The sequence below is a fragment of the Aquarana catesbeiana genome, linkage group LG04 (assembly GCF_042186555.1).
Source record: "Aquarana catesbeiana isolate 2022-GZ linkage group LG04, ASM4218655v1, whole genome shotgun sequence".
NCBI classification, from domain to species: domain Eukaryota; kingdom Metazoa; phylum Chordata; class Amphibia; order Anura; family Ranidae; genus Aquarana; species Aquarana catesbeiana.
The window spans coordinates 113,499,895-113,788,252 of NC_133327.1; the positions used below are offsets into that span (position 1 = coordinate 113,499,895).

General features: G+C 42.5%; 1 protein-coding gene across 2 annotated transcripts; it reads left to right on the forward strand.

Annotated features, from left to right (window-relative positions):
- Positions 1–22,876: 22,876 nt before the first annotated feature.
- UGGT1 (UDP-glucose glycoprotein glucosyltransferase 1) lies at positions 22,877–218,715 on the forward strand. Of its 2 annotated transcripts, XM_073625471.1 has the most exons (41): positions 22,877–23,004; positions 31,298–31,436; positions 36,557–36,630; positions 48,054–48,184; positions 50,227–50,339; positions 50,479–50,653; positions 60,071–60,167; positions 65,407–65,482; positions 67,515–67,615; positions 70,662–70,761; positions 76,447–76,507; positions 77,630–77,721; positions 79,766–79,916; positions 81,726–81,845; positions 84,935–85,020; positions 94,640–94,775; positions 100,357–100,488; positions 101,536–101,700; positions 110,058–110,178; positions 112,515–112,613; positions 116,774–116,797; positions 117,092–117,186; positions 118,637–118,843; positions 120,446–120,577; positions 120,684–120,814; positions 122,315–122,410; positions 128,356–128,458; positions 128,575–128,654; positions 136,370–136,559; positions 143,755–143,913; positions 145,049–145,134; positions 145,272–145,356; positions 153,666–153,754; positions 162,568–162,672; positions 163,374–163,458; positions 178,901–179,083; positions 181,579–181,739; positions 187,982–188,096; positions 197,300–197,416; positions 197,636–197,804; positions 213,228–218,715. In XM_073625471.1, the coding sequence occupies exons 2-41, from the start codon at positions 31,312–31,314 to the stop codon at positions 213,251–213,253; spliced, it is 4,593 nt and encodes a 1,530-aa protein (XP_073481572.1). In that variant the 5' UTR covers positions 22,877–23,004; positions 31,298–31,311; the 3' UTR covers positions 213,254–218,715. The 2 variants fall into 2 exon arrangements, with proteins under 2 accessions (XP_073481572.1, XP_073481573.1); XM_073625472.1 differs by lacking the exon at positions 116,774–116,797.
- Positions 218,716–288,358: the final 69,643 nt, after the last annotated feature.

The window sequence follows — 288,358 nt, forward strand, 5'->3', positions numbered from 1 at the left end:
ATTGGGACCTGTGGCTCTGAGCTGCTGTATCCCTGCACAGCAAGTTCCTGCCCACTCACATTGCTTTACAAGTTTGCATCAATCCAGGGTGGACTGATGCAGCTTTGCAAAGCAATGTATATGGTCCAGGCAGGTGCATTTATGGGGGTGCTGGAGGAAATTTTGGGGGTGCTTTAGCACCCATCTACTGCTGCCCCTGTCTCTTCATTACATCCCAGACAGACTTGATGATGTTGACATCAGGGCTCTGTGGGGGCAAAAACCATCACTTCTAGAACTCCTTGTTGTTCTTTACACTGAAGATGGTTCTTAATGACATTGGGTGTATGTTTGGGGTCATTGTTGTGCTGCAGAATAAATTTGGGGCCAATCACACGCCCCACTGATGGTATGGCATGATTGATATGTATCTGCTTGTATTTCTCAGCATTGAGGACACCATTTATCAGGAAACATTGAGGACCGTAGATGCAGGGGTCGGCCAAAGAAACCTAATGCAGCAGATGAAAGACACATCATGAACTGGATGGGGCATTCAATAGTTTCAAACTCTTAGGGAATCGCATTGAATACCTGACTCAGAGAGGTTCTGATTTTTACAGATTCGCCATCTACTAGAAGCCATGACTGGTCTAGTCCTCAGATGGCGTTTAAATACAGGTGCCGTACTAACCCGACGACTAAGGGTCTGGTCTCTTTAATATATTCTTCCATATTGGGTAATACAATTGTTCTGACACAGATCTATTGTTGAAGGTGGGATTGAGACTTTGTGACCTTGAAACCCCCTGAGGAATGGAACAAGTGATGGGAGACACTTCACAAATCTTCTTGTAATGTTACAGCAATTGAGAATTCATATAAGACTCTGACTTGGTGGTATTACACTCTAGCTAGGACTGCACGATGTCTTCCGACCTCCCCATTCATCTGTTTCAGGGGATGCTCGGACCAAGGTGATATGAAACATATTTGATGGACAAAAGTTAAGAGGCTATGGATCCAGGTGTACATGCTGATCGATACGATCCTCTTCCTTAATTTGCAGAAAAACCCATGGGAAGCACTCCTTCACCAACCAATCCCAAACATCACATGTCAGGAGCATACACTAGTTACGCATATCTTTATGGCTACAGACCTCGTACTCAAGAGGAGTTTGTCCACTGTATAAGCTTCCCTTGCCTGGTACCAGCACGATCCAAGATCCCTTAGCCAACCCAGTCACTAGCCATAACTCAGTGTAAGGTGATAAGAAACACAGTAACAAGAAACACAGGTACATTCAAACTTTTTAACAGTAGATAGTCTTATCAGCAGGGAGGGCTGTTGGATAACCCCCCTCCAGTAACTAATAGCTGACAGTGATTTCATTAGCCCGGAAGCTAATCCACATAAACATATACATCCCATAATAGTTTGTTCCCAAGGCAGACAGAAACAATAGAACAATGGGATACAGCCACTTAACAATAAACACTTGACAAACCCCACCTAAAACTATCTAGCAACGGTCTATGAGACACTCCTACAATATTCTAGCAGTCTCAAAGGTGGAATTATTAATCTCCATATATTACTTGAGGGATATTGTTTATAAATATTACTGTCCCAAGTGAAGAAGCCTCTCCAACTTTCAACACAAACCACACATATAAGACCCAGAATAACAGGAGTAAAACAAAATGCTCAATGCAATGTGGTTGTACTGGGAGTCTGGTTGGGGCAGACCAGACTGGGCTTCTCAGGTCACCCTATGCCTCTAATAGACACAGGGTAACTTACACATACGAGGGGCCCGGGGTGCTGGACAAGGAGTTTCCCGACCTCTCTAAGGTAAGCTGGGTTCCACAGGCCCCCCCGCCCAAAGTGACTCCCATCACAGCTACTAAACAAACTATAGCAAGAGCATGGAAAACCCCAGTGCTTAGCTTTGATGAGGTCAAAAATAGAGTACAAGGTACACTGATAAATGAAAAGCTGGCTGTGATTCTTAATGATTCCCATGACCGATTTTTACATACCTGGCAGCCCTAGTTGGATCACTTTGCACCTTATTCAACAACTAAGTATTTTGTATAAGTATTTTGACTTAAATGTCAGTGGGTTTGTCCAGTATTTTTCACCTTTACTGGCTGCATCGAACACTTTCAATTGTAACTAGCTTTGTAAGAGTACGGGGTATTGGATGCTGTTTATTGCTCTTTTCCTCTGGGAAAACAGGACGAAACTGTGGATTTAAGTTCTGTGTCAAACTGTATGCTGGGTATCAATACTGTTTTCAATTTTTCTTAAATAAATATAAAGTCAAAGAAAGACACATCATGCTTGCTCGGAAGATGTCCAGCAGTGCCATCAGCACAGAACTGGTGGAAACCAGTGGGACTCAGGTATACCCATCTACTGTGCGGAGATCTCTTGCCTGAAGTGGTCTTCGTGAAAGAGTTGTGTGCAAAAGGCCATACCTCTTATGTGGAAACAAGGCTAAGCGACTCAACTTTGTATGAAAACATAGGAATTGGGGTGCAGAAAAATGGCCTGATGTGTCAAAATTTGGAGAGTGGTACAATAATGAGTGTCTGCAGGCATCAGTGAAGCATGGTGGAGATTTCTTGCAAGTCTGGGGCTCCATTTCTGCAAATGGAGTTGGAGATCCAGTCAGGACAGGACCTGCTGTCACTGGGTAAACCCCCTCCCTCCTCTGATGCCATATAATGCAAGGAGGATTCTATTATCGACCTGTCGAGAGCAGCATGCTGTCAATTGTAAACACACATGAAAGCAGAGGAAGCAAGTAGTAGGAGACTTCCTCTGCTTGCTTCTGTGTCTACAGGTGACAGTGAAAGGTTGGTGAGCACAGGGTCAGTGCCAGAGGTGCATTCTGTTATCATTGTGTTTGGTTGCAGAAATATTTTAAATACCCCATCTGTTGATGGGGAAATGTCATATTTCCTTATTAAAGTTGTCTCACAATTTCTAATAAACCTCCAAAGCCTAGATACCTTATGTGACTTCATACAGAAGGAATGTAATTACAAACTGACCAAGTCCTTAAAAGAACATGTTGCTTGCAGTGGGGGTTGACCATTTCGTTACACACAAGTCCTATATACTACAGATATAACTTGGAATATTCAGTCTTATCTTCAGAGCTGCATCATTCATGCATCTGGTCTGACTATTTGTATCTGTCATTGCTTAGTTAAATCTTATACCTACAAGTGTTTGTGTGATCTCTCTTTGCACATCTCAAATACAACCTCAAAAATGTAAACTATCACGTAACCGTGATTAAACATCTGTTCACTTGTTCTGCTGCTAAAGTGCCAATATTTTCCATCACTCCATTTTTGTTATGCCAAAAAAAAAACAAAAAACTGAACTCTATGAGAATCAGATAATAAGTGGCTCCTTTCCTCTTTAACTCTACTGCTTTTCCAGATGACACATCTTCATACAAAATGTCCTGATAAATTCTAGTTTAAAGTGGTTCTAAAGGCAGAGGTTTTTTTTAATCTTAATGCATTCTGTGCATTAAGACAAAAAAACCTTCTGTGTGCAGCATCCCCCCTAATACTTACCCTGTCTCGATCCAGCAATGTTGCACGAGAAACTCTCCCTCCTGATTGGCCGAGACACACAGGGGCACCATTGGCTCTTGCTGCTGTCAATCAAAGTCAGTGAGCCAATGAGGGGGGAGAGGGGGTGAGCCAAGCTGTGGCTCCTTGTCTAAATAGACACACAGAGCAACTGCTTGGCTTGGGTGCCCCCATAGAAAGCTGCTTGCTGTGGGGGCACTCGGCAGAAGAGATAGTCAGGGAGTGCCAACGAGGGACCAGAGAAGAGGAGGATCACTGCACAGAGCAGATAAGTATAACATGTTTGTTATTTTTAACCAAAACAAACTAATACTTTAAATGTAAAAAAAATGTGTCACCGGCGCAAAAATATTTTGTGTAGCTTTACCTTTTAATTCAAATAGCAGATCTGCTGCAGTTATAGATCCCCCAACAATAATGTGGGGTAAGCAATGTTACAGTAAAAGGTGTAACTGCACTGACCCTAAATAGTATATTTATCTTACCACATAACAAAAACAATCTTTATCAGTGATTCATCATCATGAATTCAAATAAAGTGCATATTTAGTGAACGTCAATATTATAAAAAAAAATAAAGAAAGTTGGGTCAGGAAGTGACGTCGGCGTTACGCAGAAGCCTCTGCGCTTTTCATGCGTCGCATGATGGGATGCGAAGCGCAGAGGCTTCTGTGCAACGTCGATGTCACTTCCTGCCCCAACCCGCATCAAATCGAGGCTTGGATCGCACACTGATCCTGGGACACGGAACGGTGCTTGCTGGCCCTAAGAGCATTGCTGGAAAGACTTAGTGCCGGTCTATAGGCACCACACTTGTGAGTGAAAATTCCCTATACTTATTTTAATGATTGAATAAATTATAATATGTTGCGCAACGATGGTTGTTTGCTTTTTATGAGATCCTGAGATTAATGTGGAGATGCAAGGAGTGATTACTGGCATTCAATTTGGAAATCTTCAGGCATGCTTATATGAGTGGAGTGGTTAACCCAACATAAACCAAAGGCGTCTTTTTACCTTGTTTCTGGTGAGTGTCCATTTTAAGAGGTGGTGGTGTTTCATGGATTGGTGAAAGTTTTCCAATCACGGATGTGGATTTGTGCATGTGGGATTCGGATAACCATCTTTTGAAGAGGATGATTGGGACTGTTTTTGTTAAACACGTGATTTTTTTATTTTTTTCTTGATTAAGAAGGATTATTTTCTTTATAATATTGCAGTTCACTAAATATGCACTTTATTTCAATTCATGATGATGAATCACTGATGAAGATTGTTTCTGATACGTGGTAAGATAAATATTCTATTTAGGGTCAGCGCAGGTACACCTTTTACTGAAACGAATACTTTAGTATCACTTTAAATATGGGTCCCTCTGACTTTTTTTTACATCTTCTCTACATACGCTATATTGTCAAAAGTATTGGGACGCCTGCCTTTACATGCACATTAACTTTAATGGCATCCCAGTCTTAGGCTAGAGGGTTCAATATTGAGTTGGCCCACCCTTTGCAGCTATAACAGCTTCAACTCTTCTAGGAAGGCTGTCCACAAGGTTTAGGAGTGTGTCTACGGAAATGTTTGACCATTTTTCCAGAAGCGCATTTGGGAAGTCAGGCACTGATGTTGTACGAAAAGGCCTGGCTCGCAGTCTCCGCTCTAATTCATCCCAAAGGTGTTCTATCAGATTGAGGTCAGGACTCTGTGCAGGTCAGTCAAGTTCCTCCACCCTAAACTCACTCATCCATGTCTTTATAGCCCTTGCTTTGTGCACTGGTCCAAATCATTTGGTGGAGGGGAATTATAGTGTGGGGTTGTTTTTCAGGGTTTGGGCTTGGCCCCTTAGTTCCATTGAAGGGAACTCTTAAGGTGTCAGCATACCAAACATTTTGGACAATTTTATGCTCCCAACTTTGTGGGAACTGTTCCCAACTTTGTGGGATTAGTTTGGGGATGGCCTCTTCCTGTTCCAACATGACTAGTAGGTGAGGTTGAAAAAAGACACAAATCCATCAAGTCCAACCTATGTGTGTTATTATATGTCAGTATTACCTTGTATATCCCTGTATGTTGTGGTCGTTCAGGTGCTTATCTAATAGTTTTTTTAAACTATCGATGCTCCCCACTGAGACCACCACCTGTGGAAGGGAATTTCACATCCTTGCCACTCTTACAGTAAAGAACCCTCTACGTAGTCTAAGGTTAAACCTCTTTTCTTCTAATTTTAATGAGTGGTCACATGTCTTGTTAAACTCTCTTCCGTGAAAAAGTTTTATCCCTATTGTGGGGTCACCAGTACGGTATTTGTAAATTGAAATCATATCCCCTCTCAAGCGTCTCTTCTCCAGAGTGAATAAGTTCAGTGCTCACAACCTTTCCTCGTAACTAATATCCTCCAGACCCTTTATTAGCTTTGTTGCCCTTCTTTGTACTCGCTCCATTTCCAGTAATCCTTCCTGAGGACTGATGCCCAAAACAACAGGACAGCATACTTTAGGTGCGGCCGGACCAAAGTCTTATAGAGTGGGAGAATTATCGCTTTATCCATGGAGTTAATCCCTTTTTTAATGAATGCCAATATTCTGTTTGCTTTGTTAGCAGCAGCTTGGCATTACATGCCATTGCTGAGCCTATCATCTACTAGGACCCCCAGGTCCTTTTCTCTTCAAGATTCCCCCCAGAGGTTCTCCCCCCAGTGTATAGATTGCATTCATATTTTTGCCACCCAAATGCATTATTTTAAAATTTTCTACATTAAACCTCACTTGCCGTGTAGTTGCCCACCCCATTAATTTGTTCAGATCTTCTTGCAAGGTTTCCACATCCTGCGGAGAAGTTATTGCCCTGCTTAGCTTAGTATCGTCCGCAAATGCAGAGATTGAACTGTTTACCCCATCCTCCAGGTAGTTTATGAACAAATTAAATACTGTAGGATTGGTCACAGCACAGAACCCTGTGGGACCCAACTACCCACCCCTGACTGAGTATTCCCCATTTATCACCACCCTTTGAACTCGCCCTTGTAGCCAGTTTTAAATCCATGTACACACCCTATGGTCCATGCCAACAGGCCTTATTTTGTACAGTAAACGTTTATGGGGAACTGTGTCAAATGCTTTTGCAAAATCCAGATACACCACATCTATGGGCCTTCCTTTATCTGGGTGGCAACTCACCACCTCATAGAAGGTTAATAGATTGGTTTGGCAAGAACGATTCTTCATGAATCCAAGCTGATTGCTGCTAATGATACAGTTTTCATTACTAAAATCTTATATATAGTCCCTTATCATCCCCTCCAAGAATTTGCATACTATTGATGTTAGGCTAACTGGTCTGTAATTTCCAGGGATGCATTTTGGGCCCTTTTTAAATATTGGTGCTACAGTGGCTTTTCTCCAATCCGCTGGTACCATTCCAGTCAGGTAGACTGTCAGTAAACATTAGGAACAATGGTCTGGCAATTACTTGACTGAGTTCCCTAAGTATCCTTGGGTGCAAGCTTAAGGTTAAGTTTCCCAAGTCTAATTCTAATTCTGTCCTCTGTTAGCCATGAAGGTGCTTTCTGTGATGTGTCATGAGGATAAACACTGCAGTTTTGGTAACTAAAGCCCCCCGATTCCCTTGTGAAGACTGAGGAGAAGAATAAATTCAATACCTTCGCCATCTCCCCATCCTTTGTAGCCAGATGTCCTTCCTCATTATTTATGGGGCCAATATGGTCTGTCCTCCCTTTTTTACTGTTTACACACTTAAAGCAGTTCTTGGGATTTTTTTTTTTTTTGGTCTCCTCCGCTATGTGTCTTTTGTGTTCTATCTTAGCCGCCCTAATTGCACCCGTACATTTCTTGTTGCATTCTTTATAAAGTCCGAATGCCGATGATGAATCCTCAACCTTGCATTTTTTGAAGGCCTTCTCTTTTGCTTTTATATGCATTTTTACATTGGAGTTAAGCCATCCAGGACTTTTGTTCGCTCTTTTAAATTTATTACCCAATAGGATGCAATTATTTAATAAGCTCTTAAAGCGAATCCATCTCTCCTCCGCGTTCTTTGTTCCTAAGATTTTATCCCAGTTTATGCCTTCTAGCAAGGTTCGTAGTTTAGGGAAGTTAGTTCTTTTGAAATTCAGTGTCTTTGTATTTCCCTTATGTTTCCTATTTGTGTGATTTATACTGAAGCCAATTGACCTGTGATTGCTGTTTCCTAAATTGCCCCATATTTACACATCCGTGATCAGGTCTGTATTGTTGGTAATCAGTAGATCTAGTAAAGCTTTATTTCTAGTTGGTGCGTCTACCCTCTGACCCATGAAATTGTCCTGCAAGACATTTAGGAACTGGCGAGCCTTAGGCTGAGCGGAGGGAACCACGCATTTGTCTATGTCTGGATAATTAAAATCCCCCATTATGATAAAACTTCCCATCCTTGCTGCTAATCCAAATTGTGATAGGAGGTCCGTCTTCCCCTCCTCCCTCAAGTTAGATAGCCTATAGCATACTCCCAGTATGATTTTCCCCTTAGCTTCATCCCTTTGGAGCTCTAGCCATAAGGATTCCACCTCCTACCTAGCTCCCTTAGTGATGTCATCTCTCACATTCACTTGTACATTATTCTTGATATATAGACATACCCCTCCCCCTTTTTTACCCTCTCTATCCTTGCGATAAAGGGTATACCCTTGAATGGTTGCCAGCCAATCATGAGAGCTGTTGAACCAGGTCTCTGAAATTCCCACAAAATACAAATCCTCCTCAGTATCACCCATCTTGTCCGACAGGCTCCTGGCACTGGTGAACATGCCACATAGTTTAGATCGGTCACATACTATCTTCTTATTGGATGTTCCAAGACTGCAACTTGGACTTGTTACTATACTTACCTTGGGTTTATGTGCTTTAGTCAACCTACCACTAAAGCCCTCAATACTACCCTCTGGACTATGTTCCGCACTGACTATCTCTACCTCTGGAACCCCCCGTCACCTAGTTTAAAAACCCCTCTAACTTTTTACCCATCTTTACTCCCAGCAGATCTGCACCCTCCTCATTTAGGTGCAGTCCGTCCCTTCTATAAAACTGGTGACCGACTGAGAAGTCGGCCCAGTCCTCCAGGAACCCAAACCCCTCCTTACTACACCAACTCCTCAGCCACTTGTTTACTTCCCTAATTTCCCTCTGCCTTTCTGGTGTGGATCGAGGTACCGGTAGTATTCCTGAGAATATTACCTTGGAGGTCCTTTTCCTCAATTTAGCTCCCAAGTCCTTAAAATCGTTCTTTAGGACACGCCATCTGCCTCTGACTTTGTCATTGGTGCCAACATGCACCATGACAGCCAGGTCTTCCCCAGCCCCTCCCAGTAATCTGTCCACCAGATCTGTGATGTGCCGAACCCAAGCGCCCGGTAGACAGCATACAGTTCAGCACTTCAGGTATTTGTCACAGATTGCCCTCTCTGTCCTTCTAAGAATTGAGTCCCCTACCACTAGAATCTGTCTATCCTTTCCTTTCACTTCCCCCACTCTCACTGGAGGAGTTCTTCCCCTGGCAGCTAGGAGAGTCCCTCAGCTCCAGCAGTGCTGGTCCCTGACTGGTTTCACCAATGTCACTCAGTGGAGCGTACTTATTGGGATGATCCAGCCCTGGATCGGCCTCCCGGGCACTTCCCCCTCTATCCTTCCTGATTGTCACCCATCTACTATTTTCTGGTGCCTGCACCTCTTTGTCTTCCCCTGCCTCTGTGCTGGCCCCTGCTGGCACCTGCTGGTGTACGTTCCCGGCTCTCCTTTAGTATGGAGGGTCTTCTCAGTGCTGACAGTTGCTTCCCTAGATTCAGAGCCTTGGCTTCCAGGGAAACAGTGTGCTTACATTTTGCACAGCAGTATTCACCCTCGATCAGATAATCAAGGAAGCATACATGCCGCAAGATGTACACCAAGTTGCATCTCCACACCCACCAGGCATCGTACCTACACTGCCTGACTTCACAAATGTGCTTCTTGAAGAATGACCAAACATTCCCATAGACACATTCCTAAACCTTGTGGACAGCCTTCCCAGAATAGTTGAAGCTGTTACAGCTGCAGAGGGTGGGCCAACTCGATATTGAACCCTATGGACTATGATAGGGTTGAAATAATGACTTAGAGTTCCACTTTAATTGTTTCTGTTTTTTCTTACCTGTGTACGTATCAATTGTTCTATTTAAATTGTTTGTGCTCCTTTCTTACCTGTGTACGTATCAATTGTTCTATTTAAGTTGTTTGTGCTCCTTTCTTACCTGTGTACGTATCAATTGTTCTATCAATCTGTATCTAGATGGAATTTGGAACTGCTGAATAATCATTACATGTTCGCTGATGAGAAACTCTTTGTACCTTAACCTCATTTGGTAATGCCGATAAGATTACTGCTTTTGGAACTGCCTATAAAAGAAGTAAAGGGAGCAGTCCTTTTTTGGGGATGCTCAGAACTTTGATACAGACATACCTGACTCTGTGTCTTAATTCCTATATGAAGCAATAATTTGGCAAAGCAATATAAACTATAAGCAACTTATTTAAAAGTTGAACCTAACATTTTGGCGCCCGAAACAGGGACTCACCGATGATACTACAAGAGGTGGACGAACGCGGCTGACGGAACAAAAAGGAATAGGCATTCCGGGAATCACAGATCAAAAAACCTGCGCAGGTAAGAAAAAGCTTTATTTTTCTTATATTCTGTGCTCCCCTGATTTGTGCCTATCCGTTCTGTCAGTTACGGTTCTCCTGGTTTTAAAACACCAGCCTCTGTAGTGGTGAGTCTAGAATTACTGCATATTTTCGTTTATATTGCTGGAATTATTTGTTTGTTTTGTTATCTGTGTCTGTCTTGTCTGTCTTGTTGAGAAAGTGAATGAGCCTTGTCAAGGATGGTATGAGTTAGAAGGGGATTGCCGAACTAAGCAACGGAATGCGCCTTACCTCACACGATTGGGAACCTGAGGGCTTGTGAGCTTGGGGGTCTGACGCTTATGCTTAACCTCACATCTAACTCATAAACCATAGACGGGTTGAGAGTATAAGCCCTGTCTGCTCCATAAAAGTGTATGACAGGGATTCCCAGATACGGGGAGGGAATAAGGTCTCAACAAAGTCCCGAGATCTAGTCGGATACCTGGCCACTTAAAGGAATGCTTGTATATGTTGTAGCCGCATTTTTGTATATGTTGTAGCCGCATTCTGGTTTGTTATTGGGCTAGCATATAAAGTAATTATTTATTATTGGGCTAGCATATAAAGTAATTCGGTTTCAGAAATCTCATTCCGGAGAGGTTTCTAGAATTCTAGCACCCTAGGAGGAAGGCAACGAGGAACTAGTGTAACTTAGCTGGTTTGCTATTGGGCTAGCATATAAAGTAATTATTCATTCTTGTATATGTTGTAGCCGCATTATATTGTACACTAAGTGTCCCACACGCTACCTAGGCAGGACTGTTAGAATGGGCCAGAGGAACACAAAACCCCGTCAGGGAATTGTGGCGCACTATACGGTGCCACAGATAATTAAGAACATTTATGGGAAAACCGAAGCACAGGACGTAAAGGATGTCCTTCGTAAATTTAAGGTGAAAGGAGCAGCGGGCTTAGACCCGGATGTATGGAGTGAAATAAAAAGGGACAGACAAGGAGAGGTGTTAGAGAAGCAATGGATGCGTCAGGTTCAATGCTTAATTAAGGTCTCAAATAGAGCGAAAGAAGAGGGGTGGAAGTATAATCCAGATTGTGATGATTGGGATATGAAAGATAGAAGAACAAAAAATGTCGAGGCTCCCAGCTCAGCCATCCCACCCCCATACACTGACGTAGAACGCAAACCACACAAGATATATCCGGTACTTGAGGGGAGAGGATGGGTTTGTCAGGATTGTGGAGCACAAAACCCAGAATGGGCAGTAGAATGTGTGCATTGTGGGGCACAAAAACCTCATCCAGAAACTGTAGCTCCCGTACGCACTGATACACGCATTGTTCAGGTAAACAATCCAGAATTTGGACAAGCAGCCCATCCAAATGCCCCGCCTACTGTCACTCGTAGAATGCAAATAAGGACTTGGGCACCATGGTCGGCAGACACCCTTATGGCATTAATACAGAGCGCCCCAGACCCGGTAGCAAAGCCAGCTGCTTTTTGTAGATTTGTGACACAGTTAATGAATACACATGAAGCGACCTGGCAGGATGGGGAGGATCTATGCAGACACAAAATGACTCTGACCCTGTTTAACCAGTTTATGACAGAAATAGGTCCACACAGACCTGCAGGACAAGTTGATGGGGATGGCAATTTAGAGACAGGACATGTCAGACATATAGACTCAAGGGCCCCTTTTATTGCTAGATTAGAAGCTTTTTGTCAGGCAAAACAACAGGAGAGGGGGTCCATATTACCCATGAAGCAAATGCCAGGACAGACTGTATCGGAATTTTACTTATCTATGGAAAGTATGATGGCAGATGAGGGATTGGACTTGGCCCTGCCAGTCACAATCCGAGCCTTCAATAGACAATTTATGGAGGGATTAATTCCACAGATAAGTGAGAGACTGAAAGCCTGCACACCAGAGTGGAGGGCAACTAGAGATAGAGGGACGTTGTTACAAAAAGCGCAAGGCATAGAGGCGGACTTAGCAGAAACCAAAGGGAGGAAATCTCATGCTATCAACGCACTCGGGGGTCCCCAAGAGCAAGGTAGAGGTTCCTTTCGCAAACCCCTTACCTGTCACTACTGTAACAAGATTGGTCACATCAGACGCAACTGTAAGAAAAGAATAAGGGATGAAGGAGAGGAAGGTGTTGATTCTCCAGTTAATCAGAGAAGGAACCAGCCCAGGGACAACAAAAATAGTCATATCAGGCAGCAGGGAGATGGTCCACGAGCATGACTCACCCCGGTTTTAGAAAAATCCAAAACAACAATGCTTAAGACAAATATAACGGTTGGTAATAAGAAAATCTCTTGTTTAGTCGATACAGGAGCTTCACGTTCGTTACTTTCTGACTCTGAACTACTCCCTGGCCAAAAATCACCTGACACTTTACTAATAACTGGATATGATGGCATTTTAGCCGACGCCCCGCTTACAAAACCTCTGAAAGTTAAAGTAGGAAACCACATGTTCCTTTCACGCTTTCTGGTATCCAGAGGAGCCCCCACTAATTTGTTAGGAGCTGACATTTTGCAGAAAATAGGAGCTAACATTACCTATCACCCAGATGGCACTGTCACCTTAGCTATAGGGGATAATCAAGAACACATGGAGATGTGTAACCTGATACAATACCTAGAGGAGGAATCGGAATTGTCCGGCACACCTCCTTCAGACTTAGATCAGATTTTGTCGTCCCTTCCAGGAGAACTATGGGAAAAACATCCAGCTGATGTTGGACTTTTGCCCATACCTCCAGTTACCCTACAGCTGATTCCAGGAGCAGTGCTTCCCCAACAAAAGCAGTATCCACTTAGTGCACCCCAAGAGACGGCCATAGAAATGCAGGTCCAATCCTTCTTAAAAAGTGGAGTTCTAAAAGAGGTAAAATCACCGGCAAACACTCCCTTGTACCCGGTTAAAAAGAAATCAGTAGCCGGTAGTCCGGTTAAGTATAGAATGGTCCAAGACCTTAGAGCGGTCAACAAAATACTAGCCCCGATGACACCTTTAGTACCCAATCCACATACATTACTGATACAAATACCATCAACCAGTATGTACTTTACGGTTATAGATTTAGCGAATGCTTTCTTTTCCGTCCCGGTGGCTGAAGAATGCCAACTTTGGTTCGCATTTTCAATAAAAAATCGGCAACTAACCTGGACACGCCTACCTCAGGGTATGGCGCATTCACCTACCTTGTATTCGCAAGCATTGCAAACGGTGTTGGGAGAATGGGTACCACCAGATTCCTGTGTATTGTTACAATATGTGGATGATTTATTGTTATGCTGCCCTGACAAGGAAACTTGTTTGGCCACCACCCTTAATTTGTTGCGATTTTTGGCAGAAAAAGGTTGCAAGGTTAATAAGAAAAAGTTACAAGTGTGTCAGGAAAAAGTTATCTTTTTGGGACATTGTATATCACAGGGTACGAGACATCTCACTGAGGAGAGGGTTCAAGTGATAAAGGGAATGTTACCCCCACGGAATTTCAAACAATTGCGTATGTTTTTAGGTATCGTGTCATATTGTAGACAGTGGATACCACATGCTAGCGCTTTGATGCAGCCATTATACGATTGTTTGAAAATTGTACCGTATGTGCTTACAGAAGTAGCTTATGAATCGTTTATCACTTTGAAAAAGTTGTTGATTTCTGCCCCGGCTATTGGTATACCAGATTACACCAAGATATTTAATCTGTACATTGCTGAGATCACTGGACACGCCACAGGTGTTCTGACACAGGCACATGTAAAACAAAGACCAGTCGCTTACTTTTCAGCAGCATTAGATCCAGTATCTAGAGGTTCACCGTCTTGTGTACGGGCGGTAGCTGCAGTGTCAATTATCATAGATAAGTCATCAGAGATTGTTCTAGACAATCCAGTCGTAGTGCATACCACACATGACATACATGCAATCTTGTCTCAGGTACAGCCCAAACACATTTCAATGGCTAGGCAATTAAGGTTACAGTGTACTTTACTCTTACCTCCAAATGTTACTTTTCAGCGCTGTACAACCTTAAATTTGGCTACCTTTTTGCCTCTTCAGTCACCAGATTTGGCAAGGGGGAATAATAGTACTAATAGTACTAGTGAGAAAAGAAATAAGGACACTGACACTCTTTTGTTTAAACAAGTAGATGAACACGATTGTTTTCAGCTCATGGAACAGGAGACAATGGGATTCCCACACGTTACAGATACACCAATTTTAAACGCTGAGTACACCTTGTATATAGATGGTAGTAGGTTTGCTGATGACAAGGGTAAATATCACACAGGGTATGCTGTAGTGACTGATACGCAGGTAATTGAAGCACAGCCCTTACCAGCCCACATGTCAGCACAGGAAGCAGAATTAAAAGCTTTAGAACAAGCCCTAGAATACTTAAAAGAACGAGAAGGGAATATTTACACTGACTCTGCCTACGCTTATGGTGTAGCGCACGATTATGGCCACATATGGAGGGCTAGAGGTTATCTGACAGCAGCAGGTACACCTGTAAAACATGGAGAAGGGATTAAGAGAGTCCTGAACAATCTTCAAAAGGTTAAACGAGTAGCCATTATGAAGATAGTGGCACACACGAGCGCAAAAACAATTGAGGCACAAGGAAATGCATTTGCAGATTTGACTGCAAAACAGGCAGCTCTAGGGGAAGGAAGCCCTGAGACCTTAGCAGCGGTAGAGGTGAGTATCCCAGAACCAACATGGCAGCAGCTGAGTAAATTACAGGAGCAAGCAGGGGAGAGCGAGAAAGATAAGTGGGTCAGGATGGGAGCAGCACCAGACCTTGACAATGTATGGAGGGAAGGAGGCAAAATATGCCTGCCTGCCTCTCTGTACCCAGAAATGGCAGCGGCAGTTCACCTACCCACACACGTCAGTTCCAATTCCATGTATAGGATTGTGAACCAAGGATGGCTCGCCCCCGGATTCAGTAGCACTGCAAGAAACTACTGTGCAGCCTGCCAAATCTGTCTCCTGAATAACCCAGGACAGAGAGTAAAAACCCCACGAAAACACCAGGTCCGGGCCCAATACCCCTTCCAGAGACTGCAAATTGATTACATACAAATGCCTAAGAGCGGCCCTTTTGAATTTGTCCTCGTGTGTATCGATTTATTCTCAGGTTGGCCCGAAAGTTATCCAGTAAAATCGGCTACAGCTAAAGCCACAGCTAAGAAACTGATCACTGAGTTAATACCTAGGTTTGGTCTTCCTGAAACCATAGAATCAGATAGGGGGACACACTTTACAGGAGAAATCATGCAGAATGTGATGACCATGTTAGGGGTTCAACAAAGTTTTCACACCCCTTACCACCCACAGAGTTCAGGATCAGTGGAGAGAGTAAATGGGACAATAAAGTTAAAAATACAAAAAGCCATGCAAGAGTTAAACAAGCCTTGGCCAGAATGCCTGCCTTTGGCTTTGTTCTCTATAAGGTACACTCCAACAGGAAAGACAGGATTATCCCCATATGAGATACTTTTTGGGAATGCACCTAGATTGGGTTTATACTTTCCACAGAGTATGCAATTGCAATGTGATAGTTTGACTGCATATGTGATACAATTACAACAACGTCTAACTAAGATCCACAAAAGTGTGTATTCTTCTCTTCCAGACCCTAATTCAATAACAGGTACACATACTCTGCTACCAGGGGATTATGTATATGTGAAGAAACACACCAGAAAGACATTGGAACCCAGGTTTGAAGGTCCTTACCAAGTACTCTTGACCACAGCCACCTCAGTAAAGCTGGAAGGAAAACCTACCTGGATACACGCATCACATTGCAAGAAACAACCCGAGAAAACAACATGATGAAATATCTACTTACAGATTTTTTGTTGAAGATTGTTGTTTTACAAATATATGCATGGACTCCTGGTATTAATGTACTTGAAGTAGAGGAAACAACAACTTTCGAATGGGCTATAGATGATCCTAAAGTAGCAAATTATTATTGACAAAGGTAGACTAGTACATCTTTCCTCACAGATACAACAGGATACTGCACCGCATTGGTGGGATATATTTAGTGGAATGTCTTCTACAGCAACCAATACCTTTCACTGGTTGTTAAGTCCAATGGTAATTATTATTCTAATATTAATATCACTTACAATCACGAATATATGTGTATACAGGAAAATAAATAGGAAAATTAGGAGAATAGACAGGGTATACTGATAAATGTGTATTGACATCACCCTACTCCTATAAAACTCCTCTTCTTGAATTTTAAGATGTTGGTAATACCTAGGGGGATGGGTTCTACCCCTCTGACAACTCGCGGTCAGGGAAAGGACTCTGGGGAAAAACTGACTAGAACTTATTCATGAGGACCCAGGGGGAAGGAGAGGATGATGTCAAAGGGGGAAATTGATAGGGTTGAAATAATGACTTAGAGTTCCACTTTAATTGTTTCTGTTTTTTCTTACCTGTGTACGTATCAATTGTTCTATCAATCTGTATCTAGATGGAATTTGGAACTGCTGAATAATCATTACATGTTCGCTGATGAGAAACTCTTTGTACCTTAACCTCATTTGGTAATGCCGATAAGATTACTGCTTTTGGAACTGCCTATAAAAGAAGTAAAGGGAGCAGTCCTTTTTTGGGGATGCTCAGAACTTTGATACAGACATACCTGACTCTGTGTCTTAATTCCTATATGAAGCAATAATTTGGCAAAGCAATATAAACTATAAGCAACTTATTTAAAAGTTGAACCTAACAATTACGACTGGGATGCCATTTTTGACAATATAGTATATGTCTATATATTCTTTATATGTCAAACTTGGTCAAGGAGTAGATCACTGGAAACCAGACCCAATTCGTCATGCATAGGGTCTAAATATTCAGAAATATTATGTCACAGGCAGAAGTTAATCTGAAATTTTGCTGGAACGTTGATATATACACAAGCCTAAGATTTTCTTAGCGATAACTAAGAATTCACCATTGGAGGTTCCCGAGTGGCTTCTTAGGCTGATGAGTAATGCTGGCCATACACTATACGAAAAATCGGCCGAAAAATCGTTCGTATAGACACTTCGTTCGTTTTTCGGCAAGTTAATGGGCACAAATCGATAATCGTTTGTGACGTTTTTGTGGGGAAAAAACGAACGGGAAGTTTGGAAAATTTCTGCCGAACGTACGATAAATTGCAAGGTTAATGTGTTTCCCGTCCGAACTGTCTGCACTAGGTATATGTAAAAAAACGAACAAAAAATTATTTATTCATGTCCACTGAACAATTTATCGGTCATTATATGATGGCACGATCGTTTGCGGTCACGGTCGAACGTTCTTTTTTCGAAAATGGGTTCGGCCGATTTTCTGTATAGTGTATGGCCAGCATAAGTGATGTGAGTAATTTGAAAAAAGAGAGGGGGAAGAGGGAGGGAAGAAAGAGAGGAGTAAGAGGGAGGAAGAAATGATTAATGCAACTGATTAAGAAAGAGAAACATGCAAAAAGGGAGAAAGAAAGAAAAATTGAGCCAAAGAAGAGGAAGGAGGAAAAGGAGATAGCGTAGAAGAAAAATATAGAAAAGGAGGGAGAGAGGGGGAAATGAAGGAAGCATAAAGAAAGGGACTAGAGAATGAAGGAGGAAAAAGAGAAATATAGAGAAGGAAGCAGAGGGAAATAAGAGATGAAACAGGAGAGTAAGAGGAATAAGAAAGTAAGGAGTGAAAAATAGTCAAAGAAAGCAATAAGATAGGTGGAAGGACAAGAGTGAGCATGCCTAACAGAAAAGAAGACAGGGTGGGAAGAAAACTAGGAGGGAGAGAAAATGAGATAAATGAAGAAAAAGAGAGGGAAAAAAACTGAGAGAGGGAAAGGAAGAATATGAGACAGAGGAAAAAAAATGAGGGAGAAAGAGAAAAAAGGGAAAAATGAAGAGGAGCTATGGAGGGAGGGAAAGAAAGTGGCAGAAAGAGAGAAAGGGAACTAAAGAAAGAGCAGAACGAGGCTGAGAATGGGGGAATTCAACAAAGGTAAAAGAGTACAAACGAGTATACAAGAGAAAGACAGAAAAAAGATAGAGAGACACGGAGAGAAAGAAATAGAGAAGAAAAGGGATAGAAAGGCAAAGGAATGAGATGAAGACAGTGCTAGAGAAAGAGAGAAATGGATGGAGGAAGAAAGAAAGCAGGAGAGAGAGGTATGGAGAGACATACAGAGAGAGAGAAAGATGGAAAGAGGAAGGAAAAGCCATCTAGAAATAGCACCGGTAAAGTGCCTGAAAACCTACCATTCATTTCAGTGTGTCTTTTCACAATGGGGCGAGGCACTTGTGGGACGTTAGAAAAAGTCCTGCAAGCATCATATTTTGTATTTAGCGCTCCCAAAACGCCCTGCACATTGAAATGAATGGGCAGCGCTTCCAAAGCGCCTGAAAAGCGTTACAGGAGCACCGCAACACGGGCGCTTTTAACCTCTTTTTTAGGGTTAAAAGCGCCCCGCTAAACAGCAGTAAAGCGCCGCTAAAACGAGTGGCGCTTTAGCGCTAACGCGGCTGCAGTGTGAAAGGGGTCTAAAAAATTAAAACAATGCAGCTACCTCATTTAGGTAAACTGCAATATATTATATACTGTCTATATTATATTTGTTTTTGGGTTTAATACGGCTTTAAAGTCCAACTCCAGGAAATGATGAAACAATCCCTTTTCAGTGGGGCTGCACCCAGCCCGCACTGCAAGGGTTAACTGCTCATTTCGCCTAGTGGAGGGGATAAGTGCCTTTACTTTCCTAATCCTCCTCTCCTCCATACTCTTGCCATGGACTGTCCATGAGCATCATCATGTCCAGTGCAGGGCTATGCATGCTGCACTGGTCTTGCTGACATCAGGACCTTAAACCAGTGGAGCATAGGTGGGGAACATGCTACAGGGACTGGTCTAGCAGTGCGAATGAGCAGAGAATCGGGTACATGTATTTATTTTTATTGTTCCCCTATTACTAAACAAGCAATTAATCCTTGAAGTGTGGGCACAGCCCCACTGCAAGGGTATTGTTATAGTTGGGCTTTAAAGGATAAATCCACCTTTGGGAAAATGTTACATGTTACACCCGATTTTAGGGTGGAACATGTAACATGTTCCCAGTGCTGCAGCCGCCACCCGCTGCCCCCCCACCCTGTGGCAGCAGTACGGAGAAAAGTTCACTGTACTAGCTGTTACTGTTTGAAAACCACACGGTTGTCTCATTCATACACACATCCCTGTGGGTCTGAATGGACTACAAGTTCCAACATCCTTTGTGGCTGTCAGTTTGTAGTTCTCAATGAACTACCATGGCACTGTGGTAGTTCATTGAGTCTTCCTGTCGGGGGGTATCGGCTTACCCGTACGGCATGTACTGGCAAGCAGATACACTGATGTGCAGGAGACCTGCATGGCATCAGCGATCTCCTGATCACTGGTGCAATGCATTACAGGCTCCTACTACAAAAAATAATAAATGCACACTTTTTTACCTGCAAAAAAAAAAAATTTGCATTTATTATTTTTTTTTTTTAAAGTGAACTTATCTTTTAAGCTGGTCATACACACAGATTTTTTTGTTCAGCCTGCAGAATTATAGTAGGTTCATCAGGAACTGGATGCTCTGTGTATGGCCAGCTTTACCAGGCATGCAACATATTTTGTGAATGCAACACACTAAAGACCCGTACACACGATATGAAAATCAGATGGGAAAATTCATACAACGAGCTGTCTGACGATTTTTGGATCATTAGTACGGTGCATTCAAACGCCGATTTCACTTTTTCATCAGACAAATGCTGGATGTGCAGACTAAAAAAAATTTGTCGGATGTGAACTCGGCATCTATTTTTCGTTTCATTAGTACTGTTTTCGTACAAAAACAATTGTAAGAGCAAGACTACGCATGCTCAGAAAAAATACATACAATACTATTCAACATATTACATCACTTCTGACGTTGTATTCTGTCATCCGAAAATTTTTGTATTGTCAGTAACCTCTTCACTTTCGACATGAGACTAGCATGCCACAAAAATCAGACGTTCGGTCGTCCGAAAATCTAAGCGTGTGTACGAGGCTTTAAACACAATCACATTGTGCTTTGCTGCCTAGGTGCAACATGGGGTGGGGAGAGGGTGGAGCAGTGTTATGGCCCGTGCAGACAATCCGAAAAATACCACTTTCGAATCGCTTGTATGATAATCGGATTGTTAGTACAGAGCTTTCAAAAGCCGATCACGATAGTTCATCCAATCTTATCCGATGGTGCAAGTACGAAAATGTTTCTCGAATGATACTAGAACGTATGATTTTTGTTGAATCAGTACAGTTGTCATCCGAAAATACAATACAAATACACTACAACACATGACATCACTTCCGATTTTTTATTCTGTTGTACGAGAATTTTTAAAACTTTAGAAACCTCTCCATTTTCGATATGCAACTAAAACATGCAAAAAAAAACATGATCTGTCGTCCAATTTTCAGGTGGCATGTATGGGCCATTGATACGTTCACATGGGCGTGTTATAGCATATGTCTGTGTGAGGGCCACCGTTGCCCACTCGGGGATGCACAGGTGATCCATGCAGGTACTCCTATTCATGTTAATTAGGACACAGCTGCTGCTCGAGGCTGTGCACCCACACAGCTCTCAAATTAGGTGTAGTGCTTGTGTCCGTGTAGCTGCTGTATCCAAATTGACATAAATGGGACTGCCTGTGTTCTATCAACTTATTGAACCCGTCAGATAATGTAATGGAAGTGACGTTCCATCAGCTGCACATGTGTTCCACTGCTATCAGGTTTGCTAATCTGACAGAACACCTGCAGTCAGAAGAAGGCAGCGGACATCTTACTACACCCAGCTACTCTTGAATTTCAGAGTAATTTTAACAAAAAAGTAAGCCTATAAATAATAATATATAAATAAATATAATATATAGACATCTGTGATGCTGTTTGGATGTTTAATTTTGAAAGCCTAAGGCTGGGTTCACAGCTATGCGAATTGGATGCGGTGTTCTCCGCATCCAATTCGCATAGCAGGAAAATGCGACCTGCTCTCTATGGAGCCGGTGTCTTGCTGAGAAAGTTCCCTCGGCGGATAAGGACCCCCCTGTACTGCGCAGGCGCAGCGCCTGCGCAGTACGAACTACTGTCATCTGCCGGAGATAGCCGAAGCTCAAACTCTTCAATCAGCTGTACACGGCGCCTGCACCCTAGGTCCAGGTTCCTTCCCCACCATCCAAGTGGACCTAGAGGGGGAATCAAAAAGAGCCGAGCGAAGCGAGGCCGTGCCCGAAGCGTGTCGAGCTAAGCGAGCCCGCGAGGGGCCCTCTTACAGGCGCCGTGTACAGCTGATTTTCAGCTATTCACCTTCGGCTATTTCCACCGGATCCTACTGCGCAGGGGGGTCCTTATCCGCCGAGCGGAACTTTCTCGGCTGAACACCGGTTCACATTTCGGTGGGTGTAAAAAGATGTCTGCTTGCTGCCTTCTGACTATAGGCTTACTGCGGACGAGTGCAGGTGTACCAAGATGGCCACGACAGAACGTCACTTCGGTTGCATTTTCTTATGGGTAGCAAGACTTGGCTGGGTGTAAAAAGATGTCTGCTGCCACCTTCTGAGGCTTACTGCGGACAAGATGGCCATGACGGAATGTCACTTTGGTTGCATTTTCTTATGGGTAGCGGTATTCTGATAGAACAAGAGCAGTCTTTGCCCACTTGAAGGATGTACAGGTGTTCTGTCAGAATAGCGAACACTAAGGATGAGCTCCGGCGTGTTCACACAGCCCACGTGCAGAGCCCGCAAGGAAGTCGGCGATGCGCTAATCACAGGCAGTGACATTTCCCAATCTCTGCAGCCGCGCATTGGGACAATGTCTCACTGCCTGTGATTAGCGCAGCGCCGACTTCCTGGCGGGCTCTGCACGTGGAGTGTCTGAACACGCCGTATTAGGGAACGAAAGTGATGTTCCGTCAGCTGCACGTGCGTTGTGGGTAGCGGCTTTCTGATAGAACACCCTCACACGGGCGTGCGCTGTGGTACACTTGCGTAAATGAGGCCTAATTCACTCCAGTGATTGGAATTGACTTGCAAAACTGCGAATGGGCCTCTGTCACTGACAATGGCTAGTATGACCTGGCCCTGAGGTAGACATTTGCTTTCCACAGTGCAGGTTCTGCATACAGCGCTGAGCATATCACCATCTCTGCACAGCCACATAGATGTCAGCTCCATGCCTCATATCATGGTTATCACACTGTAATGCTGGCTGCACATGGCCCACAGGTCCGCAGTTCTGTAGACGGTAACCCCCCCTCCTGTGTACACAGCTATCCTATGTCCCCATATCCTCCTAGCGCTTACTTTCGAATGTCTAGTCACCACTATCTACAGCGACGCCATCTTTGATAAAGGCATTACTCTTCCTCTGGGCTTCTTGTATTAAAACAAATCTTTCAATTCCAGAGCGATTATACCGCCTTGGGCGTTATTGAGCATCTACAATAGGAAATAGAACGTTTCAACATTCCATGGACGTTTGTAAACAGAAATCAGTCAGCAATGACCACAAGAAAAATGGCCACTGTTCTGCCACGGAAACGTCACCTTCCTGTAGCGAAGCGGAAATGACCCCTGGGAGGTGTGGCGCTTCCAGGAAAAGGAGCCGGTAACTGTGAGTATCGTGTATTTGGGTTCCTAGATGGAATGGGGGGTTCGGGTTTCTATTGCTGGGGGGCCGGTGAGGGTGGATATAGAGCGTACTGCTAGTCCTCGGTGCTCATTTCCGGTCTGTGTGTCTGCTTTAGTCATTTCCCTCTTAGCATGGAGAGAGCAATGAGAGTCCAGTGATATAGGAGAGGCTTAGTGCGGGGCTGGGGACAGCAGAGGAGAGCTTGTCATCAGTGCAGGGAAGGGAGGCTTCAGCTGCATGGAAGTCCTGATAAAATGACCGGACTTGCTAAAACACCGGAGCAGCTGTGTATGGCAAATGGCAACCAATCAGCAACTAGCTTTCATTTTCAAAGCTTAAGTGGACAAGCTAAAGGTAGAAGCTGATTGGTTGTTCTGCACAGCAGAAGTTCTGTCTGCTCTAAACCCCCCCCCCCCCTTTGCGTATTAAACAGTTGTAAATATTTGTCTTCTAATACTTTTTCACTTTTATTTCATTGTTGATGTAGGAAATGCACAGGAAGTGCTGGGTTTCCTGCATCGCATAGGAATCGCACTGTTGTACATGTGATCTGTTGCAAAGTAAAGCGGTAATAAAATAAAAAGAGTAAACAGACAAGGCATGTGCCTAAGCAGCATGTCCAGTCTACTCATACCAATGTGGTTCTGTCACTCAGCCTCAAAGCATACATGGGGAAAAATGTTTTTCCTTAGAGGGGGGAAAAAGAAAGAAAGGCTACGAGAGTGACAGAGAGTGCGGGCTGCTATTAATTGAAAAATGGAATAATTCTATTAATCAAAAGATGTGATCATCTAAAATCATGGTGCTGCATACAGCCACTAAGGTGAGGAACATAAAAATTGCTCAGCATTGCAGGAGAAGCATGCTGGCGTCTATCAACACACAAACACATACAGAGAACATAAAACAGAAACGTCTGGATGCCAAGTGAATTGGCACATGGGGCACCTCCACAACAAATGCCATATCTCAGTGAATACTCAGTATGCAGTTGTGCTCATAAGTTTACATACCCTGGCAGAATGTATGATTTCTTGGCCATTTTTCAGAGAATATGAATGATAACACAAAAACTTTTCTTTCACTCATGGTTAGTGTTTGGTTGAAGCCATTTATTATCCATCAACTGTGTTTACTCTTTTTAAATCATAATGACAAACAGAAACTACCCAAATGACCCTGATCAAAAGTTTACCCCAGTTCTTAATACTGTGTATTGCCCCCTTTAACATTAATGACAGCTTGAAATCTTTTGTGGTATTTGTGGATGAGGCTCTTTATCTTCTCAGATGGTAAAGCTGCTCATTCCTCTTGGCAAATAACCTCCAGTTCCTGTAAATTCTGTCTTGCATGAACTGCACGTTTGAGATCTCTCCAGAGTGACTCAATGATATTGAGGTCAGGAGACTGAGATGGCCACTCCAGAACCTTCACTTTATTCTGCTGTAGCCAATAACAGGTTGACTTGGCTTTGTGTTTTGGATCATTGTCATGTTGGAATGTCCATGTACGTCCCATGCTCAGCTTCCTGACTGATGAATGCAAATGTTCCTCCAGTATTTTTTGATAACATACTGCATTCATCTTGCCATCAATTTTGACCAAATTTCCTGTGACTTTGTAGCTCACACATTCTCAAAACATTAGCAATCCACCTCCGTGTTTCAGAGTAGGAATGGTGCACCTTTCATCATAGGCCTTGTTGACTCCTCTCCAAATGTAGTGTTTATGGCTGTGGTCAAAAAGCTAAATTTTGGTCTCATCGCCCCAAATGACTTTGTGCCAGAAGGTTTGAGAGTTGTCTCTGTGCTGTTTGGCGTATTGTAAGCGGGATACTTTTGTGGCATTTGTGGCAATGGCTTTCTTCTGACGACTTGACCATACAGCTCATCTTTCTTCAAGTGCCACCTTATTGTGCATCTTGAAACAGCCACACCACATGTTTTCAGAAAGTCCTGTATTTCACCTGAAGTTATTTGTGGGTTTTTCTTTGTATCCCGAACAATTTTCCTGGCAGTTGTGGCTGCAATTCTAGTTGGTCTACCTGACCGTGGTTTGGTTTCAACAGAACCCCTCGTTTTCCACTTCTTGATTAGAGTTTGAACACTGCTGATTGGCATTCTCAATTGCTTGGATATCTTTTATATCCCTTTCCTGTTTTATACAGTCCAACTATCTTTTCCCGCAGATCCTTTGACAATTCTTTTGGTTTCCACATGACTCAGAATCCAGATATGTCAGTGCAGCACTGGATGAAAGATGCAAGGGTCTGTCAGGAGTCCAGAAACTCATTGACCTTTTATACACACACTAATTACAAGCAAATAGATCATAGGTGAGGATGGTTACATTTAATAGCCATTCAAACCCCTTTGTGTCAACTTGTGTGCATGTTATCAGGCCAAAATCACCAGGGTATGTAAACTTTTGATCAGGGTCATTTGGGTAGTTTCTGTTGTCATTATGATTTAAAAAAAAGTGAACACAGTTAATTGATAATAAATGGCTTCAGCCAAACACTAACCATGAGTGAAAGAAAAGTTTTTGTGTTATCATTCATATTCTCTGAAAAACGGCCAAGAAATCATAAATTCTGCTAGGGTATGTAAACTTATGAGCACAATACTGTATCTAGGTGGGGCACCTGTGTGTCAATCCCTTGGAGGCTCGAGCAAGGGAAGGAATGGGACCAAGGCCAGCTGTGGGTGGAATAATTTGAGCTGCTGCTCAGACCGAATACTAGTGTCCCAGATCGTGGAGTAAAGGAGTGGAGTTCCATCACGGATACTGAAATCTTGGTTACCTGGAGCTGTAGTGTTCAGGGGCTGTAGAGGGGTGAGCTTACCCTGAGTGCAGTAGCTCAGGTGCTGCAAGCATAGTGTCAGGCATACTCCCTGGCAATGGTAAAGAACCAGGGAGATGCTGTTGGTTACAATTCAAAGGATGGTACTCACGGGGCGGTGGACCTCTTTACTGCAGCTGCGGAGGTGGGCTGGGCACCAACATGTATCAGTCACCATGGGGTGAGTGTACTGGGGATCTGGCACATGGAAGAGAAGAGATGGTAAGGGAGTACTGGGTGTGGGGACTTGCAGTAGTGTGAACACTACAGACAGCTGACAGTCTCAGGTGAGGTATAGATACTTTACCATTCTCAGTCCATACCCATCAGCTGGCAACTCCACATGGGATATAGGGTGGTTCCATCTGGGACTATCGATCAGTATGCTGCAATGAAAGACTGGACCTTGTCGTTATCGCCTAGGCTGTCACCCTCCCTTTTCAGATTCAGGTCACTCGGTAGGTTGGCCAGTCAAGCCAGCGGCCAAAGAGTTACACAAAGTCACGCAAAGTTCCCCTCCAGCTGGAGGAATCTCCTTGTGTGCTTGCCAATGCTACAGGGGATGTTGTGGTGGTGTCCGGGCAGTGATGACGAAGCGGTAATAAGACCACTTTGTTATTTTTACTTACAGGTAAGCCTGTAACAAGGCTTACCTGTAGGTAAAATGAGTATCTCCTAAACCTGCACAGTTTAGGAGATATTCACCCTGCATGTAGATAGTGACATCACCAGCGCATGCACTCTGAAGGTCCGGCTATACCTTGCCAGACCTTCAGAGCTTCGTGCTGGAACCAAGGGTTCCCATGCACATGCGCAGGAGTGATGTCATCGTGGCTCCGGCCACTCACATAGCAGTGTGTTTAAGTTTAAGTAAGAGACTGCGGAAATGATACAAGAGATGGTTAGAGACTGAGGACATGATTCAATAGATGGTTGGAGACTGGACATGATACAAGAGATGGTTGGAGACTGTGGACATGATACAAGAGATGGTTGGAGACTGTGGACATGATACAAGAGATGGTTGGAGACTGTGGACATGATACAAGAGATGGTTGGAGACTGTGGGCATGATACAAAAGATGGTTGGAGACTGTGGACATGATACAAGAGATGGTTGGAGACTGTGGACATGATACAAGAGATGGTTGGAGACTGTGGACATGATACAAGAGATGGTTGGAGACTGTGGACATGATACAAAAGATGGTTGGAGACTGTGGACATGATATCAAAGATGGTTGGAGACTGTGGACATGATACAAGAGATGGTTGGAGACTGTGGACATGATACAAGAGATGGTTGGAGACTGTGGACATGATACAAGAGATGGTTGGAGACTGTGGACATGATACAAGAGATGGTTGGAGACTGTGGACATGATACAAGAGATGGTTGGAGACTGTGGATATGATACAAGAGATGGTTAGAGGCTGCAGACTGCATTTTTCTTGCACTTTCTTGCACTAAAGGTGCCAATAATGGCCACCAATAAATTCATATTAATTTAAATTGATATTACTTAAAAAGTCGAATATAATACAATTATATATATATATATATATATATATATATATATATATATATATACACATATACACACAAATATAAATATTTTTAAAAAACTATCATTTTCGGTTTTCCGCAAAGTGCATCCTGCATTTTGGTTTCGGTGCCAAATTTTCCATTTGGTTCACCCCTTGTTTTTTTTTATTTTTTTTTATGACACCCCGAAAGCAGGTTGCAGAACGCAGTGTGTTTGCTTGAATCAGATTGCATTAGTATGAACACTAATGCGATCCGATTCCAGTGCGGCAAAAAAAAAAAAAAGGTGCCTGCACCTTTTTCGTGCGGATGCGGTGCGATTAGAGCCATACAAAATGATGGGCTCAATTTTCAACGCACAGAATCAGATGTGATTTGCACAGAAATGCGGTGCGATTCACATGCAATGTGACGCATCACATCAGGGTGAACCCAGTGCTGCTGATCTCCTGACAGTCAAAGCTCAGCTGTCTGCCTGTCTTTCTTTTTCTGTGGAATAAAGGGGAAAAGGGCATTCACATACACCCCAGTGCTCAAGAGGCATAGACATCTGAAAGGTGCAAAACTGTAATAATCATGATCTCCGAAGAAATCTTCAACTGATATGCTCCACCGATGCAGCTCTCCTCAGATAGGGAATGCTGACAGAAAACTGTAAAAACAGACAGGAGGATGCAAACACCTATGGCATTACTGCATAGACCTTTAATGGAAAACACCCAACACCCAACACCAAAAACGATCTCACAAGTATACCAATAATCAATGCAGCGATGTACAACACTGCAGCGTGGTCCAGCAGTAGGACGGTGTCACCAGGCCCAAACCATCACTCAAATTGGCAGGCTTACTCATTTCGGGGGACACACCCCCTTCCTCAGAGCTAAACCAGTCTAGGGCCCACATCTTCCTTCATATCCACTTATATACATTTATGAGTATGGTCTCTATTTGAATGACCATGTGTAGTGACAGGTTCGATTTCATCAATTTATTCTAGAAGGAAACTTTTCCTAAAACGTTTGATCTTCATGCAGGTGCATACCTTTTTTGTGAAACAGGAAAATCAGTGATACCCTTGCTGACCTCTGATACTTGCTGCAGCCCCCTAGTGGTTTATATAGAGACATAGGACATTATAGCAGTGTTGCTATGGTGCAAAGACTTTGGTATTTTATCACATTAGCAGTGACCCTTCTGATGGTTACCTTCCTGTTTTAAAGTGATACTAAGGTCTAATTTTTTATTTGTTTCAAAATAACAAAAATGTAGCCCAGATCCTCCTCTTCTGGGGTCCCTCTTTGGCTCTCCTGGCCCCTCCCTCCTGTTGACTGCCCCCCCCAGCAAGCAGCTTGCTGTGAGGGCACCCGAGCTGAGCTCTGTGTATCCATTCAGACTCAGAGCTGTGGTCCAGCCCTGCCCCCTCTCTCCTCATTGGCTGACTGACTTTGATTGGTAGCAGCGGAAGCCAATGGCGCTTTGCTGCTGTCTCAGCCAATGAGGAGGGAGAGTCCCATACAGCCGAGTCTCTTGTGCCACATCGCTGGATCGGAGGGAGCTCAGGTAAGCATTAGGGAGGCTAAGGGGGGCTGCTGCACACAGAAGGCTTTTTAACTTAATACATAGAATACATTAAGATTAAAAAAAACCTTCTGCCTTTACAACCACTTTAACTCAATTGCCCTTGGAGTCTTCCTGGTAGACATTACGATAGTAGTGACCTTCAGTTTACTGGCACCCTTAATACCTTGCATATTTTGTGCATCTCATCTGGTCTCCTGATGAAGCAGAACTTGATTCTGGGAAACACGTTGAGATTTGGTCTTGTCTCAGCCCCACCTTTTATATGTTGGATATGTTCATGTATCTGGGATTGCCTATATGTGGATTACCACATTGTTAGAGTACGGTATTGTACTGGCTGGGAGTGCAACATAACTCTTCCGAATGAGGCCGATTTATTTGTAATTTTGGTTGAATGGATATTTGATTCTCTGGTAAAGTACTGTTTTAATATGTACGTATGTAGGTTTATCAATGAAAAGTTACTGGTTTTTATACATTAATGTGTGGGTGCCTTAATCATCCACTTGATACGCAATTTTTTCTGGTCTTCTATTTAGTTCTCCCTATACTGGATGTTTACACATCATGTAGTCATTCTAGGAACATGGGTAGAATACCAATCCATCTGTTTATTGATTGGGCAGCATAGTGGATCAGTAGTTATCTGCCTTCCAGCTCTGGGGTCCTCGGTTCGAATCCCGACCAGAACACTATCTGCACCTGCTTTATCATTCAGTGATGAAATCCTTAGTGGCTTAGTGGTGGAAGAAATAGAGCCTAGCCTTGCCTTGAAAAGAAGTCTAATGTGCAACCTGGTCTTATGATCTAGTATAAGAACTCACAAACTGCAGAAGGTCGCATCCATGCAGGGAGACCCCTGGTAAGAAAATAAAATAAATACGTACATAACAGACATTGAATACAGTTGGTTGCTGTGTGGTATTTGTGAACTAAAAGTATGGAAAATGGAGATTATAATGATCTCTCCAGCCCTCAAGTTTAAGGAGAAGGGGGAGTGCTGTCTCCCATAAACAGTGTCATAGTGGTTAAGAATGGGGGGGGTCTTCCAGTTGGATAGACTGTTCACTGCAACATGAGCAATAAGGGAGGAGGCATAGATCCTGGGTACGAGGAACTCATGCACACTGGTTTATTGTAAAACGCTGCTTCTTCTGACAGGAGAGAATCAGTGTTATAAACTCACCTAAGCTGCATTTTTTCAAACAGGTTAAGCAATGTTTGGTGTTTGGACATGCATTTATTTAATTGGCCAGAATTTTAGTTTATTTTTTTTTTTTTAATTTAAGTTTTAAAATGAATAATATGCGCCTAGTATTTAGGCACATTTTTTTCTGCCAAATTGTTTTTTTGGTTGCCAAAACTCTGCTGCTTCTGAACGCACTGGCAGTGGGTTTTCAGGGATGCAGTGATACTAAGCATTTGCACAAGTATTGGTACTCGTCCAAATGCTCCCGGTACCGAAACAGATACTTTTCAGTGCGATTTGCGTCAATACAAAATGAATGGGGGTGCAAATTGCACTGTAATGAATCGGATGCCATTTGAACAGGAATGCGGTGCGATTCCTGACGAACTCGCATGCATTTTCCCCCAACGCTCCTGTGTGTGAGTGTGTGAATAGAAAGGGATTAAAGCGCCATCCAGTGGGCAGTATAAAAAAATGTTATAACTCACAGTTCATATATGGCAACATGCAAATTAATCTACATAGGTGTCCCGGTCCGCCAGTTATAGTAAATCACGGCCGCTGGAGGTGCTCACAGGGCTGGAGGAGATATAGAGGCAGTCCACCCTCAAGCTGACATCAATTCCGCCCTATACCCACAGGGTCTCGGGTACAACCAGCCTGTCGGATTTTTCATGCAATTATTGCTAGCCGCTATAGCGGCTAGCAATAATCACTGTGTTCTCCTGGCAAGGAAAGCTCCCCCTGCCCCCCAACCACTGGAGGGCTTCCCCCATCAACACTGACTCTGGTGATGGGGGAATAAAGCAATGTTTTTATTCCTTCTTGCAACCCGTGGTTGCAAGAAAGAAAATCGCACCATCTATGGCCGGCTTTAATGTTTACTCCAGGGCAGTACAGACCCTATAGCTAGGACCCATCGGTAAACCACCAATGAAGAAAAAGGGCATTATATTCTTTTTTATGATAATTTGATAGTCATTCTTTTTTTTTTTTTTTTTTTTTACGAGGGCAAGATGCTGTTCAAGGAGTGGTGGGCAGGGAGAGATAACCTTTTACACTTCATTTAATTAGATTACTTCTAATTCTGATATATGCTTCTGCTTTTCTGCAGACACTGGCAGCAAGATGGATTCACTGTGGCTACTTCTGGGTTTTGGCTTTTGCCTGTCTTCAGCGAGTACAGATTCTAAGGGTGTCACCATGTCCCTCACCACCAAGTGGGCTTCTACATCCTTGCTGCTGGAGGCCAGGTAAGACTCATCAATGTGTGGAGCCAAGAAGGATAATTCAGAGTGGACCTCCAGGCAAATCTAAAAAAAACACCATTTAGTCTAAATATTACATTGTAGTTCCTTTTGGTTGCTGAGAAGGTCACCTGATATCTCTATGTATGTTAAACTTCTATAGTCCACTGCACACCAGAAAAAAATGAGTGACAGACTTTGCGCTATTAGCCATCTAGGCTTTATTCTAATGTATGGTGTTCAGAAAAACGCCAAAGCTGGAGTCCAGATATGACTTTTTGGACCATGTTTGGACTCCAGCTATGGTGTTTCTCTGGACTAAGAATAGAGGGCTGACAGAAGCCTTGCTGTGGGACCAACATCTCTTGCAACTGTAGTAGCTTGGAGGGGGGAGCAGTACTTCTATGAATGCTGTGTATTGTACGGTAAGTCAGGTTCCAGGAAAGGAGAATACAGAAATGACCCCACCTGAGTTATATTACTCATTCATAGTCCAATGAACAAGTTGTAGGGCTGCATGTTCTGAATAATGGTGTCACACTAAACCGTGGAGTGACAGAATTGAACTCAGCTATATGTTTAACTGTCAGAAATCCTGTTTTAGGGCCGGTTCACACTGGTGCGATGCCAGACATCTCATGTGATTGGCACCACATTGCTGTGCAGATCACAAACTGTATGGCTGAATTTGCATCGCATTCGGACCAAACTTGTGCAGGACCCTTTTTTTGGTCCGCACCAGAATCGGATCGCATGGGTGTTCACACCCATGTGATCTGATTCCTGTCCGAATTCACAGTTTGCACTGCAATCTGATCTGAGGTGTCAATAACTTTGTATTGACACCCGCAGCGGTTCGCAGAGGACAGTGTGAATTGCCTGCTAATCAGGTGCGATGCGAGAATCGGCACTGGGATAATCAATATTAATTCCCATATCCCTTCATTTTGCATTCTCTAAGATGGTCACATATTCGTTTTTTGAAACTATTGACACTCACGCTGACACCGCCGCTTGTGGAAGGGAGTTCACATCTTTACCACTCTGACAGCAGAGAACCCTCTACGCTCTTTTATGGTTAAACTGCTTCTCCATTTTTAATGAGTGGCCACGTGTCTTTGTAAACTCCCTGCAGCTGAAAAGTTTTTTTCCCTATGCTAGAATCAGCATTGAGGTATTTGTATATCGCTATCATATCACCTCTCAAGCGTTTCTTCTCCAGGGAGAATAAGTTCAATGCTTGTAGTCATTGCACTACAAGTTAAAGTAGTACTAAATGTTAGGTGTTTTTACAATAACGCATTCACAGTATTAAGGTAAAATATGCCCCAATATCATAACTGGGTCTCTCTGCTTCTCTGTGTAATGCAGCAGATCATAACTGGTGGGAGGGGCCAGCAGGATGCTGTACATAGCATCCTGAAAAAAATCACAGCTCTCTGTATCTTCCTCAGTACACCTCTCAAGAGTCCTCATCCTTGATGACTGGCCCTTCGGAGAAGTTATGCAATCATCAAAATGCATTGATCAGTGGATGTCAGTCTGTACGATTGAGCATTATTAGGTAGGCTGCATTTGCATGCAGAATGCCCTAGCTGAGCCTCCGTGAATAAAAGGGGAGGGCGAGGGACAGTAAGGCTGGGTAGGAAAGAGCCAGATGATGCTGGATTTCCCCAAGTCCAGGAAATGAGATGGGATCTACTATCTGACCTATGTGGAGTTAGGTTTTCTTTCACTTTTTTTTTTTTTTTTTAAATCAAATAATTTTTTAATTTTTATTATTAAACATACAAACAAATAATATGTCAAATTAATCCATAAAGTATCACGAAATAAGAAAGCACACAAACCAAACAAACCTCGCTCCTCTCGGTTTTCTTTCACTTTAAAGCGGTTTTAAGCTGCAGCTGGTAAAAAAACAAAACAAAAAAAAATCTGTATGGCAATTATATAATGTGCTAGTATGCATCGCATACTAGCACATTATGGAATACTTACCTTAGCACAAAGCCCACCCACGATGCCCGGTCGCTGCTGAGAGGGCTGACATCTTCCCTCGGCCTTTCTTGCATGCTCCGGATGTGTGATTGGCCAGAGCCGCGATGACATGGCCCTCAGTTTTGGCACGAAGTTCTAAAGTTCCAGCAAGCTTTGCCGGACCATCAGAGCTCATGTTCCAGTGATGTCATTGTCTGCATGCAGGGTGTATATCTCCTAGGTATATCTCCTAGTCCTTGGTGCGCGTGTAGTAGATATTCATTTTACTACGGCTAAGCCTTATTATAGGCTTATCTGTAGGTAAAAATAACAAAGCGGGCTTTACTACCACTTTAAGACTGTATCCACTCCTCTTCTGGCTCCTGCAATGTTATGCCCCGGCAGACTTGTCTCGAAGGGGCTCAGTCAGCTACAGACACTTTCACATCATCAAGTACAGTGCAGGGACAATAGCCCTGCATTGTACCTTAGGAAACTGAGGGCCCACCCACAAGCCAAATACCAGGGATAGGAGGAGACTGCTGGCTGCTGGGGGAGGGATTACGTAAATAAAAGTCCCTTTTATTAGTACCCTGAGCATTTGAACCTTGCAGTGTGAGGAGAGCCCCACTGCAAAGAAGGATTTATTTATTTTTAATTTTTTTATGGAGTTCAACTTTTTTTTTTTTTAATGAATGCACACCTGTCTTTTTATCTACCTAGCATTCAGAATTACATTTCTTAGTTATTATTACCATTCATTTATTTAGAGAGTTGTTTTCCTTGAAAAGTGTGGCAAATGGATCATTTCACAGGCAGCTCGCCAGCTGACACGGGTTAGAAATGTGTGGAGTATGTGTCTTGCCATTGCTGCAGGCTCAGGAGTGAAGGGTTCTTTGTTTGGATAATTAAATCAAACAAAAGCAATGAAGTTGGCTGCACTGCCATTTCCCCTCTCATGTGTTTACCTGTCTCCTGGTTCCTGGTCTGACAATCCTTTACTTCAAGGATCAGGTCCTCTGCCCCGGTTCACTGTAAGAGTCATAAGCATCTTTTACAATCATTTTGCTGTCCTCTGAACTGCTGTCTGCACAGAGTAGAAATACGTATTCATGTAATTTACTGATCTGGTTAGAGTACTTTCCACTGGAAGAAGCAGAAACTACAGCCAGATGGGAAGCTTTACAGATGCTCAGTGTACACTTCAGTTACGGAAAACACAAACACAGGAGCACAAGCCTGAAACCATATACATGTTCTTTAGAGGCTGCTCCTAATAAAATAGTAAGCTCATTCTTCTTCTTTTCCCCATTAGGCTTTAAAATGTTTAGAGCTGAACTCAAGGAAGTTTGTACCTTGTGCACTGTAATGTTTAAAGGGGTTGAGGAAGAAGCTCTAATGCTTACCTTATTGCTCACTCCGGCAGGCTCCCTCCATCTGTACAACTGGTCCGGCGAAGCCTCTTCTCTTTGGCGTTCCACCAGTGGTCGCTCTCTGATGTCTTCATGTCCAATGCAGGACCAGCAGTAGTGCATTGTACATGAGGACAGTGAGGGCCTACCTGGATTGTCAGAGAGAAGAGGGGGGTTGGGAAGTGAGAGAAGCCGGCCAGAACAAATAGCCAGGACAAGGTAAGTGTCACGGAACGCCCCACACTCCGCTTGAGTGCTTCCGTCATATACCGCTTCCTAAGTTCTGGAACACGAGCCCAATGGATCTGGCTATAGGAACCCCAAGAACTAGCCAACACCAGTCTTGGAGTACATCAGAACTCCCTTTATTTTGAGATCTCACAGACCTTTATACAGCAGGGATGACTCAAAGCTAACCTAATTAACATGACCTAATTTACTACAAAATGTACCCAGACCAGATGACAGTCTTGTGGGCACCGAGCTTCACACATTAATACAATTAACAATACAAACAACAATCTCCCCCCTCCTCAGCCTAGACCATTCGTCTATTAGCCAGGGCTGGTGGCTAATGTGATCAGCTCTCTCAATTAACATAAACACATGTTGATAACACCAGCATCTCCTCACAGGATGTGTCCCAGCAGAATGAATCAGTCTTATCAGCAGGGGGCTGCTGGAGGAATCCCCCCTCCCTCTTCAGGGACACAACTATACAGTAAGGAGTCCCCATACAATATATACATGACTGAGTCCGATTAATACAGTTCAGACTGGATTTCTTATTCACCTCAAATGCTAGGGCCCATAATCGGTGGGCAACAGGCTTGCACACAGTCCTCTCTAACAGCCTCCGCTCTGGCCATGTCCGTGACATTTCTCCCCTTTCGGCAGGAGACTAACACAGGAGGAGACCCCAGACGGGTTGACTCCGAAGTTAGTCCACAGCTCCAGTCCTCTACTGCCTGTACCCACACAGTACCCCAAACAAATCATCCCAAACAGTGCATTACTCACCCAGCCATCCTCTGCCTCTCTCAGAGAACATATCTGCCGCTGGGGAGAGGCCCGGACTGGCCCTTCTCCCTGGAATCCTTTCTGCCGCTGGAGAGAAGACAGGGGGACTGGGCTCACTCCATCCTGCTGTATAAAGGTCTGTGAGATCTCAAAATAAAGGGAGTTCTGATGTACTCCAAGACTGGTGTTGGCTAGTTCTTGGGGTTCCTATAGCCAGATCCATTGGGCTCGTGTTCCAGAACTTAGGAAGCGGTATATGACGGAAGCACTCAAGCGGAGTGTGGGGCGTTCCGTGACAGTAAGCATTACAGCTTGTTCCTCCTCCTTAAACTGTTGGAGGGGAGGGGGGCATGGGGGCTTATTATTCTGTATTGGACACAGCAGTAAGCAATCCACACTGCCTACATTTTATGTTTCATTTATAAAATGCAGAACACAATGTGGAGCCGGTGGTGTCCTTCAGAGTGTTCTTTGCATAACACTGTAAGTAATATTTCATTTCAGAAGGGGAGCCCAGTCACCCGACCTTTTTCCTAATTTTTTGTGAATGGAGCTATACTTGTTTTGGGACCTTCAAGCACAAAATTGTTTGTTTGGAGAGCAGTGCTAAGGCCAAACGGCTGCCTAATAAATTGGGCCTTAAATGTTATCACAATAATTCAGTTGTTATTGGTACCAGCAGATTCTTAAACATTTCCTTCTCGTTTACTCTTTCAGTGAATTTCTTGCGGATGAAGGACGGGATCAGTTCTGGAACTTTGTGGATGAAAACCAGCAAATACAAGATCAAGGTAAACCACGTACATTGAGGTTGATTTACTAAGGGCAATTATACTGTGCACTACAAGTGCACTTGGAAGTTCAGTTGCTCTAGATCTGAGGGGAAGCTCAGAAGTCGGCAGGTATTCCCTTCATTTTGATCATTCAATCATGTGCAAGCAAAAATTTAGTTTTTTTTAATTTTCCCTGCATGTCCACCTCAGATCTAGAGCAACTGCACTTGCAGTGTACAGACTATTTGCCTTTGGTAACCCCATTGCCTTTGCTTGGCTTGGCTTGGTTAAATGGAGTTTAAAAAAAGAGCATATCTCTTAGGCTTTATAGAAGAAATGGCTCCCATGCCATAATGCCAGTTTATATTCAACTACACTGTGCATACACTATTCTGGAGGGGTTTGATAAGCTTGGGTCTCCCTAGGAAGGAGAATACAAAGTACTGTAAACTAAATCAGGGTGTCACTATTGGATTTCTCCATGCACAACATGAAAAACTGTGTGTATATATCTATCTATCTATCAAATTATAGTCAAATCATATAGCAAAATATAGTTGGAGTTCCGAAATATGTCAACCTGGTTTATGGACTGATTAAAAAGGAGGAAAAAGTACGAAATCAGGATTGTTGGTGAGCCTGGACAAGTTGTTGTAATGTAGGATCCGCTAGGGCCAGCAGTGCAGTGTCCAAACTAGAGGAAACTGGAGCTGACCCATACACAGGGCTCCTCCATGGGGCCCACATAGAATCAAAACGCTCCCCCCCTTATCCCCCTTTTTACTTACTTGAGCACTCATTCGATCCAGCGCTGTGCATGTCTGCAGTTGTCCTCTCCCCTCACTTCATGCTCTCACTGGCTTTGCTGAGACAGCAGTAGCCACTGCTGTCAATCATAGCTAGTGAAGAGGGAGGGGGGGTGGGGCTGAGTCTCACTGTCTGCACCAATAGATGTAGACAGCGAGACTCGGGAGTGTGCCCGCATGAGTGCTCCATAGAAAGCTGCTTTCTATGGGGGCACTCGCCAGAGGGGAGGACCCAAAAAAAAGAGGTTCGGTGCTGCTCTGTGCAATTCCATTACACAGAGCAGGTAAGTATAACATGTTTGTTATTAAAGGAAAAAAAAAACATTTACTACTATTACATTTACTACTTTAAAGTAGTTCTAAAGCCTAAACATTTTTTACCCTAATGCATTCCTCACAATAAAGGTAAAAAAATTTAAGGCATTAGTACCCCCCCTCTCCCCACCTCTAAACCCTCATTTGTGCCCATCTACAGCTGTCCTCCCCCCTCACTTCCTCGTCTCTTGGGCTTTGCTGAGGCACTGGGAGCCATTGGCTTCTGCTACTGTTAATCAAAGCCAGCGACATGGGAGCCGGGGGTGGAATCCTGCTATCTGTGTCAATAGTCACAAACAGCGAGGCTCGGGAGCGAGCCTGCATGAGTGCTCCCATAGAAAGTGGCTTTCTATCGAGGCCCATCTGTGGGCTCGATCTGGAACTCTGTGCGTCTATTGACACAGACAGCAGGATTCGGCCCCTGGCTCTTATGTCACTGGCTTTGATTAACAACAGCAAGAGCTAATAGCTCCCACTGCTGTCTCTGAGCAGAGAGAGGGGAGAGAACTGCTGCAGAGGGCAAAGCGCTGGATCAAGATAGGACTCAGGTAAGTATATAGCAGGGGTGGTCCGTGCATTGTGGGCGCACGGGCGCCGCCCCCCTAGTCCCTGCCGTCACCTCCCAATCCATGCGCCCGGCCCCTTTCAGGACGCCGGACGCATGGACTCTTATGGCAGCGTGAGCGGGGGTGTTTTTTTTTTTTGAAGCACCTGCTTAGAGCTTGAGGCTTTAATTGGTTTCAAAAAAGGGTGGGCTCGGGGTGCAGAGAGTGTGCCCTGATCCCACCCTGTTGTGTGACCATAGCAAATTAATTTTCGCTATTTTAACACCACAGTGCCTCCCCGCCAATCAGGAGGCAGGTCAGTGAGACCTGTTTCCCGATTGGCCAAAGCACCGGGCATCCTATTGGATGTCTGACGCTTTGGCGGAAGAGACACGGAAGCTGGGGGATTGGACTCCTCTGCCGCCGCCGCTGACACAGGAGGAGAGGACGAGGACCCAACAGCCCGAAATGGAGGGGGGGACGCACGGGATGCAGGAGCCATCGCCTGCCCATCCCCCAGCTCGCTGCCATCACCCAACATATGCAGTATGTGCTGGTCTGATGCACACAATGCATATGTTGGGCACAGGCTGCATGTGACGGGCACAGGCTGCATATGACGGGCACAGGCTGCATATGACGGGCACAGGCTGCATATGACGGGCACAGGCTGCATATGATGGGCACAGAGGTTGCATATGATGTGCACAGAGGTTGCATATGATGGGCACAGAGGCTGCATATGATGGTCACAGGCTGCATATGATGGGCACAGTGAGGCTGCAATTTTTTTTCAGAATTTTTCAGTTTGCTTGCACCCCCCCAAAAATCTTAAGCACCAGCCGCCACAGGTATATAGGGTGGTGAGCGGCGATACAAATACTGGGACATTTTTACCTTAATGCAGGGAATACATTAAAGTGGATGTAAATCCTCCATATGCTTAGTGAAGTGAACAGCCTCAGATGATACACAGAGATGAAACAAATCTCCCTATATAAGTTTTACATGTATATCTGCAGTCTTCACCTTGATATACTGTTTAGAAAATGCTTGTTCTTTTAGAATTTTCACTTTGCGATTCCCCTGTAGGTGGAGATCATTGCTAGACATTGTGAGAGACTGTGAGACAGCTGATTGAAGGAAAGGCACCCCCCCCCCCACACATAGCATGCCCCCCCCCCCCCCCCACACACACACACACACACACTTCTATCTCAAAGAGCTTATCAAAAGTTAACAGACTAACAGAGCAGGACAAAGCTATGAGACATAGAGCTTTGAAGAGAAATCACAAAACACTACAGATATATGTGCCCAGCTCAAATTTCATGAATCGGGTTTACATCCACTTTAAAGTGGTTGCAAAGGTAAAGAAAAAAAAAAAAATAACAAACATATCATACTTACTTCCACTGTGCAGCTCGTTTTGCACAGAGTGGTTCCAAACATCCTCTTCTGGGGTCCCCTTGCGGCTCTCGCGGCTCCCCCCACTTCTGATAACCCCCTCAGAGAAGCGCTTCCCCGAAGGGGTTACCTTGCGGGCTCGCTCACGTGTCCAGCATTCTGCGTCCATAGAGGCTGAATGCAGGACTTGGCCCCGCCCCCCCCCCCCGACGCTCGCGTCATAAGTCAAACTGGATTTATGGCTTAAATCTCCAATGTTTTGCAATGGACAAAGCCACCTATGTTTGCAGTGAAGCCAATGCAAGGATGTGTTTTTAATTGGGTTGGCTCAAGAATAGCAGTAAAAGAGACTATAAATATTTGATCATTGTAATATGCGAGAAAAGTGCAATATGTAATATGCGAGAAGAGTATATACCAGAAATGGGCAGATTACTGTGTACTGTGAGTGCCAGTCTAGTCAAAGAGCAAGCAGGTACTTTGGAAAATGTATTATGCTATATTGATTTTTATTTATTTATTTATTTATTTTTTTTTAAGTTTAAAAGTTTGAAACTGTTGATTTGTAAATTTTTATTATTATTTATTTATTTTTTTGTAAATATTAAATGTGGTGTGCACCCACTACACTTGTTTAGAGCATTCTAGGTTTTTTTTAAAGCTAAACTCCAGGCAGATATAATAAAATACAATTAATGCAGCTATGCATTCATTTTAAAATGATTAAATATATTTTAGATACAAGTATTGCAAATACCTGAGTTTGCCTTGATTTAGCCTCTTGTACTTTCATGTACAGCAGTGCTCAGACTGGGAGAGGGAGGGAGGAAGGTATCCTGCTTTATCCTGTGCTGAAAAGAATATGGTTATTGTGAGAAGAGAAATAGATAACCTCATCCTCTGTTGCTCCTCTTTTACTATCCAGTCACAGGCTGGGGGCAGGGAGGAGACTTAGCCATGTTGCCTAACTGCAGCAAAGAAAAGTCAGGTCTTGGGGTTGGCTGTGGTGCCTCTCAGGGCTGGATTGGATAAATAAAAATGCATATCCTTCGGCAGGTAAGATGATTAGCAATCTATATGTTATTCAAGTTTGTATTCAGCGGTTTGCCTCGATTTCAGCTTTAAGTCCCCCTTCACACTGGAGGCGTTTTTCAGGTGTTTTAGCACTAAAAATAGCGCCTGTAAAGCCTTCACACTGGGCGCTGCGCTGGCTGGATGTTAAAAAAAAAGTCCTGCAAGCAGCATCTTTGGGGCTCTTTAGGAGTGGTGTATACACTGCTCCTAAAGCGCCCCTGCCCGTTAAAATGAATCAGCAGCGCCGTCGCGCTTTTAACCCTTTTAACCCCATTGAAATTAATGAGCAGTGCTGCCGCGCTTTTAACCCTGCTTTTAAAAGCGCCCCCCGCTAGCGGACGAAAAGCGCCTCTAAAACGACGGTAAAGCGCCGCCAAAACTAGCGGCTCTTAAGGCTATGTTCACCTTTGGGGGGGAAAAAACAAGAAATGCCCATGTTTTTTCAGAATAAAGTGTGCATTTATTATATTTTCCCCAAGGATCCTGCAAAACATTGCACTCTCTATCGATGTCGTCAGGCTCTTGCACACTAGTACTACAACTTTCTGCCCATACCTCTGTACGGACTGTCAGTTTAATAGCTGCATGGCTTGTGAATGTACTACAAGGTCACTCATCAGCACCCTCGCAATTCATTGAGAACTACAAGCCATCTGCCACAGTAGCACACAGGACTTGTAGCTTTCCCCTTCACAGATCTCAGTGAATGAATGAAGTGGCTGCACAATATTGACGATTTTGAAATGTGACAGCGGGTGCGGAGATAGAAACCATTGTCTGCTGTCACACAGGGATCAGAGGGGAGAGGGGAATATGTGCTGGAACATGTTACATATGGGTGTAACATGCTCCAAATTGGGAACTTTGCTTTAATTGAATAAAAAAAAAAAAAAACGCAACAATGGTTTCTTCCTTTGACTATTTATCTCTAATTCAAAATCTGTACAGAGCAGGGTGGGAGGGAAGGAGGGAGAGAGGCATTCCTTTCAATTTCAGCTGTGTGTGTAACTTGAGCTTCAGCAGTTAAGCTTTGTAAGCAGGCGTTTTTCATTATCAGCTTTCTGCAGTAGTTGTTACTTTAGTCATTTTACTGCTTACTTAAGAATTAGTGACCATATGCTTTCTTTTATGACCATAATAAAATTTGTTGTCAGCCTTGACTCCTACTATTGGAATTTGTCCAGATTTGGTATAGACATCTTTTTCTTATTCTTTTTTACTATTGCAGCAATTCTATTTTGAGGTCTTATTGCAATGCAGATCATAGTGTCAAACACTTCTCTGCAAGGAACATTGTTCATACATCCAGCTGTTTATAACATCAGCAGCTCCTCCAGGAGGAATGTACTATACTGCAGAAGGAGTTGTGTTTTCTTAACTTTAGTTTTGTGTTACACAAAATCACAGTTTAGTCAGACAGTTTTATAATAGTGTCCTGGGATTCTGGCCCTGGGTCTTCCAATACATTCCAGTAGCATAACATATACATTGGATGGGACACATTCCTTGCAAGCTTTGATGAGTTCTGGGGTTTGCCTCCCTCAAATGTGTGTGTGTGTGTGTGTGTGTGTGTGTATATATATATATATATATATATATAAAATATTTGACTGCATTTATGTGTGAGTTTACTCAACTACTCAAATGTCAAATACTTAACCTCTTCAGCTCTGGAAGATTTACCTCCGTCCATGACCAGGCCATCTTTTGTGATATGGCACTGAGTTACTTTAACTAACAATTGTGCGGTCATGCGGCACTGTACCCAAATAAAATGAATGCCTTTTTTTCCCCACAAATAGAGCTTTCTTTTAGTGGTATTGGGTCACCTCCTTTGTTTTTTTTTGTTTGTTTTATATATATTTATATATATATATATTTATATTTATATATATTTTTTGTGCTATATATAAAAAAAAAATGACTGACAATTTTGAAAAAAAACAAAACAATATTTTTTATTTCTGCTCTAAAACATATCCAATAAAAAAATGCAAAAAATCTAATTTATTCATCAATTTATGCCAATATGTATTCTGCTACCGATTAGCGTATTTTGATTAATTTGCGCAAAAGTTATAGCGTCTACAAATTATGGGATATATTTATGGAATTTTTATTTATTTATCTTTTTTACTAGTAATGGGGGCGATCAGCGACTTATAGTGGGACAAATCGGATAACCTAAGTTTTGAGGACTAGGGACACTTATTACATTGATCAGTGTTAAAAATATGCACTGTTACTGTACTAATGACACTGGCTGGGAAGGGGTTACACATCAGGGGTGATCAAAGTGGGTTAACTGCGTGCCTAGCCTGTGTCAGTGTAGTGGGGGGAGGTGCTTTTACTAGTGGAAGGCGTGGATCAGTGTTCTTGCTTTACAGGAACACAGGATCCATGCCTTCTGTACTGACAGAACGGCAGTCTGCCTGGTTTACATAGTCAGATTGCCGTTCTGCCTGTGTACAGAACGATCAGCAGGTGCCGGCGGACATTGGGTCCGTGGGGCACGCTGATAAGTTCCTGCTAGGTAGTTAGATGCACGGTGGGAGCAAGCCGGCGGCACAGCACAATCGCACCTGATAACCAGAAATTCGGGATCCTGTATATATGTGATCCTGCGCAGCAGTAAATGTGCTATAGTGCGGTCGGCAAGTGGTTAAAGAAGAATCCTTTGTAAAAGAAGATCTCTAAATATAAACAATTAATAATGCACCCATCTTTTGAAGCGGACCATCACTTAAAAATGAAAGTATTACTCATCTCTCTCCTCTCTTCCCCACCTCCTAACTTGTTTTTTTTCTTTTGGGAGCAGGTACGTCCAATGGGACGGGTGATCTGTCTATCAAAGTGCCCGGACAAGGGGGAGCGGCTGTATGTGACGGCGCGCAGCGGGGAACACACAGCTATTGAAATGAAAGCTGTGATGCTCCCGGCGCTGTAATCAAACAGGCGGCGGCTCTCCTCTCCCTTCACTGGCTGCAATGGGGACACAGGCTGCACTACTGGGGACACTGGCTGCAATGGGGACACTGGCTGCAATGGGGACACTGGCTGCAATTGGGACACTGGCTGCACTACTGGGGACATTGGCTGCAATGGGGACACAGGCTGCACTACTGGGGACACAGGCTGCACTACTGGGGACATTGGCTGCAATGGGGACACAGGCTGCACTACTGGGGACACTGGCTGCACTACTGGGGACACTGGCTGCACTACTGGGGACACTGGCTGCACTACCGGGGACACTGGCTGGCTGCATCTGACGGGCACTGGTGAGGCTGCATTGATCTCTTGTATCATGTTTCTAACTCTCTGACCGTGTCCCCAGTCTCTGACCATCTCCTGTACCATGTCCCCAGTCTCTGACCATCTCCTGTACCATGTCCCCAGTCTCTGACCATCTCCTGTACCATGTCCCAAGTCTCTGACCATCTCCTGTACCATGTCCTCAGTCTCTGACCATCTCCTGTACCATGTCCTCAGTCTCTGACCATCTCCTGTACCATGTCCCCAGTCTCTGACCATCTCCTATACCATGTCTGCAGTCTGACCATCTCCTGTACCATGTCTGCAGTCTGACCATCTCCTGTACCATGTCTGCAGTCTGACCATCTCCTGTACCATGTCTGCAGTCTGACCATCTCATGTACAATGTCTGCAGTCTCTGACCATCTCCCGTACAATGTCTGCAGTCTCTGACCATCTCCTGTACAATGTCTGCAGTCTCTGACCATCTCCTGTACCATGTCCCCAGTCTCTGACCATCTCCTGTACCATGTCCCCAGTCTCTGACCATCTCCTGTACCATGTCCCCAGTCTCTGACCATCTCCTGTACCATGTCCTCAGTCTCCGACCATTTCCTGTACCATGTCCCCAGTCTCTGACCATCTCCTGTACAATGTCTGCAGTCTCTGACCATCTCCTGTACAATGTCTGCAGTCTCTGACCATCTCCTGTACAATGTCTGCAGTCTCTGACCATCTCCTGTACAATGTCTGCAGTCTCTGACCATCTCCTGTACAATGTCTCCAGTCTCTGACCATCTCCTGTACCATGTCCTCAGTCTCTGACCATCTCTTGTATCATGTCCCCAGTCTCTGACCATCTCCTGTACCATGTCTGCAGTCTCTGACCATCTCCTGTACCACGTCTGCAGTCTCTGACCATCTCCTGTACCATCTCCTGTACCATGTCCCCAGTCTCTGACCATCTCCTGCATAAAAATATTTTTAAAAACAGTCACTTTCGGTATTGGTGCTGTTTCGGTATCGGTTTTCGGGATCAAGGATTATTTATTTCCGGTATCGGTTTCGGCCCCAAAAAACCCATTCGGTGCATCCCTATACATTATGAAATTTTCTTACAGGGTTTAAAAAGAAAATGTGGTTTATTACCGCTTTAAGAGAGCAAAGCATTTTTGTTTAAAGTTGAACTCCAGGCAAACCGGCAAATATAAACTTGAAATTCATACATGTGTGCTGTTTAACCTGTCAAAGTATTTGCATTTCTGTGCATCCATTCCTGGTGACTTTTCTCTACCCCAGTAAAAGTGATATTAAAGTCTTGTTTTTTTTTTTTTTGTTTAAAAATAACAAAAATGTCTTGTATTCTGCATTATTCTTCAATAAAAGTTTATGAAACACAAAAAAAAATAAAATATAACAAACATTTCATACTTACCTTTGCTGTGCAGTAGTTTTGCACAGAACAGCCCCTACCCTCCTGTTCTTGGGTCCCTTGCCGGTGCTCCTTGCCCCTCCCTCCTGCCAAGTGCTCCCTCAGCAAGCTGCTTGCTATGGGGGCACCTGAGCCGAGCTGCTGCTCTATGTGTCCATTCAGACACGGAGTCGTGGCTCGACCTCGCCCCTTCTATCTCCTTATAGGCTCACTGACTTTTAATTGACAGCCAGCCTGCTGCTGTCTCAGCCAATGAGGAGGGACAGTCCCCGGACAGCCAAGGCTCCCGTGCACATCGCTTTGCCCACATTGCCCTGTCCTCCTGTGAGCATGTTCTTGTTTAGAAAATGGGTGCTGCATCATACCCAAATGGCTCCTAGTACTGCCTCTCCTAGTCTGCGTTCTGCTCTACAAGGGATTACAGAAGGCAAATATGAGGGGGGCTCTAAATATTAAGCCTTACCCAGAAAAAATTGAGCTAGGAAGCTGTAACTGCCACACTATTCCACATATTCCCCCCTGAAGTCAATGCACTTGCGACATCTGTCCTGCAGCTTCTTAAGTCCCTGCAAATAAAATTCTTCCGACTGCTGGTGTAACCACTTATTTGCAGCATTAGTTGCCTCCGAAACACTCCCAAATCGTTGTTCCTTTAGTTGTTTTATGAGATTGGGGAACAGATGATAGTCAGAAGCCAGGTCGGGCGAATAGGGTGGATAGGGCATCACTTGAAAGCCTAAGGAGGTCAGTTTTGCCATTGTTTCACCTACAGTGTGTGACGAGACATTGTCATGCAAGAGGATGACACTTTTAGAGAGCTTTCCCCAACGTTTTTCCTTAATATTTTACCTCAACTTTGTCAATAAAGCACAGTAATTTGTTGCATTGATTGTTGAACCCTTTTGGAGGTAGTCTACGAGCAAAACTCCCTTCTTATCCCAAAAAAACTGTTGCCATTTGCACTGACCTTTGCACATGGAACTTCTTTGGCCTGGGGAACCACTGTGCCTCCAATCCTTAGACTGTTCCTTTGTCTCAGAATCATAACAGTAGATCCATGTAGGGTTGCCACCTTATCCCTTTAAAACAAAACACATATTAATTACGCAGGTTCTGTGGCTGATTAAGGTGGTAATTAAACTCACTTGGTGCCTTATCTGCGTTAAATTAGCCTCAGAACCTGTGCTATTCATATGTGTTCAGGTTTAAAGGGATGAGGTGGCAACCTTAGATCCATGTCTCATCACCAGTTACCAGTTTGTCCAGGAAATCGGACAAATTTCTTACAAAATGTTCCAAGACAGCAACCGATGTCTCCACATGTTTCCTCCTTTGTTCGGTTGTCAAACGTTTTGGGATCCCCTTTGCTGCAAACTTTCTAATTTCCAAGTCGTTGTGTATAATGGCACCAACTCTCTCACGTGATATTCCCATATATGTAGCAATACTTTTGGCTGATATTCGGCGGTCCTCCATGATCATGTCATGGATGGCTTTCACATTTGCAGGCACAGAGACAGAAACAGGCCTTCCACTGGTCTTCTCACATTCAACACCAAAATGGCCAGCTTTAAAATTGACAACGCAAAGTTTAACTGTTGCATATGAAGGGCCACTGTCACCCAAAGTTTGTGACATTTCATCATGGACCTGCTTCTCACCTTTACCTTGGAGAAATAGGAACTTGTTCATGGTCCTGTGCTCTTCCATATTGAATTTTTCTGGAGATGCTCCCATGTTTACTTTGGACCTGAAAAAGAAAGTTAAAATCATAAGTAGTTGATTTTTGCACCATTGAATATAGACAAATTGACCAGTACACCCTGCAATTTACAGCGTCCTATCTCAATTTTTTCTGGGTAAGGCTCAATACTTATAAGCACCCCCTCGTGTAAGGTCAAATTCAAGTAACACATTTAATTTTTTTATATATATTTTGAACTTTTTGAAATGTTGAGGAGAGTCACCCCCATTTAAATGTAATTACAGGACCATCAGGCCTCACTCCTAATTGTATCTGGATGTGCTATATTCCAATAACCTATATGATGGACTGTATGTTACCCCTCCCCCTTTTGTATCAATAGGGTTGATTTACTAAAACTGGAAATTGCAAAATCTGGTGCAGCTCTGCATAGAAACCAGCCAGCTTCCAGTTTTTTTGTCAAAGCTCAATTGAACAAGCTCAAGTTAGAAGCTGAATGGCTACCATGCACAGCTGCACCAGATTTTGCACGCTCCAGTTTTAGTAAATCAAGCCCACTGTGTTTTTTTTAGACATGTGGATGTCCTGCACCGCTTTTGTACTCTTTCTTATAAAAATGTATGAAATCTACTGAACGAGAAATGTTGAAGAGAGATGGTTACACACAGTTTCTGGGTTTTTTTAATTGCGCTTGTGTCCCACTTTTGGAGTCATAGTAACCCCATAAATACTTGTGTTTTTTCTTTTTGAAACTGTCTTGTAGTTTAGATGGAAACAAGATGTATCAGATCTGGAATCGTTCATGTTCTGTTGTAGTTACTAATAATGGAAAATATTTTTGAACCATTCTAAATATTTGTGTGAGGATTAACCATATGCAATGAATTTCTGTCCTATTGCAGGCTCTGACTCCGCTAACTATAACCTGTTACTGACTCTTGCCAGCCGCCACCTTTCTCCAGTCCAGCAGAACCTACTGAAGTTTGCCCTGTCTCTTCGCTTATACTCGGCAACTGTACAGTCGTTCCAACAGGTTTGTAACCTCTAAGTTTTCCCTGTCTGTCACAAAAAGAAAGCAATTTCCTAAGCTTGGATCGGGGTTATAAGTGCTTACAGATGTTTCTTTTTTGTGTGCAGTCAATGTGTTTTTAATAATGTGCATTTGTTTCAGTGATAGAATGCACAGATTCATTCTTCATCTATTTAGTAAGAAAAAGTGAGTGGGGGTTATCTTCTTTTTAAACCAGAACTCTGCTTTTTTTTTTTTTAATACTTATTCTATCCCAAGCACATCTCCCCACTTAAAAAAAATATAAAAGTCCTGTAGGGATAACTCACCCTCTCCACTATCCTGCAATGCCCTCCAGAGCCAGCTACAGTTTCTGTTCCAGGTTGTATAATGGCCAGCATCATTCCACCTACTTCCTGTGAGCCAAGGTTGTCAATGACACACCCCTGGGGCATCGTCATGTATCATGGGCTCACAGTACTCCTGGACATGAGTATCGATCAGTCTAGTTAGAAGGATCACCTGCTGCCAGTGGAGAATTTCAGATTTCTGGATTAAGGTATGTATTAAGCAATTTGAAAAATAATGGTAGGGGCTTCGTGGAGGGAAGGAGTAGGCAGGGAGAACAAGTTCTGCTTTAAGGGTAATTCATACGGCTATTAAGGCTAGTGTGAATTGCGCGGTGGGTCTCAGTAGCTAATTACCGCTAACCCTGTTCACTATAATGACAGATCACCGTTGGTGCATTTATTCGCGGCTCTCTGCACAGCCAGCAGTTACCTGCTGTGATCATTGCTGGACACTCATCATCAAGTGCAGAGAGTCGCTAATACCTATGGCTGCCAGCAACCTTTCATTATAGTGAACAGGACCGATTCCTGCTGCTACTATCTGCACCGACCCTAATCACCAGTGTAAATGTAGCCTAAGCCATTTTGCTAACTGCTCTGGTTCCATTCAGGCTGTAGTCTATTTTTGTAATCTTTTGATAAGAATAGATTGTCCCTTGCAGTTAACTAATCATTTAGGCTCTGTTCACACCTCAGCGATCCAAATTGCGGGTGGATTTACAGCAATTCTGCCTGCAATTCCAAATCGGGGGGCGCTTGTACGATGCCATTACTTGTTAATGGCACCCCAGTCATGCCACATTTTTGCCACGATAAATCACGCTGCAATCATGGCAAATTGCAGCGCGTGTTTCTGCTTCTTTTTGAGCGACAAGCATTGCAATTTGCCACTATTGCAGCACAATTTATCGTGACAATCACAGCAAAATGGCGGCGCAATTGAGGTACCATTAAGAAGTAATGGCATCACACAAGCGCCCCGTGATTTTTACACGTCGCGTTTCGGATCGCTCAGGTGTAAGCGGAGCCTTAGTTGTGCAGGGGTGTTTTCGTGTTGTTCATAGTTCCATTGACGTTTAATCCACCGTAGTACTACCTACTAGTAATGTGTAGCTGTCCAGGCTTCCTTTGTCAGGCTTAGTTTTAGTAGGTGGGACAGCCAGAGTACATGCTTGGCTGTGCCCACCAGCAGTCTGTGGGTCAAAGGTGGAGGATCATGGGACTGGTTGAAAATAGCAACAAAGCCCAGTCCAGTCCACCAATTGACATGTAAAAACAGGACGGTCCCATCACTCTGTATTTGGCTTTCTTAAAGACAAAGAAAGAAAATTGTCAGATAAGCAACATCCTTCTTCATTACATGGAACTGTGCTATGCTCTGACAGTGAGCTTGTCAGCCGTTAGAAAAAAAAAAATCCTGCTAGTCAGAAATTGAACAATGTCATTGTATCCGGGCAGATGTAAAAAGCACACTCTGCAGTGCTGCATATCTGTCTTCTAAAGGTATAGTGAATTTTTTATAGATTTTATTATATCTTGAGACTGATGAGACGTGACATAAGAGAAGGAGCAATAAACGACAATATTTTTGTTGGAATAGCAAGGATCACTTTAATTTAAAATTTAACAAATATTATAGGTTATCACATTCTTTGATTACAGCCACATTTTCTATAAATAACTGTATTTCTGTGCACGTTTATTGTTTGATTTCAGATTGCAGTTGATGAGTCCCCACCCTCAGAATGTACAGCTTTCATTGTGGTTCATGGAAAGAAGACACGTGACCTCAGTGAGCTGCCATCACTTCTTAGTGAAGCTCAGGAAAGGTATTCATGTTATTTTTGTAAATATAGACTAAATACAAAGGGATACATTTACAAAAGACATGCAACATATCTGAAATACTTTGCTTACATATGTGAACCACCATTAACCTTCTAACCTTCATTATCTCTCTTTGTCCAGGCCAAAACCTTTCTTGTTCAAGGGAGATCACCAGTACCCTGGTTCTTCACCTGAGAGCCCAGTGGTAATACTATATGCTGAGATTGGCTCTGAAGGCTTTTCCAAGTTACACCAGCATCTCTCAGAGAAGTCTCGAGCAGGGAACATTTCATATGTGCTAAGACATTATGTTGCGGTAGGTTTCTATTATTCTTCACTGCAGCTCCTGTTGTTTCTATTGATCCTTCTATGGGCAGGCTGGTTGTACTGAAGTCAGTCTATCGATCAACTTCAGTACAACCAGCGCCCGGGTTTTTTTTATGCCTGATCACCGCTGGTGGCTACGGTCGGGCAGCAGTGATCGTTGTATTCTGCTGGTGGGAAAGGAACACAATAGCGCTGCGGGAGGAATTCCCCCGTCTGTCACATAGTGTAAGGAAATAAAAATTGCATATTCTATAGCCTGCCTAAGGGCATATACATGTTAATTTTTCCTTAGGTAAAGCTTAAAACTGAATATATGTGGATAGAATTTTGAACAAAAAGTCTTAACCCATGTACACATGATTGGACTTTCCGACGGGAAATGTTCAATGACAGACTGTTGGCGGTAAATCCGACCGTGTGTATGCTCCATTGGACAATTGTTGTCAGACTTTCCGCGGACAAATGTTGGCTAGCAGGTTTTAAAATTTTCCGTGGACAAATGTGTGTTGTTGTATTTTCCGAGCGTGTGTACACAAGTCCATCGGACAAAAGTCCAAAGTACAAACACGCATGCTCGGAAGCAAGGACTAGCCAGAAGCGGTCGGTCTTGTAAACTAGCGTTCGTAATGGAGAATTAACATTCGTGACGTGGCAAATTATGAAATATCGAAATGCAGCGCACATTCTCTTCTTCTTTAATGGGATAATAATTAAGCTGCTTTGCTGATGATACTGATGGAGTTATTGCAAACAAATTTTCAAAGGCTTTTTTTTCTAGTGATATCAAGAATAATATTATTATGCTTTTTTTTTTTTTTTTTTTGGGGCAAGTTACCACAACACCATTATCCTGTAGTTTTTAAGATCAAAGATACAACTATGTTGGTGTCCATTGTCAGTTTTACATTGTATTTTTTTAAATGTAACTGCCTACTCCCAAACTGTCGTTTGAAGTAAAACACATATCCAAGTATTATTCTACACAATTTTTTTATTGTGCATTAAAAAAAAGAAAACAAATAAAATTAGACATGCTATTTGCCAATAGAACTTTACCAAAAAGTGCATTCTATGCATCCAAAAATATAGAAAATATAACAAATTAAATCATTATTCAACCAAAAAAATGATGTCAAAGCAATAACTCCAAGGCCAATAATAAATAACACATTATCTTCTCCGATTCCGCAACATGGCTGGTTGACGAACGGCCATTCAGAAACGATCTGAAAAGCGCAAAATGAAAAGTGCGAATTAACACTCACCAAACTTCTAACACGAAATTAGCAAAAGGAGCCGAAAAGGTGGTGCTAAAGAGCTGAAAAACAACGTAGTATGTCACTACGTTCGTATTTGTTGGCCATCAATTGTGTGGCCCTGTGTATGCAAAACAAGTTTGGGCCAATGCCCTTCGGACAAAAGTCCACGGTTTTGTTGGTCAACAATCCGATCATGTGTACGAGGCTTTAGGCTTCATGTACACTACTGCTGGTAAACGGACGTTTAGGAGCAGTTGGGCGTTTTTTTTTTAAGCTGCCCCTGGACTCTCCTCTATGTTATCTTATCAGTACATGTACACAGGGTCGTTTATTTTTTGTTTAATTCGTTTTTATTGAGAAAAGAAGTATACAGTGTACATTGTAACAGATAACAGCCAGTTTATATTACAGAGTAGGTCTGAACCACTAGGTCGCATATGCTTGTAATGTAGGAGCACATCAAAGAAACACAATACGTGTCAACCATACCTCCTGTTGAGGTTCAGAATATACTACATGAAACAATGCAATAAAAATTATTATATTTTCGTCTCAGCAGAGGCGTTAAGTCTAGCATCCTCTCTGTAAATGGCCTTTGATAGGGTATACATCCTTAAACAGTATAAAGTAAATAAAGGAGAAGAAAAAGTAAAGAGTGAAAGCAAAGTGAGGGTATAAGTAAGAGAGGTGGGGAGGGAGGGGGGGGGGAGGGGTGTATCTGCCTCTGTCCAAGCTCACCCGTGCAATATTCACGTCTATCTACTTGTTACATAGGTTGAGACATAATTTCCGCGTATGTGGTAGTGTATTTGCAGGCAAACCAGCAGGACCATATCTTCTTTGCTAGGTCAGATTTGTTTCTAAAGGAAAGAGTCATATCTTCCATATAATATATGTTGTCTACTTTCAACAACCATTGACGAAGTGTCGGAATGGTCGTTTTTTTCCAGTATTGAGGAATGAGTGACTTTGCAGCATTAAGGTGTGGTGTTATTGATTTTTTATATGGACCTACTGGTTTACCCGTACAGTAAAATAGAACAAACCACGGGCCATTGGGGACCTCCCAACCCTGGATTTCCCTGATCCAGTGCAAAATAGTTTGCCAAAATGGGCGTATCAGTGGGCAGGACCACCAGGTGTGAGCGTGTGTTGCCCTTTCCCCACAACCTCTCCAACACAAAGGTGATGTTTGTGGGAATGTCTTATGCAACACCACAGGTGTATAATGCCAACTCGTCAAAAGTTTAGTTTACTTCCGCCATTCTAGAGGCCCCAGAGGAGGTGTGAGCCAATATGAGAATGTTGGACCTTTCAATTGTTGACAGTTCCTTTTGTAAATCCTGTACCCAGTTGCGTATAAAAGTGGGAGTTCTTGTGGAAACTAGTGTTAACAAGATGTGGTAAAAATGGGAAATAGGTTTCTCTACAGGTTGATCTTCGGAGAGTGCGGCTTCCAAAGGGGTCAAATCCGAGAAGGACCTCAGGGGTTTCGGGAGGGAGTGTACAAAAGCCGCTAGTTGTCGATGTCTCCACTGATCCATAGTAGAGATGGTGGAGTTATGTAAAAGTGTAGACGGAGGTATTACACCGGAGGAGCTAGTAACTTGGTGCAGTATGATCTTGGGCCCTAGATTCCAGGTATGTATCCCAGGATCAATGTTTCCTGGGGGGAAATAGTTATGTCCCATCAGAGGTAGTAGAGGAGAATTGTAGGGCCAGTCATGTGCCTTACACAACGCGTCCCAGGTCATGAGGGAGGAACGTGTTAACGGTGATGTGTCAGAGGACAAATTTCTATATTTTCTTGGTATCCATATTTGTGTAGAAAGATCTTTGCCACTGAGCTCCAATTCCAGGGTCAGCCAGAGCTTGGAATCTTTGTGATATTTCCAGTCAGCAATTCTAGTTAACACGATTGATCGAAAGTATTTCTTAAAATCTGGTAAGGCTAAGCCCCCTTCTCTCTTGGTCCTAATGAGAAGGGATCGAGGAAGTCTAGGTCTTCTTCTATTCCATACATATTTACCAATTAGAGAGCTTAATATTGTAAAAAAACCTACTGGTATTCCATATGGTATCATTTGGAACAGAAACAATACCCTGGGCAGCACATTCATCTTTACGACTCCTATTCTCCCCAACCACGAGTGAGCAAGCTGGGACCATTTCTGCAGGTCAGATCTAACTGTGTTAAGTAGGGGCATGAAGTTCGTGCGGAATAATGCGGCCAGATTTGGTGTAAGAAAAATTCCTAAACATTTCATTTTTTTCACCTGCCAACTGAAAGGAAAGGTTTGTTTTAAATGTGTCACAGTTGAAGTGGAAGTAGACAGGTTTAGGATTTCTGATTTTGTCATGTTAATTTTGAAATTAGAAATGGCACTATATGTGGAGAATTCTGACATGAGGTTAGGGAGTGTTATCAGGGGTTGTTGTATATAGAACAGGATATCATCTGCGTATGCGGCATACTTGTGTTGTAATTTACCGGTGACTATCCCGTGGATACATGGATTATGTCTTACTATAGAAAGGAAGGGTTCTAATGAGAGGGCAAATAATATTGGTGAAAGAGGCCAGTCTTGGCGTGTGCCATTGTGTAGGGTGAAGGAGTCACTTAATGTGCCATTTATTCGTAATTAAGCCGTGGGGTGGTTGTAGAGCACGGACATTTGGGATATAAGAGATGTGCCAATGCCCAGATGGATCAATGTTGCCATGAGAAACTCCCAGTCCACCCTATCAAATGCCTTCTCAGCATCGGTTGAGAATAAAAGGATGCGCTGGGAGCATCTTCGAACATGTGCCATCAATGATAGGGTGCGAAGAGAGTTGTCCCATGTTTCCCTCCCTGGGATAAAGCCCGTTTGATCTTTTGAAATCCATTGCGGGATCAGAGGAAGAAGTCTATTTGCGATAGCTTTAGCATATAGTTTGGCGTCAATATTCAGTAACAATATGGGGCGATAACTTCCACAATTACTAGGATCTCTACCTGGTTTGGGGATGACTGTAATATATGCATGAATAGTCTCGGGTCGGAGGTTACCACCTTTAGAGGTCACGTTGGCATAGTCGGTCAATTGAGGTAATAGTGTGTCTGCAAAGGATCGATAGTAGGCTACCGTGAATCCATCTGGACCCAGTGCTTTGCCATTAGCCATGGCCTTTAAGTCAATGCGCAGCTCTGAGATGGTAAGCTCCCCCTCTAGCGAGGCTAGAATGTCAGGTGAAAGTCTAGGTAAGTTCTCACATGCTAAATGTTCTCTAATGCATCCCATCTTTTCATCTGGGTCTGTAATCGAGGCTTGGACATGGTATAGGTGTTGATAAAACTCAGAATTTCTTAGCTATATTTGGTGTGTCGTGTATCAATTGCTAAAGAGTTTTTAATTTTTGCTATAAAAGAAACAGATTTCCTTTGCTGGAGGGAACAGGCTAGTAGTCTACTTGGTTTGTTTCCCCATTCGTAAAAACTTTGAGCCACTAGGCGGGTCTGCTGTTTTTGGTCTATGTGGAGGAGAGAATTCAGTTCTTCCCTTTTCCCAGTCAAGGTGTGAAATGTCGCCTGCGACTGTCTAGCTTTGTGTTGTTGTTGTTCAAGCAGTTTAATTTCGCTAAGTAATTTAGATTGATGAAATGTACGTTCCCTTTTTTTCTAGCACCCAATTCTATTAATTTGCCCCTAATATGGGCCTTATGAGCCTCCCATAGCGTCCCCGGTGAGATGTCAGGTTGGGAGCTCTCCATAAAGAAAAGGGATAGTTCTTCGCCTATCATTTTCTTATCAAGTTCATCAGTGATAAGTTCCTCATTCGGTTTCCAATTAGTGGATTTAAGGGGTAGGGACTGAATTTTAACCGTAAGGGTGATCGGTACATGGTCAGATATGGGGGAGGTTTCAATGACTGATTTCACCAATAAGGGTAGGTGATGATGATGGTCAATAAGGAACAAATCAATTCTGGAATAAGTTTGAATCTGAGAATAATGAGTGAAATCCCGTTCCCGCGGGTGCATGATCCTCCAGGTATCTACTAACTGGGATTCATGCAAGTGTTTGCGAATGCATTTCAAGCGTTTATGTGACGTGGTAGAACTCCCTCTGGAGGTGTCTAAGACAGGTTCCTGGGGTGTGTTGAAATCACCAGCAAGAAGAATGCACCCGTGGAAAAACTCTCTCAGTTTTTTAAGTGTAGTGGCTATAAAACCTGCCTGGTTGCAGTTAGGAGAATACAGAGTCGCCAAGGTACAGGGCATACTACCCAGGGTGCCTCTCAAAAACAAAAATCGTCCTGATGGATCACTTAGCATGGAGTCCAGTGTAAACGCAGTGCCCCTGCAGAATCCAATGGCAACACCTTTCGCCTTATGTATGTCAGAAAGACTATAATACCACGTGGGGTATTGTTGTGAATAGAGTTTTACAGAGGTAGTGTGTGTAAGGTGGGTCTCCTGCAGAAAGATCACATCTCCCCGCAGGCGACCCAGGTCTCTATATAAACTGTGTTTTTTCCCAGGGGCATGTAGGCCCCTTACATTAAATGAAAGTAGATTTACCGTAGCCATGGGAACCAACAGAAGAGATCCGCGAACACTGGTATCTCGAGGAGTTGGACCTGAGGCAGGGGAAGAAGTGTTAGATTGGGGAGGTGAGTTGGGGTGGGGGGAGAGAGGAAGATAAAGGTGGAAAAAAGAAATTAGTATCATGCCATGAAAGAGGTACAGGCCACCTTGGGGGGGGGGTGTGACTGTAAGTGCACGCATAAATCTGCGGTGCAAAAACAGGATACACATGAGGCCCAACATCCCCACACTCACAACCCCCGAAAGGGTAGGAACATGAGGACGGGAGACCACGGGGGGGTGAGTGATGGACCCTTGGCGTCCAGACACGGGTTCCAAAGGGAGTATGAGCACCGTCTCGACACCATATGTAAGAACGAAAAATAACCTCAGTAAAATGACACTAAACATAAAACATAAGATCCGATCATTACATTATTGGGCAACCTTCTGTATGAAACCTTTAGCAAAGGGCAAGAAACCCAGGACATAGTCCACTAACTGCACTCAGTTCGGAGCACAACCATGATGAGTATATAGAGATAGGAATTGCCAGCTAATGTGTGACCGATTGATAGTTCTAACTCAGAATGAACCGGGTATACTTGCAAGTGAAGACAGCACATTACCATCTGGCAATGGGAAGGCAATGCTTAGGGCAGCGGGCCCTAGGTTCAGCTTGGGGTGATGATCCGCGTGCGGAGGTTCGGTGTTTACGATCCACCTTCTGCCATTTTGGTTCAGAGTTACCGGGTAAAGGCGGGATGACATCTTGCCAGCCAGGTAGTTCCGGTGGAGACATGTTCATGTCCAAGCAAAATTTCTCCAGGTCCTCTGGAAACCGAAGGACAGCAGTTTTGCCATCTCTGCTTGCTATTAGACCTGCAGGGAAACCCCATCGGTAGTTGATAGAAGCAGCGCAAAGTTTCTCTGTGGGAGGACGTAGGGCCCTATGTCTCTCCGGGGTCTCCCTTGCCAGATCTGGGAAGAAGGAGAGGATTGCACCATCAAAGTCCAATGATGCGGCTTCCCTGGCTTTTTTCATAATAAGTTCCTTTTCAGGATAGTGGTGCACTATGCATATAACATCACGTGGAGTGTCGGAAGAAAGATTGCGGGGGCGTAGAGCCCTGTGAACTCGGTCAATTTTCAGAGGGTTGTCCGCTGCTAGGCCCAGGAGGTTATCAAAAATACCTTGGATGGAGGGGAGAAGGTCATTGTCCCTTGTTGCCTCTGGAAGACCTCTAATCCTGATATTATTGCGCCTATTACGGTTTTCCTGGTCTTCTATTTTGTAGAGGGCCATTCTGTGAGCTATGGCGAGTTGGTGGGTAGACATCTGTAGGGATCTAATGGGTGCCGCGTGGCAATCCAAACGCTGTTCAGACTCCTCTACTCTCTAAAGCACCTGCGAGAGGTCCGAACGCATGGCGGAGACCTCTTTCTTGATAACCCGCTCAAGGCTCTGCAGCATAGCGGCTAGATCTGTCTTTGTAGGAAGGTTACTTACCAATGCTGCGACCCCAGAGTGTCAATGCGGGTTCTCCTCGCCATCCAATCCGGCCGATGAATCAGGAGAGCAGCGTCAGGGCTCAGGCCTAGTGCGGGAGGCGGAGCTTGCCCCAGAGTGCATGCCATGAGGCGAGCGGCCCAGGCCGTCCATGTCCTCATCATCCTCGGGTTCCGTGGCTAGGAACCGCTTTATCGAGCCTGCTGAGGTGCTTTTCTTAGGCAGGGGCTTGCCTGATCTCTTCCTCATCGTTGCACGGATCGTAGTGGCGGTATAGTTTCGGTAACAGGCAATAGCTGTTTGTTCTTTGTTGGCAACGGAGCTCAGAGGAGAAGCGTCCGCTCTACAGCATGCCGAGACCACGCCCCCCCCCACAGGGTCGTTTATTTTCGTTTCTAGGCAGTTGACTTTAGAAGCATTTTTTGGTAAGCAAAAAAATGCGTTCAGGACAGATGTTCAGAGGCATTTGAAACGCCAAAAGCCTGTAACAGCTTGTAAACGTGGTAACTCACGTTTAGCCGTGTTTCATTTACAGGTGTTTTTTATTTTTTGACTATTTGAAAAATAACAATAAAAAAACGCTTCTAAATGTAAATGTGGCAAAACTGACATTTTTAAACGTCATTTACTATCTGTCAAGTTAAATCGCTCAGGGGAGGTTGTAAAACTCTCATGTACATAAAGCCTTAGGAAAAATTGTAAGAAAATTCTCAGAACATTTGTTTGTTGTTTGAAAAAATCACTTGTTTTTAACATTTTTTATTTTGGAGTGAATGGACTTTACACATACGCTGTTAGAAATTTGTTTGTCCCAGAAAAATTTCCATCCTGCTCCTTTAGATCACTAATGATTGGAAAAATAAACAAACTTCCTTGGATCTTCTTTTCCCAAGAATGTTCATTCAAAGTTCTACCCATCTATGGCAAGCTATCAGTGAGGCACTGTCTGGCTGCAATGTAGGCTTCTCACACTGCATGCACATACCTTGTGGATGTCTCTTTTAAAGCGGAGGTTCACACAAAAATTGACCCTCCGCTTTTCGGAACCCTCCCCCCCTCCGGTGTCACATTTGGCACCTTTCAGGGGGAGGGCGTTGCAGATACCTGTATAATACAGGTATTTGCACCCACTTCTGGGCATAGACTCTCGTGGGATGCCTCTTGCCGCCCCCCCCTGCTGTCTGCTGGGAATCACACGGGTCCCAGAGACAGCAGGGACCATCCGGTTTGCGCAGCATGACTCGCGCATGCGCAGTAGGGAACCGGGAAGTGAAGCCGCAAGGCTTCACTTCCTGATTCCCTTACCGGAGATGGTGGCGGCAGCACCCGAGAGCCGAGCAACAGATCGGCTTCGGGTGCTGACAGCGCGGCCGCCCTGGACAGGTTAGTGTCCATATTTTAAAAGTCAGCAGCTGCAGTATTTGTAGCTGCTGACTGTAAAAAAAAAAAAAAAAAAATTGGCGGACCTCTGCTTTAAGGTATTGGGAGACTCGGCTCATATAACACTTATGTGTGACTTGTAACACTTCCTACATCCTCATGTTGGCTCATCACTGTTTGACCATTTTATCAATGAGCTGGCCAATAAGAAAGCTTGAAAGGAGGCATGCCAGCTCTCAGCAATGATGTGTTACAGTATGCTTAAGGGGGGTGCTTAAATTGTAGCCCCACAGCCAGTTTAAAATATTTATACTGATAGGTATACTTTAAGGATCGAACTGTGGACCTTCTTTACATTTTTTCTTCTTGCCATCCTTATTGTTTACCTCTTCTGCTTTTGTATTCTTATTATTGGAAACCAACTGAACTAATCTCCTTTTGGTCTGAAAATTCTTGGAAAACCTAGCTACTGTAGGCAAACTTTATCCACAGATTTTAATTTTTGAATATTCTCTGATCTTGTTATGTTAACCGGTATGTGTTGAAAAGCCTGTGCCCTACTCATTTGACATATTGTATATTCAAAAGAAAACTTTACTGAAGCTATATCTAAACCTTTATAGTTAAATATCCGAGCATACATGCTTCAGCTGTGATGTTATGTATAATGTACTTTTTGTTTCCACAGAATCCTGCAGCGGAGAAAGTTTTCCTCTCTGGTTATGGTGTGGAGCTGGCCATTAAAAGCACAGAGTATAAAGCTAAAGATGACACACAAGTTAAAGGTAACAAAGAAGTCTGATTACAAAATTATTATACTTCTTGTGAGAGGCTTCTGACTATTGCTTCTGCCTTGGTGGGCTCTACAGATTTTCTTCTGCAACATATGCCCAGCTCACATCCCCAATCTTTTTCAGTCACCGTGTCATGTCTTAGTGGCAGAAATCTAAAAAACTTTTAGGCTTCTTGCACACTAGCATTCTGCTAGAAGCTTAGGCCTCATGTACACTGCTGCTGGTAAACAGACAATAAGGAGCAGTCAGGCATTTTTTTTTTCAACTGCTCCTGAACTCTCCTCTATGTTATCTTATCAGTGCATGTACACAGGTTCATTTATAGTCCTTTCTAGGCAGTTGAGTTTAGAGGCTTTTTTTTGGAACCCAAAAAAATGCGTTCAGAAGCTGTGTTTAGAGGCATTTCAAATGCGGCCAAACGTGGCTACCTACGTTTAGGCACATTTTGGTCTAGAAGTGTTTTTAAAGGGAAACATTTTATTTATTACTTTTGAGCCTGGAAAATGCTAAAAACACACAACAAAAACTCAATTATCACTGCCTGCAAGCTTGATATACCATGTGATATTCCCCTCATCAGCTAATTATGCTGTACAATACACGACTTGCATTACTTGACGCTGAAGTTGAGTCACCAACAGAGGTTCTGGTGGCACGCTTTTCCTCATGTTGGTGTCCATGCAAACTAGACGGGGTCTAAACTTTTCCGAAAGAACATCAAAGGTAGCAGTTGACGTGTGTAAAATTAAAAGATTTCTCTGGGTAATTACGCAGCTGAACATACATATTAGAAAAGTATCCTGTGGACATGTGTTGAGCCATCAATGGCTGTGTCCAGTAATGACAAACTCTGGTCCTCTCATGCAATTTTCTACGTCTTTGGAGCCTTAGCAAAAGTAACATCAGGAGCATTTCCTCACACATGCTCATCATGGGATCCATATTAACAAACCAACCAAAAAATAACAGCTAGCTACAAGCACACTGCTTACTCAGCTGCTACTCACACTGTTCTCTCACAGAATGGATGAAATAGTTTAATAAATACTTGTTTGTAGTGCTTTCTAATTATTTGGGAGGGTCTCCTGAGGTTATTTTTAGTAAATGCTTCTAAACACAAACTCCGCTAAACGCGGCTTGTAAACGCTGCTAAACACACGTTTTTAAACGTGGATTACTAGCTGTGATGTTTCAGTGTTCAGGAGAGGTTGAGAAACGTCCCATGTACATGAAGCCTAATAGTGTTATCCTATGTGTCCATGCACACTGTTTCATGCTAGAAGCATTTTTCAAGCTTCAGTGTTTAGGAGCAGAAAAAAAAAATTTTGTACAGTTTTTGGGAGCATCTTCCCAGCGCTCTAGTGTTTTTTTTTTTTTTTTTTCATGTACTGTAAAAACACTAATAAAATGCTAATGCTACTACAAGCTGGTACGTAAATGCTATTATCAGCTTTTTTCATCCAGCCTTTTTTTCTAGCTTTTTTTGCGCTTATAAAAAACGCTAGTGTGCATGGAGCCTAAGGTTGAATTTGGAGTCTTGCAGTGCTTTACAGCACGCACATTAACCTATGTTATTTTGCTCTATACCAAAAATAAGGTTTCAAAGGACCTGCAGCATTTTTGTCAACGCAGTGCACCACAGCCTATGGATAGTTCACATCTGCCCAAATGCATGTGCCTTGTTGTGTTCGTAGTTGCACTGAGGTGTGATTCAAAATGAATGGCATCATATCACGCTTAGTTTTCTGCATTTTACCACGTGTTACCGCAAGCAACATTCTGAATCAGCCATTAACATTAGTTTGGGTAGACTAACAATTTAATATAGCCAACTTCTGGGCAGGATCAAGACTTTTGGTGCTAGTTAGACCTCATGTGAGTTTCAATTTTTTTAAAGCGCCATTCTGCCAAACAGTGGTATTTTAATTATAGTGGAATGGGAGCCCCAGATAACACAACACAACACATCATTCTTACACATGAAAATGATACAAGGAACTATCATATGCTTTAGCCTTCAGGACAATTGTTTCCTATGTGTCCCATTCAAACTGCAACGCAGCCTAGCGCTGTGCGAAAATGCAGACATGCTGCATTTTATCACAGAGCACCAGTCCGAATTGCAAAGCATCGCACCACCCGACATTGCAGTGTATGTTTTGTACATTTTACATACAGTTTAAAGCGGAGGTCCGCTGAAAAAAAAATATAAAAAGCCAGCAGCTACAAATACTGCAGCTGCTGACTTTTAATACATGGACACTCACCCGACCGAGGAGCCCGCGATGTCGGCAGCCGAAGCTGATCCGTCCGTCGGCTCTCGGCTGCTGCCGCTGCTGTCCTCGGTAAGGGAATAAGGAAGTGAAGCCATGCGGCTTCACTTCCTGGTTCCCTACTGCGCATGCGCGAGTCACGCTGCGCGTCCTCTCTGGTCCCTGCTGTGTTCTGTGTCTCACAGAATACAGCAGTGGAGGAGAGTGTAGGCACCGGAAGTGGCTTAGGTCACCGCAAGCGCCGCGGTGATCTATGCCAGGAAGTGGGAGCAAATACCTGTATTAGACAGGTATCTGCTCCCTCCTCCCCCCTGAAAGGTGCCAAATGTGACACCGGAGGGGGGGAGGAATCCAAAAAGTGGAAGTTCAATTTTTGGGTGGAACTCCACTTTAAGGGCAAATTCACACCAGTGCATTGATCTGCGTTTTTAATGCAGATGTAAAACGCAGATCAATCAAAGGACATCTGAAAAACAATTTTCAATGTGTCCTATTCACACCATAATGCTGCGCATGCATGTCAACGGCCGTCAAAATCGATGTCACCGGACATCAAAATGTATGTCAAGGGATGTCAGCCGCATTAAAACACGACTAAAATGGATGGAAATGTACATGCACAAGTCAGTGTAAATTGGCCCTCAGACATTTACTGAAAACTGAAATATCACGTTTGAGTGGACTGACATATTACATTGCTGGTTTGATAGCAGAGAATAAAATTAAGGTAAGAACTAAAAGGAATGAACTCGCTTTTAAGAAGCTGCATCACCACAAGTTGAAAATCCTTGTTGAATTCCCCAGGGGACCCAGTGCACAATAGTACCTGGACCTGTTCAAATCAGTGCAGTGGTTATTAAGCTAGGGTGGCTGGCAGGGCATCCCCACCGTTGTCTGACCATACTACTCACAAGAAGACCTATATTATTATTATTATTATTATTATACAGGATTTATATAGCGCCAATAGTTTGCGCAGCGCTTTACAATACGAGAGCAGACAGTACACTTACAATATAATTCAATACAGGAGGGATCAGAGGGCCCTGCTCGTTAGAGCTTACAATCTAGAAGGGAGAGTCAAGTGAAAAAAAAGGTAATAACTGTGGGGGATGAACTGATGGAGAAAATAAAAATGCAGTTGTTAGGTGTGGGTAGGATAGGGTTCTCTAAAGAGGAGGGTTTTCCAGGATCGTCTAAAAGCTAATAGAGTAGGAGATAATCAGGCAGGTTGGGGTAAGGGGTTCCATAGGATTGAAGATGCTCTGGAAAAGTCCTGGAGGCCAGCAAAGGAGGAGGTAACGAGGGAGCTAGAGAGCAGGATGTCTTGAGAGGAACGAAGAGAACGATTTGGTTGGTATTTTGAGACTAGGCTAGTGATGTAACTGGGGGCTAAATTGTGGATGGCTTTGTAAGAAGTTGTTAGTATTTTGAATTTAATTAGTTGGGTGAAGGGGAGCCAGTGGAGGGATTGACAGAGAGGAGTAGCAGACACAAAGCGATTGCTGAGGTGTATGAGTCTGGCAGCAGCATTCATGATGGATTGAAGGGGGGGGGGTAGCCTATGTAAAGGTAAGCCAATGAGTGTGGAGTTGCAGTAGTCAAGGCGAGAGATGGCCAGGGAGTGAATTAAGAGCTTTGTTGTGTCATTGTTTAGAAAGGGGCGTATTTTGGAGATGTTGCGGAGGTTGAGGCGGCAAGATTTGGACAGTGATTGGACGTGGGGCTTAAAAGAGTTCAGAGTCCAGGACTACACCTAGGACCTTGGCATGTGGGGATTGGCTGATAGTTGTGCCGTCGATTTTGACAGAGAGATCAGGGGAAGGTGCATGTGGTGGAGGAAAAATTATAAGTTCGGCTTTGGATAGATTAAGTTTGAGGAAGTGATGTGACATGCAGACTGATAAATATGTTAGTAAATTAGTGATACGTGAGGAGACTGAGGGAATGAGCTGAGGGGTAGAGAAATAGATTGTCGTCAGCGTAGAGATGGTATTTGAAGCCATGGGAGGCTATCAGCTGACCCAGGGAGGAGGTGTAGATTGAAAATAGGAGAAGCCCAAGAACAGAACCTAGGGGGACCCCAACAGAGAAAGGAAGAGAAGAGGAGGAAGTAGAGTTGTAAGTAATGCTAAAGGTGCATTTGTATAAGTAGGAAGGGAACCAGCGAAAAGTACATTCAAGGAGACCAACGGTGTGGAGTTTTTGTAGGAGGAGGTGGTGGTTAACCGTTTCAAAGGCAGCAGAAAGGTCCAAGAGTAGGAGTACAGAATAGTGTCCATTGGTTTTGGCCGTTAGTAGATCGTTTCTTAGTTTTAGGAGAGCTGTCTGTGGAGTGTTGAGGACAAAATCCAGACTGAAGGGAATCAAGAAGGCTATTCTCGGCAAGGTGGTTGCTCAGTTCTGAGTGACAGACACTCAGAGGAGAGGGGGCAGGAAAGACAGAGGAGAGTTCGCACAAGCTATCAGCTGCTTGACTTTTTACTCTGGTCTTTCTCAAGAGAATAGTTGGTGGCCAGGTCTGGGCTCAGTCTTTCTATTCCATGCAAGAAAGTCTATTCAGTACAAGGAAGACATTTGATTACCTGGAAGATGGCAGAGGGGTAGAGAAAAAGAGGCATAGGACTGCTAGATTAGATGGAGGGCTTCAGAAGGAAGAAAGGTGATGGCTTCAGTGCTGGCTGTGTTTCTCCTGTAGGAGTGCCTGTAAATTGGTCTTTAGCCTGGGGTGGAGTTACAGCCAGCACAATCAGTAAATAAATTTCCACTTATTAGCAAACCATGACGCAAATTTGAAGAGGACCTAGTGCTATACTCACTGGGAAATTGTCAAGGATTTTCCGCATTGCTGGAAAAATTTGTCCGTCTTCAAGTTCTCTCTCTTTGCATGCATTTTAAAAATAATTGTATATTTTAGATTCCTCACAGAAGTTATAATTCTCATAAATTTCTTTTAGGGGATGGGGTAAATTCCACAGTGGTGAGTGATGATACCACAGATGAAGTTCAAGGATTTCTGTTTGGAAAGCTCAAGTAAGTGAACTAAGAGTACAGTCTATACATAAGAGTGTTAGATTGGAATATGGAATAGATGAGAAATAGGTAATGGGCTATTGCTGACTTTCTTTGTCTTTGGCTTCAGTATTTTGAATGTCAATGCCAGAACTGCTCACCTACATACTTTAAAGGTATAACTAAAGGCAAAACTTTCTTTTTTGTTTTGGATAGAGTGGATAGGGGTTAGAACACCCATCAGTTTTTATTGCTGTCTGTGCCCCCGTTAAGAAGATTCGCTTCCCTAACTTGTCCTATTTACCATTATCATTGAAAGTGAAAGTAAAAGAAAATCCCAAATTTTGGGTTGTCCCCAGAAAAGTAATAGAGGGGAAATCTTCCAATGGGAATACCAGTTCTGGTGACCTGGGGCCCCCAAGGAATTCCCTTAATTTGCGGGGATTTCCTCTAACTTCCTGTTTGGCTATGGGACAGGAAGTGTAGGGTAATCTCCGCAATCGCACACAGAGGATGAAAAAAAAATCTAACAGGGTTTATAACCTTCCCTTCTCTATCCAAACTGAAAAAAAAGCCTATAGTTCTACTTTAGGATCACGGACTCAAGCTATTAGAGCTAGTTCACAACACAAAAACATCCTCCAGATCCATTCCGGATATGTTTCTGGATGCACTTTTTGATGCGTTCCAGTGTACTTTTGATGCATTTCCGAATGCATTCCAGATGCTTTTTTTTTCTTGTTTTTTTTCCCACTGTACTGGGGTCCGGTGCATTTTTGATGCATTCAAGTACATTCTGGTGCAGGGAAAATGCAGCATGTTCTACTTTTTTTTCTGGAACTGGAATACCCTGGAACTGACCATATTGGTGTGAACTATGCCATTGGAAAACATATAACCTACTTTCCATGCGTTGACGCAGAAAAAAAACGCACTGGACTTCATGTCGTATGAACTGGTCCTTAAATCATAGGGATAAACAAGGCAGCCAGGAAAATGGCATTTTCATGTGGAGAAATCTGTAGTGGCAGCCCATGAATTATAGCTTCTTTCCTTTAAAGCTGAACTCCAGACACAATCATTTTAATTTTAATATATTCCTCAATAGCCACAAATATTTAAATCCACTTTGTGTGCAGCATATGCCTTTGTAAACCCAGATATTAAAGCAGAGCTCCACCCAAAAGTGGAATTTCTGCTTTAAGGCCTCCTCCCCAGTTCCTGTTTGTGAGCTTTTGGGGAGGAAGGGGGTAGCGGGTACCCAATTTTGACGGGTACCCACTGCCACTTCCATTCCAGTCGCCTCCCTCCTGAAGTCTTCTGGGACACATGACCGGTCATAGAAGACTTTGGGACCGGTCACAGAGTGCAATGCCGCTTGCACATGCGCAGTGGGCACACGGCTGTAAAGCTGCAAGATGTCACAGCCAGGTGCCCATAGTAGAGATGCTGGCACTGCCGAGGGAAGAGAGAGGGTGAAAACTGCTGAGGTGAGTGCACCGCTGAATCGTGGGACAGGTGAGTGTGCATTTATTAAAAGTCAGCAGCTCCTGTTTTTGTAGTTGCTGACTTTTAATAAACACAAAAATGACTGTAACTCCTCTTTAAGTAGCAGTACAAAGCTTTTGCAGAGAGAAGAGCTGTGGGAGGGACCCAGCAGGCTTCACCCACTATAGGCTGCCTGCAGAAAACTACTGAAGTGGGTGGAAACATGCCCAGGACCGTGCGCAAGGAGAGAGAGCAGCAGTGACTGGTCTTTATTACAGCAAACTCTTGTACAAAGCCAAAGTTTAACGCTGGATTATTGCATAGATCTGGAAGAAATATACAAACCACACCAAGTTTTAAGTAAGAATACACATGCCTTTTTATTTTAGACAATATTTGCTTATCCTGGAGTTCAACTTTAAAAGATGTAACTTGGATAAGTGGATCTTTTATATAAGCTGCTTTGTCTGACTTTTATATACGATCATAAAGATCATAATTAGTCATGTCCATCTGGAGTCCAGTAGCCTTTCTTAAGTGTCGGTAATAAACTTTTTTTTTACAGACAGCTATACCCAGAGCTTAAAGAGCAGCTAAAAGAGCTGAGGAAACATTTGGTGGAAAGCACCAATGAAATGTCACCTTTGAAAGTCTGGGAGTTACAAGGTATGTCTAGAAGCACTGAAATTATTGGGTCTTATATGTTAAAATTTCTGAATCCATATATGTATCCACTGGCATAACTTGGGTAATTCTCCACTTTTGTGCCTAAACCCCCAAATCTAACTAGTTTTTCATATATGCCCATATGCCCCCACTCCTCTCACACCCATTTTATTTTATCATCCAATCCACTGGAGATTGATGCTAGCTTGTATGTTCCCCCCACCACCCTTTTACCCTTTTTTTTTCCTTGCCCCTTTTTTTTGTTAACAGTAACACAGTGCTAGAAGTTTAATGAAGAACAAGGGGTCAGACAATCCAGCAAAATAAAATATTTGAAAGAATATTACAAATTCTGTTTAGCGTAAAACCCATTCACAGAAAGCCAAGTATCATTGTATACTGATTTCAGACGAGTTCTTTATACATTTAGGCAAAACAACACTATGCATAAAGTGATGTCAACATAATTTGTCCATTTTATCATCTGTCTCTTCACACATGGCAACTGTAATTGCTTGGCGCTATTAGCTATTTGTGACAGCCATCTGCAGCTAACCTTGACCTTTTTCTTCCCCTGAAATCCCCATAGTTACATAGTAGGTGAGGTTGAAAAAAGACACAAGTCCATCAAGTCATATACCCCCAAATATGATAAAAAGACAGTTCACAAACAATATAGGTTGCCCAATATGGATTTATTTGAACATGAGTTGTAACAGTATATAATGACATTTTAGTTTGTTGGAATGTTATGCTGTTGAAAAAAGATTGTCGTCAATGTCCTGATCTGGTATACAACACTGTATCTATTAATGCTGCTGTCCTCGCAGTACGTCTCTGTGGAGCCAACTAAAAAAGAATTGTATGTAAAAAAAAGTGAAGAATCTAAATGCAAACAATGTCTGTAGAACTTACAGCAACTAAATTCTTATCTCTTCCCTTTATACATTAAGAGAAACTAATAGGGAGAATAGGGACAGTATTTGCCTTGAAGTATAACTAAAGGCAAAACCTTTTTTGTATTTTTTGGATAGAGTGGAGAGTTATTAGAACACTTGTCAGTTTTTATTGATGTCTATGCCCCCATTAGGGAGATTTGTCCTCTCTATTTGTCCTGTTTACCATTATCATTGAAAGTGAAAGCAAAAGAAAATCCCAAATTTTTGGGTTGTCCCCAGAAAAGTAGGGGGGAAATCTTCTAATGGGGGCACTAACTCTGGTGATCTGGGGTTCTCCAAGCAATTCCCTTAATTTGCAGGGATTTCCTCTCACTTCCTGTTTGGCTATGGGACAGGAAGTGAAGGGAAATCTCTGTAATCTGACAGGTGTTATAACCCTCCCTTACTCTATCCAAAATGAAAAAAGAATGTGCCTATAGTTCTACTTTAAATTTAGTTTTTGCTTTTGGCACTTAGGCAAATTAAGCAGATGATACAGTGTTTATCATTCAACCAGTGGGTTGAATGAAAAAAATCTGATTCGATACCCCCATCCACACACTTGATATGGATGGGGGAATCCTCCCCGCTGAGTTATTGTACTCTAAAGCCCCATACACACTATTAGATTTTCTGCAGATTTTTGTCTTCAGATTTACCAAAACCATATAATATGAAGTCAAACCTTAAGAGTTACAATTTGTATGCAATCAGGCAGGTCCTTGCCCTTGTTTTGGTAAATCTGAAGACAAAAATCGGCATAAAATCTAATAGTGTGTATGAGGATTTACAGTGGGGAGACTTCTCTGTCGTCAGTATATACTGATCGGGGCTGCTGGCTTTAGCTGGCGGCGCTAATCGAGCAGGGAAAATCTGACAGGGCAGTCAGAGACAATCTTTGCACAAAAGAAGTGCAATTTTTTATTTTTTTTTTAAATTGCAACTCACTACAACACGTGGTAATAGGTTACAATGCATTGTGGTGCGATTTAGTGTACATGCATTGGCTGATGCTGCACACCTGCCAAAACATAGGATATTGTCATGCAGTGCGGGGACAAGTTCGATATCGAACATGTTTTCAAGTTGCATTAGTGTGAATGGCCCCTAATACTTTGAGTTACTAACCTGGGCTGGCATACTGAAGGGGAGTCAAAACTCCTAAACTGCATGTTAGCTGCGAGTCAGTTTTAAAGGAGCAGCAATTGAGGCCCTGTATTCTTTCAGCACAGTTTTTCATAAAGTTACTGAGCTTTATATTCCCGATTGTGTTATGGTTTAGTTTACATCTTTTGATTGTGAGTGTCTAAAAGCACCCACAGTATATGTAAAGAACCAGTTGGGCAATTGTGGTTTCTTATCGCTATGCTAACTGTAAGCCCCCCGCTGTACTGTATCTCCTGAATTTGGTTCTTGGAAAGCTGAGAGATCCAGAACCTGTACAATACCCACACAGTTATGGCTGGTTTACTTATTTTTCACAAAACAACCCTCTAGGACAGGGATCTTCAAACTACGGCCCTCCAGCTGTTGCAGAACTACACATCCCATGAGGCATTGTAAAACTCTGACATTCACAGACATGGCTAGGCATGATGGGAATTGTAGTTCCTGAACAACTGGAGGGCCATAGTTTGAGGACCCCGGCTCTAGGATCACTGAATAGAAAATCTTGCTACAAAACATTTTGCTTGGTATCTGCCTCTTCTCTGTACAGCACCGCTCAGGCTGGGAGAGAAAAGGCAAGTGCAAGGTGCTGACAAGGAATATGTAGACAAACAATAGGATGACACATGACCGTGGTTATTTTTTTTCACTGTTCAGATGTATAGTGGGTGCGGGGAGGTGACTTGGGTGTATTGCTAAATGGCTGTAAAGAAATGTCAGGTCTCCATTCCTCCTCCGCTGTCCATTATGGCTGTGCATATCTCAGGACTGACTGCAGGTGAACAGCTCCCATATTTGTACTTCTGCCTGGAGTTCAGTCTTAAGATTCTTATTTAGTCTGTTTGGTTTTGCCAAGTCATTATGGTCACTGTAGTAAAATACTTACCATCATGTGTTTTTCTTTTCATATAAATATGTATACTTTTCTTATTCCCATTAAGATCTGAGCTTTCAGACTGCGGCTCGTATCCTGGCTGCTCCCTCCTCTGAAGCTCTGATGATCATGAAAGATTTGAGCCAGAATTTTCCTACTAAGGCCAGGTAACACTGTTTGTAATTCTGTTTGTTGTGATTTAGTTTTTCTGGTCCAGATTAATTGGATTTAAGGAAAGGAAAGCACCCTTTGCAAGCAGTCAGATTCCGGTTGATATTTTCTAATGCTGGTTTCTAGTAAATGTTTTTTAAAGGTTACTTGAGACCAGCTGAACGAAACAAAGTGGTACTGGTCCATATACACCATATAGTACAAAAGCATAATTGTATTGCCTGCATATAATGGCTGGCTGCCTTCAGACGTTGGTCTTCATCATGCCCTAAAGCGGTTGTAAACCTTCACATGTACCTAGAGAAGTGACTAGCATTAGGCGATACCCAGACATTAAACAAATCCTCCTACATAAGTTCTTCTGTAGATCATTCAGAAAACATACAGAAGAAAGGTTTCCTCCTTTCTCACAGCTGTTGATAACAGCCACAAGCTGAGTACTGCAGCTCCCTCCCCATCACCATTTTAAATTTTGGTGTCGGGAAAAGCTGCCAGAACTGAGTTATTCTGATAACATCGGAACCGGGCAGCAGAGAAACATGACACTCAGAGATTAGAAGAGAGACAAGTGCACAATATAGAGGGATGTGTTTTTTTTATATATATATATTTCATGTCTGAGGTTTACAACCACCTAACACAGGTCCCCTACTGCATTCTGTCATGATTTTATTAACATTGACTGCTCAAGCCCTGAAGAAGAAGTTTTTTTTCCCCCAAAAGTGTTGGCATTATTTGATGCTCGTAACCATTAGGCTGCAGTCACACCTTAGCGTTTTTTTTTTTCAGGCAGAAAGTCACACGGTTACCGTGATTTTTACTGTGTTTTTTGCCGTTATGAAGGGTATGAAGGTTAAAAGGTCACCAATGTAAAAAGCAGAAAAACGCCTGTAATCTGCCTAAAAAGAAGCTCATATACTTATTTGAGCTTTGGGCGTTTTGCTTCAGGTGACAAAACACTCAGATGTGAACAGTTGCCATTGAAATGAATGGAATTTTGCTTGTTGCGTGTTTTTTTTGGCATTTTTTCTGGCGTTTTACGAGCTGAAAATGCTCAGATGTGAATGCAGCCTTAAATGTTTCAAAAAGTCCTTCAAGTGATATAAACCTTTGTACCAGGCCCTCCTCAGTATACATCTATGCATGTAACAGGGGAAAGCATTTTATACAGAATACACAACTTCTGCTTGACTTAGGGTAAAAATATATCTCTTAACCACTTCAGCCCCGGAATTATTTACCCCCTTAATGATCGGTCCATTTTTTGCGATTCGGCACTGCGTTACTTTAACTGACAATTGCGCGGTCATGCGATGCTGTACCCAGTTAAAATTGACGTCCTTTTTTCCCACAAATAGGGCTTTCTTTTAGTGGTATTTGATCCCCACCTGTGTTTTTTATTTTTTGCGCTATAAACAAAAAAAAAAGCGTCAATTTTGAAAAAAAACCCAATATCTTTTACTTTCTGCTATAATACAATAATACATATCCAAAAAAAAATAAAAAAACTAATTTATTCATCGATTTAAGCCAATATGTATTTGTCTACATATGTTTGGTAAAATTGCAATAACCGTACATTGAATGGTTTGCGCAAAAGTTATAGCGTCTATAAAATAGGGGGTAGATTTATGGACTTTTTTTTAATTGTTTTTACTGGTAATGGTGGTGATATGCGATTTTTAGTGGGACTGCTACATTGCGGTGGATAAATCTGACCGTAAGTGACACTTTTTGGGGACCAGTGACACCAATACAGTGATCAGTGCTAAAAAAAATGCACTGATTACTGTATAAATGACACTTGCAGGAAAGGGGTTAACTACAGGGACGATCACAGGTTTAACTGTGTTCCCTCAGTGTGTTTTTAACTGTGTGGGAGAAGTGCTGACAGGAAAAACACAGAGATCGCTGTTCCTGATCACTAGGAACAGCAGATCTCCATGTTGTCCCCTGTCAGAACAGGGATCTGCCTTGTATACATAGGCAGATCCCCTTTCTGCCTCTCTGTACCATGACCTCAGGTGGCTGACAGACATCGGGTCTGCTGGGCACGCACATTGGCTCCTCCTGCTTGCAGCGGGCGCACACGCCCAAACTATCTGTTGCATGAAACGATGTACAGGTATGTTGTTTCGTGCAATAGAGCCACTCTGCCGCAGTATATATGCGGTGGGTGGTCTTTAAGTGGTTGTACAGGCTTGTTTTTTTCCCTATAAAAATAACAAACATGTTATACTTACCTGCTCTGTTGCAGTGGATTTTCACAGAGCAGCCTTGATCCTCCTCTTCTTGGGTCCCTCTTCTGTGATCCTGGCCCCTCACTCCTGTTGAGTTCCCCCCACAGCAAGCGGCTTGCTATTGAGGCCCCCGAGCTGAGTCACAGCTTCCTGTGTCCATTCAGACACGTAGCCCCAACCCGCCCCCGCCCCCTCTCTTCTCTGATTGGCTAGCTGACTTTGACAGCAGCGGGAGCCAATGGCACTGTCTCCTATTAGGTATGGAGATGAGTGAGGGGAAGATGGCCCCCACCCGTCCCCATAACATTGCAGGGCGGATGCGACGTCAAAACGTCACTTCCGCCCATAGCTCTTAAAGCAACATTTTTTTTTTTATTGCATTGTTAATATGAGATTTAAGGTCTTTTTGACTCCAGATCTCATATTTAAGAGGTCCTGTCATGCTTTTTTAAGGGATGTTTACATTCCTTCTAATAGGAATAAAAGTGACATAATTTTTTTATTTAAAAGAACAGTGTGAAATTTTAAAATAAAAGTTAAAATAAATAAGAAAAAAAAATTTTTTAAACACTCCCCCGTCCCGCGAGCTGGCGTGCAGAAGTGAACGCATACGTGAGTAGCGCCCGCATATGAAAACGGTGTTCAGACCACACATGTGAGATATTGCCATGATCGTTAGAGCGAGAGCAACAATTCTAGCCTTAGACCTCCTCTGTAACAAAAGATGCAACCAGTAGAATGTTTTTAAACGTCACATATGGAGATTTTTAAGAGTAAAAGTTTGTCCCCATTCCACGAGCGGGCGCAACTTTGAAGCGTGACATGTGGGGGGGGTATCAATTTACTCGGCGTAACATCATCTTTCACAATATAAAAAAAAAAATTAAAAACTGGGCTATCTTTACTGTTGCCTTATTTTTTAATTAAAAAAAGTTAAATTTTTCCAAAAAAAGTGGGCTTGTAAGACCGCTGCGCAAATACGGTGTGACAAAAAGTATTGCAACAACTGCCATTTTATTCTTTAGGGCAGTGATGGCGAACCTTGGCACCCCAGATGTTTTGGAACTACATTTCCCATGATGCTCAACTACACTGCAGAGTGCATGAGCATCATGAGAAATGTAGTTCCAAAACATCTGGGGTGCCAAGGTTCGCCATCACTGCTCTAGGGTGTTAGAAAAAAAAATATTGTTTGGGGGTTCTAAGTAATTTTCTAGCAAAAAAAAAAATGATTTTAACTTGTAAACAACAAGTTTGAAAAATAGACCCGGTCTTAAAGTGGTTAAATAAAATATATCTTCTTTATTATTTAGAAGAAATTAATATATGCAGATGTGTTGTGTACTATTGTTGAAATTTGGTCACAATGATCTTTTGCAAATCAGAATCTTGAGCAGACTTTTTCAGCCAGGGTTATGTGGAACTCTGGGCATCCTTCAGAGTTTGCCAGGGTTTCCTTGAATAGTAGTAGGTAGTGGTGGATCTGCGGACTGACAGTGCCTGCATAATTCCAGGATCAGCACTTGGCAGAGTCAGCATTGTGGGACCAGTGAAGCCCCTCCTTTTATCTCTCAGGGAAGTAACCACTTAAAAAGGAGCTCTAGTCTCCCCTCCAAACATACTGTGGCTGCTGACTTTTAATGTAAGGACGCTTACCTCTCCAGTGATCCAGCGAAGTCCGCACCCAAGCCGTTTATTAATTCGGCTTTGGGTGCAGGCGCCGGTGCCTTAGGTAAGGGAAACAGACAGACAGTGAAGCCTTCTGGCTTCACAGCCGTTTTCCTATTGTGTATGCGTGAGCTGCCCCGTACTTTGTGAATGGTTTTGCAGTCTTCTGGGATCTGTGTGTATCCCAGAAGGCTGCTGGGAAAGGAGGAGAGGCGAAACATCCTCATAGATTGCCGCCGCAATCTGATCTGGAAATGGGAGTGGTCACAGTAGAGGGGGGGGGATGCACTGTCTGTGCTTCTAATTCAATCATTATTATGATTGCTTTCATTTCATGCTTAAACAAATTTTTTTTGCATAGAGCACAAGGGATGTAAAAACAGTTATCAGCCTTGGGTGTCAAATACGCTGGATCCTCACGTTCTTTATTTTTTAATTTATTATTATATTTATAACTCGCATTACGGTGACATAAGCTATAGATATAGTCGCATTTAAAAGGAAGTTCCCTAATACTGTGTACACACGACCGGACTTTTCGACAGCAAAGGTCCGACGGAACGAATCCGCCGGACAATTCGATCATGTGTGGGCTTCATCGGACCTTTCCTGTCGAAAAATCAGACGGACTTTAGAAATAGAACATGTTTCAAATCTTTCTGACGGACTTGAGTCCGGTCGAAAAATCCGTTTGTCTGTATGCTAGTCCGACGGACGAACAACGATGCAAGGGCAGCTATTGGCTATGAACTTCCTTATTCTAGTCCGGTTGTACGTCATCACGTTCGAATCAGTCAGACTTTGGTGTGATCGTGTGTAGGCAAGTCCGTTGCATCGGAACTCCATCAGAACTCTGTCGAAAGTCCGTCAAAAAGTCCTTTGGAGTTCAGTCCATCGAAAGTCTGCTCATGTGTACACGGCATAAGACTTAAAAAGCATTTCTGATTCCTCTGGTATAAAAAGGTTGAGAGACAGATCTAGAAATTCCCATTGGTATCAAGGATCTGTGGTGTAGAATTTTAAAGCGTATTTTTGAGAAAAAAACAATAAAAAAATATTCAGTATGTCTTTGCCATTCATGTACATTTTCCCATGTTTAGTCTCCTTAAAAATGCTGCAAGTACAGAACAAAATGAGAACAAGAAATGAAGTAATGCTCATAACTTTTTGATTGAGCTGACAGTGCTGCAGTGAAATCCCAAACAAAGAGGACTTTTCCTCGGGCTATCAGGTGCAGTGGGATGAATTAAAATATTATATATTATACCTAGCTATTAAAATAAATTGATCAGCCTACTTATGTAATGAGTAAAGTGACTGTCCATGTATAAAATAGCAACATAAACTATTATATAAAAACATTTAAAAAAAAAAAAACATTAAAATCCAGCTCTGAGCTTCAACCGTCCTCCCTTCCTTTTTATACTTTCTCTTTTTTTTTTTTAGATGTCTTCAGGTCAGTCACATGATGCCTAGGGTCCTCTTAGCTGATACATTTTACATGTTTGTTTAAAAAAACATATTAAAAAGTCTATAGATGTTCTTTAATAGTGTGGTTGAGACAGGCAACTGCATCACATCTCTCTGTGGGTATTCTTTAGCTAAGCTTTAATTGTATCAGCTAGGGCTGCTACATCCAGCCAAGGCAGTGTTCAGGCAGGCAGATCACATTGCAGAACTAGTAGCTGCCTCTAGCATTGCTATGGGCCAGGAAATGTTTATAATGAATAATATATATGCATTCACAGTGTTTAATTTAATTTCCTTTATCAGAGCTTTAACAAAGACTGCTGTTGATCCTGCGTTGAGGAAAGAAGTAGAAGAAAATCAAAAAGTGAGTAATGTGAATCCTTTCTGTTTTAGAAAGGCACTGCTCTAGATTCTATATGATGAAAGTACCTACAGACAGTGGTCAGGCATGAGGTAGTGATGACGATTTCATTGCTTACTCTTGTCTGGTATGTTTCATAGGGTAAAATACAAAGTAGCAACCAATCAGCAATTCTCTTTCATGGTTTGGATTACCCTAAACAAACTGTGGCTCTTTGCTTGCCTTTATCTGGCCCTTGGACACTATTCCATCCACTGACACCAACAATGGAGCATAATTTCTGTAGCTGACACCAACAATGGGGCCCCGTTCCTCCCACTGATATCATCAAAAGAGCACAATCCCTCCCTCTGACACCAAGAGATTACAATTCCTCCAAATGACACCAATGATGGGACACTAGTCCTCCCACTGACTCCAAAGATAGGGCATTGTTTACTCCCACTGGACGCAAGGACATTTTCTTCTCCTATTCCAGCCTCCCTAAAGTCTAAAGGACAGTAAACTGGCCCTTTGTTTTGAAAGTTTGGAGACCCCGGCCATAAACAAAAAAACAAGGTCAAATCTGGTTATTGCACTTTGCACATTACCATTGCCTTTGCAATGTCTTATTATAAACACGTTTATACATGTCTATGTTTAGAAAGACATTAAAGAAGCAGTGCTGAATAAACATTATTTAAAATATCTTCAACATCATAGGTTTGTCAATCGTCTTGTAGGCATGAACTAAGAAGGTAATAACTATATAAATAACTGCATTGGCCTTATTTCTAAGTGCCTTTTTATTTAGCACTACCATAGCAGTAGGAAATTCTTCAGGCTAGAGACATGTGCAATGTCTGTTCTATGGCCATTGATATGTTCTTTATATTGTACTCCTTGGGCTAAATTGTGTTATTATTAAAAAAGATAATTGTGTTGTTTTAATTGTAAAAAATCATACTGTATAACGGGACAAATATTTGTGTGTATATATATATATATATATATATATATATATATATATATATATACACACACACACACACACACACACACACACATCATTTTTGTGTTTGTTGGTATAATAATGGTTGTGTAAGCAAATTATACATGAGATATTCTTTTATGATTCTTTTTCAGTATTTTAAGAATAACCTAGGCCTACATCCTGGAGACTCTGCTCTGTTTATTAATGGAATGCTTATTGATCTGGACAGCCAAGACATCTTCAGGTATGGTGAGCATGGAGCTAAATACAAAAATAAAGTGAAATAATTTAATGGAACTGAGGCAAAGCTTTTTTTTTCATTTTGGATAGAGAAAGGGACAGATATAACACCTGTCAGTTCTTTTTGCCATCTTTGTCCCATTGGGGAGAGTTTCTTTAACTTCCTGTCTCATAGCCAACGCATGAAGTGAGAGGAAGTCCCTCCAAAGTTAGGGAAATCCCTGGTAGTCATCAGAGTCACCAAACCTAGTGTCCCCTTTGCAAGATCTCCGCACTATTCCTGTTCTGATGACCACTCATAATTTGAGGCTTTGCTTTGATTTCACTTTCTTTTGATTTCACTCTGATATCTCTCACCAGGACAAATTGGTGATTTTCCTTAACCAAGTAATTCTCCCTCTAATTATTGTTGGGGTTCTTCCTGTCCCATGCTGACCAGGTTATTTAACAGCAGTGCGTCTTTCAGACTAGCACCACTCAGAGCTGTTCCTCTGTCGTCTTTTGTGGTCAGGTTGCATTGCACTAGACCTAAACCTAATTCAGCGAGAGTGGCTAACCTCGAAACTAAATAATGGTTAGGAAGAACTTCCAATTGTGTGCAGGATTTCCAGTTATTTGAACTGAAAAACCTTCTTTAAATGGGAGTAAACTCACATACATGAATATTATCTATAGCTAAGCCTGTAATAAGGCTTACCTATAGGTACTGTAAATATCTCCTAAACGTGCACTGTTTCGGACACATTTACTGTAGATGCAGCCAGTGATGTCACTGGCGCATGCGCTCTGAAGGAATGGCACACCCCTGCTGTTCCTTCAGAGTCCTTTGCTGTAAACGGCTACAATCACGCTCGGGACGTCATTGCGGCTCTGGCCACTCACACATCTGAAGTCCACGAATCTGCAAGACAGGGTGAAGATGGAAGCTCCTTCAGCAGTGACAACATGCCACTGGGGGGCTTTGTTTTAAGGTAAGTTTCACGTAATGTGCTAGTATGCGATGCAGGTAAAAAAAAAAAAAAAAAAAAATCCAGCAGTTTACTACCGCATTAGGATGTACGCATTATTTTACATCTGTCTACATTCAGTGAAATTGTCAGTTTAAATTGCCCATCTGCTTGTTCTCCCCCTGTGTATTAACAAGGAATGGTCACACCTGCCTATATTTGCTTTGCTTAGACTGGGATCTGAATTTCCTGACTTCTCCTGCAATACTATCTGCGTGACGTGTATCTTTCCTAAAAGCACTTGGGAATAGAGAAGGCTCTAGAATATATCTCCCACGTCTAGGGGGTAAGGTGCCACCATCCCCCTTACAACTAAGATCTCACCATTCTGGTGCATTTGCAAGGTGGGTCTGTCATGCCCACCAACCACCCACTCCCAGTTTGACCTTGCTTAATTTCGGTCTCAGACCGAAATACACCATGCTTGCCAATTCTCAACTCTGCCATCTTTCTTTGAACCAGACTTCAGCGGCAGGGAACAAACATTCCATGAAAGCCTATAGTTCCAAACAAGGTTTGACAATCTTGTGTGCCTTCTGGCTTTAACACATTTGCTTATTATGGAATAGAAAAAATAGTATGTAGTATGTAGCATCCAAGTAAAATCTTTGTATTAGGTTTGCATTTAGCTTCTAGATACACAAGTTGTGGGTCAGGACCTCAATTGGATTTTTGATTGTTTTAGTTTCTCAGGTGGTTAGCTGTAACATACACTCCAAAGAAATTAAAGGACAGACAGATTTTTGGGGCAACAAAGCAATGGGACCGTAGTTCCCTTGACAACAGTGCAGTAACCACTTTAAACACTTCTGTACATGAAAAACGAGAAACCTTAGGCTTAGTAGACATGCCAGCTTTTTCCCATTTGGTAAATTTGCTTATTTTTACAATGATGTTTTTCAAATTCAGTAATCATTCTATATGTAATTTTAATATTTGTTGCATTTGCATCTTCAAACACATTCTGAGATGTTATTTCTCATTTTGTTGTCTATTTATATGACTGATAATATCCTTTTTCATCTTTTCTATTGCACAAAGTTTATTTGATGTCCTGCGTAATGAGGCTCGGGTGATGGAGGGTCTCCACCGATTGGGTATAGAAGGTCCAGCATTGCATAATGTCCTCAAACTTAACATCCAGCCATCTAATGCAGACTATGCTGTGGATATTCGAAACCCTGCTATACTGGTAACTTTGACCACTCTTTTTACCTTTCAGTGATCATTGTTCATAAATGTATATGTCATCACAGGGTTACCTAATGCTTAGATGTAAATGTTTGGTGAAATCTTAGTGTTAAAGTGACTGTAATATTCATTTTGCCTGATTATGTTGCCTGTTGTTTGGCATATGGCAGGGATAGTTGTTATGGGGTCTGTTGTTGGCTATAGCTAATAAATCATTCAGAATTACCATGTTGTAACCTTGTTTGTGTACTATTTAGAACACTGAAATCCCTTGATTTGCAATTTCTGATTAAGCTAATAAATACTATCTCTAAAATTTAAAATATATCAGTTGTGCTCACATCATTTGATTTAAAAACGTGTGGAGTCCATGGAGAGCTATAGAGGAGAAATAAGGTATTAATAATGGGTGGTCAGCCAAAAAAACAAACAAACCGTTGATAGATAAACAGGGCACATCGTACTTGCCCAGGACTTTTACTTTCCATCCAGGCATTGTTGTAGTGAATTATACCATCCCACTGCTGGTCTGTTCTTCTGGAAACACCAGTTGATGAGCCTTGTGAGTGTGGAGACCAGGTGGTTCCAGTTCTGCCTGTTGTAGTTGCCTTGTAGCTTTCACACAGAGTAAAAAAGGGATGTTATAAGGGGCATAATTTTGTAACTACTGGCTGAAGGTCCACCCAGATTTACATATTGAGGCTTCCTAGAATCTTGCTTTTCTGGATTACAAAGTTCAGACCAAGGTAAATTGAGTAGACTTTCTTACTTGTTCTTGGATAACATTTGGAACAAGAAAACACTGCGCTAGAATAAAACTAATAAGAGCTGCAGTTCAAATGTGCAATACACAATAATGGGACAAAAACAAAGAAAAAAACTGCGCTAAACCCTCATACCATGTGTAAGGGTATATGTGAAAAAACGCCAAATTGATTGTAAAAGTTTATGTGAATCCTCTAAAAATTAAATTAGATAACATACAAAACAATAATAAACAATCAATATTGTATAGTAAAAGTCACAAAAGTGCCGAAAGCACAAAATAGTGAAACATAAACAAAAAAGTCCCAGGACCAAAAAGTAAATCTTCTAAAGAGATAGGAAGAGTCCCCAATTGGCTCTTTATAGGGATCAGTGTCTGAAAGTGAAAAGTGAAAACGACACCCCTTGCAGTGATCCTGCACCTTTAAGAATGCATGCTTAACAGATAGTAAGCTCAATAAGCTCGTAGATAAACCAAGGGCTGGATAGCCAGCAAATATTGGAACATCCCTCTGTTGGCGTGGCAGATGACAGGCAAACCAGGTTTGTATAGGACCTTGTATTCAGGCATCCAGCAGCATCAGGACATCACTCAGTCAATGTACCACGGACATGCATGGGGCAGGAGGGGGTTGCCACAACCAAAGTCACCTCCCCTGAGTAGAAGCCAGCTACCCCTCTGTTGTCAGACTGTCCGTTGTCAATAAAGTTACTTGAAGGATCATTGAGGGAGTGGAGTAGGCAACGTATTGCAAGGTTAGAACACGCCTCCTGACACTTGATTGGTGGAATCAGTTTGGCCCTTTTTCACATATACCCTTACACATGGTATGAGGGTTTAGCGCAGTTTTTTTCTTTGTCTTGGATAACATTCATTGAATGATTTCAAATGTTTCCTGGAGTAGCTTTTCAATACATTGCGGCTCCAAAAAAGAATTGTTTCACCTAAAGCAAAATGTTGGCCTCTGTGATTCTGTTCACTGTTATGACTTGGAGCATGTTCCTCTTTGTATTACATTTATGTCAAAGTCTGCTTGCATTGTAGTGGGTGAACAATCTGGAGACTGACAGCAGATACAACTCGTGGCCATCCAGCGTTCAAGAACTTCTGCGACCTACCTTTCCTGGAGTCATCCGACAGATCCGCAAAAACTTTCATAACTTTGTAAGTAGAAAAGGTTTTTCATGGCTAGTTTAGATTTTAAGGCAGCTTCTAGAACTTTTTTTGTTTTTTACATCAATAAAATAATGATAAAAGATATAAAATGGACACATTAGTGGAGTTATCAGTAATGTGGCCAAACATTTTAGGGGTGTGCATTGGGGCAACTCCTCTGCCTTACAAATACAGGGCATAGAAAAAATCATTGCCCCAAAAAGGGGGGAGACGCCTTTAGGTAAGAAGGAAGTCTTCTGGATATTCCACTTACAGACAAGGATTCCAGGAGGCCTGAACTATGAGATTTCTTTTTTTGGTTTCTGGAAAATTCTTTTTATTGTTTTCAAAAAACACATACAGTATTCAATAAAACATTCACAATATGATGAGCCATCCCAAAAAATAAAATAAAACAAGTAGTACACAAAAAAGAAGTGCATAGCATTTGAACATGTGCATGAACATTGCCTGTGAGGCTTGCCAACCTGACCCACACCGCCTTCTCAGAAGAGACACAAACCCCCCCCATAATTCACACAAATAGGAAACATAAGGGAAATACAAAGGCACAGGATTTCAAAAGAGCCAGCTTCCCTAAACTACAAACCTTTCTAGAAGATATAAATTGGGATAAAATCTTAGGAACAAAGAACACGGAGGAGAGATGGATTCGCTTTAGGAGCATATTAAATAAGGCCAATAAGCCAGTGCATCCCATTGGGTAATAAATTTAAAAGAGCGAACAAAAATCCTGGATGGCTTAATATCAATGTAAAAATGCATATAAAAGCAAAAAAGAATGCCTTAAAAAAATACAAGGTTGAGGGATCTTCATCAGTATTCAAACTTTATAAAGAATGCAACAAGAAATGTAAGGGTGCAATTAGGGCGGCTAAGATAGAATACGAAAGACACATAGCGTTGGAGAGCAAAAAAAATTCCAAGAAATTCTTTAAGTATGTAAACAGTACAAAAGGGAGGACAGGCCATATTTGCCCCATAAAGAATGAGGAAGGACATCTGGTTACAAAGGATGGGGAGATGGCAAAGGTATTGAATTTATTCTTCTTCTCAGTCTTCACGAGGGAATCGGGGGGGCTTCAGTAACCAAAACTGCAGTGTTCCTCCTCGTGATGCATGACAGGAAGCACCCTCATGGCTAACAAAGGACAGAATTAGAATTAGACTTGGGAAACTTAACATTAATAAATCACCGGGACTGGATGGCTTGCACCCGAGGGTACTTAGGGAATTCAGTCAAGCAATTGCCACACTATTCTTAATTTTTACTGATAGTCTACTGACTGGAATGGTACCAGCGGATTGGAGAAAAGCCAATGTAGCACCAATATTTAAAAAGGGCCCAAATTGCATCCCTGGGGATTACAGACCAGTTAGCCTAACATTAATGGTATGCAAGCTCTTGGAGGGGATGATAAGGGACTATATACAAGATTTTAGTAATAAAAACTGTATCATTAGCAGTAATCAGCTATTAACCTTCTATGAGGAGGTTAGTTGCGATCTAGATAAAGGAAGGCCCGTAGACGTGGTGTATCTGGATTTTGCAAAAGCATTTGACACAGTTCCCCATAAACGTTCACTGTACAAAGTAAGGTCCGTTAGCATGGACCATAGGGTGAGTACATGGATTGTAAACTGGCTACAAGGGCGAGTTCGGGGGGGGGGCTTGATCAATGGGGAATACTCATGATGGTCAGGGGTGGGTAGTGGGGTCCCACAGGGTTCTGTGCTGGTGGGACCAATCCTATTTAATTTGTTCATAAATGACCTGGAGGATGGGGTAAACAGTTCAATCTCTGTATTTGAGAACAATACTAAGTTATGCAGGGCAATAACTTCTCTGAAGGATGTGGAAACCTTACAAGAAGATCTGAACAAATTAATGGGATGGGCAACTACATGGCAAATGAAGTTTATGGTGAAAAATGTAAAACTGGGTGGCAAAAATATGAATGCAATCTATACACTGGGGGGAGAACCTCTGGGGGAATCTAGGATGATAGGCTCAGCAATGGCATGCAATGCCAAGCTGCTGCTAACAAAGCAAACAGAATATTGGCATGAATTAAAAAAGGGATTAACTCCAGAGATAAAATGATAATTCTCCCACTCTACATGACTCTGGTCCGGCCGCACCTAGAGTATGCTGTCCAGTTCTGGGCACCGGTCCTCAGGAAGGATGTAAATGGAAATGGAGCGAGTACAAAGAAGGCCAACAATGCTAATAAAGGGTCTGGAGGATATTAGTTATGAGGAAAGGTTGCGAGCACTGAACTTATTCTCTCTGGAGAAGAGACGCTTGAGAGGGGATATGATTTCAATTTACAAATGCCATACTGGTGACCCCACAATAGGGATAAAACTTTTTTGCGGAAGGGAGTTTAACAAGACACGTGGCCACTTATTAAAATTAGAAGAAAAGAGGTTTATCCGTAAACTATGTGGAGGGTTGTTTACTGTAAGAGCGGCCAGGATGTGGCATTCCCTTCCACAGGCGGTGGTCTCAGCGGGGGGCATCGATAGTTTCAAAAAACTATTAGATAAGCACCTGAACGACCGCAACATACAGGGATATACAATGTAATACTGACATATAATCACACACATAGGTTGGACTTGTGTCTTTTTTTCAACCTCACCTACTATGTAACTCCGACTTAGAAAAAGGTTGCTGCACTACTTTTGGTCCAACTTCAGCATGACTTGCATTGATGTCTATTAAAGAAGTCACATGCAAGTCGTGCCGCAGTTGCGCTGGGATGTCGGCTTGTCGCGGCAGTATGAACTGAGCCTTATGCTACATTCACATCGATGATTTAGGCTGGTACAGATTTGCAGTGGTAGAAATCTCCTGATTCCTGCTGCGACTCTGAGTGACTTGGTGCAGCCGCTGGCCTGTTCATTATAATGACAGGTCGCCGGCGACTGCAGGTTTTCGCGGCTGTCCACACAGCCAGCCATTACCTGTGGTGATTGGGGTCTGCAGTCTAATTGTTTTTGTTTTTACATTTGAGTACAGCATTAAAGAGTGTAAAAAACGTTTAGTTATGTTCATTCTCATCTTTCTTTAGGTTCTCTTTATTGACCCAGTGCAAGAATCTACCTCTGAGCTGATCAACATGGCAGAGATGCTCCTGACTAACCATATACCTGTGAGGTAAAGGAGCTAAAAAAAGCCAAATGTACACCGGAAACACATATGTTGGCACTGTTTTGCGTTTTTTTTTTTTTAAAGGCTGTATATTCTTAGGAAAGACACCACTTGCCAAGGCAATTCTGCAGACTTTGTGACATTACCTGCCTCCTGCTTGCTTTGGGACTGTTATTGTGTTCCAACACACTCGCCTCGCCTCATGTAAACCAATGACACAGTCCTGTTGCATGTTATCTTCATCTTTTAGTATACATTTGCAGTATTAAGGCAGATTAAGTTAAGTATATCTAAAGGAATTTTTTTTTTTTTTTGATCAAATATTTTTTATATATATTTATAATTTATATATATATATTTATATATTTTTAAATATATATTACTAATGTGCAGATAAAGGAACACCTGGGTAGCAGTGACCATAACATGATTTCTTTTGATGTTAGCTGTAAACAAGAAATACATAAGGGAAAGATAAAAACACTTAACTTCAAGAGAGCAAATTTTCCAAGGATGAGGGCTGCTCTCGAGGACTTAGACTGGGAGGGAATATTGGCAGCGATAAACACAGAACAGAAATGGGAATTCTTCAAAAAGACTGTTTGGGACCTCACTGCAAAGTATATTCCCATGGGCAATAAGTTTAAAAGGCTAAAAAGAAAACCTATGTGGCTCACGGTCAAAGTTAGAAAAGCTATAAACAATAAGAAAAGAGCTTTTAAAAAATATAAAAATGAAGGAACACTAGAGTTGTTTAAATGCTACAAAGAATTTAACAGAATATGTAAAAAGGAAATCAAGGGTGCAAAAATTCAAAATGAACGACAGATCGCAAAAAATAGTAGGACAAACCCCAAAAAATTCTTCAAATATATTAATAGTAAAAAGGTCATGTCTGAGCATGTAGGCCCTTTACAAAATAATCTAGAGTGGGTGACTGGGGACAAGGAGAAGGCTAATTTATTAAATACTTTCTTCAGCTCTGTGTATACAAAAGAGCATGGGGAAGCTCATGTCCATAATGGGGGTGGTATTGACACAGCCCCCAATGATCCACAATGGCTCAAAAGGGATATGGTCCAGAAATATTTAGACAGAATAAAAGTGGATAAAGCACCTGGACCTGATGGCATCCACCCACGGATCCTAAAAGAATTGAGCTCTGTCATTTCAAAGCCATTGTATCTAATTTTTAGGGACTCATTAATGACAGGAATGGTACCACTGGATTGGCGCAGGGCGAACGTGGTGCCTATATTTAAAAAGGAATCAAAGTCTTTACCAAGTAACTATAGACCTGTTAGTTTAACTTCTATAGTCGGGAAGATACTGGAGCGTTTAATAAAAGACCACATAGACGAGTTCTTGCTGGAAAAAAACATTTTAAGCAACAGACAGCATGGATTCATGAAAGACAGAAGTTGTCAGACAAACCTGATTTCTTTTTATGAAGAGGTAAGTAAAACCTTGGACAGAGGGGTGGCTGTGGACGTGGTTTACTTGGATTTTGCAAAAGCGTTCGATACAGTTCCGCACACACGGCTCATGTGTAAGCTAAAGTCTACAGGGTTGGAAATATCAGTTTGTAAATGGATAGAAAACTGGCTAAAAGACAGAATTCAGAGAGTAGTGGTTAATGATTCTTACTCTGAATGGTCTAAGGTTATCAGTGGTGTACCCCAAGGTTCAGTGCTGGGACCCTTACTCTTTAATATCTTTATAAATGATATTGGGTCTGGGATCAAAAGTAACATTTCTGTCTTTGCAGATGACACCAAGCTATGCAGTGGAATAACGTCCTTACAGGATGTCTCCAATTTACAAGCCGACCTCAATGCACTGTCTAATTGGGCGACTATGTTGCAGATGAGGTTTAATGTTGAGAAATGTAAAGTTATGCACTTGGGGGCTAAGAATATGCATGCATCATACATTCTAGGGGGAGTACAACTGGGGGAATCCGTAGTGGAGAAGGATCTGGGGGTTTTGGTAGATCATAAGCTCAATAATAGCATGCAATGCCAAGCTGCGGTTTCCAAAGCGAGCAAAGTTCTTTCTTGTATTAAGAGAGGTATGGACTCCAGAGAGAGAGATATCATTTTGCCCCTGTTCAAATCATTAGTAAGACCTCATCTGGAATATGCCGTTCAGTTTTGGGCACCAGTTCTCAAAAAGGATATCGGGGAACTGGAGAAAGTGCAGAGAAGGGCAACCAAACTGATAAGAGGCATGGGGGAGCTCAGCTATGAGGAAAGATTAGAGGAACTGAATTTGTTCACTCTTGAGAAGAGGAGAATAAGGGGGGATATGATCAACATGTTTAAATATATAAGGGGTCCATATAGTGAACTTGGTGTTGAGTTATTCACTTTACGGTCAACACAGAGGACAAGGGGGCACTCTTTACGACTGGAGGAAAAGAGATTTCATCTCCAAATACGGAAAGGTTTCTTCACAGTAAGAGCTGTGAAAATGTGGAATAGACTCCCTCCAGAGGTGGTTCTGGCCAGCTCAGTAGATTGCTTTAAGAAAGGCCTGGATACTTTCCTAAATGTACATAATATAACTGGGTACTGACATTTATAGGTAAAGTTGATCCAGGGATAATCCGATTGCCTCTCTGGGATCAGGAAGGAATTTTTTCCCCTGCTGTAGCAAATTGGAGCATGCTCTGCTGGGGTTTTTTGCCTTCCTCTGGATCAACTGTGGGTATAGTATTGGGTATATTGTTTTTTTGTTTTTTTTATGGTTGGACTGGATGGACTTGTGTCTTTTTTCAACCTGACTAACTATGTACTATGTACTATGTACTATGTATTCATTTTTTATTAAAAGGTTTGTAGGTTTTACAAAAACACACATAAAAACTCAAACATAAAAAGAAAAAGAAAGTACAGTTCAATGGACAGCAGCATCATGTTCCTGAACAATGCTGACATACAACGCTCTTTAAAACATATGGTGAAGTAGTCAAAAAGCAGTCTCTGCATAAACAAAACGGCACTTAACGACCAAGTTCTGTTCCAACGACCATGTCGTTAAACGAATTGGTCATTAAACGAGGAGCCACAAGTAATCAGTATTTTAAGCATTCTTCACTACTGTTCTGTATTGTGAAAAAAAGGTCTCAAGCACAAAACTCCAGCTCAATAACGTTGTTTTAATTTGCATAAGTACAGAACACAAACAAAAATTCTGTACTGTACTGTACAATACAATGATTTATAGCATGTTGTTCGGGTGGGGAGAGCTGGTCGTAAGTCCGAGTGATCGTTAAACAGGTAGGTCGTTAAATGAGTACTATCTGTAGTGTGCTGCATCCTGTGAAAATTTACGTAAAATACATCAGAAAACATTACAGTAAATACCGTATTTATCGGCGTATAAGACGCACTTTCCCCCCCTGAATATAGAGGGAAAACAGTGCCTGCGTGTTATAAGCCCATATTGTTTTTTTTACCAACGGGGGGGGGGGGGCGGGGGGGGGGCGGGGATTGGGCGGTCTGCCCCGGGAGTCACACATTGGAGGTGTCAAGCCAGCGGCCCCGCCTCTTCTGGCCCTGGGACAGTGCTGTCTGCATAGTCTAAAGTTGAGAAAAAATCACTTGCCAGCCCCTTGTCCTACACTACTTCTCCTGTGTCATTGTCATTGTAAAACAAAGCTTTTAAATACCTCAGTAGCTCCATTTTTTCTGGCTGCTCTGCTCTTCCAGCTCCTCCTCCTCGGAGTGTAGCTTTAGATTGGAGGAGGAGAGCAGTCACATGACCATCTAGGAAACGTCAGAGAAGAGCAGTCATGTGACAGGGTCAGTAAAAAAACTGAACTATTGAGGTATTTAGAAGCTTTGTTTTACAATGACACTGACACAGGAGGAGCAGTGTAGAAGGGGCTGGCAGTGATCTTTTCTTAACTGTAGAGTATGCTGCCAGTGCTGTCCCAGGAGACTGGAGGTCTTTTTTTAAGTTTCTTATAGAGTAGTAAATGGTTAAAAGTCACTTACAAGTGTAGGCAAGCCCTGTAAAAGGAGCCAGTCTAAAGTGACATTTCAGATTGCCTGTGTCTTGAAACGCTACTACTTCACTGGTCTCCAGCCACTGCAAGTGTGTGTAAATACCTGCTTCTACCACTGAACGCAGTGGTTCCTCCTTCTGACTCATACTTCACCACAAGACATACGAGCAGGTGTTTGAAACCATTGCATTGAGGGGACAGATATTCAAACCTATACGAAAAGGTTGATTACCTGCAACATCCTGGGAGCAGTGAAGTGACAGTATTTTTAGACACAGGCTATAGGAAAGGTAAGCATAGTTGGTCTTCTTTTACAGGACTGGCCTATTTTTTAATAAGCAACCCTGTGATAACAGCAAAGGTAGAAAAACAAGAATGAAGCCGCCGACCTTTAAGGAGTCCAAGGTACATTTATTGGGATCCCTCAAATGTGTTGGACAAAGATGGTTTTGTACCTTATTGCATAGAACTTTTACAACCACTTTAACCCCTTGTTGTTGCTCATATTACAATAGGCCGGGTGGAAGCCCACGCTCCAGCGTGATCTGTCACCCACTGTATCCACTGGACACGGCCGATGACAGACCACTGTACCGGCCTGCTGCCGGTACCATGTGATCGCTGTGGCCAATCACATGACAGTTGTACACAATGAAAGGCTTTGATTTATGCCTTTCCTTGTGTACTATTGTGTTGAACTCTGTGATTGATCACAGTGATCATATGGTACAGACAGGGCCAATCATAGCCAATCTGTACCATGTGATTAGCTCTGGCCAATCACAACTAATCACAATGGTAATCACTAAATTAATAGTTCTTTTTTTTTTGTTTTGTTTTTTTTAATTCATTATTTAAAGGTCAAGGAATTGTACAAAACCATTATCAAAAAGAATAAACAGTTACAAAGATAGTACAAGATACATCCCAGCATAGTCAGTATTCAATACTCACATCAACTGGTAAGCACTTAAAAACTAACATACTCAGCTCTATACCCCATTCTGTAATTCTGGATGCTTAATCCCAGGTCTTTGTGAATTCCCTGAACAATTTTGGATATTTTTTTAAAACTGTCTAACGACCGGTCTCAGTAATAAAAAAGAACAGAAAAAGATGAGAGGGCAGGGTAATAAGGCAAGTGTCAGGTGAAAAAAAAGGGAGGGGGGGGAACTTCATTGACCCATTCACTTCACAGGATGCTCCACTGGCTGTGAGACCTGAAGCGTCTGGTCCCTGTAGAAGAAATAGGGAGTCCAGATCTTCCAGTATTTGTCATCTTGCTCCTTGCATGGTAAGACTCTCCATAACTTGGATATCTGTGATTCTCATCTTCCAATGCGAAATTTTAGGAGAACACATACTTTTCCACAGAGCCAGAATACAGGCCATAGCAGCTGTAAGCAAATGCCTCAGTAATGAGAGTTTAAATTTCTTGTTTGACATTGGGGTGCCGTTCAATAGATAGGTTGCCGGATTCCTATCGTGTGCCACTCCGGTCAGCGTTTTAATAGTAGCTTCTACATCTATCCAAAAGCTATTCAATTTTGGGCATTCCCAGAAAATGTGTGGAAGGGTCCCCACAGATTCCCTACAGCGCCAACATGTATTAGGGACCTGCGGGTGCATTCTATTCAGTTTGGCTATAGTTCTATACCACTGTGTGAGGAGCTTATAACCTCCCTCCTGGTCTCTTTTAGCCAAAGAGGCTTTGTGAGCGAAAAGTATGATCTTATCTTTTTGAGGCTGAGAAAAAGTAGTTTGGAGGTCAGTTTGCCATTGTTGTAGAAAGGTTAAATCAGACATCTCTATCTGGTTCGTTAGAAGAGCATAAAATGTTAGAGGAATGAGGGAGCTGATCTGCTCCAATGGCATGAGCTGACGTAGGGTTAGGTGATCTTCTGGGAGCGACCAAAGGTGAGCATTGAGTTGCGCCCGTCGCAGAAAGTCCAGCTCATTGTGAAATCGAATCTCGACTTCACAACTGGACGGAAGCCTATTATTCACTGCAAACTGAATTCCCCGGAAGACATTCTGCCTTTCGAAGTGAGTGGAATTTTGAGTGGGTTAGGCCTGGCGAAAAACACATATGAACCCACAATCGCGGTGAGGGGGCTCTCGGTTCTGGAGAAAGAGAAGGCATGGTCCTGAACAGGTGTTTTGCTACCCGTCACTCCATCCACCGGGTGTAAAGTAATCGTCGTGGGGCAGCTATGTAGAGGAGACCAAGGTATACCCGCCAGGATTGAATCAATAGTCGCTTGTTCTAGATCAACCCACAGTTTAGGTTCCGTTCGCACACACCATTCCATTACTCTGGTTAAATGGGAAGCTTCATAATATCTCCCCGGGTCTGGGAAGCCTATACCCCCTCTTAATTTAGGCAGTATCAAGGTGGATCTATGCAATTGCGGCCTTTTACCCGCCCAGACAAAAAGCGTAAACCTCCTCCTCAACTACTTTAGGTAATTCCCTGAGAGTTTAATGGGCAGCGTTTGAAAAAGAAAAATTAATCTTGGCATTACGTTCATCTTTAAAATACTCGAATGACCAAACCAAGTAAAAGTCTCCTTATCCCAACATAGGAGGCCTGATTTGAGCGTTCAGAGAAGAGGCGACAAATTTAATTTGAAGGTCCTACGGAGGTTACAAGGAATGTTTGTTCCCAGATATTTTATATATGAGTTCGTCCACTTAAATTTAAGCGATTGACTCAATTTCTGTTGCGTTGTGGCCGAAAGTTCGACCCCCATCGCTTCTTATTTGCTTGAATTATTTTGTAATTGGACAGTTGGCCATACCTGCTTAGCTCTGCTAAGAGGGAGGGAAGTGAGACTGAGGGAGATGTAAGGAAGAAGATGAAATCATCTGCATAGGCCGCAACTTTATGTGTGTTTGATTTGGTTGTAATATCCTTAATGTCTGGATGGGCTTTGATGGTTCTCAAGAAGGGTTCTAGGGTTAATATTAAAATCAGCGCGATAGTGGCCAGCCTTGACGCGTCCTATTACATATGTGAAAAGCATCTCGGAGAACATCGTTTACTTTCATCCTAGCTGAGGGCTTTGAGTACAATGCATCCAGCCACCGTCGCATCCTGGATCCCAGTCCTATATGCTCCATTGTGGAGCGCAAGAACATCCAATCCACCCTGTCAAATGCCTTCTCCGCATCTGCGGAGAAGAGCACCAGGAGAGAGTGAGTAGAGTGGGCATAATGAATTGGGTTAATTACTGTTTGCGTGTTGTCCCTACCCTCTCTACAAGGGGTAAACCCTGCTTGGTACATGTAAACCAACGAAGGGACATGAGGAAGCAACCTATTCTCTAGAATTTTAGTGAAAAATTTTAGGTCGAGATTTTAAAGAGAGATCGTCCTATAACTAACACATTGAGCTGGGTCCTTGCCCTTTTTGGGAATCACCATGACGTGCGCCTGTAAACCCACGTCGGGAACATCTCTCAAGGAGTTATATGCTGACACAAAACGGGAAGCCAAAATAGCCACAAACATTTTGTAGTATGAAAGTGTAAACCCATCAGGGCCTGGCGCCTTACCCAGGTTCATGTTTTCAATGCCGCCAAGAATTCATCTGACGTAATTGATTGATCTAAATCTGCCACAATGTCTTCGGATAGACTCGGCATTCCTGAGGATTCTAGGTATTGTTGCATTAGCCCCCGCTTGGTCTCCTGCGAAGCTGGCGATGATTGTGCGGTCAAGTTATACAGGCCTGTGTAATACGATTTAAACGTCTGAGCAATATCTAGGGATGCTCTAACCAGGGTATCATCTGGCGTCTTAATACGTGTGATATAAGTCTTTGCCCTAGTAGTCCGTAGTGCTTTCCCCAAGATTTTCCTGGGTTTATTACCGAGTTCATAAACACTTGCCTACACCGGACGAGTTTTGCCGTGGTTTGGTCTGTTAAACGTGAATTTAGCTTATCTCTGAAATCTGCGAGTTTGTCTCCTGCCTGTGCATCTAGCGAGGCCTTATGAATTTGTTCCATGTCATGAATGTCTGAAAGTAAAGTGTCTATTTGTTCCGTAAGGAGTTTTTTATGACAGGATCCCAGTTTGATAAACGTCCCGAGGATAACACATTTATTAATGAATAGTTTTCATTCAGAAAAAAATGGTTGCTAATATCTGTAAAATTTGGTTATAAACCATCATAGTGTGTAAAAATAAAAGAGAAAATCCATCACCTTCCCAAAGTAGTACAGTGCTACTATGGTAACACTGTATTGCTCTGGTCACTGTATGTAAAAAAAAAAAATGTAATATAAAAAAACGTATTATTATTGTTTCTTTTTAACACACTGTCACCAGTCAGTGTCCCTGTTATATGATGACACTGGCTTGCACTGGTGGCAGTATATAAAAAATCTAAAAAAAATGTGAAAAAAACATTTTTTTTTTCGTTTTCCAAAAAATTGTGACATAAAAATTAGAACTTCAAAAAACTTGCTGTGCTTCTTACTAAATACCATGGACTGTCTACTTTTTCAAAAAGGGGTCATTATGGGGGTATTTGTACTGTCCTGCCATTTTTGGGCCTCAAGAAATTAGGCCGTTAGTACATCACGATTGATCAATTTTTATATATATATATATATATATATATATATATACACACCATAGTTTGTGTACTCTGTAACTCTCCCACAGACTAAATAATATTTTCTGATTTGGGTAGAGACGAAGAAAAACATGTTTTTTTCAAAAATTTCGGTCTTTTTTTTGTTTACTTTGTTTACTTTACTTTTTTGTTTAAATAAAAATAAATTGTAGTGAATAAATACCACTGAAAGAAAGATATATTTGTGTGAAAAAAATTGATTAAAATGTAATTTGGTTACAGTGTTGAAGGACCACACAATTGTCATTCAAAGTGTGACAACGCTGAGAGCAGAAGTGGCCTGGGCAAGAAAGGGGTAGAAGTGTTCGGCACTGCTTATGAGCTGATATGTCTGCTCCATCTACATTAACACACTTTGTTATGATGAGTTATGTTAAAGTTATCCCTTGCACATGTTAGGCTCTGTTCACATCTGCACGTATGGGGGCAACAATCGCGTTAAAAACACGCAAATAGAATTGTGGGACGCCCGTCGCCCAAAAGAAGCTCCTGTGTTTCAATTGGGCGACAGGTGTCCCACATTTCCGTTTGCATGTTTTTACCACGATTGTCGTCCGACGAATCACGGGAAATCACACAGTGGGGTGCTATTGGAATTGACGGGCAACGCACCAGGAACTCTCAGACGTCCCACGATTTGCTGCTATTGCGAATCGTGGGCAGGATTGTGGCGATTACGTCTGCGACTCAGAACACGGAGATGTGAATGGAGCCTAAATCTTGAAAAAAGACAACAGTTCCCCTTTGATTGCACATATTCCAAAGCTACTTTTATCTTCTATAAGTATTTGTAAAAAATATCAAATGCTTATTTATTTAAATATAACAGTCTGTCAGTTAAATCCATTTAAGAAACGTACATTCAATAACATGCAGATATTTGTTATGTTTTTAGCCAAAGTTTTAGAAGTCTCGTGCTGTATTTGAATTTAGTTTACATTTTAACCAGCAGAGGACACTGTCTTTCAGGATCGGTTTGGTGTTCGTAGTGAATCAAGCTGATGAGGTTGATGGTTTTGAGGACGCAGGTGTTGCTCTGCTAAGGACTTTCAACTATGTGGCTGATGAAGAAGATAATTATCACGCTTTTCAGATCGTTATATCGGTAGGTTGCTGGAAGCATAAAGGGAACATCAATCAGCTTTTCTTTTCTTCTCGAGCAGAAATACAGTCACATTAATGTCGAGTCATGGCTAACATTTCAGCTTTATACTTGTCCTTTGCTTAATGCACTTTTAAAAGGGGAGCACTGTGAACATAATTCTCAGTATCTAATGATTTCTGCCAATAATAAAGGCTCTTATAACAGTCACTATGCTGCCCAAGCTTTTTTATTAAGAGCAGCATAAAAATGAAATAGTAGATAGTGATGCTATTCCTATGGGATCGTTAAAAGAAAGCGGGCTAAGAAAGTATTTACAGTTTGCCTCTGTTTTGACACATGTATCAATTCATGTGGTAGCTAAATTATATGTTACTTTTTAAAATATTTTATGTATTTAAAGGAGATTGGAAAGGTGAGGAAATTAAAATACTGAGACACACACAGGAGATATTTGTAAATGAACAATTGTAGGAGTTTAAAGTACACAGATCTCAATTCTTTACAGGGGTAAAATATATGTAAACCCTACCAATGGACTTCTTATATTTACTATCTTTTGGTCTGTTAAATATACCATTGAAACATTATTAGAAACATAGAAAAGTGACAGCAAAAAAAGACAGAGTAGTCTATCGAGTCTGTCCATTTTTTAAAAATATTTTTTTATATAAGTGCTAAAAATATTTTATCATGTCAGAAATTCAGAGCTTTCCTGAGTTCTTGAGGAGTCTAATTAGCACTCCTGTAGTGTGTGGTCAGCTTTCAACAGGAACGCAGAATTGCGTTTCTGGCAAACCAATATGTGTTTTTCTGGACTTTAAAACAATAAAACATGGGGAGATGTGCATGTATTGTACAGATTTACTGCATGTTTTTGTTTTTGCCCTGACTTATCCTTTTAAAGGAAATATGTCTTGAAAGCTACCATTCATCAGGATAAGATGAGACAGTCTCAGAGATAACATGGGGACCAGCTAGATTGTGTTAGCCTATATTCAGAGTTTTGGTATGGTTTTCTTTAAATAACCATGTTGGCCTTAGTCGGGCTAGTCTTTCATACAAGGATAAATTAACAAATACGTGCCAGAGTTTAAGGACAACTGTATCTTGGCTTGTCAGGAATAGATGACATAGAAACAACTAAATTTTTTGCAATTATCACATTGTAATTGTATACTGCCTTTGTGACCCGATGCATTAATATCACTCCGTAAGCCACACACAGGCGATTGAAGCGGAACCTATGCTGATGTACTTTGTTTTAAGACTGAACTTCACACTGACAGCTCCTCCTAAATCTGGCAGGTGCCTTGCTGTCATTCTGAACTTTTTGCCTCAGTACAAACCTGGAACAAGCATGCAGATTGGGTCTTCTGACTTTCCTAATCAACTTACTAGTCCTGGGTCAAGGAATTATTAAATCCAGAGGGTCAGGATAACAGGCTGGCATGAACCTTGCTTTGTGCACTGGTGGGAATTCATATTGGAATAGAAAGGTGCCATCCCCAAGCTGTTCCCACAAAGTTGGGAGCATGAAATGGTCTAAAATGTCTTGGTATGCTGACGCCCTAAGAGTACTCCTCATTGGAACTAAGGGGCCAAGCCCAACCCCTGAAAGACAACCCCACACCATAATCCCCCCTCCACCAAATGATTTGGACCAGTGGCAAAGCAAGGTCCATAAAGACATGAATAAGCGAGTTTGGGGTGGAGGAACTTGACTGGCCTGCACAGAGTCCTGACCTCAACCCCCATAGAACACTTTTGGGATGAATTAAAGTGGAGATTGCGAGCCCGGCCTTCTCCTTCAATATCAGTGCCTGACCTCACGAATGCGCTTCTGGAAGAATGGTCAAACATTTCCATAGACACACTCCTAAACCTTGTGGACAGCCTTCCCAGAAGAGTTGAAGTTGCAAAGGGTGGGCCAACGCAATATTGAACCCTACGAACTAAGACTGGAATGCCTTTACAGTTCATGGGCGTGTAAAGGCAGGCATCCCAATACTTTTGACAATATAGAGTGTGTGTATGTGTGTGTGTGTATATGTATGTATGTGTGTATATATATATATATATATATATATATATATATAATACACACACACACAGTATCTCACAAAAGTGAGTACACCCCTCACATTTTTGTAAATATTTTATTATATCTTTTCATGTGACAACACTGAAGAAATGACACTTTGCTACAATGTAAAGTAGTGAGTGTACAGCTTGTATAACAGTGTAAATTTGCTGTCCCCTCAAAATAACTCAACACACAGTCATTAATGTCTAAACCGCTGGTAACAAAGTGAGTACACCCCTAAGTGAAAATTTCCAAATTGGGCCCAAAATTGTCAACATTTTGTGTGGCCACCATTATATTTCAGCACTGCCTTAACCCTCTTGGGCATGGAGTTCACAAGAGCTTCACAGGTTGCCACTGGAGTCCTCTTCCTCTCCTCCATGACGACATCACGGAGCTGGTGGATGTTAGAGTTCTCCTCCACCTTGCGTTTGAGGATGCCTCACAGATGCTCAATAGGGTTTAGTTCTGGAGACATGCTTGGCCAGTCCATCACCTTTACTCTCAGCTTCTTTAGCAAGGCAGTGGTCGTCTTGGAGGTGTGTTTGGGGTCATTATCATGTTGGAATACTGCCTTGAGGCCCAGTCTCCGAAGGGAGGGGATCATGCTCTGCTTCAATATGTCACAGTTCATGTTGGCATTCATGGTTCCCTTAATGAACTGTAGCTCCCCAGTGCCAGCAGCACTCATGCAGCCCCAGACCATGACACTCCCACCACCATGCTTGACTGTAGGCAAGACACACTTGTCTTTGTACTCCTCACCTGGTTGCCGCCACAAAAGCTTTACACCATCTGAACCAAATAAGTTTATCTTGGTCTCATCAGACCACAGGACATGGTTCCAGTAATCCATGCCCTTAGTCTGCTGGTCTTCAGCAAACTACGGGCTTTCTTGTGCATCATTTTTAGAAGAGGCTTCCTTCTGGGACAACAGCCATGCAGACCAATTTGATGCAGTGTGCGGCATATGATCTGAGCACCCCCCACCCCTTCAACCTCTACAGCAATGCTGGCAGCACTCATACGCCTATTTTCTAAACACAACCTCTGGATATGACACTGAGCACGTGTACTCAACTTCTTTGATCGACCATGGCGAGGCCTGTTCTGAGTTGAACCTGTCCTGTTAAACTGCTGTATGCTCTTGGCCACTGTGCTGCCGCTCAGTTTCAGGGTCTTGCCAATCTTCTTATAGCCGAGGCCATCTTTATGTAGAGCAACAATTCTTTTTTTCAGATCCTCGGAGAGTGCTTTGCCATGAGGTGCCATGTTGAACTTCCAGTGAGCAGTATGAGAGAGTGAGAGCGATAACACCAAATTTAACACACCTGCTCCCCATTCACACCTGAGACCTTGTAACACTAACGGGTCACATGACACTGGGGAGGGAAAATGGCTAATTGGGCCCAATTTGGACATTTTCACTTAGGGGAGTACTCACTTTTGTTGCCAGCGGTTTAGACATTAATGGCTGTGTGTTGAGTTATTTTGAAGGGACAGCAAATTTACACTGTTATACAAGCTGTAAACTCACTACTTTACATTGTAGCAAAGTGTCATTTCTTCAGTGTTGTCACATGAAAAGATATAATAAAATCTTTACAAAAATGTGAGGGGTGTACTCACTTTTGTAGATACTGTAACACACCCGCTGCCCATGAACACCTGAGACCTTGTAACACTAACGAGTCACGTGACACCAGGGAGGGAAAATGGCTATTTGGGCCCAATTTGGACATTTTTACTTAGGGGTGTACTTACTTTTGTTGCCAGAGGTTTAGACATTAATGGCTGTGTGTTGAGTTATTTTGAGGGGACAGCAAATTTACACTGTTATACAAGCTGTACACTCACTACTTTACATTGTAGCAAAGTGTCATTTCGTCAGTGTTGTCACATGAAAAGATATAATAAAATATTTACAAAAATGTGAGGGGTGTACTCACTTTGTGGGATACTGTATATATAATTTATTAAAACATAAGGCCTGTGCACAACTGAGACTAATCATGAGGACTGGCTGCCAGGTAAGATGATGACCTAGGAAAGCAAGGTTCCACTTAAAGCTCTAGAAAGTCTTCAGGCTCAAGGACCCAAACAGCGCTTATTGAGATTCTGCAAATACAACGTTTTTTTTTTTTTTCACATTGCGATAAATCCTGAAGCTCCTCAACATGTGTATATGACAAATCTGTCAAAAACACACGATCCACAATCCTACCAACCAGTGCCTCACAATATTCACTAAAATAGTTACAATGTAAAATCAGCATTCCTATTTTGAGAATTCCATTCATGACACACAGTCAGGTTTGAAAGAACGGACCTGGACAGATAAGTGTAGAATTTTGAATAAATCTTGTTAAAATGAACATCACAAACATGTAAAAATGAAATCTGACCCAAATGTAATGTATTGTAGTATTAGAGCATGTGTACCCTCACCTACAATGTTACATATGATTCATTGTTCCTTCTTTACTAGCTGCCACTTGTCTAGTGATATACTTAGGGGATGTTCTGTACCCAAACGCTACGTTATTTATTGTGTATATATTTGTTACTTTGCACTTTGAATGCTTACTGTGATACTTTATATATACATTGTTCAATAAAATTTTTTTGGGGAAAAAAAATTAAATGTGAAAAGGGCTTGGGCTTTATTGACTGGAACAAAGACTAATAGTTTACAGCATTCTGTAGTAACTAAGGACAGATGCAAGTCCCCAATCCCCCCCACCCGTTTCTAATGCATTATGCCCTGTACACGGTCGGATTTTCCGATGGAAAATGTGTGATAGGACCTTGTCGGAAATTTCGACCGTGTGTGGGCTCCATTACACATTTTCCATCGGATTTTCCGACACACAAAGTTTGAGAGCTTGTTATAAAATTTTCCGACAACAAAATCCGTTGTCGGAATTTCCGATCGTGTGTACACAAATCCGACACACAAAGTGCCACGCATGCTCAGAATAAATAAAGAGATGAAAGCTAATGGCTACTGCCCCGTTTACAGTCCCGACGTACGTGTTTTACGTCACCGCGTTCAGAACGATCGGATTTTCCGACAACTTTGTGTGACCATGTGTATGCAAGACAAGTTTGAGCCAACATCCGTCGGAAAAAATCCATGGATTTTGTCGTCGGAATGTCCGATCAATGTCCGACCGTGTGTACGGGGCATTACAGATCTGCATTTGTTAGTCTCGATATGCTAAACTGCTGAAATATTGTACTTGTTTGATATATATTAGTAATAGATATCGTTGCTGCTTTGTACAGTGCTTTTTAATAATAAGAGCTTGTCCACTAAAATCATCTTATAAAACAACAAACCAGACTTATGAATTGGTGTAAAACTAATAGGAGAACTATTGGTTTAGTATCTTTATGATGCAGTAGTGTTAATGTTTGGGAATATTGTAAGCTATATAGGTTTGCGGCAGCAACATCTTTTGTCAGAGTTTTAACCCTTTGTTCCTTGTTCTGCAGATCTACAACAAGTTACGGGCTGGTGAAAAGCTGACTGTGAAACATGTTACCAGTGTCCTGGAACAAAAGTACCGCTATGTGGAGCTGAGCAGTATCCTGGGCCTGGACTCTGCTTATGACCAGTATAGAAAGGTGAGGGAACCCTTCATGATGCGTCTGCATCTATGGCAGATGTTTTATGTGGTTTAAGGCCCAACTGAAGTCTGAGAAAAACATTTTAGCATGCAGTGAAATATGAAGTACTGCACATAATTGTTATTTTTTTTTGTTGGAGAAATACGATTACTAAAGAAGCATCCTTTCACTCACCTGCAGCTGAGGACCACTGCTCAGTGTGTGAGAGTGGTGGTTTGACGCACCCCTCCAAGCTCACACTAATCCCGATTCAAGACAAAATGGGGATGATGACGGGAGCGTGCAAAATCTGGTGCAACTCTGCATAGAAATCAGCTTCCAGGGTTTTTTTTTTGTAAAAGCTTAATTGAACAAGTTGAAGTTAGAAGCTGGCTACCATGCACAGCTGCACCAGATTTTGTACTCTCCGGTTTCAGTAAATCAACCCCACTGGATCTATTAATTCATACCCGTGTATGCCAAATCTTGACCCTGTCATCTGTATGTTGCTCAGACCAGACAAGGCAACATTTTTCAATCATTATTTGGGCTATTGTAATGATCCCGTGTCCCCTGTGGCTACATTTTCCTGTATTTAGCTGACAGGAGCAGATCCTAACTGGTTCCTGTGTTGTTGTGGTCTTCTTGCATTTAGTAATGCCCTTCAGCACACCACTGTTGTAATGAGAGGCTTTTTGGGAATTTGTGGTCATGCTGGATGCTGTTTGACTTCTATTATTGGCGGGATGTTCATGCCCAAGGAACTGCCGCTTACTGGATACTTTTTGTTTTTCACACAATTTTCTGTAAATTCTAAAGACAGTAATATGTGGAAATCCCAGGAAGTCAGCAGTTTCTAAGATTCTGCATCCACCACATGTATACAATCATTCCCCAGTCAAATTCATGTGGATCATTCATCTTTCCAGTCTAATTTTTGAAACATTGCGACCATGTCCATATGCTTTATCTACAGAGTTTTGCTGTTTGTCTCCATCTTTGTAATATACATTATGATAGTTCAGAGTGTATTGGCTATCTTTGAACTGTGCTGTTGTCTTTCAGGAGGGGAGGGAATACTTCCTACAGACAGGTTTGTCTCCGCTGCCTGTGGTTCTTTTCAATGGTGTACCATTCTCCAAAGACCAGTTGGATCCTGATGAACTGGAGACTGCAACAATGCAAAAAGTTCTCGAAACAACAACCTTCTTCCAGAAAGCTGTCTATTTGGTGAGATATTATAGCTACCAGCTCATCTCTATTACCTAATGTGGACATAGTTAAGATGGAACTAGATAGAAAATGAAAAAAATGACAATATAATGTATATATTACATATGAAGATGTATATAACCCAGCAGTTGATCCTGCCAGGAGATCCTTACTTTTTCACTTCCTTTAACAGAGTGACAATACTATTCTTTCTGCAATTAAATTGCATAGCAGTGTTGTGACCCTCTGGACAGGGTAGCCTCAGAGGGACTTTAAATGGGCATTAAGTGACAAACAAATTAAAAACAAGCTCCAGCTAACCCTTTTAAAGCGAACCTTCACTTAAAAATAATACAATCTTTCTATATTTTTTATTTATCTTATTTTTTTTTCCTGTCCTACCCGCTCCCTGCTTCCATTGTAGCCTAGGCAAGAATGACGTTTCCTTCTCCTCTTGCAGCCTTCTGGGACACTGACCTCACATATCCCAAGAGGCATTTCTTTCCACCATTCATGTAAATAGATGCAACCCCAGGTCTTGCACATGCACAGACAAAGATCTGGGGTCGTGTTTGTTTACATATTGTTCTATGGTGGAAAGTAATGTCTCCTGGGATACGTGAAGTCATTATACCAGGAGGCATTACTTTTCATAGAACTATTCATGTAAACAGATAGATCTCTGCCTGCGCATGTGCCAGATCTGGCACCCCATCTTTAGGCAAGTACCGGGAAGAGACAGTTGGCTCCCCATGATGTAAAAAAAGAAAGATGGCAGCACGAGACAGTCCCTATAGTAGGAGAGTGATGTTAGAGAAGAAGTCAGTTTGTTTTCACTGGACTTTTAAGTATACAACCATAAAAAAAGGCATTAAAAAACCTGAAAATTTGATGTTTTGCAGCTTAGCAAACCTTACATAGTAGGTGAGGTTGAAAAAAGACACATCAAGTCCAACCAATGTGTGTGATTATATGTCAGTATACCTTTAAAACTGTAGCTGCATTAGATTTCTTATTTTAGGCTTTTTCCCTTGATTTTCTGGTGATCTGACAAGTAACATAATTGCTGTATTAGAGTGCCCCGGCTCTGGATGAAGGCGCAACAAAGACACCTTTGGACAGCAGCATTACCAGAGAAGGGAGCGTTAGATGTACTAGCAGATTTAGATGAACTAGAAATTGAAGCCAAACTCCAACTAACACTCTAACCAGTTACAGCAACAGTTTTACATAAAAGCTGACCATTGTAAGCACCCCTGTCAGTGGTAAATGGTTTGTCTCAACCTCTAACTACTACTTTTGCTGGACAGCTTGTTCTGTTAAAAAGTAATAGCCGTATTGGCCAGATCACCCAGTGAAAATAAAGGCAATGACAAGAGAAAAGTAATGCAGGAATTGGTAAGCTGCAGTATGTAATTGTTTGTTTTGTGTTGTATTACCACTTTAAGGTGGGAAAACAATTGAAATTTGGGAGGGTAAAGGTTTAAAGAAAGTTTTAAACATTATGCATAAAATCTGACCACTGTAAGTACACCCAGTAGTGTAAAATGATCTGTCCCAATCCCTATAATTGTCACTTGGACAGTATGTACAATGTCTTGAAAAAGTATTCATACCCCCTTGAAATTTTCCACATTTTGTCATGTTACAACCAAAAACGTAAATGTATTTTATTGGGATCTTATGTGATAGACCAACACAAAGTGGCACATAATTGTGAAGTGGAAGGAAAATGATAAATGGTTTTCAACATTTTTTACAAATAAATATGTGAAAAGTGTGGCGTGTCAATACTTTGTAGAACCACCTTTTGCTGCAATTACAGTTGCAAGTCTTTTTGGCTATGTCTCTACCAGCTTTGCACATCTAGAGAGTGACATTTTTGCCCATTCTTCTTTGCAAAATAGCTCAAGCTCTGTCAGATTGGATGGAGAGTGTCTGTGAACAGCAATTTTCAAGTCTTGCCACAGATTCTAAATTGGATTTAGGTCTGGACTTTGACTGGGCCATTCTAAAACATGAATATGCTTTCATCTGAACCATTCCATTATAGCTCTGGCTGTATGTTTAGAGTCGTTGTCCTGATGGAATATGAACCTCCGCTCCAGTCTCAAGTCTTTTGCAGACTCTAACAGGTTTTCTTCTAAGATTGCCCTGTATTTGCCTCCATCCAGCTTCCTTGTCCCTTCTGAAGAAAAGCATCCCTGCAACATGATGCTGCCACCACCATGTTTCACGGTGTGGATGGTGTTATCAGGGTGATGTTCAGTGTTAAAGCGTAACTCCGCTTTTGTTGAGAAAAAAACATTCCCCTCTGGGATATCTATGTACATTGCAAGGATTGTAACAACCTTTGTTGCAGATTCCTACCTTTTGTTATTCTAAAGAAATGTTTGTCTGTGCCTCTTATACTGAATGGATCTAATTGGAGTGGTTTCATAATTAACTTATCAGGTGTGCAGCTGCAGGGCACTAATGAGGAAATCTGCTGGGCCCGCATCCCTTTAGAAAGTATCTCTCCCAAAAATGACTTTTTCTTTCCTGGGGATGCCTGAAATCTGACTTGTATCTTGAGTAGACTTCTGGGAAAATTGGTGAGCCAATCACACAAGAAGGAAATGATGTTTTTGTGGAGTGGTCAGTACACACTCTGTGTACAGAACAACTCCAGGTAGCCATATTTCAATGTATTCTCAGAAAATTGCATTGGCTGCAGATAAAAAAGAAAGGTAATTTTTAATAACATTCAATTATAGGTGCTATAATATTTTTATAATATTTATAATATTTTTTCTTTGCTATTTTTTTCCCCCATGAAAGTGGAGTTACCCTTTAATTTTCCACAACACATAGCATCCTGCTTTTAGGCCAAAAAGTTCAATTTTGGTCTCATCTAATCAAAGCACCTTCTTCCACGTGTTTGCTGTGTCCCCCACATGGCTTCTCGCAAACAGGACTTCTTTCAACAATGTCTTTCTTCTTGCCACTCTTCCATAAAGGGCAGATTTGTGGAGAGCACGACTAATAGTTGTCCTGTGGACAGATTCTCCCACCTGAGCTGTGGATCTCTGCAGCTCCTCCAGAGTTACCATGGGCCTCTTGGCTGCTTCGCTGATTAATGCTCTCTTTGCCCGGCCTGTCAGTTTAGGTGGACGGCCATGTCAAACCTCTAAGGCCCCTTTCACACGATCGGACCGTTGAGGTCAGCCTGTCAGTTTTGACGGGGGACCTGAACGGGTGCTCCATGTTAGCCTATGGAGCGACAGATGTCAGCGGAGACATGTCCACTGACATCCGACCCGGTCCGATCCGCTAAAAGCAGACGGATGGCCCTACGTCCAGGTCTGTCGCTGGCGGATCGGATCGGGTGAGATCTGATGAAAACTGACATGCTGTCGGTTTTCATCCAATCCCTCCATAGGCAGCAGCGGCGCCTGACAAGCCCCTCCCCGCTCAGTGAGCAGAGAGGGACCTGTCATCCGCCGGCTCAGCGGAGATCAACGGACTGATCTCCCGCTGAGCCGGCGGACAGAGGCGGACTCCGTGGAAGCGGTGTCCGCATCATGTGAAAGGGGCCTAAGAGATTCACAGAACAGCTGTATTTATATTGAGATTAAATTACACACAGGTGGACTCTATTTACTAATTAGGTGACTTCTGAAGGCAATTGGTTCCACTAGATTTTAGTTAGGAGTATCACAGTAAAGGGGGCTGAGTACAAATGCACGCCACACTTTTCACATATTTATTTGTAAAACATTTTGAAACCATTTATCATTTTCCTTCTACTTCTCAATTATGTGCCACTTTGTGTTGGTCCATCACATAAAATCCCAATAAAATGCATTCACAATTTTGGATGTAACATAACAAAATGTGTAAAATTTCAAGGGGTATGAATACTCTTTCAAGGCACTGTAAAGTAAAAAAAATACAGAATACTATCACTACAGGTCTTAACCACAAAAGGTTACCAAAATACACAATTTTTCCCTGTAGTGGGCCTATGAATTCTTGCCCTCTAGCATTTTAGAAGCATGCAGTCATGTTTTACTAGGCAGTGGATGTCAAGATAATTGCTCAGAATTTAATAAGGATATTAATACTGACCTTAAAGCAAGTGCAATAGCAATAACATTAGTCAGAAATCATTGTTCTGTCTGTGGATGACTGCTCATTATCCTTGCCCTTTTTACCATCTCGTTAATGGAGAAACATAGTGTATTTTCAGAGAGTGGATATTTAGAGTTTTTATAATGTATAATATAATGTACCTTTTTGATAAAACTTTCAAAACTTACATGCTTGCTCTTCTGTTTTTTGTATTGTATTATACAGTTGGGTCCATATACAGTGGAGACGGAAAGTATTCAGACCCCCTTACATTTTTCACTCTTTGTTATATTGCAGCCATTTGCTAAAATCATTTAAGTTCATTTTTTCCCTCATTAATGTACACACAGCACCCCATATTGACAGAAAAACACAGAATTGTTGACATTTTTGCAGATTTATTAAAAAAGAAAAACTGAAATATCACATGGTCCTAAGTATTCAGACTCTTTGCTCAGTATTTAGTAGAAGCACCCTTTTGATATAATACAGCTATGAGCCTTTTTGGGAAAGATGCAACAAGCTTTTCACACCTGGATTTGGGGATCCTCTGCCATTCCTCCTTGCAGATCCTCTCCAGTTCTGTCAGGTTGGATGGTAAACGTTGGTGGACAGCCATTTTTTAGGTCTCTCCAGAGATGCTCAATTGGGTTTAAGTCAGGGCTCTGGCTGGGCCATTCAAGAACAGTCACGGAGTTGTTGTGAAGCCACTCCTTCATTATTTTAGCTGTGTGCTTAGGGTCATTGTCTTGTTGGAAGGTAAACCTTCTTCCCAGTCTGAGGTCCTGAGCACTTTGGAGAAGGTTTTCGTCCAGGATATCCCTGTACTTGGCCGCATTCATCTTTCCCTCGATTGCAACCAGTCGTCCTGTCCCTGCAGCTGAAAAACACCCCCACAACATGATGCTACCACCACCATGCTTTACTGTTGGGACTGTATTGGACAGGTGATGAGCAGTGCCTGGTTTTCTTTACACATATCGCTTAGAATTAAGGCCAAAAAGTTCTATCTTGGTCTCATCAGACCAAAGAACCTTATTTCTCACCATCTTGGAGTCCTTTAAGTGTTTTTTAGCAAACTTCATGCGGGCTTTCATGTGTCTTGTACTGAGGAGAGGCTTCCGTCGGGCCACTCTGCCATAAAGCCCCGACTGGTGGAGGGCTGCAGTGATGGTTGACTTTCTACATCTTTCTCCCATCTCCCGACTGCATCTCTGGAGCTCAGCCACAGTGATCTTTGGGTTCTTCTTTACCTCTATCACCAAGGCTCTTCTTCCACGATAGCTCAGTTTGGCCGAACGGCCATCTCTAGGAAGGGTTCTGGTCATCCCAAACGTCTTCCATTTAAGGATTATGGAGGCCACTGTGCTCTTAGGAAACCTTAAGTGCAGCAGAAATTTTTTTGTAACCTTGGCCAGATCTGTGCCTTGCCACAATTCTGTCTCTGAGCTCTTGAGGCAGTTCCTTTGACCTCATGATTCTCATTTGCTCTGACATGCACTGTGAGCTGTAAGGTCTTATATAGACAGGTGTGTGGCTTTCCTAATCAAGTCCAATCAGTATAATCAAACACAGCTGGACTCAAAAGAAGGTGTAGAACCATCTCAAGGATCATCAGAAGAAATGGACAGCACCTGAGTTAAATATATGAGTGTCACAGCAAAGGGTCTGAATACTTAGGACCCTGTGATATTTCAGTTTTTCTTTTTTAATAAATCTGCAAAAATGTCAAAAATTCTGTGTTTTTCTGTCAATATGGGGTGCTGTGTGTACATTAATGAGGAAAAAATGAACTTAAACGATTTTAGCAAATGGCTGCAATATAACAAAGAGTGAAAAATTTAAGGGGGTCTGAATACTTTCCGTCCCCACTGTATATTTGGACACAGGCACAATTTTCATACTTTTAGCTCTGTATGCCACCAGAATAAAATTAAAACGAAACAATCCAAGTGAATTTGAAGTGCAGACTTTCAGCTTTGATCCAAGGGGTTGAACAGAAGTATCAAGTACAAATTTTAGGAACTGCAACCAATTCTTATACATAGTCCTCACATTTTTAGGGCCTCAAATGTAATTGGACAAATGAATATAATTATAAATATAATGTTCATTTTTAATATTTTGTTGGGAATCCTTTACTGGCAATGACTGCCTGAAGTCTTGAACCCATGGACATTACCAAGGACTGGGTTTCCTCCTTCGTGATGCTTTGCCAGGCTCTAACTGCAGCTGTCTTCAGTTGTTCTTTGTTTGTGGGTCTTTCTGCCTTTAGTTTTTCCTTCAGCAAGTGAAATGCATGCTCAATTGGGTTGAGATCAGGTGATTGACTTGGCCATTGCAGAATATTCCACTTCTTTTCCTTCAAAAGCTCCTAGGTTGCTTTTGCAGTGTGTTTTGGATCAGTCCATCTGTACTGTGTAGCTTAGTCCAATCAACTTTGCTGCATTTGGCTGAATCTGGGCTGACAGTATATCTCTAAACACTGCAGAATGAATCCGGCTGCTTCTGTCTTCTGTCACATCGTCAATAAACACCAATGACCCAGTGCCACTGGAAGCCATGCATGCCCATGCCATCACACCGCAAGCTCCACCATGTTTTACAGGTGACATGTGCTTTGAATCATGAGCTGTTCCAAGCCTGCTTCACACTTTTTTCTTCCCGTCACTCTGGTACAGATTAATCCTAGTTTCATCCGTCCAAAGAATGCTTTTACAGAACTGGTCTGGCTTTTTAAGGATGTTTTTTGGCAAAGTCCAACCTGGCTTTTCTATTTTTTATTCTTTATGAATGGTTTGCAGTTTGTGGTGATCCCTCTGTATTTTCTCTTGTGAAGTCTTCTCTTGATTGTAGACTTTGACAATGATACACCCACCTCCCAGAGAGTGTCCTTCACTTGTCTGGATGTTGAGAATGGGTTTTTTTTTACCATAGAGTGGATCCTGCGATCATCCACCACTGTTGTCTTCCGTGGATGTCCAGGCCATTTTATATTGCTGAGCTCACCAGTGTGTTCCTCTTTCCTCAGAATGTACCAAACTGTTGATTTGTCCACTCCTAATATTGCTGCTATGGATTTGTTTTGTTTTTTAAGCCTTTCACTTTCACGGACAGCTCCTTTAAACGCATGATGTAGGTTCACAGCAATAGATTCCAAATACAAATACCACACTTAGAATCAACTCCAGACCTTTTACCTGCTTAATTGATGAAGAAATAACGAAGGAGTAGCCCACACCTGGCCATGAAACAGCTTTTGATTCAGTTGTCCAATTCCTTTTGGTCCCTTGAAAAAGGAGGGATGGCTAATCTTAAGAGCTGTAATTCCTAAACCCTTCCTCCGATTTGGACGTACATACCCTCAAATTAAACCTGAGCGTGTGCACTTTCAGCCCATATCCATTATATAACTATAGCTTGAATATGTTTTGGTAAATACCTGAAAAAAAAGAAAATTGTGCCTGTGTCTATCTATCTATCTATCTATATATATATAGACCTAACTGTATATAGAGGGACTTGTAGATTACCTATTAGACTAGAGGGAGATCTGTATTTTGCCTCCCTGATCAAAGTACATTTTATTCAGACAATGTGCTAAACTAGCCATTATTTCTGACTTTAAAATAATATATCTATAGATTTTACCAGTGACTGTATTTAAAGTGATTGTAAAGGCTTTATTTTTCCTTTCCAAAATAACAAAGATGTTATAGTTACCTGCACTGGTATTGCACAGAGCGGCCCTTAACCTCTTCTTCTGGTGTCCCGTATTGGCGCTGTAGGGTGGCCCTCTTCTACATGTGCAACCATAACCAGCTGCTTGCTGTGGGGGCGCACATATGGGCTAGCTCACTAGCCAGGCTGTGTGCATTCATAGACACACACAGGGTGGCTCGGGCCCATCCCCTGCTCCCTCCTTGCAGGATTTGACTGACAGCAGCAGGAGCTAATGGCTCCCGCTGCTGCCTCTGTGTCCTGTAATGAGAGAGAGAGACCAGCACCACTGCAGATAGGACTCAGGTTAGTATGGGGGGGGGGGGGGGGACAGGGATTGCATTAAGGAAAAAATGTCCTGCTTTTAGAACCACTTTAACAAATGCAGTAATGACATGCAAATCTAATTTTAAATCCACTAGTGTGGCTATTTTTTTGCCATTTTTGCCTTGGCATGACAACATAGGAAAAATATATCTGACATGTGTCGGTATGACAGATGTTTTGAGGCGCGTTCCATTATTGCTTGTTATTATTTACAGGGGGAAATGGCAAACGATCAGGATGTTGTGGATTATCTTATGAATCAGCCTAATGTCGTTCCTCGAATAAATCTGAGGATACTAGAGGTGGAACGGCAGTACCTGGACCTGACTGCTATAAGTAAATCACCTTTTATATTGCTTGCTTGTTGTATTGTTTTCCAGGATTTCTGTTCTGTACGTCCAGTATGATCTTTACCCTAGAATACATATAGACCCTGGATCTCAGAGAGGATTTATTATTGTACTTGGATATACCGTATAACAAATCACACCTGAGAAGCTATTGCGCTGACATAAGATTCTAAGCTCACTAAGCAAAATAGATACAATCTAGTACATATGGGAACATTTGTGAAATAATGGGGGATTTATAAAAACTGTACAGGGGTTGGACAAAATTCTGGAAACAAGTATGGTAAAAGAATGAAATCGTACCTAAAATGGTGTTGGACCGCCTTTGGCATCCAAGACACAGAAACATAGAAAAGTGATGGCAGATAAAAGACTAAGTAGTCCATCGAGTCCGCCCATTTATATATATATATATATATATATATATATATATATATATATATATATATATACACATACATACATCCATCAATGATTTGATTTTTTGTTTTGTTTTTTTTGGGGGGGGGGGGGGGGTTTGTATAGATCTAGGTTTGTCCCAAGCATGTTTGAAGCTATTTACTGTTGACTGTCTCACTACCTCTGTTGGTAGTTTATTCCAAGCATCAACTACCCTTTCAGTAAAATAATACTTTCTAAGCTTAGTTTTGAACTTTCCTCCAGTTAGTTTGAGGTCTAACTAAGACGGCCTGAATTCTCATGGGAATTGACAAGCATAAGTCTTGGGTGGTGGATAATGGAATCTGATAGCACTTTTCATGCAAAAATCTGAGTCACAATCCTGCACAATGTCCTTTTGTCTCTTTCGGTCAGTTGATCATGTCGACCACGTTTGTTTATCAGACGTTGTTTTCCTGGAAACTGTATATGCCGTCATAATGTTTGATACTATACCATGCAATGCTGCAAATAAATTGGCAACTTCAGTCACAGAAGCACTAGCTAAGTGGCCACCAACAATTTGCCCTCTATAAGCTCTGTCATGACTCCGTATTACTAGCAATGCAAGCAGTGAATGATGAAAGTGAGGCTTCCCACCTGTGAGCTAGGTGTCTCATCACACAGCGGAAGCAAAAGAATGTTATATCACTTCCACTTTCAACGAAAAACATGTCATCACTTTCACACCTGCAAATCATGTAGTGTTTTCCATATCTTTGTCCAACCCCTATATGTTTTCAAGTAGTAAATTGCGCTTTGTAAACCTTACCCATTGTAATTTAGTTACACAAGTGTGTTTACTATTCCCTTTTTTAACGATTTCCACTATCTTATCAGTCTGTTAGCTTCAGTTAAATACTGAAATTTGGGGGAGATTAAAATAGATTCTTTATTAACAGAATTAAAATTTAGGCTGACTATACAGTCTGTGGTCTTAACAAAAAAAAAAAAAAGTGACAGATTCCCCTTCCACATAAAAAGGTGAATGGAGAAGTTCTCTGCCGGTGTTCTGCCGAGAAAGTTCCCCCCGGCGGATAAGGTCTCCCCTGTACTGCGCAGGCGCAGCGCTTGCGCAGCACGAGCCGCCGAAAATAGCCGAAGCTGAACAGGTGATAGTCAGCTGTACATGGCACCTGTAACAGGGACCCTTGCAGGCTCGCTTTGCTCGCCACGCTTCGGGCACGGCCTCGCTTCGCTCGGCATAGTTATGTTCAAGCTCTATGTCCACTTGGAAGGTGGGGCTTGAACCTGGACGCAGGCGCCGTGTACAGCTGACGATCAGCTGTTCTACTTTGGAGTCTTTCGGGGGCCGTACTGTGCAAGCACAGTACAGGGGGGTCCTTATCCGCCAGGGGGAACTTTTTCGACAAGACACCGGAATTGGCCACTATCAGAATACACTGATGCACTCTGCACTCTGATCCTCTGGAATGGTGGGTCGGCAACCCGTTGACACAATCTGGGCTTGCTGACCTGCCATCCCAGAGAATGGGCATGAGCCTCCCTGGTTTGAGGTTGCGGGCCACATAAGAGGGCACTGTGGGCCACGGGTTTAGCACCCCTACTGTAGGGAAAAAGAATCAATATTGTCACGGCGTGTACACTGCTTTCATCTCTCGACCAAGCATGGGGTGCACAGCAGTGACAAGACTACTTTCTAGTTGAAAGAAAAAGGATTTCTTCTGTTTAAAGAAAAAGGATTGAATGCTGAGCAGCTACATGGATTTCCCCTTATGCCTGAGAACATGACGCGTTGTTCTAAGACACATTAGCAGCTTTGCTTGCAGTTATAGGTTATTGTACTTCTGGCCCACAAGTTTAGATTGGCTACATTGATTGGTGTTCACTCCTAACTGTTTTCCTTTTTTTCCCCTGTGGTAGATAATTTCTTTGTGGATGATTATGCTAGATTCAGTGTGTTGGACTCCAGTGATAAGAGTGCGGCCATAGCCAATAGTATGAACTACCTCACTAAGAAAGGTAAGCAAAATCAGTCTCTTTGGTACAGTGTGATGAAGTGTGTTAATTAAAAGATTTTCACACATTGTGTTGTTATAACACATACTGCATTATGCTTGTGCAGGCTTTTAAAGGGAATTTGAAATGGATGGAAGTATACGGGCTGTGCCTTTTGACTTGTTTAAAGCATTTGTTAACCTGTTAAAAACAGATACTTTCAAGCATATTATACAGCACAGTGCTTGTGCTGTGTCATTTAGCCCCCTGTATACCCTAAAAAACCTGGCTGATCCTGCCTGGCTATACCCTCCCCTCTGCAAACAGACTACGTTAATCATGGCTGCTAAATCGTGATTCCGTAATCCGCAACCCTGCTCTCTGCAGCTCACCCTGTGTCTGTTTCTCCTCTGTCCTCCTCCCCCCTCCCATCCCTGCTTGTACCAGCGCCCCTTCCCTCTACCCCCACCCCCCGCTTCTGCTCCTCTCGTATCTGCTATGAAATCTTCTCACCTCTATACCTTAGTAACACGTGTCCCTGTTTAATGTAAAAAATCCGGCGATCGCGGCTCCAGGCGCTCAGCTAATTGTAGGCTGTGTCTCTCCTCTCTCCCCCTCCTCCACGGCTGAAGTCAGCGGGACGGCTCGGCCCCACCCACTGCAACTGTGAGCCGAGAGAGAAGAGAGGAGAGGAATCAGCTGTGCACCCAGAGCGGAGCTTATATTGGTACAGATCGGGGGATTTTTTACAGAACACAAGCACAGGGACACATAGAAGTGGGTTAACCCGTTCCCAGCCGGCTCACGTCTATTTACGGGGGCAGAATGGCTCCCCTGCTCGACACCCCATACAGGTACGGGGTTCCTTTAAGAGCTTCCAGAGGGCTCGTGCTCATTGCCCGGCGCGGGACCCGATGCGCGTGGCCGGCGATCACCAACGACCACGTGCGATCGCGTGCATAAGCACCAGCACGGGGATTTGTGTGTGTAAACACACAAATCCCTGTGCTGTCAGAGGAGAGGAGACATGTTGTTTGTTCCTACTATGTAGGAACAGCAACATGTCTTCTCTCCTACTCAGTCCTATCCCCATAAAGTTAGAACACACTGAGGGAACACACAATTAACCCCTTGATCGCCCCCTAGTGTTAACCCCTTCCCTACTAGTGTCATTTACAGCACTGATCGCTGTATAAATGTCAATTGTCCCAAAAATGTGTCAAAAGTGTCCGATCTGTCCGTTGCAATACCGCTAAAAATCGCAGATCACCGCCATTACTAGTAAAAAAAAAAAATAATAACAAAAATGCCTTAAAAATGCCATAAAGCTTTCCCATAGTTTGTAGACGCTATAACTTTTGCGCAAACCACTCAATATACGCTTATTGTGATTTTTAAAAATTTTTTTTTAATCAAGAATATGTAGAAGAATATTTATTGGCCTAAACTGATATAGTTACATAGTTACATAAACTGATGAAGAAATTAAAAAAAAAAAAATTGGGGGGCTATTTATTATAGCAAAAAGTAAAAAATATATTTTTTTTTTCAAAATTGACGCTCTTTTTTTGTTTATATCACAAAAAATAAAAACCACAGAGATGATCAAATACCACCAAAAGAAAGCTCTATTTGTGGGAAAAAAAGGATGCAAATTTAGTTTGGGTACAGCGTCGAACGTCCGTGCAATTGTCAGTTAAAGCGTCAAAGTGTCAAATTGTAAAAAGTGCTCTAGTCAGGAAGAGGGTAAAATCTTAACAACAACTTTAGGGAAGTACATGCTATAGGGCAGGAATATGCAATTAGCGGACCTCCAGCTGTTGCAAAACTAGTCTCATCATGCTTCTGCCTCTGGATGTCATGTTTGTGGCTGTCAGAGTCTTGCTATGCCTCATGGGACTTGTAGTTCTGCAACAGCTGGAGATCCGCTAATTGCATATCCCTGCTATAGGGTGATCATCTAAATAGTAAGTGACCCAGAAGTATGTACTTATCAGGTGCACTCTGACATGCACATGACTGTTCCTGGTTAAAGACTCTCCCACGTTTGGAAGGAATAATTAGGTAGCCATGGATCACACACCTTTAAAAAGTATTTAGAAATAGCTGCTCCTATATTTCTAGCAGCTTCCCTTTAAGTTAGCTGTTGTGTCTGGTAAAAAGTGTTTGGATGCTGGTGTCATTGAACCAGTTTTAACCACTTGCCGACCGGGCCATTGCCGAAAGACGGCAACAGCGCGGTCGGCTAGTTCTGGGTGGACGTCCGTGGGAGATCATTCCAGAATGTTGCTCCCGCGCGCCCCCTGGGGCACGCACCTGGGAACATCCGTGACCACCGGATCATCATGGATCACAGTAAATAGCCGCTGATCGCGGACGTTTACCACGTGATCGTTCTGTCATGACGCCGATTCCTCCCTCCCCTCTCTGTACCGATCGGTACAGTGCGAGGGGAGAGATGGCAGCAGCGCTGTGGGCTGGATGTTTAGTGCCCACAGCGCTGCTCAATGTAAATAATGGCAATACTCTGCAACACTGCAATACTCTGCAACACTGTGCAATACTCTGCAACACTGTGCAATACTCTGCAACACTGTGCAGTACTCTGCAATTCTCTGCAACACTGCAATACTCTGCAACACTGTGCAATACTCTGCCAATACTCGCCAATACTTCGCAATACTCTGCCAATACTCGCCAATACTCTGCAATAAATTTTAACAGAAACAAAGAATTTTTTTTTTTTATCCAATTTTCAGTCTTTTTTGATTTATAGCTCAAAAAATAAAAAACCCAGCAGTGATTAAATACCACCAAAAGAAAGCTCTATTTGTGTGAAAAAAAGGACAAAAATTTCATATGGGTACAGTGTTGCATGACTGAGTAATTGTCATTCAAAATGTGAGAGCACCAAAAGCTGAAAATTGGTCTGGTTAGGAAGGGGGTTTAAGTGCCCAGTTGTCAAGTGGTTAAACTGTCATCAGCAATCCTCTGTCTACTTCATGCTTGCAAAGATGTAGCATAGTATCTGTAGTTCCCCCATAGTTATGAGCAAACTTGGGTTATTTCCAGTTGGATAAAACGTATAATTCTAAATCCTTTACATGTAAGAGGAAATAAATCATAAGCAATGCTGTTTGTAATAGTGATTAGCTTTCTACCCTTTTAAATGTCAGATTTGCTGAAAGGATCATAGTGGTTTATAACCTGTGTAGGTCACAAAAAGCTGTGCTCTATTTATAGTGGTCTGTGCTATTGGTTTTACCAGCGATTCCACCTTAAAGAACCCAGTACTGCTAGCCTTAGGATGTAATTTAATAACCTTCACAATATAAACAAACTGCACTGTAGTTTTGCACTTCTCATCTTTGAAGATGTGAAGTCATCAGTTCCTCCTCACATTTATAAAAGCCCTTTTTGTTCTGTCCACATGAAAGCCAGCTTGTGTCCGCAGTTAGAAGCAATGCTTATATCAGTGAGATCATCTGCTCTTGTAAAATTAGTGCATAGTTGTTTTTTTTTCTTCAAACTTTATTTAAATAATAAAAAAATGCATTCTGAGTTTACCGCGGCTGCCCCCTCATCTCTTGATCCATTTGCAGGAATCCCGATACAGCCCATTCTTGTTTATTGACCATGACACAGATCATGTCACAGCGGTATTATCCTCTCATGGTATGCTCTGTGATAGAAAACTTGCCTATGAACATCACACGCTTCACACTGCGTTCTGCTTGTTTACAAATAGAGTTTTATATGTGCAGTGCTGATGTTCAGAGGTGGTTGAGGTGGTTATAACATGGTCTTTTTTAAATGAGGCCCATAGTGTTGTGTACACTGCACCATAAGGTGCCTGTTCCTGTATAGCTTTGCCCAGAGCTGCTGGTACCTCCTGAGATACCTCCATCCCATAGGGCAGCACTCATGGCAAGGTGACATTAGATTTTGGGGGACACCCTAATCTTATGCAAATACTGAGACCAGAGGAACTTTGAAATTCCTACACAATAATTATATTCAACTGTAGAATAGTGTCTATGCAATGTTTATCTGCACTTGCATTCTTGGTATGCTTTCTTCTCATCCATATCTGTGTATGATTCAGTTTTTTCTTTTTTTTTTCTGTTCCAGTGATAATGTTTTTTTTCTCTCTTTTCTTATGTCTCGCTTTCTGTCTGGTCCAGGAATGTCATCCAAGGAAATTTATGGTAATTAGCATTCACATAGTTATGCAGCATTTGTTTCTGCATGAGAATAATTTATCCAAAGCTCTTCATGGACCTGCCTAATCAACAGTTCAATGCATATTCATGTCAAATGGTTAAAGCCCAACCCTGGGCACACTAAACTTACCACAGATAAAGCATAATGAGATAATGCAAGAATGCTAAGAGTCAAAGCTCTGCAGTGTTGCTGAGGGGTTTTTAATAAGCATACTTACTATCCTTATCGGTTTAAAGTTGTAAATGCTCATGTTGGCTTGCTTACTGTAATTGTTGCAGATGACTCTTTTGTGAGACCCGTCACATTCTGGATTGTTGGGGATTTCGATAAACCATCCGGGCGGCAACTTCTGTATGATGCAATTAAACACCAGGTAAATACACAAACCAATAAAACCATGTTCATGGCTGCCAGCGTATCTACTGTCCAAAGAGCAGGTTAGAACCACTCATAGGCGTACATACAGAGTATTCGTTGGCTAAATTTTTTAGAGCTTCAAACAGAATTCAAGCAAGAAATGTCCTTTACAATTTAAAACAAGAAAAAAAAACAAAAAACTTTTCTACAATACTTACCTTTTGTCTGAAGTCTTTAAAGAGGAAGTAAACCCTGATGGGTTTTACTCTTCTCCTCTTTATATCCCTGCAAAGTAAAAGCATAGTGAGCTAGTATGCATCGCCTTTACCTGAAAACGAATCTGCGATGTCCCCGCTGAAGGCCGCGTCCATCTTCATCCCTCTTCCTTTCCGGGGCCGTGGACTTCAGCTCTGTGACTGGCTGGAGTCGCGTGACGTCACTCCTGCGCAAGGTGGGAGCCGGCGGTCACGGCATGGGCCCTATAGAAACTGCACGATCATGCCCTTTCTTTAGTGCGCATACGCTGATGACGTCGGCACAAGTGTATATGGGAAATATCTCCTAAAATATGCAGGTTTAGGAGATATTTCCTGTACCTACAGGTAAGCCTTATTATAGGCTTACCTGTAAGGAAAAGTGGTGTGTACAGGTTTACAACCACTTTAAGTTTATTGTCTGCCTTCAAAACATAATTTTTAACAGACTTCCTGTGAGTCCAGGCATGTAATGCACATAACAGTTTCAAGATGAGGGAGCCCTGGCAGGTGTTTTTTTTTGTTGAGTTCTGCTTTAAATTCAAGCAGCAATTGCTAGATATTTAGCGGTGAAAATCAGGAGGTCTGTCATCTACCAGTTATAGCTCTTTCTCTGCATAAATTGGGGAGCACTTGATACCGTTCTGTACCTGAACCCTACTTACAGATTATATGAACTATTGCTAGTCCTAGAATTCTTTCCTTACTAATCATTCCCCATCATTTTCAGCCATACTCCACAGTCATAAGCAGCTTATTTTTTGGTCTGCTGGATTGCTCTTCTCCTGGCAGACAGATTGCATCCTGTCTCCCTGGCGCCAGCATTTTCAGCATTTGCTATTTGTCTTAAGCATAAAGTGTCCCACAGTAGCCAGTCGAATTTAAATCTGAACTGGAAAATGGCAGCAAACAACAGTTTGAATTTCATAGTGTGGGGTGTGCCTGGTTCATGCTACCAGAAATTTCTGGAGCCTCCAGAAGCCTCTAAGGTGCGATTTTCTGCTGTTACAGATATGTTTTGATAGCTGCTTCTACTGTTGGTTTATCTAATTTATTGTATGAAGATTTGCTTTAAGTGATAAGTGCAAAGGGTTTTGCAGCTGCCCCTATCTAGAAAAGCGTGAACTGATTTCTTTGGAAAGTAATAAGTGTGTGAGATGTTGCTATGTTGGTGTTCTCGTTTTCTATTTCCTCTACTGTTTATCATTCCAGAAAACAAGTAACAATGTCAGAATTGGCATGATCAATAATCCCAGTGTAGATCCATCTTCCAAGACCACTCGTATTGGCAGAGCCATCTGGACAGCTCTACAAACCCAAAGCTCTAACCATGCCAAGAACTTTATCACCAAAATCGTCAAAGAAGAGAATGCCCGAGCACTGGAGGCTGGCCAGGACATTACTAAATTTGCTGTTGGGGTATGTGTAAAAGTCTACATTTTGAGTAATATGTTTATCACACTAATCTTGGGCTTATGTAACTTCAGTGCTATTTCAAGCTCAGAATTAGCCCTTAAATGTTAAAAAAACAATCTACATATTGAATGTTGTAGTTTTTAGGTCAGCTATATGATACAGTACAGTGTAGTCCCCCCCATCTTCCAGAAAATTACCAAGCCTTTGCTACTGGCATAACAAATACTCTGGATGCAGTGCTTTTCTAGGTTTGGTGCTTGCACTGTGAAAAGAATAGCCAAAGATCTTTTTATGTCATCTATAGATTGCCCTTATCATTAGAAGCGCTTAAATTAGACATGCAGCTGGTGTAAATCACACTATGCATTACCAGCCTTGTCCCTGCCATACTCTCTTCCTGTTTTCAGTGTTTCTTCCCATTTTTTTGTGTTCCAGGATGTTTTATTGCTTTTACTATAAGGGCCCATACACATAGGGCTTAAAGTGGTTGTGAAGGAATTTTTTTTTATAACAAACATGTCTATTTTTACCTGCTCTGTGCAATTCTATTGCAATTCTATTCTTCTAGGGTCCCCTGTAGGCGTTCCTGGCCCCTCCTCTATTGCTGCTGCCCCAATAGGAAACCGATTACCATGGGGGCACTCTTGCATGCTCACTCTTATGCCCTGCTGCTGCATCAATTGACACAGACAGCAGGACTCGGCCCCCCCCGCTCCCTCATCACTGGAGTTGATTGACAAGAGCGGGAGCCAGTGTCTCCCACAGCTATCGATCCAATCTGCCCAGGGAGGAGGGACAAAGCCATGAGAGCCACAGCTCTCATGCATAGCTCTGGATCGTGATGGGGCTTAGGTAAGTATAAGGGGGGGGGGGGGTGAGGGGACGAATCTGTGACACAGAAGGTTTTTTACCTTAATGCAAGGTGAAAAATCTTGAGGTTTTAGAACCACTTTAAAAAAACACCTCTTTTACAGGCATTTGACATTTTTTTCAGCCTGTGGCAGCACCTCTATGTTAACCTATGTGTTAATGCACAAATAGGCATTTACAGGTGTATAAGAAGAGGAGCGTTTACAGGCTGAAAAAAAAGGTCCTTATCAAGTGCGTTCAAGAGAGGAGTTTTGGGCAGATAGGCTAGATGTGCTTAGCGCCTGAGCGTTTATTCTTTTCAGTGGCCAGAATAAATTTATATTCTGGCCAATAAAATCCATAAATGCTCAAACGCTTCCTATGCCTAAATGGGTGTGTAATACATGGCTTTGGGTGTATTTTTTAAGCTGCTTTCTCCTGCTTGAGCCCTAATACAAAGTCTACAAAACAAAAAAAAACAATAGTTCAGGAAGAGTGTGAATGCCTCATAGTGCATAAACAAAATTGCACCTGTGCAACTCCAGGAATTTAAACAAATGCAAAAAAAGAGGAATAAAATCATTTGTCAGGTGGTCTGACGTTTTATTAACAGAGGTGAACACTGTGAGGAGTGTATTGGCGGTGTATAACAGTACATAGTTTGCGACATATAGACTTTGTGAAAATGATCTTTTAGGCTTTTAATGTATGTGGTATACACTAGCTATATTTTGATTATTTTTTTCCACTCATCAGGGAATGGATGTCAGTCTGTTCCAGGAAGCCTATGACTCGCCTAAAGTTGATTTTATACTATCCCATTCTGCATACTGTCGGGATGTTCTGAAGTTAAAGAAAGGAGAACGGGCTGTTATTGTTAATGGAAGAGTAAGTATATATGAATGACAAGTGTTGCGTGTACTTTCTACAGCACACACTATCAGTTATAGAACATTTTTTCCAGTATAAGCAAACCCTTGTCTTTCTGGTGCAGGTGATTGGACCCCTTAAGGAAGAAGAAATTTTTAACCAAGATGACTTTCATCTCCTGGAGAACCTAGTTTTAAAGACCTCTGCACAGAAGATCAAATCCCACATCCTGAAGCTAGGAGTGGAGGAAGATCAGTAAGCTTATGTTTAGTGACCTATACCCCTGTCTTTGTCTTGATGACATTCCCTCAAAATCTTCTGTAGAATTCTTTTTTCTTTTGTTATTGCATGACTAAGCCAGTTCAGACACTGGCTTCTCATCATCTGCTAAGGTTGGATATTGACTGCTGTTGTGTAATTATTGGTCCTTGATTTTCATTCTCCATTTATTATCTCATCCTCTTGGAATCCCCTCCAAAATGCCCCTTTAAACCTTCTATCCTCATCAATTTAGTTTGTCTACTTCTGCTTTGTTTTTATCCAGATCTATGCTGCATATGTCTCAGTGAGTTTGAGACAAGTTCTATAAACTCAAATGTTTATTTCTGTGACAAAATCCTTATGTACACCACTTCATTAGGGCTACAACTAATGATTATTTTCATAATCGTTTAGTTGGCCGATTATTTTTTCAATTAATTAGATAAAATCATTAAAAAAAAACATAATATGCTATTCCTCCCAGGAATACAAATGATGGGGCACTATTCCTCCCGGGAACACCAATGATGGGGCACTATTCCTCCCGGGAACACCAATGATGGGGCACTATTCCTCCCGGGAACACCAATGATGGGGAACTATTCCTCCTGGGAACACCAATGATGGGGAACTATTCCTCCCCGGGAACACCAATGATGGGGCACTATTCCTCCCGGGAACACCAATGATGGGGCACTGTTCCTCCCGGGAACACCAATGATGGGGCACTATTCCTCCTGGGAACACCAATGATGGGGCACTGTTCCTCCCGGGAACACCAATGATGGGGCACTGTTCCTTCCGGGAACAGCAATGATGGGGCACTATTCCTCCCGGGATCACCAATGATGGGGCACTATCCCCCCCCTCCCAGGAACACCAATGGGGCACTATTCTCCCCCTCCTAGGAAAATCCATGGGGCACTATCCCCCCCCCCCCCCCAGGAAAACCAATGGGACACTAATCCCCCCCAGGAAAACCAATGGGGTGCTATCCCCCCCTTCCCAGGAAAACCAATGATGGGGCACTATCCCCCCCAGAAATACTTATTATGGGGCACTTGTCATCACAAAAATTAAAGTACAGCGAGTATTGTAATAGCTGCTACCTTACATTGCAGGTGCAGCTTGGCGCCCATGGGTGCTTCTCACCTCTCTCTCTATTCCCTCGAGGCAGCAGCGGGCGGGGCTGAGAATATCAGGGGGGGCTGACATCAGCGAGGAGGAGAGAGGCGGACGTGCCTGGTCATATGAGCGCCGCTGTATTCTCATGAGAATACAGCGGCGCTGCCGGCTTGTACACGGGATTCTAACACTGGGACGGAGGCGGGACTGAAAGGTGCGTGCCGTTAGACCAACTAATCCATAATGAAAATCGTTGACAACGATTTTCATTATCGATTATTATCGATTTTTTCTATTAATCGTTTCAACCCTACACTTCATACATTTAGGTTCATTAGTATTAACCTTTGCTTTGTTTTTTTCTTGCAGTGCCAGTGATTTGGTCATGAGGGTGGATTCTCTCTTATCCTCCCAGCCAAAAGGTGAAGGGAGAGTTGATTACCTGCTAAATGAAGATCAGTACAGGTGAGGTTCTGTTGATCAGTATGGTTCCAGATAGAGCCACATTACTTAGTAATTAGAGTAATCATATGCATTAATATGTAATGGGTATAATTTTTATTTATGAAGTTTTCATTGAGTTTTTAGAAACAAAAACAGCAACAGTGTTGGCACATAACAAGCATTAATAAAGATATACAGTATCTCACAAAAGTGAGTACACTCCTCACATTTTTGTAAATATTTTATTATTGTGACAACACTGAAGAAATGACACTTTGCTACAATGTAAAGTAATGAGTGTACAGCTTGTATAACAGTGTAAATTTGCTGTCCCCTTAAAATAACTCAACACACAGCCATTAATGTCTAAACCGCTGGCAACAAAAGTGAGTACACCCCTAAGTGAAAATGTCCGAATTGGGCCCAATTAGCCATTTTCCCTCTCCAGTGTCATGTGACTTGTTAGTGTTACAAGGCCTCAGGTGTGAATGGGGAGCAGGTGTGTTAAATTTGGTGTTATCGCTCTCACTCTCTCATACTGGTCACTGGAAGTTCAACATGGCACCTCATGGCAAAGAACTCTCTGAGGATCGAAAAGAAAGAATTGTTGTGCTACATAAAGATGGCCTAGGCTATAAGAAGATTGCCAAGACCCTGAAACTGAGCTGCAGCACGGTGGCCATACAGTGGTTTAACAGGACAGGTTCCGCTCAGAACAGGTCTCGCCATGGTCAACCAAAGAAGTTGAGTGCATGTGCTCAGCGTCATATCCAGAGGTTGTCTTTGGGAAATAGACGTATGAGTGCTGCCAGCATTGCTGCAGAGGTTGAAGGGGTGGGGGGTTAGCCTGTCAGTGCTCAGACCATACGCCGCACACTGCATCAAGTTGGTCTGCATGGCTGTTGTCCCAGAAGGAAGCCTCTTCTAAAGATGATACACAAGAAAGCCCGCAAACAGTTTGCTGAAGACAAGCAGACTAAGGACATGGAATACTGGAACCATGTCCTGTGGTCTGATGAGACCAAGATAAACATATTTGTTTCAGATGGTGTCAAGCGTGTGTGGCGGCAACCAGGTGAGGAGTACAAAGACAAGTGTGTCTTGCCTACAGTCCAGCATGGTGGTGGGAGTGTCATGGTCTGGGGCTGCATGAGTGCTGCCGGAAAATTGGGGAGCTACAGTTCATTGAGGGAACCATGAATGCAAACATGTTCTGTGACATACTGAAGCAGAGCATGATCCGCTCCCATCGGAGACTGGGCTGCAGGGCAGTATTCCAACATGATAACGACCCCAAACACACCTCCAAGACGACCACTGCCTTGCTAAAGAAGATGAGGATAAAGGTGATGGACTGGCCAAGCATGTCTCCAGACATAAACCCTATTGAGCATCTGTGGGGCATCCTCAAACTGAGGGTGGAGGAGCTCAAGGTCTCTAACATCCACCAGCTCCGTGATGTTGTCATGGAGGAGTGGAAGAGGACTCCAGTGGCAACCTGTGAAACTCTGGTGAACTCCATGCCCAAGAGGGTTAAGGCAGTGCTGAAAAATAATGGTGGCCACACAATATTGACACTTTGGGCCCAATTTGGACATTTTCACTTTGGGGTGTTCTCACTTTTGTTGCCATCAGTTTACACATTAATGGCCGTGTGTTGAGTTATTTTGAGGGGACAGCACATTTACACTGTTATACAAGCTGTCCACTCACTACTTTACATTGTCGCAAAGTGTCATTTCTTTAGTGTTGTCACATGAAAAGATATAATAAAATATTTACAAAAATGTGAGGGGTGTACCCACTTTTGTGAGATACTGTATATATATTCATACCAACTGTTAAAAGAATCTGATTTTATCAGCATAATAAATATAATTGTGAACCAGTAGATATAGTGGATCATGTGAATGGTGTAAACAAACAATTTCACACATTGTCTTCTTGAACTTTTTAAATACCACAAACAAGTCTACATTTATCACAGCCTATTGTAAACAGTAGTTAGTAAGGGGAAAAAGTTTTTAGAGTTTCAAGGTGGTCCAGAGAGCAGAGTTTACTAAGTAATAAGGGTAATGGCAAAAAGAACCTGTTTTTAGAATGTTTATTTTTGAAGGTTTATTAAGACAGACAGGTTTGCTGTAAAGTGGTTCTAAAGGCAGACGTTTTTTTTTTACCTGAATGCATTAAGGCAAACAACCTTTGAGTACACTCCCCCCCTCCCCATACTTACCTGAGCCCGACCTCAATCCAGCGATGTGCATTAGAGCAGTGGCTCTCCCGGGTCTCTTGCTCCTCATTGGCTCACAGCAGCGGAAGCCATTGGCTTCTGCTGTTGCCAATCACAGCCAGTGAGCCCATGAGGAGAGCAGGGGGCGGGGGCGAGCCACGCTTTTGTGTGACTGGACAATGTCTATTCACAGGAGCGTGTCTCAGGAGTGAGCCTGCTCGAGTGCCCCCATGGCAAGAAGCTTGCTATTGGGGGCACTCGGTAGAGGGGAGGAGCCAGGACAGCCAACGAGGGACCCAAAAAGGAGAGAATCGGGCTGCTCTGTGCAAAACCATTAGACAGAGCAGGTAAGTGTAACATGTTTGTTATTTTTTTTTTTAACTTACAACCTTTACAATCACTTTAAATCATCAGTGACGCTTTAGTTTCAGCTATTTCTACAGTGGGCTCATAATACCACAGAAAACATGCTCAGTCTGACAAAAGCTGTCAGGATCTATAATAAGCTTAGTGACTTATCCCCATACTGAAAGGAATTTTAGGTACCCAGGTACATGACAGACCAGCCAAGGGTTAATACTGCAAACTATGGAGAGCCCCTGGTACCAGGAGACAACTTCAATGAACAGAATAAGACAAGGAGTGAGTTCAAAGAAATGTCTGAGTTTTATTGGGCGGGTACACAGCTTATATTTGGTTCAACTTACCAATCATAACCACAATAAGGGGGGGAGTGATTAGTAACAGGATATATTGAATATTATTAATAATTAAACAGTTCATCATTATATGTTTATACACGCCTATAACCTCTAAAAACATGGCTGCCATAAGGTTCAGTGCTGTTTCTTGGCCTAGGCCGACAAGGCCCAGGCCTAGGGCGGCACTTTGCGGGGGGCGGCATCCCCGCACGAAAAAAGCCCCCCTCTGCCGAGTCCCGGCTCCCGCACACAAACCTTCCCCAGCTACAGACCACCAGGCAGGCGGCTTACTGCAGCCTGTAGTGACGAAAGAGCAGCATGACTTGGCCGGGGAGGGAGGGCGGGGACTAGCAGCGTGACTTGGCCGGGGAGGAAGGGCGGGGATTAACGCCCCATAAGCGGCCAAAGATTGGCAACTGACGGAGGATCCGCCTAACCTCCTCCGTGACATCTAGGCTCAGCGCAGGTGTACTCACCTCGCTGTCTACTGTTACTAGTAAACACAGAAGCCTCAGTTCTGTGCTTATTAGTGACAGCCCTGAGCGCATCTCCCCCGCTGGCTTCCACAGAATCTCCCAGCCGCTGCACCAAGACAAGGTAGAGACACTTGCCCGGTGCTGTGTGATCATGGGCAGGAGTACGGGGCGGGGCATTACTTCAGATGTCCGGATGGCCTGATGATCCTGGCAAGTGAAAAGAGTTGCAGCCACACCGCTTGGATAAAGCCAGAAAGAAGGGGGGAGGGGTATCTTATGCAAAGCTGAGGAGATACAGAGGGAGCTGAGTTAAAGAGATGCAAAGCTTAGCTGTTGGGGGTTGCAGAGATAAGCTGTAGGAAAAAGTGCAAAGGTGAGTTGTGGCCAGGGGTGCAGAGGTTAGCTGTAAAAAGAGGTAAGTGTGAAGAAGTGAGCTGTGGTCATTGAAGGGGGAGGCGTACATAGGTGAATTGCAGAAGCATGGGGGGCGCAGAAGTGAATAACAGACATGAGGTGAACAGGTGAGTTGCAGAAAGAGAGCGCAGGGGTGAGTCGCAGAAAGAGGGCGCAGGGGTGAGTCGTAGAAAGAGGGCGCAGGGGTGAGTCGCAGAAAGAGGGCGCAGGGGTGAGTCGTAGAAAGAGGGCGCAGGGGTGAGTCGCAGAAAGAGGGTGCAGAGGTGAGTCGCAGAAAGAGGGTGCAGAGGTGAGTCGCAGAAAGAGAGCGCAGGGGTGAGTCGTAAAAAGAGGGTGCAGAGGTGAGTCGCAGAAAGAGGGCGCAGAGGTGAGTCGCAGAAAGAGGGCGCAGGGGTGAGTCGCAGAAAGAGGGCGCAGAGGTGAGTTGTTCACAGGCGGTGCAGATGTGAGTTGCCAAAGAGTGTGGGTGTGTAGATGTGAGTTGGAAAAGGGTGGGGGGGGGGTGCAGAGGTGGGTTGTGCATGTGTGGGAATGAAGAGGTGGGTTGTGGATGGGTGGGTGTGCAGATATGAGTTATGGACAGGGGGTGCAGGTGAGTTGTGGATTGGGGTGTAGTAGTAAGTTGTGGGTGCAAAGGTGAGTTGTGGCTGGGGGTGCAGAGATGAGTTGCGGACAGGAGTTCAGAAGTGAGTTGTAGATGGGGGTGCAGAGGTGAGTTTTGGACGGGGGGCAGAAGTGAGCTGCGAACAATTTTGGACGGGAGGTGCCGAAGCAAGTAGTGGTTGGGGGTGCAGTCAGTGCTGTTTCTTGGCTAAGGCACAGGCCAGCACTTTTCAGGGGGGGGGGGGGGCGGGGCGACGTCCCAGCACGAAAAAAAGCCCCCCCCTCCCAAGTTCTGGCTCCCGCAGACAAATTGTCCCCAGCTACAGCCCCCAACTGGCAGCGGGCGGCTTACTGTAACCTGTAGCTGCGCTGTTTTCTGGTGGATACTTGACCGGGGAGGGAGCACTTAAAGCAACTGACGGAGGCTCCACCTACCCTCCTCTGTGGCATCTATCGCAACTTCCTCCTGCCCAGGCTCTGTGTGTTTACGATTGGAGAGAGGAGGATGAGGGGAACCACCAGGACAGCCAGGTACGATTCTTATACCTCTTGCGCACTTTTTTTTCTGTTCGATAAGCTGCACTAATGGGACTGTATTGATGGGCACTGATAAGCTGCACTGATAAGGCTGCACTTATGGGACTGTAGTGATGGGCACTGATAAGCCTGCACTGATGGGACTGTACTGATGGGCACTGATAAGGCGGCACTGGTGGGACTGCACTGATGGCACTGTACTGATGGGCACTGAAAATAATAGATACATTTGAAATGGTATACAAAACAACAAAACATACAAGTAGGCCCTTGGTACCCACAGAGAGGAAGAGGAGGAGCTCTGAGTGGAAAAGGTGGAGCCTAAAGAGGAAGGGGTGGGGTTTACAGATGACAGGGCGGGTCTTAAACAGGAAAGGTGTGGCCCTGACAGGAAGGGGTGGGTCATAATTTAATTAGGGGGTACACAAGTTTAGTCAGGCCTAGGCCAGCACAAAACCTAAATACACCACTGATAAGGTTACCAGAGTGAACACACCATCTGGTGATGACTAGTAAGTCATCTTCCATCACCCTCCTGTCCCATGTTAAACAGGAAGGTAGACTAGACAGCATATTATTTATATATTATAAAATGCTTATGAATGCCTTATGCAAGCAGTTTCTTGCATGCTCTTGCAATATGTAGCTATAAGCTGAAATCAGAAAAAGCTAAACCTAAGTCTCGGACATAATTTAAAGGTATATAAACTTATAGCTGCCAAGATGGGGTCACTGTTGTTTGGTCATATTACTTCACATACTGGATGCATCTTCTGCTGTGGTTTCACATGGTTCTGGTTAGACATTAAGCCTTGCTTTGTACTCCACAGCACGAAGAAGAAAACCAGGAATGGTACATTTTGCAGTTTGTGGAACACTATACTATGACTAAACATTTTTTTAAATTATTATGTATTTATCTGCACTACTATGTTAATGATTTTCCTGTCTCTCTCTGTTGCATGTTCTAGTAGTACAATCCTGCATTTCACATTTACTTTTTAGTGCCATTAAGATGAGACCTAAAGAAGGCATGATGTACTTTGAGGTTTTAGCCATTGTGGATCCTGTGACGAAAGCCACACAGAGGCTTGCTCCTCTATTATTGGTATGTCCTCATTATTTAGCTGTTTTGACCATACCAATGACTTTTCATCTTTTGTAAAACTGCAGTCAAAGTCTAGTCCTCTGGCAATGTTCTAAATCCGGTGTTCCATATTTCAGGTTTTGAATCAAATCATAAATATGAACTTGCGTGTTTTTATGAACTGCCAGTCCAGGTTATCTGAAATGCCTCTGAAAAGGTAAGAAAACATGTTTAAAGGGGATATAAAATCACAGCATATACAGTTTTTTAGCTGCTTCTCTTATGCAGGACATACATGGGTCGAATTCCGAACAAATTTTCTTTTGAAAATTAGAAATTTCATGCATTTTGTAATCTGATGGTGTCATCATTGATTTGGAAATTCGACCAACCAAGCCTTCAGTTTCACCTCATGTTGCAACAGAAAAAAAAATTTGTGGCCGGGAATTTTCTTGCGCTCATGCGCATTTCTTTTTTTGATTCAATTTCTCGTGCGATTCTCCCACCCTTGATTAGAATTTGGCTAATTTTTCAAAATATTTACAACATGCCCAATCACTCAAATTTGATGGGCGCATGAAAATTGGCCATTGCTGTGGCCAACTAATGCTGCAAATTTTGAACGAAAATTCTTAGTTACGTATTTTGAAAGAAATTTCTTTTGAAATTCGACCCATGTATGGCCGGCGTTAGTGATGGCCCAGATTCCGATAACCCCTCGTCCGCAGACCCCGACAACCAACGCCCAGGGTTGTTGGGAAGAGGCCCTTGTTCTCAACAACATGGGGACAAGGTGCATTGGGGTAGGGGGTGCACGGCACCCCTGCCCCAAAGCACCTCCCCTCCATGTTGAGGGCATGTGGCCTGGTATGGTCCAAGAGGGAGGGGGCCGCTTGCTCATCGCCCGCCCCCCTTTTCTGAGCTGCCAGGCTGCATGCTTGAATAAGGGTCTGGTATGGATCATTGGGGGGGACCCCACACCATTCTTTTGGCATGGGCGTTCCCCCTAACCACTTCAGCCCCGGAAGAATTGGCCCCTAATGACCAGAGCACCTTTTACAATTTGGGACTCTGCTGCTTTAACTGGTAATTGCGCGGTCATGCAATGCTATACCCAAACGAAATTTGCGTCCTTTTTTCCCACAAATAGAGCTTTCTTTTGATGGAATTTGATTGCTTCTGCGATTTTTATTTTTTGCGATATAAATGGAAAAAAGAACAAATATTTTGAAAAAAAAAGATATTTTCTACTTTTTGTTATAGAAAAAAAAAACAATAAACTAAATTTTAGTCATACATTTAGGCCAGAATGTATTCAGCCACATGTCTTTGGTAAAAAAAAATGTCAATAAGCGTATATTTATTGGTTTGAGCAAAAGTTATAACATCTACAAACTAGGGTACACCTTCTGGAATTTATCTCATTTCTTGAGGTGCTAAAATGGCAGGGCAGTACAAACCCCCCACCAAATGACCCCATTTTGGAAAGTAGACACCCAAAGGAAATTGCTGAGAGGCATGTTAAGCCCATTGAATATTTTCTTCTTTTGTCACAAGTGATTGAAAAATGACAAAAAAAATGAACACAAAGTTGTTACTAAATGATATCTTGCTTAAACATGCCATGGGCATATGTGAAATTATACCCCAAAATACATTCTGCTTCTTCTCCTGAGTATGGGGACACCACATGTGTGAGACTTTTTGGGAGCCTAGCCGTGTACAGGACCCCGAAAACCAATCACCGCCTTCAGGATTTCTAAGGGCATAAAACGGTGATTTTACTTCCTCACTACCTATCACAGTTTCGGAGGCCCTGAAATGTCAAGATAGCACAACCCCCCCCAATTTACCCCATTTTGGAAAGAAGACACTTCAAGCTTTTTGCTGAGAGGCATGTTGAGTCCATGGAATATTTTATATTTTGCCACAAGTTTCGGATTTTTTATTTTTTTTTTTTACACAAAGTTGTCACTAAATGATATATTGTTCAAACATGGCATGGTTATATGTGGAATCACACCCCGAAATACATTCTGCTGCTTCTCCTGAGTATGTGGATACCACATGTGTGGGATGTTTTGGCAGTCCAACCGCGTACAGGACCCCGAAAACCAAGCACCGCCTTCAGGCTTTCTAAGGGCATACATTTTTGATTTCACTCCTCACTACTTATAACAGTTTCGGAGGCCATCAAATGCCCAGATAGCACCCCCCCCAATGACTTCATTTTGGAAAAAAAACACCCCAAGCTATTTGCTGAGAGGCATGTTGAGTATTAGTTCTTTATCTTGGGATAGTCGGGATGGTCGGGATGGTCTCTCATCATATTAAGGTGATGTTGCGTCCTCATCCATTTTTTGCCTAGTATGGTGTCTGGTTTTCACTTGAATCAAGACAATGTCTTGCCTTCTTTTCTGATCCTCAGTTGGCAGTGTTGGATCACTGCATACTCTGGAGGTAGTTCTGGCGATCAGAATTACTTGATTTGTCAGTACAGGTCAGGAATCCTGGTTTGTGCTGCCAGTAGAGCCTGGGATGGGCAGGAGGCATCCAAGGTAACTATTTTTCATTGGATTTTCCAGTTAATCATTCGAGCCTATGGCTTGAAAGGGCAAGGTCCCCCACCCCTTTTTTTGGGAAAAGCGCTCGCTGCCAGGTGTGTGGGGGCATCTTGGGCCATCTGCCATCAGGTGTTAGTGACTCAGGATTTAAGGCCATTACATGGTCTTTTGTTCATACATTCACAGAATTTTACCAAATGGATATCAAAGTCACAGAGGATACTGCTTTGGCCGCAGTTTGTTTTGGGCGGCAAAGGGGTCCTTCTCAGGTGGCAGTTTCTGTGATTGTGTCTCCCTCCCCTCAAGGGCTTTGCTTTAGGACATCCCATATAGTCATTATTATGGTTGCTCTGTGTCCTGTGATGTACGATAAAGGAATTAGGATTTTCCCATCATACTTGCCTGTAGAATCCTTTTCTTGGAGTACATCACGGGACACAGAAGTCCCTCCCATCTTTTTTGGGATATTCATTTCTTTGCTACAAAACTGAGGTCCTTCCTGTGTAGGAGGGGTGGACTTCCTGTTTGACTATCTGCCAGTGTCCATCCACCAGTAGGTGGCGTATAACCCATGTACTATAGTCTTTATTATGGTTGCTCTGTGTTCCATGATGTACTCCAAGAAAAGGTTTTCACATGTAAGTATGATGCAAAATTCCTAATTTTAGTTTTGAGTTTAATACCACTTTAAAGCCCAACTCAAGACTAATTTTTTTTATATAACGATCTCCCAACAGTATTGGGAAAAAAACTCTCAGACGCTGTCCCCGACACTAATTCAATTCTATCACAAGTTTTGAACAGTCTTCCATCATTCCTCAGTAATTCAATCCAGAAGACTGAGGACATACTGTGAGTGCAGGGAGTCATGGACCTGTTCCCTGCAGGGGCATCACCAGGATGCCTCTCCTATATTGATGCAGAGAGCAGTTCTGATGTAAACACTTTACCGCTTCTTTCTGCATCTTTGAGGACTGCCAACTGCCAGGAGAAGATCAAAAGAGGACCCTCCAGATCACGCAACCATCTTTAAAAAAATAAAAGTAAATATAAAAGAAAAAAATTGCATAACATAGGCTCAAGGGGCTCCAGGGGGAAAGAGGGAGTCACAGGGAAGGGAGAACAGAAGGAAGGTTGAAGGTAGGCCCTGGTTTGCATCTGTAGGTTTTGACAGCAGACTTCAGGATGACTCCAGCATGACTGGAGATTCCACCCTGTACTTGTACTGCAGAATTCACATTTTCAATAATGTCCAGCATCCGCATGTCTGTATCCCTGTTGAATGCAGTGTAATGGTACCAGTGCTTGACCTTTTGTAATGTTTTCATTTGCTTACAAATTAAGGAGGCTACCTGGTGTTTCTAGACCTCCAGTTATAGCAAAGCTTATGTCTGCCCCCTCCCATCCCTCGCTGCTGACTAGGAAACTGTGCGAGGCTGATGAAATGATTGGCTACTTGGACAGTGGTAGCTATTCAGTTCCTTTTATATCACAATTTTATGCTTAGGGATACATGAAAGGCTATCAGACCTGGCTAAAGATAAGTATTAAAACACTTTGATTATGAGCTTTTTGTTGATAGCAATAGGGAGGTCAGTTATAATGTAAAGCAGACTTCAAGGATAAGTTTACCTTTGGGAGCATGTTACACGTTACACACATATTAGGGTATAACGTGTAACATGCTCCAGCACCCCCACCCCCCTTCCACCCTGAACTCCACGTTGATCTTCCCTCTTTCCACACCCTCTGGAACAATTTAAAAATAGCCTAGCTGTGCGGGGCTCTGCCCACACAGTTGCGTCGTTCATTCAGAGTTCTGTGAGTGAATGAATGAACAACTACCATCAGCCACCGCTGAAGACTGCTCATAGTTCATTGATCTTCCTGCTCTTCAGTAACTGTTTGGCTGTAGGGGAGGTAAGTCAGACTGCTATGCTGAGAGTCTAGAGGAGCTTGGCATTGCACCCGTCATCTACTGATCACAGGAGCAATGCTTTCAGGGCTTCCTTTGGGGAAAAAAATAATAAATGCACTTTTTTTCCTTGCAGAAATATGTGCATTTATTATTTTTTCCAAAAATGTGAACTTTGCCTTTAAGTTTGCTGGCAGTACCTACCGTTGTTAGGTGTTGCCTGCTATCAACCAGCACTATTAGATTTTTTTTTTTTTAGAACTTAACAGGTGTCCTTTTCAGGCTGATTTGCTATGATCACACTGAAGCGCACCACAGAACAAAGCTCTTTCTTTTTTCTTTCACGGTTTATTTAGCTGGAGAGCATACAGTATTACAGAATGACTAAAACAAATGTTAGAATTTTGGGCCCCGTAAGCCAATATGTGATCTCATCTAGCTGTGGTTTATCTTGGCATTCTAGATCTGATGACATTAACTTGTAGAAGGGTGCACACGGTGACAGCTTGAAACTGATAAACTGCACCGTGACTGTAACCAGTAAACCGTACACTAGAATATTGGAATCTTTGTGGACATAGGGAGTAATCAGTGAATTGTATTGTTTTTGAAGGCAGTGATTCTTGCCTTTATACTTTAACAGATTAGTGCTGAAAGCTTAACATATGGATGAGGCACCTTTGCTCACTTCCAGCTGTTATTGATATGCTGAGCATTTGCAGATAGATAGTTTAGAAATAAACAATGTGAACAATGATGGAACAAAAGTTCAACTTCTTTCAAAGTACATTTAAAGTGATACTAAAGTCTAATTTTTTTTTTGTTAAAAATAACAAACATGTTATGATGTAACACTTACCTGCTCTGTGCAGTGCTCCTGTTGACTGCCCTTACAGCAAGCAGCTTGCTATGGGGGCATCCTAGTCGAGCTGCAGCTACCTGTGTCTATTCAGACACGCATCTACACCCCCCCCTCCCCCTCTCTCTCTCTCTCTCTCTCTCTCTCTCTCTCTCTCTCTCTCTCTCTCTCTCTCTCTCTCTCTCTCTCTCTCTCTCTCTCTCTTCATTGGCTCACTATCTTTGGCAGCAGCGGGAGCCAGTGGCGCTTCACTGCTGTCTCAGCCAATGAGGAGGGAGATTCCCGGACAGCTGAGTCTCTAGCTGGATGGAGATGGGGCTCAGGTAAGTATTAGGGGGTGCTGAGGGGGGCTGCTGCACACAGAAGGTTTTTTATCTTAATGCATATAATGTTTTAAGATAAAAACAACCTTCTACCTTTACAATCACTTTAAGTTTATTGTAATAGTTTATTTCTGGTGTTTTGGACCTAAAAAAGGTCTTGTCTACTGCAAGGAAAAGTTTTCTTTTGATCACTCTATCCTATTTCTCACTATTACTAGTTCTTCTTTCCAAATAGACTATATATTTGCAGATAAAGCCCTGTGGCGTAGACCCCTGGTACCTAACCTATGGCCAGAGGGCTACATAAGGCCCGTTGTTAGCAGTCATCGTTCTGTGATTTCCCTTCCTAGGTGCTTAGTCAGTGCCAGTAAATAAACAATCTTCATTAGACAGGTTTCTGATACGTAAATCATTTGTTTAATTTATTTCACTCTTTTTTGGTGTAGTCCATTCCCTTTGCTATCTTATGTATTTTCTCTGATCTTTTATATGTTTTCTTATGGAATATCAAATGTGGTTGCAGTAATATTTAACCACTTCCGGACTGGCTCACGCCGATATACGTCGGTACTTTGAAGAGGGTTATCGTTGTCATGACAGCAGCTAGCTACCATAACCCCGGTATCCTCTTATTCAGTGAGTGGTCTGGTTTCAGATAAAAGTGGTCTCTGCGGTGGATTCGCTGCGAGATCACTTTCATCGACATGTTTCTGAGTCAATACCTGCTTTCTCAGCTGATGGTGCTGAAATGCTCTGAAATTGCTCCCATTGTTGCTTGACACTGCCTATACTCCTGCCCATATCATTTTAGATTTGACCATTTATTGTGCTCCTGTGAGCAGATGTGACAGCTCATACATGTCCTCCCAAGATGCAAAGTGGAGGCGTCCCTCCTTTTTCACCAGCTACAATACAGTTTGAGAAAAGTCTTAGCAGCAAAAGAACTTGGCAGGAAGTAGCAATATTAAGCATTAGTGGCACTCCTGTCCAATTATAAAGTATAAGGTAGCATTTTATTTGTTCTTGAGAATTCATCTTAACTGAGGCAGCTATGGTCTGACATAGACCAGCTGTGCAGTGGTGCTTATGTGAATGAAGTGTTGTAAGACGCTGCAGCCCTGTGTATTTATATTTTTTATCTATACATTGATAAATTGGAATGATTGGTGATATGCAGGTAGTTTGCACTGCTGCGTACCTTAAAGTAGGAAAAATATGCAACTTTATGGGAAACCTTCCACAAGATATTTTCTTGGGAACCCATCTGCCTCTGGATACAGCATTTTGTATCACAAATTCAAAAAATGCATGGAGCCAGTGAAGTCAAAACTCGCGATCTGCATGCTTGTTTACAGTCAGTTACTCAGAAAGTATTGTCAGGAGATCAGTGAGATAGCTAACAACTGGGATTTTTTGAGCGTGAACAGCAATGGCATCCTCCTTGTTTCTCCTGAACTTAAAGCAGGACTCCACCCAAAAGGGAAAGGTCTGCTTTAAAGCCCTCTTTCCTGCTCCCTGCGTTTTTTTGGGGGGGGGGGGGCTCCTACTTCTGCTTGGATCGCCAAGGTGATCTGAATGGAAGTTCTCCTCCTCCCTCCCTCCCTCCCCGCAGTCTTTTGGGACACATCACAGGTTCGTACATGCTTGGTGGACACCAGGCTATGAATCCTCCATTCTCTGACAGGTGGAGTGGAACTGCTGGATCACTGGAGTGGATAAAAAAAAAAGGTATTTACAGGCTATGCAGCAGAGATAAGAATACTTGTGCTTAGCCTCATGTCCCGTTTTAATTGTGTATTATTGATTACAGAGCTGCATTAATTTGTGCCTTTTTTTATCTGCCTAGAGTTCAGCTTTAAAGTATGATTTGAGCTCTCGCTCACCATTCACTAATTGGTTGGAGTGACTTTTAAAACTTAAGAATATCTTGCATCATCAGGGAAGAAAATTATGCAGGTCAGAGCTTACCAGAATGTGTACCAATGCTGGTATTTATAATAACCCATGGGGTCGTTAGTTTGCAATGTTATTTATTCAACAACACACGTATGACAGAATAAGAGTCTTAACTTTTGCATCCTTTAAAAATAATAGCAAGAAGTGACCTTTGTTGGCAGTGATGTGTCATAACTCATAGCATCCAGATGTCACAACTTTACAGTCAGCAAACAATACAGTGTTTTCAGGATAGTTGTACTTTGTATTGTGGTCTGTACCTTGCAAGCATCAGACTGCATGTTGACAATATTTTTTTCTCTTTGGCTTTTCCAGTTTCTACCGTTATGTTTTGGAACCAGAGCTTGTGTTCACCCCAGACCACAAGTTATCTTCTGGCCCCATTGCAAAGTTCTTAGATATGCCACAGTCCCCACTTTTCACTCTGAGTACGAGCACACCTGACAGCTGGATGGTGGAGTCTGTGCGAACCCCTTATGACCTGGACAATATATATTTACAAGAGGTAACATGGTCTAGGTGACATGTACAGTATGTTATTCTATAAAAGAACTTACTATTCAGTACGTTATACGTGTGCTTGTTTTTTAAAAGGTGAAGGTTTTGCCTACAGCAGTCAATAAAGTAAATACAAAAACATGGGTGACCATCAAGTGGTACTGTGGAAGCTCCTTGATAGTTACCCATGCCACATCCTAATTTGAGGATATTGTTAATCAAAAGGCATTGGAATAGCATATTGACTTTTTAGGAACTCAACAACCAATAACTAAAGTATAGTAAATGTTATTTAATATGCAAAAGTGGTCAATAAAGATTTTAGCTTTATCCTGCACTAGAAGCATAACAGTTGGAATGGGATTTCTCTGTAAAAGAAAGTGCAGCACTTTCAACTAAAATTAAACATAAACGTGTATGCAGATAAAAGAGAGGTCCTCAAAACAAGTCCTTGAGAAGTGTCCACAAATATAATAGTGAAAGCCACCTGAAGTGTACTCAGAGATCATGAAGTGGTGTCAAAAAAGCTCCTTCCACCTTCAATAAACACACCTAGGGGTCAATTCACTAACGTTTACCGCATGTGATAACGTGGTCACGTGACTCATTTGCATAAATTATTGCATGCTATAAATTAAGTCCAATTCCTAAAAAAATTAAAATGATTATGCGGTATTTACCACAAAAAAAAGTGCTAGTAAATATCGTTAAAAAAGCTCTTAAGTCCAATTCACAATAGGACCAGAGAGTAAAAAAAAACATGCAATATTTACCACCAGGGTTTTGCTGACGGTATCACACACAGTATTTGTCAAAAAACTAACGGAAAGCCGGCCACCGCATCCTTAACAATGGATGACTCATTGGCTTTCAGCGGGTTCCCCGCTGACCGCTGAATGTAAAAAAAATAAATAAAAAATGCGGACAATTAAAAATGGTTAAAAATGCATAGCAGGCTCTTTGGGTCTGGTATGGATTTCACGGGGAACCTCACACCAAAAAAAAAAGAAAAAAGGTGTGGGGTCCTCCCCCCAAGATCCATATCACACCCCATGCAGCCAAGCAGGTCAGAAGAAGAGGGGGGGGAACAAGCGAGCAGCCAACCCCCTTTCCTAAACCATTCCAGGCCACATGCCCTCAATGTGGTGCTTTGTGGCAGGGAGGGCGCTGCTTGATAGGGACAAGGGCCTCATCCCCACAACCCTGGCCAGTGGTTGTGGGGGTCTGCAGGCAGGAGGCTTTTCTGAATCTGGAAGCCCCCCTTAAGGGCCCCCAGACACCCCCCATGTGAATGAGTATGGGGTACACCATTCCCACCATACCCATTCACCAAAAAAGTGTCAAAGTAATAAAAACACAGACAGTTTTTGATAATTCCTTTATTAAAAATTTAAAAACAGTGTCCCCCTAAATTACCCCTAAATCGAACAAATACCGCATTCGGTATTTAACACAAAATTCTTAAAGTGGTTGTAAACCCATCAAAAAAAACAAAAAACTGCAAGACAAAGGCATAATGAGCTCGTATGCATAGCATACGAGCTCATTATGAAATACTCACCTTAGATCGAAGCCCCTGCAGTGGTTCCAGTACACAGCTCCGGCTGGCGACATGGCTCCCAGAGTTACTTCTGGGTATCGCGGGCTCCAGCACTGTGATGGCTGGAGCCGTGATGACGTCACTCCCGCGCATGTGCGGGGGAGCCACCAATAATGGCACACTAGCTGAAGCAACGGCACGAATGTGTTGTTGGTTCAGTGCACATGTGCTGATGACGTTGGCACATGCTGATACAGGGGATATCTCCTAAACCGTAAGTAGGGGATATCCGTGGTAGCTACAGGTAAGCCTTATTTTTGGCTTACCTGTAGTAAAAAGTGGATTGTAAGGGTTTACAACCGCTTTAATGAATTGAACACGTGCACAATTGTTACTACATGCAGTATTTTACCGATTTTATTAGCTGTTATTTAACTCTTGTGAATTGACTCCCTAGCCTCTTACCGCCAGATGTTGAACACCAAATAATTAAGAGGTCAAAAACACTCATGCAGCATATCCATATGCTGATCTTCAAGCTCTTGTACTTATAGGCACACTTCCAAGATAAAAGATACTCCACCAGGACAAAGAATCAATTCTGAGGACATATAAATCAAAAATGGAAGAGACCCGCCTCATGGTGTAGTAAAAATGATCGCTTACATTTATTTAAAAACTCTATACACTCACGTGTGTCCAAACAAATTCAACCTGTCACAAGGTTTCAAAGTTTCAAACCAACAAGATGGCCACAATACGTGGAATGCTGGAGGAAGTTGGAACCGCAATGGAGTGATGTACATGGCAAGAGTGCACTCATTTGCAACAACAGTGATAGGCATTGAATAGGGTCCAAATAGTTTGACATATTCTTGACACTTACAGTGGCCTTTATGCATACATTACTTGTGCCAGTAGCCCAAGGGAAAGTTGATTTCATAGATATTGGTTCGGACCACAGTATGACTGCACTGTGCACTGCCATGTGCTAATTTTACAGTTTTGTAAGGTTAAAAAAAATTGTCAGGTTCAAACCAATTCTAGTATGATAGTCATATCCTAAAATAGGCAAAATAAACTTTTCGTAAGGTATCGGCCAAGTTATTTTCACAGGTGCATAAACATATATCCATCTTGACCTCATCTATGGCAACCAGTTTAATTTCATCAATTAGTCACTTCACTAATGACTGTTGTAGCTGGAAATGTAATTTCTTGTAGGAAAAGTGGCCAGTACACATTTATATTCACATCGTTGCCTCCGTTGGCAAAGGATTCCAGTGTCTAATCACTCTAACAGTGAAGAACTCATTTCTATGCTGGTAATGAAATCCTTTCTAATCTATGCTGGTGATGAAATCCTTTCTTTTCAATTCTAAGCGGATGTTCTTTTGTCACTTGTATTGTTTTAAGGATGAAGAGCTACTTGGATAGTTCTTTATATTGACCCCTAATGTGATTGAAAGGGTTGTGTTACTTTGAATTGTCAAAGAAACTTAACAAATTCAGTTAGAATTCTTTTTTTGTATCCTTCATAGAGGACACAGGAGACCTCTGGGGTGTTAGCCCTGTGGTTGGATCCTAAGCACAAAAGATGCTCCTTCCCTGTGGGCTATAGTTTTTCAGTAGAAAATAGATAGTCGTTAGCTGATCTTTTATTATTTTATGCATACAACAATGATCTTAAAGAAACAGGTGCGCTTGTCCCTTTAAAAAAAAAACATTTGTGCATAATTCAAAAATTAATAGATGCAAACTAGTAATAAAATAAAATCAGAATAGGAAATTCTTGTGCCAAATTAATAAAAAGATAAGAAAGACTAAGAAACTTAAATAAAAAATGTCTGAATCAATAATACAGTCCAAAGAATTTATGTGAAAATCTATAATAACTGTCACTCCATCCAAATGTGCTAATCATAAAAATCTAAATGAAAAGTCCCAACTCCAGCAGCCATGTTGAAGTGTTCTAAGTGCAAAGGATTAGTAATCAAAGTGCTCCAGTGCCAATGTGAGACTCTCATGCAAAGCCGCTTACTAGCAGTAAAGATCTCACACACAGGAGATCTAATAAGCGCTTGTGTACACAATAATAGATGATTCCGCCAGCCAACTTAGGACGTCAGCTCCCTCATAAGGATTGCAAACATGGGACTTCTTTTCCACACACAGTTTTGTGTACTGGTTAAAATGTAAAAAATGAGAGAAGTTTCATGGTGCAGTAAATTCCAGTAACATTTAATGGGCTATTGCACTTGCATTTCTCAGCAGCATAAACATAGCAGTGAATCAAATAACAATCCACAGATTCCAGCCGCCAATGTGAATGGTGATGTCACAAGATTAGCTCTTCCCAACGCATTTCCCTGCAATAGGGAAACTTTAGGAAAGGAGCTTCTCCCTTTGTTACATTTTAACTGGTATACAAAACTGTTAATGGTGTGTGGAAGTAAGGTCCCATATTTGCGATCCTTATGAGGGAGATGGTGTCCTAAGCTGGCCGGCGGAATCCTCTATTATTGTGTACACAAGCCCTTTTAAGATCTGTGTGTGAGATCTTTACTGCTGGTAAGCTGCTTTGCATGAAAGTTGCACATTGGTACTGGAGCACTTTCATTGCTAATCCTTTGCACTGAGAACACTTCATCACGACTAGTAATTCGATTTTTTTGATTAGCACATTTGAACAGAGTTGCATTTATTATTGATTTGCACATACATTCTTTGGACTGAATTTTCGATTTGAGCTTTAAGTTTTTCTTATTTATTCATTTGGCACATTCATTTTCTATTTGATGTTATTTATTATTTCTAGTTTGCATCTATTAATTTTTTGATTTATGCACGAATATTTTTTTTAAAGGGACAAGCGCACCTGTTTTTCAGGTCTTGCGTTTAGACTTGGTTGGTGCAGCTGCCCCTAAGCGCAGGCTATATTCTGCGCAGAATGTAATCTTTTAGGAAAAGCCGATCTACATTTAGCCTGCATCAAGCAGGCTAAGGGTAATACTAGGCCATATGTGCATCCATGAGCTGATATGCAAGCGTTATAGAGTGATTTATACATTCACCCTAACGGGGCATTCCCTAGATTGTTCAGTCAGAACCCTATATCCAATGTCAAAACATAAACCAATTCCTTTTCAGTGATTACTTGCAAGCTTTAGTGGATGCAATAATATACTCCCATATAATATGAATTCTTTGAATACAGGGAATACTTTTATGATGTCCATGAGTAAGTAATTCTGATTTCTACATAGAAATATTTCTAGTCATTTCATCGTCCATACATGAAAATTGTACATTTATTAACTAATATAGTCAAGTTAGCAATTTTGACTAAATATTCATTAAAGAGACCCTGTCACCAGCCTTTTCTTTCAACAGTCAGTACATGGGATTATATGTGCGTTAAACATGTCATTTAACTGTAAATGCCTACTTTGTGAAGATATACAAAAGCACTGAGACTACTTCTGCCGTTTCAGCATCCTCAGAGCTGTCACTCAAGTGTATAGTATACACTTTAATCCTCCCCCTGCAGCAACATAAAAGGTTATATAGGTAGGTGATGGTAGGGGGCAGAGGAGATAGGACAGCACAGACAGCCATTAGGCACTCTTAGAAAAAGAGACAAAAGAGAGGCTTGGAACTTTAAATGAGGTATCTATTGTGGCTAGTCAGCGTGGGTCAGATGTAAAAACAGGTATTTATTAATAAATTTATGTTTGTCAATGATTAAGTAGGTACGTCACAAACTTTACATGCATAACATAAATACATGTTGCAAATCTTGTAAATGAATAAGTAGCATGTTAAAAACCATAACTATTGTACATGGACAAAATGGATATGCTCCATGATAGAAATGACTGAAAATCAGTATTGGAAAAGCAGCCTAATCCAAAGAACAAATGAATAAAACCTAGTGCATCTGTGTAAGCCTGACACGTTTCATGGAGTATGTCCAATCTTCAGGGGCAGATGCATACTGAATAAGTTCTATAACTGATTCAGTATGCATCCGCCCCTGAAGATTGGACATACTCCATGAAACTTGTCAGGCTTACACAGATGCACTACGTTTTATTCATAAGTTCCTTGGATTAGGCTGTTTTTCCAATAATAATGATTTTCAGTCATTTTTATCATGGAGTAAATCCATTTTATCGATGTACAACAGTTACGGTTTTTAACATGCTACTTATTCATTTATATGATTTGTAACATTTATGTATTCTATTATGCATGTACTGTTTGTGATGTGCCTACTCAATCATGACAAACAAATGTATTAATAAATACATGTTTTTACAACTGACCCACGCTGACTAGCCATAATATATACGTCATTTAAAGTCCCAACCCTCTCTTTTGTACCTGATTTAGGGATGGGGATGCATGTTATCATGCGTTTTATTCAAAGTCCCAAACCCCTCTTCTCTTAGAAAAAGTGCTAGGAAATCAACTCCTCTTGAATTTTCACATTTCCTAGTAAAGTCAAAGAAACATTGTTAGTGAACAATTTTTTTTGGAAAGGAAAAACACTGTAAGTAACCATGTAAGCATTTCATATACTTGATTTTTTTCCCTTTTACCTGCATTTTTTTAGTTGGCAACAGGGTCAGTTTAAAGAAGGCAATTTCTTGAATTTTTTAAAAAACAAAAAAGGAAACTCCTGCAAGCAGTTTAGCAATACATTTTCTTGCTCTTACTGCACCCTCCTCCAAACACTGGATCATCTGTCTAAAGATAGGGTCTTCAGGAGGTAAACCTAGTAGTGCCACTGGTTCTTTTTGTTTTTCCTAGTTTATTCTTTTTCTAAGATTCTGATTGTTGAGAATCTGGAATATCCCAGTGTTTTCGGATCTTCTTTTCCCTTTTCCTTTCTTGGATGCCAAGCAGGATTCTTGCTGCTGGAACTTCAAAACTTTTTTCTTCATTTGTCTATCAAGACCATGCTCCCAGCTGTTGGCTTGCCTATCATAGGTGACTATGTTATCTTCCTATTATGTTTTCTTCTAATTGTTGATATAAAGGACTCTTGACTGAGATTTGAGGATTTAGCAAACCCTCTAGGGAAATATTACCTTATACCCTTAGCTTTCAGTCTTGTTTGTTTGTTCCTCTCAGGCATTTTATTTTCACTGTTGTGAGAAGGAGCAACATTTTGCTTATAGAAAAAATGATCCAAAATTCTCTGCACTTCCTCAAATCCTTTAACATTTCATAAAAACATCACAAACAACATGGGGACAATAAATGTTAACGCGTTTCGCTCTTCAAGAAGCGCTTACTCATAACCATGTTTTTATGAAACGTTAAAGGATTTGAGGAAGTGCAGCAAATTTTGGGTCTACTTTTATATTTACATTGACAGACAAGCTGTGCTACCACCCTCGAGATAACATTCTGACAGTTCACCTGAAGCGGCTTAACACTCCAACTTTTTTTTTAGTATCCACCTTTAATAGGCAGAGCTTATAATTTGAAGGTCTCCGATGTCCTCAAAGAGCTCATTTTCTCCTCATGTTTGTAAACCACTGGCCTGAGGCAGTCAGACAGGAACCTAGGGTCCTGGTATACTGAACATATTTACGAATGTCATCTTTGCTGTAGTGTATGCTTACCATGTGTTTTTTTTTTTTTTTATCAGGTGGACAGCATTGTGGCTGCAGAGTTTGAACTTGAACACCTGCTTTTGGAAGGCCATTGTTTTGACATCTCTACTGGACAACCACCACGAGGACTCCAGTTCAATCTGGGAACAGCAAACAATCCTGTGATAGTGGACACCATTGTCATGGCTAACCTTGTACGTTTCTGTTTGATAAACAGGATATCATATAGACTTTGGAGGGCTCACTGTGTTTCTGATGCTCTTCTGAAGTAAAAGCCAAGAATTTGTTAGTAAGTTTGGGCTGAGCATGTACAGAGAGTCCCTGGGTTACAAACAAGGTTCTGTAAGTTTTTTCTTAAGTTGGATTTATATGTAAGTTAGAACAGGTAAATTTTTAAGTGTAAGTCCAGCCAAAAACAATATTTTTAAGTATTTTGAAGTATGTTGTTGTGTTTTTTTTTTTTTTTTAAATAATCCTACTTCCCCAGATGCTGCATCTGTCCCCCGACGCCTCTACACTGAGAACCAAATGATCTAACACCGCCGAACACTCGATTCTCACAGCTTCGTGAGCAGAGAGCTTGTGAGTGTCAGTCACAGCTCCACTCTGCCCCCCTCCTCGCTCACTGGAATGCTGGATTGTGGAGGGGGCTGGGGTAGCCGGCTCAGGGGCTCGCTGAGAGGCTGAGCCGGGTGTCGGTCCAGGGATCTGGCGGATTCCGACTCTGTGGTTGTGATGACGCTGAGCCTGGACCTACTTCTGTGACGTCAGCAAAGAGCGGACTTCAGCCCACTCTCTGCTGAAAATGGGCCACAGGAGTGCAAAACGAACTCCACTCCTGTAATCCACGGGAGAAGTGCAGCCAAACGAGCTTTGGCTGTACTTCTCCTTTAAGTTTTTTGGATAGAAAAGGGAAGGGTTAACACCCCTGTAACCTTTGTTTTGCTGTCTGTGCCCCTGTTCAGAAGATTTCATCTCACTTTCTGTCCCCATGACAATCAGATTTTTTAAATGTTGGGTTGTTGTGGAAAGAAGGATTGGTGATTAAGCTTCAGTGGAGACCTCTTTTTCCCATGATAACGCTTACAGGAGTGAACTTCGCTTCCTAGGGGTAGATTTCTTCTCACTTCCTGTTGTCTCCCTCCGTTTGTAAGTATGAGTCATATGTACGTAAGTTGGGGTTTGCCTGTACACTGTATAGGCTTTTAGATTAGGTTGTGCTAGTGCATAGTTTATTGTGATATGGAAGCAAGTACTTATTCACAAATTGCGCTATTTATTGGAGCTCTTGTGCATGAAGTGACAACTGTATTTTTTGCTATTTTACAGGGGTATTTCCAGTTAAAAGCTAACCCTGGAGCATGGATTCTTCGTCTCAGGAAAGGCCGTTCTGAGGATATATATAATATTTACAGGTAGGATTGTTATAACACCTGTGAGTTTTTATAATCAGCTCAGTTTTGGAATAATGTGCTGTAAAAAAAGGGAACTTTAATAAATGTATAATGTTTTAATGAATGTAGAATGATTTTGTTCTCTCTATCAATTGTAGTCATGATGGCACAGACTCTTCTCCAGAGGATAAAGACGTGATCATAGTTCTTGATGATTTTAGGAGCAAAACCATCAAAGTAAAGGTAATATGTGAGTGTGTGCCCTTTGTAGTTTACCTCTGTACCTGCCAATGGTGCTGTTACTATTCTTTGTAGGTATTTATTTTTTCAGACATTATGGATCAAAAATAGCACATTTGTTACAGAAATCTGCTTTGCTCCCTTTTTTTGGGGGGGGGGGATTTTGTGTGTCCTGTAGTCATGGAAGCACGGTGGGTACTAGATTGTAAAGGTTACTAATCCATGCATGATGAAGAAATAACTAAAATGCATCCTATTAAAGAAGAGGTTGAAAACAAAGAATACAACATGTTACATTTTTGCAATCTACCTAGATCTTGCAGCTTGCGGTAATCGTGTTCTTTTGTACCGTGATAAGGGTTCCTCTTATAACAGGAGATATTGGTGTAATTCCTTCTTCTAGAGCCACTAACCCCAAACAACATGCTTTTACATTTGTTAATGTAAAAAGAGCTGAAAACACCAGCAAAAGACACAGAAGAGTTCCACAACGACAATTTATTGAAAATCAAGGTAGCTTAATGAAAGTGATATTTCCAACTTGGGTTGGTTTCCCGTCCAGTGATAGTAACCAACTCAAAAACTGTTTCAGGCGGTCTGCATCCAGGGCAGATCACTTGCATGTGATTGATTAATGAGTGATTACATGCGAGTGGCCGTGACTAGCCACGGGAGCCGGTAGCCTCACATTACTTTCAATGTGGATGCCTCCTGCAGCTAATCCTGGGAACCCCTGCTGGGGTTGTCACATCTAGTTAGAGTGCAGGTGCATTCACAGGTGTGAATGCAATATTATAATATAATGCACATTGCTTTGATTTCTGAAAATCAAGCACGCATGCTTTAATCTAGACTGTTTTTGTAGCCCATGTTGTGATAAGTGCTACAATGCCTGGCATATAACGGTGATCACTGATAGCTTAAGGTAGAACCAATGAAGGACAGTGCTATCAATGAAGGACAGTGCTTATTGCTGTAACAAATGTTTCCAATGTCCAGCCCCATTTGATTATCCATCTGAAAAATAGGGAAAGCTCATTGCTCCATAAATCGACATGCTTTAAAAAAATAGAAAATGTAAGTTTCTTTTTCGTACATCACGGGACACAGAGCCACAGTATTCACTGGCCCAGAAGATCTTCGTACTCAGAAGAGGAGTCATCAGTCTCTTCCCGGTCCCCTGAGGAGGATTCATCTTCCCTTTCCCAGAGTTCCTCTGTTTGAGGGTCCTGGGTGGTAGAAGGGGACCTAATGCGTTTTCTTCCATTTTGTGAAGATTAAGGCCACTAATCTTTCCTCTAATCCACTCATGGCTGAGGAAAAAACCTCCTGAGTAATATATACTGGGGCTGAAATGCCAGAAGCAGTTGCAGCCCCTAACCCCGACGGCTCACTCTGACCAGCCTCCCTACAATTTTCAGGGGGGGATGGCGTTGCAGAGGGGGGTCCTGAGGGAGATTCCTTTAAGCCCCTATTTTTCGGGGTCTTTGTACCTCCCCTTCTGCCCATAGTGCCAAGCACAAATGCAGAGGTACTACCATAAATGTACCCATTGCTGAGAAAAATAGTTCAGCAACTGCCGCTGCTATCAAGGCTCAGTCTGATGCCAAGTAAACGTGCCTGGGAATGCCTGTGTCACCAACACTCACATGCCATCCATCTGCTCTGTGTCCCTCCTTCCCTCCTTTAGCTGTGTGCACCTGCAAAAAGTGCACCTTTATAGGTATGCATGGCCTGCATCGTGGGCGTTGAACCACGCCGCGCTGATGCTCCGCCTCCCTTTCCACCCCTCCTCATCTTTTTTCAAAAAAAGACCGCTTTCCCACGCAAGCGGGGGCTCTGATCCGACCACATCGCACGTAGAGGGGGGGCTGCGGCGGAGGAGAGAGGAGGGCAGGTTGATGGAGAGCCGCCATAATGGCGGCGGGAGTGGTGCGGCATACCGCCGACTGACCCATGGCTTCTAGCCTGGAAGGAAAGCTGTGGGGAGACATTCCTGAAAAGAAAAAAAAACCTTCCCACATCCTACCTGGAGCTTGAGCTCAGAGGAAGCGTGCAGCTTGTGACACAGAGCAAGACTGACAAGCATGGAACAGGTACATGCTCTTGACAGCCCCCGGTGGCGACTTTAGGCATAGTAACATTTACTTAAAGGAGAAAACCCACAAGAATTTGAAATTTGAATTCCTTAGGAAACTCCCTTACCTTATCCGGCTGCAGGGTTCTGTGGTAAACCAAACAGACCCAATCTTCACCATTCACGGTGGGCTCCGTTAAAAAACCTTCAGGAACCGGGGCCCCTTGTTATCGGTGGATCCACACTCCTGGGCCTGTAAATTATTTTACAGGTAAGCTGTTATAAAAATCCTATTTTTCCTTATTAATCCAAATCCACAAAGAGTTGCAGTCTTATATGTCCTCACAAAGATTGTCTCCATAATTTAAATGGGTCATGGTGTTATGGCAAACGTGGTATTTTGTGTAAAGCCTCGTACACACGATCGGATTGTTGGCCAACAAAGCGTCAGACTTTTGTCCGAAGGGCGTGTGCCGTGAACTTGTCTTGCATACAAACGGTACACAATTGTCGGCCAACAAACACGAACGTAGTGACGTACTACGTGGAATTTCAGCTCTTGAGCGCCACCCTTTGGACACCTTCTGCTAATGTCGTGTTTTGTGAGCATTGATTCCGAGCATGCGTGTTTGTACTTTTGGACTTCTGTGTGACGACTTGTGTACAAACGATAGGAAAATGTGACATCAAACCGTTGTCCGCCGAAAATTTACTAGCCTGCCATCCAACGTTTGTTGGCGGAAAGTTGGACAACAATTGTCTGAAGGAGCGTACGGACGGTTGAATTTTAGGCAGTCTGTCATCACACAATTCCCTGACGAAAATCTGATTGTGTGTAAGAGGCTTAAGGCCTGCATACTCAGCTGGGAATCTTTCTGCTAAACCCCCAGAGCAGGCAAATGGCTGGTCTGTGTCCTCTCCACTTATTTGGAGTGAACACAGATACAGCCCACTCTCCTCTATTGGACTGCCTGTTCGTTTACACCCAACTGCCATACGATCCTCTAGACGGATGGAGAACGGATCCCCATCCATCTGTTTTTAGTGGATTGGATGTCAGCGGGTGTAGAAAGACACATGGCTGTTTCCATCGCTGCAAAGAGGATAATGTGGAGGGTCCAACAGGGTCTGCCTGAAAAACTGACAGGTGGACTTGATCAGTCCGCTTGTGTGAAAGGGACCTCAAAAAATGCATTTATTTATTTTGCTTGTTTAACCACTTCAGCCGCCGGAAGATTTTAACCCCTTCCTGACCAGAGCACTTTTTACAATTTGGCACTGCGCCACTTTAACTGACAATTGCGCGGTCATTCAATGCTCTACCAAAACAAAATTTGTGTCCCTTTTTTTCCCCTCAAAAAGCTTTATTTTGGTGGTATTTGATCAACTCTGTGTTTTTTTTTTTTTTGCACTATAAACAAAAAAATTGCGATAATTTTGAAAAACAAAATATATATATATTTTTTTGCTATAATAAATATCCCCAACAATTTAAAAAAAAAAATTCTTTATCAGTTTATTACAATATATATTCTTCTACATACTTTTGGTAAAAAAAAAATCGCAATAAACGTATATTGATTGGTTTGCGCAAAATTTATAGCGTCTATGAACTATGGGAAAGATTTATGGCATTTTTGTTATTTTTATTTTTTCTTTACTAGTAATGGCGGTGATCTGCGTTTTTTTTTTTTTTTTTTTTTTTAGCGCTACTGCAACATTGCGATGGACAGATCGGACACTTTTTACACATTTTTGGGACCATTGATGTTTATACAGCGATTAGTGCTATAAATATGCACTGATTACTGAGTAAATGTCACTGGTAGGGAAGGGGTTAACACTAGGGCTCGTTTAAGGGGTTAAATGTGTATTCCCTCAGTGTGTTCTAATTGTATGGGGATAGGATTGACTGGGGGAGGAGACATGGTTGTTCCTACTTAGTAGGAACAAACCATATGTCTCCTCTCCCTTGACAGAACAGGGATTTGTGTGTTTACACACACAAATCTGCGTGCTGGCGCTCGTGCGTGGCCATCAGCGATTGTGCCCGCAGGCCACGCACATCGGGTCCCCCACCATGCATCTGGCGTGCGCCCCCTGGTGGCTCTAAAAGGGAAGGTGTACCCATATGGGGTTTCGCCCAGGAGAGCCATTGTGCCGCAGTATATCCGCGTGAGCTGGTCGTGAACCGGTTAAAGTATGAGATTCAGAAGGTTTTTATAAAGAAAGAAGGAATGGAATTTCAATCTGATGCAGTTCAGATAAACAAGAGTGCTGTTATGCTAAATGGGGTTAAACATTTCAGTGCTTTTTTTTATGCAATAGCAATGTCCACTGGCATGAAGAGTTCTTGTGTGTTATTTTCCTAAACCAATGTGCAGTTTAAAGTAAACCTGTGCATTTAAGGCAGAGCAACAGATTTGCTCTAATCTCCCTCATCCCCAGCAGAAAATGGTTACCTTTACTTTGCTCTCCTGCTGCTTTATTCAAAAAACCCAATATTTCAGGCATGGAGAAGTGTGAGGTTTGCTTCATGCAAACAACATCACCCAGGGAGTTCAGCAACTCATAGCTTACATGGGACTTTTGTTTCCCTCTCAGAGGCTAATTAGGGGAGGGAAAGGAAGATGGGCACATGTGTCTGCAGAGGTCTGCATTAAAGGAAACCATCTTTCTTCATCATTTATGAAGGGACACAGAGTTGGGCTAATATTCATTACCTACTGGATTATATGCCATCTCTAGGTGAATTGACACTGGTAGACACAGTCTTAGACAGGAAGTCCATCCCTATATAACCCGTCCCATACATGAAGTACTTCAGTTTTTTACCAGTGTCTGCATGGTGGATGGGCACGTTTGTTGAGCTCTCTGAACTCCAGGTCTTTAGTCCCGAAAACTTTTCTTAAATGAATCAAGAGATTGACCGATCGGATCAATTTGGTACCCGAGCCTCGCAAATAAGCCAGCCTGGCCCAGAAGGCCCTGGTTCCCGGAGATTGTGAGATTGGCAATAGACGGGCCTTGGACGCTTCCATGCCACCCCGATCTACTGCCTCAAGGTCCTATATTCCACCCCAATTTACAGTCTTTAAATTTGACGGTATGGCTATTGAAGCCAGGGTGCTGAAGGATCGTGGCATTTCGGGATCGGTGGTGTCTACCTTAGTGACTGCTAGGAAAGCGGTCACTAGGAAGATCTATCATAAGGTCTGGAAGACTTATATTACTTGGTGTAAAGCCAGAAATTGGCATCCTCGGAAATACGTGATTGGGAGAATTCTCTCTTTTCTACAGTTGGCTGTGGAAATCAGATTGGCTTTGAGTACAATCAGAGGTCAGATTTCAGCCCTGTCAGTATTCTTCCAAAAGCCTTTAGCCTCCCATTTGATGGTCCGAACCTTTATGCAGGGTTCGCTCCCCCCCCACCCCCCACCCCCCCCATTAGGTCACCTATGTATCCTTAGGACTTAAATTTGGTGCTGTCTGTTACAGAAACAACCATTTGAGCCTATCAAGGAAATTCTATTAGCCTTGCTGTCACGCAAGCTAGCCTTCCTGATGGCCATTACTTCGGCTAGCAGGATGCCTAATTCTTCACCACGACAAGGTGGTGTTGCGTCCTATTCCATCCTTCTTGCCAAAGGCGTTGTCAGCCTTTCATTTAAATCAGGACATTGTTTTGCCTTCTTTTTTCTCTCAGCCTTGGTCGGCGGAAGAGAGACGACTACATCCCTTGGATGTTGTCCGGGTAGTCAGAGTTTATTTGTCTAGATCTGCGGAGAACTGAGGATCAGACTCCCTTTTTGTTTTACCAGAAGGACCCAAGAAGGGGCAGGCAGCTTCCAAAGCTTCCATTGCCAGTTGGGTCCGCCAGTTGGTCATTCAGGCCTATGGGAAAGTGGTAAAGTGCAGCGCTAAAAGTGAAGGTGAAAGTGAGATTCCCCTGACGGGATCAAACTAGTAACAAACCATTACTGATGTGCATAAATCATGATAAAATACATACAATATTACTCTAATATACAAACAACAATAATGATGATGTTTACATAAACCAACAGTGCATATTTATATTAGAATGAAAGTCCCTAAAGTGACTCCAATATATAAAGTGACTTGCGAGATAAATCTGTGAACTAGTTTGTTGACAATCCACCACCAAAAGGAAAGAGGCTTACAAGACAAGTTGAACCCAACTAGGCATAAGCCTGATGAGTCAACAGAGCTTGTGGTGTAACACACCCAGGGAAGAAAATCAGCCTACACGGTTTCCGATGTAGACCAATCAGGCACGGGTCCGTCACAATGTATATCATCAATGGGTATCCACCATAGGAACAGTGACCAAAGCTCAAGAACGGATCCTCCCAGTATTATATATGGTAAAAGGAAAAAGAAATTGGGCCACATAGTGTGATTCCATTTACATAAAAGGCATTTTATTGAATTAAGTAAAATGGTCACTCACATTTGAGAAGGCATTAAAAGGCATGTAAATAAAATCAAATATCGCAGTGGCATCATCAGAGCCCGTCCCGACCGGTTTCGTCTCAGTAAGACATCATCTGAGGTCCCCAGATGATGTCTTATTGAGACGAAACTGATCTAATGATGATGTTTATGTAAACATCATCATTATTGTTTGTATATTAGAGTAATATTGTATGTATTTTATCATGATTTATGCACATCAGTAATGGTTTGTTACTAGTTTGATCCCGTCAGGGGAATCTCACTTTCACCTTCACTTTTACTGCTGCACTTTACCACTTTCCCATTTGTCCACATATTCACAGATTTCTGTTGTGCTGGCAGCTACTATTTTAAGACAGTGCGTTTTTTTTCTTTTCTTTTCTTTTTTCCACATTCAGGCCTGTGGTCTGAAACATAAGGCTCCTCTCCTCCCTTTAGGGCAGTGGTTCTCAACCTAGGGGTCGAATGACGATTTGCCAGGGGTCACTGAATCCTGGGCTGTTCCTGTAGCCCACGCTGCTCTCCCAGCCTCTTCGCGCCTGCCCAGCAGGGCTGTCCCTGGAGCCCGCGGTCACCCACTCAGCCTCTTCGTGGCCGCTCACTCAGTTCAGGGCATGGCTGGGGGTCAGAGACTAGAGGTTAGCTGATTGGTGAGGAATGTGAAGTGGGGGTTTCTGGAGGAGACCCTATCTCCTGATTTAGGCACAGGTGTCACTGCTATGAGACACCACAAAGCTGGAGACACAGTAAGTAACACTACCTGTGATTAGAGTTGGCATTAAAAGTCCCCACTACAGTTCTGAGATCAGCAGATGACCTTGATCAAGAGCACCTAAGTTGGCTGATCAGAACCCCCCCCAGCACTGCAACTGTTCCCTTCCCCCACCAGCACTGCCACTCATCCCAACTCCCCGCCAGCACTGCCACTAATCCCAACTCCCCACCAGCACTGCCACTCATCCCATTACTCCCCACCACCACCAAGGAGTAAGAGAAGGATTAAAAATAGAGAATACATGGAAGGGAGAGGAAAAGAGAGGGAGGAACAAAGGAAAAGAGAGAGAGGAAAGAATAAGAGAAAGAACAAGAAAGATGGCTACAGAGAGGGATGGGGGAAAAAAACAAGATATTATGATAGAGAGAGTTAAAAGGAGAACAAAGAGAGCAAGAGCGGTACATCCTAAAATGTCCCATAAGGGGTTTTAATACTGTACGACTGGAAGGGTGCTAAATGTCCGTGGGTTAGGGGCACAAATTACTTGTCTTGCCTTGGGTGCTGACAACCCACGCTAAGGAAATCATTTTACTTTTAGGGGTCCCCACAACTTGGGAAATTTTATCAAGGGGTAACGGCACTAGTAAGGTTGTAAGGATGGAAAATGTGTGATGGAGCCTACACATGGTCGGAATTTCCAACAACAAGGTCCTATCACACATTTTCCGTCGGAAAATCCGACCGTGTGTGAAGGGCATTAGACTTTGTCTACCAGTGTTCATTCACCTAGAGATGGCGTATAACCCAGTAGGTAATGAATATTAGCCTAACTCTGTGTCCCATGATGTATTCAAAGAAAAAGATTTTACTGGTAAATATGACTAAAAAATTCTATTTTTTTTGCCCTGCATGCATAATGCACGGGTTCCGATTAAAAGAGAAGCGTGGGAATCGCGCACACTTACTTGACAGGCCCCAGGCATCACAGACATTTGCTGTTTTCTATTTATGTTTTTTTGAATCATCTTTTCTTTTTTTCAGGTTCAGAAGAAGGCAGACAAGATGAGTGAAGACCTCTTGAGTGACGGATCCAATGAAAACGAGTCAGGCTTCTGGGATTCCATCAAATGGTAATTCAAGGCAGGACCAGCATTCATTATTGCTTTTAGTTTTTCAATCCCTACAAAGGAATAACAGTAATGCGTCATATCACATTAAAATACTGTAGAACCAGTCTCTGTCTATCAGAATTCATAGCTGTAAACTACATCTATTTTGTGTGAAATCCATGGTTCTTAGCGCTTTTTCTCATTCATAAGAAATTTAGGTCACTGTGGATTATAAAATAAGTAAAACATTTTATTCACATTCTCAATGACAGCTACAGAAAAGGCATTTGAAGCTAATGAAAATAAAACTTATGTTTTACAGTTTCGGCTATCATGTACAGTGGGAAAATAATTATTTGATCCCCTGCAGATTTTGTAAGTTTGCCTACTTACAAAGAAATCAAGGGTCTATAAATGTTATCATTTGTGTATTTTAAATGATAGAGGCAGAATATCAACCAAAAATCCAGTAAAAACACACGATACAAATGTTATAAATTGAGTTGCAGTTCAGTGAGTAAAATAAGTATTTTTTTATCCCCGATACCAATCACTTACTGTGTTCATACATAACCGAAGCATAGTAAACTGTGTTTACTATGCTTCAGTTTGTGAATGAACAGGAAGCCGCTCAGCACAGTGCACTTCCCATTTATTTACTGTCGAGTGCAGCTGAGGCTGCAGAGAAAGGGACTGGGGAATCTCTGTTCTCAGTCCCTGTCTCTCTCTCAAAAGTGAGACATGATAGCTGTTAAAGAATCCTCTTCTGCTTTGGGGTCACTGAAACCTTTCCAAGCAGCACATGCTTTTCCTGTTCATAAATTACTTGAAAAGCTCCTTTATTCTGAGTGGATCACCCAGATAAGCGATTTCTTCCGCCGAAAAAGTTTTTAACACTTTATCCTATGGAAGAAAAATGTATTAAGATGTGGGGAATGCCGGCCATTGATGCGGCCATTTCCTCTGTAAATAGTAGTCTGACTTGTCCTGTAGACAACGCTCAGATGCTCAGGGATCCTGTGGATAAAAAGATGGAATCCTTATTAAAGGATGTTTTTTCCTTAGCAGGATCAGTGGCCCAACCTGCAGTAGCAGCGATTGGAGTCTGTCAATACCTAAGAGACCATGTTAAGCAGGTCATCGAAGTATTACCTGAACAACAGGCCCAGGGGTTTGCTAACCTTCCAGCGGCCTTATGTTATGTTGTTGATGCCATCAGAGATTCTATCATGCAAACCTCTTTTACTTTTACTTGGGTTGGTGCATATGCGTAGAATCTTATAGTTGAAAGATTGGTCAGCCGAAGCACCATGTAAGAAGCTGCTGGCTGGGTTTCCTTTTCGTGGTGCAAGGTTGTTTGGAGAAGACTTGGGTAACTATATCAAGAGAATCTCCTGTGGGAAAAGCACTCCCCTACCTGTTAAGAAGAAGAGTAAACGCCCCTCTTTCAAACAGACTCTTTCCCCAGCGCCAGGGGCTTCAGCCTCTAGGCAGTCACGACGGCCTCCTCCGTCTGGGGCAAGAAACAAGAGTCAACCCCAGGGACAAAAGAAGTCCTGGGGGAAGAAGTCTTCTAGACAAGACACTAAGGCCTCTTCATGAAGGGGCGCCCCCGCTCGCTCGAGTGGGGGGAAGACTGCTACAGTTCTCAAAGCTCTGGCAGGAGGACTTCGAAGACAGATGGGTAATCTCCACAGTAACCTTAGGGTACAGGCTGGAGTCCCAAGAATTTCCCTCCTCGTTTCCTCAGATCAAGTGTTCCCAGAGACCCAGAGAAGAAGCAGTCGCTCCTTCTAGCGTTAGAGCGACTTTTGTCGCAAGAGGTCATTTTGGTGGTTCCCACAAAGGATCAAGGATTTGGCTTCTATTCCAACCTTTTTACGGTCCAAAAACCAAATGGGGATGTCAGACCCATTCCGGATTTAAGGGATCTGAATCGATTCCTAAGGATTCAGTCCTTCCGCATGGAAGACAGTAGTCTCCATCCTGCAGGGAGAAGAATTTTTGGCATTGATAGACATCAGAGATGCATATCTACATGTGCCCATTTTTCCGGATCATCAGAAGTCTCTGCACTTCGAAGTAGGAGGGCGCCATTTCCAGTTTGTGGCTCTGCCCTTCGGATAGCCACTGCACCTCGAGTGTTCACAAAGATCTTGGCTCCTCCTCTGGCCAGATTAAGAGCTCAGGGTATAACTGTCATAGTATACCTAGACGACCTGCTCTTGGTAGACCGGTCAGTAGCTTCCTTGAACGGGAACTTGAGGACCATGGTCAAGTATCTGGAACATCTAGGTTGGATCCTCAACCTAGAAAAATCTTTCCTAAAACCAGTAAGAAGACTGGAGTATTTGGGTCTGATCATAGGTACAAGCCAGGAGAAAGTATTTCTTCCTCAGGCAAAGATCTCTGCTTTAAGGGAACTGATTCTGACAGTCAGGACCAAGAAGGGTCCTTCTGTCCGCCTTTGCATGAGGCTGCTGGGAAAGATGGTGTCTTCATTCGAAGCAGTTCCCTATGCTCAGTTCCATTCAAGACTACTGCAACAGTATTCTGTCGGCCTGGAACAAGAAGGTTCAGGCATTAGACTTTCCGATGCACCTGTCACATGCGGTGCGTCAGAGCCTCAATTGGTGGCTCATACCCGAAAACCTGCAGAAGGGGAAATCCTTTCTACCGGTTACCTGGATGATGGTAACAACAGATGCCAGTCTGTCAGGTTGGGGAGCAGTTCTGGAAACAGTCTGCGATCCAGGGGCTGTGGTCCAAGACCGAGAGGACCTTACCCATCAACATTCTGGAGATCTGGGCGGTATACCTAGCCCTAAGAACCTGGACTATCAGGCTACAGGGTTGCCCGGTCAGGATCCAGTCCGACAATGCCACAGCAGTGGCTTATGTCAATCATCAGGGAGGCACCCGGAGCCGAGCTGCTCAAAAGGAGGTGAACCAGATCTTAGTCTGGACAGAGATGCAGGTGCCATGCATATCAGCAGTTTTCATTCCAGGGATAGAGAACTGGCAGACGAACTATCTAAGTCGCCAGCGGTTACTCCCAGAGGAATGGTCTCTGCATCCCGACGTCTTTTTGGCCATATGCCAAAGATGGGGGGTCCCAGATGTAGATCTCTTTGCATCCCAATTCAACAAAAAGATAGACAGATTTGTGGCAAGGACGAGGGATCCTCTTGCATGCGGGACGGATGCGTTGGTGATTCCGTGACATTGGTTCTCACTAATTTATGCATTCCCGCCTATTCTGCTACTGCCACGACTCCTTCGCAGGATCAGGCAAGAAAAGAAGTCGGTACTTCTGGTGGCCCCGCTTGGCCTAGAAGGACTTGGTATGCAGAAGTAGTAAGGATGACGGTGGGTTCCCCGTGGACCCTACCGGTATACTCAGACCTGTTATCTCAGGGTCCAGTGTTCCATACTGCCTTACAAACGCTAAATTTGATGGTTTGGCTATTGAGACCCACGTTCTGAAGAGTCGTGGGCTTTCAGGTCCTGTCATATCTACCTTGATCAATGCAAGGAAGCCAGCTTCCAGAATGATTTATCATAGAGTCTGGAAAGCTTATGTATCTTGGTGTGAATCCAGGGATTGGCATCCCAGGAAATATGTCATAGGTAGAAATCTTGATTTTCTACAATTAGGATTAGAGATGAAGCTGGCCTTGAGTACCATCAAGGGCCAGGTCTCGGCTTTATCAGTATTGTTCCAACGGCCACTTGCTTCGCATTCTTTGGTCCAAAAATTTATGCAGGTGGTGATGCGTCTTAATCCTCCGGTTAAGGCACCTCTAAACCCTTGGGACTTGAACTTGGTTCTGTCAGTGTTACAAAAATAACCTTTTGAACCAATATGTCCGATTCCTTTGGTCTTGCTGACAAGGAAACAAATTTTTCTGGTAGCCATCTCTTCTGCTAGAAGAGTATCAGAATTGGCAGCTCTTTCCTGTAAGGAGCCTTATTTGATTATACACAAGGATAGAGTGGTACTGCGCCCTCATCCTAGTTTTTTTACCGAAGGTGGTTTCAGATTTTCATCTAAACCAAGACATTGTTCTGCCTTCCTTTTTTCCCAGATCCCTGTTCTTCGGAAGAGAGATCGCTACATTCTTTGGATGTAGTAAGAGCAGTCAAGACCTATCTGGAAGCAACTGCTCAAATTCGCAAAACGGATGTTTTGTTCGTGCTGCCAGAGGGTCCCAATAGAGAACAGGCAGCGTCAAAAGCGACCATTTCTAAATGGATTCGACAATTGATTATTCAGGCTTACGCTTTGAAACAGAAGAATTCCTCCATTTCAGATCAAGGCACATTCCACAAGGGCTATTGGTGCTTCTTGGGCAGTGCATCACCAGGCCTCTATGGCTCAGATCTGCAAGGCCGCAACCTGGTCTTCAGTTCATACATTCACCAGATTTTATCAGGTGGATGTGAGAAGGCATGAGGATATCGCCTTTGGGCGTAGTGTGCTGCAGGCAGTGGTACAGGGTCCTCAGGTCTGATTGCACCCTACTTGGTTGTGATTCCCCCCCCCCCCAGTTGGCATTGCTTTGGGACATCCCATCAGTTATTACTGTGGCTCTGTGTCCCGTGATGTCCGAGAAAGAAAATAGGATTTTTTATAACAGCTTACCTGTAAAATCCTTTTCTTTCGATGGACATCACGGGACACAGAGGTCCCGCCCCTCTTCTAATACACTTATATTGCTTTGCTACAAAACTGAGGTATCCCTGGAAGGGGAGGGATTATATAGGGGGTTGAACTTCCTGATTAGGGTGTGACCAGTGTCCAATACCTAAAGGTACCTACATAGCCCATCAGTTATTACTGTGGCTCTGTGTCCCATGATGTCCATCTAAAGAAAAGGATTTTACAGGTAAGCTGTTATAAAAAAATCATATTTTTGCTTAGAAACTCTAAAAAAAACAAATTTTGGTACTTCTGCTATAGTAGCACACATTCTGTGACCAGCCTCCTAAATACAGGAATGTCACATCCCATTATGCTAATTTATATAGTGATTGTGCCCACAGGTTGGGATACCTGTAATTAGATGGAGAAGGAACCATGATTGTCATAGTCAAGTACTGTTCTGAAAGCAATAATGCTGATTATAGTGGTCGTTGCTCTAAGTATGTGTGCAACAATATGTACCTTGGTATGATAAGTATATAATCTTGTTTGACCACACACAAATTTGAATGGTGTACTTCCATCCCAGTTAAAAACAGTGGGTATAGAAAAGAATCACCCCCTCCCTTTATCCCTTTCATGACTAAGCCTATTTTTGAAATTTGGTGTTTACAAGTTAAAATCCATATTTTTTGCTAGAAAATTACTTAGAACCCCCAAACATTATATATATTTTTTTAGAAGAGAGTCTAAAGAATAAAATGGCGATTGTTGCAATATTTTTTATCACACGGTATTTGTGCAGCGGTGTTTTAAACGCAAATTTTTGGAAAAGTGACACTTTCATGAATTTTAAAAAATCCAAACAGTAAAGTTACCCCAATTTTTTTGTATAATGTGAAAGATGATGTTACGCCGAGTAAATAGATACCAAACATGTCACCCTTTATAATTGCACGCACTCGTGGAATGGCGACGAACTACGGTACCTATGAATTTCCATAGGTGACGCTTTAAAAATTTTTTACGGTTACCAGGTTTGAGCTACAGAGGAGGTCTAGGGCTAGAATTATTGCTCTCGCTCTGACGATCGCGGCGATACCTCACATGTGTGGTTTGAACACCGTTTACATATGCGGGCGCGACTTCCGTATGCGTTTTCTTCGCTGCGCGAGCTCGCGGGGACGGGGGCGCTTTAAAAAATTTTTTTTTTTTTTTTTATTTATTTTATTTATTTTTGTACTTTTATAAATTGTGTTTAAAATTTTTTATTTTTTTTTTACTTTTATTGCTGTCACAAGCAATGTAAACATCCCTTGTGACAGTAATATGTGGTGACAGGTACTCTTTATGGAGGGATGGGGGGTCTAAAAGACCCCCCATCCCTCCTTTACACTTCAAAGTATTCAGATCGCCGAAAACGGCGATTCTGAATACTGTGTACTTTTTTAAATTCGGCGCCATTGGCAGCCGAGTAAACGGGAAGTGACGTCATGACGTCGCTTCCGCGTTTACAATTAGAAGGCTGGAACGAAGCCGCTCACAGCTTCGTTCCAGCCCGCCCCCAGCTGCCGGAGATTCCCGAATGGACACCGGGCCTCCCGATCGCACGGGAGGCCCGGTAACAGCGGCGGGAGGCGGCGGAAGGGGGGGGGATGTCCCCTCCCGCTCCTCCGGTATAACAGCCGAGCGGCTTTTAGCCGCATCGGTTGTTATATTCGGGTAGCCGATCGCCCGCTGAAAACAACGGTACCGGGATGATGCCTGCAGCTGCGGGCATCATCCCGGTATAACCCCGGAAAGCCGAGGACGCATATGTGCGTTCGGTCGGCGGGAAGGGGTTATAATAATCACATTTTGTTGCTTTGCAGCCTGAAATGAAGACAGACACTGTTTTTGTTTTGTCCAGCTGTATGTACTAGTGCAACTTACAACATCCTAGTGAAAGATATAACACCAACATGTCAGAAAAAATGTAAAAAAAATCAAAAACAGAATCACTATGTTGGAAAAAGGGTCACTCCCTTATGTCATTATTTAGTCAAATCACCTTTTGCTTTAATTACAGCCTTTAGTCTGTTGGGATATGTCTCTACTAACTTTGCACATCTAAACTTTGCAATATTTACCCACTCTTCTTTGCAGAACTGTTCAAGTTCAGTTAAATTTGATGGCAACCTTTTGTAAACGGCAGCCTTCAAGTCATTGCACAGATTTTCAATGGGGTTTAAGTCTGGGCTCTGACTAGGCAATGCAAGGACATTCACCTTTTATTCCTTCATCCACTGTGTGATCTTTTTTGCTGTGTGCTTTGGGTCATTGTCATGCTGGAAGGTAAACCTCCTTCCCATTGACAACTTTCTGGCAGAGGGCAGCAGATTTTCCTCAATAATTTGATGGTATTTTGCCCCATTAATTTTTCCTTTTATCCTGACAAGTGCCCCAGCACCTGCTGTGGAGAAACATCCCCATAACAGGATATTACCACCTCCATGCTTTGCTATAGGAATGGTGTTATTTGGGTGATGAGCTGTATTGGATTTCCGCCAGACATATTGTTTGGTGTTGAGGCCAAAAAATTCAATTATAGTCTCTTCTGACCATAACACCTTTTTCCATGTGACCTCAGAATTTTCAAGGTGCTTTAAGGTGGTCAGATGGGACTAAAATTGAAAGATTTGGCCTCATCACCAAACAATATGTCTGGTGGAAATCCAGCAAATAACACCAAATAAATGGTGTTTATACAATTGTATGCATACCTTTATTAATAGTACATTACAGTACACAGGATCTTTGTCTTAGACAATTGGGCTATGCAGCTAATTTCAGGTGATTGGACACTGGCAAACAAAACTGTAAGGACAGCCCCAGCATAACCCCTTCCATGCTCAGCAAGCCTCAGTTTTTTTTGTAGTGGCCCCAGATGTATGAATGTCTTCTCTCTGTTTTGAGAGAAGCAAACATTTTTCTTTATTTTATTTGTCTTGTCTAATTTATTGCATCCTTATTCTTTTATCAAGTTTATTACTGCTCATAGCCACCGTGGCTTCCATTTAGCGGCTTTCCAGATGGGTTGACTCATTGTCTACAACTTGAGAGACCGTACCCTGACCCTGCCTGAAAGAAGATGTAGGGTCGGGTCTGTAATGTTTTTCAGTCACTGGACCCTGCCTACAAAACCACTTGATCGGGATTCAGTCAGACAATACCATGGTATTGGGTTGCATCAACCAGCAGAGGCACATAAAGTTGCAAAGGAGACCTCATTCTACCATAGAATGAATGTTATGTTTCAGCCCAGTCCAAAATGCACAATCCAGGCATGAAAAATTGGTAGGAAAACTTTCTCAGTCATCAGCATCTGGTTCCAGGGGAATGGCAAAGGTGTTTCAACACATCTATCACAGGTTGAGACACCATATGTGAATCTTCTGCCATCCAGGTTCAACAACAAAATGAATAGGTTTGTAACAAGGACCATTGACCCCTGTGGATCAGTTCAACTTGATTTACACCTTTTTGTGCCAAAACTTCTTCCTCATCTGCTTTGCAGGGTTCAGTGGGAGGGCATTCTGGTGATTCTCATTGCGCCGAACTGGTCCAGGAGAATGTGGTACTTTGTCAAACTTCTGGCAGACACTAGATTGGCCATATCTCTTGTCCCACAGGGGTCAGTCTATCATCCTGCTTTTTGGTCAACTTAAAGGGCAACTCCATGTAACATATTCCAAAGATGAACTTATCCTTTAAACAATTGGATTCACTTTTTGTCATACCTGGGCACATGCTATATAAAATTAATTCACACCAGCCCTCACACTAATATGCTGCCAGCTGGTGTCCTTTGTGTTGGGGCAGAGCAATATGTTTTTACAATGCAATAAACTGTTTACATAAAATGACACTAGTGTTGAGCCTGTGTTGATCTATGCAAATATTGTAAACAAGCCCTTAGCCTGGAAGTGGAACTTTTTTTTTGTTTTCACTGAATTAAAGTTTATACCGTTCAAAAAAAAATAAAATATATATATATATATATTCCAAAATGTATAAGACTCCTCTTATCTTCCATGTATCTTCCTTGTTAAATTTTATGCCAGAAACGTCCTATTACCTATACTGTACATCCAATCCATAAATGAGTCATAATACTGACCAGATCTATGTATGTTTTATAATTAACTAGGGGATTTTCTGGAGGTCAGAAACAAGAAGAGGTGAAACAAGATAAAGAAGACGTGATTAACATCTTCTCAGTGGCCTCTGGACACTTATATGAGCGATTCCTCAGGTGAGTAAAACTGTTATTCTTTAAGGCCCCTTTCACTCTGGGGCGCTTTGCGGGCACTACAGCGCTAAAAATAGCGACTCTAAAGCGCCCTGGAAGAGCTGCTGCTGTCTCTCCAGTGTGAAAGCCCCGAGGGCTTTCACACTGGTGCAGTGCGCTGGCAGGACGCTAAAAAAAGTCCTGCTAGCAGCATCTTTGTATCGGTGAAGGAGTGGTGTATACGCCGTTCCTAAACTGCTCCCACCCATTGAAATCAATGGGGTAGCGCGGCTATACCGCCGGCATAGCGCTGCTGCAGCAGCACTTTGCGGTGGTTTTAACCCTTTCGCGGCTGGTTTTTAACCCTTTCTCGGCCGCTAGCGACCAAATAGCGCCGCGGAATTGACAGTAAATCGCCGCTAAAAATAGTACCGCTGATGGACCCACCGCCCCAGTGTGAAAGGGGCCTTAGGGAATTCAGAGCCTTTAATATACAGACTTTTATTACTGTGAGAAGCAGACCTGTTTCTGCTTGAAGTCCAACTTCACCAAATGCAAATATGTTTCAAATTCATCCTGGAGTTGTGCTTTACTGTGAACTTCCACTTTGCATTCCTTCAACAATGAAGGACTGCTCTGTACTAACCCATAAAAGATGATTATATAGAAAATATCATCCATAGAATTGACTTTGTAACACCAAAATACCTGTTTCTTTCCCACAGAATAATGATGTTATCTGTACTGAAAAACACACAGACCCCAGTGAAGTTTTGGTTTTTGAAAAATTATTTATCTCCTACGTTTAAGGTTTGTACTTTTTTTTTATGATGTTTGAGATTTTTGTTGCTGTTTTTAACCAGCTGCTTAGAGCTAAAGAAGCATCTAGTTCAGGTTTCAGGATGTAAATGCAGGTCATGTATAAATAAATGTTACCTCGAGGGGGGGGGGGGGGCAAATCTAAACTGTAGAGTTTTGCATATTATTATAGCTTGTGGACCCGGCAGCTTATGCTTGTACTCTGTACTCTGGTAACTCAGAATGCCTTTGCACTTACTGTGTAAGGCCTAACAACATAATCTGTGGGGTTGGTTAAAGTGGTTCTAAAGGCAGGGCATTTTTTACCTTAAAGTGTTACTAAACCTAAAAATGTTTTTTACCTTAATGCATTGTTTGTATTAAGGTAAAAAACTTTTTTCATTTTTTCAGTGTCCCTGTGACCCCCCCCCCCTGTGTGAAGGGGAAGAGAGGGAAGAAGAGATCACCGCTGTGCAAGGCTGCATCTTTTCTCTCCTTACTACCTCTTTACACCGCATTCGAGCAGGAGCAATTTGCTCTCGCTGTCAATCAGAGGATGTGGGGGGGGGCAGGCCTTAGTCCCGCTGTGTTGGTCTGTGGAGCTCGGCTCTGTAGACGCACAGCTCGGGAGCGTGCGGTCTACCTCTCCCCATAGCCAGCAGCTGGCTATGGTAGTCCTGCAGAAGAAGATGAGGAGCCAAGATCGGTGCCAGGGACTCCAGAAGTGGAGGATTGGGGCCGCTCTGAGCAATACCACTGCGCAGAGCAGGTAAGTATAATATGTTTGTTATTTTAATTAAAAAGGAAAAATTGTGTTTAATAACACGTTAATGCATTCCTTGCATTCAGGTTGAAAATGTCCAAGTAATTATATCGCCCCTTCACTTCCCTATAGCTTGATCCAGTGTCTGCATCAGTGTTGGTCTGTGTTCTTCTCCTCACAGGCAGAGAGGGAGCAGCAGGAGTCATTGCGGTTGATTTACTAAAACTGGAGAGTGTAAAATCTGCAAGGAGTCGGCTTCTTTGTTTCTTTTTTTCTTTTTGTTAAAGTTTAATTGAACAAGCTGACATTAGAAGCTGATTGGCTACCATGCACAGCTGCAGAAGATTTTGCACACTCCAGTTTTAGTGAATCAACCCCATTGGCTCTTACTGCTGTCAATCAAATCTTGTGAGGAGGGGAGCAGGGGTGGGGCCAAACCTTTCTGTGTGTGTCTATGGACACAGCAAGCGAGCCTGCAGGTGTGCTCCCGATACCATTGCACAGAGCAGCTAAGTATTACGTGTTTATTATAATAAAAAACAATTTACATTTACCACTTGCTTTAAGGTTTGTACCAAGCTTAGTTTAACCACTTCCCGCCGGGAGGGCATACAAGGACGTCTTCCCCTTTCAGTGGTTATACCGGGATGATGCCTGCAGCTACAGGCATCATCCTGGTATCGATTTTTTCAACTTCAAGGCGGAAGTGATCTGAGTGGCTAATTAGCCACTTGATCACTTCTGTGGGTGACGGAAGGAGATCCCATGATGGTACCGGAGAGCCCGGGAGAGGCGGTGGCGAGAGGGGGTGGGATAGCTGCCCTGTACAGAGAGAAAGAGGAACTGACATTGTTCCCCTCTCTCTGTAACCCTGGAAACCGGGAGCGACGAGCAGTTCATCACTTCCGGTTCCGCCCCTTTGTTTACCTGGTCAGCAAGGGCCAGGTAAGTAGCCGATCAGACTGATCTGTGTCCGATCAGCTACATTGGAGGCCAGAGGAGAGTTTGGGGTCTAATAGACTACAAATCTCTCCATAAAGAGGACCTGTCACGGCCCATGCTATCATAAGGGATGTTGTAAAAAATAAAGAAAGAAAAAAATTTAAAGTGCCCCCGTCCCACTGTGCTTACGCGCTAATGCGAATGCATACGTTACTCCTGCACGCATATGTAAAAGACGATCAAACCACACATGTGAGGTATTGACGCGAACGTCAGATTGAAAGCATCAGACCTCCTGTGCAACTCTAAACTGGTAGCCTGTAAAGGTGTTTAAAGGGTCGCCTATGGAAAATTTTAAGCACCGTAGCTTTCTGCCATTCCACGAGCAGACGCAATTTTAAAGCGTGACATGTTAGGTATCTATTTACTCGGCATAACATCATCTTTCACATTATGCAAAAAATTGGGTTAACTTTAGTGTTTTGGTTTTTCCCCCAAAAAAGTTGCGTTTGAAAAAACGCTGCGCAAATACTACAGGAAGTCCCTAGGTTATGAACACAATAGGGACTGTAGGTTTGTTTGTAAGTCAAAGTTGTTCGTAAGTCGCAACACTGCATTTGTAGGTGTAACTTCGGGTCGGAACACTGCCTTCGTAAGTGTATCTGCCGCCTGTGCATGGATGTGGGATGTTCCAGGCGCTTGTTATGTTATCTGCTGCATAGTACGGCACTGTGGGATGTGTCCGGAGGTGCTTGAAAGGTATCCAGGACCGGTGTGGAGCACAAGTGTCCAGCATTTGAGGCCGTTCGTAAGTAGGAGTCGTTCGTAACTCGGGTGTTCATAACTCTAGGACTGCCTGTATGTGACATAAAAAATTGGAACACCCACCATTTTATTCTATATAGTCTTTGCTAAAATAAAAATATATAATAGATTTTTTATATGTACAGTAGGAGCGAAATGTCCGAAATGGCCCGGATGGCAAGTGGTTAAACTTCAGAGTACAAGTTAATCCAGCAGCACCCATCAATAACTAAAAAGATTGTTTGGTCATACTGACACTTTTAAACCCCAGTTCCAGCCTCCCCCCTCCCACCTGATCTTTAGTATACTTACCATTTTTCAGAAGTCTTCTGTCCAGTCATGTGACTTACAGGGTTCTCTTCTACTCCTCACTACTGGTTCAGGGCAGTCGATAGCAATGCAGATAGCAAAGAAGATGCAATGATCTCAGCACAGTTTTCTGAATCATTGTACTTGGGAGCACAGGGCTCCTATGGGGTGGTATGTCCATGATGCCCTGCACACACAGGAAGTGGGTTGTCATTCAGCTTGGAAGAAGATGGGACCACAAAGTGCTGATTGGACAGGAGCAGGGAGACCGTGAATATAGCATCAAAAGTTGCAATATTTATTTTTACAAGCGCTATTTTTAGTAAAAATGGAATATGTTGTGTCATGGTAGTGAGGAATGGTGTCTTGTGTGTTTTTTTTTAAACTTTGTTTTAAATATCACAAAATACATTTCATTCATTTCTGTGTACCGTAGTTGAGCTACGATAAAGTGAGGTGCGGTGTGTTGCAAAAAAAAAAATGTAGCATGTCTTCATTATTACGCAACATACTACAATCCAATTCAAGGTAGCATTGTGGTATGAAGAAGACACACTCATTTTTTTCTATGTGCCCTGGCGTTACATAGTAGGTGAGGTTGAAAAAATACACAAGTCCATCTAGTCCAACCTATGTGTGTGATTATATGTCAGTATCACATTGTATATCCCTGTATGTTGCAGTTGTTCAGGTGCTTATCTAATGCTCGATGCTCCCTGCTGAGACCATCACCTGTGGAAGGGAATTCCACATCCTTGCCGCTAGTATAGTAAAGAAGCCTCTATGTAGTTTAAGATTAAAGCTATTTTCTTATAATTTTAATGAGTGGCCATGTGTGTTGTTAAACTCCCTTCCCGTGAAAAAGTTTTATCCCTATTGTCGGGTCACCAGTACGGTTTTTAAGAATTTAAATTATATCCCCTCTCAAACTGCTCGCAACCTTTACTCATAAGGCCTCATGCACACCAGACGCCGATTCAAACTCTGCTGAACCCATGTTTTTAAAAGCTGAAACTGGCATTTAGAAACGCCCATTTTGCCACGTTTGCATGCCGCGTTTAGCCACAATTTACCGCGTCTGCGTCTAGAAGTGTCTGCAGAGCAGAGAATGACATTTTGCGACTCAAATTTGGGGCCCTGTATCTCGGGGCCACTTGCTGCTAGGAACCCCAAATTTGGTGTGCTAACACAGTGGAACTAGCACTACAACATATCAAGTGGCCCTAAGATACGGGGCCCCAAAGTTGGGTCGAAAAAATGTCAAGCACTTCTGCAGCAGAGAATGACATTTTCCGACCTGACTTTGGGGCCCCATATCTCGGGGCCACTTGGTGCTAGGAACCCCAAGTTTGGATATGTTGTACATTGTATTTGCATACCAAATTTGGGATTCCTAGCAAGTTGCCCCGAGATATGGAGCCCCAAAGTCGGGTCGTAAAATGTTCCTTTAAAAACACTTATAAACGCAAACGCGGCTAAACGCGGTATCGGCGTTTAGCCGCGTTTGGCGTCTGAAACGTGGAAAACTTTTGCGTCTGAACCCATTTGTTTGCTTCTGGAAAAATGAGGTTAAACGCAACTGCCTAAAAATGCCAAAAAACGAGACTGTGTACATGGACACATAGGATAACATTGAATTGGTTCAGGGGCAGTTGAAAAAAGTGTCCAACTGCCTCTGAACACGAGTTTAACAGCGTCTCGTGTGCATGAGGCCTAACTAATATCCTCCAGACCCTTTATTAGCTTAGTTGCCCTTCTTTGTACTCGCTCCCATTTCCAGTACATCCTTCCTGAGGACTGGTGCCCAGAACTGGACAGCATACTCTAGGTGCGGCCGGACCAGAGTCATGTAGAGCGGGAGAATAATCATTTTATCTCTGGAGTTGATCCCCTTTTTAATGCATGCCAATATTCTGTTTGCTTTGTTAGCAGCAGCTTGGCATTGCATGCCATTGCTGAGCCTATCATCCACTAGGACCCCCAAGTCCTTTTCCATCCTAGATTCCCCCAGAGGTTCTCCCCCCGGTGTATAGATTGCATTCATATTTTTGCCACCCAAATGCATTATTTTACATTTTTCTACATTAAACCTCTTTTGCCATGTAGTTGCCCAGCCCATTAATTTGTTCAGATCTTTTTGCAATGTTCCCACATCCTGCGGAGAAGTTATTGCCCTGCTTAGCTTAGTATTGTCCGCAAATACGGAGATTGAACTGTTTACCCCATCCTCCATGTCGTTTATGAAAAAAATAAATAGGATTGGTCCCATCACAGAACCCTGGGGGACCCCACTACCCACCTCTGACCATTCTGTATACTCCCCATTTATCACTACCCTCTGAACTCGCCCTTGTAGCCAGTTTTCAATCCATGTACTCACCCTATGGTCCATGCCAACAGACGTTATTTTGTGCAGTAAATGTTTTATAGGGAACTGTGTCAAATGCTTTTGCAAAATCCTGATACACCCTATCTACGGGCCTTCCTTTATCAAGATGGCAACTCACCTCCTCATAGAGGGTTAATAGATTGGTTTGGCAAGAACGATTCTTCATGAATCCATGCTGATTACTGCTAATGATACCGTTCTTGTTACTAAAATCTTGTATATAGTCCCTTATCATCCCCTCCAAGAGCTTGCATACTATTGATGTTAGGCTAACTGGTTGGTGCTACATTGGTGCTACATTGGCTTTTCTCCAATCACCAGGTACCATTCCAGTCAGTAGACTGTCAGTAAAAATTAGGAACAATGGTCTGGCAATTACTTGACTGAGTTCCCTAAGTACCCTCGGATGCAAGCCATCCCGGTGATTTATTAATGTTAAGTTACCCAAGTCTAATTTTAATTTTGTCCTCTATTAACCATGGAGGTGCTTCCTGTGATGTGTCATAAGGATAAACACTGCAGTTTTGGTTACTGAAGCCCCCCGATTCCCTCGTGAAGACTGAGGAGAAGAATAAATTCAATACCTTTGCCATCTCCCCATCCTTTATAACCGGATGTCCTTCCTCATTCTTTATGGGGCCAATATGGTCTGACCTCCCTTTTTACTGTGTACATACTTCACATTTCTTTTGCTCTCCTCCGCTATGTGTCTTTCGTGTTCTATCTTAGCCACCCTAATTGCACCCTTACATTTCTTGTTGCATTCTTTATAAGGTCTGAATGCTGATGATGATCCTTCAACCTTGTATTTTTTGAAGGTCTTCTGCTTTGCTTTTATATGCATTTTTACATTGGAGTTAAGCCACCCAGGACTTTTGTTCGCTCTTTTAAATTTATTACCCAATGGGATGCATTGGCTAATGCCCTTATTTAATATGCTCTTAAAGCAAACCCACTTCCGGTTCCGGCGCCACATGAGGAGGAGGTGAACAGCTTCAGCTCCCGCACCGCTCCTCACATACCCGGCATATTAATCCAGCCACTGCTCTGGGGAGACCCCCTCTATCCCTGCTGGGCACGGATGGATCGCTTTGTGGAGCGATCCTATGCATGGGCGGTATCCTCCACGATACCCCAGCGGGAGAAACAACGGCCGACACGGCCAAGATGGCGGCCGCCCCAGGCACAACAGAACTGCTGCAGACGCAGCCACAGCCTCCCTTAGCTTATGAGATGACAGGTATGGATCCTGCCTCCCCCGCTGGCATTGCACAGGCTGTAGTGTCACTGCTTAGACCCACACTAACAGCCACTGTGGATGCAGCAGTGCATAGAGGATTGGAGCAGCTCCACATAGAAATCCAGGCAAAGGCACAGCGCATCACACATATGGAAGAGAGGATATCATCCCTTGAGGATGACTGCACAGCTTCATCTGCTGCGCTAGCACGTATCACCGCCACGAACAGGGACATATGGGATAAACTTGACGATCTGGAAAATCGTTCGAGAAGGAACAACTTGCGCATAATCGGCTTACCAGAATCGATCCCAGCTTCCCAACTCACGAATATATGCGCAAAAACCATCCCAGAGCAACTGGGCCTCCGCATACCCTGCACTATTGAACGTGCACACCGCATGGGGCAATACTCAGAAACCCGTGCCAAACCTCGCCATGTTATAGTGAAATACTTAAACTATGCTGACAAGAATGCTATAATGCAAAAATTTTGTCGCTCGCGGTCATTAACTGTAGATGGCGCAAAATTGCTGCTCTTCGTGGATTATTCCATGGAGGTGATGAAACAACGTAAAGCGCTTTCGCCGATCTGCTCAACTCTACATAACAACCAGATTTGGTTCTCCTTAGCATATCCAGCTATCCTCCGCATTCAGACATAAAACGGAGAACACCTCACCTTCAACACGCTTGATGAGGCGGAAAATTACCTGACCACACGAAGCACCGAGATGGAACACAGCACCGCTGCTGAAGGCTCACCATCAACATCTCCGTCTTATTCAATTGCACGACCTAAACATCCACGAAGCCCGACCAAACCTCCATATAAACGCAGTCGCTTCACCAATCAAGAGGGCCGCTCAGGGAATCGCTGAAGGACTTCAAAGCCCTACTTTCATCACCTGTGCTTGCACAGACGGGTAATATTAACCCCCCTCCCCCCTTGTCTCTCTTTTCACTTTTGTGTTATAGGTACTTTTAATGTTCTTTCAATTCGTCGTGACGGAACTTCTTGACGCAGCACTTATATCAGCCTGTTGCTTAATGTTCTCTATTTTTATACTCTACGGTTTTCTGCCCATAAGGCCGCATGCTATATGTTTGGAAGTTCACTCTAGGGACCCGTGCAATAATCACAGTCATTGCACCTGCGTAGTTTAGACCCTAGAGATAGGCCTTCATTCTCCTAAGCCTACCACAATGTTTGAATTTGAAATGCTCCTTCCCTGAACTTCTCCCCTCTGACTACCCCTCCTTGTTATTCTCTACCCACCCCCCCCCCTCCCCCCTTTCCTCTTTTGTTCTTTCCCCTCTTGCGCTCCCTCCCTCCATCCCCCATAGCTCACATCCTGCCCCTACGTGAGGAGCTAGTGACCGGCGGGAGCTTTGTTAGGTAGATAAACCTCATGTGGAAAAAAGAGAAGTCCGCTGTGTTCGTTTTGCCTTTCCTTAACCGAAATTCTGCTTTACTACTGTTTTTCCTTTACTGTTGTCTAGATTATTTGAAATTCTTGCTTGCCTATCTAGTACCTATGTTCTCAGGAGCTCTACAGCGCTTTGATAACTCCCAAATTTTAGATACTCTACTTACAAAGGGGCTCAATTGCCAGCCTCTAACCCAAAACACTGTTTACTTCCAGTCATGTCACAATCTACTGATGGGAGTCACCTAAAGTTTATCTCGTGGAATGTTAAGGGGCTTCGCTCCCCAAATAAACGCATATGCATCCTTAGGCACTTGTGGTGTCTCCGGGCAGATGTGGGTCTGCTCCAGGAGACACACCTGTCCGCAGACGATCTAAAACGCCTCCGAAAAATGTGGGTGGGCTCTGTCTATGGCTCTCCGGCAGTAGGCCGAAAAGCGGGAGTCGCTATCCTCTTACACAAAAACCTACGTCACTCTGTCAGAGATGTTAGGGTAGACACGATAGGCCAGAAAATAACCCTACATTTGACCTTAGGCGTCAATGCTATTGCACTCACCAACATTTATGCTCCTAACTCCCCTGACGCCTCCTTCTTTCAGGATATGGTGCAATGGGTGCTAACTGCCCCTGAGATGCTACACCTAGTAGGTGGGGACTTTAATTCTGTTATGTCCACACTGGCAGATCGCACGTGCCACTCGTCGCATCGACCGCGTACCTATACCCCCCTGCACCGAACACTACTCTCCTAGCGCAATCCATCACTTCCATGCAATTCGTCGACGTTTGGCGACTAATGCACCCTACAGATCGAGAATATACCTTTTTTTCGCCCCCACATAACACTTTTTCTCGCATAGATTACTTTTTTGCCTCCCCTGCTCTAATCTCCACAATGAGTGCCCCAGACATACAGGACGCCAGAATATCGGACCACAGCCCTATTGCTGTGCACATAACTCAAGCTAAACTTTCATCTCCCTCTCCTACCTGTCGCTTCCCTTCGTACCTGGCAGATAGTGAAGACTTCCGTCATAAACTATACAAAGCCTGGGAGGAATACATTTCCACTAACGGAGCTCACATATCTGACCGAACCTTTTTTGGGAAGCCGGCAAAGCCTTTTTGCGGGGTAAAATAATCTCTTATACCGCCCAATTTAAAAAACGGACCAGACAATAATACACACAGTCCAGCGAAGCTTTACGCTTGGCTCATGAGCGGCTAACACTGAACCGTTCACTAGATAACATACAAGAATGGAGACAGGCTAAACGTACTTTTGACCTTTGGGCAGAACAATATGAAGCGGCCAAAACGTCATACTCTACGCTACATTTCCACAGGTTTGGTAACAAGGCAGGCAGGCTGCTGGCTAAATTATGTTCAGGACCTAGACATCCTACTCGCGTCTCTACCCTGAGAAATGCGGCAGGTTCTCTGGTTACCTCACCTGCTGAAATCAGTAAACTACTTGCAGAGTATTACACTAATTTATATAAAGCTGACCCAAATGACCAACCTACAGCAGAAGCTCTGCTGGCCAAAATACATCTGCCCAAACTCCAAAATACACAATTAGAGGCACTCAATGCCCCCATTACCGCAGATGACATCCGACTCACGATTAAATCCACGGCCTCGGCCAAAGCCCCAGGACCCGACGGCTACACGGCAGAATTTTACAAACTGACAAACGACTTTGTCTCCGATACCCTGAAACACGTATACGCAGCCATGTGGGACGGAGGGCCCTATCTTCCCACAGGGACGCAGGCTCACATCAAACTAATCTCCAAGAAAGGCAAGGATCCCCTATTACCAGGATCATACCGTCCGATTTCTTTGATTAACGTGGATGTAAAAATCCTGTCTAAAATAATTGCATCACGCGTAGCTCTCTTACTTCCATTTCTATTACACCCAGCCCAATCTGGCTTTGTTTCAGAGCGATCTGCTACCCTAAACATTCGCAAGGTTTTAATGGCTTTAGAATACGCCAAAATTCACCCCGACTAAGACGTTGCCATTATGTCCCTCGATGCGGAAAAAGCCTTTGACAACATCAGTTTCTCATGGCTTTTCAGAGTGATGGAGCAATTCGGCTTTTCAGGTCAAATTATGCGATTTTTACTGCAAATGTATGCCTCCCCAACGGCGCGTCTTGTCACCCCTGACTTTGTCTCCGACACAATCCCCTTAGCAAAGGGAACGAGACAGGGCTGCCCCTTGTCCCCGTTGTTGTTCAACTTAGCAATTGAACCCCTATCTAGAATACTCAACTCGGATAATGGGATCAGTGGCATCGCCTTAGACAACCAAACTTTTTGCTCCGCCCTGTTTGCAGATGACATACTCTTATTCTCTACCAATCCCATATCAGACTTTGACAGACTCAAACAACTCTTTACAGACTTCCGACTCTGCTCGGGATTCCGCATTAATTATGACAAAAGTGAGGTCCTAGCACTACACCCACACCTTTCCACTAAATGGAGACATCTATCTCCGCTCGCCATGGCCACTCAACATATCATACTTGGGTATTTAAATAGGACGTGAACCATTTTCTCTGTATTTACTTAATTATCCCCCATTAATAACCAAAATTGTGAAGGAGCTGGAGGCTTGGAGGGCCCTTCCCCTCTCGCTTTTTGGCAGATGTCACCTTTTTATAATGGTGTCTTTTGCACGCCTGCTTTATCCAATGCAGACCATACCTCTCCTACTGAGACACTCTGACTCCAGAAAGCCTTAACTGCTTTTATATGGTCTCGCAAGAAACCACGCATAGCGCTGCAAGAATTATGTCTCCCGAAGAGCGAGGGCAGGGCAGGACTACCCAATATGCGTTTTCTATAACCTAGCATGTTTATTTAGGCAGGGCCTAGATTGGTTAACTGGAGGATCTAAATATTCCAACTTCACACTTGAAGATGCTATGGCCTACCCCTATGACCTTTCAGCCATCCTTCATTCCAATCCTAATACTCTGCCTCCTCACCTCAAATCCAGTGTACTTCTCAGGGATACGATCATTGCCTGGAGAGAGGTCAGAAAATTACTCAAACTGCCGTCCAACGTCTCTCGCTACCTGAAAATCCAAGGCAACCCTATGTTCCTCCCATCCACTCTACATAAAGCTTTTGGTCAATGGAAGCTCAGGGGACTTACCAATGTAACATCCATCTACCAGGACAAACCGGGCGAGTTTAAACCCTTTCAAACCTTGATGCGGGAATTCTCACTACCACCAACTCGCGTTTTGTTTTATCATCAACTCACCCATTATTTGAAGTCTTGCTGTGGGTCTGAGTCTGATCCTCTTGAAACATCCTGCATGGACACTCTTATTAAAAGCAATAATTACTCCATCTCTAATATATATTCATGCCTCATACAGCACCAAGCACGGAAGTATTGTCTCAAACCTTTTCAAAAATGGTCCCACCTACTGGGTGATAACGGTTTGCCAGAAAAAATCCTTGAGGGTTACAGACATATCCGCAATCTTATCACTTCTGAAACATGGAGGGAGATGCAATTCAAAATAATTCACAGAGCCTACTTCCCATTTCGCTTCAACAAAGCGGACCCAACTCAAGCGCAATGTCCCTGCTGTGCCTTCCCTCGCCCCACCCTGCTCCATCATCTCTGGGACTGTACTAAGATCACCACTTACTGGAACGCTGTGATAGCCTACATCAACAAAATCCATAAAACACAGCTAACTAAGGACTGTCTCTTATGCTTGTTCAGTATACCACCATCATCCTCCTCCTCAGCGATGGACTCACAAAATATTCCACAATGGGCTCATTTGTGTCTCCTAGTTGCCCGCAGAACTATTATGTCTCACTGGATCTCAGCAACACCACCTACTTTGTCGGCGGTTAAAAAAGCTTTGACCTCACTCTTCTATTTGGAGGGACTAGATACCATCACACTGAACTTTCGTTCTATCTCACGCTTTTTTAAGAGATGGAGAAGGTACATGGAAGCCACGTTCACTCAACAAATAATGCTAGATATAATGCACCCATTCCAGTTCACGGATTGGTACCTAAGGAGAGATCTCACCAATTCTCTTGGCAACCTCAAAATACCTCCCACTTCTGACCCATCCGCCGTAAGATGTCCACAAGCCCATACTGCTCTTTAACTTCCACTACTTTCCTTTACCCATTCTCGATAGTACTAGTTAGTTTTGCTGTTGTACCTAGACCAATGTATCTCATCTCTAGCTAGTTATGTCCAAACGCTGCCTCCACTCCTGAAGGTACTTAAATGTATAGTTTCAGTATCTCAATCTGTTTTGCTCAATAACGATGATAAGATGGTAAATGTGAATTTCTGACCCCCCCCTCCCCCCTTAACTGTATGTAAGTGTAAGAATTTCTTACTGTTTAGTAAAAAAAAAAAAAAAGCAAACCCATCTCTCCTCCGTGTTCTTTGTTCCTAAGATTTTATCCCAATTTATGCCTTCTAGCAAGGTTCGTAGTTTAGGGAAGTTGGCTCTTTTGAAATTCAGTGTCTTTGTATTCCCCTTATGTTTCCTATTTGTGTGATTTATACTGAAGCCACTTGACCTGTGATCACTGTATCCTAAAATTGCCCCGTATTTCCACATCAGTGATCAGGTCTGTATTGTTGGTAATCAGTAGATCCAGTAACGCTTTATTTCTTGTTGGTGCGTATACTATCTGAACCATTAAATTGTCCAGCAAGACATTTAGGAACTGGCGAGCCTTAGACAAATGCGTGGTTCCCTCCTCCCAGTCTATGTCTGGATAATTAAAATCCCACATTATCATAACACTTCCCATCCTTGCTGCTCATCCAACTTGTGATAGGAGATCCATCTCCCCCTCCTCCCTCAGGTTAGGGAGCCTATAGCATACTCTTAGTAATATTTTCCCCTTAGCTTCATCCCTTTGGAGCTCTACCCATAAGGATTCCACCTCCCCCCTAACTCCCTTAGTGATGTCTTCTCTTATATTCACTTGCATGTTATTCTTGATATATAGGCATACCCCCCACCCTTTTTTACCCTCTCTCTCCCTGTGATAAAGGGTATACCCTTGAATGGTTGCCAGCCAATCATGAAAGCTGTTGAACCAGGTCTCTGAAATTCCCACAACATCCAAATCCTCCTCGTACAACAGTATCTCTAGTTCACCCATCTTGTCCACCAGGCTCCTGGCATTGGGGGACATGCCACATAGTTTAGACCGTTTGCATACTATCCTCTTATTAGGTGTTCCGAGATTGCAGCTAGGACTTGTTACTATACTTACCTTGGGTTTATGTGCTTAAGTCAACCTACCACTAATGCACCCAATTTCACGCCTAATTTAAAAACCCCTCTAACATTTTGGCCATCTTTACTCCCAACTGATCTGCACCCTCCTAATTTAGGTGCAGTCCGTTCCTTCTATAGTACTGGTAATCGACTGAGAAGTCGATCGGCCCAGTCCTCCAGAAACCCAAACCCCTCCTTACTACACCAGCTCTTCAGCCACTTGTTTACTTCCCTAATCTCTCTCTGCCTTTCTGGTGTGACTCAATGTACCAGTAGTATTCATGAGAATACTACCTTGGAGGTCCTTTTCCTCAATTTAGCTCCCAAGTTCCTAAAGTCGTTCTTTAGAACATTCCATCTGCCTGACTTTGTCATTGGTGCCAATGTGCACCATGACAGCCAGGTCTTCCCCAGCCCCTCCCAGTAATCTGTCCACCAGATCCGTGGTGTGCCGAACCCGAGCGCCCGGTAGACAACATACAGTTCGGCGCTTCAGGTCTTTTGTTACAGATTGCCCTCTTTGTCCTTCTAAGAACTGAGTCCCCTACCACCAGAATCTGTCTTTCCTTTCCCTTCGTTTCCCCCCCACTCTCACTGAAGGAGTTCTTCTCCCTGGCAGCCAGGAGAGTCCCTCAGCTCCAGCAGTGCTGGTCCCTGACTGGTTTCACCAATGTCACTCAATGGAGCTTACTTATTGGGATGCTCCAGCCCTGAATCGGCCTCCCTGGCACTTCCCCCTCTACCCTTCCTGACTGTCACCCATCTACTCTTTCCTAGTGCCTGCACCTCTTTGTTTCCACCCATTTCTGTGCTGGCCCCTGCTGGTACCTGCTCTGTACATTCCTGGCTCTCCTTTAGTATGGAGGGACTTCCCAGTGCTGACAGTTGCTTCCCCAGATTCAGAACCTGGGCTTCCAGGTAAACAATGCGTTTACATTTTGCACAGCAGTATTCGCCCCCGATCGGATGATCAAGGAATGCATACATGTCGCAAGATGTACACACCCACCGGGCATCGTACCTACTAATTTAATGAGGATTGGGGATTATACCCTGTCCAAACTGCCTAACAACTAGCTTCCTGACATAAATACTCAACAAGACAATACACAGGTACTCAACAAGACAATACACAGGTACTCGCTGACCAACGTGCACTCACTGACCAACGTGAGCCTGCGTTAATCTATGCAGATCAATGCATGCACCAACTCTGATTTACCCCTACTTCCTGCCCTGCGGCACCCCAAAGGAAGTAAAAGAAAATGAATGCAGGTATAAATGCTAAAATTCCAGGCAGAGGGTCTACCCTTCCCTTCTCTGTTTCACTTTAAAGAGGAACTTCAGTCTGCTCACATAATTTGTAATTAAAACATCTTTGCCATTCTGAAACTTCCCTCCAACCACTTTGCATATTATTTTTATATATACTGTGAATTTTATATATATACTGTGATTCTGTACTTGCCAAATATGCTGCAGAAATCTCCCTCCACTGAGTCTGGCTGCATCCATTCTAACTGTGGGCAGCTGAAGCCACAGCCTGTTCACTTCCTGGATTTACACAGACACACAGAGGCACAGCTCCAGCTATGCAGCTCTCATTGGCCCTCTTATGACTCACCCCCCCCCCCTCCCTCCCTTCATGATGTCATAAGCCTAGGCTAATGACCAGACAAGAAACAAGAAGTGGGCTGTATAAAGCATTTACGGACAGAAAAAAAAATACATTTTACTATCCAAAGTTAAAACAACAAGGGTAGAAGATTTAATAGATGGAAAGATGAAAAAAAATGACTGAAGTTCCGCTTTAAGAACAAGCAGTGAGTAAGTCCTTTGGCTGATGAATTTGTAGTGAAACAAACTAGACAAGAAATATTTCTTTAACATTTCCACTTGAAGCCTGCCAAATCCTTCAAGTGGAAGTTAAATTTACGTGAAAAGGGGAATTAGACTGTGTAATTTCTAACAAACGGGGCTTTATTTTAAGCTGGTCTACATAGGGCTCCCTTGGATTTTGCACCATAGGGAAGTGTCAGCTGTGTGCAAGGTTATTAATATGTATTTATAGGACTAGACTGCTGCTTTGTCAAATGTCATTATTTCATGTAAAAATGACCATGCTACTTTCTGCTTCTTAGTGCCACAGGAAATAATTATTCCTTGCCGTTTATGTAAACAATCTCCTGCTGTTGCAGTTATTGTACAGTAATAACTGGATTTCTGGGACTGATTTTGTACTAATCTGCCTATGCTGTTTTAACTCTTCCAGAACTTCATCCCTTACATGGCTAAGCAGTACAACTTCCAGTATGAGCTGGTCCAGTATAAGTGGCCCCGATGGCTGCATCAGCAGACAGAGAAACAGAGGATTATTTGGGGATACAAAATCCTCTTCTTGGATGTGCTTTTCCCGCTGGCTGTGGATAAAATTCTCTTTGTAGATGCTGACCAGGTATTTATATAGCTCTAAAATGAGAAATGAATTGATCCTGTGAAGCTAGTATATTAAGAATGGTAGTTAAATGCAAGTACTTAAACATTCCTGATGCACCTTTTTAGTGACAACTTGACAACCCCGGGGTCCTTGAAATCCAACGTACTGGGGCTGTAGCCTCCCACCTCTATCAGTGTGGACGTGCACATGCATGCGCTAGATTTCCCAGCATCTAGGTTTCAGGGCTCACGGGCATTTTTGGAAGATAACTAAATATATGAACAGTCACCTCTAAGTTCCTGTATTTAAGCCCTCTATCAGTTTACTTGCTTTAACTTCAATACATGTATCTTTTATTTAATATATTTGCACCTACTGTATGTATCCCCTACATGACTGAGAGTAATTCATACAGAGCACACAGCCTGTATTTCTTTGTTCAGTCATGGACTGAGTGACACAGATTTTATTGGTCACACAAAAATACCTTTATCATTAAACACTGTCCAATGTCTGTGATCAGTGGCTGAAGCTGATGTTCTGCACCCCAGCCCATTGAATGGGACTTTCATGTTCTCTACTGGACTGTGTGTGTTCTTGCAAGAACTTGAGTGGGGTTTAAATGCTAACTGAGAGATGCAAACTTGTGTTCTGATGTGCAGAGGTTTAAAGTAGTTGTAAACCCTTACATATAGCCAGCAAAGTCACTATAAACAAACCCCCAATCGCACGCAGCAAACAAAATTTCAATAAACACCTAAGAGCAGATAAACACTAATCCTGGGTTCATACATGCGAATTGGACGAGGGTTTCCCTGCAACCAATTCACATGACAGGCAAGTGTGACCAGCTCTCAATGGAGCCAGTTCAGCGAGCTCTGAGGCGGCCGCAGTCCACATTTGGAAAGGGTCCTGTGCATCTTTGGTTCTGATTCAGGTGCAAATTCAGGCAAACATTTGGACCTGATTCGCACCTGAATCGGTGAACAGGGATGCTCCGGACCCCATGCTGTGAGCCGCGGCCGCTGCATATTTGAACCCAGCCTAATAGGGGTTCACATCTAAATACAAAATTAATAAATAGCACTCCTACATACACAATCCCTACGTCCAAACAAATTAATTGAAACAACCCACTACATAATGATAAAAAGTAATACAAAATGTGAATAAACAATATTATCAACAGTGACCATCATATACATAATGCTAGAGTGCTCATGTGTAATAGATCACTAATGGAGCATAATGAATGAAGGGCAATTATTGTGGTTCCAAAGTCACGTATAACATGTGTCAATCTCCCCTGTGTGTCTTCATTTCATCTATAGTGCAAACTTCCCACAACTGCTTGTGTGCCACACAGTGAAACACTTCCACCAATCACGCCTTTTGGGTGTACTCTCATCTGGAATATTGGTCACATAAGCCATTTAACTCACAGGGGATAATCCTTTCTCCTCTCTCTTTAAAGCCTTGTACACACTATTATTATTTTTTTTTAAAAACTGAATAGCTCGGGAAGAGATCCTGTACTAACTGTGCGATGTTAGTATAGCGATCTCCCACTGAGCTATTGTGTTCAGACGGGGATGGCCAGAACCGCCACAACACCCCGCTATTGGCTGAGAGCGCTGATCAGATGCCGATCTGCATACCTTTTTTCAGTCATGCCCCGTCGACAGGGGCAAGTCAGACGGTTTATTGATCTTCGGCCCTTTTGTACGGCCCTTTAGGCTTTCTCCAGGCACAGCTGGAGTATTGTGTAAACATTCATATTCATGATTTGTAATTCTGTTAACTGCTTTTTTTTGTTTTGTTTTAGAAAAGCAGAATATATTATTCTTGTTAATAAAATAAAGAATAAATACTGTATTTATTGGCGTATAACACTAACTTTTTCACCATTAAAATCGGGTGCAAATAGCATGTGCGTGTTATACGCCAATACTTTAATTTTAGCTGCCTCGGAGGGGACAGGGAGGGGGGCAGGACGAGCGCCGTCAGATTACATACAGCGAGAATCTCCTGTTTACTTGGCGGCATCTGTAATAAGAAGTCCCGTCTCTTGGGCCGCCTTTGGACCACTGTTCTGTCTATCATAGGAGATTCTCACTGTATGTAATCTGACGGCGCTCCTCCCGCCCCGCTCCCTGTCCCCTCTGGGCTGCAGATGGGCATCGATCAAGCTGCATTGATGGCAATTGTGAGGCTGCTGCATTGATGGAAATTGTGAGGCTGCATTGATGTGGACTGATGAGGCTGCATTGATGGCACTTGTGAGGCTGCAGATGGGCATTGATCAGGCTGCATTGATGGCAATGGTGAGGCTGCAGATGGGCACTGACCCTTATTTTGCTTCAAAGTTCCTTATTTAAAATTTAAGTTTTTTTCCTGAAACTTTCCTCTTAAAATGAATGTGCGTGTTATACGCCTGTGCCTGTTATACGCCGATAAATACGGTAATAAAGGTGTAGTGTGTTATGGTTCAAATTCTGTTATTTTTCCAATAGATAGTCCGTACTGATCTCAAAGATTTGAGAGATTTCAATCTGGATGGTGCCCCATATGGCTATACTCCTTTCTGTGACAGCCGTAGGGAGATGGATGGATACCGTTTCTGGAGGTCTGGTTACTGGGCTAGTCACTTAGCAGGACGAAAATACCATATCAGGTAACCATATTTCATATTGTTCAACCCAATGTCTTGCCCAGATCACCGTCATGTGCATCTTTACCACAATATATGCTCAAGGTAAATCTTGTAGACGTTTAAAATTTTAGTAAAACTTCTGACCATGGGCAGCTACCGTGAGGTGCCTGCAATTGCATTCCTAGGAAGCAATCTTTTTGTGAAACTGGTTTCTTTTTTTATTAAGAGCTTGTCTTGCATGTTCCCCCTACCTGCAGTCAACTTTAGTATCTAATATCTAGGTGCAATAAAAAAAATTGTACTCTTTTCAATAAGTGCACATTCCCCCATCTTTAATCCTTTAAAAAACTGCAGGAACAGAAGAGTACCTTATGATACTGATATAGTGAGATCCTAATTTCCCTCTGTTTGCTGGCGATGCTGCCCCTGCTGTACTGAAATCCCAGGCAGCTTTGTTAGTCCTGCCTGATGGACTACAGAACTCCCTCATCTTACCCCTCTCTCTGTCTCCACATGCTTACATTGGTTTTTTTCCCAGAAAAACACTGATGCTGCCTTGACTACCTGGAGCCTGCCCTATGCAAGGATGCTTGAATAGGGTTGATGGCGGATGGGCGGAGCTATTCCATTAAGTCAGGGAAGCCAAGTTCTTAACCACTTCCTGCCCAGCCTATTGCAAAATGATGGCCAGGCGGGACTTTTGCTGTTTCGGGGGGACATCATATAACGTCCCCCCCGGAACACGCTCGCACGGGGCTCTGATCTGTCACCCACCGTGTCCACTGGACACAGCCGATGACAGATCACCGTACCGGCACGCTGCCGGTACCATGTGATCGCTGTGACCCATCACAGCAGATCACATTGCCATTGTAAACAATGGATGGCTTCCTTTCATGCCATCTATTGCGTACAGTTGTGTTGCTAGCTGTGATTTGTCACAATAATTAAATGGTACAGACATTGCAATTTACAGTTCATATGTCCCATGTGATTAGCTGTGGCCAATAACAGCTAATCACAACAATACTCACTGAATGAATCGGTTTAATTCAATAAAAATGGTTGCTTATATCAATTACATTTATTATTACAAGTTATTTAAAATTTGTGGAAAATAAATGCCCACTCACATGTAAAAGTATCCTCTGACTGGCACTAAGTACATCCAGCGAACTGGTGTAAACTCTGCACATATCTCTGTGTATTGCTGCCGGCATGCGTTTCAAGCTCAGCTGGGATTGAAACACGCTGGCAGCAATACACGGAGATATGTGTAGAGTTTTCATCAGTTTTCTGGATGTACTTAGTGCCGATCAGAGGGCACTTTTACATGTGAGTGGGCATTTATTTTATGTATTTTATACAATTTTAAAATAAACATATTGCGCTATGATGGTACCTTTCTCATTGAATGAGTGATATAGAGAGGGTACACAAGATTCCTGGATAGTTGAAAGACCAAGGTTATATTGAGCAAACCTAACTGATCCAAACATCCCTGGTTGAGTGGATGGAACGCTCTGTATTGAAGGAGATTTGGTGAGTGAGAAGAGCTAATGGTGAGGGATTTACTCACAGCGGTGTGGAATAGAAATTTTTGGCACTGAATTTGAAGCACTAAGGAGTGTTCACGGACTTATATATGATATAAAATCATTGTCCACCTTTTTTTTGCACTTGTGGTCATATATACTAAATGTTTTGCACATAGGTTGTATATGTTTCTTTAGTGCAGCTATTCACTAATAACATTGCATCAAATATAGTGCCTTGAAGAAGTATTCATACCCCTTGAAATTTTCCACATTTTGTCATGTTACAACCAAAAATGTTAATTTATTTTTTGGGATTTTATGTAATAGTCCAGCACAAAGTGGCACATAATTGTGAAGTGGAAGGAAAATGATAAATGTTTTTCAAAACGTTTTACAAATAAATATGTGAAAAGTGTGGCGTGCATTTTTATTCAGCCCCCTTTACTCCGATACCCCTAACTAAAATCTAGTGGAACCAATTGCCTTCAGAAGTCACCTAACTAGTAAATCGAGTCCACCTGTGCGTAATTTAATCTCAGTATAAATACAGCTGTTCTGTGAAGCCCTCGGAAGTTTGTTAGAGAACCTTAGTGAACAAACCACATCATGAAGGTCAAGAAACACACTGGACAGGTCAGGGATAAAGTTGTGGAGAAGTTTAAAACAGGGTTAGGTTATAAAAAAAATATCCCAAAGCTTTGAACATCTCACAGAGCACTGTTCAATCCATTACCTGAAAATGGAGTATGGCACAACTGCAAACCTACCAAGACATGGCCATCCACTTAAACTGACAGGGCGGGCAATGAGAGCATTATTCAGAAAAGCAGCCAAGAGGCCCATGGTAACTCTGGAGGAGCTGCAGAGATCCACAGCTCAGGTGGGAGAATCTGTTCACAGGACAACTCCACAAATCTGGCCTTTATGGAAGAGTGGCGAGAAGAAAGCCATTGTTAAAAGAAAGACATAACAAGTCCCGTTTGCAGTTTGCGAGTAGCCATGTGGGGGCCACAGCTCACATGTGGAAGAAGGTGCTCTGGTCAGATGAGACCAAAATTAAACTTTTTGGCCTAAAAGCAAAATGCTATGTCTGGTGGAAAACTAACAGTGCACATCACCCTGAACACACATTATCCCTACCGTGAAGCATGGTGGTGGCAGCATTATATTGTGGGGATGCTTTTCTTCAACAGGGAAGCTGGTCGGAGTTGATGGGAAGATGGATGGAGACAAATACAGGGCAATCTTAGAAGAAAGCCTGTTAGAGTCTGCAAGAGACTTGAGACTGGGGTGGAGGTTCACCTTCCAGCAGGAAAATGACCCTAAACATACAGCCAGAGCTACAATGGAATGGTTTAGATCAAAGCATATTCATGTGTTAGAATGGCCCAGTCAAAGTTGGACTTAAATCCAATTGAGAATCTGTGGCAAAACTTGCAATTTGCTGTTCAGACGCTCTCCATCCAATCTGACAGCTTGAGCTATTTTGCAAAAAAGAGTGGGCAAAAATCCCACTCTCTAGATGTACAAAGCTGGTAGAGACATACCCATAAAGACTTTCAGCTGTAATTGCAGTGAAAGGTGGTTCTACCAAGTATTGAATCAGGGTGGCTGAATACAAATGTACACCACACTTTTCATATATTTATTTGTAAAAAAAAATTGCAAACCATTTATCATTTTCCTTCTACTTCACAATTATGTGCCACTTTGTGTTGGTCTATCACATAAAATCCCAATAAAATACATTTACGTTTTTGGTTGTAACATGACAACATGTGGAAAAGTTCAAGGGGTGTGAATACTTTTTTCAGGGCACTGTACCTTGGACTGTCTAATTTCCAAAATGGGTCATTTGGGGACTATCTGTACTGTCCTGGCATTTTCAGGCCTTAAAAGAGATAGGCTGTCAGTACATCCGGATTAATCAATTTTCAGATGAACACTCACCAGCCACTTTATTAGGTACACCTGTTCAATTGCTCGGTAACACAAGTTGCTAATCAGCCAATCACATGGCAGCATCTCCATGCATTTAGGCATCTAGACATGGTTAAGAGGACTTGCTGAAGTTCAAACCGAGCATGAGAATGGGGAAGAAAGGGGATTTAAGTGACTTTGAACGTGGCATGGTTGTTGGTGCCAGACGAACCGGTCCGAATATTCCAAAAACTGCTGATCTACTGGGATTTTCATGCACAACCATCTCTAGGGTTTACAGAGAATGGTCCGAAAAAGAGAAAATATCCAGCGAGCAGTTGTGTGGGGAAAAAATGCCTTGTTGATGTTAGAAGTCAGAGGAGAATGGGCAGGCTGGTTCAAGATGATAGAAAGGCAACAGTAACTCAAATAACCACTCGTTGCAACCAGAATACCATCTCTGAATGCACAACACATCGAACCTTGAAGCAGATGGGCTGCAGCAGCAGAAGACCACACCAGGTGCCACTCCTTTCAGCTAAGAACCGGAAACTGAGGCTCCAATTTGCACCGGCTCACCAAAATTGGACAATAGAAAACTGGAAAAACCTTGCCTGGTCTGATGAGTCTTGATTTCAGCTGCGGCATTCAGATGGTAGGGTCAGAATTTGCCGTAAACAACATGAAAGCATAGATCTATCCTGACTTGTATCAATGGTTCAAGCTGGTGGTGTAATGATGTGGGGGATATTTTCTTGGCACACTTTGGGCCTCTTAGTACCAACTGATCATCGTTTAAACGCCAGGGCCTACCTGACTATTGTTGATGACCATGTCCATCCCTTTATGACTACAGTGTACCCATCTTCTGATGGCTACTTCCAGCAGGATAATGCACCATGTCACAAAAGTCAAATCATCTCACCACTGGTTTCTTGAACATGACAATGAGTTCACTGTACTCTAATGGCTTCCACAATCAACCGATCTCCATCCAATAGAGCACTTTTGGGATGTTTTGAGATGGGGAGATTCACTTCATGGATGTGCAGCCGACAAACCTCCAGCAATTGTGTGATGCTATAATGTCAATATGGACCAAAATCTCTAAAGGAATGTTTCCAACAGCTTGTTGAATCTATGCCATGAAGAAGTAAGGCTGTTCTGAAGACAAAAGTGGGTCCAACCCAGTACTAGCAAGGTGTACCTAATAAAGTGGCCAGTGAGTGTATATACCATAGTCTACTTTCCTACAGACTAAATAATATACACTAAATTGGGTTATTTTTAACAAAGAAATGGAGCAGAATACATTTAGGCCCAAATTTACGAAGAAACATTTATTTGCAAAATGTTATAACGGAAACAAAAAAAAAACCTTTTTTTTTTTTTAAAACTGTCTTTTTTTTCACTTATTTAGAAAAAAATAAAAACACCCAGTGGTGTTAAATATGACCAAAAGAAAGCTCTATTTGCGTGAAAAAAACAATAAAAATGTCATATAGATACAGTGTAGCATAACCGCGCAATTGTCATTCAAAATGCCACAGCGCTGAAAATTGGCCTGGGCAGGAAGGGGGTGAAAGTGACTGGTATTGAAGTGGTTAATAACAAATTTCAGACACACAGGAGAGTTTTGTGAATGTAAATATAAAAGCAGTTAATGTGTGGTGCCTGCTCCTAGGCAGAAATTTTACTTTAGTGTATAGTTTAACCACCTCAATACAGGGCACTTACACCCCCTTCCTGCCCAAGCCATTTTTCAGTTTGCAGCTGTCACACTTTGAATGACAATTGCGCGGTCATGTTACACTGCACCTTAATTAAATTTTTATCATTTTTTTCCCCACACATAGAGCTTTCTTTTGGTGGTATTTGATCACCTCTGCGGTTTTTATTTATTGCGCTATAAACAAAAGAAGAGGGACAATTTTGAAAAAACACAATATTTTTTACTTTTTGCTATAATAAATATCCAATTTTTTTTTTTTTTTTAACAAATTTTTTCCTCAGTTTAGGCCGATACGTATTCTTCTACATATTTTTGGTAAAAAAAAATTGCGATAAGCGTATATTGATTGGTTTGCGCAAAAGTTATAGCGTCTACAAAATAGGGGATAGATTTATAGCATTTTTATTATTTATTTATTTTTTACTAGTAATGGCGGCGATCTGCAATTTTTATTGTGACTACGATATTGCGGCGGACACATCGGACACTTTTGACACATTTTTGGGACCATTCACATTTATACAGCGATCAATGCTATAAAATTGCATTGATTACTGTGTAAATGTGACTGGCAGGGAAGGGGTTAACACTAGGGGGCGCTCGAGGGGTTAATGTATGACCTAAGGAGGTGATTCTAACTGTGGGGGGAGGGGACTGACTGGGGGAGGTGACCGATCGCTGTCCCTATGTACAAGGGACACGCCATCGGTCTCCTCTCCTCTCTGACAGGACGTGGATCTGTGTTTACATGCACAGATCCACGCTCCTGCTCTGTTACCCGGCAATCGCGGGTGCCCGGCGGACATCGCGGCCGCCGGGCACGCGCAACGGGTCCCGAGTGACGCAGCGGGCACGCGCGCGCGCCCCCTAGTGGCTCGGGAGGGCGAGGACGTCATATGACGTCCTCCCAGAACAACAGAAGCCTCGTCCAGCCGTCATATGACGGTGGGCGGTGGCTTAGTGGTTAAAAAAGTGTTTTTATATATTTGCATGGAGTCCTTTAGCATTTTATCAGTGTAGACAGAAACATGAAGGAGGTGTTTATGTGGAAATTCTGCTTTTTTTTCCCTTAGTGCTTTATATATAGTGGATTTGAAGAAATTTCGGAAAATTGCTGCAGGAGACCGGCTCCGAGGCCAATATCAGGGCCTGAGCCAGGATCCCAACAGCCTCTCCAATCTGGACCAGGTTTGTGCTATGGAAACATATTTGCTCTACAATGTATTCAGTTAGTAATGTATGGGGCTTATTTTTATTTAGCAACTATTAGTACTTGCTCATTTTCATGCAGTAAAATGTATTTTGCTAAAAGAATATACATTACAAGCAGAAATCCTATTTTTTCCTATGTGACCGGTTTACATCTGTGCACTGCAGTTTAGTGTGAATGAGAAAGGTAACCCATATTGGCCCAGTCACACTTACACTTATGTGTTACCAAATCTGCTGCAACACACTCAGAACAATGTGAATCAAGACTTTACTTTCCTCAGTCCTAATCACTTCGCTTTCGAATATTTGATGCAACACAAAACTCTTCATCTCAACTTGTTAAGGCACATGTAAACCCAATCACTAAAATCTCATATAAACTCTTACATGATAACCATATCAGGACCATCTTACAGGCACTATGTCGCTGGCTGCTTCCAGGTACAGGCTGTGATTAGACACAACGGGATTTTGTCAGCGGGTCCCAGCCAGTGATTCATGGCGGGGACCTGCTGATCGGCTGTGTCCAATCACAGCCCAGAGTTCTGTTTTGGCAAAGCAGGGAGGAGGAACAATGAGATTTTTAGTAATAAGCAGCACATAATGCACACATTAAAATTGTTAGGCTCAGTCTTAACCCCTTGATTATCCCCAGATGTTAACCCCTTCGCAGCCAGTGTCATTAGTACAGTGACCATATATAGTATTATCACTGTCACTGGTGACGTCAGTGTCAGTTAGTTCCCACCCAGTGTCGGTTATTGTCAGATTGGCCGCCGCACTATCACAGTCCCACAATAGGTCGCTGATCACCACCATTACTAGTGTGTGTGTGTGTGTGTGTGTATATATATATATATATATATATATATATATATAAATCCACTATATACACTAAGCAAAATTATAAACTCAACACTTTTGTGTTTGCTCCTATTTATCATGAGCTAAACAAGTGGTCATAAACCCTGTCCTCAGGGCCCGCTAACAGGCCAGGTTTTATGTATTACCTTGGAGAGATGCAGACTAGAATACTGCAATCACTGAACAGCAAATGATATCACCTGTGATGTATTTCAGTTATCTTGCAAACTTGGCCTGTTAGTGGGCCCTGAGGACAAGGTTGATGACCACTGAGCTAAGCTCAAAGATCTACGACTTTTTCTATGTACTCAAAAGGCATATTTCTCTCAAATATTGTTACAAATCTGTATAAATCTGTGTTAGTGAGCACTTCTCCTTTGCCAAGATAATCCATCCACCTCTCAGGTGTGGCATATCAAGATGCTGATTAGACAGCATGATTACTGCTAGAGTTGCCACCTCATCCCTTTAACCACTTGACGACCGCCTCACGCCGATGTACGTCGGCAAAGTGGCACGGACAGGCAAAATCACGTACAGGGTACGTGATTTGCCTTCCGCGGGTGGGGGGTCCGATCGGACCCCCCCCCCGGTGCCCGAGGCGGTCGTCTTTTGTCCAGCGGCGATCGGTGATGAGGGGGAGACCATCCGTTCGTGGCCCCCCCCTCGCGATCGCCGCCGGCCAATGAAAACACTCCTTTGCTGCTGTATGCTAAACAGCAGCAAAGGAAGTGATGTCATCTCCCCTCGGGTCGGTATTTTCCGTTCCGGCCCGAGGAGAGAAGACATCTATGTGAGTGCACCAACACACACACACACAGTAGAACATGCCAGGCATACAAAACACCCCGATCCCCCCCCCGATCGCCCCCCGATCCCCCCCCAATCACCCCCCCCCCCCCCCCCCTGTCACAAACTGACACCAGCAGTTTTTTTTTTTTTTTTTTTCTGATTACTGCATAGTGTCAGTTTGTGACAGTTACAGTGTTGGGACAGTGAGTACTACCCCCCTTTAGGTCTAGGGTACCCCCCTAACCCCCCCTAATAAAGTTTTAACCCCTTGATCACCCCCTGTCACCAGTGTCACTAAGCGATCATTTTTCTGATCGCTGTATTAGTGTCGCTGGTGACGCTAGTTAGTGAGGTAAATATTTAGGTTCGCCGTCAGCGTTTTATAGCGTCAGGGACCCCCATATACTACCTAATAAATGTTTTAACCCCTTGATTGCCCCCTAGTTAACCCTTTCACCACTGATCACCGTATAACTGTTACGGTTGACGCTGGTTAGTTTGTTTATTTTTTATAGTGTCAGGGCACCCGCCGTTTATTACCAAATAAAGGTTTAGCCCCCTGATCGCCCGGCGGTGATATGCGTCGCCCCAGGCAGCGTCAGATTAGCGCCAGTACCGCTAACACCCACGCACGCAGCATACGCCTCCCTTAGTGGTATAGTATCTGTACGGATCAATATCTGATCCGATCAGATCTATACTAGCGTCCCCAGCAGTTTAGGGTTCCCAAAAACGCAGTGTTAGCGGGATCAGCCCAGATACCTGCTAGCACCTGCGTTTTGTGCCTCCGCCCAGCCCACCCAAGTGCAGTATCGATCGATCACTGTCACTTACAAAACACTAAACGCATAACTGCAGCGTTCGCAGAGTCAGGCCTGATCCCTGCGATCGCTAACAGTTTTTTTGGTAGCATTTTGGTGAACTAGCAAGCACCAGCCCCAGGCGTCAGATTAGCGCCAGTACCGCTAACACCCACGCACGCAGCATACGCCTCCCTTAGTGGTATAGTATCTGAACGGATCAATATCTGATCCGATCAGATCTATACTAGCGTCCCCAGCAGTTTAGGGTTCCCAAAAACGCAGTGTTAGCGGAATCAGCCCAGATACCTGCTAGCACCTGCGTTTTGCCCCTCCGCCCGGCCCAGCCCAGCCCACCCAAGTGCAGTATCGATCGATCACTGACACTTACAAAACACTAAACGCATAACTGCAGCGTTCGCAGAGTCAGGCCTGATCCCTGCGATCGCTAACAGTTTTTTTTGTAGCGTTTTGGTGAACTGGCAAGCACCAGCCCCAGGCAGCGTCAGATTAGCGCCAGTACCGCTAACACCCACGCACGCACCGTACACCTCCCTTAGTGGTATAGTATCTGATCGCATCAATATCTGATCCGATCAGATCTATACTAGCGTCACCAGCAGTTTAGGGTTCCCAAAAACGCAGTGTTAGCGGGATCAGCCCAGATACCTGCTAGCACCTGCGTTTTGCCCCTCCGCCCGGCCCGGCCCAGCCCACCCAAGTGCAGTATCGATCGATCACTGTCACTTACAAAACACTAAACGCATAACTGCAGCGTTCGCAGAGTCAGGCCTGATCCCTGCGATCGCTAACGTTTTTTGGTAGCGTTTTGGTGAACTGGCAAGCGCCAGCGGCCTAGTACACCCCGGTCGTAGTCAAACCAGCACTGCAGTAACACTTGGTGACGTGGCGAGTCCCATAAGTGCAGTTGAAGCTGGTGAGGTGGCAAGCACAAGTAGTGTCCCGCTGCCACCAAAAAGACAAACACAGGCCCATCGTGCCCATAGTGCCCTTCCTGCTGCATTCGCCAATCCTAATTGGGAACCCACCGCTTCTGCAGCGCCCGTACTTCCCCCATTCACATCCCCAACCAAATGCAGTCGGCTGCATGAGAGGCATTTTTATGTCCTCCCGAGTACCCCTACCCAACGAACCCCCAAAAAAGATGTCGTGTCTGCAGCAAGCGCGGATATAGGCGTGACACCCGCTATTATTGTCCCTCCTGTCCTGACAATCCTGGTCTTTGCATTGGTGAATGTTTTGAACGCTACCATTCACTAGTTGAGTATTAGCGTAGGGTACAGCATTGCACAGACTAGGCACACTTTCACAGGGTCTCCCAAGATGCCATCGCATTTTGAGAGACCCGAACCTGGAACCGGTTACAGTTATAAAAGTTAGTTACAAAAAAAGTGTAAAAAAAAAAAAAAAATATGAAATAAAAAAAAATAGTTGTTGTTTTATTGTTCTCTCTCTCTCTATTCTCTCTCTCTATTGTTCTGCTCTTTTTTACTGTATTCTATTCTGCAATGTTTTATTGTTATTGTTATTGTTATTATGTTTTATCATGTTTGTTTTTCAGGTGTGTAATTATTTACACTTTACTGTGCTTTATTGTTAACCATTGTTAACCATTTTTTTGTCTTCAGGTACGCCATTCACGACTTTGAGTGGTTATACCAGAATGATGCCTGCAGGTTTAGGTATCATCTTGGTATCATTCTTTTCAGCCAGCGGTCGGCTTTCATGTAAAAGCAATCCTAGCGGCTAATTAGCCTCTAGACTGCTTTTACAAGCCGTGGGAGGGAATGCCCCCCCCCCCCCCACCGTCTTCCGTGTTTTTCTCTGGCTCTCCTGTCTCAACAGGGAACCTGAGAATGCAGCCGGTGATTCAGCCAGCTGACCATAGAGCTGATCAGAGACCAGAGTGGCTCCAAACATCTCTATGGCCTAAGAAACCGGAAGCTACGAGTATTTCATGACTTAGATTTCGCCGGATGTAAATAGCGCCATTGGGAAATTGGGGAAGCATTTTATCACACCGATCTTGGTGTGGTCAGATGCTTTGAGGGCAGAGGAGAGATCTAGGGTCTAATAGACCACAATTTTTTCAAAAAAGAGTACCTGTCACTACCTATTGCTATCATAGGGGATATTTACATTCCCCGAGATAACAATAAAAATGATTAAAAAAAAAAATATGAAAGGAACAGTTTAAAAGTAAGATTAAAAAAGCAAAAAAATAATAAAGAAAAAAAAAAAAAAAAAAAAAAACACCCCTGTCGCCCCCTGCTCTCGCGCTAAGGCGAACGCAAGCGGCGGTCTGTCGTCAAACATAAACAGCAATTGCACCATGCATGTGAGGTATCACCGCGAAGGCCAGATCGAGGGCAGTAATTTTTCCAGTAGACCTCCTCTGTAAATCTAAAGTGGTAACCTGTAAAGGCTTTTGAAGGCTTTTAAACATGTATTTATTTTGTTGCCACTGCACGTTTGTGCGCAATTTTAAAGCATGTCATGTTTGGTATCCATGTACTCGGCCTAAGATCATCTTTTTTATTTCATCAAACATTTGGGCAATATAGCGTGTTTTAGTGCATTAAAATTAAAAAAAGTGTGTTTTTTCCCCAAAAAATGCGTTTGAAAAATCGCTGCGCAATTACTGTGTGAAAAAAAAAAATGAAACACCCACCATTTTAATCTGTAGGGCATTTGCTTTAAAAAAATATATAATGTTTGGGGGTTCAAAGTAATTTTTTTGCAAAAAAAAAAAACTTTTTCATGTAAACAATAAGTGTCAGAAAGGGCTTTGTCTTCAAGTGGTTAGAAGAGTGGGTGATGTGTGACATTAGCTTCTAAATGTTGTGCATAAAATGCCAGGACAGTTCAAAACCCCCCCAAATGACCCCATTTTGGAAAGTAGACACCCCAAGCTATTTGCTGAGAGGCATGTCGAGTCCATGGAATATTTTATATTGCGACACAAGTTGCGGGAAAGAGACAAATTTTTTTTTTTTTTTTTTTTTTTTTGCACAAAGTTGTCACTAAATGATATATTGCTCAAACATGCCATGGAAATATGTGAAATTACACCCCAAAATACATTCTGCTGCTTCTCCTGAGTACGGGGATACCACATGTGTGAGACTTTTTGGGAGCCTAGCCGCGTATGGGACCCCGAAAACCAAGCACCGCCTTCAGGCTTTCTAAGGGCGTGAATTTTTGATTTCACTCTTCACTGCCTATCACAGTTTCGGAGGCCATGGAATGCCCAGGTGGCACAAAACCCCCCCAAATGACCCCATTTTGGAAAGTAGACACCCCAAGCTATTTGCTGAGAGGTATAGTGAGTATTTTGCAGACCTCACTTTTTGTCACAAAGTTTTGAAAATTGAAAAAAGAAAAAAAAAAAATTTTTTTCTTGTCTTTCTTCATTTTCAAAAACAAATGAGAGCTGCAAAATACTCACCATGCCTTTCAGCAAATAGCTTGGGGTGTCTACTTTCCAAAATGGGGTCATTTGGGGGGGTTTTGTGCCACCTGGGCATTCCATGGCCTCCGAAACTGTGATAGGCAGTAAAGAGTGAAATCAAAAATTTTCACCCTTAGAAATCCTGAAGGCAGTGATTGGTTTTCGGGGCCCCGTACGCGGCTAGGCTCCCAAAAAGTCCCACACATGTGGTATCCCCATACTCAGGAGAAGCAGCTAAATGTATTTTGGGGTGCAATTCCACATATGCCCATGGCCTGTGTGAGCAATATATCATTTAGTGACAACTTTATGAAAAAAAAAAAAAAAAAAAAAAAAAGTGTCACTTTCCCGCAACTTGTGTCAAAATATAAAATATTCCATGGACTCAATATGCCTCTCAGCAAATAGCTTGGGGTGTCTACTTTCCAAAATGGGGTCATTTTGGGGGGTTTTGTGCCACCTGGGCATTCCATGGCCTCCGAAACTGTGATAGGCAGTGAAGAGTGAAAGCAAAAATTTACACCCTTAGAAATCCTGAAGGCGGTGATTGGTTTTCGGGGCCCCGTACGCGGCTAGGCTCCCAAAAAGTCCCACACATGTGGTATCCCCATACTCAGGAGAAGCAGCTAAATGTATTTTGGGGTGCAATTCCACATAGGCCCATGGCCTGTGTGAGCAATATATCATTTAGTGACGACTTTTTGTAAATATTTTTTTTTTTTTTTTTTTTTGTCATTTTTCAATCACTTGGGACAAAAAAAATAAATATTCAATGGGTTCAACATGCCTCTCAGCAATTTCCTTGGGGTGTCTACTTTCCAAAATGGGGTCATTTGGGGGGGTTTTGTACTGCCCTGCCATTTTAGCACCTCAAGAAATGACATAGGCAGTCATAAACTAAAAGCTGTGTAAATTCCAGAAAATGTACCCTAGTTTGTAGACGCTATAACTTTTGCGCAAACCAATAAATATACGCTTATTGACATTTTTTTTACCAAAGACATGTGGCCGAATACATTTTGGCCTAAATGTATGACTAAAATTTAGTTTATTGGATTTTTTTTATAACAAAAAGTAGAAAATATCATTTTTTTTCAAAATTTTCGGTCTTTTTCCGTTTATAGCGCAAAAAATAAAAACCGCAGAGGTGATCAAATACCATCAAAAGAAAGCTCTATTTGTGGGAAGAAAAGGACGCAAATTTCGTTTGGGTACAGCATTGCATGACCGCGCAATTAGCAGTTAAAGCGACGCAGTGCCAAATTGGAAAAAGACCTCTGGTCCTTAGGCAGCATAATGGTCCGGGGCTCAAGTGGTTAAAACTGAACACATATTAATTACACAGGTTCTGAGGCAGATTAAGGTGGTAATTAAACTCACTTATCCACATCAAATTAGCCTCAGAACCTGTGTAATTAATGTGTGTTCAGGTTTAAAGGGATGAGGTGGCAACTCTAATTACTGCACAGGTGTGCCTTAGGCTTTCCGCAATAAAAGGCCACTCTAAAATGTGCAGTTTTACTGTATTGGGGGGGGGGGGGGGTCTGAAAACCAGTCAGTGTCTGGTGTGACCAACATTTGCCTCACACACACATTCGCATAGAGTTGATCAGGTTGTTGATTGTGTCCTGTGGAATGTTGGTCCATTCCTCTTCAATGGCTGTGCAAAGGTGCTGGATATTGGCAGGAACTGGAACACGCTGTCGTATACGCCGATCCAGAGCATCCCAAACATGGTCAGTGGGTGATATGTCCAGTGAGTATGCTGGCCATGGAAGAACTGGGATGTTTTCAGCTTCCAGGAATTGTGTACAGAGCCTTGCAAAATGGGGTCGTGCATTATCATGCTGCAACATGAGGTGATGGTCGTGGATGAATAGCACAACAATGTTGTGGATCAAGTGGCCCATGGTGGCGGTGGGGTAATGGTATGGGCAGGCATATGCTATGGACAACAAACACAGGTGCATTTTATTGATGGCATTTTGAATGCACAGAGATACTGTGATGAGATCCGGAGGCCCATTGTTGTGCTTGTATTTAAAAACTCTCTTATATCAAAGGAAATTTCCCCATAAGAAATAATGAAAACTCAGATGATTTGTTCCGCAACCATTTATTCAGTCAAAAGTCCATATAAAAAGATTTTAGCAATGTGACTTTGAGGCAACTTCAGGGAGCGGTAATCTTTCTGTAATGTCGGATCCAAATCAAATCAGTTAAGATGAGGAGTCGACCTAGGGCTCATAGAGAGAGAGAGAGAGAGGAGTGGCGCCACTCTGAGTGCAGTATGTCAGTTAAAATTCAATGTTTAATAAAAGATCAACTCACATTTTGGTGAGATATATGCATGGCATAAGTAGCTTGGGCTCCTGTAGTCCAGCTGGTCCGCTGTTCCCGGCAGCTCCAGTGGTTGCCGAGGCTGAAGACAGTCACACAACAAGCACGTCAGCGGTGATGGACGGGAGGCATGGTTGAGCTCGCGTTCAGAGCATGCGTGCTCCTTCATCAGGCATATGGAGCAGCCATCTTTGGTATGGGTTTTTATGGGGTTGGAGAGGGGCGGGGACTGCAACTCACAGCTGACCAATGTCAGCGCTGGATTTTCTGCTGGTTACTTGCAGATGATTGGGTAATAGTGCTAGCAATAATGGTAATGTTACACGCTGTTAGCATGTTTGAGTTCATTTAACAACGTGTAACGTCAACAACCCAACAACAAGTGACCAGCTTAAGAAGATCCAAAGCTGACATTGGTCAGCTGTGAGTTGCAGTCTCATGGGCGGCGCTGACCAATCAGAACCCGTGTAGCCCGTCCCGTCACCGCGGGTGAAGAGGAGGGAAAGCCGCAGGATTTCAAATCCCCTGACTGGTAAATCTTATGTATCAGAACAAATGATTGCCAGACTCTAGGTTAGCTGGACCAGGGGGGGTGGGAACAGGGTCCAGTATAAGTTCACCTCACAGATTTTTTGTAAAGGTGAACTTACACTTTAATGTGAGTGCTAACATTTTTATTAAACTGCCCACTAGATGGCACTTTTACCTTTCTATACCCACACACAGACATGGTATGGGAAATCGCATGTGATTCAGTTTTTCCAAACTAAGAAATTAAGTTTTGCTATAAAGGTTTTGGCTGCTGGTTATTTTTAAATGTTTCTCATTCTAAAACAGTATCCTGATTTTTAAATTTGATATTCTTCCAATGGTCATATTTATTTTGTAATAATTGTGCCTTTTCTCCTTAGGATTTGCCCAATAATATGATCCACCAAGTGCCTATTAAGTCACTTCCTCAGGAATGGCTGTGGTGTGAGACATGGTGTGATGATGCTTCCAAGAAGAAAGCCAAGACTATAGACTTGGTAAGAGGTTACTGGCTGTAGATCAGGGGAAATAGAGCAAAGCTTTGGATGACCCATTTTTTTTTAGCTGTGTTTGAATGATTTGTTTTTTTAACAGATTTTAAAATCTTCTGCTTGTTGTACAAATTTGTAGCTTCATCTTATACCACCTCCTTGCCACTCTGTAGCTGAACAGCCTGCTGCATCCATTGATTTTAATTCTTTTGTTTTTTTTTACAGTGCAACAACCCAAAGACCAAAGAGCCCAAGCTAGAAGCAGCTGTGCGTATTGTTCCAGAGTGGCAAAATTATGACCAGGAAATCAAGAGACTCTACAAACGTTTTCTGGAAGAGACTTCAGGAGTAACATTAGAACATTCTGATAATGTTAGAAAACCAGATACACAAGGTAAGCTGTCTCTTTCTCTGACAGGTTAGCATTTATTTGTTGTTTGTGATTATGTTTAAAGTGGTTGTAAACCTTCACATGTACCCAGTGAAGCGACTAGCATTAGGTGATACACAGAGATGAAACAAATCCTCCTACATAAGTTGTAGCTGTGTATCTACAGCTATTTCTTCTGTATATCGATCTGAAAACATAAGTAGGGAAGGATTTCTCCTTAGTTCTAGCAGCAGGGGGGCGGGATCTGAAGTCTTTACACACTTGACAGTTCTGAGCTCTGATTGGAGGGAAGGGTCACACCCCTTTTCACACAGTACAGAGAACAAGCACAGCTGTGGATAACAATCACAGGCTGAGTGCTGCAGCTCCCTCCTCCATCACTTTTTTAACTCTTGGTGACGGGAAAAGCTGCCAGAACTGAGTCATGCTGATAACAGAGGAACCAGGCAAAGGTTTGGAGAAAGACGAGTACAAGATATAGATATGGATATAGATATATCTATATATACTGAGCTGAACAGAAAAATAATAAATCTATTTCACTTTGCCAATCAGCACAAATAAGTGTAAAAAGTAATACAGTAAAACCTTGGATTGCGAGCATAATTCGTTTCGGAAACATGATTGTAATCCAAAGCACTTGTATATCAAAGTGAATTTCCCCATAAGAAATAATGGAAACTCAGATTATTCCTTCCACCATTTATTCATAAGTCCTTCAGTTTATAGTATCCATAGTATTTATCTAAAAAGATTATAGCAATGTGAAATGGTTGTGTAACTATAAAATGTGCATCCACAAATAGAAGCCTCCACAAGGGGATTAGAAGCAAAATCCAGCAGGAACTACAGAGTTTAAAAGAAAAGATGCGCCTCTAAGACCCCTTTCACACCAAGGCGCTTCAAAAACGCCCTAAAAACGCCTTAGCGTTATTACCGCGTTTTTACCGCATTTTAGGAGCGCTAGCGGTAAAATTAACACAACGCTGCAGGCGTTTTAACAGCGTTTTTCAAGCGTTATTGAAGCATGTGTTATTGATGCTATCTTTCTGCTTGCATGTTTATCCTTTGTGAGATCATGTAAAACAAGCAGTGTCTTGTAAAGTAGCAAGCGGTGTCTTGTAAAGTAACAAGCGGTGTCTTGTAAAGTAACAAGCGGTGTCTTGTAAAGTAACAAGCGGTGTCTTGTAAAGTAACAAGCGGTGTCTTGTAAAGTAACAAGAGGTGTCTTGTAAAGTAACAAGCGGTGTCTTGTAAAGTAACAAGCGGTGTCTTGTAAAGTAACAAGCGGTGTCTTGTAAAGTAGCAAGCGGTGTCTTGTAAAGTAGCAAGCAGTGTCTTGTAAAGTAACAAGAAGTGTCTTGTAAAGTAACAAGCGGTGTCTTGTAAAGTAACAAGCGGTGTCTTGTAAAGTAACAAGCGGTGTCTTGTAAAGTAACAAGAGGTGTCTTGTAAAGTAGCAAGCGGTGTCTTGTAAAGTAACAAGAGGTGTCTTGTAAAGTAGCAAGCGGTGTCTTGTAAAGTAACAAGCGGTGTCTTGTAAAGTAACAAGCGGTGTCTTGTAAAGTAACAAGCGGTGTCTTGTAAAGTAACAAGCAGTGTCTTGTAAAGTAACAAGCAGTGTCTTGTTTTACTTCAAATCTTCATTTTTCTGGGATTAATTCTTTTTTTGGCACTTTAATTTTGTTTTTTTTGGCACTTTGATGGTCTGTTTAATCATTCTGACCTTACCACAATTTCAGTCCTGTTGTTGTAGATGCTCTCTTTTCTGCTTGCATGTTTACCTTTTTGTGAGATCATGTGAATTTTCTACAGCTCAGGGTGGATTATAGGCGCTATTCAGGCGTTTTTACAGCGTTTTCAATTCATTTCAATGGAGAAGGGTGTTTTTGAAGCGCTTTTTTCAACGCCCAAAAGCTGCTCCAAAGATGCTGCTTGCAGGACTTTTCTCAATGCCCCGCCAGCGCAACGCCTCAGTGTGAAAGGGTCCATTGAGATGCATGGGGAGCGTTTTCTGAGCGTTTTAATAGCATTATTTTTAACGCTAAAGCGCTGCAAAAACGCCTTGGTGTGAAAGGGGTCTTAGTGTAGCAATATGGTTACATTTAATGAAGGTACAACATTTAGCAACTCATATGATTGATGATTAAAAGAGGCACATCTATGTATGCAGGCATCCGGGGTAAAGTTGTCCACGTAGACCGTCCTCCACACCACTGCCCCTTACCGCTGTCAGACTGCAATCGTGACTGGGAAGACTAACCTGCAGTAGAGCGATCTAAGAAAAGCGAGGTTTGAAGCGCTCGTGGGGCGCAATGTGAAAGAGATGACGTTGATGGCGGTGCGGAGGATTGTCTGTGTGGACAGCTTTACCCCGGATGCCTGCATACTTAGATGTGCCTGTTTTAATGATCAACCATGTGAGTTGCTAAATGTTGTATCTTCATTAACTGCTTCCTGACCAGCCGCCGCAGATATGCTGCAGCAGGATGGCTCTATTGCACGAATCGCCGTACCGGTACTACACTTTGTATAATAGATACAGCAGGCGCGCCTGCGGCACAGTGCAGGAGCCGATGCACGTGGCTGGCGGCCACAATGTCCGCTGGCCGCCACAATCACTCCACAAAGAGGCAGAATGGTGATCTGCCAGTGTAAACAAAGCAGATCCATGTTCTGTCAGGTGAGTACTGTGTGATCGTCTGTTCCTAGTGATTAGGAACAGCGATCTCTCTGTACTCCCAGTCAGTCCACTCACCCCACAGTTAGAAACACCTCCCTAGAACACACTTAAGCCCTTGATCACCCCCTAGTGTTAACCCCTTCCCTGCCAGTGTCATTTATACAGTAATCAGTGCATTTTTTTTTATTTTTTTTGTAGATGCTATAACTTTTGCGCAAACCAATCAATATACGGTTATTACGATTTTTTTTTGCCAAAAATATGTAGAAGAATACATATTTGCCTAAACTGATGAAGAAATTTTTTTTTAGATCTATATTATAGCAAAAAGTAAAAGATATAGTTTTTTTTCCAACTAACTACCGTATTTATCGGCGTATAACACGCACTTTTTTCCCCTTAAAACCAGGGGAAAATCGCAGGTGCGTGTTATACGCCGATCCCCTGCGATCCCGACCTGTCACATTTGCAAAATCGCCGACCGCGATTTGAAAATGGCGCCGCCAGCGCCGAAATACACAGAGCCGGTCCTCGGCTCTTTCTGGCCACTCTCGTTCATTTTCGGCTCCACTCGTAGTCCCGAGCGGAGCTATCCGAACCTACTCGGCTAGGTTCGGATAGCTCCGCTCGGGACTACGAGTGGAGCCGAAAATGAACGAGAGCCGCCGGAAAGAGCCGAGGACCGGCTCTGTGTACTTCGGCGCCGGCGGCGCCATTTTCAAATCGCGGTCGGTGATTTTGAAGCCCAGAATGGCTGGGATCACTGGGGAAGGCTGCACTGGGGAAGTCTGCACTGACAAGGCTGCACTGGGGAAGTCTGCACTGACAAGGCTGCACTGACAAGGCTGCACTGGGGAAGTCTGCACTGACAAGGCTGCACTGGGGAAGTCTGCACTGACAAGGCTGCACTGGGGAAGGCTGCACTGGGGAAGGCTGCACTGACAAGGCTGCAATGATGGGCATTTAAATGTAAGTTTTTTTTCCCTTCAACTTCCCTCCTAAAAGTTTTTTTTCCTTAAAATTCCCTCCTAAATTGGGGTGCGTGTTATACGCCGGTGCGTGTTATACGCCGATAAATACGGTAATTTTGTTTATAACGCAAAAAATAAAAACCGCAGAGGTGATAAAATACCACCAAAAGAAAGCTCTATTTGTGGGAAAATAGGGACATTAATTTTGTTTGGGTACAACGTTGCACGACCGCACAATGTTTAGTTAAAGCGATACAGTGCTGTATCACAAAAAATGGCCTGGTCATTAAGGGGGTAAATCTTTCCGGGGCTGAAGTGGTTAAATGTAATTATAATGCTACACTTAGAGGCACCTCTTTTCTCTTTTATACTCAGTTGTGACATGACACTACTTGTACGGTCAGGTCCATAAATATTGGGACATCAACACAATTCTAATCTTTTTGGCTCTATACGCCACCATTTGAAATGAAAGGAACAAGATGTGCTTTAACTGCGGACTTTCAGCTTTAATTTGAAGGTATTTACATCCAAATCAGGTGAACGGTGTAGGAATTACAACAGTTTGTATATGTGCCTCCCACTTTTTAAGAGACCAAAAGTAATGGGACAGATTAACAATCATCCATCAAGCTTTCACTTTTTAATACTTGGTTGCAAATCTTTTGCAGTCAATTACAGCCTGAAGTCTGGAACGTATAGACATCACCAGACGCTGGGTTTCATCCCTGGTGATGCTCTGCCAGGCCTCTACTGCAACTGCCTTCAGTTCCTGCTTGTTCTTGGGGCATTTTCAATTCAGCTTTGCCTTCAGCAAGTGTAATGCATGCTCAATCGGATTTAGGTCAGGTGATTGACTTGGCCATTGCATAACATTCCACTTCTTTCCCTTAAAAAACTCTTTGGTTGCTTTCGCAGTATGCTTCGGGTCATTGTCCATCTGCACTGTGAAGCGCCGTCCAATGAGTTCTGAAGCATTTTGCTGAATATGAGCAGATAATATTGCCCGAAACACTTCAGAATTCATCCTGCTGCTTTTGTCAGCAGTCACATCATCAATAAATACAAGGGAACCAGTTCCATTGGCAGTCATACATGCCCACGCCATGACAATACTACCACCATGCTTCACTGATGAGGTGGTATGCTTTGGATCATGAGCAGTTCCTTTCCTTCTCCATACTCTTCTCTTCCCATCACTCTGGTACAAGTTGATCTTGGTCTCATCTGTCCATAGTATGTTGTTCCAGAGCTGTGAAGGTTTTTTTTTTTAGATGTTTGGCAAACTCTAATCTGGCCTTCCTGTTTTTGAGGCTCACCAATGGTTTACATCTTGTGGTGAACCCTCTGTATTCACTCTGGTGAAGTCTTCTCTTGATTGTTGACTTTGACACACATACACCTACCTCCTGGAGAGTGTTCTTGATCTGGCCAACTGTTGTGAAGGGTGTTTTCTTCACCAGGGAAAGAATTCTTCGGTCATCCACCACAGTTCGTGGTCTTCCATGTCTTTTGGTTTTATTGAGCTCACTGGTGCGTTCTTTCTTTTTAAGGATATTCCAAACAGTTGATTTGGCCACACCTAATGTTTTTGCTATTTCTCTGATGAGTTTGTTTTGTTTTTTCAGCCTAATGATGGCTTGCTTCACTGATAGTGACAGCTCTTTGGATCTCATATTGAGAGTTGACAGCAACAGATTCCAAATGCAAATAGCACACTTGAAATGAACTCTGGACCTTTTATCTGCTCCTTGTAAATGGGATAATGATGGAATAACACACACCTGGCCATGGAACAGCTGAGCAGCCAATTGTCCCATTATTTTTGGTCCCTTAAAAAGTGGGAGGCACATATACAAACTGTTGTAATTCCTACACCATTCAGCTGATTTGGATGTAAATACCCTCAAATAAAGGCTGAAAGTCTGCAGTTAAAGCACATCTTGTTTGTTTCATTTCAAATTCATTGTGGTGGTGTATAGAGCCAAAAAGATTAGAATTGTGTCAATGTCACAATATTTATGGGCCTGACTCTATATCAAGACATTGCTTGTTTATCAAGTCAAAATGTATTGAAAAATTTTGCTTGTCTTGCAAAACGCTCTCAAACCAAGGTTTTACTGTACTATAAAAATGTACAGTGCCCTAAAAACATAATTTAAAAAATGCATATGTGCATGAATCCATGAATGGGTTTTAAATCAGTCTGTGAAAAATCGCAAACATCCTTCTTCCCAAAAACAGCTCTGCATTGCAATGTGTATGTGAACATCCACCACAACGGGAACCTATAGACAGGCTCTCACCTTCTTATATAGACCTGATAGAGAAAAAATAGTACTCCCTGTGTAAAACTAATAAAACCTTTTATAAATGGTAAAACCACAATTATAATGAGAACAATAACAAGAGGCTAAACAGCTACCACAGACAGGATGCCTCCAGCGGCTCACTGCTTCCAGCAGGGTCTGACTGACTGCTTGAGCGAACATTTACATCAGGCTGTTACTTGGGACAAACCAACAACTCTGATAGCCAATTGCCTCATGGCACGCTGTTCTACGCGTTCCGTCAAAAAAATTACTTAATCCCCTTAAAGGGAAGAGCACTATTTTTTTTTGTCCTTTGTATTCTTTTTTATGGATGGCTATATCACCTTGGAGCTGACCAGTTAGGAGGCCTATAACCTGCTATACAGCTGATCTAAGCTTATAAAAGGTAACAAGTGCTGTTAGACCTTTTATAATCTTCAAGTCTATAGAAGAAGGTACAAGCCTATCTACAGCTCCCTGTGGTGGTGGATGTTCACATATACCTGTTGGGATTCGTAGTGTTGTTGTTGGGAAGAAGGACTTGATTTTTCACGGACTGATTTAAAATCCATGCATGGCTTCACATATGCATTTTTTAAATATCTATACTACTTTTAGGGCACTATACATTATTATGGTATTACTTCTTACGCTTATTTTTGCTGATTGTTTGGCAATGTGAGACTGATTTATTATTTTTCTGTGTGGTACATGTTGTTATGTATTAATTGAAAGTTATTTTTGACTTTAACCACTCTGACTTTAAGCCCCGAAAGATTTTACCCCTTTCCTGACCAGAGCACTTTTTACAATTTGGCACCACGTCGCTTTAACTGACAATTGCAGGGTCATGCAGTGTTGTACCCAAACAAAATTTGCGAGCTTTTTTCCCCCCCACAAATAAAGCTTTCTTTTGGTGGTATTTGATCACCTCTGTGTTTTTTATTTCTTGTGCTATAAACAAAAAACTGACAATTTAAAAAAATTAAATATTTTTTACTTTTTGCTATAATAAATTTCCCCAAATTTTTTTCAAAAACAAATTTCTTCATCAGTTAAGGCCAATATATATATTCTTCTACATGTTTTTGGTAAAAATATACTCAATATGCGTATATAGATCGGTTTGCACAAAAGTTATAGCATCTGCAAACTATGGGAAAGATTTATGGTATTTTTATTATTTTATTTTTTTACTAGTAATGGCGGCAATCTGAGATTTTTAGTGGGTACTGCCACATTGCGGCTAACAGATCGGACACTTTTGACACATTTTGGGACCATTGACATTTATACAGCGATCAGTGCTATAAAAATGCACTGATTACTGTGTAAATGTCACTGGTAGGGAAGGGGTTAATACTAGGGGGCGATCAATGGGTTAAAAGTGTGTTCCCTGTATGTGTTCTAACTGTATGGGGATAGGGCTGACTGGGGGAGGAGACCGATTGTTGTTCCTACTTAGTAGGAACAAAGGATAGGTCTCCTCTCCTCTGATAGAACAGAGATTTGTGTGTTTAGACACACAAATCCCCTTGCTGGCTCTCGTACACACGATCACGCGTGGCCGACGGCAATCGCCGGCCACGCGCTTTGTGTCCCCTGCCGTGCAGCGCGTGTGTGCGTGCCCTCTGGCGGCTCTTAAAGGGGATGACATACCCGTACAGGGATTTAACCAGCCGTGCCAGATATACTGCGGCATTCTGCCGCAGTATATCTGCATGAGGCGGTCGGCAAGCGGTTAAATACTGCAGCTGTTCATATCACCTCACATAGTAAGGGTGTGCGTGAGAAACTTATTGTATATGTAAAGTACACAGTATAGAAGGATGTGCTTTTCCCATATTTCATGTCTGAGGTTTACAACCACTTTAAATGACTGTAATGTCACACTGACCACAAAAGGAAATTGTAAGTTGTGAAGCCAAAATGAAGGCCCATTTATCTTCCTGTAGTATAAATTGTACCACGATTATAGGAAAGCTGTCCTGAGAGAAATTTATAGACACCTATTCCTGACTTGCTTCTGAAAATGCTAGTTGTTCTCTGTGGCTTCAGTGCTATCTGAATTACTGATCTTCGGCATGCATGTAGCAAGGAAGGTGAAATCAGAACTGTTTGTTCTGCCTTTGTGAAAACCACCTCACAAATCCTTATATCTCTTGAAGAAACAAGTTTAGCTTTCTTAAAGCTAAACTATGGGGAAAGGAAAAATGCTTCTATGCAGCGGGGCTGCCCCTGCACTGCTAGGGTTATATAGGCATTTAAGGTCTAGGCTGCAAGAAGCACTTTTACTTGCCCAATTCTTCCATTTCCACTGGCTCCCTCCTGGTTGCAAGACCAGTGCCCACAGCCTCTTTTCCAATGCGCTTCGGCAGTCACGTCCTCTTGACATCATTGGGTACAATGCAGGGCCCATAGCACTGCTATTGAAAGTGAGGACATTGAGAAACAGTCCACTGTTTGAGTGTAGAGGAGAGTGCTGGCTGGGGGGGGATAGGAGGATCATATCAGTAAAACTGTTTTTCTTAATCGTACATCACGGGACATAGAGTCCTTAGTAATTACTATGTGGGTTATAGGCCACCTTCAGTTGATGAACACTGGCACACCCTAAGACAGAAAGTCCACTCCCTATATAACCCCCCCCCCCCCCCCCCCACTACTGGGAGTACCTCAGTTTTTCCGCCAGTGTCTTAGGTGTTGGTTACGAGTAAAGATGTGCTGTGCTGTGCTGAGCTCCACTGGAGAAATCCTTGCTGGGGCCAGTTATGCAGCCGGATCCATTCAAAGTGTCTTTTTAGGCTGAATTGAATGGTACCCGGGCCTCGTGGCAAAAGAAACGAGGTTTAGCCCGTAACGCATCTCTTTTTAGGGAGCTGGACCCCGGGATCCAGTGGTTTGGTTTTTTTCAGCCATAAAGCTTCCTGGCGGGGTCTTTTAGGGGTCCAGGAGTGTGGATCCCCCGATAAAAAGGGGACCCAGTTCCTGAAGGTTTTGATTGGGTCTGATTGGGTGAAGATTGGGTCTGTTGGTTTTACCACAGAAATCCCTGTGGCGGGAAAGATAAGAGGAGATTTCTAAGGAATTTTTAAGTTTCTTATGAATTGTCTCCTTTAAAAAGTAAATTTTGTCATGCCTAAAAGTCAACACTGGGGGCTGTATAGAGCACGTACCTTGTCATGCTTTCCTCAAAGATCACGCTGTGTCAACAGAAGCTGCAGATTCCCTCCGGCCAGCAGCCCAGGCCTCCGATGAGATTGGCGGAGGGGGGGGGGGGGTTTCTTTTAAAAAAAAAAAAAAAAAACACCCCCACCTGGACAAGCTCTCCCTGGATAGGGGGAAGCCAGAATGATCGGGATGCTGCTCCGTTTTTCACCGCCCCTGCGCGGCGGTTTGTCACCAGGCCTCCTCCTCGCCACCCCCCCCCCACACACACACACACGCACACACACAAGCCAATCCCGTCGGATCAGAGGCCCGCGCAGGTAAGACGCTCTTTTGAAAAGAGAGGGGGGACGTGATGTGACGGGGGGGGGCTTAGCGTGGAGTTGGTGTGCGGCAACATCCAGCACAGGAGTATGTTTTAAAAGCTACATTTTTGCTGGCTGCAGCTGTTGGAGGGACACAAGTGCAAAAAGGGGCATGTAAGAGGTTTGGTGACACAGGCATTCCCTTGGCACATTTACTAAAAGCATCAGGCTGAGCGCTAATTTGCAGCGGCAGTTGCTGGACTATTTGCTCAAGCAGTGGATGCAATTTCTTCTGATAGTACCTCTGCATTTGTGCATCGGGCTATGGTCAGAAGGGAAGGTAGAAACACCCCAAAAAGGGGCTCAAGAGGGACTCCTTCCAGCTCAAAAAAAGCCTAAACTCATCTCTACAATGGCATCCTTCCTTGAGAGATCTGAAGTGGCTGGTCAGAGTGAGCCACCAGGGTCATCAGGTGTTGCAACTGTTTCCAACACTGCAGCCCCTGTCTATGTTACTGAAGAGGTTTTTTCCTCAACCATATTAGGATTGGAGCAGAGGTTAGCGGCTTTAATTGCATCCCAGAGAGGGTCCAAGCGCGATAGGTCCCCTTCCATTACCCAGGATCCTTAAACTGAGGAACCGTGGGTGGGAGTGATGAATTTTTCTCAGGGGTCCGGGAAGAGGCTGATGACTTCTCTTCTGAGGGGTCAAATGCGGAAGGATCAGGTTCACAATCTGAAAAATTGATGGTACAATCTCTTACTAAATTGGTCCGCTTCACATTTATGCTACCCTTAACTGAGTCGGTTGATAAACCTACTTCTTGTTTGGGTTCGCTAAAGCCTCCCCAAGCAGTGCATGCTTTTCTTGTCCATTCATTAATGGAAAAGCTTATGTATTCTGAGTGGGATCACCCAGATAAGCATTTTTATCCTACTAAAAAGTTTTCAACACTTTATCCTATAAAGGAAAAGTTCAATAAAAAATGGGAGATACCAGCAATTGACGCTGGTAATATCCTCTGTGAATAAAAGTTTCACTTGTCCGGTAGACAATGCTCAAATGCTTAGGGATCCAACGGATAAAAAGTTGTAATTCCTATTAAAGAACATTTTTTCTCTGGCAGGTTCAGTAAATCAGCCTGTGCTGGCAGCAATTGGTGTCAATCCTTGAGAGACCAGTTTAAACAGGTGCTCAAGGTTATTCCTGATCAGCAGGCCCAAGATTTGGCCGAGCTACCAGGGGTTTTATGTTTTGCAATAGACGCTATGAGAGATTCTATTCTCCAGGCCTTACCCTTGGGCTGGTGCATATGCTTAGAAATCTATGGTTGAAAAATTGGTCAGCCGAAGCGCCATTCAAAAAGCTCCTGGCTAGTTTTACTTTTCGTGGTAAACAGCTGTTTGGGGATGATCTGGATTAATACATCCAAAAAATTTCTAATGGGAAAAGGAGTAAGCATATTTTATTTAAATGAGCCTCTTCTCCTGCATCAGCCAGGCAGTCACAACGGCCTCCACCATCAAATTCAAGAGGTAAACCTCAGGGTCGGCCCCAGGGACAAAAGAAGTCCTGGGGAAGGAAACCTACAAAACAAAATACTAAAGCCTCCCTATGAAGCGACGCCCCCGCTCACTTGAATGGGGGGAAAACTTCTGGAGTTCTCAAGGGTCTGGCAGGAAGAGTGTCAAGACAAATGGGTGGCTTCCTCAATAACTCTAGGGTACAAACTAGAGTTCCGAGAGTCCCCATCTCCTCATTTTCTCAGATCAAATGTTCCCAGGGATCCAGAGAAAAAGAAGTCTCTCTTTCAAGCATTGGACCATCTTTTGTCTCAAAAGGTGATATCGGTGGTCCCCATGGAAGAGCAGGGATTGGAATTTTATTCAAACTTTTTCACGGTACCAAAACCAAATGGAGATGTCAGACCCATTCTAGACCTCAAAGATCTAAACCGGTTTTTGAATATCTGCTCTTTTTGCATGGAGTCAATCCGATCAGTAGTCTCCATCCTACAAGGTGAAGAACTTCTGGCGTCAATCGACATCAAGGATGCATACCTCTATGTGCCTATTATATTCTCCAGAAATATCTACGTTTCGATATAGAAAATCTTCATTTTCAGTTTGTAGCTCTGCCTTTCAGTCTAGCTACTGCACCTCGAGTATTTACAAAGATTCTAGCCCCTCCTCTAGCCAGATTAAGGGCTCAAGGTATAATGATTTTAGCTTACCTAGACGATCTGCTCTTGATAGACCAGTCAGTAGCCCGCTTAGACCAAAATATGGTCACCACAGTCAACTACCTGGAATACCTAGGTTGGATTCTCAACCTAGAGAAATCTTCCTTAAAACCATCAAGGAGATTGGAATACTTGGGTCTGATCATAGATACAGCCCAGAAGAGGGTATACTTACCCCAGGCGAATATCAGTGCCATAAGGGAGCTGATTCGGATAGTCAAAGCAAAGAAGAATCCTTCTATTCGACTTTGCATGAGGTTGTTGGGAAAGATGGTGGCTTCATTCGAGACTGCCGCAAATCAGTATCCTATCGGCTTGGAACAAGAAGGTCCAAGCTCTAGATTTCTCAATGTGTTTGTCTCCAAAGGTGCGCCAGAACCTCAGTTGGTGGTTGATAACCAATCTACAGGGAAAATCCTTCCTACCAGTTTCCTGAAAGGTGGTAACAACAGATGCAAGCCTTTCAGGTTGGGGAGCAGTCCTGGAAGAGGCGACTGTTCAAGGGAAATGGTCCAGTTTAGAAATGACATTGCCCATCAATATTCTAGAGATTCAGACAGCACGCTTGGCCCTGAGGGCCTGGACGTTCAGGTTACGGAATTGTCTTGTCAGGATCCAATCCGACAATGCCACAGCAGTGGCTTATATCAATCACCAAGGGGGCACGAGAAGTCGTGCGGCCCAGAGAAAGGTGAATCATATCCTAACTTGGGCAGAAAACAATGTACCTTGCCTATTGGCAGTCTTCATTCCAGGAATAGAGAATTGGCAGGCGGACTACTTGAGTCTCCAGCAGTTGTTCCCGAGAGAATGGTCTCTTCACCCCGATATCTTCCTGACAATATGTCAAAGATGGGGGATTCTTTACGTAGATCTGTTTGTGTCCAGGTTCAACAAAAAGATAGACAATTTGGTGTCAAGAACAAAAGATCCGCTAGCTTGCGGAACAGATGCCTTGTTATTCCCATGGAATCAGTTTTCACTGATTTATGCATTCCCTCTTGTTCTGCTGCTTCCACGACTTCTTCACAGGATCAAGCAGGAAGGGAAGTCGGTGATTCTTGTGACCCAAGAGATCTTGGGACTTGAATTTAGTTCTGTCAGCATTACAGAAACAGCCTTTTGAGTCGATACAACATATTCCCTTGGTCCTTTTGACAAGGAAACAAAATTTTCTGGTAGCCATATCTTCTGCAAGAAGGGTATCAGAATTGGCTGCTCTTTCTTGTAAAGAGCCATATTTAATTATTCACAAGGATAAAGTAGTATTGCATCCTCATCCTAACTTTCTACCAAAGGTAGTGTCAAGTTTTCATTTAAACCAGCATATTGTTCTACCTTCATTTTTTCCAGAACCCGGGTTTACAGAAGAAAGTCACTACATTCTCTTGATGTGGTGAGCGCAGTCAAAGTCTACTTGAAGGCGACTGCTCAGATTCGAAAAACGGATGTTTTGTTTGTATTGCCTGAAGGTCCTAAAAGAGGACAGGCAGCATCGAAATCTACTATTTCTAAATGGATTTGACAAGTAATTGTTCAATCTTATGGTTTAAAGAGGAAGATTCCACCTTTTCAAATCAAAGCACACTCCACAAGGGCTGTTACTGCTTTGTGGGCAGTGCATCACCAAGCCTCCATGGCTCAAATCTGCAAGGCAACTTGGTCTTCGGTCCATACATTTACCAGATTCTATCAGGTGGATGTAAAAAGTCATGAGGATATCGCCTTTGGGTGCAGTGTGCTGCAGGCAGCAGTATAAGTCCTCTGATCTCATGGCGCCCTACTTTTGTTGTGTCTCCCTCCCTTCAGTTGGCATTGCTCTGGGACATCTCACATAGTAATTACTATGGCTCTGTGTCCCATGATGTACGATTAAGAAAATAGGATTTTTATAACAGCTTACCTGTAAAATCCTTTTTTTTAAGTACATCACGGGACACAGAGGTCCCTCCCCTCTTTCTGGTATACACGTGTATTGCTTTGCTACAAAAACTGAGATACTCCCAGTAGTGGGAGGGGTTATATAGGGAGTGGACTTCCTGTCTTAGGGTGTGCCAGTGTCCATCACCTGAAGGTGGCCAATAACCGACATAGTAATTACTATGGCTCTGTGTCCCGTGATATACGTCAAAGAAAATGATTTACAGGTAAGCTGTTATAAAAATCCTATTTTTCCAATACACTAGATCTAGATGAGCATTTAACTTTTGCAATGCAGGGGCAGGGGGCATTTTTTCCCCCGGAGATGAGCTTTAAGATATATGCAGATATTGTGTCTACTGTGGTCATTTAATGAGGTCCCACTTACCATGTTAAATTTTTTAGTTATTTCACAATATGAATAATCTGACACGAGGAGCTGGGTCACCCAGGTGGGCAGTAACTCCCAAAACTGCCAGATAGACAGTAACACAGTCAGGAATATGGTGGAGAGATCTCACTGTTGGGCATGTCCAAGACATAAGAAGCCATGTACTCATTACTCATGGCTGATAGCTCTACTAAAACAAAACTTTTAGGTGGTGGTGTTGACGCATCATTCCTTTAAAGCCTGCCATCTGTGACTTACATTAAAGTGGTATTAAAGGTTTGGCTTTTTTTTTTTTTTGTAAATAACGAACATGCTATACTTACCTGCTCTGTGTAATGGTTTTGCACAGAGCAGCCCTGATCCTCTTCTCGGGTTCCCTGCCAGGACTCCTGGCTCCTCCCCTTGACCAGTGCCCCCACAGCAAGCCACTTGCTATGGGGGCACTGCTGCATGCTTACTCCTGAGCCCTGCTCTATGCATTCATAAGACGCATAGAGCCACGGCTCGGCCCCACTCATTTGGCTCACTGGCTGTGATTGACAGCAGAGGGAGCCAATGGCTCCCACTGCTGTCTGAGCCAATGAGGAGAGGGAGTCCCGGGACAGCGGAGGCTCTCGTGCACATTGCTGGATCAAATGGAGGCTCAGATGAGTATTTGGGGGGGGGGGGGGCTGGGGGGGCGCAGCACGCAGAAGGTATTTTTTTTCCTTCATGCATAGAATGCATATAGGTAAAAAAACCTTCGGCCTTTAGACCACTTAAAGGGGTGTACTAGGTTCACATTAGCTTTAGCTGCATTCACTCTGTTAAAGTCTGTGTAATTCATAGGCTTTCCATTTTAAAGGGATGAAGTTGCAACCCTAGCTGCATGTTTCACAGGATCAAAGAGTTTTCCACTGACTTCTGCACTGAGAAGACGCAATATTCCTCAGCAAAAAAAATTGCAAACCTATGTGTTTAAATTCTAAAAAGCAATCCTTTCCATGGCATGAAAACATCTGTGTATCCCTGCTCAGGACAGGTAGTCTATGAAACAAAATTCTCACCAGTGTTTGTTTCGGGCAAAAAATAAGACAGCGAAGAGAAGGAAACTGGTACATATTGCCGGACATCAGAATAAACTAGTGGAGGATAAACAGCAAGATTCTGGTAGTGTTCGGTTCACAAGAAGCAGCTCATTATAGGCCCTAAGCTTGATTAACGAGGATCGAGTGCTGACAGCTTGCTAACGGCACTTCCATGTAATTGTACCTGTCAGGTATAAATCTGCTTGAGTGCCATCTGATGATAAACCTGCCACAGAAAGATAATTTAGCATATGGCCCAGAGTTTCAGTACAGCAAAACCTGTGACATATTACACTTGTCTTTGAATATTTGTTGTGCTGCTTCCGTGTATATCACTGACATCTTTTTTTTTTTTTACTCTTGCAGATCACAAATCACATGTGGAATTATGATCTACGGATGTCTGCTGGAACATAGACTTTTTTTGTGGAAATTTTGAGATTATTGTAATTTTTTTTACTTATGTTGATTTTACAGAATGTCTGGAGAACTGCTGAATGGTTTGATAAGCTAAGCTTTAGGGGGTTATTTATATTTTGGGTGTGACCTGATTTTTTTTTGGAGGTTGGTAAAGGGAATAGGCCATCAAGACTGACATTATTTGACTTCCAAGCTGTGTTCTAGTTTATGGCCAGGGTTGTATCTATTCATCTTCACTATGAGGGATGTGTGAGGGACGTGTCCTGGAACTAGCCTGCAGCCTGAAAGCCACATAATGGCATCTCAGGCTCGTTAGATAGGTATTTAGCTTGATGACAAATTCCTTTTAACATTTAGCCATATCTTTGGGGTACTATGAAGACGATGAAGAAAGAACATACATTCCTGGGAATGTATGGCATCTGATAAGAGTGATTAAACCACTGAGACCATTGATACAGTGTTAATATTAAAAGGTGCACAGAATTAAATGATTTTCTGTATTTCATCATTGTGCTATATGCCCAAATACTACAGATGTATACTGTGGCCATGGTGATGTTCCAAAAGCAACATTAACCTCTAAATTTCTTTCTTTCTGCATTGCCGGGTGCATACTGCTTACAACATTTATGTTAACGGTTTAATATGCACACACAATCAGGGATTGTGAATGTGTCCTGTTATGTTACCCCCCCTAATTCTTGATGTTAGTTATTCAAACCACTCACCTAAATTTGCATCATACTTTCCCTCCTGGGGTGTCCCCTACTCTTATCTTTTGATTCCCCTATTTTTCAAGATAGCTGTTCAGGTTACTACTTTACATTTACCGGTACATAATACCCTACCCTTCCCGTGATATCACTTTCTCTTCTCATTCTTTATGAAACGCAATAGACCTGAGGGGGTATATATGCTCTACCTCTATGGATCATAACATGCCTTTTTTTTTAAAGTTTAGGTTCGCCTTTTAACAAAAAATAATAAATGCACTTTTTTTTTTTTTTGCAGGTAAAAAATTATGCTTTTACTATTTTTTGATTTAGGAGCCTGGAAAGCATTGCACCAGCGATCAGCAGATTACTTATGCCATGCAAGTTTCCTGCAGACTGTCAGTGTAAACTGTCTGCCCATACCGCCAATAGGGGCAGGCAGTTTTACACTGACCGTAATTATCAGTGAACTACCTAGAGTGCTCAACAGCGCTGTGGTAGTTCATTGAGAACTACAAGCTGACAGCCACAAAAGGCTGTCGGTAGTTGTAATCCATCCATTAACAGAACAGTGTAAATAAAGGACGCAGCCCCGCATTGCACATGCTGTCTTTAGATTGTGGCAGCGAGTGGGGGTGGAGTTGCGAGATTCCCCACTCGCTGCCAAAACGGAGGATCGAGGGGGAGGGGGGTGCGAGGGCCGGTACATTTGTAACATGTTACACCCTGAAGATGAGTGGAACATGTTATAAAAGGGGAACTTATCCTTTAAGCATTGGTCTGTCAGTCTTGGCTTAGTTGTTTTTAGGACTTTATAACTATGGATTTTGTAATCCACATTCTTTTATTTTTTTCGATTTTTTTTTCATCATTTCTGTACTTTTGATTTTACTAAACAAAGAAAACTTTTCTAATTACTTCTTTTAGTCGGAGCATATTCTAGCTGCTCCTTCTCTAGCACCTAAGCACAACATAGCTCATTGCTCTGCACCACACTGGGCTTTCAGATCCAAAGGTTTGCTGATACAGCTTTATCAATGCTTTTACAGGTGGAGCAGTCATGCTGCTTTTACAGGAGCCCAGAGGTGGCACAAGTTTTTCCTTCCTTATGATGCTCAGACATCATAGTAGATCTCAGGCCCAGGGATTTGCTGAAAGTACTTCCTGCCACACTGCATTAGTGAGCAATCATTCTGATTTTGCTTCCAACCCCTTTCATTGTTGTAAAGGATGATGATGCACTAGAAAAAGAGAATATTTTTTGGACATTTAAAAATGCAGCTACGATTGGTGGAACCAGTGACACCGCAAACCAGACACAATGTTGTGCACTGTTAGGAATATTGAGTCGGCAGACAAAAATGGCTTCCTCTGTTTTTTATTGTTGTTTGACCAAAATGATTGCATTCTGTGCTACTAGACATCTCATGTACACCAGTTTATTGCAGATGCAGGGTAATATTCTAGTCTCACACATCCATCTAATGTAAAGAAGGCTGACATCTCACAAGTACCTGTGTACACAATATAAGATTCTGTATTAGTCTGACTTTTCCAAGACCATTGCTTTGCATCAGATGATGTTACATTACTCAGCAAACGTATCAAGAAGAAATGCGAGATAGGTATTAATGAATTAATGCGACCTGTTTGTTGCTAGAGAGGCTTTGGAGTTGAGCTTTGTTTTAGGAATCTAAAATAAATAGAAATATGGGAGCCAGCAGTGCTGAGTTCCCAAAAATCCTAGAGTCTGCTGTTTTGACGGCAAAAAGACAAATACCCTTATTTGGGTAACTGTCTCAAAATATGGATGTCAGGGTCAGCATTACATCTAAACAACTAACGGTTTCAGGATAGGTCCTCAGTGGCATATTCAGTGTTTCCCATATGACAAGCTTTTCTTTAAGGGACAGATCACCCAGATGACATTTCAGATCAGTTCAGATGCCGATGTGTTGTACTACATATGGCTATGCCTTGTCTGCTAGAGACTGATGTTTCCTAATACACACACCTTTTGTATCAATTATGAGGGGTTTACACCCCTTGCTTGAGTTTTGTAGTGCACATGGTAAAGCAGATCCTTGTGCAGAAAAATCCAGGAAATGTGTCTAGAGCAGATCAGTATCTAACCTGATCTGAAATGGTGCCCTTGAGAGGTTTACAAAGCCACTGAGGGATTCTGCTTTCCTGTATATAAGTAGAACCAAGTTTTGGATGCACGGTTTATTTAATTAAATATACTGTATTGATAATTGCAGTTAGGACTCCTGTACACAATAGTTTAACTGTGCATCCAGAGTGAATGGGACAAAGCCAGTGACCACCCAGTGGCAGATTAACTCCTTGTAGTGTGGAATACCTGCTATAAATGATGGCGTGCAGCACTGTATGTATTATCAGGGTTGCAAAAATACATTTAGGTTTATCCTGACATCCCCCCACCCCCTTTCCCCTCAAAACCTTCAGTTCAAAATGCAATCTTTCTTTCACCCTGAGGTCTTAATTTTATGGACAAGACAGTATTATTTGCCAGTGAAGGTTACAAGCAGCCAGTTGTGCAAATTCACCATTTGGTCCAGTTATGTATTCATACCAAAATTTTTAAATGTACTTTGCTTACTTCCCCTAATCTGTTTATTCCCATGACTCTCTGCATACCAGAAATTGAATGACGTGCAAGTTGACTAGTGATGTCAATGCTCTAATGCAGTGATGACGAACCTTGGCACCCCAGATGTTTTGGAACTACATTTCCCATGATGCTCAACTACACTGCAGAGTGCATGAGCATCATGGGAAATGTAGTTCCAAAACATCTGGGGTGCCAAGGTTTGCCATCACTGCTCTAATGCCATCCTGTGGGCTGGATGGGGACTGTGTCAAGGTAGGTTTATTGGATAGGGGGTAAACCAGGGAGGACTTAATGACTATGGTGATAATCATCTATAGTCCAATGAGCTGGCTGAGGTGGAGAGGTGTCACAGGTGCAGAGAATTAGGCATTGAATAGTGTCACCTTTTAGTTATTAAGTGTGACAAGGATTTTGAAATTACAAGAAAGCCAGAAGAGGGTTCCACATCTTTTGGCTAGTAAAACAGTCACATACATGTATTTCAATTGTGTGCATAGCCGTATGGACTTTATTGCTGCAAGATGATTAGAGGCGCTCATTGAACTAAACACCTTTGTATTCCTGCTGACAGGGCCTAGGTTGGCTGTATGCCTATAGCTAATTGATCAGGGATTAAAGATATACTATGTAAGCCATATTGTTACTCAATGGCAGATCTTACACATCCGCTTCACAGCCATATCGTGTAGGGACTGGGATCTGTTAATAAGCATACAACTGTATAAAAGCAGCCAGTGATCAACTGGGCAATCCATTGCATAAGAAGGTGTCAAACTGTTGTTCATTGCAGGTTAAAAACACAATGGGCCCCAATGATCTGCATTAGAAATTGAGTTCTAATTGTTTTGCTCTGTAATCGCCAATCAGGCTGTGGATTGGGAAACAATTAAAGCAAGACTCAAGTGAGAATAGCATTCAGTTTCAGGTAAATATATAGTATTAAGTTGTGGTGGTGTACTGCAGCAATACCTTCACCCAATGTTATAGATGGATTCCCATCAGCTGAGAGCAAGTTCCTCTAATTAAAGCAATGTGATGGGAGGGTTCACTGTCAGATCACACTGCATTGTGAATGATGGCTGGTCTGTCCAGGGCCCACAGAATAGGATGTGGTTGAGGACAGTACTGTATATGTATTGTTACAGGCCAATGTCCCATTTAGATCTATGCATTCTCCTTATTTTTTGTAGCGTTAGGTAGGAATGTTGACGTGTATCAACATGCATTACCGTTGTCCTTGACATGTGATTTGATGTACATTTCAAATGCAATTTTTTTTTTAAATCAGGAAAATGTTTATTGGAATAAGCAAAGAGTTTGACATTCCAAAACATTAAAGTCTGAGTCAACATCAAATGCATTTTTAAGTTAATATTTGGAGTGGATGGTCCTTGACCAAATCTTTTTAATACCTGTGGCCAATGCATCAGTTTCCATACAAATTGTACTACAGCGCTGAGATGGGAACATCTTTATTATGGCCAACCATGATATGTTTTAGCACAGCATTGTAAATGAGCCCCTAGGGGAGTTTATTTTCTATAAACAAACAATGAATTCAAAATGGATTCAAGTCAATAGTTTTGGTTTGCACTTTACAAGTTAATAAATAAAAAATGGTTGCTGAGGGGCAACACAGACAGTTGTTCTTTCAGACAAATTGATAAACGAGACCTAGAATGTGCAACAAGTGGCTAAAAAAAAACAAAAAAAAACGGGCTGGATTCACACTAGTCCGGTGTGAATTGCCTCTCCGGTTTCCCTGCGAAGATAAAAATGATTAATTTTGCGGTTCCTCTCCATTGTAGCTGCATATCAGCTGACCAGGGAGAGGGGGGAGGTGTAGTGAGGAGGGGGAGAGCAATTTGTGTTCAGAACAGAACACATCTGTGAATCAGATGTGTTCCCATTGAAGATAATGTGCCTGCAATTCGCACCGCACTGCCTAGAAAACGCACACAAATTTTGTGCAATGCGGAGTGCGGATGCAACGCACATCTGTGAACCATACCCATTGAAAACAACATGTTTTCAAATGTTCTGCGAATTGGATGCGGTGTAAGCCGCATCCAATTCACAATAGTGTGAATTGGATGCGGTGTTAGCCGCATCCAATTCACAATAGTGTGAACCCAGCCTTAATCAGGGAAAAGATTGCATGCTTATGAATGGAATAGCTGTACAGAACATGCCATGTTTACAGAGTGGACTGCTTGTGTGTTGATGCCAGATGCCTTTTTATTGTGTTTCCTATAAAGAACACATCTGTAGATGAAGGAGTTATAGATTTCAGACAGCGTGTATTGATACTTGTTGAGCCTAAGAGAAGAACCTTGGTTATAGAAAAAAATGAGTTTGTTTTATTGTATTTGGCACCTATCTTCCTCTATGCCAGAGGCGCAAAACCCGTTTGTCAGGGGCCAAAATGGGGTCTTATCAATTTTCGGGCCCACAGTTTAGTATAATGTGTGTTTTTTTCTATTGGGAGCAATATCTTTTGGGGTCTCAGAACAATAGGAAACTGATACTTGGGATATGACTACCCGCTTTGAGCTTTTTCTTCAGTTTTGCCAGATCTGTCCCAATTTAGAGGCCATGGCAGTGCCAGTCCCTGACAGCAATTCTTCATCAGTGTGCAGCATTGGCTGCTGGTTCCCGGGAGCTGTCCCCTGCCAGTGCTTGTCTTTTACACTGCTAATTCGTTAATGTTTCTCTAGAGGTTGAGTCATTCTTTGAAATGGGACGTCTTGTAATGGAATTCACTGAGCTGTTGTCACATGAATCTGGCCCTGTTTATAATGGCACTCTGAGGAGGTCTAGGAACAGGCTTTCATGGCTCGGAGGTTTTCTTCTAAAGTCTTGAGAACAAATGTGTGCCAGTTTCCATGGAACTGAAAGTTAAAGCTGGAAAGGTACAGGCATCTAAAAGTATACCTATCATGAGAAAAGTATAGGGGCTGCCATTGCCTGTCTTCAGTACTTTTTAGTCACTGACCTGGAACAAGCATGCATATTCCTCATCTGTATGCATATTTTGGATCAGTGATGCCAAAGCATGACAGGCAGGGAACTAATATTTTCATAAGGACAGGTTCATACCGGCACCCTGCACAGTAGTAGGTAATCTATTGTGAGAGAGATTTGTATGCTGCTGTTGCCAACCACCTCCTTAAAATGCTGGTTGCCTGGCTAGAATGCTAATCCTATGATATTTAATACTTCCTGAGTTACTGATACTCCAGTGCAATGACTATTACTGTGACAGCCAGGCAACTAGAGTTTTCAAGGGCTCATCAACAGCAGCTTATGCATTATGACAATCTGCTTTACAGGATCCAGTTCCTTGGTATATGTCTAAAACTTTAAATGTATCCATCTTTGCTGAGTATTAGGGGGAAATACCACTCCTATGAATGATTTGCACTAAAATGTAGAGTTAGATTACTCCGGAAACAGCGGGTGAACAGTATTTTTTTTTTAATATGTAAGCTTTTGGTGTAAGTTCCCTGAATCCTAAAGTAAATGCTGGGAGAAATTCTGCTACAAAAAGGGAAAGCTTTACTTAAAGGAACACAGCAGTCTTGCACTGCCTTGGAGCAATTTCACCCAAAACTGATATTTGTGTTCTTATAGTAGATGGAGGCGAGTTGAATCGCTCACTAGCTCGTTTCATTTGGAAAAGTTCCCAGTTTCATTGCAGAAGTTTGCCATCACCAGTCCTAGTATGTCACATTTTAGATTTATGTTCTGAAAAAAGTAAAGGGAGAGGCCATTGTGCCTGGTTTGCCACAGGAAGAGAGGGATTCCATATATAAAAGTTTAAGGGCCTGTTCACACTAGCCGCACATTAAAGCAGAATGGGGATGTGATGCGCATTGTTAATTTATTTTATTTTATTTTGAGATCGTACAAACTAAAGCTGGCCATACATTATACAATTCTTGTTCAATTTCCTTTAGATTTACCTTCAACTATGTAGAGGCAAGGGCCTGCCTGATTGCATACACATTAAAAGTGTTTTGACTTCATATTATATGGTTTTGGTAAATCTAAAGGAAAATTGTACAAGAAAATTGTATGGCCAGCTTTACACTCCATTCAAGTCTTCGCACTGTGCTACGTTGTGCTGCAGTGCCTTCAACACTCGAATGCAGCACGCCGCCACTGTTTCGCACCACATGCACATCACACACACCAGCATTGCTGTGTGAACGGAACACATAGAAGACAATTGTTTCCTATGTGTCCTCACAGTGACTTGGAATTGATCATATGCCAAACACACACAGTGTGAATAAAGACTTCATGCTGTATTGTTGTAGTAACATGCAGTTCAAATAGATTGGCACTACAACGCAAAAGTAAAGGAGGGGCTGACAGGCCTGTACTGCAGTGCACTACAAAAACCACATACCACACATGCATTTGTTAATGCACTGTGACAGAGCATAAGTGTGTGAAGGAGACCTCATGCACTGAGTGCATCCCTGAAAGAACAAATGATCCAATGAGTTATTGAATGTTCCAGTTATAAGTTATAAGTGGAATGACCATTTTAGCCCACCATACATTGAGAGATTATCCCAGATACAAATATGTAAGGCAATCAATACACACAGGCGAAGAGAGAACACTCACTGAGAAAAAAGATATGAATGTCAGGTCAAGTGAGTTGGTTTGTTCATTTTGGTATAATTAGACTCATTTTTAAAGTGCAATTCCACTTATTAGTGATATTTCTGCTTGCTGTGGTTACCAGTAACTTTTGTCTACACTGAATCCCAATTTTCATTCAACTGCTGCAGTTTTTATTGTTGATCTAAATAATTCCATTACATAGGGATGTTTTACAGAACAGCTGCAAAAGAATGGAACTTTATTTTAGAAAAATGGTTGAGACAGAAACTATTAGGATCGGTAAAGACCAGCGGTCTCCAAACTATGGCCCAGGGGCTGGATTTGGCCCCTTGCTTGCCTATATCTGTCCCTTCAGGCACTATTTCACCAACTGACACCAATGATGGGACACTTTTCTTCTATTGATACTAACATTGGGCCGCTATCTCTCTCATTAAAACCAATGATGGGGCACTGATGTTGAGGCATTTTCTACTCCCACTGGCCACAGTCCAGCCCCCCTAAAACCTGAAGGACATGAAACTGGCTTAGAAAGTTTGGGGACCCCTGGTATAGACATACAGTGTATACCATTTTTGGGTGGAATTTCTCTGTTGCACATTAAAACAAGATTCATCGTGAGTAGTGAATATCACAGAATGGATTGTGTTACTAAAATCACTCATGCATTGAAGATCCATTAGCCTTAAAATGTCATGGCTGATTATCAGACTGATGCACCCCTTCTGCGACAATCTACTCTAAATAGTAATGTCAATTAAAGAATTATTACTTTATCTTTATATTAAGCCATATAACTTAGTTTCTCGTTAACGAAAACTGTCCAGTTACAATTTCTATATGTGTATAAGGCATCTCTGGTAATATAGGGACTGTATGTTATAGTGTTAAGGAAACCGTCCACCTTGCCTTTTCCCATGATCTTCCATTGATGTTGGGTTTTGTCTGGACTAATCAGTGGGTTTGATGACTGTTCTCCCCCGTGTTCTGTATAGGAATTTTATAATGATTGTGTGGTTTTTGTATTGCTTGAAATCTTATTGCCTCAATTTGATTAAAAATGTTTTTACAGTTTGTTGTTTTTTTCTACATTTTTCTCTTACCAGTATATCGGTATATTGCATGGCGCTATGGTTAAAGAGTAACTTCACTTTCGTGGGAAGAAAATTAGCAAATAAAAAAAAAAGAATATAGCCTATACAATTGCGACACAAGTCATATTGTAATTGAATGTTATTAAAAATTACCTTTTCTTTTCAATCTGCAGTACTGTACTTCCTGTAAATGCAAAGCAATATGGCTACCTAGAGGTGTTTTGTACAGATGGTGTCCAGAATGGCCATAAGAAATGTAATTTCCTGCTTGTGTGATTGGCTCACTGATTTTCCCAAAATTCTGTACCTAAGATACAGGTCAGATTTTGAGCAATAAAAATTAAATTTTTGGTGTGAAACTCTTAAAGGGGAATCACGTCCAAAGGGATGCAGACCCAACAGCTTTCTTCATTAGAGCCCTGCAGGTGCAGCAACTGATTGATAATTATAAAACCACTCCCATACAGTTCGCACATGGACACAGACAAACAAACGGCTATTTCTTCAGAATAACAAAAGTTAGGAATGTGCATCAAAGTAGTTTGTTAAAATCTTTGCAATGTACATTGATCACCCAGAGGGGAGTGTTCTTTTCTCAACAAAAGTGGAGTTACTCTTTAAATATTTATTTATGTATTTGCATATGTATTTCATGTCTGTTTTAAAAAGGAAAAAAAAAAGTTTAAAATGTATTTCTGATAGCATCCCTTAGCCAAAATAACCCCCCCCCCACTGATGCCAGCAGAATGCACCAGGATTGTGCCAAGCCGTAGCGACCCTAATGTAAGAGAGGAGACAATCTTCCAGCTCAGATTTTCATTAACCAGCACCCATTACAGCAAAAAAGACAAACATAGTATGATACTGCTGGTTCAGTGTACAGCCTCTGACTGTTGTATTAAAGCTACTATCATGAGCAAATATAAAATATCGCAAGTGACACTTAATAAATGTGCCCGGTTTGGTATCCCACTACTTCCACAAGCCTAGCTACAATGAGGGAAAAAAAGTATTTGATCCCCTGCTGATTTTGTACATTTGCCTACTGACAAAGAAATGATCAGTCTATAATTTTAATGGTAGGTTTATTTTAACAGTGAGAGACAGAATAACAACAAAAATATTCAGAAAAACGCATTTCAAAAAAGTTATAAATTGATTTTCATTTTAATTAGTGAAATGAGCATTTAATCCGCTATCAATCAGCAAGATTTCTCAGGTGTCTTCTATTCAGGTAACAAGCTGAGATAAGGAGCATTCCCTTAAAGGGAGTAGGAAGAAAAGAACGGCTGCACACCACAGTGTGCGTTTAACACTGACCTCAGTGCTTCCACTGAGGTCAGTGTGAAGCGCATGCGTCACCTCCTGGGTTTGGAGACGCTGTCTTTGTTGGCTGTTTATTGCTATTTTTTGGAATAAAATCATTGGAACGTTCCTGTGGTGTGCATCCATTCTTTTCCTACTGATCATCGGTGGCAGGCCTCGGCTTGCAACCAGCGCATTCGGACTGTAGTGACTGCTCGCCTGGAGCGGCATCATCCTTGTTTGACTCTTAAAGGGAGTGCTCCTAATCTCAGCTTGTCCCCTGTATAATAGATGCCTGTCCACAGAAGCAATCAATCAGATTCCAATCTCTCCACCATGGCCAAGACCAAAGAGCTAACCAAGGATGTCAGGGACAAGATTGTAGACCTACACAAGGCTGGAATGGGCTACAAGACCATTATCAAACAGCTTGGTGAGAGGGTGACAACAGTTAGTGCGATTATTCGCAAATGGAAGAAACACAAAATAACTGTCAATCTCCCTCAGACTGCAGCTCCATGCAGGATCTCACCTCAATGATCATGAAAATGATGAGGAATCAGCCCCAGAACTACACGGGAGAGTCTTGTTAATGATCTCAAGGCAGCTAGGACCATAGTCACCAAGAAAACAATTGGTAACACACTACGCTGTGAAGGACTGAAATTCTGCAGCACCCACAAGATCTCCCTGCTCAAGAAAGCACATGTACAGGTCCGTCTGAAGTTTGCTAATGAACAACTGAATGATTCAGAGGAGAACTGGGTGAAAGTGTTGTGGTCAGATGAGACCAAAATCAAGCTCTTTGGCATCAAATCAACTTGCCGTGTTTGGAGGAGGAGGAATGCTGCCTATGACCTAGAACACCATCCCCACTGTCAAACATGGAGGTGGAAAATGCTTTGGAGGTGTTTTTCTGCTAAGGGGATGGGACAACTTCACCGCATCAAAGGGATGATGTACGGGGCAATGTACCGTCAAATCTTGGGTGAGAACCTTCTTCCCTCAGCCAGGGCATTGAAAATGGATCGTGGATGGGTATTCCAGCATGACAATGACCCAAAACACACAGCCAAGGCAACAAAGGAGTGGCACAAGAAGAAGCACATTAAGATCTTGGAGTGGCCTAGCCAGTCTCCAGACCTTAATCCCATAGAAAATATGTGGATGGAGCTGAAGGTTCGAGTTACCAAACGTCAGCCTCGAAACCTTGGCTGCAAAGAGGAGTGTGACAAAATCCCTCCTGAGATGTGTGCAAACCTGGTGGCCAACTACAAGAAACGTCTGACCTCCTGTGATTGCAAACAAGGGTTTTGCCCCCAAGTACTAAGTCATGTTTTGCGAAGGGGTCAAATATTATTAATTATTAAATAATATTATTTCACTCAATAAAATGCAAATCAATGTATAACTTTTTTGAAATGCATTTTTATGGATTTTTTTGTTTTGTCTCTCGCTGTTAAAATAAACCTACCATTAAAATTATAGACTGATCATTTATTTGTCAGTGGGCAAACCAAAAAAACAGCGGTGGGTCAAATACTTTTTTCCCCCTTACTGCATATAGCTAAATCTACAGATCAGATCTTTAGAACATCTATAACAAAAAATATAGACCAGTCACTGCTGCTCTCTCTCCTTGTACAGGGTGACTGGTCTTGTCTCTGCCCCCTCCTGTAGTGTTCTGCAGGCCGCCTGTAGTTGGTGATCCCTCCCACAGCTCTGCTGTCTGCACAGGCTATATACACCCCATTGAGGACGCACTGCTACTTTTATACCTGGATTTAAAAAGGGCTTTTGTGCACACGACGTTGCTTTTTATCAATTGTGGCTATTGAGGAATATATATAAATAAAAGTTGTTTGCCTGGAGTTTAGCTTTAACCACTTGACCACTGGGCACTTAAACCCCCTTCCTAACCAGACCAATTTTCAGCTTTCGGTGCTCTTACACTTTGAATGACAATTACTCAGTCATACAACACTGTACCCATATGAAATTTTTGTTCTTTTTTTCACACAAATAGAGGTTTCTTTTGGTGATATTTAATCACAGCTGGGTTTTTTATTTTTTGCGCTATAAATAAAAAAAAACTGAAAATTTGATTAAAAAAAAAAAAAAAAAAATTCTTTGTTTCTGTTAAAATTTATTGCAGAGTATTGGCGAGTATTGTCAGAGTATTGGCAGAGTTTTGCAGTGTTGCAGAGAATTGGCAGAGTATTGTAGTGTTGCAGAGTATTGCACAGTGTTGCAGAGTATTGGCAGAGTATTGCAGTGTTGCAGAGTATTGCACAGTGTTGCAGAGTATTGGCAGAGTATTGCACAGTGCTGCAGAGTATTGGCAGAGTATTGCACAGTGTTGCAGAGTATTGGCACAGTGTTGCAGAGTATTGGCAGAGTATTGCACAGTGTTGCAGAGTATTGGCAGAGTATTGCACAGTGTTGCAGAGTATTGGCAGAGTATTGCACAGTGTTGCAGAGTATTGGCACAGTGTTGCAGAGTATTGGCAGAGTATTGCACAGTGTTGCAGAGTATTGGCAGAGTATTGCACAGTGTTGCAGAGTATTGGCAGAGTATTGCACAGTGTTGCAGAGTATTGCACAGTGTTGCAGAGTATTGGCAGAGTATTGCACAGTGTTGCAGAGTATTGGCAGAGTATTGCACAGTGTTGCAGAGTATTGGCAGAGTATTGCACAGTGTTGCAGAGTATTGCACAGTGTTGCAGAGTATTGGCAGAGTATTGCACAGTGTTGCAGAGTATTGGCAGAGTTTTGCACAGTGTTGCAGAGTATTGGCAGAGTATTGCACAGTGTTTCAGAGTATTGGCACAGTGCAGAGTATTGGCAGAGTATTGCACAGTGTTGCAGAGTATTGCAGATTATTGACACTGACACTGAGCAGCGCTGTGGGCACTAAACATCCAGCTCACAGCGCTGCTGCAATCTCTCCCCCTCTCCCCTCGCACTGTACCCATCGGTACAGAGAGGGGAGGGAGGAACCGGCATCATGACGTGACGCTGGTTTATTTACAAGTGATCGCTCCGTCATTTGACAGAGCAATCACGTGGTAAACGGCCGCGATCAGCGGCTATTTACTGTGATGCGGACGTGCACCCAGAATAAGCCGACCGCGCTGTAGCCATCTTTCGGCTATGCCCGGTCGGCAAGTGGTTAAAGCAGAACTTTACCCATAACAACTTGATAAAAAAAAATGTTCTTTATAGACATCCGGAGGACGTCATATGACGTCCTCGACTTTCTGGGCTTATATCTGAATGATGTCTGAGGCTACAGACATCATTCAGATACCGGCATTTTCAGCCGGCGATTCCGTACACCATAAGAACGATCATAGCGGCTGTTCCGCCGCTTGATCGTTCTTACGGGCGGCGGGAGGGGACGTCCCCCCCCTCCCGCCGCCCTCCGGTGCTACTACCGACTCACCTCAGCGATCGGTGAGTCGGATAGCGGATCCGCCGGCGCCGGATGTTCACCATAGAGATTTCCGGCGGACCAGATGGTCGCCGGAGTCTCTATGATCGTTCGGAGGCCGGGCGCGATGTTATGACGTCACGCCCGGCCTCTGCATTCAAAAAAACGGCGCCGCTTCGGTTGTGAAGCGGCTATCGTTTTATTTTTTTTTTTTGATTTTAGGCTTCCCAGCCTAGAGGTGAGATGTGGGGTCTTATTGACCCCATATCTCACTGTAAAGAGGACTGATCGTGTCATATTCCTATTACAAGGGATGTTTACATTCCTTGTAATAGGAATAAAAGTGATCAAAAAAAAAAAAATTTTTTTTAAAGTGTAAAAATAAAAATTTTTAAGTAAAATTAACAATAAAAAAAAAAAAAAATTTTTTAAAGCGCCCCTGTCCCCGTGAGCTCGCAGGCAGAAGCGTACGCATACGTAAGTCCCGCCCACATATGAAAACGGTGTTCAAACCACACATGTGAGGTATCGCCGCGAACGTTAGAGCAAGAGCAATAATTTTGGCCCTAGACCTCCTCTGTAACTCAAAACATGTAACCAGTAAAAAATGTTAAAGCGTCGCCTATGGGGATTTTTAAGTACCAAAGTTTGGCGCCATTCCACGAGCGTGTGCAATTTTGAAGCGTGACATGTTAGGTATCTATTTACTCGGCGTAACTTCATCTTTCACACAATGCAAAAAAATTTGGCTAACTTTGCTGTTTTGTTTTTTTTTAAAGCATGAAACTGTTTTTTTTAAAAAAAAAACGCGTTCGAAAAATTGCTGCGCAAATACCGTGCAAGATAAAAAGTTGCAATGACTGCCATTGTATTCTCTAGGGTCTCTGCTAAAAAAACATATATAATGTTTGGGGGTTCTATCTAATTTTATAGCAAAGAAATTATGATTTTTGACATGTAGGAGCGAAGTGTCAGAAATGGCCTGGATGCGAAGTGGTTATCAAGGAACATACATTCCACGTTAATATTTGTGCAACCAAAATTAGCATGTGCCTTAAGTTGCCTCCAGCATTGCTCCAGTTTATTCTTGTTGGAGGCAACCTTTTGTTTAATTATTAAAACTTGAAGAATAGAATTTCAAGTCACACGGGTGTATTAACTATAAAGAGTAAAATTGGTTTTATTTAATTATGATCTACACAAATATAAACAAATACTGTGAGTAATACAGTCCACAAAGAGAAAATATATATAGTTAATATTTCCTGCCCTACATACAACCAAGACACCACTTATTATAATGTATAGCTGTAATGAAACATTCAGAAATAAATGGGGAACAAATTCCCAAGCCGATGTTATGATTATGAATGTAAAATGGCGAGTTGTGGGTCAGATTGTAGGTCCGGGTAGGTATTTTCTTAATAGCTCGACTTGTTGCGCTTCTGGAAAACGCTTCTTCAGGAGCTAAGGAAGTTTCTGCTGGATGTACATAAAATGTATCAATAAATATAATGTGTATAAAATATAAACACAAAACATACTTCAAGGTAGGATGTAAAACATTAAATAAAGTACAGCGTATGCTCCGACCAAGTATAACGGTCGCATGGAAACCCCATAAAGGAACTGGTCACCCAGGGGCAAACGGTAAAGCCAAGTAACTGGAGAACCTAATATATAATATATATATATTAAAGTGTCAATTCATAAAGCCTAGTATAGAATAGATTATTTATTCCTTCAGATCCCAAAAGGAGAATACCAAGGGTAAATGTTGATAATGTACAGGGAAAACAAAGTGTCTACCACAGTTATTAAATTAGAATTAATAGATATAGGGAGGAGAAATCTGATATATTAGCAGATACAAGCAAGGTTCAGAAAGTAACCAAAAAGTACACACAGCTTACCATATCATAGTCAGGCATGATGAAAAACATATAAGTGTGGTATCTCAGCTGGTAAGCTGGATAACATCTTATTTGCATTAAAAAAAAGCAATATATACAAGACGCTGCGGGGGCACCATATGTAGCCAAGTCTCCCAATTAAAGATAGGCGTTAGTAGAAGGTCTTGTGGGTCGCAATAGATTAATGACTTGAGGAGACTAATATCTATAAGGTAAAAAACAGAGAAAGACAATATAAAGTCTTTTAGTATTAACAGTCACTTAATAAAGATCAAAAGTCAGAAAGATGACAGGCTTTTGTGATAATAGCTTACCTCAAGTTTGTTATGGAAGGGCTATAAGATATGGTGCAGCTCCCTATGGTAGAACAGCGTCTGCTGACAATGAGGCTGTGTGTGTTAAATAGATCCCCCCACCGGAAATGCGACGAGCCTGAACGGGCGCGGCGCATATCGGTCTGACCGCTGGCTGCTGCGCATGTGCCGGATGACGCCGCCGACACAGCAGCACTCGGCCAATGCGGCAGCAGCAAAGGCAGGGTCTTGAGGGAGCCCGCTGGCTACCGCGCATGTTCCGGGTACCGTCGCCGCTACAGCCTTTTGTTTAAGCCCAGAGCCCCTGAGCATCAGAAAATCTTTAGGCTGCCAGCAACTCAACCTCTACATTTTTGGCACAGTGCCACAAAATAGAGAGCATGTGCAGAGCAGAGTGAGGCAGTGTATTACTGGGTTTTAACCATTTCAGCCCTGGAAGGTTTTAACCCCTTAATGACCAGGCCATTTTTTGCGATATGGCACTGCGTTAATTTTAAATGACAATTGCGCGGTCGTGCGAAGCTGTACCCCAAAAAAATTGATGTCCTTTTTGCCCCACAAATTTTGAAAAAAAAAAAAGCAATGCTTTTTTACTTTCTGCTATAAAACATATCCAATAACAAAATGGAAGTTTCTTCATCAATTTAGGCCAATATGTATTCTGCTACATATTTTTGGTAAAAAAAAATGCAATAAGCGTATATTGATTTGCGCAAAAGTTATCGCATCTACAAACTATGGGATATTTTTATGGAATTTTTATTTATTTTTTTACTAGTAATGGCGGCAAACAGCGATTTTTAGCGGTACTTCGATTGTGGCGGACAAATCAGACACCTGACGCTTTTGACACCTTTTTGGGAACCAGTGACATTATTACAGTGAACAGTGCTAAAAATATGCACTGTTACTGTACTAATGATACTGGCAGGAAAGGGGTTAACATCAGGGGTGATCAAAAGGTTAAGTGTGTCCCTAGGGGGTGCTTGCTAACTGTGTGGGGGATGGACTCACTGGATGAACACAGAGATCCGTGTTCCTGCTTAGCAGGAACATAAGATCACTGTATTCTTCCCTGTCAGAATGGGGATCTGCCTTGTTTACATGTCTGTGGCGCAATCGTGGGTGGCCGGCGGATGTACATGTATGTCGTTTTGCGCAATAGAGCCGACCTGCTGCAGTATATGCACTGCGGCCGGTCAGCAAGTGGTTAACCACTTAACAATCGGCCCATAGCCGAATGATGGCTACAGGGCAGTTGCTTAACTCTCGGAGGGCGTACAGTGATGTCCTCCCAGTATTCCGCTCTCGCATGCCCCCTGGGGCGCGCACCTGAGAACATCCGTGACCGCCAGGTACAGAGGACCCGGCGCATCACGGTAAACGGCCGCTGATCGCGGACGTTTACCATGTGATCGCTCTGTCAAATGACGAAGCAATCAATTCTAAACAAACCGGCATCATGTCATGACGCCGGTTCCTCTCTCCCCTCTGTGTACCGATCTGTACAGAGGGGGGAGAGATCGGATGGCAGCAGCGCTGTGGGCTGCATCTGTAGTGCCCACAGCGCTGCTCTGTGACACAGAGCCACAATCCATCCATCCATGCTCAGCCATCCCTCCATGCTCAGAAATACCCTGTGCAATACTCTGCAATACCCTGCGCAATATTCTGCAATACCCTGTGCAATACTCTGCAATACTCTGCACAATACCCTGTGCAATACTCTGCAATATCCTGTGCAATACTCTGCAATATCCTGTGCAATACTCTGCAATATCCTGTGCAATACCCTGCGCAATACTCTGCAATACCCTGCGCAATACTCTGCAATACCCTGTGCAATACTCTGCAATACTCTGCACAATACCCTGTGCAATACTCTGCAATATCCTGTGCAATACTCTGCAATACCCTGTGCAATACTCTGCAATACTCTGCACAATACCCTGTGCAATACTCTGCAATATCCTGTGCAATACTCTGCAATACCCTGTTCAATACTCTGCAATACCCTGCAATACCCTGTGCAATACTCTGCAATACCCTGTGCAATACTCTGCAATACCCTGTGCAATACTCTGCAATACCCTGCGCAATACTCTGCAATACCCTGCGCAATACTCTGCAATACCCTGTTCAATACTCTGCAATACCCTGCAATACCCTGTGCAATACTCTGCAATACCCTGCGCAATACCCTGTGCAATACTCTGCAATACCCTGTGCAATACTCTGCAATACCCTGTGCAATACCCTGCGCAATACTCTGCAATACCCTGTGCAATACTCTGCAATACCCTGCGCAATACTCTGCAATACCCTGTGCAATACTCTGCAATACCCTGTGCAATACTCTGCAATACCCTGCGCAATACTCTGCAATACCCTGCGCAATACTCTGCAATACCCTGCGCAATACTCTGCAATACCCTGTTCAATACTCTGCAATACCCTGTGCAATACTCTGCAATACCCTGCGCAATACCCTGTGCAATACTCTGCAATACCCTGTGCAATACTCTGCAATACCCTGTGCAATACCCTGCGCAATACTCTGCAATACCCTGTGCAATACTCTGCAATACCCTGCGCAATACTCTGCAATACCCTGCGCAATACTCCGCAATACTCTGCAATACCCTGTGCAATACTCTTCAATACCCTGTGCAATACCCTGCGCAATACTCTACAATATCCTGTGCAATACCCTGCGCAATACTCTGCAATACCCTGTGCAATACTCTGCAATACCCTGCGCAATACTCTGCAATACCCTGTGCAATACTCTGCAATACCCTGTGCAATAATCTGCGCAATACCCTGCGCAATACTCTGCAATACCCTGTGCAATACTCTGCAATACCCTGCGCAATACTCCACAATACTCTGCAATACCCTGTGCAATACTCTGCAATACCCTGTGCAATACTTTGCAATACCCTGTGCAATACTCTTCAATACCCTGCGCAATACCCTGTGCAATACTCTACAATATCCTGTACAATACCCTGCGCAATACTCTGCAATACCCTGTGCAATACTCTGCAGTATCCTGTGCAATACTCTGCAATATCCTATGCAATACCCTGTGCAATACTCTTCAATACCCTGTGCAATACTCTGCAATACCCTGTGCAATACTCTGCAATATCCTGTGCAATACCCTGTGCAATACTCTGCAATACCCTGCAATGCTCTGCAATGCTCTGCAATACCCCGCAATACTCTGCAATGCTCTGCAATACCCTGCATTACTATGCAGTACTCTGCAATACTCCGCAAGACCCCGCAATACTATGCAATACCCTGCAATACTCCACAATACCCCGCAATACTCTGCCATACCCAGCCATACTCTGCCATGCTCAGCCATACTTGGCTGTACTCGGCCTCTGTATGTGGCCAGGCTGTGGAAGTCTCACACATGTGGTATCGTTGTACTCAGGAGGAGTAGGAGAATCTATTTTGGGGTGTCATTTTTGGTATGTACATGTTATGTGATAGAAATATTGTATAAATGGACAACTTTGTGTTAAAAAAAAAAATGCGTTTTAACCACTTCCCGCCTGCCGTCATACGACGTCCTTGACTTTGTGTGGGGATATCTGAATGATGCCTGCAGCTACAGGCATCATTCAGATATCAGCTTTTTCAGTCAGCGATTCCCTACACCATAAAAATGATCATAGCGGCTGTTCAATTGCTTGATCATTCTTAAGGGAGGCGAGAGGGGACGGCCCCCCTCCCGCCACCCTCCGGTGCTTCTACCGACTAACCCTACGATCGAAGCCAGGATCATTTTTTTTTTTTAATTATTTCAGGCTTCCCAGCCTAGAGGTGAGATGTGGGGTCTTATTGACCCCATATCTCACCGTAAAGAGGACCTGTCATGCCATATTCCTATTACAAGGGATGTTTACATTCCTTGTAATAGGAATAAAAGTGATCAAAAAATACATTTTTTGGAAAAAAGCATCAAACTAAAATAAATAGTAAAAGTAAAATGAGCAATAAAAAAAAAAAAAAAAATGTTTAAAGCGCCCCTGTCCCTGTGTGCTCGCATGCAGAAGCGAACGCATACCTATGTCCCGCCCACATATGAAAACGGTGTTCAAACCACACATGTGAGGTATCGCTGCGATCGGTAGAGCAAGAGCAATAATTTTGGCCCTAGACCTCCTCTGTAACTCAAAACATGTAACCAGGAAAAAATTTTAAAGTGTTGCCTATGGGGATTTTTAAGTCGCGAAGTTTGACCCCATTCCACGAGCGTGTGTAATTTTGAAGGGTGACATGTTAGTTATCTATTTACTCGGCGTAACTTCATACTTCACATTATGCAAAAACATTGGGCTAACCTTACTGTTTTGGTTTTTTTTTTAAAGCACAAAACTGTTTTTTTTTTTAAAAAAAGCGTTCGAAAAATTGCTGCGCAAATACCGTGCAAGATAAAAAGTTGCAACGACCACTATTGTATTCTCTAGGGTCTTTGCTAAAAAAACATATATAATGTTTTGGGGTTCTATGTAATTTTCTAGCAAATAAATGATGATTTTTACATGTAGGAGAGAAATGTCAGAATTGGCCTGGGTACTCCAGAACGCCTGAAGGTGCTCCCCTGCATGTGGCCACGCTGTGTAAAAGTCTCACACATGTGGTATCGCCGTACTCGGGAGTAATAGCAGAATGTGTTTCGGGGTGTAATTTGTGGTATGCATATGCAGTGTGTGAAAAATAACCTGCTAATATGACACTTTTGTGAAAAAAAAAAGAAAAAAAAATCTTGATTTTGCAAAGAATCGTGGGAAAAAATGACAGCTTCAAAAAACTCACCATGCATCTTTCTAAATACCTTGGAATGTCTTCTTTCCAAAAAGGGGTCATTTGGGGGGTATTTGTACTTTTCTGGCATGTTAGAGTCTCAAGATAGGCCGTCAGTACTTCAGGTGTGATCAATTTTCAGATATTGGCACCATAGCTTTTGGACTCTATAACTTTCAAAAAGACCAAATAATATCCACCGATTTGTACTTATTTTTACCAAAGATATGTAGCAGTATAAATTTTGGCCAAAATTTATGAAGAAAAATTACTAATTTGCTAAATTTTATAACAGAAACAAAGAAAATTTTTTTTTTCTTTTATAGCGCAAAAAATAAAAAAACCCAGCGCTGATTAAATACCACCAAAAGAAAGCTCTATTTGTGTGAAAAAAGGACAACATTTTCATATAGGTTTAGTGTTGAATGACTGAGTAATTGTCATTCAAAATGTGAGAGCACTGAAAGCTGAAAATTGGTCTGGTTATTAAGGGGGTTTAAGTGCCCAGTGGTCAAGTGGTTAAACAGTATAGACACTTGCATAGCTATATAAAAGCTATGCTTGCATAGCTATACCTCCAAAAGGGGCAAGCCTAAAGTGAACTAGCAGGACTTAATTTCCTGACTAAAGTTCCACTTTAATGAAAGCATAGCTGAATTACGTAGAGGTCTTTTACCTCTGCCACATTTCTAAAATTCTTAAAGTGGTTGTATACCCAGTGAAGTGATTGGCCTCAGGTAATTAAACAAATCCTACATAAGTTGTACCTGTTTATCTACAGCCATCTTTCCCCTATATCTATGCAAAGTGCAGAATTTACGCAGGATCTTCCAGCTCTGAAAAGCAGGGGCCGGAGAGCACTGAGAGCTGATTGGAGGGGAAAGGAACAGACCCCTCTTCACACAGCACACGGGAACAGAGCTGAGGCTGTCAATCAGCTTTGCCCTTCCCTGTCACCATTTTTCTCTTGGTGTCAGGAAAACTTGTCATAAGTGATTCATGCTGATGAGGAATGAGGCAGCAGACAGGAATGACACTTAGTGCTCTTAATTGAGACAAGTACACACTATTGAGCAGCGATGGCAAACCTATGGCAGGTGTGCCACAGTTGGCATGCAGAGCCCTCTCTGTGGGCATGCGAGCTATACTCAGAAGAGCTTGACAAAGGAGAGCACACTGACCGGGCATCGCCAGTGCACATGCTCGGAAAAACGTTGCAGCTTGTCCAGTGACGTCATCGCGCCTGATGTTCCAAGAGCGTTTCAGCCCTCTCTCCTGAATCCTTCTACACACACAGCCAAGCTTCCAAACCCAGCAGAGCGGTGTCACCAGCAGCACAGAGCGCCTTGTTGTTCCACAGGAATGTTGGACTATATTATCTGTCTACAAATAGGTGAGTTGCTCTCCTACATTCGTGTTTAATAAATACTTTTTTTTTTTTTTAAAGTCTGCACCTAGAGGTGCCTTTGTATCCTTCTCTTTTGCATGTTACCTGGAGACTGCTTCAGGATGGGTTCACATTACTGGGTTCCCCTCATCCAGTTTGCAATAGCAGGAGATTTTGACCAGCTCTCTATGGAACTGGTTCACATATCTCCGCTGTGGCTCCGGTGGGAATTTGCACAGGAGCCCTGTGCGTCTTTTTGCCCATTTCAGGTTTGAATTTAACCAAAAATTAGGGCTGAAATCGGATCTGCAACGTTGAACGGGGACGCACCGGACTGTGAAGTCGCATGCGAAGATAGTGTGAACCCAGCCTAAAGCCTCGTACACACAATCGGATTGTTGGCCAACAAAACCGTGGACTTTTGTCCGAAGGGCGTTGGCCCAAACTTGTCTTGCGTACACACAGCACACAATTGTTGGCCAACAATTATGAATGTGGTGACGTACTACATGGTTTTTCAGCTCTTTAGCGCCACCCTTTGGGCTCCTGCTAATTTCGTGTTAGTAGAAGTTTGGTGAGTGTTTGGCGCTTCTTTTTGCGCTTTTCATTTCGTGCTTTTCATTTCATTTTTGAATGGCCATTCTTCAAGCAGACATGTTGCGGAATCGGAGAAGATAACGTGTTATTTATTATTGGCCTTGGAGTTATTTCTTTGACATAATTTTTTTGGTTGAATAATGATTTGATTTGTTATGTTTTCTATTTTTTTGGATGCATAGAATGCACCTTTTGGTTAAGTTCTACTGGCAGATAGCATGTCTAATTTTATTTGTTTTGTTTTTTTAATACACAATAAAAAAATTGTGGAGAATAATACTTGGCTATGTGTTTTACTTCAAATGACAGTTTGGGAGTAGGCAGTTACATTAAAAAAAATACAATGTAAAATTAACAAGGGACACCAACATAGTTGTATCTTTGATCTTAAAAACTACGGGATAATGGTGTTGTGGTAACTTGCCCAAAAAAAAAAAGAAAAGAAAAAAGCATAATAATATTATTCTTGATATCACTAGAAAATAAAAGCCTTTTAAAATACGTTTGGCAGAACTCCATCAGCATCACCAGCAAAGCAACTTCATTATTATCCCATTAAAGAAGAAGAGAATTGTGCGCTGCATTTAGACATTTCATAATTGGCCACGTCACGAATGTTAATTCTCCATTACGAGCGCTAGTTTACTAGACCGACTGCTTCTGGCTCGTCCTTGCTTCCAAGCATGCGTGTTTGTACTTTGGACTTTTGTCCGACGGACTTGTGTACACACGATCGGAAAATCTGCCAACACACATCTGTCCACGGAAAATTTTAAAACCTGTTATCCAACATTTGTCCACGGAAAGTCCGACAACAATTGTCCGATGGAGGGTACACACGGTTGGATTTTCCGCCAAGGGCCTGTCATCGCACAATTCCCGTCTGAAAATCCGATCGTGTGTACGAGGCTTTAATCTCCCCCTGAGGCTTGCCCTGAGCTACGAACTTCTATATAGCCATATCAATTTTTGAGAACATTTCTATCACCTGATGGACTGCCCGTATGTGATCTGTCAATTTGAGATTCTCATTGAGATTATCATTGAAAGCTCTGTTATTGTGTTTTTCTTTCAAGACAAAAGATCTTAATTAATTTGGACAATTGTATGAGTTGTTTTTTTCTAAACTAAAACCTTAGTATTCAGGTTTAATTGCAGTTGTTGGCACTTTGAAATAAAGAAGTAGGTTTTGTGTTGCATTTTGGGCACTTGGGCTCAAAAAGGTTTGCCATCACTGCTATAGAAGGAAATGCTTTGTTCATATTTTATATCTGAGGTTTACAACCACTTACACTTACATAATTGAATAAAGGGTAGGGCCTACTTTCTAAAACTTCCTTTGCAGCTTATTATCTCCTAAATTACAGATTGCTGCTTCCTTTGTATAGCCATTAGAGGCGTCATAGCAAATTTCTTTCCACAACAACAGTTTCCTTCTCATGCCGGTTATATAACAAAGAACTGCGGTACTCCTCAGGAAACAACCTGACTGTGCCATAAAGCTCTCCCAGGTATTTAGAATGATAACATTTCCAGCTGATCGCTACAAACTTCTTTCCATATGAGAGAACACAAACAATGGCTTAGACGGGTTGTCTTTTGGGCTCCTGTTCAGTATAAAAGAAGAATTACACGGCAGGCCTTACCTTTATGGTAAGCAGCATAATGTGCTTTGTCTTCAGTGACAGTGACATGACAGAGTGATTATTCAGGTGTGCAGCCAAGCTCCCACACTAACAGATGGGAGATACCTAATGAGTGAGATCTGCATATGTGACATTCACCTAATGACAGCAGCACCGCTATGTTCTATGCTACTATTTTCTCAAGTACAAAATAACTAGATTTCAGACAAGAAGTAAATTATAGTGTGGAACTTTTTCAAGCATGTTTGAAAATAAAATGTAAAGGCCAGCGATGAATTAATTTATAAGTGCATACTAGTCTGCTCCTAGCTAATTACAGTCTCTGAAATGTGGGTGGCTGAGTTTGTGATCAAATAAAAGCACCTTAAAGCACTGTATGGTGCCCATGATTTAATTCAAGAGTAATTCTAGTGGGAAGGTATGACATCTCTCCAAGCGAGTCATCTAGGTGTGAACACCTGTCAGTATTCGCTGGCGTTTTGGCTGCTGGAATGCCAGCCGTATCAAATTTTAATTGCTGGAAATGACAAATGTAATTAAAAAAAATCAACAAAAAAGAAAACTCGCAATTCATAGGTACATAGTTGGTGAGGATGAAAAAGACATCCATCCAGTCCAACCTGTGTGTGCTTATTATTAGTACATTGTATACCCCTGTATGTTGTGGTCGTTAAGGTTACATAGTGAGGATGAAAAAAGACACAAGTCCATCAAGTCCAACCTATGTGTGTGATTATAAGTCAGTATTACCTTGTACATCCCTGTCAGTTGTGGTCGTTCAGGTACTTATCTAATAGTTTTTTGCAATTATCGATGCTCCCTGCAGAAACCACCGCCTGTGGAAGAGAATTTTGCATACTTACCGCTCTTACAGTAAAGAACCCTCTATGCAGTTTAAGTTTGAACCGCTTCTCTTCTAATTTTAGTGAATGGCCGCATGTCTTTATAGTTACATGTGAATGGCCGCATGTCTTTATAGTTACATGTGAATGGCCGCATGTCTTTATAGTTACATATATAATTTTAGTGAAAGGCCACGTGTCTTTTTTAATTCCCTTTCTTTGAAAAGTTTTTACCTTATTGTGGGGTCACCAGTACAGTATTTGTAAATTGATATCATATCCCCTCTCAAGCGAGAGAATAAGTTAAATGCTTGTAGTCTTTCCCCAAGCAATTTATACAAGTAAAGGCGCAAAAGATCTAAAACCATATATATCCTATATGCATCTGGTGGATTTGTTAGATACGTATAATGTTATATGCACAATAAGTCACCAAGTCCACAATCTCTATGATTGTTAGGGAGGAAGTCCACAATAGTATCTAAAATAATTGTAATTGGTTATTTAAAAGGGGGGGGGGGGTGGGGGTGATCCACTCTCAGGGCTGCCTTCACAGAGGAATAGAGACCATATTCCCAATACTGAAAAGATAAAAAGAGGGAGAAAAGGCGCCTCTGGGTGCAGATTTTTAACAAATTTTAATATGCAAAAAAATTCTCTCATAGTGCACTCACATTTATGGAGTTAAAAGAAAGCATTGAGTCATATCCCAGAATCTGGGGCTGTCCTCGGTGTAGGCAATCCTTTGTTTGCTCCCGTCTGTGTGCGTTCTGAAGTTTTCTCATACACCGCTGGATGGTGGAGTCTCTCGTCGGAACGAGGCTTGAGGCACACGGAAGTGTCCAGGCGGAGGGGGATGATGTCCCCGGATTGCGACACGTTTCACGAGCGTGCAGGCTGTGAATAGCGTGAACAGCCGCGCTCCTTTGTCAAGCTGATCATATTGCATATTAAAATTTGTTTAAAATCTGCAACCAGAGGCGCCTTTACTCCCTCTTTTTATCTTTGTAGTCTTTCCCCATAGCTAGGATCCTCCAGTCACTTTATTAGCTTTGTTGCCTTTCTCTGGGCTCTCTCCAGTTCCAGCACATCCTTCCTGAGGACTGATGCCCAGAAATGGATGGCATACTTCAGGTGCGGCCAAATTGGAAACTTTGTCAAAATGATACAAATTTTTCAAGCTGCTAATTTCTTGTTTCATTCAGTCTTAACAAAATGCGTAACACGATCAAAACATCTCTGCGCACAGGGTGGTTTTATCTAATGTGGACTTGCAAATAAACCATTTATATGGAGTGTATATAAACCTTAACAATGAACCTCTCTAATTTTCTCCCCTTTTTTCTGTTTAAGGCCCAGTTCACACTGGTGCGACATGTACTCCGACTTTGAGAGCACATGTTTCATAACATGTAAAAATCAATGTTTCCCTATGAGAGCTGTCTTAACCCCTTCAGATCTGCTCTATAGCCAAATGACGGCTACATCGCAGATCTGCTTTGCTGGGAGGCTGTCAATAGGCCTCCACTTTGCATGCTCGCCACGCCCCCCTGAAGGGCGCATGTGGCGCGCGCTGTGATCACCCGAGTCAATGAGACTCAGGTGATCACAGATCAGAGTAAGGGTTGATCCCGACCCCTTACCACATGATCATTTGTCAGCCAATGACAGCTGATCATGTGATGTAAACAGAAGATCGGTATTCATTTTTTTTTCTTCTCGCGCTGACAGCGTGAGGGGAAAAAAAAGCCAATGACTGGCTTCTGTTGAAGGGACATCGGTCCCGAAGAGGAAGAGGCTCATATGTGCCTGCCAGTGCCACGAATCAGTGCCCCCCAGTAAATAAGTGCCAGCAATCAGTGCCACCTATCAATGCCCATGAGTGTCACCTATCAATGCCCACCAGTGGTGCCAATCAGTGCCACCTAGCAGTGCTGCCTATCAGTATCACCTACCAGTGCTGATCAGTGCCCATCACTGCCACACATCAGTTCCTATCACTGCCACCCATCAGTGCCAGCTATCACTGCCACCTATTAGTGCCCTTCAGTGCCACCTATCAATGCCCTTCAGTGCCGCCCATCAGTGCAACCTCTCAGTGCCCACCAGTGCCACCTATCGGTGCCACCTCATCAGTGCCCATCAGTGCCGCCTTATCAGTGCACATCAATGCAGCCTATCGGTGCCCATCAGGGCAGCCTATCAGTGCCCATCAGTGTAGCCTCATCAGCGTACATCAATGAAGGAGAAAAATTACCTGTTTGCAAAATGTATTGACAAAATATATGTATATGTATATGTATTTTTTAAAAATCTGTCTTTTTTAACAAAAAAATAAAAAACCAAGAGGTGATCAATTACCACCAAAAGAAAGCTCTATTTCTGGGAAAAAATGATAAAAATTTCATTTGGGTACAGTATTGTATGACCGCGCAATTATTTTTCAAAGAGTGACAGCGCTAAAAGCTGAAAATTGGTCTGGGCAGGAGGGGGGTTTAGGTGCCCAGTAAGCAAGTAAGTGGTTAAAGTGTTACTAAACCCAGGACCCTGCATTCACTATATCTGGTCTCACACAGTACACAGAACATGGAAATGCAATTATTTTAGTAAATATAAACTGCTAAATACCTTTTTTCATCAGCAGTATATAGCAGTCTTGTGACTTTTATCAGTTCCTAGATAAGCTTCTAGGACGAGTTTTCATACTGCACTGAGCTGTCCTATCAGGATCCAGGACCCCTGACCCTAAGCCTGGAAAGAGCTGATGCTGATCACATGCACTCTGCCAAGAAAAAAAAAAACTCTCTAGCAGTACACACAAAACTGAGCTTATGCAGCGTGACTCCAAAGGTTCTGTGTTATTTGGACATGTTCTGGAGTCAGTGGAAGAAGAGGAGTATCTGTGCATACAGGATCAAACAGCCTTTTTACACAATGAGGAAGATTAACCTCTTAGGTTCCACAGTGAGTATAACAAGCATGCTTCACTGCATATACAGAATGATTTTACTGTTGTGGGTTTAGTAACGCTGTAACTGGTCCGACTTGTGTCAGTCCAACTTCGGAAAAGGTTCCTGCACTACTTTGGTCCGACTTCTGTTCGATTTCAGCCCATAGATTTGAATGGAAGTCACATCCAAATCGGATCCTCATCTTAATTAATGTGATTTGGATCCGACATTACAGGAAGATTACAGGCACTCCCTAAAGTTGCTTCAAAGTTGCGCCAAAGTCGTGCAACTTTCAGGTCAGTGTGAACAGAGCCTAAGGGCTAATGCACATGGTCATAATTAAAATGCCCATACCTACGATGGATCATGCTGGCAGAAGCTAATTGCCTGTAACCTACTTGGTTTATGAGCGTTTAGCAAGGTTTTATAAATTTTAAATAAAAACTGGGGACACCCTAGAGGCCACACCTACTTTGCACATTTTAAATGAACAACACTGCATGACTCATGAAAGGGGTGAAATATACAGTGCATGCATACTACTAATCCCCAATCCTACAATATTTGTGTTTGTTATAAATTATGTAGATTGTGTAGGATAAATTAGTAGAGTAGGATTTATTTATATAGGATAAGGTATTAGAATAACATATGTTTATATAGGATAAGTAAGATAGGTTTGTGTAAGATAAGGTATTAGAATAGGATCATTTTAGGTGGGATTGGCGTCACATGGCCACTTCCTGTCATATGCCATGTCATTTTATTTTCCCCTCTCTAATTCCAGAGACTACAGAGGAGACGTAAAGACATAAGTAGCTTTAAGTGAAGAATAGAACATTTACAAAAATGTAAACATTTGAACAAAATGTGGATTTAGATTTAGTGTAAGTTACAGCTTAAGGCCCAATTTCACACTGAGGCGCTTCTAAACTGCCAGTAAAACACTGAGTGCTTTTGAAGAGCTTTCCATTCATTTCAATGGAGAGGGGCATTTTTTCACCGCCCTGCCAGTGCACTGCCCCAGTGTGAAAACATTCATTGATTTTAATGGAAATAGGTTTTCGTGAGCTTTTCAGGTGCTTTTTTAGCGTGAAAGCGCCTGAAAAGCTCCTCAGTGTGAAAGGGGTCTTAGAATTAGGTTTATCAAAAATATCAGTAAATCACCAAAAATAACTCTAAACAAAAATGGTAGGTTAAGTTCCTAGAATAAGAAAATTTCAGGTAGGATAGTAAGTGGCTGTGTGATAGCTATTATAGGCAAAACAAAAAAAGTAAACAAAATTGAAAACAATGTAAAAAAAAAAAATGTGTGTTTGTGTTCGTTAAAAATTTTGCAGATTATGTAGGATAAATAAATAGCATCAGTGTCAATCCAAGATAGCGCCAGTTTGCCTGCCACATATTCACTAATACATTTTACCCCTTTGATTGCCAGTAACACTATCACAGACACACTATAAACCTCCACTACAACTATAGTCAACTCAGAACTATACTAGGGTCCCCAATGGCATAGTGCTCCCAAAAACTCAGCATTAGCAGGATCAGCCCTGACACCTGCCAGCACCTGCGTTTAGCCCCTCTGCCCCACCCCCTCCCCAACAAGTGCAGTGTCAGTTGATCACTGTTACTTTCGATACATATAAAACCGCAGCGTTAGAAACATTACTAGCAGGTAAATTTTCTTGTAGTAGTTCAAGCAATCACTGACAGCCAGGTGCTCTTTTACCCATGAGTCACACTAGGTACCTGTAAATTTAGTGGCCAAAATGTCCAACAAAAGGTACACTAGTGAAAAAGCCTTCAGGATTCTGAGCATGACAGATGAGAGCGATGGGGAAGCCTCACTGACCGATTCAGGCTCAGTATATGAACCTGTAGAGAGCAGCGGCACCCTGACAGATAGCTCAGACAATGGAGTAGTGGTCCCTGCTAAGGTCAGGCATACTTGACCCCATGCCCAGGTTGCTGAGGTGGTACAATTGCACAATAATTCATGTATGCAGCAGAGTGCCAGTACTAGTGCCCCACTTTGGTGAACTGGCGAGCACAAGTAGCCTAGTACATCCTGGTCTTATACATACCAGCACTGCAGTAACACTTGGTGACGTGGCGAGTCCCATAAGTGCAGTCCAAGCTGGTGCGGTGGCTAAAACAAGTAGGGTCCCACAGCTACCAAGAATTCGAACACAGGCCCATAGAGCCCATACTGTCCTTCCTGATGTGCTTGCAAATCCTGATTGGCAGCCCACAGATTCTGCAGCACCTGCACTTCCTTCATTCACTGCCCAACTCGGAATTCAGGTAGAAACAGCAAATTTTAATCCCCTTTATTTTTTTGAGTGTTTTTTTTTCACAAAAAATCTGTATCAATTGATTGTGAGTGAAAGCAATTGATATGCCAACCAATTTATCTCTGCCAACCCAAATTCATTCCTTGCCAGATCATTCAAATAGAAATGCATCACGGATTCTAATTTAAAACTTTTTTGGGCCGATTCATCATATGCCCATGTTCAATGCTGCCATGGCCAGGCATAGATACAGGAATTTAATGCGAATTAGGCATTTCAACAACAATGAACTCTGTCGTCCTCAGGGTGACCCTGCTGGATATGATCAGCTCCACAAAATTCGGCCCCTCGTAAATCACTTTAACCAAAAATTTGCAGACTTGTGTATGCCCCAACAAAACATCTGTGTAGATAAGTCCCTCATTAATTTTCCTGGCCGCCTTGCTTTTAAACATTTTCTCCCCAGCAAGTGTGCCAGATATGGGATATATAAAAATGTATAAGCTCTGTGAGAGGGCAACAGGCCATACATGTAATTTCCAGATTTACGAGGGAAAAAGATCATGTGGAGCCCCACAGATGCTGGGTGTGCTTTCAGAATACATATGTCTGTGATTGCAGTGCTGTAAGAGGAGATTTCTTCTCCACAGTTAAAAAAATAGAATGTAAAAATAAAAAAGAATGTATTTGCCAAAGCATGGGGGCTTGGGGTGGTCAGTGGGCGGATTGCCCCTATGCTTCGGCATATATTTTTCTTTACTTTTTTTGGTAGAGATTTCGTCATCCTCATCAATCGATGTGAATGGAGGAATCTGTTGGGTTCTTTTTTTTCCTTCAGCCAACGAGCTGAATGAAAAAATAGAACATTGCATGTATGGGCATCATTAGAAGTGGGTGGATGCAGGGTAGTATATTCTAATGGTGGACATACCACACACTTCTGACAGATTTCTGTAAGAAAAAAAAAGTTGTTGTTTTCTTGAGTTAATGTTCAGTTTTTACTGTGTTTTATTGCTAACCGTTGTTTGCTTTGCAGGAACACCATTCATCTGCAGCACTGATCTGTTTATTTTGACAACAGCAGGGTGTGCTTTCAGAATACATACTTCAGTGATTGCAGCACTGTAGAAGGAGATTTCTCCACCACAGTAAAAAAAAAAAAAAAGAACGTATATGCCGAAGCATGGGGGCCTGGAGTGGCCAGTGGGTGTATAGCCCTATGCTATGGCAGAGATTTGTTCATCCACATCGATCAATGTGAATGGATAAATCTGTTAGGTTCTTTTTTTTCATTCAGCCCAAGCGCTAAACGAAAAAAAAAGAACATTGCATATATGCCCATCATTAGGGGTGAGTGAATGCAGGGCGGTATATTCTAAAGGTGGGCTGTAACACACACTTTTCTGGCAGAGATTTCTTCATCCACATCGATTGATGTGAACGGAGGAATCTTTTAGGTTCTCTTTTTTCGTTCAGACCACAGGCTCATGCCCAAGGACCAGCGACCATGCCCAAGGACCAACTTACTGGCCGGCTTTCATGTAAAAGCAATCTTAGTGGCTAATTTGCTGCTAGATTGCTTTTACAAGAAGTAGAAGGGGACATGTCCACCCTCCCGCCACCTTCCACGGTTTTCTTGGGCTCACCTGTCTTACCAGGTTAACTGAGGATGCAGCCGGCGGTTCCACCAGTTGACCATAGAGCTGATCGGAGACCAGAATGGCTCCAATTATCTCTATGGTCTAAGACAGTGTCGGCGAACCTTGGCACCCCAAATGTTTTGGAACTACATTTCCCATGATGCTCATGCACTCTGCAGTGTAGATGAGCATCATGGGAAATGTAGTTCCAAAACATCTGGGGTGCCAACGTTTGCCATCACTGGTCTAAGAAAACAGGGGCTACAAGCATTTCATCACTTCAGTTTCGGATATAAACAATGCCAATAAATTTTTAAAAGCATCTTATCACACCGATCTTGGTGTGGTCAGATGCTTTAAGGGCAGAGGAGAGATCTAGAGTCTAAAAGAGCTCAGATTTCTCAGAAAAGATTTCCTGTCACTGGCTATTGGGATATTTACATTCCCTGTGATAACAATAAAAGTGATAAAAAAAAGAATAATGAAAGGGACGGTATAAAAATGCAAAATAAATAAATAAATGAAAGCACCCCTGTCCCCCCCGTGCTCGCGCGCAAAGGCGAATGCAAGCATCAGTCTCATGTCGTATGTAAACAGCAAATGCACCATGCATGTGAGGTATTACTGCGAATGTCAGGTCAAGGGCAGTAATTCAAGCACTAGACCTCCTAGGTAAATCTAAAGTGGGAACCTGTAAGGGCTTTTAAAACATCGCCTATCGATATTAAAAATGTACATAGTTTGTTGTTGTTGCATGGACTTTCGCAATTTTAAAGCATGCTATGTTTGGTATCTATTTACTTGTCATAAGATTATCTTTTATACATTACCAAACAATTGGGCAATATATTGTGTTTTTGTGCATTACAATTAAAAAAAGTGTATTTTTTTCCAATAAAATTGCGTTTGAAAAACTGTTGCGCAAATACTATGTGACATAAAAAATTGCAAACCCCACCATTTTGTTCTCTAGGGCCTCTGCTTTAAAAAAATATATAATGTTTTAAAAGTCTTAAATTCGGAAACTGAGATAGGTTTCCACCGGTATGGCCTGGCAAGGTATGAATTTGGGCTGGAGATGTATTGTTGGGCATAAACAACACAGTGGTCTACAAAACAGTGGTCCACAATCAAATCATAGAGGTCTTCAGTGAAGAATAGCTCAGAAAAGTCAAGGGGTCAAGTTGTTAAGTTCGTTGTTTTCACCTGAACTCCGGGTTGGGCTGTGAATGGGGGGATAATGTGTACTGCTTAATCTGGAGGCAGCCAATTAGGGTTTGCAAGCATCTCTGGAAAGCTACTATGGGCTCTACGGGTCTGTGCTTGAATTCTTGATGGCCGTGTTTGCATTCTGCTACCAGTGCTAGCCTCCTTACCAGCGGTCCATCAGTATGAAAGGGGCTCTAATACAGTTCCTTTAAAGCAGAGCACCACCCAAAAGGGGAAGCTCCGCTTGTCTGCCTCCTCCCCCCTTTCGCTGCCACATTTGGCACCTTTCGAGGGTGAGTGGAGAGCGGGTACATGGTTTTGACAGGTACCCGCTCCCACTGCCTGCTGAGTTCGCTGTGGCCCCCCTCCTCCTCCCCCCTCGCAGCACGTTTTGTGCATGGGCAGTAGGTTTCCTACTGTAGGTAGTCCTTCTACACAGACAATCTGCATCTAGGGGCATCTGTATGCATACAAATATTTATGCTCAGAGTTGCTTATACCTGCATATAGCCATATCCTGTGCAGGCGGCTGTACCCAAAACCGGTGGTCCTGGGTGCTGAAATATGTTTGTACCTTTACATAATGTGCCCCCAATTCGCCTGTCTGAGCCTTAACTGGTACACCTATTTATAAAGTTCTGTACTTTAGAGCCTAACAGGGCACAGATGGTTTGTGGGGTCCAAATAAGGCAGTTTTGTGAGCTTTGTATTCCTGTAGTATCAGCCATTCTGGTCCTGGCTGTGGGTTATGAGGTAAGGGGAGCGCACAGCTGTGACAGGAGGTGGCCTCTGCCATCTAAAGTTTACATTACATTAGAGTCATTGGTGTGAGTGAGGTCTCCTTGGGGACTCTGCTTAATTGTGCAGATCAAACTGTTATCATTTAAATGGTTAGCAGGATCCATTTGTGCCTGTCCTGGTAATTTATATCTTCTCCTGGGTGCTTTCCTGATCATTTAACAAGTAATGCCGCAATAAAGGTAGGTGCTGTAAAGTGTAATGTTCCATTTGATATATATATTAAACATTGTTCCTGTGTCTCAGTGTTACAGGCACAACAGCGTAGCCACTAAAACAAGCACGTGTTATTATTATAAAATGTCCATTATCAGTTCATTTTATTAGTCATAAAAATATATTAACAATGAAGCTACCAAAAGATGCAAATTGGTTCTCTGCAGCTGAGAGTTTGGAGGTGCACAATAGTGAAGTTAGCCTTAAAAATAAAAAATCTGCTATATGGGGCTCCCCAGTGCAACTAAATGGAGGGTCCCCTCTTCTTACAGTTCCCTAGCTTGCTGGGGTAATGCTATCTTTTACACCATCTGAAGAGTTTGCTATTTCCATCCTTACAATGCTACTAGGTCAGTCTAATTCCAGCCTATGTAGCGTGAAAAAATATAAATGTTGACTATCCTTCTACCTCCAACAAAGCCAGAAAACAGCCTTGCATATTTGGATCTGGATACATTTACACTGGCTTCTACGCCTGTGTCTCCTTGATGAGTTAAACTGGCTGTAGACTTTGTCAAGTCAACAAGCCATCATGTTTTCCTATACAGACTGCATCTCAGAAGGCTTGTTACTCTCATAAAGCCACGTCTGAGTGAAAAAAAGCCTTCATTATTGGTTGAACTAGTATACTAGCTCCCCTACTGTTCTCCTCTATAGTCTTAAAGTAGATTTTTTTTGTAAACAGAACAAGTCAAGTTACCACTAAGGATGGCTATAAAACAGGCCAAAATGGCCGTTGTACTGTACAAACCATAACTTTATTCATGTCAAGCATAACACACATTGACTTCCTTCCGGCAGTGAGACTCAAGGCTTGGCTATAATACAGTGCAGGGATCGTATCGTTCAGTCTCCCTTTGCTGTTCGCAGAATGCAAGGCATCGCCGAATGGAAAAGGGAAGAGGAGGAGTGGGTAAACAAGATCTTCCCTTGTCCATTCACAGAATGCTTTGCATTCTGTTCACTAGACAACAGAAGAATAAAGGAATACTGAATGACATAACTCCTGCACTGTACTATAGCCAGGAACTCAATCACAGTGCCAGAAGAAGAGTGCTGTGTGTAGTACCTGATATTAATTAAGGCATGATTTATACAGTAAACAGCCAGCATCTGGACCCATGATAGTCATCTATAGTGATCCCAAGAGCCTCTGTTTCTTGGGGTCCCCTGTTCTCCGTGCCCAAGCCTCTGAAAGAAACGCCACACTCTCAGAGACAGCTGTGGCTTTAATGAACAGGCCAAAGCCCTGGAGGGAAGAAACGAGTACAGCAACTAAAAATGATAATACAACGCAATAGAGCATGTAAAACAGCACACAATTATAAGAAGAGAGACCATATACAAATCTGTTATAAAGAACAGTAAGCTATCAAGGTGACCTGACTAAAAGATAAAGAAACACAATCTAAACCACTGGCCAGTGGGTCTGGGCACAGTTAGTCAGCGCTAGGGCCCTGGATCACGCACACAAGTATTTATAGTATCTCACAAAAGTGAGTACACCCCTTACATTTTTGTAAATATTTTATTACATCTTTTCATGTGACAACACTGAAGAAATTACACTTTTCTACAATGTAAAGTAGTGAGTGTACAGCTTGTATAACAGTGTAAATTTGCTGTCTCCTCAAAATAACTCAACACACAGCCATTAATGTGTAAACCGCTGGCAGTGAAAATGTCCAAATTGGGCCCAAAGTATCAATATTTTGTGTGGCCACCATTATGTTCCAGCATTGCCTTAACTCTCTTGGGCATGGAGTTCAGAGCTTCACAGGTTGCAACTGTGAAGGTGTGTTTGGGGTCGTTATCATGTTGGAATACTGCCCTGCGGCCCAGTCTCCGAAGGGAGCGGATCATGCTCTGCTTCAGTATGTCACAGTACATGTTGGCATTCATGCTTCCCTCAATGAACTGTAGCTCCCCAGTGCTGGCAGAACTCATGCAGCCCCAGACCATGACACTCCCACCACCATTCTTGACAGTAGGCAAGACACACTTGTCTTTGTACTCCTCACCTGGTTGCCTCCACAAACGCTTGTCACCATCTGAACCAAATAAGTTTATCTTGGTCTCATCAGACCACAGGACATGGTTCCAGTAATCCATGTCCTTAGTCTGCTTTTCTTCAGCAAACTGTTTTGCGGGCTTTCTTGTGCATTATCTTTAGAAGAGGCTTCCTTCTGGGACGACAGCAATGCAGACCGATTTAATGCAGTGTGCGGCGTATGGTCTGAGCACTGACAGGCTGACCCCCCACCCCTTCAACCTCTGCAGCAATGCTGGCAGCATTCATACATCTATTTCCCAAAGACAACCTCTGGATATGACGCTGAGCACGTGCCCTCAACTTCTTTGGTCAACTACGGCGAGGCCTGTTCTGAGTGGAATCTGTCCTGTTAAACCGCTGTATGGTCTTGGCCACAGTGCTGCAGCTCAGTTTCAAGGTCTTGGCAATCTTTTTATAGCCTAGACCATCTTTATGTAGAGCAACTCTCAGAGAGTTCTTTGCCATGAGGTTCCATATTGAACTTCCAGTGACCAGTATGAGAGAGTGGGAGCGATAACACCAAATTTAACACACCTGCTCCCCATTCACACCTGAGACCTTATAACACTAACGAGTCACATGACACTGGGGAGGGAACATGGCTAATTGGGACCAATTTGGACATTTTCACTTAGGGTTATACTTACTTTTGTTGCCAGCGGTTTAGACATTAATGGCTGTGTTGAGTTATTTTGAAGGGACAACAAATTTACACTGTTATACAAGCTGTACAATCACTACTTTATATTGTAGCAAAGTGTAATTTCTTCAGTGTTGTCACATGAAAAGATATAACATTTTTACAAAAATGTGAGGGGTGTACTCACTTTTGTGAGATACTGTATATTTCAGTGGAAGAAAAGTAAAGGGTGCAAAGCTGACTCTCTCCACAGACAGCAACTTTGAACAGCAATAATATCAGCAGGGTCAGTATTAAACAGGTGGTCAAAGGGCCTCTCACCACTCCCAATGATCCTGATGCATCTTCTTGAAGCCCAACGAGAGGACATGTTGCACACACAGGGTTTCACCCTCAAGCTAATGCTGGATAAAACTGCAGTGTTCTCCCTCCCTGAAGTCTGTAGCAGCAGCACCGCACAGAACCTTTACTCAGCTTTCACAGGAGTCTTTCTGCAGAAATGTCCTGGCACCCAGCACTTCTAGGGAGGAACGGCAGATCTTTAGTCCTCACCCCCAGCAGCACACAGCAAGATGGGGCAATAAAGGTCTCAGTACTCACTGTTTCCCCTCTCTGGGTCCTGTAGTAGCACATAGTAAACAGGTTGGAAAGCTGGTATCCCTGTAGCAGTTTAGTTTACACAGGCAGGTGTGCAGCCCTATGCCTGAGTTCGGTGACCTCTCTCTCCAGTAGCAGCCAGCATCCCAGCGGCTCCAGTACTAGATTTAGGTGGCAATGGGCAGGATGAACCCCAGGGAGAACTGACAATCCAGGCATGTGCCTACATCTGGGGAGATTGAATGTTTTTTTTCCCTCCTGTGCATCTGCTACCAAGGGGAAACACTCCAGCAAGATGGCACCAGCACCCTACTCCTCTTCTCGATCTGATGCAGAGGTGAGCACACAGTGCCGCTTCCACTCCCCTCCTGCCTCAGTCATACTAGATCTCCCATCAGCCCCAGTTCCTCCCAGCAGTCTTTTGTCATTCCCAGGAGGCACAGTGATCAATATCCTCTTCCTCTGTGTCCTGGGTGGTGGGTAGGGCTTGGGCTACAAACACAGCCTAGCAGTAGCAGCCACAGTGATAATTCTGAAATTTCTGAAGTTGTGCTTTACGTTTGCTACTAAAGTTTTCTTTAGGGTCCATTCACATTGAAACCTGTGTTGAGTGCAGGTAAATGCATTGGCATGCTGGTTTGCAGTAGGTTGCCTTTTTTAAATTCTATTTTGTATTCTCTGGGTGGGGGGGGGTTCGGTCCACCCGGGTGCTGCTTAGGGGTGACACCCAGGACCGGCCGCCAGATTGCCTCTGCTGCTTACTAACACAGGAGAGCGGAGCAGGGAGCAGGAGGCCGAACAGGAGAGGGAAACAGCAGCGCTGAATAGACAGCGAGAGCTGCCAGAGTTAACTTTCCAAGTTAACCAGCAGGTGATTGGTTGCTAGGACCACTGCTCTCCTGTGTCTCCAGCTCTGCATGCCCGAATAAGGTAGGAAGGGGCAGAGCTGTGGGGGCTTGGGGCTGTGTAATGCAAAGGAGTTCAGAGGTGTGGGGGGCTGTGCAATGTAAAGGGGTCCAGAGGTGTGTGGCAGGGCTGTGTAATGCAAAGGGGGCCATAGGTGTGGGGGGGCTGTGTAATGTAAAGGGGTCCAGAGGTGACGGGGAGCTGTGTAATGTAAAGGGGTCCAGAGGTGTGGGGGCTGTGTATTGTAAAGGGATCCAAAGGTGCGGGTGCTGTGTAATGTAAAGGGGTTCAGAGGTACGGGGGGTTGGGTAATGCAAAGGTGTCCAGAGGTGTGGGGGGGCTGTGTAATGTAAAGGGGTCCAGAGCTGTGGGGGGCTGTGTAATGTAAAGGGGTTCAGAGGTACGGGGCCTGTGTAATGTATTTCTGCAGTTTTCTGAAAGCGAACCAAAAGTCCCACATGGTGCATCTTTGGCGCACTTTTTCAGAAAACAGAAAAATATTTTTTGGGGGGGGGGGGGTGCAGCAAAAACCATGTTTTGCTGCACCAGGTAACACCAACCCTAGTGACGCCACTGGCAGTAGCACATAGTAAGCGTGCACTGCCAGTTATATGTATTTCAGTCTGGCGAACAATGACAATCCCCGGGTCAGTCTACACCATTTTTGCAGAGGAAGAGGAGGGGCCTGGCCACCCGGGGGAGCAGAGGGATAAGGATTCTTCCGGGTTCTGGGCCGCAGTGCATGGAGGCGCTACACGTGACTTCACTTGACATCGACGTCAGCACGTCAATGTGTAGTGCGCGCCTGCCCGCCTGGGGTGGGGGCAGATATAGGATCCGCCCCTGGTGTCAAATGCTCCAGGTACGCCCCTGGGTACAATATAAAAAAATCCACAACTTACATTTTAATTTCTATTACATTATGATACTTAACCATTTTTTTTAGTTCAATACATTTTTTTATTGAGTTTTCACATTTATATAAAACAAACAAAGGGTATTGCAGCATGAGAAGTATAACGTTATACAGAATAAGAACAACAACAACAGTAAGTAGTGCAAGCATTGGGTTCAGCCGTAACATAAACATTCAAATACTTAAGTATGTGAACTATAAGAGCCAAGAAAGTAGTGTGTAGACACTAGACTGGGATTAACGGCAAGGCTTTCTCTCTTTTTTTTTTTTACCACTTCAGCAAATACTGTGGAGAGACTTATTCAACTTTACATTCTCTTTCTCGGTTTCACATCATTGTGGTATTTTCTCAGGAGTTTATTTATTTTTTAATTTCTTCTATTATCAATTTTTTTTTCAAAATTCAAGTATTCAAGTCCCATTCACTAATGTTACTTTATATCTATTTTCCAAAAGTTCCGTTCTTCCTCTACCCTTATTCCCTATCCTCTTGTCTACTTCTCTCCCTTCCATCCCCCATCCGCCCCTCCCCCCCTCCCATTTGGTCTGCTCTCAGCCTTCTTTCTTATCTCTAGGTCTAGTCAGGTCTGCTACACTCCGTCTTTTTTTCTAATTATTTCTCAGAGGTTTTAAAAATGTTCCATTTTCCCCAGGTGCTATTGTATCTTCCTGGTTGCCCATTTTCTCTACTGCAGAGATATTCTATTCTGCTGTAATGTTCGATTCGTTCAAACCATTCCCTTACATCCTTTTGCAGTGTTCAGCAATATTGGGGTTAATGTTTTTCCGTATTATTTATTTGAGGTTTTTGATTCATGAAATAGGCACGTCTGCAGACTGTTGGTTATCTTTTCTCCAGTTATCTCTTTTATGTATTCCAAGATTTCCTGCCAGTATTGCTTGATTTTCGGGCATTCCCACCAGATATGTGTCATTGTGGCCCTCTGTTTACATTCCCTCCAACATTGTGGAGATTTATTTGGTTGATATTTGTGGATTTTCGGCAAGGGGAGGCCATCTGTTGTTCCATATTTGAGAGAATTTGGTGAGGCTTAGAGAGTTTATCGCTAATGGGGCATACACACGGTCGTTTTTTTCGGCTACAAAAGTCCGACAGCCCGTCCGACAAACTTTTGACGGACTTTTGGCGGACTTCGGCGGACTTCGGCGGACTTTTTAATGAACAGACTTGCCTACATACGATCACACAAAAGTCCAACGGATTCGTACGTGATGACGTTCACCGGACTAAAATAAGGAAGTTGATAGCCAGTAGCCAATAGCTGCCCTAGCTTGGGTTTTTGTCTGTCGGACTAGCATACAGACGAGCAGATTTCTGGGTCCGGCGGAGATACGACGTAAAGATTTGAAGCATGTTCCAAATCTAAAGTCAGATTTGCGACTGGAAAAGTCTGCTGAAAGTCCGGGGAAGCCCACACATGATCGGATTGTCCGCCGGATTTGGTCCGTCGGCGTCCATCAGACTTTTGTAGCTGAAAAGTCCGACCATGTGTACGCCCCGTAATAGTCGTTTGAAGGTGTAGTTGGAGTTTACCATAGTCACTTAGCCATTATTTTTAAAAGAAATAGAACAAATCATAATAATTAGCATACACTAAGTATATTACAAATACCAAAAATGATAATTTCAACAAAACATATATTAAAAAGCGGAACCAGTAATTGTTATCCACATCAGACAGCAACCCTTAATAATCCCTATAACCATATATCTTACATAAATACTGTATTTATTGGGGTATAACACTCACTTTTTCACCACGAAAATACGGTACAAATCGCATGTGCGTGTTATACGCCAATACTTTAATTTTAGCTGCCTGGGAGGGGGGCGGGGCGAGTGCCGTCAGATTACATACAGTGAGAATCTCCTGTTTACTTGGTGGCCTCTGTAAGGTGCAGATGGGCATCGATCAGGCTGCACTGATGGCAATGGTGAGGCTGCTGCAATAAAGACAATGGTGAGGCTGCATTGATGTGGACTGATGAAGCTGCATTGATGGCACTTGTGGGACTGCAGATAGGCATTGATCAGGCTGCATTGATGGCAATGGTGAGTCTGCAGATGGGCACTGACCCTTATTTTGCTTCAAAGTTCCTTATTTAAAATTTACGTTTTTTTTCCTGAAATTTCCCTCTTAAAATGAATGTGCGTGTTATACGCCTGTGCGTGTTATACGCCGATAAATACGGTAAATAATGAACAATGAATAAATAACCCTCAGTATACAGTGGGGACGGAAAGTATTCAGACCCCCTACATTTTTCACTCTTTGTTATATTGCAGCCATTTTCTAAAATCATTTAAGTTCATTTTTTTCTTCATTAATGTACACACAGCACCCCATATTGACAGAAAAACACAGAATTGTTGACATTTTTGCAGATTTATTAAAAAAGAAAAACTGAATTATCACATGGTCCTAAGTATTCAGACCCTTTGCTCAGTATTTAGTAGAAGCACCCTTTTGATCTAATACAGCCATGAGTCTTTTTGGGAAAGATGCAACAAGTTTTTCACACCTGGATTTGGGGATCCTCTGCCATTCCTCCTTGCAGATCCTCTCCAGTTCTCTCAGGTTGGAAGGTAAACGTTAGTGGACAGTCATTTTTAGGTCTCTCCAGAGATTCTAAACTGCGTTTAAGTCAGGGCTCTGGCTGGGCCATTTAAGAACGGTCACTGAGTTGTTGTGAAGCCACTCCTTCGTTATTTTAGCTGTGTGCTTAGGGTTATTGTCTTGTTGGAAGGTAAACCTTCGGCCCAGTCTGAGGTCCAGAGCACTCTGGAGAAGGTTTTCGTCCAGGATATCCCTGTACTTGGCCACATTCATCTTTCCCTCGATTGCAACCAGTCGTCCTGTCCCTGCAGCTGAAAAACACCCCACAGCATGATGCTGCCACCACCATGCTTCACTGTTGGGACTGTATTGGACAGGTGATGAGCAGTGCCTGTTTTTCTCCACACATACCGCTTAGAATTAAGGCCAAAAAGTTCTATCTTGGTCTCATCAGACCAAAGAATTTTATTTCTCACCATCTTGGAGTCCTTCGGGTGTTTTTTAGCAAACTCCATGCGGGCTTTCGCGTGTCTTGCACTGAGGAGAGGCTTCCGTTGGGCCACTCTGCCATAAAGCCCCGACTGGTGGAGGGCTGCAGTGATGGTTGACTTTCTACAACTTTCTCCCATCTCCCGACTGCATCTCTGGAGCTCAACCACAGTGATCTTTGGGTTCTTCTTTACCTCTCTCACCAAGGCTCTTCTCCCCCGATTGCTCAGTTTGGCCGGACGGCCAGCTCTAGGAAGGGTTCTGGTCATCCCAAACGTCTTCCATTTAAGAATTATGGAGGCCCCTGTGCTCTTAGGAACCTTAAGTGCAGCAGGAATTTTTTTGTAACCTTGGCCAGATCTGTGCCTTGCCACAATTCTGTCTCTGAGCTCTTCAGGCAGTTCCTTTGACCTCATGATTCTTATTTGCTCTGACATGCACTGTGAACTGTAAGGTCTTATATAGACAGGTGTGTGTCTTTCCTAATCAAGTCCAATCAGTATAATCAAACACAGCTGGACTCAAATGAAGGTGTAGAACCATCTCAAGGATGATCAGAAGAAATGGACAGCACCTGAGTTAAATATATAAGTGTCACAGCAAAGGGTCTGAATACTTAGGACCATGTGATATTTCAGTTTTTCTTTTTTAATAAATCTGCAAAAATGTCAACAATTCTGTGTTTTTCTGTCAGTATGGGGTGCTGTGTGTACATTAATGAAGAAAAATATTTTTACTAGGAATTAAGTATAAGATTACCCAAACTTTTAAAAGTATCATCTTTGATATATTATTCTGTATATTTAAATGTGAACATAAATTGTTGTATCTCCAAGTTTAGAGTAGAATTTATGGACCTCTTAAAAAATTGTTAACCTAGGTCTGATTCTAGATTTCCACACTAAATTTTTTAATATGAAGCAGTTTTTTTATAACTTTTATTAATTCTGCCACCATAGGAGAGGCACTAGTAATCCAGTGCCTCAGAATGGCTCTCAAAGCTGTCAAAAAACATATATAACTTCAAGGCTGTTTATAGCGCTCATTGCCTCAGCCTGGTCACAGCAGAACATTAACTTTAAAAGGTCTTTGTGAACGGTAATACCTGTAACCAAATTTATATATCCCAACACCTGCTCCCAAAAAAATGAAAACTTTGGACAATGCCACAATCGACAGCGTGGGTCTATATAGATTAAATTTCGGACATATTCCTGCATAAACCGCTAAGGGATTTATTCTAAACCGGATGTATGCTCTATGCATAATATTAAATTTAGTTTCTCTTCAGCTCTTATTTATAATAAATCTCCTAACTTGGTGTGTCCTAAATGAGTTTATCCCTCCTCTAATTTTTACCACCAAATTTTCATAGGAAAATATCAGCACACCAATTTTTTAAGCTTGTACTTTCCACTGATTCAGAAGAAATATCATTTAAAGGATGGTATTTATAAGGTTTAACATAGATACCATGTCCTACCAACCTATCCAAAAAGGTTAACTTGAATGCATAGAACCTACCACTTAGATATTTGTAAGTGGTAAAGATAATGCTGTGTTGGACTATTACATTCCTTAGAGACCGTCTAAGAATTTTTATGGTACAAATGTTGTGCTGTATTCAACCTATTCTGGCTCCAGGTTTGAAAAGCTGCATCTCTACTCTGGGAATGATGGATTATCCTGAATTTGCAGGAACTTTGATACATAGGGAGACTTTCCTTAGGTTTTCCTCAACTCCAGGGTACTATTGTACCCTATAAGGTAAGTTATTCTTCAGAATTGGAGGCAGGTTTCTCATCCTAGTATGTAATAGAGCAGAAAGATTCCAGGGAGAGGCCAGTTCTATATGTATGTTTAAGTTAGAATATCTTGATGACGATGGTAGCCAGTCAAAGCAAGTCTCGGTAGACAGGCTAAATTGTAAATAGTAATATTGGGTAGGCCAAGACTACCTTTATTTTTAGGCAGAGAAAGAGTAGATATTGAGATATTGATACTCGTGGTCTCTTCCCTTGCCATAAGTCATAGCCTTCATTATTTGCCTAATATCCTTATCCCAATCACAATCAAATAATTAGGGATGGAGGCACATGGTCGCACTATCAATCAATACATTTTCTTTACCAATTAATTTTTCATTTGTTTTTACTTTCAACTTTCAAACTATGTATTTTGATTGTCCCCATATAGAATTAACTAATAGGATGTTATTTTATTATTTTGATCCTTGATATTTTGATTGTTTGCATTATATGTGTGCACTTGTGGCATCGGCCGTTGTTTGTCCTATGCCCTTGCCTCTTTTGTCACGTCCCGGAGCTGCAACGTGCACTGGGGATTTCCCCTCCGCCCTGTTCTGATGTGGGGCGGGATCTCCTCCACTGTGCGTTGATGTCATGCCTCCTGAGCTGGTGGTCCGCTGTCCTCGTGGCGCACTTATACCGGCTGCTTGGTTCACCATCTCCAGCGCTTGGGGGGCCCGGTATGACGCTCATGGCTGGCCAGTTTGGATGGTTAACTGGTGGGGTTGTGGTGCCTCCCTGCCCCCTTTGGGTTGCTGGTGCTTGACGTCTGGGGCGGTTTTGACATTCATGGCTGCACCACCATTGCACATATATATTTGTAAGTCCGTGGTTCAAATGTACTTATGTGGGGTTTCATGTTTTACATTTGTCCACTTGCTTTTCAAACTATTTAAAATATTGCTGTTTTCCCTATTCATAGGAGGTCACTACGGTTTTTCTCCTGATGAGTGGCTATAAGATCCCGAAACGCGTAGAGCTTACAACCACCGTTATGTGCACACAATCATTAACCATGTATGGACGTTCCATTTTGATTTTTTTTTTTGTTTATGTTATTTTTTCCTAGTGACACTTTTATGTGCCACACATTTACATATTACTATTTATATTTTTTATATATCTATTTCCTCACATATTTGCAAAAAATGTCCTTGTTGGAATGTATTTTTTAATGGAATATAAAATATCAATATATATGTAGCACTAACCCCGAAGGAGCTGCTGATTTATATTGGGTTGTTACCGTCACCTCTTCACCCGTAGTTTCACCAATACCAGAACTTAGAGTCCATGTTGAGCTTTGTATCTGACAATGTAGGCACCAGTCACTTTAGTACTTTTCCAATGCTTTAATATGAAATAACTGGAAGAAGTAGCAGGAAAGAGGTAGAAGAAGAGTTGTAGGAAAGTTGAAATACCTTTTCTTTAGGACACTGAGGAATTTGAAATCTCGGGGACGAATATACCTTCAGTCCAAGATTAAATCTTTGCCCACCCGGATAGGTCTCTCTTACTGACCTAGCAGCCGAAGCGTAGCACAAACAAAAAGAAAGTCTCTGCCACAGACTTGAAAAGAGCAATATAACTGTACGATCCTCTGCCACAGGACGTAGTAGTTTTAGATGAACAGCAACACAGTACCAGAACCTTTAAGCCGACCCGGCAGTACTTGTGCGGTAGATTAGGTTAAGATGCATCCTCCAATTGAGTCACCAGGCCCCTCTTGAGACACCAGCATTCCGCATGGTCCCCTCCAAGATGGGTCCTCCCCTGGGTCTTCTCAATTGTCCGGCTTCTTCCCGCAGGACAGACAGCACAGGACCATCCCCGCAGCAGTAGGCCCCAGACAGGCATCTGGGCCTAGTTGCACAGCTGCAGCATCACAGCCCTCCGGTCTGAAGGGCCACAAGGTAGAACTCCCTCTAGCACATGGCGTCTGTCCATAAATACCCTCTCCCAGAATGCACAGCCGAGTTGCCTCCGAGAAAGAAGGGCACTCAATATACTTCAGCGTGTTGCTTTCCAACACTGATCTATGGTGATAACGACACCTACAGACAACAGTGTGGAACTGCATGCAACAAAGCCAATGCTGGAACAGAGGCCAATTTGGCCATGGATTAAATTTGAACTATGTACAGAACAGATGACCCGCTAAATTTACATATAAGCGGTAGATTAGAAATCTACTAGCACTACATATAGCTATGTGCATAAGTATATAAATATATGAATATTTGAATTAATTTATTAAAAACTGCTTTTTTATCCAATTTATACTTCTGCTCCTGTGTGCCTCATTCAAAGCCCCGCCTCTTGTTCTCTTCTTTTCCTTCATATACTTATGTTTAAAGAGGATTGGTAATGTTTGTAAGGAATAAAGAAGACAGGCTAAATTCACCATCTTAATGCTTCTCTCAAATAGAGATAGTGGAAGATCAGAACAGGAAGATTTTATTATGCACTTTTCTCCTCACTTCTTGGAACATGCAAAGGGTCTATGGCATGGCAGAGGAGCCAAACTTGTGCTGGCCTTCTTTCTTTCCTGTGCATGAATGCTCATTGCGCTGTGCTGCCAAGCATGCATTGCAGTGTGCAAATAAGTAGGGCTTGCTCTACTTTTTTTCCACCACAGACCAGCACATGTCGCAATTCACCAGTGTGATCTACTCCCATTCATATGACCACTATCACTAAGTACGAAAATGATGAGAAATTTCCATAACTGAGACAAATACAGCAGTATAGCTATACTGACCTTTTATTCAAAAATAAAAACAAATGTTTTCCAAGAGTTTTAGCACAGCTGCAGCGTTTCCTCAAAAGCTTTAGCATTTGACTAATTTATTTACTGTATTTATTGGCGTATAACACTCACTTTTTCACCATGAAAATCGGGTGCAAAGAGTGTGTGCGTGTTATATGCCGATAATTTAATTTTAGCTGCCTCGGAGGGGACAGGGAGGGGGGCGGGACGAGCGCTGTCAGATTACATAAAGTGAGAATCTTCTGTTTACTTGGCTGCCTCTGTAATAAGAAGTCCTGTCTCCTGGGCCGCCATTGGACCACTGTTCTGTCTATCATAGGAGATTCTCACTGTCAGTAAATTGGTCGGCGCTTGTCCCGCCCCCCTCCCTGTCCCCTCTAGGCTGCAGATGGGCATCGATCAGGCTGCACTGATGGCAATGGTGAGGCTGCTGCATTGAAGGAAATGGTGAGGCTGCTGCATTGGTGGAAATGGTGAGGCTGCTGCATTGGTGGAAATGGTGAGGCTGCTGCATTGATGGCAATGGTGAGGCTGCTGCATTGATGGCAATGGTGAGGCTGCAGATGGACACTGACCCTTATTTTGCTTCAAAGTTCCTTATTTAAAATTTAAGTTTTTTTCCTGAAACTTCCCTCTTAAAATGAATGTGCGTGTTATACGCCTGTGTGTGTTATACGCCGATAAATATGGTACTTTTTACTTTAGGTTACTATATGACAATATATGCTTTTGTAGTGAAAAAATATGTTGTGCCAAATTTACTACATTGGGTGTGTTTGTGTTTTGGTGCAAAAATCTAGATGGGTCTATCACATCTGATACCAATCATATTAAAAGTACAGAGGGCTGTGTATTGTCATGAATTGTGACTACAAAGTCATTTCAGAGGGTTACGGCAGAGGAAACTTAGCCAGTGAAAGTCATACATCTTTCCTTTAATGCAGCCATCTCCACTCTTAGCCTGTTCTGAAAGCATCTCCTTAAATGAATGAAATGGCTGAATATAATAACATTACACAGCAACCATTGTATTAAAATATTGCTTCTGCTTCTAATTAAAAAAAATATCTCATTTATGTTTGGCTTTAGATTAGCCCTAGTTCTCTGAAAAGTGCATTAAATGAAAATCCCATCAATACACAATATAATAATGTACATGGCGAATATTAATTTATTTCTGGGGCAATCTATCAGAAAATCAATGTGCCCATTTCCTGTAAAACACTATTCTATAGAGGTGGGGGAAGGACCATTTAGCTTCATTATTGTTCCTAGATAATTGTAACAAGATACAACGTTCGTTGCCTTCCTAATATAATTGCTGATTAGATGTTTGGGGGAAATGAAGAGAATGGCTTGGTCTTATTCCTCTAGTATTTTATTTCACATTGTATAGATGACCAATGGGATACTTTAAAGCAAGGGTCTCCAAACTTTTTAGTATACTTTGCAAATATTCGTAGTCCCTACTTACATACCGAGTCCCCATCAGAGTCCCCTTTACATCATTCACTCTTACATTAAGGTCCCTATCACAGCCCCCTAACATCAGAGTCCCTATCGAAACCCCCCTTACATACAAGTCCTCTCCCTTCCAGTCCCCATTAGAGTCCCCTTTTGGATAAAATCTTGTAGTGGGCAGTAGTTTGGAGATCCCTGCTTTAAAGCGTCATAATGTGACAAACTGATATTCCAAACTGCACGTTAACTAGTAAATTTCTACACTGTACCATTTGAGGCCTCTGATTTGTCCAGGTAAGACATTGTTGGTGTATATAAGGACAGTAAGTTGGAGATCTTGTTCTGTGATGGAAACATTTAAAGAGAAACTGCACTCTGGAAGCTGTATGCCAAAAAAAAAGGCAGGCAGAGGGCAATTACTGATCATTGGTTTTGCCTGTGGGCTTCCAGCAGCTTATCTTTTCCCATTACCTATTAACCATGCCTTGTTCTGCCCTGTGTCTCTGCGTAGGGGGTGGCCATCTTGGTAGAGAGAGGATTTTGCTTCCTTATGTCAGAGCTTCCAGCAAAGAGTACAGTGAGTAGCACAACAGTGATATCAGGATTGAGGACACCATTGATGCTAACCAAGTCTCCAACTCCATTTGCAGAAATGCAGCCCCAAACTTGAAAGCAACCTCCACCATGCTTCACTATTGCCTGCAGGCCCTTTCTATTGTACCGCTCTCCAGACCTTTGCAAACAAACTGCCTTATTATTGCACCACTCTCCAGTCTATTGGCGAACAAACAGCCAGATATTTAACATTTTCGCTCATCAGTACAGAGCACCTTTTTTAGGAAATAAATGCACCAACACAGGATGGTACTGTGGGTGTATGCTATAGGTAACTCAGTGCCATGTCCTAATTTATTGAACAATATATATAGAAGAAGGAAACATAGACTTTGTAGGCACCACTGATATAAAAAAAAACAAATTTTATTGTAACAAATTCACATAAAGATTATAAAAAGATCATATAAAATACAACACTGTAGCAGCCTACAGTTGCACACTTGACATCTCTAATAATAGCCGCTTGTGTTGAAGGTACAGGGCCAAAGAACCGTGATAGCACTCAACGCGGCAAAATGGATTATTAGTATGTAAAATATGTAAAATGTAAAATATTTGGCTGTAGCAGGAGGTAGTTTGTTCGCCGAAAGGCTGGAGAGCAGTACAAAAATGAGTGTCTGTAGGCAACAGTGAGGTATGGTGGAGGTTCCTTGCAAGTTTGAGGTTGCATTTCTGCAAATGGAGTTGGAGATTTAGTCAGGATAAATGGTGTCCTCATTGCTGAGAAATGCAGGCAGATACTTCTCCATCATGTCATACCATCAGGGAGGTGTGTGATTGGCCCCAAATTTATTCAGCAGCAGAACAACAGCCCCAAACATAATGCCAATGTCATTAAAGCGATTGTAAACCGCAGATGTTTAAAAACACCTGTAGATCAATGGCACAATGTGCTAGTATGCGATGCTTCATTCCAAGGTGAGTATTTCCTAATGTGCTAATATGCAATGCATACTAGCACATTAGGAAAAACTCACATTGGAACAAAGTCCTCCAGAACTGGGCTGTCACTGCTGAGAAGGCTGACATGTTCCCCTCCGTATTTCTTCCGGGTTTGTGCACTTGGGCTATGTGATTGGCTGGAGCTGCGATGACGTCACTTTTGTGCCTGCCTGCTTGCGGGAGCCCTCAGTTCTGGCACAAAGCTCTGAGGGTCTGGCAAGGTATGACGGACCTTAAAAGCGCATGCGCCAGTGACGTAACTGGCTGCATTCAGGGTAAATATCTTCTAAACAGTGTACGTTTAGCTATTCATTTTACCTACAGGTAAGTCTTATTATAATATACTCACCTGTAGGTAAAAATGACCAAGCAGGCTTTACTACCACTTTAAGAACTATCTTCAGTGTAAAGAACAACAAGGAGTACTGGAAGTGATGGTATGATCCCCACAGAGCTCTGATATCAACATAATTGAGTCTGTCTGGGATTACACAAAGAAACAGAAGGATTTGAGGAAGCCTATATCCACAGAATATCTGTGGTTAGGTCTCCAAGGTGCTTGGAACAACCTACCTGCCGAGTTCCTCCAAAAACTGCATGCACCTAGAAGAATTGATGCTGGTTTGAAGGCAAAGGGTAGTAACACCAAATATTGATTTGGATTTCTCTTCTGTTCATTTACTTTCCATTTTTTCACTCAATAAAAATAAACTATTAACACTTCTATTTCTGAAAATGTTCTTAATTTACAGCATTTTTGCACAGTACTGTGTGTGTGTGTGTGTATATATATATATATATATATGTGTGTGTGTGTGTGTGTGTGTGTGTGTGTATATATATATATATATATATATATATATATATATATATATATATATATACACACATACACACACAGTATATAAATTATATATATATATCCTTTTAAATCAATATACTGTGTATATTTAGTTACCAATGCTAGTGTTGAGAGATCAGGACATAAAATTCCTCCTTAGAACACTAGGTGGCATTAGAGCTACACTAAACCTTAAAATAGGCAGCATTACATCTTTTCTAAGATTTTGTTATCATTTTGTTAAATTACAAGTTACAAATTATATTCACATCTAAAAGCAATGGTGAAATGTTGCATTTTAAGACAGAATGCATGACAATTTAAAATAAAAAAGCTTTGCGTCAGGCTTTTTTGTTGTTTTTCTAGACAGATCCAGCAGTGAATGCCTGCACAGGAGGTCATACAGGGGAACTCTTCATCTTTTAAAATGCTAATGTTGCAGGATACTACAACTACTAGTCAGAGCTGCCACACAATAAATAATACATATATAATGTTGTTTGGTGCGTTCCAAATATTTTCTAAGCTATGCTGTGAAGTTAGGTGACCATAATGCTGATAGGAATGCATTTATAAAGATTAAAGTATTCTGTAAGCATTTACAACCTGGCAGACACACATGGACCAGGGCCATATATAGTTTTTTTCTAGTTTCAGCCTTGAGCACCCATAGCTCCCAACTGTCCCTGATTTGGAGGGACTGTCCCTGATTTGGAGCAATGTCCCTCTGTCCCTCTTTACCCCTCATTTGTCCCTCATTTTGGTCAGATCGATATGGTTGTATATAAGATGCACTTTTTATCCTTCAAAAAGTGTTTCCCAGTGATAAACCTTTCATCCAAATTCTAAATTGCTGCATCTGTAAATTTTAAAAGCCAATATAAAGGAATAGTAGTAGTAAAAAAAAAAAGCCCTTGTAGATTTAATTAACCTTTTTTTTGGTTAATTCTCCTTTAAGGGGGTGTGGCAAGGGGCATGTCCTATGCCTACATACATTTGCAAGTAGGTGTCCCTCATTCCCATCTCAAAATGTTGTAAGATATGGGTACCCAATGAACAATCAGGCAGTGCAGTGATCAATGGGTGCAGCAAAATTGCAACATTGACATAAAACTTGGGCTTATGCACTGTGCACATAGTAACATATGGCACAGGCCTTGTAACGACAAAATATGCTTTAATTACTGTGCCGCAACAGTGAGTCTAACAGATGTGTACAAACTTCAGCACAATCATTGGTAAAAAAAAACTACCTATGAAATACATTTACATTTCGACACAGCCTATCTTCAGGAGGACCTTCAATCACATAGTGACTACTGAGCAACCAGCAACTGTTGTATAAAGAGTGCAGAGGTCAGGAGCATGCCCTATACAGCCAAGCATACAGAGTTTAGAAGTAAGAAGTATGTAAATACAGCCCCGGCGTACAGTCTGAAGTGGTCAGGAGTATGTAATATGCAGCCCAGCATACAGAGTTTAATGGTCAGGAGCATATTGTATAGAGCGCAGCAAACAGAGTTTAGTAGTGAGGAGTATGTCATATACAGCTGGGCATACAGACTGCAGTGGTTGGGAGTATGTATATGTCAAAACATACTCACAGGGGAGGAAATGGATAGATACAACCAGGGAGAGAAGATGTGGAAACTAATGCAGATGTAAATCAAGGCCCCAGATCAGGTTTAACCCCTGAGGGACTCTTGTCCTTAACATAAATAACCACCAAGCCTCTCTTCCTAAAAGCTGTAACTCTGTAGTGTATCTCCTCCCCTGTGAGTATGTTTTGATGTAGTCCTATACACTTTTTTTCTCTTTTTAAATACTTCTTTATTTAATATGTATATGTATTTTCTGTATGTATATGTATTAACTCCCCTTGCAAAATGGTTGATTTTATTATCCATTAATTGGATAATTGACGATGTCCTTGTTGGGTGGAGCTTAAAGAGTTCCACCCAAAAATCGAACTTCCACTGTTTGTATTCCTCCCCCCCTCTGGTGTCACATTTGGCACCTTTTAGGGAGGGGGGAGCAGATACAAATCCAGGTATTTGCTCCCACTTCCGTGGAAAAATCGCCCCGCATTGTGCGGCGATCTACGCAATGTCCGGCAAATCCTCTCCCCCCCCCGCTATCTTCTGAGAGGCACACATGTCCCAGAAGACAGCAGGGACCAATCAGAACGCGCAGTATGACTTGCGCATGCGCAGTAGGGAACCAGGAGTGAAGCGGAAAGTCTTCACTGTCTGGTTCCCTTATCAGGAATGGCGGCGGCAGCTCCCAGGAGTCGAGCCGAAGATTGGCTTCAGGTGACAACATCACGGGCTCCCTGGATAGATAAGTGTCCTTATATTAAAAATCAGCAGCTACAGTATTTGTAGCTGCTGACTTTTATTTTTTTCCCGCCAGCGGAACCCCGCTTTAATTATTCTGTTCTGTTTTATGTTATTTTTTATGACTAAAGCCTGTTAGGCTGGAATGTGTCAACTTGCTGTACTGGACATGTACACTGGGGATTTATTAATAAACTGTAGATTTTATGAGCAATGAATGGAGGTGCAGATAGTTTGCTTAAAAGATATGTTATATACAACCCAGCAGTGGTCAAAAGTTTGGCATATGTGGCCCATGTACAGTACAGTGGTCAGGAGCATGCCATATACAGCCCAGGATACAAAGTGCAGTGGTCAGGAGCATGCCATATACAGCCCAGGATACATAGTGCAGTGGTCAGGAGCATGCCATATACAGCCCAGGATACATAGTGCAGTGGTCAGGAGCATGCCATATACAGCCCAGGATACATAGTGCAGTGGTCAGGAACATGCCATATACAGCCCAGGACACAGAGTGCAGTGGTCAGGAGCATGCCATATACAGAGTGCAGTGGTCAGGCACATGCCATATACAGCCCAGGATACAGAGTGCAGTGGTCAGGAACATGCCATATACAGCCCAGGACACAGGGTGCAGTGGTCATGAGCATGCCATATACAGCCCAGGACACAGAGTGCAGTGGTCAGGAGCATGCCATATACGGAGTGCAGTGGTCAGCCGCATGCCATATACAGCCCAGGATACAGAGTGCAGTGATCAGGAGCATGTGAGTTGCAATGCATACATTCTGCATTTTTGTGCATCACACACCACTGCGCATGTATGGTGTAAATGGTGCTCTTGCATTGAGCCTGCGTTGATGTAATAAAATCAATGCAGCTCCATGGACATGGTGTGAATAACTTTACATTAAATACAGCTAGAGAGATCAAGAGTGGCTCATTTTAAAGCCCATTTACAGTACTGCTCGTTAAGAATATGTAAACAGTTCAATATCTATAGTCTGGGCACAGGTGCCCTTTAATCAAAGCTATAAGGGACTATGAATGTTAGTAGAGGATTTATTATATAAAAAATGGTAAAGAGAGGCAATGTAAGAAAGTGATGGCAGAAAAAGGAAGAAAAGAAGGAACTTATATCAACATCTAGGCCATTTTTTGAGAGTCACTAAAATAATAATGATTACCTCTTTAAGAGTATACATATCTGCCCGGATCTACACATTTTCAGGGTTTTATCAGACCCTGCACATTGCTTATCAGTTTATTTAACATGAACCCACTAAATTAATGTTTCACTTCAGTAAAGTCTACAAATGATGTCTGCCAGTCAAGGTCATAATAACTACAGCCGTAGCTGTCTTTGTGACCTCTATTGGGCTCTAGGGGGTAAAATGGAAGTCATTATAAGACACCTACTATTGATGGGGGCTTCCTTCATATTTTGTTAATGGAGTCCTGTGATTTCAAACTACGCCCCTGCTACCAGGACTTTGCTATAGTCTGGTCTATACTTAATACAATGCTATGCATTCCAGTTAGGCTTTCATTATACCCTCAGCTTGCTTTTTGCCTTTGATTCCTTCCTTGGGGTAGTTAACCTTTACCTTAACCATACAATTCCTTGTAAGGATATTTACATTTTTTATTACTTTTTATCTTTAAAATTGCAATCCAGCAAATTAAACAAGAAAACCTATTTCATAGGTCCCTTGCCATTTTTACTATTTTAATCGCCACTGTTTGGAATGGCTAAGCCATGAACTCTGTGTTGATTTACCCATGGACTTGTGGAGCAGGTGTTTTGCACACTTTCCATATTAATGAGCATTAGACAATGACAGTACTCATGCCATGTGTTACATCACCTCATTGATGTCCCCTGTGACACGCCAGCTGTATCCTATCTGCTTATCTACCAAGACAGCCCTTATCAGCCCATCTGCATAATCAATGTCACAAACAAATACTTCCACAGCAGCAATAAAGCAGAGCATGTGAGGGCAATGAGAAACCGCAGACCAGCCCTTGTCTGCCCTATCCCTGCTTACTGTAAAATTTCACCTGCCAATTCATTGTTCTGGCTTCTGTTTTATCCAGGAAAGTCTTGTGTCTCTTGCAGTATATTTAGGGGGTGTAATCTGTAGATGTAATTCTGCAACACAAATATTTATTATTAAAAAAAAAGCCACAAGCAATGCATCTTGGGTGTTAGCAGAGAAAAAAATGTATAACTTATATTATTATTTTTTTTAACATAAATTTTACATTGATTTGCTACCAGAGCTGAATTTATACCTTAAACCATATAGGTACGGAAAATCTGGCTCCTTGAGCCCCACCCAAAAATACAGACCACACCCCAAACCAATTTTGTGCCAATTACCACTTCGCTCTCTGGGGTGTATCTCGTATGCCCAGACTTTAAAGGTTTAAAACAAGTCATGAACTTGTTCCTATTTTGCTCAGAAGACTCAGGTCTTTTGTTTAAAAGTGACTTGGGTAAAGGTAGAGCTGCCGAATCACTTTTAAAAGATGGTGCTGTCTCCCCCTTCCGTCAGACCACTTCTTCGTGGTTCCCAGGCTCACCCACTCCTCCGTTTAGCTCAGAACCACACTGAATAGCGTCAAGATGGTGACCTAGAGGACACCAAATAACATTCATTGCCCATTATCCTCTGCAATGTGTGAACCAGAAGTGCTCAGCTCTGAGCATCTCCGGGTTTACAGCTGTCGAATTCCATGCTCATTTGGATGGAGCAGAGGCAGGGCTGCTGTTAGAAATCATGGGGCCATGTACGGCCTTCCTGACAGGCCCCGCCTACACCTCACCCACCCCAATGGGGTGCAGCAAAACAGCAGCGCTGGCTTTACCCCCCTACGCCGCAAACAATGAAAAAAAAAATCCCACTTCCTGGGCCCCTCTGTTGAACTGAAGGGGCTCAGGGAAATGTAATTTAAGCCCTGGTTAACAATTAGGAGCCAGGGCGTGGTCTACAAAGAAATGAGCAATAAAGTTTCCCTGGTACCCCTGATGTCTTCATAAAGAATACCTATTCCCTGACCCTGTCCAAAACTATCACATACCATACTGTACATGATATCACAGACCCCTGATTTCTCCATAAAGAATACATATTCCCTGTCCAATACGGGGGTTCTTAGACCCCTTTGATATCAATAAAGGAGGAATAGAAAACGTGTTAAAAATGCTAAACTATAATAAAATAATGAAAATAAAATTTTAAGGCGTTCCTTTCTTCCTGCTCACATTCAAATAATGCATGCACATAAGGCGAACACACGCATGTAAACAGTGCAGTTCATATTGGGTATCCTGCACATGCTGTAATGAAACTTTATTATTTTAGGTCCCTCATTCACAGTGAACTTTAAACTCTTAAATATAAGCTGTAAAAGCTTTTAAAGCTTTCCTGTTGATAATTACCATAATTCCTGTGTTTTGCACATTCAGTTTTGAGGCTTGACATATTTGGTATCTATTGTATGTACTCAACACAACTTCATCTTTTTTTGTACAAAAGATTAGGGATTACATTGGGTTTGTGTCCATTAAAATTCATTTAAGTGTATTTTTTTCCTAGAAATAGAGATTTGATAAACATTGTGTGACGTAAAAAATTTCAGCTTCAAATTTTTTTATTCCACAGGGCCTCTGCTTTCAGAAAATATAAACTAGTTTGGGGGTTTCAAGGGGTTGTAAAGGCAGAAGGTTTGTTTTTTTTATCTTAATGTGTTCTATGCATTAACATAAAAAGTCTTCTGTGTGCAGCAGTCCCCTTCAGCCTGCCTAATACTTACCTGAGGTCCCTCTCTGTCCAGCGATGTCCACAAGTGTCTCAGCTGTCCCAGATTCTCCTTCCTGATTGGCTGAGACACAGCAGCGACGCCATTGGTTCCCGCTGCTGTCAATCAAAGTCAGCTAGCCAATCAAGGAAGAGGGGGCAGGGCTGGGTCGGAGCTCGGTGTCTAATTGGACACATGGAGCTGTCACTCAGCTCAGGTGCCCCCATAGCAAGCTGCTTGCTGTGGCGGCACTCACCATGAGGGAGAGGCCAGGGGCACAGAAGAGGAGGATCCGGACTGCTCTGTGCAAATCCAATTCGCAGAGAAGGTAAGTATAACATGTTTGTTATTTTTATATGAAAAAAATTAGCCTTTACAATCACTTTAGTTTAGTTTATAGCCAAAAATGTAGATTTTAAAATGTGTACTAAAAATGAAAAAAATGCTTCCTAGGCAAACTGGTTAAAACAGTTTTTTTTCCCCCAATCATTATTACAAGGTGTGCAGAAGGTAAAATGCCCATTTCAATGTAACAGGTTTGAGTGTTAAAAAAATATGTGTGTGAAGAGCTGTTAGAATTACAGAACTGCACATAGAAAAACATCTTTTAGCTGTCAAATAATCTATTTTCTGTGCCACTTTTACATCTACAGTATATATAAACCAAAAATATATATTTTTGGAAGAGACTAGGGATTTTTTATTTGCTACAATTGTTAAATTTGTTTTTAAATAATACCTGTCATCATTTTAATTTCTGTGCTAATCTACTTCAAATTGAGTACATACACATCCTCATAACACATTATTACAATGTTCTTATAATTTAAACCTACAAATAGTGTTTTTGTGGGCTTTGTTTACACAGGAGAAGCTATCAGCCGTGCTGTGACACATGCCAGGACCAAGTAATTTCAAACAATTATTGGCTGCAGCAATGGAGGAAGGCCTGGGCATAATGATGTAAGCCCAAGATACAAAGAATACATTTTTGTGGGTGTACCTTGCATGGCCAAGCTCTGCAGTGGACAAAGCCTTGTAATACAGTGAAGTGGCAAGCCCAGGTGCCCCCCCTAGTGGCATGTATAGGCATGAGCCTTTTGTGCAGAACAGGGGTGTGGGGGCTGCTGAGAATAGTCACAAGTCTGGAAGTCTATCACTGGAATAATTTGCAGCTATCTCTCTTACTCTACAAAGGTCAATAGTAAAGTCTACGGGTCTCCAAACTGTCTGAACAAAGCACCAGTTTACTGTTCTTCTGATTTTAGGGGGGCTAGTGTCAGTGGGACTAAACAATGTCTCAGGCTTGGTGATCAATGGGAGTAAAATTTAGCACCTGTGGCCAGTAGCAGGAGGAATGGTGCTCTCTACTGGTATTAGCGTGTGGAATAGTGCATTATCGTTGGTATTAGTGGGAGGAATAGTACCCCATTGTTGGTAGCAGTGGGAAGAATAATATTGAAGTCAGTGGGAGGAATAGTGCCCCATTGTTGGCATCAGAGAAAAACATAGTGCCCCCTTTTTGGTGTCAGTGAAAGGAGTAGTGTTCCATCATTGGATCTCAGTGGGAGGAATTATGCTTCAATTATGGTGTTACTGAAAGGAATAGTGCCCCATGGGTGTCAATGGGAGGAATGATGTCCCACTGTTGGTGTCAATGGAAGAAATTTTGCCTTATTGTTGGTGGAAGATTTAGTGCCCCAGGTGCTGGATAAAGGCAGGATAAGGGCTGCATGTGGCCCATGGGCCGCAGTTTGGAGACATCTGGTATGGTCCATGGTGGACTCTGCATTGTAATACATTTGTAACTAGGTTGCTGACTAAAAGGGTTGGGTCATATTAAAAAACTGTTATCACTCCTGCGTGCATAAAGCAGCATGCTATGATAGTGCCAAGGCATAAACAGGAAGGTCAGAGGCTACACGTGGGACACAGATGATGAACTGGCCCATTAGTACTTCTGCCTTGCAGCAATATGGTGCTCAATTCAAAATCCATCCAGGACACTATCTGTGTGGAGTTTGCATATTGTCACACTGCTTGTGTGGGTTTCCTCCAGGTACTCTGGTTATCTCCCACTCTCTTCAGATATGTTGATGGAATAATTGTCTTTTTTCTAAATTGGCCCTAGTGTGTGTGTACATGAGAGATAAGGAACTTAGACTGTAAAATATTTAAGAACAGGGACTAATGTGAATGTGTAATATGTAAAGTGTTGTGTAAATTGCCAGTGCAATATAAATGCCTGTGATAAATAATAAATTCATATCTGCTCTCTCACCATTCCTTCTAGCAGTTGTACAGGATAAATCAGCATTTATCTCTCCCTCCCAACCTTTCCATTCTATTGTCTGATATTAGAGCCAATAGTAGGCTGCATTTAGAAAATAGTTTTTTGAAGATGAATGTAAAGCATGTACGTATTGTTTTGGAAGCCTTTTGAAATTGGTTATGCCATATTATTTCAAACATGTTTTATCTGTAAAAAGGTCATTTTATACATTATTCTTACATAGTTTAAAGTGAGCAAGAGATACAGTTACTTAGAGTATGTATAAGCTATTATTCTTACTGAGAGGTGGTAGGAATAGAAGGTCCTACACTAACCCAGTGCATGTCATGGCAGCCTTTTCATACTTATCATAGCATCAAAGGGGGAGGATGGCGTTCATAAAACTATGTTTTTAGATGAAATATGTAATATTATCCGCTATATCATATTTGTTGACAAAGTGATGACCCTTGACAATAAATAATGAAGCAATGCAGTGAAGCAAGCATATATTTCAAGGGATCAAACATTTATAAAGTACACAGCATTCCATACATATCTGTGCATAGGCTGTCTGTAGTCCTCTCCATATAAAATCATATACTTTCATACAAGATGATATAGACAATGTTATATAAACAGTATTATAGTGTATAGACGAAGCCAATAGCATTCCCCTGTCTCTTCATATTTGCTCTTTCTTACCTCTTTCCTGATTTTTATTGAAATACCATAACCTTCACTAAATACCCTTGTTGTATACAAACTTCTATCTGATCTAATGTCAGGAAGTCCTTGGAGAAAACGTCTACATTCCCATTTTTCCTGCATTGCCCCAAACAGCATCTTTATGTTTACCCAGAACATCTGGCTACTGTTTGTATAGTGTACACAGTAGAAAGCCATAGAACGGTGAAATAATGTGTGTTTGGAGGCAGACAAATGGAAATAAGGCTGGAGGTTTGGTTTGGAAAACACAAGAAGCAGCGACCTTGAAATCTCAATGTTGACCTTCAGGTGATTCCCTGCCATCTCCGGATTAGAGTAATATAAACTTTGTGAAGGCAAAAAAAAAAACTCCAGGTCCTCTGTCAATATCAGCTAATGAGACTGAGCTTAAACAAGCTTTGAGCACAATGGAAAACATATCACTCTTCTGACACCTCTCCAATGTTATTTTTTATTTCTGCAGGGGAGAAAAAAAGTGTGATTACCCCAGGCCAGAGGAAAAAAATAACACATAATGATAAGACACAGAACAGCGGTCACACTATTCTACTTTAATCTGAAATGAAATATGGATTTCTGTAGGTTTGCTGATACCCAGCGCAGTGTCTGTGATCTGAGCGGGTAACACTGATACTACAGAAAGGACTGCGCCTGTGTTAACTGTTTCATGGTTGCCGATACGCCATTACTGATCTTCCTATCACTTACTGCATGTATAGAACCAGTGCACCTACATTATTAATTATTATAGAAATATAGTAGAGTCCTATGTAATGGAGTCACCACAGGTTACCCACTGCTTCTAAGATATAAAGTATAGTAGAGATATATGTAGTTGAGTCACCACAGAATAACTGTACCCTCTCCTACTGGGAGTACCTGGGGCTACTTGGAACCATACAGCCACCTGTGTACATTGGTAACTTGGGTAATGGCTGAGTTACAGCCCTAATAGACATAGACCATTCAGCGTTTATATAATATTGTCAGTAAGACAGACCAAGTACATTATTCCCCAGAGCCTTCTGGTCTACACATGCTGCAGTTAGATACAGAGCTAATGGTGGCCATACTTGCTTTGATAAATGATTGATCTCTTTTGCAATCAATTTCTTCCTATAGGAATAACTGTGAAGGGTCCAAACGGTGCAGTGCTGAATTCTCCTGTAGCCTTGACCCCCATCTCTCTGGTGTCCATAGCTCCAAGGGTTATCAACATCCATTAGCTGCAGTAAGAGATAGTAATGAGCTGGAGTGCCAGAGCTTTGTTGTCATGTGACCACAGGACTACATAGAAATGTAGAAAAACTAAAAAACACAGTATTCAGAAAGTGTTTTATTAGTAAATGTATGGAGGAAGGATCAGAGCAAAGGGTGAGCAACATTGAATGGGACAGTTATTGTGATGCCTTCCTTTCTATTTCAATTACAATCACAAGTCAGTTAAATAACCTCTTATGTGATAATGGACAGAAGTGACAGAAATTAATGGAGGCATCAGGGGTCTATTAGACCCAGTGCTGATCAAGGACACATACAGTAGTCTTGGGAACTTTCCAGCTTCTCGCCTGCATTTCCAGGTAATCAGGATGCTTGACAAAATTCTGATAGGAGTGATTCCAGTGTTATTGCTTCATAAGGCCATTGTTGGTGCGGCAAAGTCTCAACCACTTGTGAAACCTGGCAATGGCCGAAGGGCAGCACCATACACAATATTGCAGGTGCAGGTCAAAACAAGTGGGACATTCAGCAGGTGATACCATCAATCGTGTGCCAAAGATGTGAATTAGGCCATGCTGAAACTGCATTTGCAACTGTTTCTAATGAATTCAGTTTTAAATCCCTCTTTAAACAGGTGTGCGGGAGATAGCATATCACCTCCTGATCACTTGCTAACCACAAACCAACAGCTGCTGACAAAGTGATCCTCCATGTGAAAGAGGCCTAAAGCAGAGCAGAGACCAGGAAAATTCCTAGAGGGAGGAATCTTTTCTCCCCTCCCTCCAATGGCAGCTATTGTGGGAGGAGGAGAGCAAGGAGCCCACTAAGGACAACCTCCTTTCAGTATGGATGTGCACTGGGCTTTGAAGGTGAACTGCCCTTCTTTTTGTCCCCACTTGTCATGTGACATATTACTTGAACAGAGATGGTAAGCAAGGGGAGCTGACCTAATTTCTAGGGGGGGGGGTCCTACTGAGAGGAGGTCTGTAAGGTAAGTGCACAGAGAGTTGCAGGTAGCTCCAGAGCCCCCCTCCAACCCTCAGAACCTCCCTCCAGAGTTCTTCAGCTACTTGTCCTCTTTAGAACCCCTTTCAGCCCACTAATACAGACACCATAACAAGCTTTCTCCTAATGACACCCTTGACACTGGGGCATATTCTCCTCCCATTATGTTTCAGCTGACTTTAGCTAACAGCTTTAGAAAGGAACTTTACGGCATTTAGAAATAGCTTATATAGTCATTATTGCATATGGTGCATTTGTTAATATTTTTCCTTTTTTATATAAATGCATTGTTTGTTTACAATGCCAGTGATGTTGATTATGCTGCTGTCTGCAGAGAATTTTAAGTCACAAAGTAAACCTCTAGATATCACAACAAGCAATGACACCTGCAGGCTGTAAAATTTTACAAACCGACACAAGGAACAGAAGGAGCATAATGTCTCACGTACTGTTAAATCCCAGAATAGTGTTCTTTTATACCCTGTCCATGGTGCTGAAACAAGTAATGGGGCTTGTAACATGCTGGTACACATAACCATGTAAATAAGAAAAGCCATCATGGCTTGTTATCTTGTTTCCTTTTCACAGAAACAACATTTGTACACACTTAAATGTTTACATAAAATGGAAATTGCATTATGTTAATAATATAAGATAATTTAAAGGGTAACTCCACTTTCGTAGAAAAAAATATAGCACATATAGTACATTTGCTACACAAGCCATATGCACTTTAATGTTATTAAAAATGACATTTTCTTTCCAATCTACAGACACTCTAATTTTCAGTAAAATACAATGCAACATGGTAACCTTTGAGGCATCATGAACACTATTGGTGTACAGAATGCCTCCAAAAATGTAATTTCCTGCTTGTGTGTCTGACTCACTGATTTTCCCAGAAGTCTGCACTAAGATACAAGACAGATTTTAGGCATCCTCTGCAACTGAAATTTCATTTTTGTCAAGCTATTCCCTAAGGTTTAATTACATCTAAAGGAATGCAGACACTGCAACTTTTGAGAACATAGAGAATGAATCAGTCCCTCCCACTCAGATTTCAAATGATTGTCTATCACAATAGACAAGGGATTGTCAAACAAATGGCACAAGGAGCTGGGCAATGCCCTGGAAAACAGGCACTAAAGAAAAAAAAAAGAAAAATTCCATTAGGTGGGGAGCAGCAATTTTAACAATGCTTTAAGGGCTCGCTTACACTTGCTTCAAAACATGGCATTGGACAAATGGTTAATTTACAGTCCTGTTCACATGTTGTGTTTTTTTTGCTTAAAAAATTATACCCCATGCCGCTTTGGTGGGGCTTCAAAGCCTCCATAGAACTCTATGACAAATAGAAGCACCTGAAGCTTTTGAGAGGCTTTTATTCAGCTTTATCTTTGCTTTGTTTTGGAGAAATTTCAAGTATGAGATATCCACACACACAGGGCATCTGCCAAGCTTCATTAAAGCTTCAAAAAAGCACCACCAAAGTATCATCGAAGCACCACCGAAGAATCACAGAAGCATGAAAAACACATAAAAAAAGCATGTTGAAGCGGTAGGCATTTTAATGTGTGTTGAAGTCAAAGCAAGTGTAAATGAGCCCTAAGTGAAATATTTGCCTGGGTTTAAAGTTATCCACTTCAGCTCTGGAAAATGTACCCCCCATCATGATCAGGCCATTTGTTGCGATACGGCACTACTTTAACTGACAATTGCGCGGTCGTGCGACAATGTACAAAAAAAAATGATGTCCTTTCTTCCCACAAATAGAGCTTTCTTTTGGTGGTACTTGATCACCTCTGTCTTTTTTTATTTTTTCCACAAAAAATAAAAACCGCAGACAATTTTGAAAAAAAAACAATACTTTTTACTTTCTGCTATAAAACATATCCAATAAAAAATGTAAAAAATCTAATTTCTTAATCAATTTAGCCCGATATGTATTTTGCTACATATTTTTGGTAAAAAAAATCCCAATAAGCGTATATTGATTGGTTTGCGCAAAAGCGAATGTAATTCGGCATGACACAGACCAGGGTATACAGGTCAGCAGGGGAGGCCGAGGGCTCGTGGCACTGACAGTTCCCCCCCACCCCCAGAGCGGGGCTCTCGGCACTCTGAGACCACCCCCACCGCGGGCAGCCGGCACTTCCCGCGCTGTGGTGTCCTCTCCTCTGAGTCCTGTGTCTCCTCCAGAGTGCGGGCAGCAAGCAGCAGTGGCGGCGGAGGTGTCCCTTCCTCCAGCGCGTGTCTCCTCTGCTCATTTTGGTTGTGTGTTTCCTCTTCCTAAGCGCTAGGCATCCAATAGGCCAATCGGTAAACAGGTTTTACGACCTGCGTCTTGATTGGTGGAGAGGAACTTTAGTGTGATAATAGCGAAAACATTTTTGCTACCGTCACACAATTGGGTGGGATCGGGGCGCCCCGAGCTCACTGTTTTTTGAAGCCTATTAGAGCCTCTGACTCTAAACAGGTGCTTAAAAAAAAAAACACCCCTGCCCACCCCTGCCATAGGAATTCATGCACCCGGTGTCCTGAAAGGGCCGGGCACATGGATAGGGGGCGGTGGCAGGGATGGGGGGGCGGTACCCATCCGCCCTCAATGCACGGCCGCCACTGATCAAACCTCTTGCCTCCTTCTAGACCATTTTTCCTCATAGAAAAGCATTTATTTTGTATTATGTACCGTTATTATATATATTTCTTACTTACATTTATAAATATTTTCTATACTGTACCCTTGATAAGTGGACAAGATCCACGAAACGCATAGAGTTATGTAAAGACAGCTTGGCTCTTACAACTTATATTCATCATGTTTTTGTTCATATACAGTATATACCATCATGTATCAGTACAATATGAATTTATTTCAGTCATATGTATTTTTATATGTCAGCTTGCTTTTATGGCTGTCTAATGGCTTTACTATTTATACAGTTGCATTGTTGTATTTTAGATCATGGAATGTTCAATTTTAATGTAATACATTTTTTAACCATATGTATTCTAAGTATCATTATTTTTAAAGTGAATGAAAACCCACTCTCATCATTTCTAAATTACTTCCATAGTGCTGATCTATAAGGATATACATGCCTCCTGCATGTATCCTTACCTGTCAAATATCTCCCGTTAGCTGTTTGGAGCCCTGCAATACTTCAGATTCTGTGGGCAGGTCTGTTGTCCAGGGCTCGGTGGGTGGAGTTGTGATGTTAGTAGACTCCCCGCCCACCTCCACACTCCCCTTGGCCAGGCATCGAGATTTCTTACACTGAACTTCTGCTGGTCTCGGGGTTTATGCCCCATGATCACTAACATCCAGTCAAAACCCAGGTCACCACATGACTTCAGCATGCCCAATCATGCTGAGGTGTGGGGCAGCCAACCCAATCCTGGGAGAGCTGGAGAAGAAAGGAGGGGGGGTGTGAAGTACACAGAATGCCTCTCTCACACTTGTGCATGAGATAAAGAAATCACCTGTCACTCACAGCAAGGGGGTAGAAACAGGACACCTATTTCTCTGTGTGTCTGTTTTTATCTTACTGAAGAAAGATAAGAGGATTGCTCAGAGCTGGATTAACTCTTCGTGGCAAGACTGGGCACAGATGAAATGACATCCTCTGCTGTAACATATATGAATCTGAATTAAAAAAAAATATTTTGGGTTTACATGGGTAACATGAATCATGTAACGTCCCATGACCATTTCTCCTTTGTTATGTACACCAGGGACTAGGGAGAGGACTATTCGCCCATTGGTGATACTGCTAGCAGGGACTGAGCCACTGAGAGCAGGATTTGATTTACTAAAGGCAAACAGACTGTGCACTTTGCAAAGTGCAGTTGCACTCTGCAAGAGCAGTTGCGCCACCGACACCCAAAGACCAATTTTTACGTACCCATTACTTCTATACAAAGTCAAAGTGACACCAGAATGCATCCAAAAAATCTATAATCTTGTTCCCAGTGCACTACATTGTGGCCTCATCATACACACTGGCTCCCCAGCTGTTGCTGAGCAAAATAAAGGCAGCTTGCAGAGAAAATGTCATTTTTTTTGGCTTTATAAATGCAATTATTGCTGCAGCAGATTCTAGACATGGTACAGATCTGCCACTTTACAGTTAGACTAAGGGGACCCCACAGGCACTATATTGGAAGGAATTTTTCATTTTTAGCTTTTCACTTAAAAAAAAAAAAAATCACTGCTCGTTTAAAAATGAAGTTTTTCACAAACTTTTTTTTTATTGATACATGTCCCCCCAGGGCAGGACCCCGGACCCCTATAACCATTGTATGCCCAATTACGTGCATATAAGCCTGGGACTGTTGTTAAGTGCACTGATGCTCTTAAAGCAGTTGTATACCCTGCTTTCACATTTTTACCTACAGGTAAGCCTATAATAAGTCTTACCTGTAGGTAAAATGAATATCTCCTAAACCTGTATGGATATTCACCTTGCAAGCAGCCGCTGACGTCAGCGGCGCATGCACTCTGAAGGTTCGGTGGATGCTGCCGGAAAATCAGAGCTCCTTGCCGGAAAGAGGACTGCATGCATGGGAGTGACATCATCGTGGTTCCGGCCACTCATAGCGCCGGAGCCGCAAACCCGGAAGAAACACAGAGGGAACATGTCAGCTCCCTCAGCGGTGACTGGGAGGCGATGCCAGCGCGTCATTGTAAGGTAAGTATTTCATAATGAGCTAGTATGTGGTGCATACTAGCTCATTATGCCTTTGCCTTACAGGTTTTTTTTTGCGGGTATACAACCGCTTTAAAGGGCCCCAGCAGTAGCCGGCAGAAGAACATCTCAAAAGACTGCCCCTCCCATAATAATTATTCTGCAAGCCCCCTTTGTTCCCTTTTCCCCAGTGCTACCATCCTCCTTTTCTTTTGGATAGCGCATATCCAGTCGGTCTAGGACTAGCTAACTAAAATCTAGTGGAACCAATTGCCTTCAGAAGTCACCTAATTAGTAAATAGAGTCCACCTGTGTGTAATTTAATCTCAGTATAAATACAGCTGTTCTGTGAAGCCCTCAGAGGTTTGTTAGAGAACCTTAGTGAACAAATAGCATTATGAAGGCCAAGGAACACACCAGACAGGTCAGGGATGAAGTTGTGGAGAAGTTTAAAGCAGGATTAGGTTATATTAAAAAAAGCCTTGAACATCTCACGAAGCACTATTATTTTTCAATCCATTATCTGAAAATGGAAAGCGTATGGCACAACTGCAAACCCACCAAGACATGGCCATCCACCTAAACTGGCAGGCAAGGAGAGCATTATTCAGAGAAGCAGCCAAGAGGCCCATGGTAACTCTGGAGGAGCTGCAGAGATAGCTCAGGTGGTAGAATCTGTCCACAGGACAACTATTAGTAGTGCACTCCACAAATCTGGTCTTTATGGAAGAATGACAAGAAGAAAGCATTGTTGAAAGAAAGCCATAAGAAGTCCCATTTGCAGTTTGCGAGAAGCCATGTGGGGGACATAGCAAACGTGGAAGAAGGTGCCCTGGTCAGATAAGACCAAAATTTAACTTTTTGGCCTAAAAGCAAAACGCTATGTGTGGCGGAAACCTAACACTGCATATCACCCTGAACACACCATCCCCACCATGAAACATGGTGGTGATAGCATCATGTTGAGGGGATGCCTTTCTTCAGCAGGGACAGGGAAGCTGGTCAGAGTTGATGGGAAGATGGATGGAGCAAAATACAGGGCAATCTTAGAAGAAAACCTGTTAGAGTCTGCAAAAGACTTGAGACTGGGGTGGAGGTTTACCTTCCAGCAGGACAACACACCCAAACATACAGCCAGAGCTACAATGGAATGGTTTAGATCAAAGCATATTCATGTGTTAGAATGGCACAGTCAAAGTCCAGACCTAAATACAATTTAGAATCTATGGCATCGCCATCCAATCTGACAGAGCTTGAGCTATTTTGCAAAGAAAAATGGCCAAACATGTCACTCTCTGATGTGTAAAGCTGGTAGAGACAAACTCAAAAAGACTTGCAGCTGTAATTGCAGTGAAAGGTGGTTCTACAAAGTATTGACTCAGGGGGGCTGAATACAAATGCACGTCACACTTTTCACATATTTATTTGTAAAAAAAATTAAAAACCATTTATCATTTTCCTTCCACTTCACAATTGTGTGCCACTTTGTGTTGGTCTATCACATAAAATCCCAATCAAATACATTTACATTTTTGGTTGTAACAAGACAAAATTTGGAAAATGTAAAGGGGTATGAATACTTTTTCAAGGCACTGTATATACTATTAAGTACTAAGTATTACTTTCAGGGATTTCCTGTGATATTGCATGTTTGTACACTCAATCTGGTGCCTTAGAGAAGCTGAGGTTCTTGAGAAGTTTGCGGCCAAGAACAGAGGACTCATCCTATCCAGTGGCTCTTACAGGGTTAGTGCTACACGCAGTTTTGACATTCTGACTTCAGCAGTGGGATATGAGACTGCCGCTGGTACAAATTGGACTCGTAAGATCTTTACCTTTTCTTTAACTGCATTGCATCTGCAGTTAGATCAACAAATTTCTAGTCTTTTGTTTTATAAACTTTAAATCTATAGTCTTGTCAGCAACTAAAACAGCTACAAAAGCCAATGCAATAAAAATATTTTGTCATCTCACAAAGACGAATATATTTAAATGTGTGTGTAGTCACGCATGATAATCACATTGACAATGTAGGTTTTGTCGCAGGAAATAGATCTGTGAGGGGGTGTTCTAACCCCTCACTGTGAGTTATTTTTAAAGATATAAGTGAATTAAATACAGTTGCTGTGAAGATTCAGAGTACCACAAATGCCCAGTGGTGCCTGCTTGTCTTTAAGCATGTTTTTTTGTTATATTCTGTATTATACATTTAGAATGAAATCATCGTGCAGTTGTCTATATAGCAAATGAATAAAAAATGTCTGTAAAGGAAATATTCCTAAAATGACATACTCACAATGACTTCACTGCAGTATATTTGGCTTCTCTGCACATCTCTTCATAATGGAATACAATAAAAGGAATGATTTGCTGTAAAAACTCTTAACTGTCACAGTCAGCTATTAAACGAGAAGTAAATGCACTTTGCACGCAATTATTTTTACAGAACATATAAACATTTTCATCTGCATCATGCAGTTTCTCGGTATTTACACTTTTTATCTTTTTTTTTATGGTTGTAGAATGTCTCTAAGCAACATTCTTTCCCCAATTATCACCCAAGACAGTGCATGAGAGAGTGTGGCTCCACCCAACTAAAACAGGAAATCCAAGACTCGCAGACAAAAGAACAAGCTCAGACTTATGCAGCGTACACACGGTCGGACTTTTCGACCGGACTGGTCCGACGGACGCCAACGGACCAAATCCGGCGGACAATCCGATCGTGTGTGGGCTTCACCGGACCTTCAGCGGACTTTTCCAGTCACAAATCTGACGGACTTTAGATTTGGAACATGCTTCAAATCAAGTCGTAACTCCACCGGACCCAGAAATCCGCTCGTCTGTATGCTAGTCCGAGGGACAAAAACCGACGCTAATGCAGCTATTGGCTACTGGCTATCAACTTCCTTATTTTAGTCCGGTGTACGTCATCACGTACGAATCCGTCAGACTTTTGTGTGATCATTTGTAGGCAAGTCCGTTCATTAGAAAGTCCGTCGAAAGTTCGCCAAAAGTCCATCGAAAGTCTGTCGGACAGGCTGTCTGACTTTTGTTGCTGAAAAGTCTGACCGTGTGTACACGGCATAACTGTCTGTTTTTTCCTCAGGCCTAGCAGGAACAACATTGGGACAGTGATAGTGCAAGGCCTTCCCACTACTTTCAGAGGTTTTCCATGCTATCCAGCTCAGATTCTACCCCAAGGACAGTTGACCTGGCTAGCTTGGATGGATGGGAATGGGTAGTGGTGGCCTCTTTCAAATGTCCAAAAAGATTTATACCGTACTAACCTTCTGTCACATACCTTGTGAATGAGCCTGATGTGCAGAAAGAGGCCTCTTGTACAGCCCCGACTAGAGAACCACTGATGTTGCGACAGTGGTCGCAGGAGTGCGGTGAGGTACAGGTGCTCATGTGATCTCTCTGCTGGGTGAAGAGGTGAGTGGTAGGTTCGTCACCAGAGCTGGATGGTAAGCTGGAACTGAAGAAAGCAGACAGCGGATCGCTGGTTGGTAGATAGCGACAGCAGCAGTAGCGACTGAATGCGTGGCCGGATAAGCCAGGTCGGTAACAAATGGGCAGATGCAGGCACAGACAGTAGGCAAGGAATCGTCGGCAACACAGGATCGGGCAGATATCAGAAGGCAGAGCAGAGTCCAGAATAAGCCAAGGTCAAGGTAGGTAGCGATCAAGCAGAAGCCGGGTCAAACACAGAAATCAACAGGATCAAATGCAAGGATACAGGAACAACTGCAGATTAAACAGCAAAGCACTAGTGCAGCTACTGCACTTATATAGGCCACCAATGTAAATGGCTACTATGCACGCATGCGCGCATCTGTGCGTGATCGTGTGTGCATGCTTCTGCACGCTTGCATGTGCACAGGTGTACGTCTATTCACAGCTGGATGAGTACCAGCAAGTCTGCACAAACGCACTCCTGTGCATCTCAGGGTCACTGCAGTATCATGACCAGTATGTTCCTGACACCTATACTACCTTCTTCCCTCTGAGAAGTGTCTTTACTGCTCTGAGGTTTCCTTCTTCTGCCACTTCAGGAAGGACCACCATCCCCAAAGACCTAATGGTATCATTTTTTCCCCTTTAAAACAAGTGGCCAACCTAGTATTGACTGGGCTTGACTTCAGAGAGAGACCTTTTGCAGTGCTGCTATCCTGAAGTTGATCAGCAGCTCTATGGTGCATCCAGTAGGCCCATGTGGGCATCTAGTGATCGATCTGTTCATGCATGACAATGAGGACTGGGTTATTCTCCATAGTTCCAGTAGATGAGTGGATGCATTACAGGCCTGCAAGTGTGATGAGCCAAATGTCAAGCATGTCACATCCACACTTATAGTGGCAACTCTAGGTTCACAGACGCTGAAGGAAAGCTTGTTGGCGAGGGCCAGAAAAGAGAATAGGCATACCCCTTACAGCACAAGGCTGAATGCATTGTGTGTTCCTGCCTGCCATTGGTGTGGCAAGGTGAAAGCAGAAACTGCAGCAATAACATGTCTCTATCAGCAGAGAAGTGGGCCATCACGAATTCCAACCAAATAATTTCTTCCTACACTTACTGTATATCACACTTGTGGCTGTGCATGGGTACTGGGGACTATTTTCTCAATTTTTACCCTAACTTACACTAGTCTCCTGTTACAATAACAAAACATGACAGATTAGGTTGGTTGCATTAGGGTTGCTTGTGCTCTGTTTTAGGCAAAAGCCCAGACCAACAAAAGTACAATAGCTTTACTACTCGTCTAAATGTAGTATGGCCCCCTAGGGGACTGCTGAGAATTACCTGCTCATCTGCCTGGCCATGACCGAGTGAACCCTCCAATCCACCTGACACTCTGGGTTCAGACATCCTTGTAGCACGGTGTGACAATAATCAAACAACTCAGTATAATTAGGTTCTGAAATATTTTACTTGAACCAAATAAGGAAAAGTTATTTCAAAGAGAGAGGTAATAAATCTACTGAGCTGAAATAAAAGCTCCAACTCAGAAAACAAATTCCTCCCAAAGAGACAAGACAGTGGTTCAGCAACAACAATACTATTTACATATATGTGCACTCCCTTTTGATCAGAGGTCACCTCCTAGTGGATGTTTCAGTTAACTACTTATGCTGCCACACTGAGAAAAATGTAATCTAGCCAGCCTATGCTATCCTAATGAAAGGAGCAGGTCTACAAAGCGTAATATAGGGGCCTTCCTATAAGTAATGGCAAAGGAGTTCCATGTTGCAGACCTGATGCTCTTCGCCGGCTAGCTGAAGCTCGTTAATGCTTTACTGTTGGCATGACACAGGACTGATGGTAGCACTCACCTTTTCTTCTCCGGACAAAATTTTTTCAGGATGCCCCAAACAATCGGAAAGGGAGTTCATCAGAGAAAATGACTTTATCCCAGTCCTGACAAGTCCAATCCCTGTACCTTTTGCAGAATATCAATCTGTCCATGATGTTTTTCCTGGAGAGAATTGGCTTCTATTCTGCCCTTCTTGACACCAGGCCATCCTCCAAAAGTCTTTGCCTCACTGTGCGTCCAGATTCACTAACACTTGCTTGCTGCAATTCCTGAGCAAGCTCTACACTGGTGGTGCCCCAATCCCCCAGCTGAATCAACTGTAGGAGATGGTCCTTGCTGGACTTTCTTGGGCACCCTGAAGCTTTCTTCACAAATGCAGAGGAATGTTTTTATGGGATTAAGGTTAATTTAAACTTTTGGCCACGGATGTAGATGTAGTCAGCTAAGTGGAGGCCCTGGACAGGGTGAAATAGTCCTACACTGTAGTCATCCTCTCTCTTAAGGTGGTGGAGATTAGATTTCAAAATACTTTTTAGACCAGGCCAATTGTTCTCTGCAGTAAGTTCTATTTCCCAGAGGACCTGGGAAATGTGTACCGAAGCTAGAAGTGCAGCTGCAGTGCTCTTGTTTCTGGAAAGACAAGCAGGGAGTGGAGAGCTAGATGCATGATGAGCCTAAGGCAAGCCAGAGCCCTCTGAGTGAGTACTAATGACCCTAGAAAAGAAATGGAAAGTTGGCTTGAGGGTGAAGTGTTGTATGCTGCTTTCAGACTGCTGTGGATCGTCCACTCTATGTGATTTGCAAAGTACTGTCAAATGACCCGGGATAGTATGTGATGTGACCGTAAATGCCATCTTTTGAAGTAATATCAATGAAGTGCAACAACTATACTTCTTTTATGTGGACATTCCTTTCTTCGAAATATAAAGGCTTATGGCCAGAGATGTCATGGGAAGGCCTCTGGCAAGGAGTTGGGCACAATCTGGTGGAGGCTTAGGGCTTCAAGAAGGTAGGCTGTGGTTCTTGCAAGAAGAAGCGGGGAAGAGACTTTGTACCAGTTGGCACCAAACATTGGCCAATTACAATACAAACTCCAGGCTAATATGTTTACCACCTCTTCTTTTGGTGTCAGGAGCTTTAATTTTCCACTAGGTCTAGGCTTGTTATGACCTGAAAGGCTATGATCATCTCTCTCCTAAACCTGGGCTAGGTAAAGCTACTTATATACACTGCAATGTATTGAAAGACTACTGTGTAAATGCATTGACTAAATGTGTGGTATTTGTATGACTCATACTTGCTTCTAATAAAGGTAAAACCTTTGGTTATAATCAGGTCTCTGGGCTTAAGCCGTACCTCTTTCGAATACCATTGTCTGCTATCTATACACACCATTGGTGTGCTCAGATAAGCCTACTCTCACATGGAGCCTCCAGAGTTCCTGCACAGGATAGATGTATAGAAGATTGATAGACAGTGACCAGGTTATTCCTATGAAATATAAAAATCTAATTGCCTGCTTTGTAGCATAGGCCTTATTTGTATACATATTGCTAATTGTTGGGCCTTTCTAAGATGAATACACCACAAACATTGACCTCATGCTTTCTGCAGTATGTTCTGTATCTGTGTATTATTGAAGTACACAATACTGGAGTCAGTTCACTTATTAATTTACATACATGATACTTGAGTCCTTTCACTTCTGTATGTATTATTTTGATTATATTCATGTTGTATTGTTTGGTCATGACTGCATACACAGAATTGATGTTTCAGGGAAAATACTCTGGCTGTCAAGGATTGACTAGGTTATCTGTATGCTGCAGTTCAGGCCTCATATATGAAATTCATGTCCTATTTGTTGGTATAAGTGATCATTTTGATGCTCTTCTTTGACTCAGATGCCTTGTTGCAGACAATGCCACATGATTTGTTGGAGTTTGCTAGTATAAATACTTATTAACCCTGGCCTTGCAATCTACAAATATTATGCATGTTTAATTTTGATCACAGTGGGTTGTATTTGTCCTTGAATATGTACATGGACTAGATGGCTTACGGGTTCAACCAGCAGAAAATCAAATCATGATACTTCTCATGGTGCTGAAGATTTCAGACATTGTCAGGGTGAATTGGAGTTGGTGATGATTAGTTAAACTGGGGAAGTAAGTCCTGCAAGCAGTCGCTCCACCTTGATGGGTTATTTCTAGCTTATGTGCTTCTGTTTTGTCCTGGAAGATGAGTGAGGAAAACTGATTTTCTTACCTGGTAATTTAAAGTGTTGCTAAACCCAGGACTCTGCATTCACTATATCTGGTCTCCCACAGTACACAGAACATGGAAATGCAAACATTTTAGTAAATATAAATGGCTAAATACCCTTTCTCATCAATGGTTAGAGCAGTCTTGTGACTTCTATCAGTGTCTGATTAAAGCTTGTAGGAGGAGTTTTCATACTCCCATGAATATACAATAAGGTTGCAGGACCCCTGACCCTCTGTCTGGACAGTGCTGATTGGCCTTGTGCTGATCACAAGCACCCCCCCTCAAAAAACAAAAAACAAAAAAAAAACACATCTCTAGTGATACACACCAAACTGAGCATGTGCAGCCTGACTCCA

Bases quoted from the DNA above. Each gene is read 5' to 3' on its own strand.
- UGGT1 (XM_073625471.1), top strand. From the start codon at position 31,312: ATGGATTCACTGTGGCTACTTCTGGGTTTTGGCTTTTGCCTGTCTTCA. The intron at 118,844-120,445 runs GTATGTGTAAAA...TCCACTCATCAG, and splicing joins TTACTAAATTTGCTGTTGGG to GGAATGGATGTCAGTCTGTT. The intron at 197,417-197,635 runs GTAAGAGGTTAC...TTTTTTTTACAG, and splicing joins AAGCCAAGACTATAGACTTG to TGCAACAACCCAAAGACCAA.